The sequence below is a fragment of the Malaclemys terrapin genome, chromosome 4, assembly GCF_027887155.1.
Source record: "Malaclemys terrapin pileata isolate rMalTer1 chromosome 4, rMalTer1.hap1, whole genome shotgun sequence".
Taxonomy (NCBI): Eukaryota; Metazoa; Chordata; order Testudines; family Emydidae; genus Malaclemys; species Malaclemys terrapin.
This window is the reverse complement of record NC_071508.1, coordinates 92,086,767-92,375,124: the sequence shown is the minus strand read 5'-3', so window position 1 is coordinate 92,375,124 and position 288,358 is coordinate 92,086,767. Positions and strand designations below refer to the sequence as shown.

Here is a 288,358-nt window from a genome sequence, read left to right as displayed (position 1 = left end):
TGGAGTGGCTGATGTGGTTGGGTCCTCTGATGGTGTCGCCAGAGTAGATATGGGGACAGAGTAGGCAACGAGGTTTGCTACAGGGATTGGTTCCTGGGTTGGTGTTTCTGTGGTGTGGTGTGTAGTTGCTGGTGAGTATTTGCTTCAGGTTGGGGGGTTGTCTGTAAGCGAGGACTGGCCTGCCTCCCAAGGTCTGTGAGAGTGAGGGATCATTTTCCAGGATAGGTTGTAGATTGTGGATAATGCGCTGGAGAGGTTTTAGCAGGCCAGTCCTCGCTTACAGACAACCCCCCAACCTGAAGCAAATACTCACCAGCAACTACACACCCACACCTTTCATTATTTAAACTGCATGTAATAAAACAGAAAAGAGAAATGAGCCCTCCTGAAAACGTGTGCACAGACAGAGAAGCTTTGCATGGGCCAGACATCCAGGTAGGGTAAAGGCAAATGCTCACCTCTCTCCCCTTTGCACACCAGTCCATAAAACGGAGGTGCACTTTTCCCTGCATGTTCTTTCCGTCACTGAATTGTTTATTTTCTGGCTAATACCGTTTAGGGGAGAGGTACTTCTCCATCTGAGATTGTCTGATAGGAGAGCACAGCAGGCTTCTTAGTAAACTCTTGTGATCCCATGGCTCCTACCAGTGTGTCAAAAGGCTCCTTACACTGCTGTGCTGTACGGAAAGCTTATGCTCAAATAAATTTGTTAGTCTCTAAGGTGCCACAAGTACTCCTGTTCTTCTTTTAGTTTGTACCTTTAAAAAGCTAAAGGCTGGTCTCTCTCTCTTTCTCTGCAGAAATATATGATACTGTTCATAAACTTCCTCTTAGGAATTGATTTTGGAGAAGTGATGTGGGGGAGAACACGTGGGGGGTCATGTGACCCTCCTCCAGATTTCTGCCAGGGTTTATACATTTTTTTTCTCTTTTTTTGTGGGAAGTGGGTTCAAAATATGTGAGTGCATGTTTAAATTGTGCCCCTCCACTACCAAAGGTTATGCGTCATCTCTGTCACTGTGTAATAAGGAGGTGTGTTTGTGATTGTTCATTCTTTTTGCTCTCATAATTGGATGGTATGAGAGTTTAAACCAAGAAATGAAAACATCAGGGTTAGGATGGCATGGGTCGCTAAAAAGGTCTGTTCTCTAGGTCTTTGATTTGACTCTGGGCCCTACCAGTAATGACTGTAGGGTTTTATTGTTAATTATCCATGTAGCATCATAAATGCATATGGCATTTTAAAAATCATGGTGTATATCAATGTCGCTGCCCTGAAGAGTTTACACTTGAACTGAGACAAAGCAAAACATGGGGGAGACCGTTAAGGAGTTGGAAGTGCAGAGGCAGATGAAGTGATCAGGGTAGGGAAGATCTATGGAAGAAATGGGTTTTTAAAAGTAGAATAGCTAAGAAGTAATGGGGAGAATGTTCCAAAAATAAGAGGTAGCATTAGAGATGGTGCAAAGCTACAGGTGAGAGGTGAGGAAGGGTGTTATAGAGAGGGAAGTTTGGGAAGAGTGTTGGTTTCTTGGGCAGAGTAGGAGTAAATGAGAGTGGAGATTTAGTTGGTGGAGAATAGCCCATAACATAAAACAAGGTGCAGTCTTTTACTAGCATGTCTAAGTGATTCAGCCTTATTACCTTAAAAACAGGATGTGGGCGAAGGAGTCAGAACTGAAATGGAGTTCGTGAGCCTAGGAAAAGGCGAGCATAGTCAATGGTAATAGAAAAGGGAGGAAGTGGATGAAGTAGCAGGACAGATGAGAAACTGTCGTCCTATTTACCAGTGTTTTAAAAAATTCCTAGGGACATTTCCTCCAAATAAACGTGGAGCAACACTCCCAGCAGTCAGAGCACTGTGTGCATAGCCAGTAATCCTTTTTTGCCTCCTGTTTGTTTAAGGCCCAAGCAGGTACTGGGGCTGCAGAGGTGCAGCCTGCGGATAGGCAGAGGCAGCTGGTCCAACCCCCTTGCCAACGATGAATGGCCATTACAGACTGCAGTCCGCCCCAGAGAAAGGGGGCTAGATGATGACTGGCAGTAGCACTGAGGCAAGGTGGGCATAGGGGTTGGGGGTTCCCCTGGGAGGGGAGACCCAGAGTGTGGGGGTACTGTGGTGGGCAGAACCCTAAGGTAAAGGGCACCAGAGTCCGGGAGGGACACGGGGGCCTGAGTCAGGAGAGACACCGGCCAACAGGAGGCGCTCCAAGGCTGGAATTGAGCTAATTCCCGGACGACCAGCAGAAGGCGCTACGGCAGTGAGTGCTTGAGCTGCTACAGGACATTTTCTTTAAATAAACCTGGAGCAACACCCCCAGCAGTCAGAGCACTAGGGCACAGCCACGAGTCCCTCTTTGCCTGCTGCTTGTCAGATTTTACCCCTTTTCCCTCCACTGTCAGGTTAATTCCTCCCTCCTTGGAGATCCTGACTCCCCACGGTTGGGGAAGGTGGAAGGACCTGATATCAAAGGTTGTCAGACACTCCTCCTGAAAGGCATCTGTGTGTGGGCAAAGAACCTTTGCCTGGGCCAGACATCCAGGTATGGGAAAGGCAAATGCTCTCCTCTCTCCCCTTGCATATCATGCATTAAATAGAAGTTTGCCATTCCCCTGGTGTGGTCTTCCCTTCTCTGAATTGTTTATTTTCTGTCTAATGCAGTTTAGGAGAGTGGGACTTCTTCTCCATTTGAGGTTGTCTGATAGGAGAGGGCAGTGAGGCTTCTTAGTAACTTATCATAGTCCCTTGGCTCTTACCAGCCTGTAAGAGGGCTCTTCCCCTTGCTCTGCTGTGCAACCATTTTCTTTTAGTTTATACCTTTAACATATACCATAGACTACAGTTTTTCCTTCTGTGTCCAACTAAATACTATGTATCAGATGTGTGTGTCTGTTTGGAGGAGAGGGGGTGGCATGTGGGTCATGTGCCCTGCCCCTCCTCCCCCCTGATTTCTGCATGGATTTATATTTTTATTTTTATTTCCTCTTTTTCAGGGAGTGGTTCAAATTTGTGTCTCCCCCACTATCAATAGTTACGTGTCACCTCCGCCTCGTATTGGTAGTATACTTTGTTGAATTCCCTGTGTGACATGGAAGTTTGCCTAGGGGAATCTTTGTATTTATTTAGGATTAAAGTTGTTGACTCTTTTCACCCTCACAGACTAACAGTATAGGAAGTTTGACAAATTAGAATGTCAAGGCACAGTTGCCAGGAACTAAGATACAAGCACTTCTGTTCTCTAGGCCATTGACTGTGGCTAGATCTTATTGTTCTCTCTATGGCTCAGCAAGCCAAGAGTATATGGAATTGCTCCATGCTGGGTGCTGTTCCTGAGACTGAGCTACCAGCCCACACTCTTTCAATCAGTATTGCTACACAGGGGTGGGCAAACTGTGGGCTGTTTTAAGCTGACCTGTGAGCTCCCGCTGTAGAGGGGGGTCTGGAGCTTGGCCTGCTCTGGCGCTCCAGCCGGGGCGCAGGGTTGGGGGCCACACCACGCGGCTCCTGGAAGCCACAGCATGGCCCCCCTCCCGCTCTTACACGCTCCAATGGACCCCTCCGGCGCACCAATGGGAGCTGTAGGGGCGGTGCCTGCGGATGGGACAGCGGGCAGAGCTGCCTGGCCACACCTCCGCATAGGAGCTGGAGAAGGGACATGCCACTGCTTCTGGGAGACGCTAGAGGTAAGCGCCACTAGGAGCCCACACCCCTGAGCCTCTCCCCCCGTCCCAACCCTCTTCCCCAGCCCAGCTCCCCCTCCCTCTCTTCAGCCCCCTTGATCCCAGCCCAGTGCACCATCCTGAACCCCAAACCTCTCACCCCCAGGCCCACCCCAAAGCCCACACCCCCCAGCCAGAACCTGCACCCCTTCCCGCACCCTTGCCCCAGCCCTGATCCCCCTGCCGCCCTCTGAACCTCTCGGACCCAGCCCAGAGCACCCTCCTACACCCCAAACTCCTCATCCCCAGTCCCACTCCAGAGCCCGCACCCCCAACCAGAGCCCTCACCCCCTCCCATACCCCAACCCCAATTTTGTGAGCATTCATGGCCCGCCATTCAATTTCTATTCCCCGATGTGGCCCTCAGGCCAAAAAGTTTGCCCACCCCTGTGCTACACTGTTCTCACTCATATTTTGGTGTCCTCACTGGCTACCAGTGTGCTCCCATTAATGATGGACTTGAGCTGTGGAGTCCACATCCAAACTTTCCTAAAGTTTGGGGAGATTTGGTCATTAAGAACTAGATTGTACCAGCCAGACACAGCCCTGAGTTGGGAAGCCACACAGTCCTAGATTGAGAAGTTGTGCCTCAGGGTTTCCCAGTTTACAAGACAGGTGCACAGCTTGCATCATACTTTGGATTGAAGCAGCCTGTTCTCTCTGGTGTACCCAGCCTCCTCCATGATCCAGGCAGCAGAGAGAGAGAGAGAGAGAGTGTGTGTGTGTGTGTGCGTTGGGGGGGGGGGGGGCGGAGGCTGAAGCCATTGTCCTCAGCTCCTTGAGTGCTAGGACTGTGATTATGACTGGCCCTTATGCAGGGCAAACAAAGTGGGAAGGTTCTTTTTGCTGCATACACTCATGCAAGGGTCAGTCACAGTTCAGATGTGAATGAAGCAAGCCTTTGTCAGAAACCTGTTTCATTTAGCATGATTAGCTAATACAGTTGGAAAGGTTATGTTCCAGACACCGGTGATTTTTCCATGGCGCTTGAATCTTGATGTGCTCTTGCATGAAGTTTTCAGTGGCACAAGGTGTTCATCAACAGATGCAGGAGCTGCAGGAATCAGTGTTACACTGAGTAAGGTAAACACTGAATGAGGCAGTGCAGGGTGTCTGCATGGCACATGACTACGTCTTCCAGACGATGGAATTTCTTTTTTAAAAACCTAGGAAATGTGAGTGAAATGGTGTTAAGATAATGTAAATGTTGCATGTCTAAGCTAACAAATATCAACAAAAAGCCTGAAATACACCAAATGCCTGAAATTCCTAGGAAATACAGATGCAACTTTTTCTCTGTTTCCATGTGCATATATTTTGTGCTACAGTCTTTACTATGTGATCATAGACTGCTTCTCAAGTATAAATGTTCAGACCTGCCATACAATACAAAAGGAGTAATTTTGTTACATGGATGGCTGTGTAGACAGCCAATAAATGTCAACTAACATTGTTGTCCCTCTTGGCCTTTATAAGCTGACCTATTATAATGTCTTTAGTATAATGTCTTCCAACCTATTTGTTTTGATTCTATATAAACCAGGCACTTACTGTGTATAAAATAGCTAAAGCACACTTGAAATGGTGTATTAACAATATTCAATAAAGGGAAAACTGAGATGTCCTTCATAGTCCTTCTTTGTTGTTGTTCTGTTAACTGTAGCCATATTACTTACTTATGGAATTGCCATTACATTAGAAAGGTACTCGGAATATCTTACTTTAAACATCCCTTTTCCTTTATTTTTTTCTAAAGGGATGTGATTGGTTGTTCATGTGGAGCTGCAGATATAATTCCCTCTACTCCACATATTAGAAGACCCAATGTGGCAATCCTAAAATTGAAACCAGATCATTTATAGTTCTCTTCAGAATGGAATAACAAGGTTTATGCAGAGAATGGAACCCAACTACTGATATTGATATCAGTTTCTAGATGTTTCTCCTGCCTTTTATTGTTCAGACCTACAGGCTCATTCTTTTGCACTTTCACTCAAACGTATCAGTAAGGATGTGATGATTAATGCCATTTCATTTTTTAACCTGGAACCTCTCCCTTATCATGGATAGAATGGTGAGGATCACTCTCGTGCTAAGGCATTAAGATTTTTGCTTACCAAAGGTTTGTTTGAGACACACCTGCATTTTTATGTTTATCATGTGGAGATTTTAAATACCTTTGACTCTTTTTCATTAGTTTACTTTGAGCAAATAATAAACCAATTTGAGTGGAACTGATACTATTATACCATTGGTCTCTCTCTTGTCATGTAAATTCGTGTGTGTGTGTGTGTTATAGATTGCAAAGGTAGCCTCTGGTTAAGGTTGCCCAACACTTCCCATTATAACACCCCGTTTTCAGTGGCTTCTAACTTTGCCAATCTTGAACTGTTTGGACTGATTTTTTTTCATGTCAGGTATCTGCAGAAGGCTGAATTTTTAAAAAAGTTTCAGCTAAAATGGTTCAGCCATTTTTAAGAATGAGGTTAGGGAACAATATGCTATTGGTCAGTGTTCTAACAGATAAAGCATAAGTTTGGGTACTAGTTGGTGTTTGCTACAGACCAGACTAGAGAACACAATGACTGGCTTGTAAAGCACCTATCTATCTGTAGGAAAACCAGCTGCATTATTATGGGGGGATTTCAATCCGAGTGACGTACTGGAGGTCTCATGATGCCAGTGCTAAACAATCTTTGGAATTTCTAAAAATTATAGATGACAATTTGCTGATTCAAAAAGTGTTGCATCAAGCATAAAGGAATTCTGTATTGTGCCCCATGTTGACAGATAATGAGGAATTGGTCACAGAACTAAAAATATCTGGTTGCTTAGATGTAAGTGATCATGGGTTGATTACATTTGCTATGTGTAAATAGAATAAAATCCCAACTAGAATATGTATAATTGGTTCTTTAAAAGGGCCAAATTTCACAAAACTGACAATAATTAGCCAAATCAGCTTGGAGGAAGTATGTAAACAAAAACATGAATTATAATTTGGAATAATTTAAGAACACTTTTACTAGATGCTCAAAGAGACACAATTCCACAATCAAGACAGAAGGCTACATTAGTTTTAAAAACAGTCTCTCTTAAAGGGGAAGTGAAAGCAGCTATATTAAAAAAAAAATTTTTTTAAAGGGAAAATAGTAGCAATGAATATAAATTAGAAGCTAGGAATTGCAGAAAACTGATAAGGGAAGCAAAAAGGACACAAGGAGAAATCTATAACCAGCAGAATTAAGGACAATAAAAAGGAAGCTTTTAAGTTTATAAGGAATAAAAGGAATCCTAACAATGGTACATTACTAGATGGAAATGCTAAAATTGTCAATAATAATGAAGAAAAAGCAGAATGTTCAATATATATTTTTGTCCTGTATTTAGGAAATAGCTACATGAGGTATTCATATTGGGTGGTGATAGTTAATGATGAAATATTTTCCATTTCAATAATAACTAAGGAGGATGTTAAACATCAGCTACTAAAGTAAATAATGAAGAGGAGTTGTCACTGATATTGAGCAATTGGGATTGGTTTGAAAAGCTGGGTGTAAGAAAACAACATATGTTTCAATATGGCCAATGTAAGGTCATACATCTAGGACCAGGAATGTAGACCATATTAACAGGGTGAAGGACTCTATTCTGGGAAACAGGGAGTCTGAAAAATGCTTGAGTGTCATGATGAATAATCATTGTGGATGAGCTATCTGCTGCCTCCATTAAAATTTGTCCAACTTTGGAGAAATTATAAGCCTCAGAATAATCACACTTTCCACATGATCAGTAGAGACTTCTTAGAGCTTTGCAGCTAAATTCTCCAAAGAGCATGCTCCGTCTCCAGGCTATAAGGGCTAAGCAGGACTTTCCTTGAAATTGCTCCTCCCAGATGCCAGGGGCTGCTGTAGTGCCAGAACTGAGAGCAGGGAGACTGTCTATTCAGTGCTTTCAGTGCACCCCCTGTAGGTACCCAGTGAGTCTGCCTGCTTCAAATATAGAGGGGTGAGGAATGTTTGGGTAAGGGGGAAGAGTGGGACTGGGGAGGGGATGGAGGATAGGAGACTGGAGGGAGTGGGACTAGAAGCTGGGAATTGAGATGGGCAGGAGCAGAGGGAGATATTAAGGAAAGATGGGGATATTATTTTTATGCAATGAGCTCTATGGTTTTTCTTCAGTTTATACACTGCTGTTTTGTAACACTGCTGATGCTTTCAATACTACCAAATGTAAGGATGTTAAAACTCCTTATGTGTTCTGCTGATGTCTTTACTATACAGCATGTATGTCCCCCACATCATTATACTGAGAGGCATCTGGACAAGATACAGCAAGAATCTAGTTACTCTGATCCCAAAGTTAAGTTAATGTGCTGTGACAACTGCCTATTACAGTAGAACCTCAGAGTTATGAACACCTCGGCCATGGAGATTGTTCGTAACTCTGAAATGTTCGTAACTCTGAACAAAAAGTTATGTTTGTTCTTTCAAAAGTTTACAACTGAACATTGACTTAATACAGCTTTGAAAGTATACTCTGCAGAAGAAAAATGCTGCTTGCCCTTTTTTCAGTAGTTTACATTACCACAGTTCTGTACTGTATTTGCTTTATTTATTTATTTTTTTGTTGGTCTCTGCCTGATTGTTGAAAGCTGACAGGTTTTAAAATTGAGAAACTAAATAGGTGAAATGATGTGCAGCCTGAGAGTGAATCTTTTCATTACTCTCCTTTGGAACATACACAAAGGGGAGAAAATGTTACACAAGGGTGTATTTGATCACTCCAAACTTTTACAGAGTGATATGAGCGCCAGTGAATTTGTCCCTATGACTCCATTTCCTCCTTCTTTCTTTTTAATCACACTGTAACCTTAGAGAACAATATAATTCATAGTGGCTCTGACTGCAAGAAGCATAAAATATAGCTGATTTCTGCAAAAAGACAATTTGCACATTCCCACTTCTAGCAGAAATGTCCTTATTGTCATGTGTATGCAAGAAAGGGAATAAAAGAGATTAATGCTCAGGATTCAGTGCTCAGTGTGGTGTCCTGTCCTTTGGAATACGTCTCGGTCACAATGAGACATCTTGGTCTTCTGGCATAGGTGCTAGAACTAAGGTTTCTGGGGGTGCTGCCACACTCCCTGGCTTCCATCATATACTACAGGGTTTACAGTTTGGTTCAATGACTCTCAGTGCCCCCACTATATAAATTGTTCCAGCACCCCATCTTTTGGTGAGACCCCACTAGTTCAATATATCAGGCCTGATTTCATCTCAGGGTAAGTCTACACTACAAAATTAAGTTGACTTAAGTTACGTCAACATACAGCCACTACAGTAATTAAATCACTTTTATGTGTCCACACTACGCTCCTTGTGTCAGGGGTGCATCTCCTCACTTACCAGCACTTGCATCGATACAGAGAGCACTGCACCGTGGGTAGCTATACCACTGTGCAACTTACCATCATCTAGCACAGGGTGTTTTGGGAAGGGTTTGCAATGCCTCATGGGGGCAAATGAGTAATACAGTGGTGACTAGGAACATGATTTCAATGACCCATAATTCAGTTTTCTCCATTCCATAATTTTATCTGCATTCCCATAATGTTTTGTGCCTCATTTCAAAAGCCTCGCAAACCCACACATCTGCCATCTGTGTGAGAAGCAAGGACCCTGCACAGCTCTGACCTTTTGTGATGAGCGCAGCATTTGCAGAGCCACCAGAGTAGCTGCAGGGAACATCTGTGCATTGTAGCCTTGCTGGGACATAGGAAGAAACAATTCGAGGTTGTTGGTGGCATTCACAGAGCAGCTGCAGATGGTGGAGCGTTGGTTGTGAGCCTGAGAAACACGCACTGTCTGGTGGGATCACATCGTTATGCCGGTATGGGATTGATGAGCAGTGACTGCAGAACTTTCTGATGCTCAAGACCATGTTCCTTAGGGTTACCATACGTCCGGTTTTTCCCGGACATGTCCGGCTTTTTGGTAATCAAACCCCTGTCCGGGGGGAATTGCCAAAAAGCCGAACGTGTTCGGGAAAATACCGGCCAGGCACTTCCCCTCTCGCGGCTGCTCTGCTCCTCCCCTGACTCTTCGGCTCTGTTTAAGAGCCGAGCGCTACCGGCTTCGGGAAGCCCCCTTGCCTCCGAACCCTGCGCCGCCGGAGCAGAGCAGCTGGAGCTCGGGAGGGGAAGTGCCCGGCCGGCGGTTCGGGGTCCGGAGGCAAGGGGGCTGCCCGAAGCCTGAGCGCTCCGGCTTCGGGCAGCCCTTTTGCCTCCGGACCCCAGCTGCCGGCCGGGCACTTCCCCTCCCGGGCTCCAGCTGCTCTGCTCCGGCGGCGCAGGGTCCGGAGGCATGGGGGCTGTCCGAAGCCCGAGCACTACCGGCTTCACGGTTTGCCGGGCTGGGGAAGCGCCGGCCAGGGGCGCAGGGTCTGGAGGCTGCCCGGCAAACTGTGAAGCCGGTAGCGCTCGGGCAGCCCTTTTCGTGTGGCTGGGAAGGAGGAGGGGGAGTTAGGGCAGGGACTTTGGGGAAGGGGTGGAGTTGGGGCGGGGGTGGGAAAGGAGCGGGGCCAGGGCCCCATGGAGTGTCCTCTTTTTTTATTTTTTAAATATGGTAACCCTAACGTTCCTGGATGTGTGTGCAAAGCTCTTCCCAGCCCTTCAGCGCAGTGACACCAAAATGAGAGCTGCACTGACAGTGGGGAAGTGAGTGGCGATCGCTGTGTGGAAGTTTGCAGTGCCAGGTTGCTACCGATCAGTCAGGAATCAATTTGGAGTTGGGAAATCCACCGTGGTGGTTGCTGTGATGTAAGTGTGCAGGCCATTAATCACATCCTGCTATGAAGGACTGTGACTCTGAACAATGTGCAGGACATAGTGGATGCTTTTGCAGCAGTGGGGTTCCTGAACTGCATTGGGTTGATAGATGGTACGCGTAGCCCTATTTTGGCACCAGACCACCATGCCATAGAGTACATCAACAGAAAGGGTTACTTCTCTATGGTATTGCAAGCGCAGTGGATCATGGGGATGGTCAGGAAAAGTGCATGACATGTGCATCTTTAAGAACACAGGCCTGTTCAGAAAGCTGCAAGCAGGGACTTTCTTTCCAGACCAGAGGATTATCATTGCGATGTTGAAATGCTAGTAGTAGTTGAAATGCTCAGCCTACCCCTTACTCCTCATGAAGTTGTACACCGGCCACCTCGACTTCCCCAAGGAGCACATCAACTACAGCTCAGCAGGTGCAGAATGACAGTTGAATGTGCCTTTGGCTGTTTGAAAGGCCGCTGGCACCCTCTACTAATGAGTTTAAAGTATCAGAGGGGTATCTGTGTTAGTCTGGATCCACAAAAAGTTTCATTTGCAAACTTAACACCATTAATTTGGGCTTGAATAGGGACTGGGAGTGGCTGACTCACTACAAAAGCAATTTTCCCCCTCACCTCCTCACCAATTATTGGGAGTGGACCACACCCACCTTGACTAAATTGGCCTTCAACATTGGTTCTCCACTTGTAAGGTAACTCCCTTCTCTTCATGTGCCAATATATATTTATGCCTGTATCTGTAATTTTTGCTCCATGCATCTGAAGTGGGTTTTTTACCCACGAAAGCTTATGCCCAAATAAATCTGTTAGTCTTTAAGGTGCCCCCAGACTCCTCGTTGTTTTTTTACTCATGAGTTTAGATCTCAGTGAAAAAAATATCCCAAGAGTTATAGCTGCCTGCTGTGTACTTCATAGTATCTGTGAAGCAAAGGGGGACACGTTTCTGCCAGGGTGGATGTGGAACAGCTGTCTGCTGATTTTTAGCAGCCAGATAATAGAGCTCTAAGAAGAGATCAATGGGGAGCTATATGGCTCAGGGAGGCTTTGAAATACCATTTTAATAGTGAGCCACAGTAATGTGTGTGCTATAATGTGCTGTGCCTGGCAATGTTGTTTTGCACCCTGGTATGAACCTTGTAATGTGTGTGTGGTAATATAACATTGCTATTATCTCTAAATGATGTCAGCCCCAGTCAGCATATTTTGTGAACTAATAAAGATGAATTAAGTTTCCAAAAGTAGACTTTTCTTCCAAAACCATGTAAACAGACTTTTTTTAAATAACTGAATGAAACTTCATAAATACAGGGAAAAGAACTTTTGAATGGGGAAAGAACAGTCATTTCCATTTCACAAACACATACACTGACCTGTGAGAGACACGGCTGGTGTATGTGCGGATGTGATTGTCTGTACTCTCCCCTGCGGTGGAGTAGTAGGTGGAGTGCAGTGGCCCTGGATGCCACGTGGAATATAGGGTGTATATGTAGTGAGGTCCTGGAATGCAGTTCTGTATGGGCTACAGAAGGAGGTGAGCATGGGTCTATTGAACCTGAAGGTCAACAAGAGTCCCCAGCATGTCTGTTTGCCACTTGAGAAGCGCTAGCATTTCCGGCTGCACGTCGATCTCCTTTTCCTGTGCCTTTCTCCTCTCCATCCCTGTCCATGCTGTCCGCAAGGGTGATCCTCCAAGCCCTGTGCTCGGTATCCGAAGCACCAGAGGCTTGCTGCATCTCTTGCAACATGTCATCCGGTATCCTCTTCCTTCTCCTCCTTATCTGGCTGAACTGCTCCACTGGTGTGGATGGAGAGACATGATACAATGCACAGAGGTACTATTGAAAGTATTTTCACAAGATAAATGGAAACTTGGTATACTGAACTCACTCCCCTTGATCCACACAAGTTGCAAACGCTACATTCTCACTTCTCCTTGGGATTCATAGAGCACAGCAGCAGTCCCAGCCATGGTGAGTACAGCCTGGGAGGTGGGGGTGGGTGGGAAGGGAGCGAGTTAGGACAGTAAGGGGGGGGGTTAGCTCCTGGGCATAAGTATATGCACATAGGGCAAAGGGCAATTGAACTGAATACTGGCTCTGTTTTCCACAGGTGGACGTGATTTTAGCTAATATCTCACTCCTGAGAGTAACAGAGGCAGGAAGGGAACAGCTCCTGCAGGAGTCTGGCTGCAGACCGGGTACGTATGCTGCTAGCCTGTGTGCTGCAATGGTGCCTGCTGAAGTAATGGCTGAGTGGCATGGGAAAGTGTCCTATCACGGCAGAAGAAGTAAGGCAGCCCTCCCCAGAACCTTTCAGCAGAGGATTGCACGCTACCTCCAGGAAAGTTTACTTGAGATCTCCATGGAGGATTCACAGGACATCTGGTGCACATTAACAAACTGTTCTGCAGGCCCCCCACTGCCCAACTGTACAGAGGAATGAGAAGCAGATAACAATTGTATCTCTACTGGTTGTTTCACTACCTCTTCTAGCATAAGTAAAAAAGAGTAAATAAACAGTTGTGTCCCTGCAATATTAAAGCAAACTGCATACTTACCAGAGGTTCCTTCCCCTGCATCAAGCTCGCCCATGCTGGACTATAGGGACTAGCTGAACTATCCAGGAGTCAAAAACAGGTCATGGCTTGCTGCACCACTGGATTCCCCCTGTCGCTGGTCCCCCCTACTCCTCCTCCATGTCTGTTTATGGTGGGGGGCTCTGACTCCTACTCCCCTGAAGTATCCATGGGGCTCTTGGGGGGGGGGAGGGTAGAGGGATGGCTACACTGAGGCTGGCAGGCAGCTCTTTGTCTGTGGCTTTGCACCAGAGCGACTGTTAGCCTCCCTTGCCTTCTGGTTTGCCTGCTGCAGCTCCTTGACTTTCACATGGCACTGCTGCAGCTCCCTCTTGTAGCCCTTCTCCTCCATGCCCCTCGCAATCTGTTCGTAGATATCGTTGTTTCTACAGCTGAATTGGAGCTGTGCCTGCACAGCCTCTTCTCCCCAGAGACCCAGGAGATCCACCTCCTTCTGTGTACTCCAGTCAGGAGTGTGTCTGCAGTGTGGAGCTGGCATAGTCAGCTGGGTAGTTGCTAGGAGAGCTCTCTACTCTGACCAAAGAGGAAAGAGAATTTCAAAAATTATCAAGGCTTCTGAGGAGAGGGGCATTGTGACAGGCTATACCATTTTGTTCATCCCTTTACAAGACTATGATACATTTTGTACAAAGTATGTCTCGTGAGGTATCATTGGAAAACTCATAATTCGCTGAACATTATTGTCCTGTTTATATATGTGTGTAGCAACACTGTGTATGAAGCTATAAGATTCTACTGTATGAGTGTTACTGAAATATGCTGTAATTTCAGGTAACACCCACAAACTGGTTTTTCAGAGACAAAGACACACTGGCCTCAGCCAGGTGTTAAAGTCATCACCTGCTTTAGCAGCCATTTTCCAGCAGGGGGAAAGGTATAAACAAGAAATTTACATTTCATCACAAAGATAATGCAAATCTCATGTCCAAAACAAACTGCTTGTTGCCTGCACTCCAGCTGGGGGTAATCCTCACAGAGGGGAAGGCGGTAAAAAAATGAGACACAGTGGCCTCCACTTCACCTCTCCTTCTCCTCCCATCTCTCTCTACTGAAGACATCAAGGAATACCTGAAGGACGCTGAACTAAGGGGGAAGGGTCTCAGGCTGAAATTTACCGCAGCTTATGTTGAGACAAACCTTTTGCTTTTAACTTCATTTAGCTAGCTAAATGTAGATAGATTGTTTTTTATCTTTTTACTTACTTTGTAACCAATTCTGACTTTTATGCATCATGACTTGTAATCATTTAAAATCTTTCTGTACTTAAAACAGTAAAACAAGTTTATTATCTTAACCAGTGTGTTTGGATTAAAGTGTATAGGAAACTCTATTTGGTATAATAAGGCTGGTGCATTATCATTTTCTTTTGAAGAAATGAGGGACTTTATATGAGCTTGTACTGCACAGTGAGCAGTGTGGGCAGTACCAGACTCACATTTGTGGTGGAAAGTCTGGGGCTAGAGAACTTGCTGGCGTTGCTCGGCAGTTTAATTCATGAGGCTAGCTAGTAGCACTCAATATTGTGCAGCTGGAAGCAAGTTACATGTTGGAGACTGTGTTATCTGGCCAGGAGTGGCTGATCTCATAGTAAAGCAGTGTAAATTAAATTAATGGAGATATCCTATCTCCTAGAACTGGAAGGGACCTTGAAAGGTCATTGAGTCCAGCCCCCTGCCTTCACTAGCAGGACCAAGTACTGATTTTGCCCCAAATGACCCCCTCAAGGATTGAACTCACAACCCTGGGTTTAGCAGGCCAATGCTCAAAGCACGGAGCTATCCCTTCCCCCGTGTAGAAGGCTCCCTTTGTTGGAGACCTCGGAACACAGCGGTTCAACGGTCCAGATTGTATCCTGGGGAATGTCACAGGCATATACCAGTGTACTTGGCCCTTTGGCAGCAGAGTTCCAAAAGGTGACCAGAACGGTCATGGTGGGGCATTATGGGACACCACCTGGGGGCCATTAAAGTCGATGTAAGAACTGTAGTGTCTACACTGACACGGTGTTGCCCTAACTACATTGACCTAAGCACTACGCCTTTTGCGGAGATGGAGTTATTAAGTCGGAGTAATGGGCAAGTTACATTGGCAGGAGCGACATTTTAGTGTAGATACTTATAGGGTTAGGCTGATGTAAGATGCCTGGAGTTGACCTGATTCTGTATTGTAGACCAGCCCTCAGAAACAAGGCACCTTCTAGCTTGACTAACACTGGGATTCCTCTGGAATACACTAATATGGCTGTTAAATGAATTAGAATACAGCCATGGCTGGAGCTGCTCCCTGAAAAGTTCCTCAGAGTGGTCTTGACTCAGGCTCTGATCTAAAGACAGCTGAAGTCAATGGGAGACATTCCACCAGCTTCAGTGGCCATTGGATCAGACCCATAAAGCCTATTTCACAGCGTGAGATTCCCTGTGCTTGACTGAGAGATCACTAAGTGGTTGCAATCAAAGCAGCAGTGGGCAGGAGTCGTACCATTTCATTTTGATGTCACTTGTACACCCACATTTCATCCTTTATGAAGGGGTCTTTTTCATGTCTCGTTCCTTTTAATTGTTACAAAGAGTGAAATTATATTTTTTCAAATATTTTAAAAAAGGAGAATAGCAAATGTTGGGGATTTTGGGGCCTGATTCAAAACCCATTGGGTCATTGAAAACTCTCACATTGATTTCAGTGGTCTTTCAATCAGGTCCTTGTTGAATATAGGGTGACCAGACAGCAAGTGTGAAAAATCGGGACGGGGGGTGCCTATATAAGACAAAGCCCCAAATATTGGGACTGTCCCTATAAAATCAGGACATCTGGTCACCCTAGTTCAGGGGTTCTCAAACTAGGGGTCAGAACCCCTCAGGGGGTCACGAGGTTATTACATGGGGGGTTGCGAGCTGTCTGCCTCCATCCCAAACCCTGCTTTGCTTCCAGCATTTATAATGGTGTTAATATATATAAAAAAGTGTTTTAAATTTATAAGGGGGGGTCGCACTCAGAGGCTTGCTATGTGAAAGGGGTCACCAGTACAAAAGTTTGAGAACCACTGCTCTAGTTGAATAAGAAGTCAACAGGCTGCACAATGCAAGCATAATAGAACATGCAGTAAAGGAAAAAGTTAAAAGAGACACCAAAGATTGATGCTAATCCACTTTATCGTAGCCAACTGTCTTACGCAGCCAAGAATAATACCTACAAACATCTGTAACAGGAAGGTATTATAGTGTATAGACTGTACTGCACATAAATCACACAAGAATACACATTATTTCCTTCTGAGCTAAGTTCTTAAGCAAACAAAAAGCAAATTTGAACAAGAGGTGTGCAAAACTGTAAGGAGAGGCATTCTGTGTCCAGGCTTTGCTGGGTCCAATGAAACGGTACAGGTATGTTAAACTCGCTCTCTCTCTACTGCTCTTTGAATATATAAAATTTAATGTGATTTTGTTTTGCCTCCTGCAGGTTTTCTAAATAACTGAAGAATTTATTCACTGTAACTTGTGTTTCAAAGATTATGAGTTCTATCTTTAGATTTTGTGATGGGAGAATGTGATAGGATTTTTAGAGGTTCCCACAGACTCAGGCATAATTTTGTAGATGATACTTTTTTATCAATATTGACAAGATACCATATTTACAAGTTTAAAAGAAAAGCCCAAGAATATAATGTTATAGCTAGAAGTCCTCTGAACAGTTTGTATCCCCTCAAAATATAATCCATGGATATAAATGCAAAATAGATATAGGGAAAAGATGTGACCTCTATGTCTTTAGCATAGAATTTTAAAAATAATTGGCAAGAGTTACATGGCAAGAAGAAATACTTCACTAAGATATATAGACTACTTCAAACTTCATTGGATCCCACATTCTATAATTACTAATTTCTGTTTTTCTACATAATTTAAAAATATGCTCATGATTTTATTAACTTTTCCATTTTGTTCTCTAATCCATAATTTGCTTCTCTACATGAAGCATAGCTGGAAGACATAAAGAAAGCCTCTTATGGACAAAGCAGTCCTTTCCTTCCAGAGCCTTAAATATGATTTTTAGCAACTGTAAGCTATTAGAAATCCATTTTTACATTAATGTAGGGACTCCTCTAATTCCTGAAAATGCAGATGGAATGTAAACAGATGCCTCCAAATTTTCTTTTCCACCAACAATTTTTTTATTATTGATGCTATTTAGATCTGGTGTGGGGACAGAGTTATGCTGAACAATGATGAAGAGGCAGCAACAGAGAGGTTCCCCACTACTCAGTGAAACCAGTAAGAGCTGGGCTCAGTGGTAGAACCTCACAACACAGCATCACAGCAGTGGCAGTGAGTGGCCAGCTGCGATTACAGCAGCAGGAATAATTGTGGCAGAGGCAGTGGCAGAGATAATAGGAGCAGTTAAGCAGTTGCAGAGGTGGTGGTGGCAGCTCGATGCCCCCCTTCATGTGAACACACCTCTGGACTCTGGGTCTTTGTTCACCACGGACGACCAACTGTGAGTGGGGTGCTCTGGAGGGAAGGGGAGTGGTGTGTTAAAGGAACATTTGTTTGTCAGACTTTCATCCTGCAAGTTGGAAAACTGAGGCAAAGGACACTGCTCAACATACTGTGTGGGGAGGTAGTTTGATTATGATTAGGTGCTTTTGAATCATGGTTGTGGTGTTTTGCCAAATTAATGCTGAGTTCCTTTTCCCTTTTCATAAAAACTTTCTTGTTATACACAGACTCAGTGCTTGTGGATGGGGAACTGTTGCCTCTGAGAGGTGCTGAGGGGTGGTTAGTTTCCCAGGTTATGGGGTGGGGGGCTCACGTCAGTTCTGTTCTGTATTGTTCAGAGGACCCCCTAGATATTGAACCTGGCCCCAGTTGCTGCTGACTCCACCTGGCAGAAGAGTTGTGTGCAACTGCCCAACTATGCCGGCTACATGCTCTAGATGTGCTCCTGCCTGGAGTAGACAGGAGGTACTGGCTATCTAGGCCTGTGCGGAGAAGAGGCTGTTCAGGCACAGCTACAGACCAGTTGTAGAAATGGGGACATCTACAAATAGATTGCACGGTGGATGCAGGCAGCGGGGTATGACAGAGATCAGCAGCAGTGCTGGGTGAAAGCCAAGGAGCTGTGTGAGGCATACCACAAGACCAGGGAGACCAACAATCAGCATCGAGCCACAGACTGCTGCTTTTACAACGGGCTGCGCACCATACTTGGCAGAGACCCCACCAGCACCCCCTAATGCACTGTGGATACCTCTGAGGAGTCCGAGACACAGGCCCCTGACAGGAAGAGTGAGGAGGCGCAGGAAGAATAGGAGGAGAAGCAGCAGCGGGGTCCAGCTCTGACACAAGCCAGGATCCATTCGAGAGTCCATCATGGACAAACAGTCTTGCCCATTGAGCACGGATGAGCCCAATGCAGGGGAAGGCACCTCAGGTAACTGTGTGCATGCGTTCTCCCTTACAGTGTTTAAATGTGACGATAGCACCCCGCCCATCCCAAGGTGGACAGGACATCGGTATTTCCTTGTTTTTGTTTCACTCATAAGAGCAAACATAGTGATAGAACAAACAGAAATAGAATTATTAGCTGTTCCCTGCAGCGTGAGGCAGGTGGGGTGGCATATGGAGCAACTGGTTTATGCACATAGTGATGTCCCTTGTATCCTCCTGAGAGATCTCAATGAAACTTTCATGGAGATACTCTGTGATCGTCTCCCAAAGGTTTCTAGGGATGGCTGCCTAATTTCTTCCTCCGCAGAGGGACACTTTCTCAGGCCACTCCCTGATGACTTCGGTGGCATCATTACAATAAACAGTCTAGCGGCATATGGGCTGGGGCAGCTTTGGGATACCAGCACCAGCTTTGCTCTCTGTGCCGTTGTCACCCTCAGGAGTGAGATATCAGCTAAAATCACCACAGCCTGTGGAAAATGATGCCAGTATTCAGTGCCATTCCCTGTACTCGTACCCATGGAAATAGGGGGCTGAAAATGGTATTGTTTTATCCATAAATCCCTCCTCATTTACTGCCCCCTCCTTGTCCCTGATGGTGCTGTGCAGCGGTGCTCCCATGCTGAAGTGTCAATAAGTGTGTCTTATTTAAAGTAAATAAGGGAAGGGAGTTCTGAAATTTATCTTCTCTTTCGCTTACTGTTGTGACTGTAAATACAATAATACACCTGTCTGTTTTATCTGTAGCTGCTGCCGTTGTGGCTTTGAGGAGTGCCCCCCTCCTCAGCCATGGCATGCCTGACCCTAATGAAGAGGAGAAAGAAGCAGACTAGCAAGAACGTGTTCACCGAAATCCTGCAAGCCAGTGCTGAATTGGACTGTGAACAGAGGGCCTGGAGTACAGCAAACAGCCTGGACAAAGACGGATTGGCCAGGAGAAAGGCCCAGGAGTCCCAGCAGAACAAGGAGAGAGAGATGCAGCAGGACATAATGGGGCTTCTCAGGGAGCAATTCCAGATGCTGCAGACTCATGTTGATCTACAGGTCCAACAGAGCTCACTTCCCTTTGTGGTCAATGGAGAACTCTATTTCAGCAGCTCCCCACTCCCCTCAACATTCTACATGGCATCAGGGGCTGCAGCCCCACCCCTAACACTCCACACCAGGGGACAGTAAAGAAAACCTCCGCTTCACTACACCAACCAGCTCTCACAGGCCAGGTATGTTAGGCAGCATGGCTTGAAATAGATACGAAAGTTTTGTACTGTTCTAATTGTAGAGTTCTGTGAATTTATTTTATAACTTTGTTTTTTAATTGCACATTATTTTTTGCATTGTTTTGGATATGCAATAAATTTTTATTTTTTTGAAATAAATTAATCTTTATTACTTCATAACATACTGCAGAATGCCTACTGCTATTCAAAGCACCCTCTACTTGTAATTGTACAGATCCAGAGAACTTATATGTTGAGTATCAAACACAGTGTAACAATTATAAATGTACAGGGAGCACCTCATAATTCATAGGTTCACTAAAAGACAGAGTGATATTCATAAATGTACAGCAAGCACTACACAATTCCTAGCAACACCCAACGCCCTTCAGGGCCAGGTAGAACACAGTCCAGCATGACACATTACTGTGCGGACCACTAAAGTGCTCTTCCAAGGCCTCGCTCAGCCGCTACTTCTACGTGGAACTCTTCCAATGGCCCTTTGATCTGTTCAAAGCCAGCAGACAGCTGCTCCACCTCCACCCTGGCAGCAACTTTTCACCCTTTGCCTCACAGATATTATGCAGGACACAAGAGGCAGCTATAACCAGGGCCATCCTTACCCATATGCAAACTACACAGCTGCGTAGGGCACCAGGAAATTTGGGGCAGCTGCATGCTGCTCCAGCGGCCAGCCCGATCCTCCAGCTGGCTGAGCCGACCAGGAAAGCTGCCCCCGCTCCTGCCCCGCCCCCACTCCACCCCTTCCCCGCCCCTCCCCCACCTCACCCCTTTCCCAAAGCCCCTGCTCCGCCCCCGCCCCACCTCTTCCCACCCCTGCTCCACATCCCGGGGGACCGCAGCAGGGGTCAGGCATGCCCTGCACTCACCGGGTGGCGGGAAGTGGAGCAACCTGGCCCCAGCCCGCTCTGTTCCGCTGGCTCCCAACTGCGCCGCCAGTGAGTGCTGGGGGGGTGGTTCCCCTCTGACCCCCAAGTCCCAAGGCTGGGAGCCAGGGGAACAGAGTGGAGTGGGCTGGGTCACTCCATTTCCTACTGCCCGGTGAGTGCGGGTTGGGCCCGCCCTGCAATCACTGGGTGGCAGGAAGTGAAGTGGCCCGGCCCCAACCTGCTCTGCCAGCTCATGCTGGGGGGGCAGTTTCCCCCTGCCCTCCAAGCCCTAAGCCTTCTCCTGTCCCCCACCTTGGGCACAGCCCCCCACTCTGCGGAGGCCTCGGGACCCCCCCCCCCGCATCCCCTCCCCTTGTGGGGGGGGGGCTGCGTAGGGCACCTCAATGTCTAGGGATGGCCCTGGCTATAACCATTGGGATATTTTTCTCACTGAGATCTAATCTAGTGAGTAAATGGTGCCAGCATCCCTTCAATCTCCCCAAAGCAGATTCAGTTGTCATTCTGCCCCTGTGAAGCCGCTAGTCGAATCCTTGAGTTGTCAAGATAGCCAGTGTACTGTTTTATGAGTCAAGAGAGCAAGTAGCTTGGGTCCCTCAGGATCACCACCAGCATTTCAGTATCACCAAAGGTAATCCGCCAGTCAGAAAAAATTGTCCCCACTTGCAGTTTCCTGAAAAGACTTATGTTCTTAAAGCTGTGAGCGTCATGCACTTTCCTTGACCAGACAACGCTGATACCAGTGAAGCATCCCTGGTGTGCTCCACCCACAGTTGCATAACCATGGAAAAGTAGCTCTTTGTGCTGATTTACCCCCTGACAAGGTGGGATGGTGCCAAAATAGGGATGTGCAGATCATTTATCGCTTTACTGCAGTTTGGAAACCACTTAGCCGCAAATCCATCGACATTGTCCTGCACATTGCAGAGAGTCACAGTCCTGTATAGTAAGATGCAATTCATGGCCTTGCACAGTTGCATGACAATGGTCCTCCACGGTGGCTTTTCCAACACCAAAATGATTTTCCAATGACTGGCAGCAGTGCGGCGCTGGAAGCAGCCACTGTGTGATCACCACTCACTTCTCCGCTGTGAGCGCAGCTCTCGTTCTGCTGTCCCCATGCTGGAGGACGGGGCGAGGTCAGCACACAGATCCAGGAATGTGACCTTGTGCTTCCTAAAGGCCTGCAGCCACTGCTCATCATCCCAAACCTGCATTACAAAATGACCCCACCAGTTAATATTTCCTTCTCAGGCTCAGAAATGTTGCTCCCCCATCTGCAGCTGCTCTGTGAATAACCTTGAATTGTTTTTTGCTATGTTGATTAGCAAACTATCATCAAAGAAATTGTCATGTCCCCCGTTGTTGTGGTACTTCCTGCGGTAGTTCCTGCGGCTCTGCAAATACTGGAGGATCATTTGTCCTCTGCTTGCAACGTTCTTGACAATAGTGCATGTCCGAGACCAATACAGGTTTGAATGAGGATCAAGTGGAAGGGGGAAAATTGAGACAGAGGCAGATTGCAATTCAAAAACAGGTGGCTGTTTATTAATGGGGAAAAAATCACAACTTGGGCTGGGGAGGAGCACTTTTACCAACCAACAATACAAATTCAAACAAGTAACCAACCAACCAGAAATATCACCAGAGCAGTAATATAAAAACAAGCTATATACATTTAACAACAAGGAATCTACAACCAACTATTTACCAAAAACCAGAAGAAGCATACAAAACTGAATAAACTGTAACAATTTGCCCTCTATACACTGTACAAGAGATTTGGTACCAAGTAATAAAGAAAAAGGGCCTAACCAACAGAATATCTACAAAAATTAATACATGCATACCACACTCCAGGCGCAGCTGATTAGCAGTACAGACACCAAGGACATGATGAGATGGAACCCGAAATTACACGACACAAGCTAGCTAAATCCGGAGGAGATCCTGGCTGAAAGGGTGATCAGGCCTTCCAGCTAACACGCGGACACTCCTGCTGATTTAGACCAGAGACATAGTTTTGTTCGAAGACCCTTGCACGTGCTAGCATCTAATTGGTTCCCTGCTCCTACACCAACCAGGCTCCGAGCTGGTGCCCTCTACGCAACAGGCACTGCACATGGCACACTAGGCTTATGCACACGGCCCGCTGGAATTGTAGCACACGGTACCAATGTGACCTACAATTGACCAAGCAGAAGGTTCGAGAATGGTCATACGGCCCCAATGTGTTGCACACGACACCAAGGCGCTGCACACAGCACCAAGGTGCTGCACACGACACTGATGTGACCTTCTGACCGACAATTGGCCATCCGGACGCCATGACAGAGCATAGGGCTGCGACAGTGCAGAGCTGTGTAGGCTCATGAGTTTGTCAGAAATGGCTGACAGCGCATATGTTTATGAGATTTTTTTAAAAGAGGTGCAAAAATTATGGGATAGGGATGGCATTACGGGATGCAGAAAGTTGCATGCTGGAAACTTGCTCCCTTGCTCCCAGCCCCTCCTGTGTGACTCATGTGTGCCCCACAACACACTGGGAAAATTCTCTAGAAGGGCTTATACCAGAGAATGGTGCATGGTACACTCAGGTACCTATCCCTGGTGCACCACACTTTGCTTTGACACAAGCATTCCTGGTGAGCATGTGAAGTGCCAAGTAGCCAAATATGCACGCACATAAACGATATACTAACTGCAGCAATTATACCCTGACTGACTTGTGTTGACCACAGTTTGTAGTGTAGACATGGTTAAAAATCATCGGTGTATGTGGAACTTTCCAGCACTGCATGGACTATACAGCAGCCATTCTTTTTAGGTGACAGATCTGAGGAACTGTCCCAGGGTATGTCTACACTACGAAATTAGTTCGAATTTATAGAAGCCGGTTTTATAGAAATCGGTTGTATACAGCCGACTGTGTGTGTCCCCACATAAAATCCTCTAAGTGCTCTAGTCGGCGGACCGCGTCCACAGTACCAAGGCTAGTGTCGACTTCCGGAGTATTGCACTATGGGTAGCTATCCCACAGTTCCCGCAGTCTCCGCCGCCCATTGGAATTCTGGGTTGAGATCCCAATGATGCAAAACAGTGTCGGGGGAGGTTCTGGGTACATGTCGTCAGGCCCCTCCCCCTCCGTCACAGCAACGGCAGACAATAGATTTGCGCCTTTTTACCTGGGTTACCTGTGCAGACAACATACCACAGCAAGCATGGAGCCCGCTCAGCTCACTGTCACCATATGTCATCTGGGTGCCGGCAGAGGTGGGACTGCATTGCTACACAGCAGCAGCAGCTAACTGCCTGTTGGCGGTAGACGGTGCAGTAGACTGGTAGCCTTCATCGGTGATCTGGGTGCTGGCAGCTGTGGGGCTGGCAGCCGTAGGGCTGCATTGCACCAGCCCCTTGCCTTTTGGCAGTAGATGGTGTATTACGACTGGTAACCGTCCTATTACAAGTTGGATCATCGCACATTAGCAGAGTCTTCCCTGAGCAGCAGATCGTGCAATAGGCCTGAAGGCCATCGTAATACATTAACTGCCAAGCGCCCAGTATTTGCTGCCTAGCACCCAGAAGATGCCGAGGGCTATCAGTCATGCTGCACCGTTGTCTTAAGATGTAAAAAATAGATTTGTTCTGTATTCATTTGCTTCCCCCTCCCTCCGTCAAATCAATGGCCTGCCAAACCCAGGGTTTTCAGTTTAATCTTTGGGGGGACCATTCTGTGTGACAGTTGTTTGTGTTTCTCCCTGATGCACAGCCACCTTTCTTGATTTTAATTCCCTGTACCTGTTCGCCATGTCGTCACTCGGCCCGCTCTCCTTCCCCTGGTCCGTCAGATACTAGTTTCGCACCTTTTTTCAGACCAGGCGCCATAGCTAGCACTGGGATCATGGAGCCCGCTCAGATCACCACGGCAATTATGAGCACTATGAACACCACGCGCATTGTCCTGGAGTATATGCAGAGCTAGGACATGCCAAGGCGAAACCCAGATCAGCCGAGGAGGCGATTGCAGCGCGGCGAAGAGAGTGATGAGGAAATTGACATGGACATAGACCTCTCACAAGGCACAGGCCCCAGCAATGTGGAAATCATGGTGTCACTGGGGCAGGTTCATGGCATGGAACGCCGATTCTGGGCCCGGGAAACAAGCACAGACTGGTGGGACCGCATCATGCTGCAGGTGTGGGACGATTCCCAGTGGCTGCGAAACTTTCGCATGCGTAAGGCCACTTTCATGGAACTTTGTGACTTGCTTTCCCCTGCCCTGAAACACCAGAATACCAGGATGAGAGCAGCCCTCACAGTTGAGAAGCGAGTGGCGATAGCCCTGTGGAAGCTTGCAACGCCAGACAGCTACCGGTCAGTCGGGAATCAATTTGGAGTGGGCAAATCTACGGTGGGGGCTGCTGTGATCCAAGTTGCCAGGGCAATGAAAGACCTGGTGATATCAAGGGTAGTGACTCTGGGCAACGTGCAGGCAATAGTGGATGGTTTTGCTGAAATGGGATTCCCAAACTGTGGTGGGGGCATAGACGGAACCCATATCCCTATCTTGGCACCGGAGCACTAAGCCACCGAGTACATAAACTGCAAGGGGTACTTTTCAATGCTGCTGCAAGCCCTGGTGGATCACAAGGGACGTTTCACCAACATCAACGTGGGATGGCCGGGAAAGGTACATGATGCTCACGTCTTCAGGCACTCTGGTCTGTTTCGAAAGCTGGAGGAAGGGACTTTCTTCCCGGACCAGAAAGTAACTGTTGGGGATGTTGAAATGCCTATCGTGTGCCTTGGGGACCCAGCCTACCCCTTAATGCCATGGCTCATGAAGCCGTACACAGGCAGCCTGGACAGTAGTCAGGACCTGTTTAACTATAGGCTGAGCAAGTGCCGAATGGTGGTGGAATGTGAATTTGGACGTTTAAAAGCACGCTGGCGCAGTTTACTGACTCGCTCAGACCTCAGCGAAAAGAATATCCCCATTGTTATTGCTGCTTGCTGTGCGCTCCACAATATCTGTGAGAGTAAGGGGGAGACATTTATGGCGGGGTGGGAGGTTGAGGCAACTCACCTGGCCGCTGATTACGCGCAGCCAGACACCAGGGCGGTTAGAGGAGCACAGCAGGGCGCGGAGCGCATCAGAGAAGCTTTGAAAACGAGTTTTGTGACTGGCCAAGCTACGGTGTGAAACTTCTGTTTGTTTCTCCTTGATGAACCCTCCAACCCCCCCCCGACCCGGTTCACTCTACTTCCCTGTAAACCAACCACCCCCACCCTACCCTCCCCACTTCGAGCACCGCTTGCAGAGGCAATAAAGTCATTGTTTTTTCACATTCATGCATTCTTTATTAATTCCTCACACAAGTAGGGGGATAATTGCCAAGGTAGCCTGGGATGGGTGGGGGAGGAGGGATGGAAAAGGACACACTGCAGTTTAAAACTTTAAAACTTTAACTCTTATTGAAGGCCAGCCTTCTGATGCTTGGGCGATCATCTGGGGTGGAGTGTCCTCCGTTTTCTCTTTCTAATGTTCACTAGCCTCTGCGAAGGAGAAACATTTGCAGCTGGTGGAGGAGAAGGGAGAGGTGGTTAAAAAAGACACATTTTAGAGAACAATGGGTACACTCTTTCGTTACAAGGTCGCATTTTTCCTCTGCCTGCCGGTTTGGTATGAGAGATCACTCACGCAGTGCCAGGCAACAGATTTCGGCTTGCAGGCAGCCATGGTAAGCCACAGTCCTTTGGCTTTTTTAACCTTCTTAACATGCGGGAAAGGTTTCAAACAGCAGCGCATTTCATTTCCCATATCAAGGATGAATTGGGTTGGCCATTTAAAATGGGTTTTCAATGTAAAAGGAGGGGCTGCGGTTTCCAGGTTAACATGCAGCACAAACCCAAGTAAACCACCCCCCCCCACACACACCCGATTCTCAGGGATGATCACTTCACCCCTCCCCCCACCGCGTGGTTAACAGCGGGGAACATTTCTGTTCAGAAGAGCAGGAACGGGCACCTCTGAATGTCCCCTTAATAAAATCACCCCATTTCAACCAGGTGACCGTGAATGATACCACTCTCCTGAGGATAACAAAGAGAGATAAGGAATGGATATTGTCTGCATGCCAGCAAACACCGGGACCATACGCTGCCATGCTTTGTTATGCAATGATTCCAGACTACGTGCTACTGGCCTGGCGTGGTAAAGTGTCCTACCATGGCGGACGGGATAAGGCAGCCCTCCCCAGAAACCTTTTGCAAAGGCTTTGGGAGTACATGAAGGAGAGCTTTCTGGAGATGTCCTTGGAGGATTTCCGCTCCATCCCCATACACGTTAACAGAAGTTTCCAGTAGCTGTACTGGCCGCGATTGCCAGGGCAAATTAATCATTAAACACGCTTGCTTTTAAACCATGTGTAATATTTACAAAGGTACACTCACCAGAGGTCTCCTGTGTGCCCTCAGGGTCTTGGGTGAGTTCGGGGGTTACTGGTTCCAGGTCCAGGGTGACAAACATATCCTGGCTGTTGGGGAAACCGGTTTCTCCGCTTCCTTGCTGCTGTGAGCTACCTACGTTACCTCCATCCTCATCTTCCTCGTTCCCCGAACCCTCTTCCCTGTGTGTTTCTCCATTGACGGAGTAATAGCACACGGTTGGGGTAGTGGTGGCTGCACCCCCTAGAATGGCATGCAGCTCCGCATAGAAGTGGCAAGTTTGCGGCTCTGCCCTGGACCTTCCGTTTGCTTCTCTGGCTTTGTGGTAGGCTTGCCGTAGCTCCTTAATTTTCACGCGGCACTGCTGTGTGTCCCTGTTATGGCCTCAGTCCTTCATGGCCTTGGAGACCTTTTCTAATACTTTGCCATTTCTTTTACTGCTACGGAGTTCAGCTAGCACTGATTCATCTCCCCATATGGCGAGCAGATCCCATACCTCCCGTTCGGTCCATGCTGGAGCTCTTTTGCGATCCTGGGACTCCATCATGGTTACCTGTGCTGATGAGCTCTGCGTGGTCACCTGTGCTCTCCACGCTGAGCAAACAGGAAATGAAATTCAAACATTCGCGGGTCTTTTCCTGTCTACCTGGTCAGTGCATCTGAGTTGAGAGTGCTGTCCAGAGCGGTCACAATGAAGCACTGTGGGATAGCTCCCGGAGGCCAATAACGTTGAATTCCGTCCACACTACCCCAATTCCGACCCGCAAAGGTCGATTTTATCGCTAATCCCCTCGTCGAAGGTGGTGTAAAGAAACCGGTTTAAAGGACCCTTTAAGTCGAAAGAAAGGGCTTCGTCGTGTGGACGTGTCCAGGCTTAATTCGATTTAACGCTGCTAAAGTCGACCTAAACCCGTAGTGTAGACCAGGCCTCAGATTGAGGTATCATTAGTGGAGCTTTTGGAACAAATTGATAAATTAAACAGTAATAAGTCATCAGGATGAGATGGTATTCACCCAAAAGTTCTGAAGAAACTCAAATGTGAAATTGCAAAAGTACTAACTGTAGTCTGTAACCTATCATTTAAATCAGCTTCTGTATCACATGCCTGGAGGATAATGTGACACCAATTTTTAAAAAGGGCTCTAGAGGTGATCCTGGCAATTACAGGCCTGTAAGCCTGACTTAGTATTGGGCAAACTGGTTGAAACTATAATAAAGAACAATATTGTCAAACATATAGATGAACATAATTTGTTGAAAAAGAGTCAACATGGTTTTAGTAAAGGGAAATCATGCCTCACCAATCTACCAGAATTATTTGAGGGGGTCAACAAGCATGTGGACCAAGGGGATCCAGTGGATATAGTATATTTAGGATTTTCAGAAAGCCTTTGACAAGGTCCCTCGCCAAAGGCTCTTACACAAAGTAAGCTGCCAAGGAATAAGAGGGAAGGTGCTCTCATGGATTGGTAACTGGTTAAAAGATAGGAAACAAAGGGTAGGTGGTCAGTTTTCAGAATGGAGGGAGGTAAATAGTGGTGTCCCCCGGGGGTCTGTACTGGGCCCAGTCCTATTCAACATTCATAAGTGATCTGGAAAAAAGGGTAAACAGTGAGGTGGCAAAATTTGCAGATGATACAAAATTATTAAAGATAGTTAAGACCCAGGCAGACTGCGGCGAGCTCTCAAAATTGGGTGACTGGGCAACAAAATGGCAGATGAAATTTACTGTTGATAAATGCAAAGCTTAATCCCAACTATACATATAAAATGATGGGGTTTAAATGAGCTGTTATCACTCAAGAAAGATCTTGGCGTCATTGTGGATAGTTCTCTGAAAACATCCACTCAATGTGCAGCAGCAGTCAAAAAAGCAAACAGAATGCTGGGAATAATTAAGAAAGGGATAGATAATAGGACAGAAAATATCATGTTGCCTCTATATAAAACCATGGTACACCCACATCTTGAATACTATGTGCAGATGTGGTTGCCCCATCTCAAAAAAGATATGTTGGAATTGAAAAAGGTTCAGAAAAAGGCAACAAAAATTAGGGGTATGGAACGGCTTCCGTATGAGGAGAGATTAATAAGACTGGGACTTTTCAGCTTGGAAAAGAGACAGCTAAGGGGAGATATGATTGAGGTCTATAAAATCATGACTGGTATAGAGAAAGTAGATAAGGAAGTGTTTTTTACTACTTCTCATAACACAAGAACTAGGGGTCACCAAGTGAAATTAATACGCAGCAGGTTTAAAACAAATAAAATGAAGTATTTCTTCACACAATGCACAGTCAACCTGTGGAACTCCTTGCCAGAGGATGTTGTGAAGGCCAAGACCATAACGGGGTTCAAAAAAGAACTAGATAAGTTCATGGAGGATTGGTCAATCAATGGCCATTAGCCAGTTGTCCCTAGCCTCTGTTTGCCAGAAGCTGGGAATGAGCAACAGGGGATGGATCACTTGATGATTACCTGTTCTGTTCATTCCCTCTGGGGCACCTGGCACTGGCCACTGTCGGAAAACAGGGTACTGGCTAGATGGACCTTTGGTTTGACCCAGTAGGGCCATTCTTATGTTCCCTCCACAGCACATTCCTGCACCTCACTGACTCTGATCTCTTATACTCTGTGTAGCATGTGATATTTTTGTAGCAAAATTCATACAATAAACTGTCTCATTTTCTTGTAGCTAGGAAGACAGATTCCTTACACAAAGGCCAGATCCTTCTCCTTCCTGGGAAAAAATGGTGGACAAGGTGCTCCGGAAGGTGTTCATTTTCCTTGTCCTAATTTTCATTCTTGGAAGCCTTCTTTCTGGAGTATTCTACAGGTGGCAAACAAAAGTGATGGGTGAGTAAATAATATATAAATAGAATCCTCCTGCCATTCATTTCCCAGGTTCTCCTAACAAGCCTTTTAATAATCACGGTAGCTTGTGTTGCACGCCTGTAATAGTGTAGACAAGTGACAGTGAACTAGAGATTTGTGTTAATCCTGAGCTGCAATTTTAGTTCCTCAAGGGGTTAATTTGAGTTCTGTGATTTCCCAAATGAAAAGAGAATTCCGTGAAGTTACTTTACACTGATGGTGTATCTTCCTTTCTTGCACACATCGTCTCTTCCAGTTCCTAAGGAAGATTGGCTGATGAGTCAAGTCTATCGCAAAGACACACTGAACTCCACCTGCCTGATGAACAACCTCTCTCATTCACAAAGCAAACTGAAACATGATGTTGCAACACGGATCTTTGTGGAACATAACCACAAGTTCATCTACTGTGAGGTGCCCAAGGTGGGCTGCTCCAATTGGAAGAAAATCATCCTTCTCCTCACATTGAACCTAAGCAGAAAGGCTAATGAAGTCGACCATGATCTCATCCACCAAACCCCACTGATAAAGAGGCTGAGTTCTTACCCTTCTGACTACCAGGAGAAATTACTGACCAGTTACACCAAAGTGATGTTCACCAGAGATCCCCTGGAACGGTTGGTTTCAGCTTACAGAGACAAGCTTCTGCACTCTGAGCCATACTATAGTATCACCGTGGCAAATGAGATCAAGGCCATGTGCAGGAAAAATGAAAATTCAACTGAAAAGGTGACTTTCCAGGAGTTTGTTAAGTTTATTCTGACAAAAAACCAAGAACATTTGGATGTTCACTGGAAACCAATGTTTCTACTCTGTGATCCTTGCAACATTCACTATGACATCATGGGGAAGTTTGAAACGTTGGAGCAAGACTCTGAACATGTTCTCAGGAACATTGGAGCTCCAGAGGATCTGCACTACCCTAACTTTAAGGCATATAGCTCAGAGAAACGTACTAGTGATGATATCACTTTAGAATATCTCAGAAAGCTGAGCTCAGAGCAAATTGAAGAGATCAAGAAGCTGTACCAGATGGATTTTGCCTTGTTTAACTATCCTTATGATTTGAAAATGAACCTTTATGAGACTGATACAGTATGAACAGGAGGGACATTTTTATTCATATAATATCACATGAAGTTGTCTACAAAGATTACAGCAATCAAGCATTGTTATTGTTTTGTAGCTCATGGAACTATTTGTTGTATGCACTCCTCTATTGAATCAATGTAAGAAATTTTCCACCTGTATGATATTTTCCTTCTGCTGATCTGATTGCCTTGAAGATATCTGAAATGCACAGAGTCCGTTGGCATGATGGAGGTAAAGGATGGGGAATATGGCCTTTCCATACACAGATGTTTCAGAGTGTCCACTTTGAGTCTAGATTATTTTGATTTTCAATTAATAAAAAAATACAAAGCAGCATGTGTGTCCCTAACCATGTAGGAACCTCCAATGGGAATTCTCTAGCAGGCAGGCAGACTTACAAGTAAAGGTGAGGTGCACTGAAGGACATAAATCCACACCGTGTAGAGGTCAAAGCATAGGGGTTTATTACACACAGCGCTGGCGGAGTGTCACCTGGCTTATTAGGCTCAGAGACACTGTCAATTAATTGATTACAATGAAATATATAGATTTTCCATGGGCGGGGGAAAGTGACGGGGTAGGCAGTTCCACACCCCGGGACAGGTTTTGCAGCAAGACAAGATAGCACAATAGCCAATGGTTAAAAGGTTACACAATGTCTCCGCCCATGGTCTCAAGTTAGAAAATTAACATTTGATTAATACTTTGATAAAATGTTATTAGTATAAAATATATATGTTGAATTCTGATTTGGGGTCCATAGGAATGGAGTAACTCCTTTTATTGTCCGACAGGTACGTGTCTAGGGGATAAAGCAAAGAAACAGTGAAAGCATATGGAAATAGAGATTGTCTTCTTTATGTCTTAAGGCAGGGCATTGGTCCCTTGGAAGGGAGGTGGAAGGGTGCCATATCATTATAGTGACATGTGCCAATATTTCATAAACTCAAGGTTGGATCTGTGGGAAGACTGTTTTCCCTTCAGGAGAAACACAATAGGAACAGGGATCCTTTGTTCAATTTGAAACATTGGATGAAACATAATTATTCAGTTATTGCTTCAACATCTGGCATTTCTACTGACCAAGCAGATCTTAGTAAAGGCAATGTTATTTTGTTTACCCCAGCTTTCTCTTAGCTGATCACTATTAGTTAGGCCTCTGGTCTCCAGACCAAACTCTGGACTTCGGGTCTGAAAAAGAGCTGGCACAATCCATATATACCAGGTTGTTATATAACATGCACATGGATTTTAACCCTTCATGCACCAAACAGAATCATTACTACATTCACTTCTGGAAATTGTCAGAGTACAGCAGCACTCTCACCATACCCCCATCAAGTCTCCTACCTTCAAGGGTGTTGGAAGGAGTTGGTATAGATCAGGGCCGGCTCTAGGTTTTTTGCCACCCCAAGCAAAAAATATTTTGGCTGCCCCCTATCCCAGCCCTGGGCGCCTCGCCGCACCCCCCTGCCGCCGCAGCCCTGAGCTCTTCTCCACCACCCGCACCCCCCTGCCTCCCCAACCCTGGGTTCTCACCCCCCTGACCCGCACCCCCCCTGCCGCCCCAGCCCTGGGCTCTCCCCCACAAAAACACACACACCCTGCCGCCCCAGCTCTGGGTTCCCCCTACCTCCCCACCATTGCCCCCCACACACCTCCTGCCGCCCCAGCCCTGGCCTCACCTCCCCCCCCCCCCCGACCTGCACCCTCCTTCCGCCGCAGCCCTGGGTCACTGGTAACTCGTTCCCAGGGCAGGTCATTCAGCAGGAATTTTAGATGTGTACAGAACACAGACAGGATTGGTTCCCATATGGTTACAGAACTGCAGTAAAGTAGAACAATTTTCAGCTTGTGAGATTGGAGGATATCTGGATGCATATTATAAGACTGTCCTACATAAATGAGGAAAAGTTGAGGTGCCTTTATTATTCTTTTGTTCCACTCTTTCTTTCTATGGGGAATTTGCCAATGCAATATCACTGTCTTCCTTTTAAAGAAACAAACAAACAAAAAAAGGCAATGGCTGTTGAAAATAGCAATTCCAGTCCTAATAACCACTGGGAAGCATTTCTTGCTCAATTTTATCCTACTTTTTCTACAGCAAGTTACAGTGGATCAGTATATTTGATTTGGGAGAAATGAAGTAACAGCTGCCCAAACTGAGCTTGAGCACTCCTGAATTTTGAGGTGTTCAAATCTGGAAGGCAGGTGCTGGGGTGGGGCCTGTGGCTCCGCAGGGGAGCACGGCAGCATGTATGGTCTGAGTGGCACGGTAAGAGGGCTGGGGGGTTGGAGAAGGGGTAGAGGGTTCCGGGGGGGGAGGGCAGTTGGAGGGAGTGGATGGGGGCTACCCTCCCTCCCCATGGAGTGTCCTATTTTTTGAATGTTAAAATATGGAATCCCTACTCACAGCGCAGCTCTCCATTCACAGCAGGCTGCAGCATGAGGTCTCAGCTTCCTCCCTCCCTCCCTCCCCCTTTCCTGTTGGTAGTGGCCAATGGAATGCTGGGAAATGTAGTTCTTTCTCTGCTCCAGGGCTGGCTCTATAGGCAGGGAGCTAACCAAGGAACTACAGCTCCCAGGGCCCCTTGTTGGTTCTCAGCTCCCATGCTGGATCCCTCCCACCCCTGCAAATAGGTTGCCCCAAGCATGTGCTTGTTTTGCTGGTGCCTAGAGCCGCCCTTGGTATAGATTCAGCAAAGCTGGCATTATGCCAGCTTGGGTTCCCCCCATCCTGGTCATGGGAATGCTCAGCTAAAAAGTGTGTAGCCGCTTTGAAGACTCTTTGCACTGCCACAGCTGGAGTCAGAATCTGGCCCATGGCCTGATCCAGAATGAAAACTCCAATCAACTCCTCTCTCCTAGAGAAGTGACCAGGAAGGTCATTCTAGATTATACAAGTATGAGGCGATATAAAAGGGTGCTATAGACCCATCTCAGGCATGGAAAAGGGTGCAACATTGACCATATTTCCCAGAAACACAGACACAATGAATATATGAATTTATTTTCCACTACATGCATCCAATGAAGTGGGTTTTAGCCCACAAAAGCTCATGCCCAAATAAATTTGTTAGTCTCAAAGGTGCCACAAGTACTCCTCATTCTTTTTGCAGACACAATGAATGACATTATAATCTGCTGATGGGGGCACCTGCAGGGAACACAGGGATACATCTACTTTTTAATCTGTTCTTACACTTCTGCCCAGCAGGTGGACCTGCTGTATAACCACACCAATGTGATGTTTGCCTCAGATCCCCTGGAACAGTTGGTTTCAGCCCACAGAGACAAGCTTCTACATTCTGAGCCATTCTGTAGTGTCATTCTGGCAAATAAAAGAGGGGCCACTGTAAGGTCTGGACTCACCCCTGCGGCGCCTCCTGCTGGTCATCCAGGGAATTAGCTCACCAGCCTCTGGAGCGCCCTCTGCAGGCCAGTGATCCAACTTGTCATCCTCTGGCACCCGTGTCCCTCCCAGGACCCGGTGCCCCTATTACTGGGATGCTGCCCCCTGGCAGTATCCCACAGATCTGGGGATCCCCTCCCTGGGGAACCCCCACCCACTATCCCCACCTTGCCTCAGCACTAGGCCACTGCCAGTCACCAACTAGCCCCCGCTCCCTGGGGCAGACTGCAGTATAGGCCACTCATCACTGGCAAGGGGGGTTTGGACATGCTGCCTTGGCCTACCAATGGACTGCCCTCCGCAACCCCCAGTACCCCTTGGCCTTCTCCTAGGCCGCAGCCTGGGGCTTTCCAGGCTGGAGCTCCCCAGCTCTACTCCACCCAGGTACTCTGTGTCTAGCTCCCTGCAGCCAGGCCCTTCTCTCTCTGAATGCAGAGAGAGACTGTTGGGCTCCTGGCTCCCAGCCTCTTTATACAGGCCATCTGGGCTCTGATTAGGGTGTGGCCCAGCTGCAGCTACTTCCCTCTGCAACCCCCAGTACCCCTTGGCCTTCCGCTAGGCCACAGCCTGGGGCTATCCAGGCTGGAGCTCCCCAGCTCCTCAGCCTGTCCCCAGCCCTGCTCCACTCAGGTACACTATCCCTCACTTGCTGCAGCCAGGCCCTTCTCTCTCTGCACTCAGAGAGAGACTGCTAAGCAGTTGGCTGCCCTGGCCTTTATAGGGCCAGCTGAGTCTGGTTGGGGCATGGCCCCAGCTGCAGCCACTTCCCCCAATCAGCTCAGCCTAAAAGCTGCTTTCTCCAGCTACAGCCCCCTCTGGACCGGAGTGGGGTTACCACCCCGCTACAGAGCCCAGAAGGTCTGCCTTACACTAACTTTAAGAGGTATGACTCCGAGAAATGGACCAGTGCTATTATGACAATGGAGTATCTCAGAAAGTGCTATCTTCAAAGCATGGGTCATTGTATTCAACAATGGGAAATCCACAGACTTAGGCTACGTCTGCACTACAGACCTTACAGCAGCACAGCTTTACCGCCGCAGCTGTGCTGTTGTAAGGTCTCCTGTGTAGCCGCTCTATGCCGACGGGAGCGAGCTCTCCCGTCAACATAATTAAAGCATCCCCAAAGAGCAGCGGTAGCTATGTCAGTAGGAGACGCTCTCCTGCCAACATAGCACTGTCCACACCAGCGTTTTTGTCAGTGAAACTTATGTTGCATATAGAAGTGGTTTTTTTCATACCTTTGATCAACAAAAGTTTTACTAAAAAAAATGATAGTGCAGATATTGCCCAAGTCTGCATTTAGTCAACAAAGAAAGAGCCTTTCTGTGAGTGAAAATACTAGCCTAATTGCCTTTTGTGAATAATAATGAATTCAGGGATCTATCCTGTATGTCTGAGCTGTCTTGGACACTTACAGGGAGCATTCCAGGTGCAAAGACGGAGATCCCCAAAATAACTTTGGGGAACCCTGAAAGACTTACGGAAAACTAGCAGATTGCTACATCTCTGCTATCTCTTTGGACTTACAAATCTTGGCTCACCTGTTAATATATTTTACCTGCTTTAACCTCAATAATTCTCATTTCTTCTTCTTAGCTAATAAACCTTTAGTTAGTTTACTAAGGAAATTGGCCTTAGCGTTGTTTTTGGTGTGAGATCCAGAGTATCCATTGATCTGGGGTAAGTGACTGACTGCTTGGGGTTGGGGGTACGCTAATATGAAGTGATTTTTGGTTTTAATAACCTTTCATCTCAAAGTCCAGTTTGTCTGGGTGGTAAAGAGGGGCTGGAGAGCCTAAGGGGACTGTCTGTGGCTTCATGATAAGACGAATATTGTAATCCAGGGGTGCACAGGTGTTACTGGCTTGGTGAAAGCTAATTATAGAATATACCACCAGTTTGGGGTGTCTGCCCTGTTTTCTGACCTGAGATTGGCACTCTCAGTTGTAAGCCATACCAGACAGCATGACAGTGATATTGATACAATAGGAATGAAGACATCTTTATATAGGTGGTCCATTTCAACTGTGAAAAAATTAGATTCCCCAGTCCCGCACCATGCAACATGTGGTAGAGTGTTGTACCTACACTCAACCCCACTGAAGTGAATGGGGCTAAGTGCAGTCACTGCAGTCTGCCATATTACAGGATTGAGGCCTTAATCATATTTCTATATGTCCTGAACTAATAGCTATATTTCAATTTGAGACAAAATCTAATTCCATATTTTGTTGACTATGTTATCCCAAAATCCATGTCCCCTTTTTGTGACACTAGTGTCCTGTGTGTTGTGCTAAACAGTACACTTCAAAGGTATTTTATTAACCCAAAATAACATTTGTGGATTATATTGTTCACACAATGTTTTTGTTGCTCTGTGCACTCAGGCCGCATTGGTGACCATAATCTCGCCCTCTGGTGTTTGACATGCAGTAATTTTTAATGATTTCCTATAAGGTCCTTTAAAACAGCTTAAAGAGCTGAAAAATATTAATTTTCTGGAGAAAGAGATAGGGCTATGCTGGACTCTTCCTGCGAGAGGAATAGAAAGGTCAGGAAACATTGCAAAACTGATCCAATGGATTTCCTACAAATCTTTTCATCAAAGAGCAGAGGCTAGGGGTACAATCTCACAACCTCATGGATGCTGAGGCTCCACAGAGAATGGGAAGAACCATCCCCTTCATGCTGATCTCCTGGTCTTCCTTCCCTCTCTGGCAGCATAGCTCCTACAGGCAACCACTCTGAGGTGGCCGTGTATGACTCTTATATGAGCCATGCTGATCTCTGGAGTAGGCAATGTTTGGAAAGCACCATACAGATTTATGGTACTGCACAAATGTTTTATAATTATGGAGGCACGTTAGTGGCACCATAGTCAAAGTTGTGTCAAGTATTTGCCTTGGAGGGAACCTTAAACTCACGCAGCCTATTTTGCTGTCTGTAAAAATATTTAAAATGGGAAGCAGTATTTGAAGTGCCTTGAATTTCTGAAAGTACCGGGAGCACTAAGTTCCTGGAACTTACAAACCTTCCAAAATCCCATGTTCAGAAACTGAGGCCAGGGTGGTCTCATCTTTTTTCATAACTCTACAACAAAATGATCACAGCCTCTAGAAAACCCAAACTGCCCCATCTCTGCATGCAGGTGACACATTGATATATTTAATGTTTTTAAAGCTGTTCCTTAGTTCATCAAAGTTGAAGGAGCTATGTCAAGAGTTAGCCAGTGCAGCTCGCCAGCTCCACTAGATCCTTCCAGTTCCCTCAAGTTTGTCTAAAGAATGAAGATCTCCAACCTTCTCCTCAAACAACTTTTCTGGCTCATGAATCTGGGTGGTTCCCACTTCCCAGGCTGCAAAGTGACAGTCTGATGAGCCATAAAAGGCTCATGAGTATTGATATGACGCATGACCTGAGAGACACAGTATGGAAATATAGGAGAGGGCCATTAGTGAGCGGCATTAATGGGGAGATATACATGTCCCCCCCTCAGATCTTCATATTGCTACTATTCCTCATGTCCACCATTCTGTCTTGTGTGTTGTCTCACCCACCCTTCCAATAACCTCATTCCCCACATATTCTCCATACAGATCAGCGTGGTGGGGGCCCTCTTGCTCCCATATCCATTGTCTTCCATAACTTCCTCTCTCCAAAATGTCCCCCAGATATTTCCTTTAGTTTGTAGAAGCAGCTTCTTATTCCTGCCAGCTGTGCTGGGGTAGTCTTATCAGACTTTCTCTCCCTGCCAGCAAACCCTAGCAGGTTTACAGGCAGGACCCTATTACACAGATGTTTTGATATATGATGGCTCATTGCAACCTCTTAGATGTATCACTGGTTTAAGGCCTCTGCTCTTGGGCTGCAATGTGGAGCTAACAAGCAAGGTTATCTGTAATAGTTGACGAAAACTGGCTGCCGGTAAGATTCTACCTCTGAAAGGTGAGCCGGGGCAGGAGCTGTGTTCAGATACAATAACTTTTAGAAAACGCGTGGTTCATCCACCGACATTTCTCAACATCTCTCACTTGCATTTGACTCTGACTTGTCTCTTCGGCGACACAGGATTGTTCTCCATGGTGATACTCTCAGGCCTATTTCTCACATTCACCAAATGGGCTGTGAAAAGCTGGCTCACAAAGCCTCTGAGCTCCACAGAGCAGCCCAGACCTGCTGATATAAACGGAACCATCTTTCTTTTCTATCCCGTTCACTGACCCTCCCCATCAGTCTTGAAGTGGTTCATATTACCAAGGAAAGCTAACAGTAAGAACCCACATTACTCTGGATTCACTGGACTCGGGCAGGGCAAAGGGGATCCTGTATTTCTTTATTGGCGATTTGGCAGCCTCTGAAATGTACAAACCTGAAAAGGAGGAAGTTAGAGATCACTTTAATGCTCTTTTTGAATTGATTGGATTGCCTGGGGTCCCTCAGAAATTCTTACGTATATCATATATCTTGAGATGGGCCTGAACAAAATCCCCAGATACAAACACCCTGAACTTTGTGGGATGTGGGGTTTCAAAATTCAAACCTGGGTCTGCACCTGAACTTGGCACATAACCTCCTATAGTTATAGACTAAACCAAAACCCCAGATTCAAGCAGCCCAAGGCGTCTGAAATTTGGATCCACATCCAAGTTTTCCAGTTTTACCCAAATTCACATAGAGCCACCTGGTGGTGAATTGTGGTCTTTGCAGGAATTAATACATCTGTTAGACTTAACGTCCATGAACTCTTTAAGTCTTTCCCCACAAAGCTGACCTTTTCTTGTCTGTAGTGTCTTTCATTACAGGAATGTAATACTGGATCTCTCCCTCAGAGCTTTGACTCATAGGGTTCACTTCCAACTAGGTTAATTATACTTCTGACTCACCTTATTTTCTTCCATTTCTAAAGTTTGCTCTTTTCCTTTCTGGGCTTGTCACTCCATGATTCGTATGAAGGGATTAATTCGCTACAGAGGTAAGTAGGTCTTCCGTGAATTCGACCATTTCAGATCACTCATTAAGCTCTTAAATTACCATTGTGTCCTACCTGTTCTGCAAGACCTGAAAATAACTAGTGACTAACAATTACCCACAGTTGTCCACCCTAATTTCCTTTTGTGTGCTTAGGTTCAAAGATTCATTTTATTTTTATCATCACTAGCACCATTTTTGGAAGATATTTAACATTTTCCCTCTTTGAATTTTCCTTTACCATCTAGATCCTTGCATGGGAGCTAGAAAGTAAATTTGCACCTCAGTGTTATGCAACATGTTGAAATAGTTGAATATATCTCCTGTTGATTCTCTGTTTATGCTGTAACTTGATCATTTGCTTCAATATATCGGATACTAATCTTATAAATATTTCACTGCTGCTGCTATGTTCAAACAATGTGTTAGCTTCCAGAACCCCTGTGTCTGGATATCAAGGGAAAAGGATATCAATGGGAATAAGACAAACCCTAAAATGACCCCGAAGATTGTGAGGGATCTGCAGTTACCAAAATGAGAAAGGAACAAAACAGAGAAATTGCATTTCACTTTACTAAAGCCATGTCAGCCACAACATATGTGAAGTATGTTATCTCCATACGGAGATGATCCCAACTCCATTCCTGTTTGATTTTGTAATATTTGGATAAAGGGGGATTCCATTTCTATTCAGCTATACATGGAATAAAACTGTCAGACGACAGGTAGGAATTTTTTAAATCACTAGCTTGAGGGGGTGGGGAAGGGGAAATCAGGCCAAACATATGGTATTTTTTTCAGGCTGGCAACAGCATTGATTGGGAAATTATTACTTTTTCCCTACCTAATCTTTCTCTGACATTCTTAACAGGATCAGGTAGTCTTCTTCACTTCCTGTCATAGTGTGTGCAGCCTTGCAAAATTTTACTTAAGGCAAATGATTTTTTTGGATGGGTGAGTAAAATAGCCTTAGGTTTTTTTCATTATCTTCTTCATCATGGTGAAGAGCAGGTGAGCAGTTTTTTGTGGTGGGGCAAGTTAGCAACCTCAGGGGTTCTTCAAGGTGCGCCAGCTGCAGCAGCTCCCATGGAACTGTTCTAGCAGCAGGGGATCACCATAATGCAGTGCTCTGGCCATGGCTCTTTCCCCCACGTCATAGAGGGGTGGAGAGGGATGGCATGTAGAACCATCGATGCTGGCTGTATGACACGCTGGGATTCACCTATGCCAGGGAAAATCCCAGGTAGCTGGGTTAGGCTGGTTCTAAGCCTGCTTTGCACTGGCTGCTGTGGTATTGTAGCTGACAGGGAGCTGTGTGATCTCTGTTTTGGACAGAGGCAGAAGCCACCTAAGTTAATCCATTCTCAACCTTTTGGTAGATTTCCTTTCTGTCTTATCCATTTCCTTTGGAAACCACAGTGTTAAGAGAATTGGTACGACAGAAGATTGCTGGCTGCTTTCAAGATTATTATTTTTTCTGGGGCTTAGGTTTTGGTTTAGGATAGCAGCATTTATTTATTTTTACACACCTTTGATATTGTACGCTCATGAACTATCCTAGGTGCTCAAATGAGGTTCAAAGCTGTATGAATATGAAGTGGCAAAAGGCTGCCACAATGAAAAAGAACACTTTGTGGAGCTAGCTAAAGTGAAGCTTGAGTCATTTTTTATGATCCTTAGAGCACAGATATAATTATCCAGTGGCAAAGGAAAAAACATTGAGTGGCAGCTTAAACGGCGGCTTAGTCCATAAGATGTGGCCTGCCACTATGTGCCATGAAGTGTCCATCTTATGATCTAGAGTGTTTAATAGCTTTATATCTTTTATAGCAAGGAGACATTGGCTCAGATTCACCACAGACCTAAACAGGTACAACCCTATTGGTTTCAATGTATTGGCACAAGCTTATGTCAGTAGTGAATTTGGCTGACTGTGTACAAAATCTCTTTTCAACCACTTTTTAATCATTCTATTCCTCTTTGTGAACTTCAGTCTTTTACTAGATTTTCCATCCATCCCATATTCCTGGAAACTATTTGTGATTCCCTTGGGGATGAAGTCAAAGTAATGTTTTATCCAACACTTTTCTATTTCTTTAAAGTCTATTCAAGCCTGGACTAGGCAGCTGAAACTCCCATTGAAGATACTAGGAATTGCACTCACATCAGAGCTGAATTTGTTCCTGTGACTTCAAGTGAAGAAAACAGTCTAGGTGCTTTTCAAAGGCAAGTAAATATTAATATTAGAGCTTGTCAAAAATGTTCAAATTTTGACATCCCCCCCGTGTACATATTGGGTTCTGCTAAAGGATCCCCCCCAGCCCAAGGGGAGGACCCACAGGGCCGAAAACCCAAATGATTACGGGGGACAACTAATGTAAAAACAGGGACAGGAGTGCGGTCAAAGAGTCAGAAGAGGGGAACCTGATGGGGACACCGAGCAGAGAACCCCGGACAGTGCCCACTGCTCCTCAAACGTGTCAAGGGAGCCAGTGGACGCCGCCCAGAGGAACTCTGCCCGGATACGTGAACGGACAGAGGATCGGAAACAGGCCCCACAGTCACAGGAACCTCCATCGGCCAACATCCTCTCCCTGGTTTTATAGATGGATTGTTTAGCCAGGGCCAAGAGGAAGTTGTCCAGGAGGTCCCGTGACTTTGTGGGGCCACGGATAGGAAGTGCATAAATGAGAAGGTGAGGGGAAAAGTGCAACCAAAAACGCAACATAATGTCGGTGAGGAGCCAGTGTAGGGGCTGCAACCTGGCGCACTCTAAGTAAATGTGAGCCAGGGTCTCCCTCACGCCGCAGAAAGGACAGGTGTCTGGGAGAGGGATAAACTGCGCCAAGTACACGCCCGTGCTCACAGCCCCATGAAGGAGCCGCCAGCTGATATCCCCGGTGGGCCTCGGGACCAGGGTGGAATATAGGCTGGCCCATCGGGGCTTCTCACACTCCACAGGTGGCAGGAGGTCCCGCCCCTTCATATCGGAGCGGGACACCAGGGTGAGGAAATGAAGAGTGTGGAGCACGAGCGTGTATAGATGTTTCCTTGGCGCGGTCAGGAAATGAACCGGCTGCAAATCGTGCAGCCAGCTCACGGAGAAGGGGCAGGGAGGCCGGTTGGGTCCACAGGGCAGGGGCCCGATAAAAAGGTCCGGAGGACCAGGGGTGGAGGGTGGGCGGGGCGTGCCCTCATGCAGGACCTGGTCGAGGTAGACCTGAGCAGCAGGCGGCAAAGCGGCCCTCACCTCCTGAAGTACGCGCCGGGGATACAAGGCCTGGAGAGCCCCATGCGCCGAGCAAGCGTCAGGGGATCCAGCCAGACTCCCCGGTCGTAGTCCAGGAGGTCTCCGACTCTAGTGACGTCTGCCAGGACCAACCTCTGGCGCACCGCGGAGGACTCTGCCACCTGCACACGAAGCTGGGGGTTGTGTAGCAGGGGCTCCGCGAGGAGATCTGCCCCCCCGGTGGCCGCCACGGACCTGGTCACTGAGAACAGTTTCCAGGTCCGGAGGAGGTCCTGGTAGAAGACCGGCAGCCCGGAGAGGTCTTGTGGAAGACCTCTCGGATCGAGATAAAAGAGCTGCCAGTCGTATCAGAGCCCTCGGAAACGGCGCAGGAAGGCGTGCGCCAGTACTCTCCACGGCGGACTACCTGCACCATAAAGGAGCCTCCGCAGGGCCTGGAGGCGGAAGACATGGACCTGAGTGCAGAGGCACTTCAGGCCCTGCCCTCCCTCCTCCAGGGGCAGATGGAGGAGCCCCACAGAGACCCAGTGCAGTCCTGGCCAAAAGAACTCCAGAATCACCCTCCGGAAGTCGGCCAGGAAGCCTGGGGCCGGGACCAGGGTGTTGAGACGATACCAGAGCATGGACAGGACTAGTTGAGTACCAGTGCCCTCCCACGAAGGGAGAGGCACCAGAGTAGTCCTGTCCATTTCTGGAGCCGCTCCGCCACTCTGCCCTGTAAACCTTGCCAGTTCTCCAGAGGAGATGGATGCACAGCAGAAAGGTAAACGCCGAGATAGAGCAGCGGACCTGTGCTCCACCGGATGGCCTGAAGCGCGGGTGGGAGGGAGCTCGCCTGCCACCTGGCCCCTACCACCAGGCCAGAGCTCTTGACCCAGTTGACCCGGGCGGAGGAGGCCGCCGAGTACACGGTCTGGCAAGCCTCCACCCGCACCAAGTCGCCCGGGTCCTGGACCACATTGTCGGCGTGTGCCAACAGGACCAGCTGCAGCTCCGGCTCCCAAAGCACCAACCCCGTCAACCTCCTGCGGAAGAGGCAGAGGAAGGGCTCGATCGCCAGAGCGTACAGCTGGCCTGAGAGGGGGCACCCCTGCCGCACTCCCCGCCCGAAGCTGACTGGCTTGGTCAGGGTCCAGTTGAGCCTGACCCGACACTCTGCGGAGGCATACAGCACCTGGAGAAAACCCACAAACTGGGGACTGAAGCCTAACGCTTGCAGAGTGCCCAGGAGATACCCGTAGTCCACCCTGTCGAACACCTTCTCCTGATCCAGGGACAGGAGGGCGAATGACAGACCATCCCTACACCCAAGTTCCAAAAGATCCCGGACCAGGTAGAGGTTATCAAAGATGCTACGGCCCGGGACGGTGTAGGTCTGGTCTGGGTGGATCACGTCCTCCAGCACGGACCCCAGCCGCAGTGAGATGGCCTTGGCTACGATTTTGTAGTCCGTGCTGAGGAGCGAGACGGGACGCCAATTCGATAAGTCACGGAGGTCCCCCTTCTTTGGCAATAAGGCGAGCACGGCTCGCCTGTCTGAAAGAGGGAGGACCCCGCTCCACAAGGCCTCGGCCCAGATGGTGACTAGGTCCGGGCCGAGGACGTCCCAGGACACGCAGTAGAACTCCACAGTCAGCCCGTCCATGCCCGGAGATTTATTGGCGGGCATGCGGCGGAGGGCTTCCGAGAACGCGGCCAGAGAGAGGCAACTCTAGCTGGTCCCGGTCACCCGCGCTGACCGTCGGGAGTCCGTCCCAGAGCACTCTGCAAGCAGTAGGGTCTGTCGGATCCGGGGAGAAAAGGTGTGCGTAGAAGGCCCTGGCCCTCTCGCACATCTCCACCGGATCCGTGAGGGGAGTGCCGTCCCACCAGGAGGCAGGTGACCCCTCCTTTTCTCTAGGGCGTAGAAGAAGCGGGAGCTGCGATCCATCTCCCGAAGGAGGCGGATGCGGGATCGAACAAAAGCACCCCGGTCCCAATGATAGTCGAGGGCCCAGAGCTCCTCCCGCTTCTCCCGGCACGCTCCGCAAAGGGATGGATCCTCAGGGCTGGCGGCCAGACGCATATCTAGCTCTAAGACCTCCCGTTCCAACTGCTCTATCGCCGCATCCCTCCGTCGGCTGGCGCCCCGGGTGTAGTCGCAGCAGAAGAGCCGGGCGCGCACCTTTCCTAGGTCCCACCATCGCCGCGCCGAGGGAAAGGCACGCCGCTGCCCTCGCCAGACCAGCCAGAACTCCCGGAAGGACGCCACGAAGCCCACATCCTCCAGCAAGCTATTGTTAAAGTGCCAATAGGCCGGCCCCGGCCTCTCCGCACATAGAGAGGCCGTCACGGTGACTAAATGGTGATCTGAAAAGGGGGCCGGCCACACGTCGGAGGAGTGGGCCCGTGAAAGATGGAGACATGACAAGTAAATGCAGTCCAACCGGGAGTGGCACGACCGATGGGCTTCCACCCGGACGCAGGTGAACGTGGAGACATCGTCCGGGTGGTGGTCGCGCCAGATGTCCACCAGGGAGTAACGTTCCACAATCTCCCGGAGGACGTCCGCAGCGGCCGGGCACTGCTCGGTCCCAGAGCGGTCCTGCTCCTCGAGGGTAGCGTTGAAGTCCCCACCCAGGACCAGGCACTCACGAGGATCCAAGGAGCCGAGGAAGGCGGATGCCTGCTGATAAAAGGGCAGCCGCTCCAGGCCCGATGTCAGGGCATAGACGTTGACAAGATTGACCACAAGCCCCTCCATGCGGACCCGGAGGTGCATCAGGCGGCCTGGCACAACCTCGGCAACCCCCAGCACCTCGGGCCGTAGGTCGGGAGAGAACAGGGTAGCCACTCCAGCCGTACGAACTGTGAGATGGCTAAAATAGACTCTGTCCCCCCACTCCAGCTGCCAGCTGTCTTCGGAGACCGGATCCGTGTGGGTCTCCTGCAGGAAAACCACAGAGTACCCCCCCTCCCGAAGGAAGGAGAGTACCTGCGGAGACCCACCCTACAGCCCCGGGTGTTCAATGTAGCGAAAGTGATAGGTGGCATGAGGAGGGCTGGGGGGATCCCCGCTGGCAGGGACACTCACGGCCCCCATTGGGCCATGCAGCAAACAGTGATCCACCCTGAAGGCGAGCAAGGAGTCACGGAAGCTGCGGACCCGCTGGTAAGCCTCAGCGCCCTGCTTCCCGGTCCTTTTACCCTCCCCCATGAGGGCCCTCACGGCCCAGAGGATCTGGTGGAAATCCCCCCCATCGCTGGAGAGCGAGCGGCACCTTATTGCGGGAGCCACACACATCTTCTAAAAACTCCCGCAGCTCTTCTCGCAGTGTATGTGGGGGTGGGGTCACTGGCTTCAGATCATCCCCCATTGGGGCCCCTGGCACGGCCTCGTGGCCCACTGAGACTGGCAGGCAAGGGGCGGACCCTCGACGTGGCACCCGATGGACCGGTGCCACATGGTCCGCCTCAGACCCCGGCTTAATGGGGGGCAGCGGCGGAGGGAGGATAGCAGCCCCTAGTGGGTCGGGACTGGGGAACACAAAGGCCGCTCCCTGGGGGTCACCCTCCGGGAAAGAGAAGGGGACATCCCCAGAGGCAGCAATGGCATCGCGGGAGGTAGAGGGGATAGGGCTGGGGGCAGAAGTAGGAGCAGGAAAAAGGACAGAGGTGGGATCCTGGGCCCCAGGAGCTGGACAGCTGGAAGGTAGCTCCTCTCGGTCGGGCCCAGGGGTCTGAGGGTTAGGGAGGGGGTCCCCAGGGATGCCGGGCTCAGGCTCTATGGCAGATGGAACAGCCACGGCAGCAGGAGGTGAACAATCTGCAACGGGGCCCCCACCCGGGAAGGAACTCGGTTGCCCCACGCCAACAAGGGATACCCCTGGTAACTGGGGTCCCGGCCGCGAGGCACCGGCCGTCACCTGAAAAGGCTCAGCGGCCGTCAGCGAGGTCTCACCCGCAGCCGGGCAGGTCAAGGAGTCCAGGGGTTCCTCTAAGGCAGGAGCAGCCGTCAGGGGAACAGGAGACTGAGAAGGGGGGGTTGGGGTGAGATCGGCCAGATCGAGGCCCACTGGCAGAGGGTCGTCCTCCCCCTGGGTGACCGGGGTCAGACCCAGGGCCTCGATCTCCTCATAGAAAGAGGGCAGCTCACCTCCCACCACCCTGGGGTCATCCCCGCTAGCACCTGAGGCGACGCTTGCCTCGAGCATTGCAGGGGGTATAGGTGGTAAGGGGGTAGGAGGAGCTGCAACGGGGGCCTCCGCGAGGAGGGACCGCGGAGAATGGATGGCGGCATCCTCCGGTGCTGCCACAGCTTCCCCAGCCGGCAACGGTAGATGTAATGCACCCGTGGGCAAAGCGGAAGGCTCAGCAGCGGTGCCCCCCTTCCTGGTTTTCTGGGGGCCCTCCGCACTGGCTGGCAGGAGCGGAGCTCGAGCCTTCCGCTTGCCCCGCTTTCCCTGTGCTAGGGTCCAGCCCTCCATGGCATTATCTGCGGCCTGGGTGACAGGGGTTGGGTTGGGGGGCAGAGATGATGGCTCAAGGACCTGAGGAGGTAACAATGGGGCAGCAGGAGGGGGGGGCGGATTCCCCCTGGGGAGGGCCCTCTCCCGCGCCCGGCAATACCCCCACCGCACCCTCCTCTACAGGCCCTGCCACAATGCACGTAGCAGAGGCGAGACTCTCCCGCTTGTCTGGGCATGGTGGGGGAGGTACCCCTTGAGCCCGAGCGGGAGCAGTGGTGGTCCGAGGAGAAGGAGGGCTGGCTCCGGGTACTGGGCAACTAGGGGCGCCAGCAATGATGGGGCTGGCACTCTGCCGGGGCTTGGGGGTCCTGGATGCTCCTCCGTGCTGGGCCAAGGGGCAGTCCCTCCAGACGTGCCCTATCGCCTGGCAGAGGTAGCACCGGGCCTCCTGTAGAATAGTGCACCCGGTAATGGGCCCCCTGATAGGGGACCAAGAAAGACCCTTCGAGCACCTCTTCGGCACGGGCCGCCGGCGGTAGTTGGAGCTGCACGTGCCGGCGGAACGAGAGGACGTGATGGAGAGCGGGGTCCTTGCAGCCCAATGAGAGAGGGCTAACGATGGAAATAGGTTTCCCCAGGGTAGAAAGGGCGGGCAGCAGGGCGACATTGGGAAGGAAAGGAGGAACGGAGGTGAGGACCACACGGACACCCAGGTCCTCCAGCGGCTCCAGGGAGATGAATACCCCCCCCCACCGCCAGGCCCTTCTCCACCGCCTCTTGGGCGGCGGCCTCCGAGGCAAGGAAAAAGACAACCTTGCCATACATTTTGGAGGCCGCCACGATGGCCGTGGGCCCCACCACCCTCGCCAACGGGCGAGGCGGGCACCTGGAGGCAACGGATGCCATGCCTCCTAGTCAAGGTGGGGAAGGGGCCCAGGCCACTATAGATGGAAGCGGAGGCGGTGGATGGGCGAGATGGCATACCAGCAGGCGGGAGGGCCACCGCCACCTGGGCATACGCCCTGGGGGCCAGGAGAGGGGCACCCGCAGAGCTGGTGGAGGGAGCAGCGGGAAGGGATGCCGCGGCCGGTGGTGGGGCTGCAGCAGTGGGGGCAGCCCCTGCCATGGAGGGCCGAGTCTTTTTAGCGGGGCTCTTTCCCTTTTTCTTGCCCTGGCCTTTCCTGCCGGCTGGGGCAGCTCCCCCATAATTGGAGGGAGCGAGGGACGTGGCAGCAGCGGAGGTCACCCCGTCGCCCGCCGCTGCCAATGCCACAGCGGTGGCAGGTGGTTTGGCAGCGGCTAAGGGGGCAGGTGGGGGAGGGGCGACGGGGCCTACTTGGGGGGGGGGCTCACCCACCGTGTTCCCCTCCATATTGAGCAGGAAGGGAGGGGAAAACACACTGGAGAAAAAAGGGGGGGCGGGTAAAGGGAAAGTAGGTCAACCACTCCTCCCCGCTAGGCTGTAGGCAGGGGAGGAGAGCGCCGAAACGCAGGGAGATGGGGGGGTATCAAGGGCCTCCAGTCACCAACACCAGCTCCTCTAGCTACACTAGGGGAGGGAAGGTCACAATAACAGAAGGGGGTGCAGTGAGTAACCAAAATGTGATGGGGGGCACAAGCGCACGGGAGGGGGCATGGGCACACGAGGGGAGGGGTCAATCAGGGCAAGGGGGGAGCAACGAGGCTGGGAATGGGGCAGAGGAACCAAGGGGCTAACCGCAGAGCTGGGGTGCCCCAACGGAACCAAACTGCAGAGGGAAAAGGGCGGGGCAGGCAAACAAACTGAAACTGGGGAGGGGCAAAAGGCTACAGAGGGCCAAGGGGGTAGGCAGCAAGGGGCAAAGCTGGGGGGCCTGTTGCAAAAGGGGAAGGGATCAGTCCGGGGGGGGGTAGGTGCGCCCACGAGTGCTTGCGTAAAGTCAATGTGTGGGCTGCCCGCCTGCCGCTGCAGGCCCAAACGATGTCAATAGGGCGTGGCAGGCCAGGAGAGCAGCAGAGTCCCAGAGGCAGGAGCGGAGGCAGATGGTAAATGGGTTGTGGGAGTGGTGGAGGGGGCAACAGTGGTGGTGGGGGTTTGGGGGGTGGGGGGGGACACAGATAGACCAGGATGCAGGCTCCACACCACACCCTGTGTCCCCACAAACACAGTCTAGACCCCCACCACTAGAGCACAGTTCAAAAATTACTCCGTCCAGAACGGCCCCCTCCACAGTGGTCTCCAGTGTCCCGTGCGCTCTCCCAGCAGCCGATGGTCTATGGAGACCTCTTCCAGGCTCTAGCAGCTCCCCAGGACAAATGCAGCAGCAGCAGCTCTGGCAACCCTGGCAGCCAGGCAGGAAAGACCCCCCCACAGGTGGTAGTGGTGATGGTGAAGGTGGGGTCCTGGCTTCTCCCTCCAGAGATGGTGGGGAGGGAGGGGCTGGCCGGCAAGGCCCCCCACGCCTCACTCAGTAGGGGTGGTAACAGCAGCAGACATCCAGGGAAGAAGCTCTCTCCAGCAGCAGCAACCCAGGGAGTAAGGGAGAAGGAGCTCCAGCCAGCAGGCAGGTGGAGAGGAGGGAGAGCTCCAGCCAACAGGGTAGCCAGAGGACACTGAGCACACTCTGTACATATTGGGTTCCGGGAAGTGGGTGGGCGCAAGCCTGCCCACTGCTAAAGGATCCCCCCCCAGCCTAAGGGGAGGATCCACAGGGCCTGGAACACAAATAATTACGGGGGACAACTAATGTAAAAACAGGGACAGGAGTGTGGTCAAAGGGTCAAAAGAAGAGAACCAGACGGGGACACCGAGCAGAGAACCCCGGACAGGGCCCACTGCTCCTCAAAGGCGTCAAGGGAGCCAGTGGACGCCGCCCAGAGGAACTCTGCCCGGATACGTGAACGGACAGAGGATCGGAAACAGGCCCCACAGTCACAGGAACCTCCATCGGCCAACCTCCTCTCCCTGGTTTTATAGATGGCCTGTTTAGCCAGTGCCAAGAGGAAGTTGACCAGGAGGTCCCGCGACTTTGTGGGGCCACGGATAGGGAGTGCATAAATGAGAAGGTGAGAGGAAAAGTGTAACCAAAAATGTAACATAATATCGGTGAGGAGCCGGTGTAGGGGCTGCAACCTGGCACACTCTAAGTAAACGTGAGCCAGGGTCTCCCTCACACCGCAGAAAGGACAGGTGTCCGGGACAGGGGTAAACCGCGCCAAGTACACGCCCGTGCTCACGGCCCCATGAAGGAGCCGCCAGCTGATATCCCCGGCGGGCCTCGGGACCAGAGTGGAATAGAGGCTGGCCCACCGGGGCTTCTCACCCTCGACAGGTGGCAGGAGGTCCCGCCACTTTGTATCGGGGCGGGACACGAGGGTGAGGAAGTGAAGAGTGTGCAGCACGAGCGTGTATAGATGTTTCCTTGGCGCGGTCAGGAAACGAACCGGCTGCAAGTCATGCAGCCGGCTCACGGAAAAGGGGCGGGGAGGCCGGTTGGGTCCACGGGGCAGGGGCCCGATGAAAAGGTCCGGAGGGCCAGGGGTGGAGGGTGGGGGGGGCGTGCCCTCGTGCAGGATCCGGTCGAGGCAAACCCGAGCAGCGGGCGGCAAAGCGGCCCTCACCTCCTGAAGTACGCGCTGGGGAGTACAAGGCCTGGAGAGCCCCATACGCCGAGCGAGCGTCAGGGGATCCAGCCAGTCTCCCCGGTCGTAGTCCAGGAGGTCTCCGACTCTAGTGACTTCTGCCAGGACCAACCTCTGGCGCACCGCGGGGGACTCCGCCACCTGCACACGAAGCTGGGGATTGTGTAGCAGGGGCTCCGCGAGGAGATCTGCCCCCTCGGTGGCCGCCACGGACCTGGTCGCTGAGAACAGTTTCCAGGTCCGGAGGAGGTCCTGGTAGAATACCGGCAGCCCGGAGAGGTCTCGCGGAAGACCTCTCGGGTCGAGATAAAAGAGCTGCCGGTCGTATCGGAGCCCTCGGAAGCAGCGCAGGAAGGCGTGCGCCAATACGCTCCACGCTGGATTACCTGCACCATAAAGGAGCCTCTGCAGGGCCTGGAGGCGGAAGACATGGACCTGAGTGTGGAGGCACTTCAGGCCCTGCCCTCCCTCCTCCAGGGGCAGATGGAGGACCCCTGCAGAGACCCAGTGCAGTCCTGGCCAAAAGAACTCCAGAATCACCCTCCGGAGGTCGGCCAGGAAGCCCGGGGCTGGGACCAGGGTGTTGAGACGGTGCCAGAGCATGGACAGGACTAGTTGATTGAGTACCAGTGCCCTCCCACGAAGGGAGAGGCACCGGAGTAGTCCTGTCCATTTCCGGAGTCGCTCCGTCACCCTACCCTGTAAACCTTGCCAGTTCTCCGGCAGAGACGGATGCGTGGCAGAAAGGTAAACGCCGAGATAGAGCAGCGGACCTGCGCTCCACCGGATGGCCTGAAGCGCGGGTGGGAGGGAGCTCGCCTGCCACCCGGCCCCTACCACCAGGCCAGAGCTCTTGACCCAGTTGACCCGGGCGGAGGAGGCCGCCGAGTACACGGTCTGGCAAGCCTCCACCCGCACCAAGTCGCTCGGGTCCTGGACCACGAGGAGCACATCGTCGGCATACGCCGACAGGACCAGCCGCAGCTCCGGTTCCCGAAGCACCAACCCCGTCAACCTCTTGCGGAGGAGACAGAGGAAGGGCTCGATCGCCAGAGCGTACAGCTGGCCCGAGAGGGGGCACCCTTGCCGCACTCCCCGCCCGAATCTGACCAGCTCGGTCAGGGTCCAGTTGAGCTTGACCAGACACTCTGCGGAGGCGTACAGCACCTGGAGAAAACCCACAAACTGGGGTCCGAAGCCTAACGCCTGCAGAGTGCCCAGGAGATACCCATGGTCCACCCTGTCGAACGCCTTCTCCTGATCCAGGGACAGGAGGGCGAACGACAGACCATCCCTACACCCAAGTTCCAGAAGATCCCGGACCAAGTAGAGGTTATCAAAAATGCTACGGCCCGGGACGGTGTAGGTCTGGTCTGGGTGGATCACGTCCTCCAGCACGGACCCCAGCCGCAGCGAGATGGCCTTGGCTACGATTTTGTAGTCCGTGCTGAGGAGCGAGACGGGATGCCAATTCCGTAAGTCACGGAGGTCCCCCTTCTTCGGCAATAAGGTGAGCACGGCTCGCCTGCACGAAAGAGGGAGGACCCCGCTCCGCAAGGCCTCGGCCCAGATGGTGACTAGGTCCGGGCCGAGGACGTCCCAGAACACGCGGTAGAACTCCACGGTCAGCCCGTCCATGCCCGGAGATTTATTGGTGGGCATGCGGCGGAGGGCTTCCGAGAACTCGGCCAGAGAGAGAGGCGACTCCAGCCGGTCCCGGTCGCCCGCGCTGACCGTTGGGAGTCCGTCCCAGAGCACTCTGCAAGCGGTAGGGTCGGTCGGATCCGGGGAGAAAAGGTGTGCGTAGAAGGCCCTGGCCCTCTGGCACATCTCCACCGGATCCGTAAGGGGGGTGCCGTCCTCTGCTAGAAGGCAGGTGACGTGCTTCTTGGCCCCCCTCCTTTTCTCCAGGGCGTAGAAGAAGCGGGAGCCGCGATCCATCTCCCGAAGGAGGCGGATGCGGGATCGAACAAAAGCACCCCGGGCCCGATGATCGTCCAGGGCCCGGAGCTCCTCCCGCTTCTCCCGGCACGCTCCGCAAAGGGATGGATCCTCAGGGCTGGCGGCCAGACGCCTCTCTAGCTCCAAGACCTCCCGTTCCAACTGCTCTATCGCCGCATCCCTCCGTCGGCTGGCGCCCCGGGTGTAATCACGGCAGAAGAGCCGGGCGCGCACCTTTCCTAGGTCCCACCATCGCCACGCCGAGGGAAAGGCACGCCGCTGCCCTCGCCAGACCAGCCAAAACTCCCGGAAGGACGCCACGAAGCCCACATCCTCCAACAAGCTATTATTAAAGTGCCAATAGGCCGGCCCCGGCCTCTCCCCACATAGAGAGGCCGTCACGGTGACTAAATGGTGATCGGAAAAGGGGGCCGGCCGCACGGCGGAGGAGTGGGCCCGTGAGAGATGGAGACGTGACAAGTAAATGCGGTCCAACCGGGAGTGGCACGACCGATGGGCTTCCACCCGGACGTAGGTGAACGTGGAGACGTCGTCCGGGTGGTGGTCGCGCCAGACGTCCACCAGGGAATGACGTTCTACAATCTCCCGGAGGACGTCCGCGGCGGCCGGGCACTGCTCGGTCCCCGAGCGGTCCCGCTCCTCGAGGGTAGCGTTGAAGTCCCCGCCCAGGACCAGGCACTCACGAGGATCCAAGGAGCCGAGGAAGGCGGATGCCTGCTGATAGAAAGGCAGCCGCTCCGGGCCCGATGTCGGGGCATAGACGTTGACAAGATTGACCACAAGCCCCTCCATACGGACCCGGAGGTGCAGCAGGCGGCCCAGCACAACCTCGGCAACCCCCAGCACCTCGGGCCGTAGGTCGGGAGAGAACAGGGTAGCCACTCCAGCCGTACGAGCTGTGAGATGGCTAAAATAGACCTTGTCCCCCCACTCCAGCCGCCAGCTGTCTTCGGCGGCCGGATCCGTGTGGGTCTCCTGCAGGAAAATCACAGAGTACCTCCCTTCCCGAAGGAAGGAGAGCACCTGGCACCTGCGGAGACCCACCCTACAGCCCCGGGTGTTCAATGTTGCAAAAGAGATAGGTGGCATGAGGAGGGCTGGGGGGGATCCTCGCTGGCAGGGACGCTCGCGGCCCCCATTGGGCCGCGCAGCAAACCGTGACCCACCCCGAAGGTGAGCAAGGAGTCACGGAAGCTGCGGACCCGCTGGTAAGCCGCAGCACCCTGCTTCCCGGTCCTTTTACCCTCCCCCATGAGGGCCCTCGCGGCCCGGAGGATCTGGTGGAAATCCCCCCATCGCTGGAGAGCGAGCGGCACCTTATTGCGGGAGCCACGCACATCTTCTAAAAACTCCCGCAGCTCTTCTCGCAGCATATGGGGGGGTGGGGTCACTGGCTGCAGATCATCCCCCAGTGGGGCCCCTGGCTCGGCCCCGTGGCCCACTGAGACGGGCAGGCAAGGGGCGGACCCTCGACGTGGCGCCCGATGGACCGGCGCCACACGGTCCGTCTCAGACCCCAGCTTAATGGGGGGTGGCGGCGGAGGGAGAAGAGCAGCCCCTAGTGGGTCGGGACTGGGGAACACAAAGGCTGCTCCCTGGGGGTCACCCTCTGGGAAAGAGAAAGACACATCCCCAGAGGCGGCAATGGCATCGTGGGAGGTGGAGGGGACAGGGCTGGGGTCAGGAGTAGGGGTAGGGCCGGGGGCAGGAGTAGGGTCGGGAAGAGGGACAGAGGCGGGATCCTGGGCCCCAGGAGCTGGACAGCTGGAAGGTAGCTCCTCTCGGTCGGGCCCAGGGGTCTGAGGGTTAGGGAGGGGGTCCCCAGGGATGCCGGGCTCAGGCTCTACGGCAGATGGAACAGCCACGGCAGCAGGTGGTGAACAATCTGCAATGGGGCCCCCACTCGGGAAGGAACTCGGTTGCCCCACACCAACAAGGGATACCCCTGGTAACACGAGTCCCGGCCGCGAGGCACCGGCCGTCGCCTGAAGAGGCTCGGCGGCCGTCAGCGATGTGTCACCCGCAGCCGGGCAGGGCAAGGAGTCCAGGGGTTCCTCGAAGGCAGGAGCAGCGGTCAGGGGAACAGGAGACGCAGAAGGGGGGGTTGAGGTGAGAGCGGCTAGATCAAGGCCCGCTGGCAGAGGGTCGTCCTCCCCCTGGGTGACCGGGGTCAGACCCAGGGCCTCGATCTCCTCATAGATAGAGGGCAGCTCACCTCCCACCACCCCGGGATCATCCCCGCTAACACCCGAGGCGACGCTTGCCTCGAGCATCGCAGAGGGTACAGGTGGTAAGGGGGTAGGAGGGGCCGCAACGTGGGCCTCCGCGAGGAAGGACCGCGGAGAATGGATGGCGGCATCCTCCGGTGCTGCCACAGCTTCCCCAACCGGCAACGGTAGATGTAATGCGCCCGCTGGCAAAGCGGAAGGCTCAGCAGCGGAGCCCCCCTTCCTGGTTTTCCGGGGGGCCTCCGCACCGGATGGCAGGAGTGGAGCTCGAGCCTTCCGCTTGCCCCGCTTTCCCTGTACTAGGGTCCAGCCCTCCATGGCATCGTCTGCGGGCTGGGTGACAGGGATTGGGTCGGGGGGCAGAGATGACGGCTTGAGGACCTGAGGAGGTAACAATGGGGTAGTAGGAGGGGGGGCAGAATCCCCCTGGGGAGGGCCCTCTCTCGCGCCCGGCAATACCCCCACCGCACCCTCCTCTACAGGCCCCGCCACAGTGCACATAGCAGAGACGGGGCTCTCTCGCTCATCTGGGCATGGTGGGGGAGATACCCCTTGAGCCCGAGCGGGAGCAGTGGTGGTCTGAGAAGGAGGAGGGGCGGCTCCGGGTACCGGGCAACTAGGAGCGCCAGCAATGGTGGGGCTGGCACTCTGCCGGGGTTCGGGGGTCCCGGACGCTCCTCCGTGCCGGGCCAAGGGGCAGTCCCTCCGGACGTGCCCTATCGCCCGGCAGAGGTAGCACCGGGCCTCCCCCGTAGAATAGTACACCCGGCAATGGGTCCCCCGATAGGGGACCAAGAAAGACCCCTCAAGCGCCTCTCCGGCACGTGCCGCCGGCGGCAGTTGGAGCTGCACGTGCCGGCGGAACGAGAGGACGTGACGGAGGGCGGGGTCCTTGCAGCCTAGCGAGAGAGGGCGAACGATGGAAATAGGTTTCCCCAGGGTGGAAAGGGCGGGCAGCAGGGCGACATTGGGAAGGTAAGGAGGAACAGAGGTAAGGACTACACGGACACCCAGGTCTTCTAGCGGCTCCAGGGGGACGAATACGCCCCCCACCGCCAGGCCTTTCTCCACCGCCTCTTGGACGGCGGCCTCCGAGGCAAGGAAAAAGACAACCTTGCCATACATTTTGGAGGCCGCCACGATGGCCGCGGGCCCCACCACCCTCGCCAACGCCCGCACGTAGGTCTCCACGTGCGGCGAGGCGGGCACCTGGAGGCAACGGATGCCATGCCTCCTAGTCAAGGTGGGGAAGGGGCCCAGGCCACTATAGTTGGAAGCGGAGGCGGTGGATGGGCGAGATGGCATACTGGTGGCCGCTGCCACCTGGGCATACGCCCTAGGGGCTGGGGGAGGGGCACCCGCAGAGCTGGTGGAGGGAGCAGCGGGAAGGATTGTTGCGGCCGGTGGCAGGGCCGCAGCAGTGGAGGCAGCCCCTGCCATGGAGGGCCCAGTCTTTTTAGCGGGGCCCTTTCCCTTTTTCTTGCCCTGGCCTTTCCTGCCGGCTGGGGCAGCTCCCCCATAATTGGAGGGAGCTAGGGACGTGGCAGCAGCGGAGGTCACCCCGTCGCCTGCCGCTGCCAATGCCGCAGCGGTGGCAGGTGGCTCGGCAGCGGAGGTTGAGGTAGAGGCTAAGGGGACAGGCGGGGGAGGGGTGGCGGGGCCTACTTGGGGGGGCTCGCCCGCCGTGTTCCCCTCCATATTGAGCAGGGAGGGAGGGAAAAACACACTGGAGAAAAAAAAAGGGGGGGGCGGCTAAAGGAAAGGCAGGTCAACCACTCCTCCCCGCTAGGCTGCAGGCAGGGGAGGAGGGCACCGAAACGCAGGGAGATGCGGGAGTATCAAGGGCTGAGGGGGGACAGTCACCGACACCGGCTCCTCTAGTTACACTAAGGGAGGGAAGGTCACAATAACAGAAGGGGGTGCAGTGAATAACCAAAATGTGATGGGGGGCACAAGCGCACGGGAGGGGGCATGGGCACACGAGGGGAAAGGTCAATCAGGGCAAGGGGGGCGCAAGGGAGCAACGAGGCTGGGAATGGGGCAGAGGAACCAAGGGGCCAACCGCAGGGTTGGGGTGGGACAACGAAACCAAACTACAGAGGGAAAGGGGCGGGGCAGGCAAACAAACTGAAGCTGGGGAAGGGCAAAAGGCTACAGAGGGCAAAGGGGGTAGGCAGCAAAGGGCAAAGCTGGGGGGCCTGTTGCAAAAGGGGAAGGGGTCAGTCCAAGGGGGGGTAGGTGCGCCCACGAGCGCTTGCGAAAAGTCAATGTGCGGGCCGCCTGCCCGCCGCTGCAGGCCCAAACGCTGTCAGTAGGGCGTGGCAGGCCAGGAAAGCAGCAGAGTCCCAGAGGCAGGAGCGGAGGCAGATGGAAAATGGGCTGTGGGGTTGGTGGTGGAGGGGGCAACGGTGGTGGTGGGGGTTTGGGGGGGGGACACACACAGATGGACCAGGGGGCAGGCTCCACGCCACACCCCCTGTGTCCCCACAAACACAGTCTAGACCCCCGCCACTAGAGCACAGTTCGAAAATTACTCAGTCCAAAACAGCCCCCTCCACAGTGGTGTCCAGAGTCTCATGGGCTCCCCCAGCAGCTGATGGACCGCGCAGTCCTCTTCCTCCACCTCCAGGCTCCTGCAGCTCCCCAGGACACGCACAGCACCGGCGACAGCAGCAGTAGTAGCTCTGGCAACCCTGGCAGCTAGGCAGGAAGGACCCCCCCACAGGTGGTAGTGCTGATGGTGAAGGTGGGGGTCTTAGTTTCTCCCTCCAGAGATGGTGGGGAGGGGGGTGTGGCCAGCAAGGCCCCCCCACCACCCCTGACTCAGGAGTAGTGGTAGCAGCAGCAACAGCGGTCTAGGGAGGGAGCTCTAGCCAGCAGCAGCAGCCCAGGGAGTAAGGGAGAGCTCCAACTAGCAAGGCAGGTGGAGAGGAGAAGGAGGAAGAGCTCCAGCCAACAGGGCAGCTACAGAGGATACTGAGCACGCTCTGTAGAGGGGTGGTTACCCCGCTCCTGCCTGAGGGGCTTAAAACAGCCCTGGCAGAGGGCTGGGGCAAAGGGAAAAGCTATTGGGCTGATTGGGGAAGTAGCCACAGCTGGGCCACACCCCAATCAGGCCCCAGCTGGCCTGCATAAGAAGGCTGGGAGCCAGGCACTTAAGAGTCTCTCTCTGCACTCAGAGAGAGAGAAGAGCCTGGCTGCAGGGAGCTAGATCCAGGGTACTGGTAGTAGAGTAGGGCTGGGGAGCTCTAGCCTGGAAAGCCCTAGGCTGTAGCCTAGTATTGGGCTAAGGGGTATTGGGGGTTGCAGAGGGTAGCCTAGGGCTAGGCCAAGGCAGCAGGTCCAACCCCCTGTTGCCAGTGATGAGTGGCCTATACTGCAGTCTGCCCCAGAGAGTGGGGGCTAGTTGGTGACTGGCAGTGGCCTAGTGCTGAGGCAAGATGGGGATAGTGGGTGGGTGTTCCCCAGGGAGGGGAGACCCAGATTGGTGGGGTACTGCCAGGGGGCAGCATCCCAGTAATAGGGGTCCTGGGTCCTGGGAGAGGCACAGGTGCCAGTAGGGGACAAGGTAGATCACTGGCCTGCAGAGGGTGCTCCAGAGGCTGGTGAGCTAATTCCCTGGATGACCAGTAGGAGGTGCTGCAGGGGTGAGTCTGCTCTTCTACACTCTGCCAGAAAATGGGCAAAATGTTCATATTTTTTCCAAACTATGCATCCTATTTGTAAATCTCTAATTATTATCCTTATTTTAAAGACTGGGAAACTGAGTGGAGAGAGTTTAAAGCCTAGATCCTGAAAGATATTTAGCTGCCTAACTTCTGTTGAAATCAAGGGGAGTTAGGTACCCAAATATCATTGAGGATCTGGCCTAAGTGACTTGCAAAGGTCACACAGCAAATCAGTGAAAGAGCTGGAAATAGAATCCAGTTTTCCTGTCAACTACTGATCAAACCATCAGAGTGTGATGTAGTTGTTTGCACAAATTGGACAAATGCATGTACAAGTAGGTAGTTAGGCATATGCAGATAAGGGTGCTCATTTTAGGATAGGCCAGTGGACAGTAACGTCCAAGAATGTGAATATTAAATAGCTGCTGTTTCCTAGAAAACCTCATAAAACATTTTATTTAGAAATAAATCTGCTTGTGAATATAATAGGGATGTGTCCATGAAAACAGGATCTTTATTATTTAAGAGTGAATTTGCTCCTGTTTCTTCTTCACTGAAGACAAACTCTTCTGTCTTTGATGTCATTATGCTTTCCAGAGTGCCTAGTTATGACCACACAACTAGAGCTGGACCTTTATTGGAGTGGCATGTTCAGCTGAACTGCTAAAATACCAATATGAAGATCCTTAAGTTGCTATTTTATTTCCAATATAATTAAAAAAAAAAAATAAAGATCAGACAACTACTCAGTTTTTCCAATAACATCTAATTTACCCTGTTTAATCTGTTCTCTTTCCATTGAAAGGGGAAGATCCACCAATAGGAACCCACCCTCTCGCTCTCTTTTTTTTAAAGAGAGATGCTATTCTTGAGACTAAAAATATCCATTCTTGACTGCATTTCCCCAAACAATATGCCTAATGGAAAGGATTGATTCACACCGATTCCGGTAATTTACCAGGCCAGATGTTCAATTGGGGTAAATCAGCATAGATTTCAATACCCTGGGGGACCATGAGCAGGTTTCAGGGGATCTGTGAGCCCCAAGTCCTGGGGGCAGAAGCCCCAAGCTCATGGGTGGAGGTGGAGGGGGCACAGGGGGTGTTGCTCCCCCCCACTGCAGTGCCAGAATGGGACAGACCCAGAGGCAGCTCCACACACCCCACCTCCTCTGTCTCCCCCCCCCCGCCCCCCCCAAAGGCCCAGAACTTGGCGAGGTTGGAAGCAGGAAACTGGAGCCGGGCAGGGCAGGGCATCTGCTGCTCTGGCTGGTGCCATGGGGTGGGCAGTCACGGTGCTTCCCTGCCTCCTCTTCCTGCAGCTGGTGCCTGGGGCTGTGGCTGCTCCTCATCTTGCAACCCCCTTTGACTGCTCGCACAGCCACTAAGAGCCGCCCAGCTGAGTGGACCCTGCTCTGGGGCCCGCAGAGCCCGTGGGGAGCAGCAACTGCAACGCTCCTGGCACACAGCCCCTAGCTACCCCCTCCCTGCACCTTGAGCTGCACCCCTTGCTGTACACAGCCTCTAGCTACCCCCTCCCTGAGCTACACCCCTTGCTGTACACAGCCCCTAGCTACCCCCTCCCTGCACCCTGAGCTACACCCCTTGCTGTACACAGCCCCTAGCTACCCCCTCCCTGCACCCTGAGCTACACCCCTTGCTGTACACAGTCCCTAGCTATCCCCTCCCTGCACCCTGAGCTACAGCCCCTAGCTACTCCTCCCTGCACCCTGAGCTACACCCTGCCTACACACAGCCCCTAGCTGTCCCCCTCCCTGCACCCTGAGCTACATCCCTTGCTGCACACAGCCCCTAGATACCCCCTCCCTGCACCCTGAGCAGTTTTCAAATTTTGTGAGCTGAGGCCCCCCCATCCTTGAGTTATAATTTTTGTGGGTGGCCTGCTGAGGTGAATCAGGGGGTAGAGGTGGCACTCCCTCCCTGGGCCCTGCTGTGCTGAGCTGACCTGAGCCCTGCCGGGCCCTATCCCCACAAAACAGAAATCAAACTATGCTTATGCCTGAGGCCCTCTCCCACCCAGCAGCTGAAGCCCAGAGCCCTGGTGCCCCACAGGGCTAAATCCCTGAGCCCCGCCACAGCTGCTGAAGCCTGGAGACCCCACCCTTCCCTCCATGAGGCCCTGGAGTTTTTATAGTATGTTGGGGGGGAGGCTCAGAAAGAAAAAGGTTGAGATACCCTGGGTTAGAAGATGTTTTAGACTTAATTTATCTGATTTCAGTATTCCAGACTAATTATGATCTTGTGCTTTCTCACTGCTCTGAAATCCCATTTTTTTAAATCTCCATTTCACAGTTTAGCATGTTCAAATTGGAATATACGTTACAGTCAGATGCAGCTCACACAGAACCCTACCACCCTTTTAATAATTTTTTTTAATTGGGAGATGCACTGATCTTGCTCCCCACGTAAACCCTTTGGTTTCAGGGATAAGGGATAGGATTAAATCTCCCTGTGAACCTCTAGAAACTGTCTGACACATGTATTATATATACACACACACACAATGGGCCATATTCTGCTTGTTCTTGTTTACACTGGTGTAAACCAGGAATAAATCCACTAAACTTAAGGTAGCAACTTTTGACTTATACCAGTGTAAGTGACAGTAGAATATGGCCTAATGATTTTAGGGAGAGTTATTTATGAAGAATAACAAATGTGGTTACTTAAAGTGTAGGGCTAACAGTGATTTCAACAAGAGGGATTGTTTTTAAATATTGAACAATCTTGAAATCAAGTCATCACAATGGTAACAAGAAATTCTGACAGAGCAGAATTCACAGGGAACTGTGAATAAAGTGTGACCTTTAATCATGCTGTCTGTATGAAAACAAGACTTCCCCTTCTTTTGTTTTTACATTTTAAAGTGAATTTAGTGCTGGATTGGAATTCCTGGAGGCTGAATCCTTTGTTTATCCACAGGACAGCACAGACAACAGTGATGTAAGCATCACAGACACTGTTCCATCAATGTACATCAGCCCTACACAGAGGGACTGATGTCAAACTAATGAGCCAATGGTTGAATCCTGCAACCAGAGATGCTGGTATAATCTTCACCGACTCTTCTGGTGGTGGCTGCTGCCCTAAATAAGAGGTGAAGTTGCAGGTATCAGAGCTTTCTTCATCCCATTCTTGTTTTGTTCCGTCCCCTCCCCTTGAAAGCTGGGCAGGTTTACAAAGTGGTCAGTTTGGACACTGGTGGGAGATGTGAAGGAGAGAGGTTTTGCTGGTACATAGTCAGCGAGGAAGTGAGAAGAAATGGGCTTACTGAGAATGAAAAGCTATGACGCTTTACAGTAAAAGGCAGAAACAATATTTACCCCTCAGTTACCTCTTTACTGTCTTTGCTCAGTCCCAGCTTCTCTCTCCCCCTCTAATTTAGCTCTTACCTTCCTATGTCCCAGATGTCAGTTGTACAAAATACTGTTTCCTTGCCACCCACCACCCTTTCTCTCACACAATTCATCCTCTCACACCAGTTCATCCCGTACACCTACTCTCACTCCAATTCAACCACAGTTAACCCTGCCAAACCAGACCTTTCCCAGCTCAGAATCTGCTCAAGTCCCCTTGGCTCCTTCAAGTCCAACTCCTAAATCCGCAGAATCCCCTTCTTACCTATCCTTGCTCTCTAGGCTCAGACCCAAAGCATCTTTCCAGCTTTGGCCCACCAGATAATGGTCCCCCTCTTTCCTTAGCTCAGAAACTTTCCCCACCTCTTGGAATCATTGCTAGCCAGGAAAAATTGTACCAACATTAAGGCTGCCCTAACTTATGCTGATGCCTGGAATGGCCCCCGCAGCTGACACCAGGACTGGGGAACATAATGGTGGTTTATCCAGCTTAGCTGTCCCAGAAATTCTGGTCCTGAGTCTCTAGTGTAGCTGACTGCTGAAACGTTATTTGTGGGACTTAACCCCACTGGCTCCTATTGAGTAACCCACACTTACTATAGGTAACTTATTCAGTGCAGAACTATTACAGGCCATATTGCCTGTTTAGATAAAAGTGACTTTCCAGATCACTTTTATTGCATTGTTGGAGCAGATTGCTGGCATCTAACAGCCCTGTCTCAACTGATTTGGCAGGTAGTGTACACAGGGTTCACATGACTGTATATTCAGTGTTAAAATTACTATATACATCCTCATCCAGTCATAATACAAATGGAAAGCTGTTGCTTCCATAATCCTCTTTGCAACAATGGACAACTTCCTTAATTAAGTATAACATGGCCTCAGAACCTGATTCTTTTCTCACATACACCAGCTATTCACCTGCATAACTACATTGACTTCAACAGAATTACACCAGATTAATACCTCTGTATGGGTATGTCTACACTACGGGATTAATCCGAATTTAGATAATTCGGATTTGAGAAACAGGTTGTATAAAGTCGAAATGAGTGCGGCCACACTAGCACAGTAATTCGGTGGTGTGCGTCCAAGTACCGGGGCTAGCGTCGATTTCTGCACCGTTGCACTGTGGGTAGCAATTCCATAGCTATCCCATAGTTCCCGCAGTCTCCCACGCCCATTGGGATTGTGGGTTAAGATCCCAGTGCCTGATGGGACAAAAAACATCGTCGCAGGTGGTTCTGGGTACAGCCTCACTTCCTCCCTCCCTCCCGCCCTGCATGAAAGCAACGGACGGCAGACAACCATTTTCACACCTTTTTTCCTGGGTGGGTGAACACTGCAGACTCCATACCACGGCAAGCATGGAGCCCGCTGAGGTCAAGACAGCACTCATGAATATTGCAAACACCTCGCACGTTCTCGTGGAGTTTATGCTCAGCCAGGACCAGAAAAACGAGGCGAGGAGGCAGCGGCGGCGGCAGCGCAGCGACAAGCATGATGAGGACATGGACACGGACACGGACACAGAATTCAGTGAAACCACAGGCCCCGGTGCTTTGGAGATCATGTTGTTAATGGGGCAGATTCTATCCATGGAACGCCGATTCTGGGCAAGGGAAACAAGCACAGACTGGTGGGACCACATAGTGTTGCAGGTCTGGGACGATTCCCAGTGGCTGCGGAACTTTCGCATGCGTAAGGGCACTTTCATGGAACTTTGTGACTTGCTGTCTCCTGCCCTGAAACGCCAGAATACCAAGATGAGAGCAGCCCTCACAGTTGAGAAGCGCGTGGCGATAGCCCTGTGGAAGCTTGCAACGCCAGACAGCTACCGGTCAGTCGGGAATCAATTTGGAGTGGGCAAATCTACTGTGGGGGCTGCTGTGATGCAAGTAGCCAAAGCAATCACTCAGGTGCTGCTACGAAAGTTAGTGACTCTGGGAAATGTGCAGGCTATAGTGGATGGTTTTGCTGCAATGGGATTCCCTAACTGTGGTGGGGCAATAGACGGAACCCATATCCCTATCTTGGCACCGGAGCACCAAGCCACCGAGTACATAAACCGCAAGGGGTACTTTTCAATGGTGCTGCAAGCACTTGTGGATCACAAGGGACGTTTCACCAACATCAACGCGGGCTGGGCGGGAAGGGTTCATGACGCTCGCGTCTTCAGGAACACTACTCTGTTTAAAGGGCTGCAGCAAGGGACTTACTTTCCGGACCAGAAAATAACCGTTGGGGATGTTGAAATGCCCATAGTTATTCTTGGGGACCCAGCCTACCCCTTAATGCCATGGCTTATGAAGCCATACACAGGCAGCCTGGACAGGAGTCAGGAGCTGTTTAACTACAGGCTAAGCAAGTGCAGAATGGTGGTAGAATGTGCATTTGGCCGTTTAAAAGGTCGCTGGCGTTCATTATTGACTCGCTCTGACCTCAGCCAAAGAAATCTCCCCATTGTTATTTCTGCTTGCTGTGTGCTCCACAATCTCTGTGAAAGTAAGGGGGAGACCTTTATGGCGGGGTGGGAGGCTGAGGCAAATCGTCTGGCTGCTGATTACGCGCAGCCAGACACCAGGGCGATTAGAAGATCACACCATGAAGCGCTGTGCATCAGAGAAGCTTTAAAAACCAGTTTCATGGCTGGCCAGGCTACCGTGTGAAATATCTGTTTGTTTCTCCTTCATGAAAACCCTCCCCCTTTACTGACTGATTTTCTGTAAGGAACCCACCCTGCCCCTTCCCCCATCTTTCTTTCAAACCAAATAAAGTCACTATCATTTAAAAATCATTTATTCTTTATTAATAGATTAGAAAAAGAGGGAGGGAACCCGGGTGGTATTTGGGAGGATTGCTGGGAAGGAAAAAGCCACAAAGAAAAGGTTAAAAAAATGACAGCCTTTTGCTTGGGCTGTCTACTGGGGTGGAATGGGAAGGTGTACGGAGCCTCCCCCCCCCCCGCGTTCTTACACGTCTGGGTGAGGAGGATACGGAACATGGGGAGGGGGGAGGGTGGAACAGGGGCTGAAGCGGCAGTCTGTTTTCCAGCAGCCGTTCCTGAACCTCCACCAGATGCCGGAGCAGCCCCAGCGTTGCATCCTTCATCCTCTGGTCTTCCTGCCGCCATCTCTCATCTCGATCGTCCCTCCTCTCCTCACGTTGGTCCCTCCTCTCCTCACGTTCACTGACTTCTTTCCTATACTTTGAAACTGTTTCCTTCCACTCATTCAGATGAGCTCTGTCACTCCTGCTGGATTGCATAATTTCAGAAAACATGTCCTCCCGTGTCGTCTTCTTACGACGCCTTATCTGTGATAACCTTCGGGATGGAGGAGGGAGGCTTGAGGAATTTGCAGCTGCTGTAGGGAGGGGAAAAAAGAGAGAATTGTTTTAAAAGCTACATTTTGCAGAACAATGCTTATACTCTTTCACGGTGACCAACACTGTTCACATTACATAGCACATGTGATTTCTGTGCAAGGTCGCATTTTGCCTCTTAATGCTGAGTGCCTGTGGCTTTGCTGCTAGAGATCACAGGTCTGGGCAACAGAATTCGGCTTGCATGCGGCCATGGTAAGCTTCTGCGCCGTGCTTTCCCACATACCAAGCATAGCTTGTAGAGTGCTGCAGAAGCCTGGCCAATCTCAGCCAGTTGGGGGGGGGCAGTGTGGTGGGGCTTGTCTGGGCCCCTTCAGGCAAGTAGAGTGCTGCGGTTTTTCTGTTAACATTCAGCAGCACCAGAAAACAAACTAACCCCTCCCCCCCAGCCATGAATTCTCTGGGATGATCACGGTACCCCTCCCCCCACCGCGTGGCTGGTATCAGGGAAGATCCCTGCAGGCACCAAACTACCCCCCCCCCCCCCCCGCCGCCGACTCCCCCCCCCCCCCCCCTCGCCATGAATTCTCTGGGATGATCACGGTACCCTCCCCCCACCGCGTGGCTGGTAACAGGGAAGATCCCTGCTAGCCAAACGCGAAAAACTCAGGGCCAATTTCCCATCTGCGCTTGGCTAACTGCAGGGAAGGATTTATTTTCCGCCACAGGCAAACAGCCCAGTAGGAACGGCCACCTCTGTCCCCTTAATTAAGTTCCTGTATTTCAACCAGGTTACCAGGAGTGATATCACTCTCCTGAGGATTACACAACAAGATAAAGAACGGATGTTGCTTGAATGCCAGCAAACACTGGGACCATACGCTGCCAGGCTTTGTCAGGCAATGATACCAGATTACTTGCTGCAAGCATGGCGTGGTCAAGTGTCCTACCATGGAGGAGGGAATAAGGATGCACTGCCCAGAAACCTTCTGGCAAGGCTTTCGGAGTACCTCCAGGAGAGCTTCATGGAGATGTCCCTGGAGGATTTCCGCTCCATCCCCATACACGTTAACAGACTTTTCCAGTAGCTACAGACTTTTCCAGTAGCTGAACTGACCGCGAATGCAAAGTCAGGCAAAGTAATCATTAAAAAACGTTTGCTTTTAAAACAAGTTTTATATTTTAAAAGGTAAACTCACCTGAGGTCCCTTCCATGGGGTCAGAGTCTTGGGTACTGGCTTGGGAGGGTACTTCAGTCAGGGTGATAAAAAGATCCTGGCTGTTGGGGAGAATGGAGTGCTGTGTGCTCTCTGCAAGCTCATCCTCCTCCTCCTCCTCTACCCCATCGGCAGAATCCTCAGGCGTCGAGACTATCCCCGACCCAGAATCCATGAACAAAGGTGGGGTAGTGGTGGCAGCCCCCCCTAGAATTGCATGCAGCTCGGCGTAGTAGCGGCATGTCCGCAGCTCTGACCCGGAGCGACCGTTTGCCTCCTTTGTTTTTTGATAGGCTTGTCTGAGCTCCTTGACCTTCACGCGGCACTGCTCAGAGTCCCTATTGTGGCCTCTCTCCATCATGCCCTTGGAAATTTTTTCAAAAGTTTTTGCATTTCGTCTTTTAGAACGAAGTTCTGCAAGCACTGAATCCTCCCCATACAGCGATCAGATCCAGTACCTCCCTCACGGTCCATGCTGGTGCTCTTTTTCGATTATCAGCCTGCATGGTTACCTGTGCTGATGAGGTATCTGTGGTCACCTGTGCTCTCCACGCTGGGCAAACAGGAAATGAAGTTCAAATGTTCGCGGGGCTTTTCCTGTCTACCTGGCCAGTGCATCCGAGTTTAGATTGTTGTCCAGAGCGGTCACAATGATGCACTGTGGGATAGCTCCCGGAGGCCAATACCATCGAATTGCGGCCACACTAACCCTAATTCGAATTGCTAAAATCGATTTTGACGCTACTCCGCTCGTTGGGGTGGAGTACAGAGATCGATTTAAAGGGCCCTTTACATCGAATTAAATGGCGTCGTTGTGTGGACGGTTACAGGGTTAATTCGAATTAAAGCTGATAAATCCGAATTAAAGTCGTAGTGTAGACCAGGCCTATGTCTACACGCCCTGCAGCAGCAAGTCTTCCAGCCCAGGTTGACCGACTTGGGCTCATGGGGCTTGTGCTACCATGCTAAAAGCAGCTGCGTGGATATTGTGGCTTGGGCTGGAGCTCATGCTCTGAAGCTAGAGAGGGAGGTGGGCTTCAGAGCACGAGGGGCAACTCCAAAGCACAATCTACACAGCTACTTTTATCACAGTAGTGGGAGCCCATGTCTGTCCACCTGAGCTGTGTAGACACACCCAGTATTCTCTTTTCTCAGAAATAAGATTTTACTTTCCAGTTGGAAATGTAATCCGTGCCTGCCACGAGGGGGCAACCTTACACTGTCTCTGGACTAAAATTCTCATGACTTTTCAGATCCTCTTGGTCTTATTATCATTTATTTATTTGTATTACAATCTAAGTAGACTAGAATTTAAAGATGTGATGTCACAAAGCATTGGCTAAGGTATCCTATTTGAGAATTTTAATGTAGACAAAATAGTACATATAGTTTAACGTGGTAATCTGGTTGAGTTAAAGCCAATGCTAGGTGGTAACTCAACCAGTTTAGCACACAATAAAAGTTGTGTCTTGTACACATTAGATGTGTCAAATGTGTTAGTTGGAACTCTAACAGTACATCTTTTGTCCTAGTTTAGACAAGGCCTAAGAGGGGTTTCTTTGTTATTTTTATAATGAAATGTTGTGTTTCAATTTTTTATATGAGTAAAAAAAAAAATGAAAGGAATAAAAGCAAACAATACATTATAGGTAATGATGCTGAGAAAGGGGTTTGATGGGGATGCAGTGGCAATTTTTTTGCAAATTCAAACAAAGGCAGAAAATTCCTTCTGTAGCAGGACGCTGTGAAACTGGAAACCACAGCAGTAAGAAATAGCTCTAAAATGAATCATAATGACTGAAATGAACAAAACTTAAAACTCCAAGTGGGTGGGGAGCGTGATCTCATGGTTAGAGCCGCACACTGGAAGTCAGAAACTCTTAGTTCTGTTTGCATCTCTGGCACTGACTCACTGCATGACCTTGGTCAAGGCTTTTAATCTCTTTGTATATCAGTTTACCCAGCATTAAAATAAGGACAGTGCATATTGAAGTTTTAGGAGTGTTGTGATGCTTCATTAATGAATATTTATAAAACACTTTAGAACCATGGATGAAGGTATTATTAAAGTGTTATTAATTATTATTAAGTTCCTGGGTTGGGTGCACATTTACTTAATGAAGCTGTGATAGTGTGACTCAGGAGAATCTCTTGTATCTTCTACTAGTCTTCTAACTCTTCAACCTAGATCTAAAGATTTTGTAAAAATAATGTTTGTTCAAACCTAACACAGATCAATAGCTCCTCCAACAGGGTGCCATCTGATGGATGCTTGCCATCCTATGTAAAATGAGTTGGTGGTCCGAGTACAATTTCTGGCAGCCAGGTGTTCACATCACAGAACACAATCACAGCTAGCAGCCTGGTTGACAGTTTCTGCAGAGGTCAAGGACTACATGGGCCTGGAATCTGAATTATCATCTACATTCAAAGGTGATCCCTGAAGGCAGTGCAGATTGTGGCACATTGACTGGCTGATCTGAAGAAGACTGAATTACCACAAGTTACACTGATTAACTAACCTGATTTAAGTTATAACATGTGCAACTTCTGTGCATGGTCTCTCTTACATCAGTTTAGAACTGGTTACATAGGTTTAGCTGGGCCTGCAAATTTTCAGACGCATGCCAGACTAATATAAACCCATCTTAAGCTAATTCAAGAGCATCCACACAGAGCCACATCAGTTTAACTAAATCAGTATAAAATCATACCTTCATTTAAGCGTGTACAGCTCAGCTTATGGACCAGGCCTGAGCCTGCAGGTATATCAATATGGTACCTGAGTACTAAAACGTCACTTAAAAATTATATAAAATGTTGTGCATCTATCTATATTTCCATATCAATTCTCAGCCTACAGAGACTTCCTCCATAATTCTGTCCATCATAAAGACAAATTCCTTGGTTTTGGCCTGTGCTTGTTTCTGAGAGACAGAGTCAGCTAAATCATTCTATTTTCTTGCACACTTTATCACCAAGGTATAGCCTGCCAGCAGCTATCATCCCCTGTGACTCACCTTAGAGCAGTGGTGGGCAACCTGCGACCTGTGGGCCACAGGCGGCCCATCAGGGTAATCCACTGGCAGGCCACGAGACGGTTTGTTTACATTGACCATCCGCAGGCACGGCCACTCACAGCTCCCAGTGGCTGTGGTTTGCCGTTCCCAGCCAATGGGAGCTGCGGGAAGCGGCACAGGCTGCAGGGATGTGTTGGCTGCCGCTTCCCGCAGCTCCCATTGGCCGGGAACAGTGAACCACATCCACTGGGAGCTGTGGGTGGCTGTGCCTGCGGACGGTCAATGTAAACAAACCATCTCATGGGCTGCCCACCACTGCCTTAGAGGTACTCTGTCAGATTTGTTGCCACTTTTATATAGTAAAGCCTCTAACTTTTAAATCAGATAAATCAACCAGAAGTGGAATCAATAATAATACTTTACAAGTCCATGTGGGCTGCTGTTCCCCAGGCTGGCAGAAAAAGGAACAATTTGGGTATGGTGCACTCAATTGAAGAGCAGAGGAGTGCTTTGTATTACTCAATAAGATCTCATCTGGCTGATTAGGGAGAGGTATTTTATGGGCTCCAGCAGGCCTCCTTGCCACTCTTCCTTGGTCAAAAGGATAGGCGCTATCAGGCGGGATCTCTGGGGAAGTTTTGTTAGAGCTGGAGGATGGGAAGGCAGAAAAATAAGAGGAATTCCATTAGAGGTTCACAGTTCTCTCTCTGTGCATGTGCATGAGAAATAAAAAGAACAAATTCTGAAGTCCTTACTCAGAAAAAGGTCCAGCTGACTTCAATGGGCATTAAGGTTGAGTAACTAATAAGCAAAGAGTGATTAAAGATGTCACCATTTGATCTCCAAATTATTCAGTGTACTACTCAACTCTATAGTGATATAACCTTACTGTAAGGCCTTCCTTGCTCCAAAGGTCTTACAATGTAGGAGATAAATTGTTATCTCATGCATTGTAAGGAAAAGAGAGTGGAAGATAATTGGCAAGGTAAATGAGGTAGAAAGGATTCTGATGTAACAGGGTACCCTCCTTACTGAATGGAATTGTATCTTGATAGGAGGTGGGTTAGAAAAACTGAACTAAGCGCAGGTCAGCAGGTGAAATAGTGCATATGAGCCCAAACCACATATTATTCAGCTTTCACAACACACAAAGTATGCTAGTGCATCAGAAAACAGCTTGAGGATGCTACTGCTCAATGCTTGAGTGCCAAAATATGCGAGAACCTCACATACATCTAAAGTATCCAGCTCAACCCTAAAATGCACTGCCCACTCAGGAGAGCAGATGCACCTTCAGCTGCTGAACAATGCAGTTCAGCCAGCCTGAGTACCTATTGGACCATTAACATTGTGCAACTCAGTCACCAAGTATTTTCCTAGCAGAGACCAGTTTAAACATTGAAGCAGGACCAGCTCCTGCAAGCTGCTGAGAGCCCGCAACTCCCATTGATGTCTGTGGAAGTTCAGAATTGGGGCCAAGGGCATGTACTGAACTATTGAAATGTGTCTGGGAGATTGTGGGGGACAGGTCTACCAACCCGGTCATTGTCCATCAGGTCACAGATTTCCTAAGGGGGAAAAGGAGCCTGAACTCCCCTTGGCCCGTGAGAGCAGGATTTGGCCTGAGACGGGGAGTGGGAGCAGCGAACAAGGGTAAGGCATCCCTGTTTCTTGCTGATGGGAGGGTGTCTGTTGGTTGTTTTGCCCCCAGGCTGTGGGCAGGTGAGGGGGGGCACACTGGTGAGCGATAACCACCCAGGGGGGTGCGCGTGGCTGCCGTCCACGGAGACCCATCGCCTGGGGCACAGCACAGGCTGGGCAACTTCTCAGCGGGCCAGGGGAGCGCGGAAGATGGAGGCTGGAGCCCTACGCGCCACCACGTGAACAGCGCCCGCGAGGCTGCACTCTGCGCCCTGCCCGGGAGGAAGCCGAGCGGCGGACCTGGGCCCCGGAGCCGGCACTGGCCCGGGCTGTCACCCCGCTTGCGCGAGGCTAGGGCCCGATGTGGGCCTGGCTCTCCCGCAGCTTTCTCCTGAGGCGTCTCTGGGTGGCGCCGTGGAAACTGAAAGCAAAAGAGACGAAGGGGCCAAGCCGCAGCCAGGAGCGGGCGTGGGCCTGACTCCTCCCTCCGGCGGCTACGCTCAGCTGCTGCGGCTGGGCGGGCTGAGCCAGCCCAGATGGACCTGGCTGTGGCCCCGGCTGAGGCAGGATAGGCGGCTCCGGCTTGGAGCCTCCCTGCGGGCGAGTGCGGGCGGGCTGGGACATGACTCTGGGCGCTCCTCGGCCCCCGGCTCCGCGCGGCAGACGCAGCCAGCAGGAAGTTTACCCGGGTGCATCGGCGGCCGGGCTCCCGGCAGCGCCGCGCTCCCCCCATGCACACGCACAGCCCCCGGCTCCGCAGCGGTGCCCAGGAAGCGCCCCGCACCGGCCCCACCATGGACTCTAGCTGGCACCGGCAGAACAGCCCGGAGCTGGGCAGGGGCAAGCGGCTGAGCGTCGGGGAGCTGCGCTCGTTCTTCGAGGCTCACTGCGCCGCTGCTGCAAGGGAGCTGCCGGACCCGGCCAAGAGGAGCTGCCGCCCCCCCAACGGGCTGCTGCCGCCGGTCATCCCGCAGCTGACCGTCACCCCCGAGGAGAGCGAGGAGGCGCAGGGCAGCCCCAAAGGGCCCCCGCCGGACCCGGAGAGCGGCTGGCTGGGGACGGGCAGCTCACTGCACCTGCTGCAGTCTCGCCGGCTCTCCAACTCCTCGCTGTCCTCCACGGGCTCCTCGTCCGTCTTCGAGGACTCCGAGGACGACCTGCTGAGCGACACGGAGGGTAGGAGCCAGGGCATCGTGCACCTGGAGCACGGGGAGGACACCAACCAGGTAGGCCCCCGCAGCGGCAGACTAGCCGAGCGACCCATCCTGGACGGCCCGCTGCTTCCCACGTCCCCCGCGGACGGGCGTTTGGGAGAAACACCCACGTGCCCGCAGGTCCATATGCAGCCAGCGAGCCGCGTCGCCGATCTAGAAGCGGCGCCTCCTGGCGGTGGTGGAGAGCGACTGCTATGAGCGTGGGCTGGGGATATAGCAGCAGGGGTCGGATACCCAGGGTGATGGACGACCTTGTTGTGGGCTAGCTTGGGGGAGGCCTCCACTGCCCCTGCTGTACTTCTGGGGCTGGGTCTCCACCGGGCTGTTCATCTGGCACGTTTCACCGGCACTAGGTTAGTTTAAAATGAAGTCTGTTAAAATGAAAACAACAGGTCTACCCTAATCTAAGCCGAAGGGCTCTTTGTTGTATAGGTGCCTGCGATATCAGGCTCTCAGCTCCACTGTACTCCGTGGTAAACACCAACTTGATAACACAGTCCTCCAACAACATCCAGTCACTGGTCAGCTCATGTGAGCTCAAGTTACTCCCCTTCAGTTAGTCGTATTGCTCTACTGCAAACAGCAGCATAGCATGCCTGTGGACGTGGAGAAATACGCAATTCAAGCTATGCTTCCAGTCCCATGGTCTCAGAATGTGCATGGGGTCATTGAGCGCTCACCAGTCTGGTGTTTTAAGCAAGGTTTCAGTGACCTGACTAAAAGGAAACTATTTTCCCTTACCCAATCACATAAACTGAAAAATCCACCATGCTGATCAGTGATAATGCTACATGAATCTCTGTGTTACATTGCTGGGGACCTGAGGCTCTTGAAACCCAGCCAAGTGCTGCTACTGTTTCTCTTCTTGCTGTGAAATTGCCATCAATCTATTAAGATTTTTTTAAAATTGTTTTGGCATTTTTTGATCACAGGCATTTTTCAGTCTCTCTTGTTGGATTTTAAAAATAATATTTTTTTCCAGCCATTTACCAGCAGGTATTTCTGCCTCTCCCACTCCCCAAGTCTCTGGTTGTCAATTTTTGAGCTACTTCGTGCTGTGATCTTGACAGAAAATTGGGAGGAGCTTGGAATTATTAGCATGCATGCTTTTGTTCATTTTGGCAGTAATACATTCATCCCAGTAAATCCCTTATGTAATGTGGCAGCTGCTCTTGCATATAAAGGGCAGTTTTGAAGACATGCAGTTGGCTTGTTTTTCATAGTGGTAATACATATTTTACTTCATGTTTATAACAACTCTCTGGGTGCCTTGAAACTGAAATGTTTCCTTAGCAAATTCCCCTATCCACCATTCTTGAGACCACCCAATGTTTTATTATTATAGGGTTGTTTATGACTACAGGGCCACTGACAGTGAATTGAATCAGGAAAACCAGCATATATTGTGAAACAAGATAAAAAATAAGTGACACAGTGTTGCAGGTAATTCTTCCAGCTGTGTTATTTTCCTGAGAGGTTTTAGGATTATTAAATTAGAGGAAGTATGGTTGGGTGGCTAAAGTACAGGCCAGGGAATTATGCAACCTTGGTTCTATTCCCGTAGACGTGCTTTGTCACCTTGGGAAAATTGACTTTTCTGTGCCTCGGTTTCCCAATTATGTAAGATAATATCCTGTAAAGGGTTTTGCAAGGCTTAATTAACTAATATTGATAAAGTTATGATCCTCAGATGGAATCCCCTGTAGAACGGCAAACTATTATTATTACAACAACAAGATTTTAATGTTATTTTTATAAATACCTGTAGCCTATGACATTGACTTTGAGTTACAGAATAATATAAATTAAAGACGGGGTGGTAGGGTGGTGGAATATTAGATCATCTAGTTCATTCCTGTCTGCTATTGCAGGCGGTGAGTGGGTATGATGATGGAACACTGTTAGCTCTGAACATCCATCATTGAGAGCTGTGGGCTGGATGCGTGGTTAATAGCACTTTATCAATACAAAGAACCTGATGCCGTTCATGCTGGCCCTAGGCTAACTTGTCTCCTGAGAATAATCTGAAGCAAAACTATCCTCCAAGCCAGGTGTCCTGTTGGATGCAATTTGGTCCAGGTCTGGCACCATTGAGGTCAGTAGTAAACCTCTCATTGACTTCAATGTGTGCAGTATCAGGCCCTAAATCATTAGTCAGAACAGCTTACTACCCTGTATACTACATTTTAAAAACATGGTACATAAGTGTATGTTTTGGATGTAAGCTGTGTTACCCATTTAAAACCCTATTAAGTTTGTTAGCACTATTTAAATCTGGACAGGGTTCAGAGAAAGCTCTACATCTAATTACAAATAATGTAAATAATTAAAGAATACTAACTAATGGAAAAAAATGTTTAAACAAATAGAAAGCAGCCATCTTAAACGTTTTGAGTTATGGTAGGATGGAGAGAGACAGCATCCATTCGGGTGCACGGGAAATCAGGGACTTTTCAAGTATATTAAGATAAGTTCTGTTTCTTTAAAATGTTTTTGAAGACCTGCCAAGTGTCATGCATTCCCACAGAACAGGTCAAAAGTCACACATTTTTGATAAGAGAGACCCTACCCACATGCAAGAGCCTGTAGCTTTGGGAAAGGTGTACTCAGCTACTTACCCAAGAGCCCATGCATTCTAATCCAAGCTCTTCTTATGATTGAGTTTAACACTTCTTTGCACCCCTAATTAACCAATGCCTCATTACCTCTACATTAGGGGAGACAACCCATTTTACAGATAAGTGTGAGCCTGGACAAGCTCTTTGTAGGCAAAGCTAAAAATAGAATCCTGGACTCTGTTTTGACAGACCCAAGGCTTATCAGCTTTTCCACACTGTCTTTCAGGTGAAGTGGGCCAAATTCTGTGTCTGTCTAACTGATCCTAAAACAGTGGCTATGTCTGCTCTGCAGCTGAGAGGTGTAATTCCCAGCTCGGGAAGATGTACACATGCTAGTTTGCGAAAAGTGGCATTGTGGCACAGGTGGCGACTCAGGCTATCAGCCTGAGTACAATCCAGTTGGAAATACTAGGTACATATTTGGGCAGCTAACCCATGCTGCACGCTACACTGCTATTTTTAGTACACTAGCTGGAACAGAACTAGTGCATGTACATCTTCCTGAGCTGGGAATTACATTTCACAGCTGCAGTGTAGATGTACCCAGTGTGGCCAGACCACATCTAACGGTTTGAGTCTGCTACAGCCTGCATGAATTTAATGTGCATTGTTGTCCTTTAGTCCAAATGGTTAAAGTGCATGCTTTTTGATCCCAGGTTGCTCCTGGCAGAATGACCCTATTAGTCTCTCTAATCACTAGACCACACTCGGCTCACTCCAATGCTAGTTCACGAGTAGTTGTGAACCAGTAAGTAAATAGAAAATATGTGCAAAGTGTGTGTTGTGTCCTTTTATGGCCTGTTCTTTATAGAGAAAAATAATATGATTTCCCCCTTCCCCCAACAGCAGAATTCTGTGTTGTGTATCTGAAGGTTGTGGGTTCAAGGCTGGCTTGTGATTCATGGGGTGAAATACATATAAGTTAGTGGGAGGACCTTGAGATGATAGGTGAAATGACTTTATTTTGCCAAGCCTTATAGTTAGAGGTGAGTTTGGATGTTAATATTTATTTTTTGTTGTATTTAGTGTTGGTATTTTGGTTAATGTGAGCTGCCCTTTTAAGAACAGGGTGGGGCACATACCACAGGGTTTGTCTGAAGCAGATTGAGAGCAGTGCCTGGGGGAGATCTTGCTTGTGTGTGCAGAGGTAAGACTCTACCTGTGTAAGCACCAGAAAGGTCAGAACTTGATTTATTGAACTTACCTTTCCAGAAAACAAGCTTCACCCTTGAAGGTGTAACGGCACTTACCCGGGGACAGGGTGCCTCAGGGCACCTCTAATGAGCTTTAGAGGCTTTTTTGCCTGTAGGTCGTCAGTTAGGGATTAAAAGTTGTTTCCATCTGATGGAGGTTTACTGGCCCCACCATGAGGGGAACTTGGTGGGTCTGAGTTTCAACTCCCACCTCCTAAACTCACCACCTCACTTTATATTAATTGACAAACTCCAAAGAGTGACCAAGAACTGCATGGGCCATGGAGACAGAATTATCCTTGTGATCTTTAGGGGAAGGTCCTCTGTCAGGATTAGGGCAGCGTGTGTGGGAAGGTTATTCTACTACTGCCCTGTTAGCCAGACTTTGTAGCTGTGTACAATTGATTATATTTGCATAAAATGCCATACATGGAACGGCACAGCTACATGACAGCTATATTTTTTGGTTAATTAAGCAATAGATCGTAAAATAACCAGCTGTTAAAATACATGTTGGATCTTATCCTATGACAGCTATAAAAGTATCTGCATTCCCATACATTCAGATGAGGACTACAGTTTCCCATTCCTACTTTGCTTCATGAGATAGGAGATCCCTGTTGGGGAAGTATATGTACAATGGTAACTTCCACTGAGAGACCAGCCAAGCCACTCTCAGTCATGAGTCACTAGCATTTCTAAAAACCGCTTTCAAACAGAGATAAGGAAAAATAAACAAGTCAGGTTAGGACCTTCATATTGGACAGTGTCCCTTTAAAGTGTTTTGCTCAGCAAGTAAGTGATGTGATATAAGGGCTGCTGCACTATGTTAGAGGAATGTGATTTACTAGGTAGAAATGTGCCAAATACACAAACCACATATTTGTGTGACTGTAACCATGAGAACAGCTGACAGCCAGAAAGAAGCATTAGATTCTTGCCTGCAGTGACAGTAGCCCAGAAATTTTTGGGGGGTAGTAGGGTATTTAACCTATAGCATATTTGTTTTGGCTGGTCCTTTCTCTCTCTCTCCCTTTTTTCATCCTTAATAAAATCTTAAAATAGACAAACATGTTTCATAATTAAGGACTAAAAGTATGAACAGTTTCAGCTCAGGAGCCAATTACATAAACTAATCCAGTAGAGAAGAATTTTTATTTTTAAACTGAGATGGGAAGGGACCCTAAGGAGTTTATTTTATTTATTTATTTTTTTACATTGTGTGAACTTCATGCTTCTAAAAGATGCTGGATTGACAGTGATATCCCTGTACTCTGAAGTCCCCTCTTTGTCCACAGTCTAAGGGCATGTCTTCACTAGCAACGTTAAAGTGCGGCCACAGTCGCGACATGGTGCTGGGAGAGAACTCTCTCAGTGCTCTAGAAAACCCACCTCCACGAGAGGAGTAGCTACCAGCGCTGGGAGCGCGGCTTTCCACAGCACACTTAAATGGTGCCCCCTGTACCGACATGCCAACGGTATGGGATCTGAATGGTTCCAAGAATTAGATATGTTCATGGAGGACAGCTCCGTCGATGGCTATTAGCCAAGATGGTCATGGACGCAACCCCATGTTCTGAGTGTCTCTAACCTCTGACTGCCAGAACCTGGGAGTGGACGACAAGGGATGGATCACTTGTTGATTGCCTGTTCTGTTCATTCCCTTTGAAGCACCTGGTGTTGGCCACTGTGAAAACAGAATACTCAGCTAGATGGACTATTGATGCAACCCAGTATGGCTGCTTTTATATTCTTAATTTGTGGCCTCTTATTTTTAATGTGGACGTTTGTCTAGTAGGAAGTGAACTAAGACCCAGTAACTAATTTCTGATAGTCTACTGAATACCCCTCAGTTCCATTGGCCTTTAGTTATTTCTGAGCTGGGGTGGATTTGAAGTTATGACCTAGGAGTTAAGAGACCCTTTACCCCATTATTAGTCTCCTGAGCCATTCAGTCTCCTGTTATGGTTTTTATTTTAAATATTTAAAAGGGCACAGTTCCTGCCTGGCCCCGCAGGATGAACTGGGAGGAGCAGATGCAGCACTGTTGCATAACTGTTCATGGAAAGGTTGTGTTTTTTTCCTTGTACTTTCATAATGCCGTTGAAACCTGTTTGCAAGGTGTGGTGTATCTGGAGCATGGAGAGGAAAACCAGTCTGCATCATCAGGAGATATATCATTGTTTAAGGAGGGGTCAGTGGTTTTTTTTTTGTTTTTTTTTAAGCCTCTGGGCAGATCTCTTATGGGTTGGGGTTGGTTAACAGTGGCGGTGGAGAATACTCATGAGAAGTGGTGCCATGCAATACCTATAACTAAAAGGAGTGCTGTCTAGTGGTTAGAGCAATGGATTGGGAGCCAGGAACTCCTAGGGCTATTCTTGGTTCTATCAGTGGCTCACTCTGTGACCTTGAGCAAGTCATTTAATCTTCCAGTAATTCAGATTTAGCCATGGGGCCACAGAGAGAGAATGACTCTCTGGCCCAGTGGTTACGGCACCTGCCTGGGATGTGAGAGGCCCTGGGTTCAGTCCCGCTGCTCCAGTCTCACTATTAGTTAGTCACAATGGAACAGCTTCAACAGGAGAGAGAGAGGAAGCCCCACATATCCCATAGCTCAGTGATTAGAGCATCTTCCTGAGAAGACCCCCCTATTCAAATCTTTAGCAGAGAGGGGAAATTGAACCTGGGTCTCCCACATCCTAGATGAGTGCTGTTACCAATGGGCTAAGAGTTATAAGGCAGGCACCAGCACTATTTATGGTGTTTGAATGTGTTGTGAGCTGGTAGGCTGCCTCTGCACATGTCTACAGGATCAGGCTGCTTGAGTGAATTAGGTGGCCAGATGGCTGCCTTTCCCTGGTTTGTGAATTGCTCTGGGGCTTAGGCAGGAAATAGGCATCCAAATGCCTCAGGGGAGGCAGCAGTATGCATGTCCAGAGGTGGGAACTTTTGCCTGGAAAACCTCAGTGCTGAGTGAGTTTAGGTGCCTGCAGGGTTTGGTGAGAGCATTATGGCTAACAGTGGAGCCAAAATTGGGACTTAAGTGCCTGAGTGCCTTCTAGGGTGACCAGACAGCAAATGTGAAAAATCGGGACGGGGGGGAATAGGAACCTATATAAGAAAAAGACCCAAAAATCGGGACTGTCCCAGTTTTATAGGGACAGTCCCATCTGGTCACCCTAGTGCCTTCATGGATCCAGTCTTCCGTGTCCAGGGCTACAGCTCCCTTAGCTAAGAATCAGTCCCTTTGGAGTTTGCTTCCCATGTATAATGGAGTGTGCATCTCCCCCATCCTTGATCACTGCAGAAACTGTTCAGACTCTTCTTTTAATGTCCGTTCCATGTAGCTTATTCAAGTCTCCTCCACTAACGCTTGTACAGTACAACAGTTCTAATACTTACGACTTTATCTGCCATTGGGCAGAGTTTCCTCTCCCCATGAATGCGTTCTGACTCTGCCTTCTCCCCTGGGAGCCTCCGATGGACCTTCACTAAGTCTCCCCAGATCAATGAACATCCTGAGCCAGCATCCGTGATCCCCTCCTTAGATGCCTCCTTCCCGCCTTCATAGGGACAGTAGGCATTTTCCTTTTTAACCCTGCCCTTGAGAGTCCCAGTCCGTCCACAGAATTGTGCAAACCCTCATTCCATTTTGGAGCAGTCCTCTTTTATATATCCTGGCCTTCCACATTGATAGCATTCTATTTCCTGAAATAATTTCTTTCGCCTCCTTCCTTTTCTTCTTGAGGCTTTTCAATTTGCTACCCCTTCACCCTTGCTCTGGGCCCCTGGACCTCTCTTCTGGGAAAGTCAGCTTCTAGGAACTCTTCAGAGAGTTTAATTGCAGTCTCCAGGGTGCTGGGTGGTGCGTCCTCACCTAGACTCTAGTATTCGCAGGGAGGCTATGCAGAGATTGTTCCAGTATCACCAGGTCCATAATTTCCCCTACAGGTCAAATATCTGGCCCTAGTCAGTGGGTAGCCGAGTCTGTTAGCTTTTCTGCTTATGCCCTTGGTCATACCCCTTCAGCCCATCTAGTGGCCAAAAATTTCTGCTGGTACTTTTTGGTGCAGAGTTCCACCTGATCTAAAACAGCAGCCTTCATGACCGTCATAGTCACAGGCCTGTTCCTTGCTCAGGGAGTATAATCTGTTTGAGCTTCCTAGTCGAGATTGAGTGCCACTGGAGGGCCCATGTTTCCCTTCCCTATCCAGCTCCCATGGCTACCCTCTTAAATGTTACTAAGAATGTATCTTCCTCTCCAACCCTCCCCATGACTGCAGAATCCACCCAGACTCTTTCTTTTAGTGTCCACTCCATATAACTTATTCAAGTTCCCTCCTCCAACAACTGCACAGTGCAATACTTACAACCTTATTACCTTCAGCCCCTGTTCATCAGGGCCCAGGGAGAAAAAGAGATCTTCCTTGCTTGGGATCTGCTTCAGTGTGGCACAGCTAGCTCTGTCCTCCCGTTTCCCTCCTAAGGCTTCCTTCCCGCCTTTTATCAAGCTAGTCAGCTGATGGGTGAGTTAAGGAACTAATTGGTCCATCTTCCCCATCTGATTAGCTAATTCCTTCCTATTTCCTTGGTCAGCCATTGCTGGGGAAACCAGTAGAGGCTACAGTGATCAGAGTGCTGACCCAGCTCTTAGGACTCTGCATCTGTCACACCATGGAAGTAAGCTAGGGCCCAAACTTGGTGACCTTGGTGCTTTTGAAATTAGTGACATTTATGTGTAATAACCAGGGATCGCACATGATTTCACAGAGACAGAATGAACCAACCTGTCAGCCTGTTACATGGTGGAGCTCAGGTAGGATAGATTTTGATTTCAGTTATTTGTGAACAGCCCTTTTTATCCTTATCCTATCAACAGGTACACAGCAGACAGAAAGGTATTGCATGTTCATATAGTAACACATTTCTCCCCCTCCCTAACTTTTGATGAGCAGGAGTTAGTCTTCATCCTTTCACCTTGCATTTATCTACGAGCAGTAGGAACAACATAGTGAAGACTCTGGGCTAGCTACCCATCCAGTAACTTTCTAGTAATTTAGTCACTCGGTTTGTATATCGCTTCCTATGTAAAACTGATTTGTCCTGTCACTAATGGGGAATGCTATTGGGATAAAACAGCAGCTTCTTTTTGCACAATAAACTGAATATTACAGTAGGGGCAGAATCTTCCCTTCCTACGTCCAACACTGAAGAAACCCATCCTGGATACATCAGTTCTAGCCAACTACCTCGTGGTATCAAACCTTCTATTCCTGAGCAAGCTTATAGAGAATCTAGCCGAAGGCCAACTGCAAGCTAATCTAACTGAGGCTAACACTGGAGACCCAGCAGAATCTGGAGTCAGGCCATGATAGGGGACAGAAACTGCTTTAGTGGCACTGATTGATGATCTCCTGCTGTCAATGGATGGTGGATAGAGATCCATTTTCATCCTCCCAGACCTCTGTGCATCATTCAACACTGTTGAGGATGAGATACCACTGTCTCACCTGAGAGGTGGCAGGGATCCAGTGGAATGCACTAAAATTGTTTACATCCTTCCGGAAGGACATACCCAGCAGTAGTGATGGGAAGCTGCATCTCCACCACTAGACCCCTTGCTTGCATTAGTCCCACAAGGATCAATTCTCTTCTGTCCTTTTCAACATCTACATGTAGCCACTAGAGGAACTGGTCAGATGACATGGACTCAGATGTCAGCAACAAACAGATAACACACTTCTCTACATATCCTTCACTTCCTGCAACCTTACCCCTACCACCAAGATTCAGTGCTTGGATGAGATCAGTTCTCTGGTGAATAACAACTGGTTGAAGCTGAACCTGAGTAAGACTGAGGTGATGCTGGTAAACAAAGCACTTTGAAGCATTTGCAGCCACAGTGCAGTCTCCGTTGGTGGAAGGGCAATAGAGTCCATAGTTTCGAAATGCTCCAGAGTTCCTCTCTGGTGCTCACATAGTAGCAGCTGTAAGTAATGCTTTCTACCATCTCTTGAGGGTTAGGACACCCTGTCCTGCTTTGGTGGATGATGACCTGGTCTGAGTTATACACGTCTTTGTCACCTCCTGTCTGGCCTACAGCAATGTAAATATACCTGGGTGTGAAGCCACAGCCCTTAGGAAACTCCAATTAGTACAGAATGCTGCAGCGTGTTTCTCAGCAACCAGGGCTACTGCAAACATGTCAAACCTGTCCTCCACTGTGCGTCCTGGCTTCCCACAGCACACTGGGTCAAGGTCTCAGTCCTTGTTTTCAAGGCACTCAATGACCTGGATCCAGCAAATCTAAAAGATCTAAAGGATTATCAAGGACAGCTTTGATAATAGGTAGTGCTACCAGCCCCGCCTATAATAAAATAGACAACTGGCTAGAATATACTCAGCATCCTCTACATTTGGAATGTCTAATAGTCAGATCAGAACACTGGGAGTCTCAGGACTCCCAGGTTCTTTCCCCAACTCTGAAACTGACTCAGTGTATGCCTTAGGCCCATAATCTCTGTAAAATGGGTATGATAATCTTTAAATCACAGAGATGCTGTGAATTTAATGAATGTACAGTGCTTTGCTGATCCTTATATGATAGGCTATATAGACAGGTGAGGCATTTACTGGAGATCTTCTTTTCTTCTTCTACTTCACTTCAGATGTGACTGAAAATGAAACAAACAAAAATCCGAGAGCAAATGGCAATAGATTTAAAGTTTTCTGTTTTTCTTATGACATTTTTGCTTTTGAGGACTCTTTAGTTATTAAAGTTTTGGGATGTTTATATAGGAGACATTATTCTAGTTAAGGTGGATAGGGACCTCCATTTTCAAGCATACATTTAAAGAAAAAATAAGGTTGTTTCCAGCTTAAATTTTCTGGTCTTACTTTGAGAACTGAGACTTTTTTAAAATAAAAGTTTGAAATTTGAAGGTTGGTTTGGCTAGCATTTTAGTTACTTGAACAGAAATAAACGAATTTTAGTCTAACTTACTCTTCCTTTAATCAAATTTATGTTCTTTTCCAGTTGTAAAACCTAAAACTTGCCTTTCCCCATTAGTGCATGTTGAAGATTAATTGCTTTGCCTAGAATAGTCACTATAAAAATCTTCAAGTTTGCTGCTTGCAAGCTATTATTGTGACCTGAGTATTGGCTCAATCCAGTTCCCAGTGAAGTCAATTGAAAGACTCCCATTGCTGTCAGTGGGGGTTAGATCAGGCTCCATTTGCAGTATTCCCAGTACAAAGTATAGGGATTAACAGTAATTATGCCTGATTAAGAAAAAGTACTGAATAAAAAGAGGAGGTCAAACTACAAAGGTATAAAAAGGAATATCTCCCTCTCCCCCCCCCCCCCCGATTTTAATTAAGGAAAGCTCTTTAATAAAAGCTTTCATTGACTAACTCTGTGCCTTGGGCAAGTCACACAGTAAACTGTGTGGTGATTAGCCAAGATGGTCAGGGACACAACTCCTGGATTGGGATCTAGACTTTGTGGGTCTCAGCCCAGACTCTCTGAGATCAATTGGACCTGGAACAATGGATCTGAACCTTCTCAAACTTTGGAGCAGTTCAGATCTGGATCCACATTTCTGGCACTTCTTCCAAACCCTAGGAAAGATATAAATCCCTGTGTATGTGTCCAGTGTTACTAGTAGCATTATTCATTTAGATCGGGGTGAGCAAACTTTTTGGCCTGAGTGCCACATCTGGGTATGGAAATTGTATGGTGGGCCATGAATGCTCTCAAAATTGGAGGCTGGGGTGCGGGAGGGGGTGAGGGCTATGGTTGGGGGTGGGGCTCGGGGGTGGGGCCAGAAATGAGGAGTTCAGGGTGCAGTTTGAGGGCTGGGCAGGGGGTTGGGGCGTTGGAGGGGGTCGGGGTGCAGGCTCCGGGCGTGCTTACCTCAAGCAGCTCCTGGAAGCAGCGGCATGCCCTCCTCTGGCTCATGGTTGCCAGCCAATGGGAGCTGTGTGGGCGGCGCTTGGGGTGGGGGCAGCGTGTGGAGCCCCCAGGCTGCCCCTATGCATAGGAGCTGGAGGTGACATGCTGCTGCTTCCAGGAGCCACACGGAGCCACGGCATGCATGGAGCGGGGCAAGCACCAGACCCCACTCCCCGGCAGGAGCTCGTGGGTCAGATTAAAATGTCTGAAGGGCCGGATGCGGCCCCCAGGCCGTAGTTTGCCCATATTTGATTTAGATGCAGAGATCAGTCAGATCAGCCTGAAGCTCAAATGCAACATAAAGCTAAAGCCAGGTGCACATCCTGCTTTATCCCACTCACAGAAAAACCTTTGATACACTTTCACATTTCAAATAGATGCCAATGTGCCCTGCATGTTCTGACTGACCTTCAACAGCAATAGCTATCAGTAAAGTAAGCAGGTTCCAAAGTTTATGGGGATTCCAAGGTTAGTCACTTGAGCACAGCTAACCTTGGGGTCCTGGAATTCAGAGGCTCACAGGGGGCTCAAAGAGGCCGTGTCATTCCCCAGTACATCCTTTTGGATCAGAGGTAGTCAATTATTTTTTTGTCAAGGTCCAAATTTCTTGGTCAAGGTATAGTCAATGTCCAGATTCCAGAGGGGGGGGGAAAAAAGGTAAATAAAAAGATTTTGGGATCCGTTCAAAAGCATCTGGTGGTTCAGATTTGGCCCGTGGTCTGCCTATTGACTACCCCTGCTTTTGGATGGTGCATCCTGCTCCTAAGACAGTCAGACAGCTTCCTGGGCTGGTGCCTGGGGAAATTGGCATGGACTTACTTACCACTTTCTTGCTCCTTTCCTTTTGGGGTGTCAGCACTCCTGGGGGAGGGGGAACACACAGGGTGCAGTCCCCATGTGAATAAGACATGTAGGGGCAGGAAGGTTCCTTGTGCCTTCCTCACTGCATCCATCCAAGGGCCAGGGATGATCTGGCTTTATGCATGTTCGATACTGTGATGGTGAAAGATAGGGTAAATATTGACAAATGGCCTCAGAATTTGTCCCCACAGCTGTGCACTCATGTATCCGATGAAGATGGAAAGGACAGAATTTGGGTGAGCAAACAGAATCTGTGCATGCAGATTAGCTGTTTGCTAATTGAAATCCTGACATTCATGGGGCTTGGCTGGTGTAAATGGGCGTGCACTTGACCTGAATTTTGTATTCATGATCAGCATTGCCTACCAGGGGCTCCTGATCCAGTATGATTCTGACTCCCAGCTTTTTCAAGCCACACAAGTCCTGGAAGGAAACAGATACTGGTTCCACAATGGGTCAGCTCTCTTCAGAGGAGACTTTAGTCTGCAGAAATGAGGCAACCTCCCCAATTGTCAGCTTACTACAATGCAAACTGCTGGGCATCAGGTATGCTGGATTTGTAATTGATCCACTTTGGTTGTTCGCTGTTTGGTAAGGGCACCTGAAGTCCAGGAATAAACACCTCTTTTACCTTCTTTGTACAAATCCAAACAGATTAATAAAATTACATTAAATGACTAACTCCTTGTAGTCCTTGCTTAGGGCCAGATCATCCCTTCCTGTGGTAAAACCTGCAGGAGAGGACCCTGGAGGAAGAAATCGCTGACGCCCTTGTGCCCTCTCCTGGCTGTTACCCCAGGCGCTGGGATGTCCCAGCAGGACTCTGCAGACGAGATAATAAAACCTTTTATAAATGCTTTCAGAGAGCCTGTCTGTGAGGATCTCTCGGGCCTATCAATCAGGGTGGATTTTAGGCACAGGCAATGCAAATGACTGTGTGGGGCCCTGTGCTTTAGGGGCCTATGCCAGCCTCAGCAACTCATGACTTGATTCCACAAGAATCATGGCAGGACCAAAGGGGGAAGGCCTGACTTTCCCCCTCCAACCAGGGGACCAGAGACTGGAGAAAGCCACATACTTTTAGGATCCCAGTGATCCTGCACTGGCTTGCCAAGTCCCACCTGGGCCCAGTCTCCCGCTGTAGGGTCAGATGGTACATTTTTCTCCCAGTTTGGCAGCGAGACTGGAGTGGGAAGTAATTCTTGATCTAGTTTTCCTTCTTTCTCCCTGACTCTTCCTTCAGCCTCTGTCTAGAATTTATTCCCCACTTATCACAGAAATATTTAAGTACTGTGTTCCCAATCTTGCGTTGAGCCCTCAAATTGTGAGACCAGACTTAGCAATTCTGTCTGAGAGGAGCCAGGGGGTGGGGTGGGTAGGTAGGAGGTGGGATGGCATGGAATGAATGAAGTCAAGCAAATTATTTTCTTTGTATGTTGCACTAAGTAAGAAAAATGATACAGACAGGGCAGCAAATTCAATCTTGGCTTGTGAAGTAGCCTGGGTGAGCTGCTCATTCCCTGCATGCACCATGAACCATAATCCATCTGCGCCGCGGTGACATTTTATATGTTGCCTTACTTTCCCTATCCTCAGCTGCTGTGCTTTGGAGTATTGTTGTTGGTCATTGTTGGATTCTGCTGTCTGTTTCCAGTCTGGCATGGAGGCTGCTGCTCATTCCAAATTTTTAGTCAACTAGATTGTATGGTTCTGCAAGGCAGACTAAGTTTGGCTTGCAGTTCTGCTGCCAGGAACCCATGGTAGTAAAGTGTGTTTTTGTGTCTCTGTTTTATTGCAAGGGTGAGATACAGAATGACAGGTAGTAGTAACCACGTGTAAGCTGCATGTGTTTACTTTCTTAGCAGGGTAAACAGATTTTCTTAATAATTTGCAATTGACAGTTGTGTTTGTAAAAGGTGAGGGATCCCCAGGATCTTGATGGTAAAACCCTTTGTTTACCTAGAGGGCAGAGAAAGTACTACTGATCGCAACACACCAACAGCAGCATACACACCCACCATATCTCGGAAACCTAGACACTCTGGGTCAGTTTCAAGTCTGATGCAAGCAGGTATGATTTCTTTGACTTCAGCTGACTCACAGCCACTTACGTCAGGTCTGAATTAACCCCTTACATCAAGGCTATTGTCTGGAAGGGAACATTTTAAATAACCCCTGATTTGCCCGAGGCTAGGAGGGGAATTCAGCCTCTCTCTTTCTTATGCTAGTCCATTAACAGAACATAACCCTGACCATAGTGGTCCTGGGGCAAGAGGGGAATCCTTCTATCCTCTATATTTCCTACACTGTTTCACTAACAGACCCAACACTGCCTTGGGGGTATGTGAGCAAAAGCTCCCCTGTATTCACACCCTACGCACCATTGTAATAAGCTTTATACAAAATATGCCTTGTTGAGATATCATTTGAATGCTAATAACTTGCTGGCCAGTAACATCATGGTGAAATGTATGTAGCAACATTATATGCAAAGGTATGAAATCCCCCATATGATGATCTTCGCACATGTTCAAATCCACACAGCCCTGCCTAGGCAAAAGTTGTTAACGCACATTCCTTTGTTTAGGAATGTATGTTTTACCTCAGTTTATGTATAAGTAGTAAATAGGGTCCACAAGACAGCAGGAGGAGGATATAGCAGGAGAGAAAGCAAATTTGCATTTCAGCAAACACAGGTGAGGAGAGAGAGCATGGAGCCTCCTTCACCAACAGACTCCATGTCACCTTCTGTACTGCTTGAATAAACTTGGTGTTGAAGAGTAACCCTCAGAAGAATCCACTTCAGAGGTTCCTAGATTATATTAAAAAAAGGGGGGGGGGCAGAGAACCCTAAGTGCTCTCTTTCACCTAAGAAGACAGAGACCAGCACCTTCGGGCCTTTGGGAGAGATCCTGACCAAGGAAAGGATCAGTTACCATCTTCCTGGAAGACTGGATGAGAAAGGCGAACTTAAAGAAAGCTTGAACGAAAACTTGTTTAAGTTTTAGACTTTTGGATGCATGTTTTCATTTTTATTTCTTGTAATGGTTTCTAACTTTCTCATACTTGAATTCACTTAAAATCCTATCTTCTTTTGTTAATAAACTTGTTTTACCTTTAATCTAAGCCAATCCAGTGCTGTGTTTAAACTGAATTTTTGCATAGCTCCAGTTAAAATAACAAACTTTGAATACACTGATCTACAATTTTTGAGAAGTCGTCTGCTTCAGAGATAGAATGTGCTATTTATTATGTATTTTGATGTGCTGAATTCAAATATGACAATTAAAACAACTGGCTACTGTTTCTAAGATATTTAAGTTTTTACATTTTATGTCTATGTATATTGTGTAGATAGTAGAGTTTTAATTGTAAACCTAGGTCTTTTCATGTGTTTATGGTTGCTTTACATGATACTATTTCACCTTTCCTGTTTATGTAACACTTTAAAAATCAGCAAAAGGGTTATATAAATAAAATTTATTATGAAACAAAAGGCAAAAACTATCATGTACATAGTTTAGTCCTATTCAGTGTCTACTCGCTTCTTGGCTTGTCTCTGTATTCATTAAATGGAGCATCTCTTGTCACTGTCCAGCAATAGTCTGCAAGCATTGATGGGCTCCATTTGCCCTGACAGCGTTTCTCCATTGTTGCAATGTCCTGGTGAAATCGCTCGCCGTGCTCGTCGCTCACTGCTCCGCAGTTCGGTGGAAAAAAATCTAGATGAGAGTGCAAAAAATGGATCTTTAGTGACATGTTGCAACCAAGGCTTTTGTATGCCTTGAGGAGGTTTTCCACCAACAACCTGTAGTTGTCTGCCTTGTTGTTTCCGAGAAAATGTATTGCCACTAACTGGAAGGCTTTCCATGCCATCTTTTCCTTGCCACGCAGTGCATGGTCAAATGCATCCTCTCGAAGAAGTTCACGAATCTGAGGACCAACAAAGACACCTTCCTTTACCTTAGCTTCACTTAACCTTGGAAATTTTCCACGGAGGTACTTGAAAGCTGCTTGTGTTTTGTCAATGACCTTGACAAAGTTCTTCATCAGACCCAGCTTGATGTGTAAGGGTGGTAACAAAATCTTCCTTGATTCAACAAGTGGTGGATGCTGAACAGTTTTCCTCCCAGGCTCCAATGACTGTCGGAGTGGCCAGTCTTTCTTGATGTAGTGGGAATCTCTTGCATGACTATCCCATTCGCAGAGAAACAGCAGTACTTTGTGTATCCAGTCTGCAGACCAAGCAAGAGAGCAACAACCTTCAAATCGCCACAAAGCTGCCTTTGATGTTGGTCATAGTTTATGCACCTCAAAAGTTGTTTCATGTTGTCATAGGTTTCCTTCATATGGACTGCATGACCAACTGGAATTGATGGCAAAACATTGCCATTATGGAGTAAAACAGCTTTAAGATTCGTCTTCGATGAATCAATGAACAGTCTCCACTCATCTGGATCATGAATGATGTTGAGGGCTGCCATCACACCATGGATGTTGTTGCAGGCTACAAGATCACCTTCCATGAGGAAGAATGGGACAAGATCCTTTTGACGGTCACAGAACATGGAAACCCTAACATCACCTGCCAGGAGATTCCACTGCTGTAGTCTGGAGCCCAACAGCTCTGCCTTACTCTTGGGTAGTTCCAAATCCCTGACAAGGTCATTCAGTTCACCTTGTGTTATGAGGTATGGTTCAGAGGAGGAGGATGGGAGAAAATGTGGGTCCTGTGACATTGATGGTTCAGGACCAGAAGTTTCATCTTCTTCCTCTTCCTCGTCTGACTCAAGTGAGAATGATTCTGGTGCATCAGGAACCGGCAGCCCTTCTCCGTGGGGTACTGGGCGTATAGCTGATGGAATGTTTGGATAATGCACAGTCCACTTTTTCTTCTTTGACACACCTTTCCCAACTGGAGGCACCATGCATACGTAACAATTGCTGGTATGATCTGTTGGCTCTCTCCAAATCACTGGGGCTGCAAAAGGCATAGATTTCCTTTTCCTGTTCAACCAGTGGCGAAGATTTGTTGCACAAGTATTGCAGCATATGTGTGGGGCCCACCTCTTGTCCTGATCTCCAATTTTGCAGCCAAAATAAAGGTGATAGGCTTTCTTAACCATAGTAGTTATACTGTGCTTTTGTGATACAGAAGTTATCTGCACTGTTCACACAAGTACGAGGCATCTCTGCTCACTTTGGCTAAACAGAAATGTGTCCCTTTGCAAAATCAAACACTGACGAATAAGAGAGCACGACACTGTATGATTTCTAGAGCTGATATAGGGCAATTTGTTCAGCAGAGTAATGTAAGCTTCGTTATGGTTGCATCATCCATAACTTCTAGGAATAACATGATGCAATTCCTATCATGTATGACGCAATACCAGCTTCAGATTGCATCATTCATTGTTTTGCCTAAAAATCAAGTACTGTCCAAACCCAGTCATAGATTTATTCATAGATCCAGTCAAAGATGTATTTTAGTCATTTCTGGTTTAAATTGAGATCCCTTCCCTTTATAACTCACTTATCCTCCGCCATTCCCAAGTCAAGGGTCGTATATACTGACCCAACAGCATATCTTGAAAACTAGAGCCAATCAACAATTTTTAAGCATCATTTTCGTTCTCAATGACCCAGAATTAGTAAAGTTTGACTACATTTATTTCAGAAGCATTTTGGCTGTAGAGCAGTGATATTGACTCCTTACATTGGCAATGAATCTTAATATCTGGACTGTGCAGGAGAGGTCTGGACAGTGTTTTTGGGAAAAATCAGGACTGGGAATGTGTTGGGGTCACTCTGCAAGCGGTAACCTAGGTTGGTGGAAGCCAGAGTGTGACTGGTGTGTTGCTGACAGACTTCTGGATCAGGTCTGCAGCTATACACAGACATTCAGGCCTGGTCTACATACACCCTTACTTGCTGACCTGGAAGAACTGCTGTCTTCTAAGGTAATTCTCCATACTCAGTCAGTTTCGGCTGTCCTGCTCTTTGTGATGCTCAAGCCATGAAGCCCAGCTCCTGACTGGAGTCAGCAGACTTGCTCGCCCGGCTCTGATATAAAACCAAAAATTACTGTATGAGTAAGTAATATAAATCCCTTTTAATCAGGGTGGATTTGCTTTAAATCACTAGTCAGGAAGACTCGATTTAATCATGAATTTCTACATACAAGTGCATTCTTGTTGGTTGTTATAACCTTAATACATATTCTTCACAACTCAGAGATAAATGTAGGTTTCATTTTTAGAAGGTACACATGATACATTTTTAAAGTAATTTATTTTGAAAACTTTTCAGGTTAGTTTTACAGCTATATCAGAAAATGAATGATTGTTTGGTTATTTCATTTACCAAAGGTAATTGAAGCAGATATTTATGAAGTCATTGGGAGGTGAACTATCTCCAATTCAACAGGCTAATCATTAATATTTGGAGGATTTTCTTGCCATGCTGTATTAGAAGGAGAACATCACCAGATAGACATTTAAATTGTTTTATTTAACTAAAACAAAACTAAAAAAAGTCCAGAATTTTTTTCTTCAACAGCAAATATACAATATTTTAACAAAAGAAGCATATGAATTTTTGAATTTAGTTAAACATTCAGATTTTTTAAAATCAGGTTTGTTTTTGTTAAAATTGTTCAGCTAAAATAGTTAAATGAAATATTTTTAAAAAACAAAACAAAAATTAAATTGACTATGTTAGCCAGCTCAACATGAGAAACTTAAAATATTGGCTTCTGCAGTTAAGTCAGTCATCTTCACCTTCATTTTCCTGTTTGTTCATAATCTGGAAAAGAAAAACAAGCTTTCCTGCTTTTTCAGGTTCCAAAAGATTTCTCAATTTGGAATGAATTAGTCCAAAGGAAGAAAATATTCTTTCTACACTGACAGAAGACGCTACTGCTGTTAAAAGTGAGATTATCACTTCAACAGTCTCTGAATCCAAGTGCTTAAGTGACTTCCACCAGTTCACTGGTGTGACATTCTTTAAAACCTCATCAGCAAACATATATTTCTTGAATGGTTGTTATTCCCAAACTGGGTCTCTTTTACGGCCTGCTGCCAATATAGGTTTTCCCTTCTAGTGAGAGAATGGTATGGTAGATCTCAATGAAGGCTACACTCAGAAAGACCTCAAGACTTCTGGAATATGCTGCTCAAACAGTTCCACTTTTGTTTCTACTGCCTGTCCCTCTCTTCTCACATTATCTCCAGACTTCTTCTACTTGTCCCAGATCTATTCTGCTCCCAACAATCTTCTATTCATTGAACTTTTTGAAACTTTGCACTTTTAGAGAGAGGTAAAGGATTGACTCTGTGTACACAAATTTGCAGAGAGACAGAAGGGTTGAGGTCTGTTATTTCTCACCTCTATATATTACTTATTTTAAAACATTTTTGCTGTTAACAAGCATGTTATCTCTGGAGAAACAAATCCACAGTTTGAGAACTGCAAAACTAAGCATCTCTGATGGTATCTTCTAGACTGAGCACTGAGTCCCATTGGGTAGATAGAAAGATTAACCTAAATAATCTGTACAGAAGCCCCTGGAACCCCATAAAATTGGGTCCCTAATCCATGAACTATTGGAACTCATTTACAAAACTTTTCTTAAACATTACATGAATATATTGTCTCATCCTATAGAATATATTGTCTCATACTATAATCCCTATTCCATGATGAGATATTTTTGAGCTATAATGTATCTTAATTAAAACAATCTTTAGATAGGTTTTTTTCCTCAAAAAGCATTTTATCAAAAAAATCTGATTTAAATAAAAAAACTGATTTAAAAAAAAAATCATTGATTTTTATCCACCCTGCTTTTAATACAGTGGTTTGGAACACTCACACAATGACGACCTTAAAGTGGTGGGTTATTAAGCAAAGCAATTGCTTAAGGATGTGGCTTTCCTGTAGGTAAATACCACACCCCTTTAGTAACGATGTCATGGTATGTTGACAGTTGCATTCCTTTCCATAGGCTGGGCCCTATCTATACACTAGAGTACATATTAGATGAAACACTAACTGTTTGTAACCTTTCAGAGGGGTGTGGGGTGTTGGTTTGGAGGACGCAAAGGCGGAGAAGTGAGATGGAATATTGGACTTTGCCTTGTGGTAGATTGGCACAGCAGCAGCAGAACTGTTACTACTATCTGCATGTTTGATCAGCCCCTTTCACAGCGGTTTTTTTTTAGATTTGAATAACACTTTGTGCTTACACTATACACTGGCTTCTATCTGAAGGTCTCAAAATGCTTTACAAGCACTAATGAATCAGCCCTTTCAGTACCCCTGTGAAATAGGTAGTCTTCTCCCTAATTGGGGAAACTGGAGTGCAGAGAGAATATATGACTAGTCCAAGGTCACACAGTGGCAGAGCACTGACTAAAACCCATAAATCCTGACTTCTGGTCCCCTGCAGTAACTATTGGACACTCATTAGTGGAGTTTATTTATTGTGCTGGGGAAGAAAAAAATCTCTATTTATGTGTTTAGATTTTTTGAAGATGCACCTATCCATGAACGATTCACATATTTACAATTATTTTTTTAAATGCTAATTTACAGACAAACCTTGCTTGGAGAGAGTTAAGATTGTAAATGGATCATTCATTTATTTTATTTACAATATTTTAGAACATTAAAGTTATCAAAACAAACCAATGATATAAATGTTAGGAATATTACAGTTAAGGTTCCTATCGTAGCTCTAACTCTGCTGTCATCCTTCCCCTCCTTTCCTATTACATACATGAATTACAACACTGTAGTCTTTCATCGCATGATGTTATAACCCACATGTCCCCTGCCCTGAGAACTCAGACAGGTATTGGGAGAGTATGTATGGTACTATATGTATTTATGGCTCGTGTGTCTGGGTGAACATGGTAGTGGTTAGCTAGTGTGTATGTCAGTATGGGGCAGTTGAACTACATTGTGGTCAGTGCTCATTGCAGGAGGATGGATGGAGGCAGTCTGCGGTACAGTTAACATGAAATATGTGGTTTCTGGTCCATGCTCATAGGGTTGAGAAGGCAAATGTCTCTGGCCCATAAGCAGCTGATGAGATCATATTGGCTTGAAATCTTTGATAATGTTGGTATGTGGCATGTATCTGAGTGGCAGATGGAGGAAGTATGTTCAAGGATAACTGGGCAGTATTAAGATTTGGGAATTTCCTCACTTTTCATTAACATTCTACCTTAAGTACAGATTTCTTCATGGTAAGCAAATCACCCACAGGGTGGCCCAAAGGGGCAGAACCATGATTTAGCCCCCAGCTCTACACTAGCTGGCAGAGCGGGGCTAACTATCTGCACTATCCTAATGAATGATGTAGAGCACACCCTCTTCCCCTGCCATGTGCACACCCCTGGGCAAATTAATGCCTCTTGAGGATCTTTCCTGGCTCATTGCCCATGCACCATATCTCTGACTGTTATGCAGAGCCAACGCTGGCATTTTGTAGTAAGTACATTTATATTTTACATTGCATATGATTCATTTCACCCTGACCACTCTTGGTTGTGTTGGCTGTTGGACCTATTACATTGGTCTACCCACGGAGAATGATGGATCTGTTTGGATTTCAGACATCACTAAGGGATTATGCTACATAGCTGGGGTCCATTCTTTTGATGGCCTATAAGGACATTATGATATTTTGTTCTTGACTATCAACATCACCTCTCCTAAACATCCTTACCTCTTGCGTTACTGTGGCATTAGATGATCTGTGACAGATGATGTACATAGAGCACAGCAGAAGTTATAAAGTTAAGACATTTTCTGTGTCAGTGTGGCAACCTCAGAAGTCTTGTGCTATAACTATTTTAAAGCATAGGAAAGATTTTATTTGCCATCTGCTAAATGATGTTCAGTTTACCAGCAAAACTGTTCCAGATGGTGGACAGCCTGGTTAAATCTTGACTGCCTCTGCCCTGAAAGTGAGTCAATTCGTATCCGGCTGTGAGGAATTTTCCATTATCATCTTGTATATTATCAGTCATTTCCTTCAGGATTGACCATCTCAGGACCATGTTAGGAGAGGGCTTCTCTGGATCAATTTTATTCAGTTCTGCTGAGATTCTGGGGGGTATGGGAGAGGCCCATCCTGCCACTACAACTGGACTGATGCCTTTTACAGAGTGTTAAAGCAGAGTGTTGTGGTGGTGAAGTACTGGGACTGTTGGTAGAGGTTGCTTGTGCCTTCCTATGGGAGTGGAAAGTATCAGCTTTCCTCAAATGAGCAACTGTTGGCCCCAGCTGAAGAAATATTCTCTTTCTAACACTCTGGCTAACAATTGTCTAACAATATTGCAAATTATTACACTGTCTTTAATATATCTGGTGATGAATCTGAAAGAAAATATTGTGACTAAGTAGCTTTGATACCATATAATGTCCTTTGACTTCCTTGGCTTTTGGCCTGGGTTTGATATGGAGACTGTGGTTTTACTTGCTAAGGAACACTTAGGCCTGGTTTACACTTAAAAATTAGCTCGACCTAGCTAGTGCTCAAGGCTGTGAAAAATTTCACAACCTCTGTGACTTAGGTCAACCTAACTCTCTGTGTAGATGTGGCAAGGTCGACAGAAGAATTCTTCCATCAACCTAACTACCTCCTCTTGGAGAGGTGGGTTAACTACATGGATGGAAAAACCCTTTCCATCAATGTAGGCAGCGTCTACGGTGCTTTAGCAGCACAGACGCAGCTCCATAGCTGTGCCACTGTAGTGAAGACTATTACTGGTGATGGGCAGAAATCAAGTGTCCATGTTGATTGCTTTTAGATCAGTCAGTGGCCTCTATTTCATGAGGTATTGTTGACTGTCCTTTTGCACTGGTAATGGTGGATGGTGTCTTGCTCTGTTCTTTCCTTCTGAGGGGCCCTGGATCATGATGCTGGGAAATGGCACATCTATCTGTCCATTTATAATGTAGTGATTAGACAATGAAGGTAGCTCCTTGAGGGCTCTCATCTTGGATGCCATAGGATCCCATTCTGCCACCCCGCCTCTTCAACATAGACATGATGACACTTTGGGAGACAGTGGGAGGTGTTGGGCTGAAAGGCACTTAGCTCTGTGTTTTTCTTTGGACCTGAACAGTGCAGTTTCTTTGCTTTCCCAGTTCCTGGGTGAAATAGTCACATCAGACAGTTTGAAGGTGGTGATGATAGGTAAAAGGAAGCATTTTGAGGGTGTGACAAAGATGTCTGCCCCAGGTATTCAGAAGATACTTCAGAGTCCAGCTCTCTCCCCATGCACCGTTGAGATAAACTCCTGTGCTTGTGCCAACAGTCCCCAGGTTTGTCCTCTGGGGGACTAGAGACATGACGAAGGGCCATCAGCTCTGGAGCTTGCTTCCCTGTTGGACCAACAGTACTCTAGTTTGCTGACCATCATGTCATTTATTATTTGAGGAGGGTAATGGTGGGGTGAATTAAATTGGTGGTTTTGAAGTAATTCTTTGGAGGAGAAGGTGGTCAAAACCTGTCAGTTTTATTTGTATGCCACACATGCATCCAGAAATTTTAATGATCTATTTGCTGAATTATTTAATTTTAAGATTAATAAATTTTTACCCCTAGGGCCTGTTCAGGGAGCAGGTAGTGTTCCAGAATTACCAAATAGCAAGCAGGGCCTCTGCTCTACTATCTCTGTGGTGTGGAGAGTGAAAGTGCATCTGGAATCATGGAATGAATCCAGGTGTGTGCTGGGAACGGAGATAACGTGCTCTTAAGAACGCTGCCCCATGCTAAACATCAATTCCTCTCCCCCTCGTATCGCCCAGTTTTTCTTTCCTGAGGGTCCTGCTTCCCGTATTCACTGTGAGTGTTCTGCAGATTTGCCAAGCATTCTTAAGAGCAGCACATGAAAGGGGTCATGCACTGTGCTAAGTAATGCACTATGAGTCATGGTGGAGGGGAAAATGTGGGGACCTGAGGTTTGTGTCTTGCAAGGTTTTTTTGTTTTTGTTTTGTTTTGGCTTATATCACTGAATATTTCTCATCACTCTGAAGGACTAGCCAGCCTGTCCTGACTATGGTACAAACAGGAAATCAGAACCCGGCAGACAGAGGATACACCTGCCGAAGCATGTGTGAGCATCTGTGTCCCTCAGCCATGGCTGAGTGCAGAAACCGGAAGCATCAAGGGTTGGGTGCAGTCTGTTAATATCTTCATGAGTTGGGTGGTAGGGGAGAGAGAGAGAGAGAGAGAGTGAAGTTGAGTTGTAGTAACACTTTTTGCTTAGTGGTCTGATTAGCGACACGGATCAGGAAGATGCCCCTATAATACACACACTTTTTTTTTTTTTTTTCCCTATGCCATCCATTCTTCCTTAGGTTTGTGCTAAAATCAGCCATGTTGGCAAGGGGAGGTGTAGATTAAATCTCCCTGCTGCAGCTGGCACCCCTGCACCACAGGGGTATTCACTCAGTTGGAAGGCAGGCAGTGTTGACATTGCTGTCTCTCCCTTGGGGATTCCACGGGGGGGGGGGGGGGTGTTGATCTCAGTGGGGTTAGGGCTCCAAAGGAGTCCCACTTGCAGAGGTTGCTCAGTGATATGCTTGAATCAGTGCATCATCCAGCCATCCTGACTTTACTTCCTCTCTGGTCAGTGCCAATCACTCTTGGGGCAGCATTGATCCAATGGCAGAAAGTGGGCTGCAGTTACTAGGCCTGATCTTCAGCTAGGTGTAAATTGGCCTAGCTCCATTGAAGTCAATGGAGCTATAGTGACATATGACAGCTCAGGATGTGGCCCATTATCTACGGCTGCAACCCCCAAATTCCAGTAGATTTTCTGTTGTAGGGCTCTGTGCCTGACTATGCAGATGAAGTCAGCATAGTAGACTAAGCTTTGAATCTAGGCCTACCTACCTCGTTGTCTGGTGTCAAACAGGCTCAACTGGAAGGGTTGCTGAGGAATAATCCTCTTCTCTTTTGTGTACCAGATCCCTCTTTCTTATTCTTCTCTCTTTCACAGTGAGGGGAAGGAGCAAGCTGTGGGAATAACATAAGTTATTTGTGGGAAGAGCCCTGCCCTGGCTTGGGAACTGGTTCAATTGCTGTGCTTGCAGCCTTGAGTTTTAAGAGCTGTGTGCATGTTTGTTCACATTCTCTTGTCAGAGCTTGCCCTGGTGGCACTCCTGTTATTGACTTACTCCTTCGCATAAAGATTTTTGTCTCAAAATCTGTAATTCATATTTGATTCAAACAAGTGGGCAGTGTACTTGGCAGCTACTAGCTCCTCAACCCTGGATGCGCAATCTTTTAATAAGGGGCCAAAATGGGGAAACTGGCTACTGAGATCAGAAAAAAACCGTACCCTAGATTGTGTCTGCAGGCTTGTTTCTTGTTTTGGACATTACGCTCTTCAGCTGTGGGCCAAACTGTACTCCTCACTTCCTCACCCAGGCCCCCTATTGACTTCTGTGGGAGCCACTTTCATATCCATTTTCCCCCTAAATGTGGAGTAGCAATGCTGCCCTCCAGCAAGTATGTGAGAAGGGTCAGAGCCCCATTGTCCCCAATCCCTTTTCTCCATTTCTGCCTCATTGTGTACTTTAGTCCTGCGGGTATCTCCAGTTCTCAGAGCATAGAGAGAGCCCTAATTTATAAATACTTTTGATTTGGGCAATAAAGGACAAAGTCCTGGAATCTTAATAGGCTGTGAGGAGAACGTTTTAACTTGTTTCTGTATATCTGAGAAAGTTCAGTTGCAAAGGAAGATCAAAATCTTACTCACTATATCTGGTATATTAAAACTGTTCCAGGGCCTAAAATCTGACCTCGCAAACTTGCCACCTTACTTAACTGGTCTGTACCTATTGAGGGAAAAAATATCTAATAAACATAATTCTTTCATAACCAGAGGTGGCTACATTTCTTTCCGCTGCATTTCTTTCTTGTGTGCAAGTGCACAAGCCACAGACAAATGTGTAGCAGGATTAAGCAAATGTGTAGGATTTGCTACTTGCATGACTGCAGCTGGACAGCACTTTGTCAATACAGTCTGTCTCTGTGGGTTTGATTCAGGGACAAGCTCAGTGCCTTTCTTTCTCACTTTTCCCCTGTCCTCATCGTAACTGGGATGACTATGAACATTGCAGAAACATCTTTGTACAGCAGATGAGATGGGATTTACAAAGAGATATTTTCAAAAGGTGGTGAGCAATCTTTGGGGGAGGAGGGAGGTAGGGCTGAATTTAGGATGAAAGTTGACAAAGAGTTGTATAGAATCTGTTCAGGACTACCAAGAAAGAACTAGCAATTACATTGAATAGTTTTTCTTCTTACCCAGCAGAAGATGGTCCCTTGGCAGGGCAGGGTAGGGAAACTTGAAATGGAGCAAACAAGTGCCTTGCAGGAGAAGGTGACCCCTTGGGTGTGGAATGACAAGTAATGTGGGTAAGCCCAAGATTGAAAGAACACAGAGGCTATCTCCCTCGGTATTACAAATTCATTGTTGTTATACTAGAATTGGGTAGAGAAACTGCTATGTGACGGATTTCCATATTTCAAAAGGGGGTGGAGCCAGGCTCTGAGGCAGTCTACCTGGTCAGCTGTCCTGGAGCCATGGACTGTGGAAACCCAGGCTCCCCAGCAGGCAAGGAGCTGGGTGGGTAAGCTGGCAGGAAACCATTAGAATCCTGCCTGGAATCTAGAGGAACTTTGTTGAAATTGAACTGTCTCTATGGAACGTTTCATTTTTGACAAATTGGCAAATTCCAATGAAAAAATTATTTAATCAGAATCTTTATGACCAGCTCTCATAATGCTGCAGTGAATTGGTCATGGTCACTCATAAGTAGGCAGATATAGTTGCAGTTTATTTAAATTAGATTAGTGCCTGCCTGGACTTGGCAACTATCTAGTCCCAGTGGGTTTCTCTAGAAACCTTTTTGAGGTGACTGTAGGTATTAATTGATTGACGTATATGCAGTGGGATGGTCAATGCCCAAATTTGACCTGGTTAGTTTTAATTTCTTGGAGAAAAAAAAGGGGCAAAAAAAAAGCCCTATAAGTTTGGCTCCATAATTAGGTTTTGTGCATTTGCAAGTCCAACATTGCAGCACTAAGCTAATAACAGTACATGAGAACCACAAAGAGAGAGAATGCTTAGAAGCAAAATGAAACTGACAAGATTAGTTTCACCATCCAAACTGAATTACAGGCAAAAGGTAAACAAACAGTATGAATGATGAAAAATGAAGTAGATTTCAGAATGATTCCACTTTTAATAACCTAAAGTGATGCTCTCAAAAGAGTTAAGGAGTTCGGTTTTTTAAGACATGGTTAAATCATTTTTATTGAGGTTTATAAACTTGCTTTTCTAAAAAATAAATATTAGCTTTGCTGGTTTTTTTTTAAATAAAGAAATGTACATACAGTAAAACTTAAGTAAATATAATAAAACTGCAAAAAATATGCGAAGTTCAAAAGAGCTATAATTTTCAGTACAAATATTAATAAAGACTAAATTATACAGGGCTAGATCTTGCCACTCTATTCACAATGAGGAGTAGCTTTCTTCATGAATAGCCCCATTGATTTCAGTGGGACTACCTGCAGAATAAGGCATTACCCAGAATGAATATGGGTAGTAGAATCTAGCCCATAATGAATATGAAGGAAAAAGAGCGAGGGACAAATGAGAACAGCAGAAGAGAAAGACGAAGTGAGTACAAGAAGAAAAGAGACATTGGAGTATGAATAATATGCATATACATGAAACACAGCACTAGTCCCTGAATGCAATCATGATTAACTGATTACCTACCCATTCCCTGCTCATAGAATGCTGTTTCTGTTAATGGTCTGAGCAATTTCTTTTATCCTATGTTTTCTAATGTCAAAAATTATTATTATTTTGCAAGCCTAGGGCCAACTCCAATGATGTGTAGGTAGGTTAGCCTCCTATATGCACATTCAAGTGTTAGCTTCTAGTGCAGAGACTTCCAGCAAGGGTTCCACTCAATGCCAGTTTCACAATATGTGATTTGTGTCATGTGAACACTTGTCTATTAAGTATTAACCTGAGACCAACATTGTAATCTTTTAACAATTATAGGTCCTGCTCCTGCAGCTGAATCCACAGGAGAGTACCCTTATGCCTATACATAGCCCTGTTGGGGTCAGGGGGGCTCTGCGTGGGACCAAGGTCCACCTGCATGGATCTAATTGCAGGACCAGGGCCTAAAAGTTACACAAGCAGCCCAAATGATGTAAAGAGGGGAACAGGGTATAAGTGATGATGGATGGCAATTAATTTCACTTTCTTTCTATAAAAGTTTAAAAAAAGATTATAAAGAAAATCTTCCCCCTTCCTTTTGTTTCTTGCTGTCATAATAGCTCTTTGCGGGTTTGTGTAGGCTTGCATTATGTAGCGTGAGTTCTCCAGGGAGAAAAAAAGCAGCAGGATCACAGACAAAAAGAGCTGCTGAGGCTTTCTTGGGAAAAGGATTCAAGGATCAGTGTTTACTGCAGCCTTGCAAAATTGTTGTGGGAAAAATGACCAAATCTGGCAAAAGTGCTCCTCCACCTTGCTGCTGAGAATGGGAAAAATGAATAGTTTAAGGAATGCTGTCAATTTAGGTCACGTTTTTGTCTGAAATTTTTTTAACTTACAATAGTTTCAAATAACTCCTAAGATTAAGTGACAGATCTTGGGAGTGGGGAGTATTTTTCCATTTGTTTACGTGGTGTATTAGCCAGCACTTTTGTATAGTTACTTTCACTGTTTCAGTAGGGCCTGATTCTGCAAACACTTGTGCATATGTGTAGCCTTTAAGTCAGTGAGGCTGCTTGCGTGAGGAAAGTTATATTCAGGCATAAGTGTTTGTCAGACTGGAATTCATTTATGTGAGCCTTTCACAAAACTGTGTGTGTGTGTGGGGGGGGGGGGGGGGGGGAAATCTTGTTTTTCCTCTTCTGTCCCCTGGAGGCAGAGTATATCTGCCTCTCAAAGTTTTAGTATAGACTCATTGAGAGAGGGAACTCAGTGATTTGACATTGTCCTTTTAAATATCCAAGCAAATCCAGAGCTTTCTCTCTATCCTAATCCCTTCTCCGGCTGACTTCTGGTATATTCTGGGCTATCCTGAACCTAGGATGCTGTGCAGAAAACATGGTCACACAAGCAATGGACCTACCACCATAAGCAGCACTTGTGGGGGCGCCATCTAGGCAAGAACCAATGGCCAGAAGTGTTCTGTCCATCTCCAGAGCTTCAGAATGGCTGTGTGTACCAAGCGATGAGTAGGTTGGCAATGTAATTCCCTGTCTTATCTGGCCAATGTCATGCCAGTGCATTTTAGCGCCAGGATAGAGCAAGCTTTCCATGGTTCCTGCTCTGGAACAGGGCTACTGCCATGCCTCCCTTGAGCACTATGTTTCATGTTGATAAGGGCTTAGAATGCTCAAGATGATCCAGAACAGCTGAGAAGGATTATACTAGACGCTGAGTCCCCAAATTCACTGCTGCCCATTTGCCAGCTTCATTCTTACACAGTTATCACCCTCCATGGAGTTCATGATTTCTCTTCCGCTCTCCTCCTAGCCAGTCTTAGTGTCATTGGAATGTCCTGTGTGTAAAGGCTGTCTTTTGAGGTGATCTCTCCATGCTTGATACTGATATGAGATGGCATTTTCCCCCTCTTTACCTTCCTTCTTCCTATCTTGCATACCATCTGTCTCTCCTGTTATGGGTTTCCTCAGTAGCCTCAATGCTGAGTCTAAGAATTATAATTTCCTCGTGTTTGCCTTTAGAATCATCTTGACTGGCTTCCTCTTTTTATTTTTCAAATCCCCGTTTTTAAAGTTTACTATCACCATGCTAAGTTTTGGTAAGATCTGGCTGCTGAAGATGTGGAACTTAATTATATCATGGATCTACTGCTTTAATTACCAACTCTTGTGTGTTGCTTGTGACTAACTTGCTTAGGCACTAGATCTGGTTGGTAAGTTTCAAATTGATTGAAAAATGAGGGGAAAAAAAAACAGCAAACTTTTATGTGGAATCTCCCCCCATTTTTCCCATGCATTCTGCTTAGGGCTATCTAGGCCCCCTACATGAGTAGGTTATAATTTCACAGATCTCAATTCTAATGTTGGTTTTGGGGGGCTTTTAATTTATTGATGAGCTATATTGATCCCATGAAGTAGATAAAAGTGAATCAGTGGAGCCAGGCTTTCCCTTTTTCAGGTCATAGAGGTGTAGGGAAACTGGAACTTCTCTGGATGTGTACAGGTGGCATAGAATACTGATTAGGTACCTAGAAGAACAGAGGGATAAGGGAGCATAGATAGCGCAAGAGAGAGCACGTGTGTTAAGCAGTTGCTACAATCCCCTTTCCCATTGCTGCATGAAGCTGCACTTTGAAAACTGATAAAACCATCACTGACAAAGAGGAAGAGATCCTGCTTTAGAAATAGAAGTGAGAAAGATTCTTCCCACAACAGACCCACACTCTGCTCACCCTCCTACTCACACCACTACTCCAAGAGCACTCAACCCTTATTGCTTGCCAGCAGAGACTCTTCAGTGAGGCTGGACTCTAGAAATTCCAGTGGGGGATAGAGGGGAGAGTTCATCTGTGGAAACCCCTGTTGTTAGTAACATCCAGCGACGGCTCTGGATGCCAGAGCAGCAGTCCTTTCCTTGATGGCCTGATCGCCATGTTTTCTCTTCCTTCGGAGGGAAGTGTCTGTGCAGTGTCTGTGAGAAATTGAAAGGCAAGTGCTTACTCCAGGAGCATCTCTAACACATCGGCTCAAAATCTGCCTTAGTCTAAGTGGGTGCAGTTATTGTTGAAGTCAATGGGAGCTATGCCTGCTGATGCTAAGGCTGAATTTGGCTCGCTGTGTCTCTTTCACACCCACAGTGCAAGCATTCACTGTTGCTGCTTCAGGCTGGGTGGGAGGGAGAAGGAGAGAAAGCCACTGGAGTGTGCTGTGTACATTGAAAGCTGACGTGCATTCCTAGAAAAGCTCTGCTTCTCAACATTTTTGTATACAATGTGTATTATGAATCGTTAGCAGACAGCATTCAGTGTTAGAGGTTGGACATTAAAATGAGTGTGTGATCTATATGGTAAGGGTGCAGGGCACAGCTGATTTCTCATTGGGGGATGAGGTAAGAAAAGGGGAGCTCTACACTGAAAGCGGAGGTGGATCGAAAAGCTTGATTTCTGTGGAAGCTGCATCAAAGGGAGTCTTCTGAGCCCTTTGATTTTGACTGCTTGTTTGGTAATTGAGGACCTTGGCCATGTTTCACGGAAACAGAAGAGTAGTTGCTGTTTTGAGAGTGTGCTTCTGTTATCTGCTAAAGCTAGAAAGTAGACTCTACAGAAAAAGATACTATATTGTGTACTTGAAGAAGAAGAAAATCAAACATCTTTACATTTACATAGTACCTTTCATTCAGACGGATTCCACAGCAGTTTATAAACTGTATATAAGAGGAATTTCCCCTACCACTGCAGTGCAGCCACCTCTGGGAGGGAGTCCAGCAGCTGTTAAACACTGTAATGCTACAGAATTGTTTAGGACAAATAATGAAGAACATGAAATCCACTGGAAATTGCAGGGGAATTTAGACTTCCAGAGTGTCCTAGTTAAATTTCAGTTTGGATAACATCCCTGCTTTTGCATGAAGTGCTGTTGGATTTTTCACAATCCCAAATAGCCAAGACCTCAGTTTTATGTATCCTCTGAGAGAGAACACCTCCAGCAACACCATGTCCTTTCTAGGGTGATTAGATGTCCCAATTTTATAGGGACAGTCCTGATTCAGGGCTTTATCTTACACAGATGCCTATTACACCCTACCCCGTCCCGATTTTTTGCTATCTGGTCACCCTAATCCCTTAACATCATTCTGGAACATTTCTTTAGTACTGACTAAGGACTTGCTACGTGGGTAACTTTCCAGTTATACTGGCATAGTTAAATCTTTATAGTTATGCCAGTATAACTCCCCGTGTGGACACACTTATTCTGAATAAGAGTGGCTTTTTGGGGCTTAGCTTAAACTGCTACCGAAGCAACATAAGCTAACCTGGAAAAGGCTCTTTTTCTAGAATAAGAGTGTCCATGGTGTGTGTGTTATACTGGTATAACTATAGTGTTTAAATCCATAAGTTTCCTTAGACTGGTATAATTTTCCTGTGTAGACAAGCCCTTTGAAGAAAGTGTGTCATGTACTGCATCACCAACACTACTTCCTGCTGCACTTGTAAGTCATCCATAGTGTTTTCTTATTCACATGCTGACCAACATAAATAGAGAAGACCTTATTATAAACAAGATAAAAGAGCCTGGGTGGAAAATGATGGGCAGGCTAAATTTTGCTGTTGAAGTACATTCTGTCTACAGACTTTTTTCTGCAGTGTCAGTTTTTGTATTCTTAACTTCCTCGGATCATAGAAGTTAGAGATGGATCAGTTCCCCTGCAGCTGTAAGCTAAAATCCCCCGATGGAGGATACAGTAGATATTAAAGATAGGATTTTTCTAAAGTGTTTGGCATAGACCTAATCTGCTTCCACTGAAGTCACTGGGAGCCATCTGAAAAAAATCACACCCGAAGCTTAGGCCACACTTGATCTTAGCCAAAAGGCTGAGTAGCATATGTTGTATAGTTTGCTGTGGGTTGTTAAACAACTGCTGTGTCCAACTCCTGCAGTGGCTGCATTTCAGTGTTGGGTGAAATGATTGCTGTGCATCTAGTTTGCAAAGTACTCTGGGATCCTTCAGGATGAAAATTGTTATGTAAATGTGTAAGTGTTATGATGGATTATTATTCTTACTCACCTCAGTTTCAGTTCCAGAGGGTGAGACCTTTTTGACTTCTCTTTTTAAAGGCTAGTTTCTTTTGAGCGTCCATTCAGCAGTTGTTTCTCAGCAGCTGCTGTATTTCCCCTTCTGCCTGCTATAGTATTGAAACAGAGCAGCTGCACAGAGGTGACAGAGCAAGGTGGCAGTAGCAATGACTGGTCTTGTTAAAATGTAACAAGGCTGGGGGAGGGGGAGAAGGAGAAGAAAGAAAACTCCACAACCTAGGAAAGGTTCTATATCCTACTTTAAGTGGGTGCCAGAGGGGGATTGGTGACCCCAGAACTGAAATAAGGGTAGCTCTACCTCTGAAACTCTGCAGATGACACCTGCTGGTTAGGATTAGGCCTGTGAGACAAGACTGAAGGCCTGTGGGAGAGTCGGTGGCGCTTACAGTGTTGGGCCTCCCATGTCCATTTCTCAGGTGTGCATGATTATGAATACATATGTACTCACAAGAGCATCTGCATCCTATGCAAAATGTGGTTCTAACGCTGTGGCACATCTACACGGCCGCTGGGCGGTGTAATTCCCAGTGCACATAGACAGAAATGCACTAGCTCTGCTTGAACGAGTGCTTTAAAATAGCAATGTGGCCACTGTGGTGTGGGTGGTGGCTCAGACTAGCTCCCTGAGTATAATCCTGCTCAACCCCCTGGATACGTACTCGGGGCAGCTAGCCCAACATGCTAGCTAGCTAGCCCGACTCCCATGCTGCCATGTCCACACTGCTATTTTTAGGCATTAGCTTGAGCAGACCTGGTGTGTGTCTGGGTATATCTATGCGGCAACCCCTGCCACTCCCCTCCCCCATCAGTGAATCTTAGGGCTTGTCTACACTGGCAATTTACAGCGCTGCAACTTTCTCACTCGGGTGTGAAAAAACACCCTCTGAGCGCAACAAGTTTCAGCGCTGTAAAGCACCTGTATAGACAGTGCCCCAGCACTGGGAGCTGCGCCCCTCGTGGAGGTGGGTTTTTTAGAGCGAAACTCTCCCAGCGCTGCACTGCGACCGCACAAGGCACATTAAGGCACCTAGTGACAGAGGATGTGGAAAAAGCTAATGTACTCAATGCTTTTTTTGCCTCTGTCTTCACGAACAAGGTCAGCTCCCAGACTGCTGCACTGGGCAGCACAATATGGGGAGGAGGTGACCAGCCCTCTGTGGAGAAAGAAGTGGTTCAGGACTATTTAGAAAAGCTGGACGAGCACAAGTCCATGGGGCCGGATGCACTGCATCCGAGGATGCTAACGGAGTTGGCGGATGTGATTGCAGAGCCACTGGCCATTATCTTTGAAAACTCATGGCGACTGGGCAAGGTCCCAGATGACTGGAAAAAGGCTAATGTAGTGCCCATCTTTAAAAAAGGGAAGGAGGAGGATCTGGAGAACTACAGGCCAGTCAGCCTCACTTCAGTCCCTGGAAAAATCATGGAGCAGGTCCTCAAGGAATCAATTTTGAAGCACTTTGAGGAAAGGAAAATGATCAGGAACAGTCAGTGTGGATTCACCAAGGGCAAGTCATGCCTGACTAACCTAATTGCCTTCTATGATGAGAGGACGTGTTATTCCTTGACTATAGTAAAGCTTTTGATACGGTCTCCCACAGTATTCTTGCCAGCAAGTTAAAGAGGCACGGGCTGGATGAATGGACTATAAGGTGGATGGAAAGCTGGCTAGATCGTTGGGCTCAACGGGTAGTGATCAATGGCTCCATGTCTAGTTGGCAGCCGGTATCAAGCGGAGTGCCCCAAGGATTGGTCCTGGGGCCGGTTTTGTTCAATATCTTTATTGAACATCTGGAGGATGGTGTGGATTGCACCCTCAGCAAGTTTGCAGATGACACTAAACTGGGAGGAGTGGTAGATATGCTGGAAGGTAGGGACAGGATACAGAGGGACCTAGACAAATTAGAGGATTGGGCCAAAAGAAACCTGATGAGGTTCAACGAGGACAAGTGCAGAGTCCTGCACTTAGGATGGAAGAATCCCATGCACTGCTACAGACTAAGGACCGAATAGCTAGGCAGCAGTTCTTCAGAAAAGGACCTAACGGTCACAGTGGGAGAGAAGCTGGATATGAGTCAACAGTGTGCTCTTGTTGCCAAGAAGGCTAATGGCATTTTGTGCTGTATAAGTAGGAGCATTGCCAGCAGATTGAGGGACGTGATCATTCCCCTCTGTTCGGCATTGGTGAGGCCTCCAGTTTTGGGCCCCACACTACAAGAAGGATGTGGAAAAATTGGAAAGAGTCCAGCAGAGGGCAACAAAAATGATTAGGGGGCTGGAACACATGACTTATGAGGTGAGGTTGAGGGAACTGGGATTATTTAGTCAGCAGAAGAGAAGAATGGGGGGGGGGGGAGGGATTTGATAGCTGCTTTCAACTACCTGAAAGGGGTAGGGATGAAGAAAATATCGGGACACATGGGAGGGGAGTGGGTCCCGCCGGTGGAGCAAAAAAAAAAAAAAAAAAAAGAGGAGTCCCGCCAGCAGACGGGGAAAAAAAAGAAAGAGAAAAGCGGAGTTCCGTCGGCGGAATAAAACAAAGCAAAAACAGGAGTGCGAAATATCAGGACGTTGGTCGGGACGCGGGACAAATGCCTAGAAATCGGGATTTTATCGGGACGTCTGGTTACCCTAGAAAGGGGGTTCTAAAGAGGATGGATCTAGACTGTTCTCAGTAGTACCAGATGACAGTACAAGGAGTAATGATCTCAAGTTGCAGTGAGGGAGGTTTAGGTTGGATATTAGGAAAAACCTTTTCACTAGGAGGGTGGTGAAGCACTGGAACGGGTTACCTAGGAAGGTGGTGGAATCTCCTTCCTTAGAGGTTTTTAAGGTCAGGCTTGACAAAGCCCTGGCTGGGATGATTTAGTTGGGGATTAGGTCCTGCTTTGAGCAGGGGGTTGGATTAGATGACCTCCTCAGGTCCCTTCCAATCCTATGATTCTAAGGCACGTTAAGGCACACAAGGCACCTCAGAGCCTATGTCAACTGCCTTGGGCTTAGGGGGCTCAGCCTAGGGGCTAAGAATAGTAGTCTAGACGTTCAGACATGGGCTGGAGCCCCGGCTCTGAGACCCAACCCCTCTCACTGGGTTTCAGAGCCTGGGCTCCTGTTGGTACACTGCCAGCTTTAGCTGTGTAGCTCAAGCTCCATGAACTTGAGTCAGCTGGTCTCTGAGACTTATTGGTGTGGGATTTTTTTTTTTTTTCTTTGCAGTGTAGACATACCCTCGGTTTACCCATGCTGGGAATTACAGGCCTATGCCATGTGCATCACAAAGTGCCACTTTTAAATTTCCTGCTGGCTGTTTTCTTATGGCTAGCAGAGTTTTAAGGGGCATTTTTTCTTTATTTTTAAAGTTAATCAAGTATCTTGAATAGCCCACGCAGCTTGACATCCATCTCTTCAGTGGTGATCATGTTAGATGTAGTGCCAGCTCTACCTTGGGCATTTATGGCACTTATGGAGCAGGCAGGGGGCAGTGGAGCCGAGTGCACACGTTTCGGATTGCTTGGCACATCGCGGGTGCAGGGGCATTTCAGAGGTTGCCCTGTTTAATTGTTTTTCTCCTCTGTATTACAGAAAAAATCATGGCATACAATTAAAATGATGGTCAACTTGCCAGTCATCAGCCCCTTCAAGAAGCGCTATTCATGGGTGCAGCTGGCTGGGCATACAGGTGAGAAGTGCAATTTCAGATCTTTTGGCTCTGGAACCAGGAGGATGTCAGACAGCAGCCTGGTTTCAAATCTTCCTGAAGCTTCTATTGGTATGAATGGGGATTTTGTGAAGAGGCTCCTACTTTTGGTCATGGTGGGGTAATGTGGTGGTTGGATCAGTTCAAGGAAAGCCAGCCATGTCTGGACACCACATGCCTCTGCAGAGTAGAAGAATCTGTTTTCAAGTGGGCGAGGTCAGACCTTAGGACTGGAGGAGAGCAAGGCAGAGGTTTGGGGAAAGGTCAGGCTGAAAGGAGTGGCCACATAAAGCACTCCTTACAAGGTGGTACAGGGGAAATCTATATTGAGGAAGAACCAGCAAGAGATTGGGTGGGAAGATTGGAGCCCTGCTGCCTCCCCAGTCGATTAGGAAAACGTTCCTGCTGTCTCATTCCTCACTCAAGTAACCAGTGCACCCATTAGCAGCCTCTCCCAATCTTACCTGGGGGTTGTCTCTGAGTTTGCAGTGGGCAGAAGGATTCATCTCCACGTGTGTGTATGTTTCAGCCAAGGCGATGAGTGCATTTCTAAATTCATCCCAAAACCTCGTCTGAATCTAACACCTCAAGAGGAAAATGAACCTGGTGGGAAAGAAAAGCCCAGCGTGTGGGTGTTTGTGTTGCAAGTCTGTGTCATTTGTGCATCAGTGCAAGTGTGGGGAGAGCATGCGAGGGGCTGCTCAGGCAGCTTGAGTCTACTTTGGTGTCTGTAGTACTTAACAGAAGTGCCCCTAGGTCAAGTTTTAGGTTATTCATAAGGCAAAATACAAGGAGGTGCCATCAGATTTGCTTCTCTCTTGTTTCAATTGATTCCTACATGTTCCCTACTCCCAAAGTGCTAGCACAGTGGTTAGCAATCTGGATGGGGTGGGGGTGGGAGGAGCCATTATAGTGGTTGTCAGCACTTGTCTGAAGAAGGAGCAGGGATCATGAATCTGCTCCAGTTCCCTTGTATCTGGGTTTCTGGAAGTGGATTTGACCCATCACTTGCAGCTAGTCTTCTCTGATTCTAGGAGTTCTCTGTGAACTGTAACACTGGTCAGCGTTACCCCGACACCTCTTCTGATGCACATGTGCAAAGGATTCTGGGGCACATCGGAGAAGGACCAGATGTAATGGCTGAATGTGCAGGGTCATGGTGTGATAAAGGGTGAAAGTGAGGCAGAAACTTAACACCGGCTCTAACTTTAGGGCCCGAGTTTGTTTCAGGCCATGTGGACTAACAGTTATCTCTCTCCTCGGATGTTATTACCATTCTGCAGGACTGGAGCATGGCTTCCTCTGCTGTAGTGTAATCACTTCCAGTGTCTGCCTGAAAGTACGGTGTAGTTTACAGTGTATACCATGCAAATCCAGGGTTGTAAAACAGTCGAGCTACACTTTGCACCTGTAGATAAGCAAGGCTCCAAAGGAGTTGCAGTATGTGGAGGTGTATGTGTTGGGGGCGTATGTATTAAAGAGGCAGTGTTTGGCTCCTGGCTGTGGATTGCTGCTGTTTAATGATCAGGAATTGATCCCCACCCTGCTACTCACAAGCACTGCGGGTACGACATTGGGCTGGATTCAGGAGCACAGCCCACACTGGAAATATTGGATCGCTTTAAAAAGAGCCCGGCTGTCAGCATATTAATGCAGTCTGGCCCATTATACTTTCCGTGGGTTTTAGCACAGCTAGATATGTTAATTCTCTTATGAATACTTTAGCATGGAAAAAACATGGCTTGGCCCAGCCAGACTCCTTGGAGCAATAAATTCTTGTATGGGAACTTGGCCAAATGGACTTTCACAGCCAATGGCTGTGTTTGCATTGGATGCTTTTATTTTTTATAAGGAGAGTGTTATCTTTCCTGTTCAGGGGAACTCTTTATCTGGTGCACGAGAGTGAAGTGGGTGAAGAGGGAGTGCAGGTGTTTCCCTCTTACAAAGACTGGCCTTATCAGCATGTGTCGATTTTTTTTTTTTTTTTTTGCAGGGAGTTTCAAGGCAGCTGACAGCGATACGATTCTGAAGCGCTTCTCTGAGAATGAAAAGGAGTGCTTTGAGCTGCTGATGAAAGATCCTCTGCGCTCCTGTGTCCCTGCCTTCCATGGGGTGGTAGAGAGAGATGGCGAAAAATACATTCAACTGGATGACTTGCTCGCTGACTTTGAAGGGCCTTGTGTCATGGACTGTAAGATGGGGATCAGGTGGGAGACATGAAAAAGATCCTGCTTTCTACATACAGTACATGTGGTTAATTTGGGGAATGGGTGGGCTGGGGGTGATGATGCACATGATGGATGAAGCACTCATTTCTGGGGACTAAGGTTGAAGCCTGGGCAGAGGGCCTACTAGTGACGTGAGTTAGTTGGTCTCATTCTCAAAACACCTCACATAGACGTTGGCGCAGTGGGAAACCTCTGCTTGGAAGATTTCCTGAAGCTCATAGGGAGGATGATCCCTTACATAGGTTTCAGAGTAGTAGGCGTGTTAGTCTGTACATAGGGTGGCCCTGCCCAGGTCAAGGTGGGGTCATTCCTGGAGTAGTGTGACCTACCTGGCCTCTGGACACTGACCTCTTTCTCCTCCTTAGATGCTATCTTGGTCAAGTCTGACTTATTTAGTAGGGCGGATTGATGTGAGCTTACCTAGCACTTGCCTGATAGGACTTGACTTAGGGAGAGTAAAGAAAAAAACAACCCACGTGAGAGAGCTCACTTATGGCCAGTTTATTAACCATTCTGAATACAAAACATCGCTCAAAAATCAAGAGTCAAATTCCCTTCCCAAACATGGATAACTGAATTGTAACCTGAGATCTCCTCTCCAAAGCTGCTACTGAGTCCTGGGAGTGCAGTTATTCCTGCCTGGGAAAACAGGACTGATAGTCAGGGTCTAGGAACCACCTCTCTGTTTCTGCTGTCTTGTTCTCCAGAATCTCTGCTTGCATTTTAAAGTGTCTAGTTGTTGTGGCTGTGAAGAAAACCTCAAAAAATGTGAACCAAGCCTCACCAATAAATAGATGAGTCTGCAGAGAGCCTGGAACGATGACTCTGAGAAGTGAACTGCCCCATGCATCTCAGTGAGCGGGTGACTCAGATGATTCACTAGACTTCTTTACCTGGAGTTAATTGTCAGTGAACTCAAGTTCTTAATGCAGAGGGAGTGTCCACATGAGCCATAACAATCATGTTAAGTGTCTCATGTGAACTATCAGTCTGTTAACTCAAGATTAAAAAAAAGTCTAGTGTAGACAGAAAGGACAGAAATTGTGCCCAGCTCTGCATAGTTTACTCTGAAGGTCTTTGCTGCACAATTAGCATAGGCTTTTATCCGGGTCTCAGCCGAACCCCCCACTCCCATTTACACAGTAAACCCAGCAAATTTGGGGTTGGAGATGCTTTAAGATCATGCTAGCTTACTTGGCTTGGGGGTGGAGCTCCACTTTATCTTGGGCTGGAACCTGCCTGCTTTGTAGTGAGGATGCTTGCTAAATCCCTCCAGTGCCTTCCCATGATTCCCTCCCCCCCGCAGAACAGACGAGTTCTCCCGCAATTGGCACAAGTGACTGGGAAAGAATCCTAGAGAATCTCCTCACAAAGAACCATAAGATATGCCCCCAGACACACCCGGGCAAGTGCAGAAACTTCTGAGGATGCAGTAACATGAGAAGGGCTCTGCTCTAAGAACGCTCTCACGAGGGGGAGGCTAATCCGGGTGCTCAGACTGGGGTGCCAATCACCTGGGCTAACATGCTATGTCTTCACTGCGCAGAGTGACTGTCATTTTAGTGACCCACATGGGTGGCGTTTGGGAGATGCTACCACTTATTTCTTCCTAGTCAAGGAGCCTAGAAGAGCCAACGGGCATATTCAAGCCCCAGTAAGGGAGAGACTAGCTCAAACAGCCCAGTGGAGCTCAGAGAACATGCACAATTCTGTTTTGAATAACTGAAAAATCGACAGTGAGTGGTAACTCACACGGGCACAGCTTCCCCTGCCACCTCCCGCCCTCTCAATCTGACCCTGGGCCACCCTTTGCTATGAGCTCTGGTTCAGCAGATAATTTGCATTACACGTTTATTTTTTTAATCAGATGCAGGGTTATTTTCTGTCCTGTTCTGCGCTATGCGTGGGGTATGTAGCTTCACAAGTCTTCAGGGGCCTCAAAAAGTAGCCATGCTTTTTCCTCTCTCCTGAGCTGAGAGAGGCGTTTAGTCTCCATCAGGCTCATTCAGTCTTGGGTTTACTAACGCTGGTCTATTTGAGCTTTGCTTTCCTTTGTCATGGTGCAGAATGGGAATCCAGTGTTTCTCCCGAGTCCTATAACCAGGGCTGTAGGATTTAGTTATAGGTAAGGATGTAATTAGAGCAAAAATGGAGAGTCAGAAGTCCTGGGTTCTGCCACAGACTCATTAAGTCACTTTGGGCAAGTCACTTTGTCCCTGTTTCTCAGTTTCCCCATCTGTAAAATGGGGGTGATGATGATAATTAGTTTCCTCACTGGTGTGTAATGAGTGAGGCTTAGTCCATTATCATTGGTAAAGTGCTTTGAGATCCCATGCTGGAAGATGGCGGCGAAATGCAAGGTGGTATTATTGTTTCAGATTCCAAGGGGGTTCTCACTGTCTTGTTGGGTGGTGGTGTTTTTGCAGGACGTACCTGGAGGAGGAGCTGACTAAAGCCCGTGAGAAGCCAAAGCTGCGTAAGGACATGTACAAGAAGATGATTGAGGTGGATCCTCTTGCGCCCACAGCTGAGGAGAACACGCAGCATGCTGTGACCAAGCCACGTTACATGCAGTGGAGAGAGACCATCAGCTCCAGTGCCAACTTGGGCTTCAGGATAGAAGGGATTAAGGTGAGCAACTTCCACTGCTGTCCTTTCCCGTTGAATAGACTCACTTCTTTGCCTGATTTGATGCTTGATCAACTTATCATCAGCCCGGTTTCCAAAAAGACAGTGTGACTTCCTAGCTGGAGCTGCATGGTCTGTTTGATTGTGACTAGAGCTTCTATGGCAATGATAAGAAAAGCGTTGTGAAGCAAGAAATATGTGAAACCCACCGAACACACTAACTGCTTTGAGAACAACAGCAGGAACATTGAGAGAAGAAACCAAATAGCTACATCATGGTGTAGACAGAAAGAAAGTGAAACTGATATAAGGGGAAATTCTGAACTGGTGGAATAATACCCTCCTCCTGCTCACAGCCATGACCTTTACCCAGTAGCCATCCTGGGAGTGCACAGATTTATTCCAACCCTGCACATTTCTGAAGCAATGTGGAAACATCATGTAGCATTCCCAGTATCTAGGCAAATCGCTTTCAATTTGTGCAGATATCCAGTATGGGGGGGAAGGGGAATCACAATAGACCCAGAACCCCAAATGTTCAGACCTCAGCTAAACCCCCCTTCCAATCCTCCTTGGGCAAGAAGGGATTGGTCCTTACAGCTCATGATGTTACTTCAGTGTTGCAGAAAACTTCCAACGATCTCCACTTTTCAGGCCTGTTTGCCCTACCCATACCCTGAGGGGGTACGTCACGTGGGCAAATACCACCTCACAGTCTCATTGGTAACCACCTGCAAAATACCAGGCTCCATCTTGACCTTCAGATAGTGGAGATAACTGTCAGGGTTGCTTGAGGGCTGACCTGTAGGTAGGCCTCTGCTGGCTTCTCCACCCAGCTGGTATGGATTTGGCTTTTCCTCCCAAGATTGGTCTGGTCTTGTCTGGCCTAGTTTGACTTCTTTCCTATGGACAGGTGTGGTCTGGGATGGTGTTTCCTCTGAGTGAGCCCTGGAAACTCAAACCAGCTCCTAGTGAAAGCACTAATGTTACTTTATTTTTAAATTGATGAGGTAATATGTGAGTGTCCATTATGGGATGCTGATTGCATATAAGGGGTTAGTTACCAGAGTTGCTTGGTTTGACTTCAGGATTTTTACCAGAGCACATTTCAGCTCTCTGGCAGCCTGTTGACATGTACAGGGTCAGATAACAGAGCTGGGGTTTCTGGTCTAAAACATACTTCCACTTTTGAAGCCCAGGTGAATGAGATAGGTACAGGGTGTCCTGAAGTTTGGGGGAGACACAAGGCCCTGCACCCCTGGCTTCCTGCAATTCACCATGACTCTCAGCCAGCCAGTAAAACAGAAGGTTTATTTAGACGACAGGAACACAGTCCAAGACTGGTCTTGCAGGTACAGACAACAGGACCCCCTCAGTCAGGTCCATCTTGGGGAGCCTGGGAGGCCAGAGCCCCGTCTGGGCTCCCCTCCATTTTCCCAGCCAGCTCCAAACTGAAAACTCTCTCGCCCCTCCTCTTGGCTTTGTCTCTTTCCCGTGCCAGGAGGTCACCTGATCTCTTTGTTCTCCAACACCTTCAGTTGGCACCTTTGCAGAGGAGGGGCCCAGGCCATCAGTTGCCAGGAGACAGAGTGTCAGCCATTCTCTGTGCAGACAGCATCACTCTGGCCCCCTAGGGTTCTGCAACAATCACACACCCCGAGACACCCGAGAAATGCATAGGGGAAACTGAGGCACCCACACAGCACTCAGAGAAAACATTAAGAACATTCTTACTTTGTCATACAGGGGTAGCAGCAAAGTCTCTCTTAATTATCCCTTTTTCTCTGCTTCCCTAGGCTGCTTTTTCCCTTTCTCGTTGATGGTCTCTCCTAGCGTTATAGAATGAATGAGGTATCCAAGCTCACGCAATGCTGTGCTTCTCCACACTGCCCCCCACAGCCCTGACCTGTAGGGACTGAGCACCGTTTCTCAAAAACAAACTGGGTGATGGGTGCTTCTTGATGCAGGCTCCTGTCAAGCAAACTCTGCAGTCAGCTGCTAGTGGGAACTTTCAGGCCTTATGTCTACTCCTGGGCACTTCTGATTGGTTTTGGCTCTTCCTCACTAGCCCATTAGCCATCCAGAAATGTTGCCAGGCTAATCGTCTCAGTCTTTAGTTCTTCCCTGTGATGGAATCAGCACTCCATACGTGTCCTCTCTGCAGACATTCCAATGCATCCTAAACACTGCAGATGACTCACAGGGGCAGATTACCCTGGGCCCTGATGTGTGACTGGGAGAGGGAGCAAGGAGCCTTTCCCTTTCTTGCACAGGAAACGCTCAATGATAGTGTGTATTCTGGAGCAGGTTCTTCCAGATCCGGGCTGGCTGAGCAGGTATGATGCACCGCCCTAAGGGCCTCTGCACAATGTTGTCTGGAGTTTCTCCTGGTGTGGGGCAGTACCGTAATGGCACAATCTGGGCCACAATATAGCACCTAAAAGTAATGCCTGTGGAGCTCTGCAAATATTTAATGCATGATTTATCTTCACAACACCCCATGAGGCAGTTAGCTGGATGATATCGTCCCTATTTTACAGATAGGGAAACTGAGGCAGAGGTTTGATGTGTTGTGCAGGCTACACAGCAAATCAATATTTGGAACACAGGCCACCCAACTACCAGCAGCCTCAAGCCCTAACCTCTTGGCATTGTTGTCTGTTATATATGTGTTACAGAACTACAACTTTGTCATATGGAGCACAGTTACATCACATGGCATCCCAGTTCTGTTTTCAAATCGGGGAGCGGTCCTGGTATTGTATGTCCCCAGAGCTGTAAAACTCATAGGTTCCCATTTTGAAAGGTGAGCTTGTTGTGTGGGAGAACTAGTGATGCCATCTAGTGGTTGTTGAGAGACAATCACCCAATAATTTGAAAACCAATGAGAGTGAAATCATAGAGGCCCTGTGGTTAAGTGGCCCCCAAATGAGATTTGATTCACTACATATGTTCCTTCCTGTTGAACTGTGTACCTACTCTTGTGGTTAATCCATCCCGCAGCATCTTCTTTCCCTACATCGTGCCCATATCCCTGAAATAAGTTAAGATTTATTCAGCCCTTTATTAACTCTCACTGCAGTATTGGACTTGTCTCTAATGCAAGAGGCAGGAAAGATAAGTGGAGCCTTTTGGTTGTCTTAGAGCACAAGGCACTTGGTCTGTGTGCCTGCAAGCCTCAGAAGCAAGAATCTTCTCTCCAAGTGACAGTCTGAACAACGTGATCAATTGCAGGGATGATGGCTCCATTAGTGTAAACGCCAATGGAGTCTATCATACTGTGTCTCCTTGTAAAAGGATGGTCTTCTGGCTAAAGTATAGGGCTAGGAATCGGGAGCTCTGGGTTGTATTTCTCATTCTGTCACTGACTCACTTTGCAATATTGAAAGTCACTTAACCGCTCAGTTCCTGCAGTTATTACATGAGGATGACCATACTTCCCTTCTTCCCCAGGCGCTGTGAGATTTTAATTCATTAATATTTGTAAAGCGATTTAGATCCTTGCCTGGAAGGCATTATATAATAATAAAATAGTAATATATTGTTTTAGGGCTCGATTGTGGCATGTAGCCAAAACACTGTAGTGGAAGCAATGCAGAACTGCACCTCCCCCTGTGGGAGCGCAGAGAGGCCATGCAGGGAGTGTACAAGCAACACCATCCCATAGGGTGGCATGTGTGGTCAGCCATGGCATTGGCTCGGGAGGTGGAAGGTACAAAGAGTGGCACAGCAGCTGGGGAGGTGTGCAGTGTATGGAGGGCACTTGAATGGGGCCTCAAGGCTTTGTGTGCTGTAGATTCACACCCTGGCTTGTCGTGCAGTAACCCCCCATGTAGAGAAGCCCTTACACTTGCAGGTATGGTAGGGGACTGATGGAGTGATTGACAGAGGCATGGCTTCAGGGAAGACAGATGTGGTTTGAGCATGGCCATGCCAGCTGCTCTTTGGATTAAGGCACAAGCCAAATGATCTAGAATGGAAGGGATGGTATAGCTCAGAGCTGGATGTGTATTTAATGGGAGCATAAAGGCAGCAAGCATGCTTGGTATTTCCCAACTAGCCACTGTAGGGTAACAAAATCATGAAGGCACTTCTGAAAGATAAGGGAGCAAGTGCCTTATGCAACCACAAATTAAAATAAAAAAGTGTGTTACCTGGCTAGAACATAGCAGCCATGCAAAGCTTTGTTAGAGTATTAAAATCATGTGGGATGCGTTTTCAGAACAAGTGTCCTCCCATTGGTATTTTGCTGGTGTCACGGGAGTACAGACACGCACAGCTAGCATGCCATTTAGACAGCAGATTGAAATTCCAAACTCCTCCGTACACATTGGTGTGCCACTGTACAGCACTTCAGATTGCTCCTCAATTCCACTGCCTACCTACTGCACTTCAGTTGCATAATATGCACATGCCTCATCAGCCTTACATCACCACATTCAAATCTGGCCCACAGTCTTGGAGTAAAAGTAGTTTATTCTTCTGTAAAATAGTCTGCGAAGTGGGAGGGTGTTATGACTAGTTTTGCCATGCAGTCAGTTAACTTTCTTGTATGATAATCCTAGAAGTTTAACAGTACATGTCATATTCTGCTCTAGTGTAAATGGTGTTTCACTTGCTTAGACCAGAACTGAATTTTACCCAATTTTGGTGCAGTCACTTTATCTTGTAGGAGGAAGACAAATGTCTCTATGTGCTTGATTTACTCCTATAATGAAAATGTTGCAGTTCATTTTATTAATATGATGAGGAGGGATGTTGCTTTATAACATTGCATCCTTCTTATAAATGTAAGCTACCGGCTACTGTTACTGGTCTGTATCATGCATGGACACTCTAAAAATAAGTATTCATTTCATATGTAGACATGGTGACATCCAGAAGGTCACCCAGAGTGCACGTTGACAGTTGGGCCCAGATTCACACACCCATCTCATACACATACAACTTCAGACACATGCTGATAACTACAGACACATATGTGTCTGCACCCCATTGCTCTGTGGAGTTGCATTACAAATACACAGACACTCTAAACTTTCTTCTAGATGCAATTAAATACATGCTCCCAAACACATTGTCCCTTGCAAATTTACACACATACTTTGTACATTGGTATGCATGTTTGTGCAAACACAGCCACGCTGTTGCAAATACCGAGTTTTTATGATCAGCAAATAACTGTCTTTTCTGTGACTTAGGACATGCTAATATGAAAAGATATTTTATTGTGGACTAAGAGTCCCACCCACAGCCCTGTGGTTTCCCCACTGAAAGAGAGATGGATTAACACAAACTGGGTTTGAGAGACCACAGAATGTCCCCTCCCACACACAGCCATGGGGGGATACTTGTCAGTCTAGAAGAGAATGCAACCAAAGAGCACCCTGTGGTTGACCCACTACACTTAGCAAGTTACAGTCCCTTGCGAGGTGAGAGGGAAACCCTCCCACAGGCTAACAATATCCGAGAGGTCTTTTGAAAGTGCAGTCAACAGGAAACCAAGTGTTATTCAAAGGTATTCTGTCTTTCTCTCTCTTCCTCTTCAGCTCTTGCTTGATTTATCATCTCTTCCCACCCAGCCACCCACTTCTATTGATTGATGACAGATAGACTGAGCTGTTGATGATTCAGGAAGGTTTACTGATTGGCTGAATGATATATGATATAAACCTTCTTTCTCTCTCTCCGTGTTTGTGTGCAGAGGGCTGATGGGACTTGTAACACAAACTTCAAAACAACTAAGACACGGGAGCAAGTTTTCCAGGTTTTTATGGAATTCATTGAGGGCAACGCAACTATTCTGGTGAGTCTTGCGTGGTACTAATCTCTGGTTCATTCAGACCACTTTGTGACACGTGACCAGAAACTTCCGAAGAAGAAAATCTAGAGGGTGGGAGTGGTGAAGGAGTGGGTTATGGATAGGGGTTGGCAGATCATCATCCATCGGTGATTGTGATTTGGTTGTGGCTGTGTGTTTTCACTGCAGACACCTTGAGTTAGCAAAAAGTGAGACAGGCTAACAAGTAGTTTGCCCTTTGCTTCAGAGTGCAGTGGCTACCTCGTGATGTGTCATGACTCTGGCATTGGTGTCTGAACACAAGGTGTGTTAACAAGAAAACATGTGAATCACAAGCTTAATCTATGAAGACAAGCAAGGAAATGAGAGCAGGAGGGAGATTGGTGGTGCATTGTGTTGCCATGTGTGAAACTTTGCTTGAAAAGCAACTTCTGAACTCCCACGCCCTGGTCTTTGAATGGATGTTAACTCCTTCTCTGCTGGCCTGAGCTGTGGCCTCCATGGGTAGGATATAACATGTCTCATGACCTCAAAGGTTGCTGTCTCATTCCACTGTCACACACAGAGGCCACCTCAGTGGAACGTCCGCACTTCAAAGACAGTGTACCAGGTAACACAGGGTAGCATTTGAGGAGCATTTTCCCCCCACCTTATCAAAAGTGCTGAGCAGTGGGAAAACAGTTTGACAGGCCCCAAATTTGGCTCACATTCTCCCTCTCCTAACAAAATAGACTTCTCATTGTGGGGAGAGAGAGGGATTGTCAGAACATATCCGTTCCTCTGTCTGAAATGAGGGATGCTCTGCAGCCAGGTGACACACCACTGGTTCTAGAGCCAGGAGGCTGAGTTTGTTGGGATGTGTGAAGCCAGTGCACATAAGCCCTTGCCTCACGCGACACTACTGTGTTCATTTGAGAACATGCAGGTTACTGAAATATAGTTTTTAGAACAGATTTTGGACTACATGAGCCTAAAGGGTGTGTCCTAGAATGAAGAGTATCTCCCCATTATAATGACCATTGTAAGTCAAGTACCACCCTTTCCTGCCTACAGACTGGCTCAGGCATTGCAAAGCTGTGAGCCTTTGTAGGGGCATGTATTAAGTGACAAGCTTGTGGCAAATCTATCCTTGGTGTAACACCATTGATGTCAGTGAAGTTGCACCAGAGATTGATTTTGCTCCCTCTTATTATTTGTTTTCTCTCCCCAAAGTGACCTTAAAATGTGCATGGGTTTTTTCCTCCCCGTTTCAGAAAAAATACCTCAAGCGTCTGCATGATATCCACCTTATCCTCGAGTCCTCAGACTTCTTTAAACGACATGAGGTGAGTTATGGGTGAGCGCATAGGGGTGGGGGAGGCAGCGCTGCCTGTGTGGGGACTCCTTGCTGGCCTCAGCTTGCCATTCAGATAAGCTTTTAGACTAGCCTGTTGGCAAGAGAGGGGCTCGAGGAGAGTACCGCAGAGCAGAGAACCAATACGTGTTAACATCACATGAGCCACCAAGTCTCCTTCCCAAGAGAATACTGTTCCAGTTGAGAGGTGACAAGTCCTCCAACCCCAGCTTCCCCCAGCAGGAGTTCACTGTAAGGAATGGTTTGCCAGTGCTAGCTTCTCACAGCTACTCTACTCCTGGTTGGCTCCCAAAGGAGTCGGGCTAGGGGTGCTGGTGCCATGAGGTCTCTCATTTGGTCGGTGGGAGAACCTGAGTCTGATTTCAGACTAACAACTTCGGTGGAGTTCCTCCTGATTTACAGCAGTGTAAATAAGTTCCCCAGTTTCCCCTAGCAGGCATGGCTGTAGAGAAGGGAATGTCACGGGTAGTTACACAACATTATTGGTGTATTTACTACACTTCAAGCTATGAGATTTGTGGGTATGCAGGGTTGAACCAGATTTAGGAACTTCACTGCACGATGGCAGGTGCGAGGCTGTGACTGGCACAGTGGTCCTTAGCAGACTGTGTTTGTTTGAAGCTTTGAGGTCTGGCCCTTTATTTTACACCGTTGGTAGTAATTCCCCCTTAGCCGCTGGCAGGATTTTTGTTAATCAGTAATTGGTTTGGGCCATGATCTCTCGCCAGGCCTCTTGTCCCCTCCCAAATAACCTAGATACATTGTCAATGAGCTTAAGATTCACTTCTGTTCCCTCTCTGCTGGAGTCCTGTCCCTCGATGCCCCGAAGTGGGCTGTAGTCCACGAAAGCTTATGCTCTAATAAATTTGTTAGTCTCTAAGGTGCCACAAGTACTCCTGTTCTTCTTTTTGCGGATACAGACTAACACGGCTGTTACTCTGAAATCTATCAGTACAGTGCAGTCAGGTTACAATGAGCAGCTGGCACACTGCTTGTCATTGCATAGGCATTGCAGCTCAGCAGCCATCATTTGTCTGTACAGGTATAGCTGATGGGGCCTTGCTCATGGCAGGGAAGTGGGAGGGTCAGAGTATCATCATATGGTGCATATCATCACCAATCTCTACCCTGCAGGTCATTGGAAGTTCACTACTCTTTGTGCATGATGACAGCGGACATGCCAATGTATGGCTGATTGATTTTGGAAAGACCACGCTTCTCCCTGATGGGCAGACCTTGGACCACAGGATCCCCTGGCAGGAAGGCAACCGGGAGGATGGGTACCTGCTGGGATTGGACAATTTGATTAGTATCTTAGACAGCATCACTGAAAGATGAGAAGAGACTCGCACAAACTCAGGGGCTGCTTTGTAATCTTCCACTCTACTGGGATCTCTCCATTAGAGGGAAACTCCTTTAACTCTCTCCAAACTCCTGGGGTTATTGCAGTGCAAATGGAGCTGCTTTCAGAGCCAGGCTGTTCATGATCAAAGTGACTGCATTGGCCCTCCATGAACCAGAGTGACTCAGGATTGGTCTTTAGTGAATCAGATTAACCTCGGATTGGTCCTCAGTGAATCAGGAACCAAACCAGCATGAATCCAGGAGGTTTGTACAGTAAATCAGAGTGACTCTGATTTCAGGTGAACCAAAGTGACTCTAGATTACCCTTTAGTGAACCAGAGTAAATGGCAGATTGCTTGAGGGTATGGGGAGGGTTGAGCAGAATTCTCCACTGGATGGCATTGCTTTGAAAACAACAGGAGTGTTTGCTCCCTAACCCCAAGTCCGTAGGCTGTCATTTATGTTATAGATTAGGCAAGGCCAGCCCCAGCTGTTGTATTACATTACAAGAGTGTGCAAGATGGGAACTTGCCCAGGAACAAGGCCCAGAAAACAGGGGGAGAAGGGTGATTATAGTTCATGGCAGTGGTTGGTTTAGTGTCTGCAAGGGACAGCTGCTGTTGACATTTTCTCTGACTCCTTGCCCTGGCCTATTCTCTTTTCTATCTAAGAACATTCTTAACTATTTTCAGGTAGTTCCTAATGAAGTCACAGATAGCCCGTTAAGTAAATAGCACCATGTTGTCTCTAGCACCATGTGACTTTCAAAGTGTGTATGGTATACAAGCGGCTGGTGAAGTGGTAATGCTGGTTCTTGCAGCTGGACAGCATTTGTGAAGGTCAGTGGCATCTCTCTTTAGCAGGTGGATTGGGGGACAAAGTTTATTTTTCAAGGGCTTAGTTATTTTAGAGAAAAAAACAAATCCATCTAAATACTAGCAAGCCAGTTATCAACATGCCATTTTACACTAAGGCTTAGACGTTCCATCTTTTTGCTTGTGAGTCAGATTTCCTAGTGGTGCCATGTTCTTTCTTTTGCCACACCAAAAGTGTCAGGGCATAGGCTGAGTGGATCAGAAAGGAATTGTATCCCTATAGACAGCATTACACTGTTGGCTATATTTATTATGGGCTTTCAAAAGTGGTGAATACCTCATGCTTCCAAGGAAGAATGCGGTATTCACCACTTTTGAAAGCAAGGTATTACATTAGCTAGACTAGAGGTCTGATTGCTGTGCTATATCCCCTGATTGAGGCCCCTAGGTGCTACCACAATATAAATTAACATTTCCGTGCTCATCCCATATCCAGATATCTGACAATGCAGTTTCCAAGTTGGAGCCATCAACCATGTAACAAGACCATACAGTTTTTAAAATCACTTGCTTTTAGAAGTTAAAAGGTGTTTAAGCAACATCAGTTGATCAGAAATCACTCTCTTTTGCCAATACAATCGTGGTCAAAAGAAACTTTGGAATAACTGAAAGTAGTTCCTTGCTTCTGTTGGGAATCACTACACCAATGATCACTGCAAAATGAGGTAAATGAGACTGTACAATTCTTGTTTGGAACTAAATGAACATGTAATGGTTATATTAAGGGTTGAGGAGCCTAGGATAACTTCTAAAGGAAGCCACTTTGGTTCATGTACTCTAGTTGGAGCCCAGTCAATCCTAATAACCTCAGTTATTTTTCATCCACATTAAAAAAAGCATTGATGTTCATAGTGCTGACCATGCCAATAATGACCTAGAAGGTCAGTTATACAAGGTACTACTGCAAGGTACTACTGGAGAAGCAATCAAAATAGAGCAGTGTGAATATTTTACACCAAAACTGAAATTGCTCAAAATCTGAAATTTGTTTTTATATTTCATTGAAAATTCAAAACTTTCCCTATGTTTGTGAATCTTTTGGGATTTATATTCAGTGAAAATGGTCCTGTTTTTGAGCTGAAAAAGATACAAGTTTGCTTGAAATAGGACATGACTTACAGAAAATGTAGGTCCCTTTTCAAGTGAATGCAGTTTTTGGTAGAAAGCATGCATGGTTTTATTCCAAATGCCCCTAAGTTGTGAAATATTCTAAAACAGCACAACGACCTGCAGTGAAATTTGCCAAAAATATGGTGAAAATTTTTTCCTACTTTCCCAGAGCCCTAATAAAAACAACTCTGCTTGCAGTGATTCAAGAGAATGGGTAATAGACTAGGAAACACAAATTGTTCTTTACAGCTTGAATCTGAGTTCTTACAGGGATAATTAGATAAGAAAACCCCTGGCCTTCAGTATGTGATTGTTACTTCAGGCAGTCCTGTCAGGGGCAAAAAATAATAAAATCACAGAAGTTAGAGATGGTCATGCAGCAATTCTCCCTGTAAGTGCAAAATTATTACTTAAGGTTCATTTAACAACTCTTTGTCCTGTCTAGTTTTAATTGGCAGTCAGGGTTAAATTTCTTTCTTTTGGTACTACATGTGCAAGCATTCTGCACCCATGCAACCTCATGCTCTAGGGAAAAATTGGTGATGAATTTCCTTTGAGCAGAATTTAGAAACCAAGATCTATCTAGGACTCATGTCAAGTCCATTTAGTTCTACAGTTCCAAATGGAAGCTGGAGGCAATATGGAAGCAATGGCTCCAAAACCAGCAGTGCTCTCATTTGAAAAGGTGTCTTGAAGTAGACAATCTCAGGGGAAAATGCTCTGTCATGGAAAGAGATCCATTCCTGTGTACTTGTTGGAGAGGACAGCGGAAAGAGAAGCTTTATTACAAGAGACATCGAGCTGTGAAACTTAGTCCATTTCAAAATGACAGTTGTAGCAAAGTTGTTTTGAAGTGGCTTTTTGGCCTATACCAGAACTAGTTTGGAGGAAGCTACAGTCCATCTCCTACTTACTGGTAGTCAGATGTGGAGTCAGTTATATGAAAGAAGAAAGGGGAGGGAATTTTGTACAGCAGTTAAAACATGGAACTGGGAGCCAGGACTCCTAGACTATTTCCTATCTCTGCCACTGACTTGCTCTGTGCTCATGGGCAAATTTCCTATGCCTCAGTTTTCCCATCTGTAAAATGGGAACAATAATACTTACCTACCTCACAGGGATGTTGTGAGGCTTCATTAAATATTGTTCATAGGGTGCTTTGAGATCCTTGGAGGAAAGATGCAGTATAGAGAAATGCAAAGAAATAGTTCAACTGAATTAAAAACAACTGATTTTTGTCCATCCCTGAAGGATCCAAGTTCAGATGAAACTCAGCCCAAGAAGTACAAATTGAAATCTCTCTTTTATAAAGTTATACAGAGGGAAGTAGTCCCTTTGGGTCTGATCCAATTCCTGTTGAAGTAAATGGAAAGACTTCACTGGGAGTTGGACCAAACCCGTAAACAATTCAGAGGGCCCTTGCTTATTTTTTGTATTATTATTATTACTGTTTGTTATTATCAAGATACTGAGAGCTAATGGCCTGTATCCTCTACAGTGCATCCTGTTCTGAACACTACAATGCAATTATGACCAAGGTCATTTTTGACATTCTGACTGTATCGTTTGAGTACTTGTTATTCCAAGGTGTGTACGTTACCAAATAAATGAGTTTGGGGGGAAAAAAAGCCATCCAACATGGTTTGATACTTGAAGTGTGATTTCTTTTTCTCTCCTCCACAGAGAAACCCTGCAGGAGATTATTTCTCCAAGTGTTTCTGTTGGACTTCTTTGAAGTTCCTGTAAGGAAATGTTTGGTAGTTGTGCCGATGGATGGGTAAATGTTTTATATTCGCTTTGCAGGGCAACAGCACACCACAGCTTGCATTTTGTTGTCATTGTTGCTCTTTAAATATTCTAAGAGCTGTGTTTGATGTGGGAGTTCATCCCAATACTGAAGACCTATTTGATATAATAGGACTTGAGCCCTGAAGGTTAGAAGAGAAACCAGAACAAATACTTCCTTAACTGGTCACATCATGTGCTGTCGTTTTGAATTTACTTCTACTCAAACTGAGCTCAGTCTAGAAAATGTTCCATCTCTTGCAATGGAAGGTTTCTTGGGAGGAACTGGGAAGTGTGTGACAAAGGACTCCTACTGTCTCCCAAGGGAAGGTCTTGTCTGCCAATGATTTCCCCCAATGAATGATTTCTATCAACTTCTGGAAAGAGCATTGAGTCACCGGTTTCTGCTCCAATAATCCTGCTGCCTTTGGAAGGGGTAGGGTGGAAATATGGAAATGGCATCCTCCGAGAATCCTGCTGTTTTGGAATGAGCATAAGGGGTGGGAGTGGACTCAATCGCCAGCTCTCTCCCTGAGTTTGCTGCTGTTTCTGTAGACCCTGGTGGCACATGGCACACACCACTTCCAGTGTACCTTGTTTTTACTGGGGATGCCCAAGGAATTGCAAATAGAGGAAAGAGAGCAGTGAAATTCTGCATGATGGGAAACCAGCACAGCTTTGTACTTCCAGGGAGGCTACTGTAGTCATTGGTCAGCTCTTGCCACCACAAAACAGAAGCACAGCCAAACTCCATTGCAGGTGGGAGCAGCAATTCAGGATATCCTGGTGACTGTCCCCAGTGGACTAGCTGAGGTTGGCTCAAGATTGTGCCTGTTGCTCCACTAGCTCCTGGAGGCTGGGCTCCTGGCTGTCTTTAAGTTACGCACTGATAAGATACTCATGGATGATGAGGAAGGAGATCCTTCTGCTCAGGGCCAGATTTTAAAAAGCATGTAGGCACCTGAAGATGTAGCTAGGCACCCAGTGGGACTTCCAAGAGCACACAGGTGCCTGAGTCCCATTGGTCTTGGGCATCCTACCTGCCTATCGGTGTCTTTAGGTGCTTAGGTACCTTTACAAATCCGCCCCCAAGTCACGTGGAATACAAAGGCCCATTTGAACTGGATCCCTTTGCCTATCAGAGAGAGACTGAATCTATCCCTAATCTCACACTGAACATAATGGCTTCCGCAGGGATCTAGGTACTGGCCTGTGAAAATCTCTGCTTCGGTGTCCTAAAACCCAATGATTCACAGCAGCTGAGTTGATCTCTCCACACTCAGAGCAGCTGATGACTCCAGCAGGGAACCTGTACTAGGTGCTACCAGAGGAAGAGCAGTGCTCTGTCCTTTCAACCATCTGGCTCTGGGCTGGCAATTTTTCACAGAGACCTAGTTCTCTCCCCTGTATCCAGATGGTGTTAACTTTAACACAGAGGAGACCAAATAGACACTGTTAGCATCTCTTTATTTTTGTATTGCAAATATAGAAGTATACATTTATCTGGCTTGAAATTGCATAGAAGCAGAATTGGTATCTATTTATTTACAGTGACCCAAAGGGTAGGTCAGCGCAGTGTTGCCATAAGCAGTGGTAACAACAGATCAAAAGCAATTCAGTTAAATAAGGAAGTGGGACAAGGCTCTAGGGTCTCAACCGGTATGTCTACACTGCAGTTAAACAGTCTGGCCTGGGTCGGCTGCAGGCCAATGTTTGGGCTTCGGGCTGGAGACCCACCCACCTTGTGAAGTCCCAGAGCTCTGGCTCCAGCCTGAGCATCTATACTGCAATTTTACAGTCCCAGAGACTTAGCCCCAAGTCAGCTGACGCAGGCCAGCTGTGGGCATTTAATTGCAGTGTAGAGATACCCAATGGTATTGTCCCTCATAAGGATGGGATTTGTTTTTTTCTAAATTAGGGTAGGAAGGATAAACAGGCTGGGATGACAGAGGTAGGCCAGGTTCACACGGCAAACCCTTGCTAGTATACCTATGGCAGTCAGGGCTGTGATTGACATAGCTTTGCTGGCAAAAATGCTTAGTGTAGAAGCAGTTATACTAATATATCTGCCCTTTTGGCAGTAATGTGGTGTGTGTGTGTGTGTGTGTGTGAGAAGCTATAATGGCAAAAGTTGCATCCATACAAGGAGTGCGCTCGGCTCTATGAGCTGTGGTCCAAGTATAGCTACACCAGCAAAGCGCTCCTAGTGTAGACCTGGCCCAAGATGGAGGACCAGAGAGAATGAAACCAACCTTAGGAAAGTGTTGTGATAGCAGGGCTGGGGAGGGTATTTTCAGTCAATGGTATTTTAAACTCTGCCTATTTAGTTTAAAGCTTATTTAAAAGTGGGTATCAGAAGAAGATACAAACTAGCTGGGGAAGGAGCATAGGGACTCGAGGAAAGTGGATATAAAAGGTGGGGTGAGAGGGAAGCAGACAAAGGCAGAAAGTTAATTCCAAAAAGAAAGACCAGTTAGACTCCTGATTAATTTGGTTTTTCTGTGTTACAGTTTAGAGAGGAAACTGTAACATAATGGGGTTGTAAAAAGCAACATAAATCATCAATCAAAGCAAATAGGTGTAAGATTAAAACGTCATGAGCAAAAAAGCAGGTCCTGATTTCAAGACAGTATTAAACACTCACAGCATGAAGCTATCTTAATCACTAGCCTGGGTGGCGGGGGGGGGGAGCTATAAATTACCTCCTCCAGACAACTGCTAGTGTAATGTCTCCTTTGTGCCTGACACATGACTCAAAGGACATCTTTACTGCCCTGATGTCTTCAGACATCATCTGACTCCCAGGCAATGGAAAGTCCATTAACTTCAAGGAAGGATGAGTAGGGCCCTTAAGACTATGCCAGAAACGAGTATTTATTTACTTAAAAAAATATTTTGGTCATTTACACTAAGTTATTAAAGTGCAAAGCTAAATGCAAAGATTAAAAGACCCATCAAGCTGAGCAGGGGTTTTATACAACATTCCCATGACGCGCCAGTGTTTGAAGACTGTGTGGAAGGGTCCCATTTTTAAAGCACAACTCTGCCAGAGTTCCTCTGCCAGAACCAAATCCTTTGGGGCTTTAGCTACCATGCTAATCTAGCCCAATGCTGACAACGTTGGTTCGTTCATTCGCTATTGACTGAGAGTGTCTTAAAAAAATAAATAAAGGCAATTAAAAATCTGTTACCCGTAATCCTCTAATTTGGGCATTCTAAGTGTATGAGTTATCAGGCTCAAGCTCCTCCCAGCATGTTAGGCTCTCAAGACTGTGGCATGTGCCATTGGTGTGGTTAATTGTGCCTAGAGTAATAAGATTTTGGATTGGACATACAATATCATGAGAGGGGAATTATCCTCTAGTAGTGTTGTACATAATATTAGTGGGTGGGATTTTCCAAGGCAGCTAAGTGAGTTAGGCCCATTGAACTTCAATAGGACTGGTGCTCGTAACTTGGATGCTTCTGAACTGCCCCCCCACCTTCTCCCCCATTATTGTGGTTAATTGTTCCATCTGTGCAGTTCCATGTTCTCTCCTGATCCTGGAAGGCTCCAGCTAGAATCAACTAAGCATAAGTAAGCGGCTTTTATCCAAGGGCGAGGGGGGAGAGGTTGGTTCTTTTCCTAGAAGAACTTGATGTTGTTACATTTAGACAATGGCACCTAGATGCTGTGGTGAGGGGGGCCTGAGAAACACTGATGGTGATAATGTCCCATTCTTAGCCTTAGCCCACCTCACTTCCTAACCTGTTGTTAATCGCTGTCTCGCTTTCTAAATTTGGGAATCAATGCAGTGCATCCGAAGGGGGAGGGGGGGAAGAGAGGAAATGGCACTGGCGTGAACTAGCCACAGTGCACGCAGGCACTCCACAGCATTCTTCGCTCATTTCTGAGCCTCACTGTCACGTCATTAAAAGTCATTAATTTTGGAGGATTGTGGGGTGGAGGTAGAACGTGCCTATGTCTCCTGTAGTCATCTCCACTGCGGAATGAAGCAGAACAGTCTAGTCCATAGGCAGTTTTGCAGTCTTGTGCATAGTCAGTTTGGTACTAGGAAAAGGTCCAGCAAGGGAAGACAGTATGTTACTTCCCACCCCACTCACTCATCCCCCTGGCTTTGTTTTCTACACGTCACCTTCTCCTTGATATGTACCACCAATTGCACCAGAATAATGGAGGTCGGTGACATCTGAAAGTGGGTAGGCATAGCTGGCCCATGAAAGTGTGATCAGAAACAGCAAGTAAAGATCTTCATGTATCTGAATCACACCAGCGTGGGCAAATGCCTTCACTGCAACCTCCACTACAGCTGACTTCAAGCTTAAGAAACTGCACTGCAATAGGTCTTGACCCCTCCCAATTGTGAGAAACATGCAGCAGCAGCAGAGAGTGAGTCACTACTATGGTGCCAACAGTTTAAGAACTTTTGATAGTGTATCTCTGGGGAAACAGGCAGTCGTGAGTGAGCCATGGGAGTAAGAGTGTCACCTGACAGAGTTGAAGGCAGGGCAGAGGCATGCTACTGAGCATAGGTGGGATGGGGACGGGGGGAATCGAGGCTTATAGGTTCAGGCCAGTTGTGACAGAGGGGTAGTTGCTCCTCATTGGCATACACCAGAGCTGGCCATGTAGAGCTGGAAGCAAGGCAGGAAATGTGCTTAGCCTCTGGAAGGAGGAAGAATTACTCACCAGTGTCTCTGCTAGTCAGTTAAGGATCTGCACTGAGGACATCCAAGGATAGACACTGTCCATTGCTCCCCACCTGGAAGGATGGTAGCCAGGAAGCAGGGCCTCAGAGCTGGGAGTGGAAGGTGGATAAATAATGGGGTGCGCAGAGCTCTGAGAGGAAGACCACAAGCAGAAGGGGGCAAGGGAGGAAAAAGTTCTTAAAAGCGATAATAGTTATTAAATCATTTCATTTCCGCCCCATCCTTCCTGGAACAATCCCTCGCATCTGGGAGCTACTTGTATCCTTACATCCATTTACCTCACACCAAGGATCATAATGAGGTATTATTTTGGCCATCAAAATCTATAATTCCATTACATTGATTTGGTTTTCTCAATGCAAGCTCCATTGGCAGAAGTGGACCTATCACCACCAAAGGGGCTGAGAACTGATGGTGTTTGAAACTATCCATTCTATAGCCAGTGGTCCTGAAAAGTAGAGGAAGCTATGAGACAAACTGTAAGTCACTGACTGACCTTAACCCTGAGTTGGAGACACCCGGCACTTCTTGCTGGTGTGAAATGAAATGCAACCACTTCAGCTGTGTGCTTCTCGGCACCACACATGAATTGTCGTTGCAGAGGAAATGGAATCTGTGCTTACAGTTAACCATCTCCTTCGAGGAGACTGCTTGTTATGCCAAATTGTGTACACCGACTATACGCCTATGCAGGGTGTGAAGTGATCCTGACCACTATGAATGCAGCAGCCACTCTTCACTCAGGAAACATAGGTGAGGTGTAAGGCAGAGCTCTCGGTGTATTCACACTTTGGTTTCCTGTCTGAAGGGAACAGCTGCTTTATGAAATGTATGTGTATCCTTGGGGCTCTCCTTTCACACTAAACATAAAGATGGTGATTGAAGGAGCTGCATTTCTGATAGACTCTACAGATCAATGAAGTTTTGGGGCACCCTTTCCATCCTCCTTCCACACAGCTAACCCTCCCCTGTTACCTGAACGTTGGCAGCCAGGAATTCAGAAATGGCACCAGGGCAAAGCACTTCTGAGATGGTTTGGGGCATACAACCAATGCTGCCTTTACCTTTTCAGTCTCTTTGTTTGCTAGGCTCTAACCAGTAAATTTCAGATTAACCTCAAACTACAGTAGGAAGCCTTTTAAATAACAACTCTTCTTCCAGAACAGGGACCTGCCTCCTTAACTGACAGGGCTGCACTATTAAGAGGTCAAGAAGAAACTATATTCTGCTGTAAGGGCTTCCCACAAGGAGAGACAGGTGCATAAAACCAAGCTGTTGTTTTGACTTCCAAGGTGGCTGAAGTATCCAGTCCTGCTTTATGAAGAGGCATTTTAAGATTTATGCTCAAATAAAACACTTCTTGGTGGTTTCCCTTCAAGATGCACTCCTTGTCTCAGTTAAGTCCACCTCAGAGGAGTTTCTAGATTATGTATTTAAAATAAACAACATCAAGAACCCAGCATTCTACAGTAATGACCCTAAATCTTCAGTTTATAGCAGTGGTGCCACTGTAATACGGGCTATTACTGCTGAATACTAGAGTCCTTTTAAAAATACAGTTCATCCCAGGTAAAGTCCATTTAAAGAAAGGAAAAGTCCAGTTCTCACAATGTAGTGTAGTTGGGCATTGATTAGAACTTTTCCCAAACCTCCAGGGTCAGGAACTGTGAGGTAAGTTAGCCCCTGAGGTAAGAAGCAAGTTTTCTTCACCAGTCAAAGGGATGCAATCAACTCCATTAATTATTTTTTTAAAATACATTGTTTTCTCTTCATGTTTTTAAAAACATGCTCTGAGGAGCCTGAAATAATATTTTCCCCTCCCACTTCTTCTGTTTTTCTCAGTTGCAGCATTGATTTCAATTTAATGTTCCTCTGGTATTTCTGCCGATAAAGCAAGTGCAAACGTGGCTGTATTTGGTTACTTCCCTGTCAGGGCACCAGCATCATTGGAATGTGCAAAGCTCTGGGGAACACAATGGCCTTTTTAAGTTTGCTGCTGCTGCCACAGCACATAATTTTTGGTATGTTAGATCAAAAGAGTGGTTATGTTGTTTGTCATTTCCAGCCAACTGTAACAATTGGATGGTAGGTTCTTTTTTTTTTTCTTCACATGAGCAGATTGAGTGATTCCTTTCATGAACCACTGGACTCTGAGTCAGTGCAGCAATGCCATTGTTATTTATATCCTGAAACCAGTGGGACTGGCTCAATAGGAGGGAACACTCTTGATGGAATATAATTTTCCTCATTAGATTGGGAATCCGAGTGTTGGAAGATGCAGCGGAACACTTCTGATGTTACAACATTACCCATCTGAAAGAATCTGAAAGTTGAATGGAGGAAATAAGAGACCAAAGAAGAAGTTCCAGTTTGCCCTTTCAGACACATACACTCCCAGTGTGAGGTCCTGACCAGTAGCGTAGCTAGCAGGGTGCAAAGGAAGCAGCCGCTTCCCCTCAGCACACTTTGCAAAAGTGGCCGGAGGAGCGAGGGTGGGCGCGGCCAGAGAAGGGGGGGCTGGCTGTGGCCCGGCAGCCACGGCTGGAGGAGTGAGGGAGGGGGGCGCAGGCTGGTGGCGGGCCGGCAGCCACAGCCAGAGAAGGGGGCGGGCGCAGGCTGGCGGTGGCCCGGCAGCCATGGCCGGGGGTGGGGGGCGCAGGCTGGCGGCGGGCCGGCAGCCGTGGCCGGAGGAGCAAGGGGGGGGCACAGCATGGCGGCCGGGCAGCCACAGCCGGAGGAGCCATGGGGGGGAGGAGGGGGAAGGGCGGTGCGGCCGGAGGAGCTAGCCAAGGGGGGAGGCATGGAGCGACCGGAGGAGGAACCGGGGGGCGTGGCCAGAGGAGGAGCCAAGGGGGGGGCGCCTTTTTTAGGTTTGCTCCCCCTCCTCTTAAAAGTTGGCTACGCCACTGGTCCTGACCTTTGGAGGAACATTTCCTGTTATACAGGTGTAACACTCAGGTCGTCTGACAAGGAGAGGCCAGAATCCCTCTCTCTTGACGTTTTCTCTGGCTTACAAAAAGGCTTCCCATCCCTGTGCAGACTGGAGCTCCTCAGCACACCTGCTCTACCCACTGCCAAAGCCGAAGACCGATCAGTGACATAGTAGAGATCATCATATGCATAATTCACATTGCCACAGGGGAAAGTCTGGAGCTTCACCAGTTCTATCCCACCGATATTCCTGTGAGGACAGTGGCTTCTGCTCGGAGAGGCTGGAGATGCCCGAGAACTAGGGGAGGAGCTGTAGTTCCCATCAAAACCTGAATCTTCTCGCTCTGTGGTTGCTTTGAGCTTGGCGTTGGGACAGGAGCGACAGATATTTTCCATCACCCAGGATCCATAGGTTGGGTTCCAAAGGTTTTTGGTTTTGTGTGGTCTGTGTGCCGGCTGACTGCTTGATTCCAGCCTCTGGTTCGAGGTCTGTTGGAACCATGACCCGCTGCTGGAATCAGTGAGGCACGGTAGGCTGGGACCTCTGCTAGTCCAATTGCCAAGGTTCTCCACCAGCAGCTCCTGTGGACATTGTCCAACTTTATGCCCTGCATGATGGGTTTCTAATGTTATGGGAGCCAGCTGAGGTGTGAGGGATGGGTTCACCAGGAAAGGGACCATCCCACTGGAACTATTTGGGCACATCACAGCGCTCCCCTCATCCTCTGATGCTGGTCCACATTCAATGGGCAGCTCTGTGTTGATCACGTCAGGGTCCTGAAACAAAGGATTCAGTAATCACATTTTACATTCTGAGCATGCCCAGTTGTGACTTTTTCACACACTTTTTCAGGGAGGTGTTCCGAAAAGTGAGATAATGTTAGCAGTAGTTAGCGCCAGCTGTGTGTAGTGCAGCCATGCATTGTGCAAGCTGCCAGGCACCATTTTGATGGTGCACCTCGCTTATGATTTGCCAACATTTATTTCATTTTAGGGCTTCATTTGAACACAGGCTGCCATTTTGTGATGCCTTATTGATATTAATGAGTAGACAGAGATCACCAACATCTAATAATTTCCTCTTGCATCTTAAACTAGGCTTGGATTCAGGTCTCCAGCAGCAAAAGGCTAGCAACTTATCAACCCCTCATGCCTCTCACCCCCCTCTTCCATGCCAGTTCAGCTGTGACTTTCATGGAAGTTTGAAAAAACTTGTTGAAGAGTGAAGTAAGGGCATTAGAAGTTGTGATGTGATGGAAAGGTTTCCAGAGCCCAAAATCAAAGATTCTTCACTACTGAATGATCTGGGAGGTGGAAGCAGACACTTTTCACAGGAAGGGATTGTATGCATGCTGGTGGGGTGGAGGTAGGTGAGATGAGATAGATGTACAGAAGCACAAACGAAAATACTAGCTGAAGTATAGGCCAAGCACAAAGAGAATTTGGAAAGTAATTAGCCAATCAGAGCAATCCATTCCCTCTGTTTTGGGTGATAATGTTTGTATCATAGGATGATCTGGATGCCATAAACAAGTAAAAACTTAAATCCTAAAGACCAGTACCTGTGTGCAGTACTTGATTCTTTCCAGAATGGTGGAGAAATTGGGCCGGTACTCTGGACTGTGCTGCCAACATTGCGTCATGATCCGGTAACTTGAGACACAAATGCATATTATGCCAATTAATAATAATTAATGATAAATCAAAACTACAAATCAATATGGATTCATTTTTCAGGTCTGTCTCTGGGCCCAGTTCTCAGGTCCAGAAGAACTGCACTCAGCACAGGACCCAAGGGGCAGAGCAAAATTGACCATGTGTCATTTTCACGTTCCCTGATCCTAGGGCCATGGGGGGAGGGGGAGGTTCAATTACTCAGTGCTGCTCTAATTTGTGCCCAGCTGTCAATAGTTCTAAGGAGATTTTCTGGCAAATGGGGAATTTCTGGAGAGCATCTGTGCCTGCTTGAGTCATGCTTTCTGTCCTCCGGCCACATACCTGATATGCTTCCTAAGGCAGGTGAGTATTCACCACATCGAGGAAATCTGCTGGTAGTTGGTGGCAAAGAGGCCTGTAAAAGACCCCAGAACTGGAGCCTGTATTTTTAATTGTATGGAAGTTTATTGGTGATGAGTTACCAGCACTAAACACTGAAGTTGTTATTTTATTCACAGAACAGGTATAACATGGAAATAGCAATATAACCTTCATCGCTTTGCCCTGCTTATGTGCCTCAATCAGGTTTTGGAAGGACCCCCTGGTATGAGGTAATTGTGTACCTGAGTCTCCCCTTCCCATTGAAGCTCTGGGCCTCTCTGCTGCCAAAATGGGTACCAATTAATGGTGTTCTCAACTTAAACTTGTGTTAGCCTCTGAGGAAAACCTAGGGTAAATAGTTGTTTTGTTTTGGGTGTAGAGGGGGTGGCAGCCATCTTTGATTAGCCAGTCTGAATGTTTACTAGCCTTTGACTTGTGTCTAAGGGTGAGGAGATACTCACACAGGCCCCGGGCAGTTCTTTGGTGGATCCATTCTTCCTCCACTAGTGACAAATTCCAGCACCTCCTGGTTGGTTTTGCAAGGATAGGGCATGTAGCCCAATGAGAAGATCTCCCACAGCAGCACGCCAAAAGACCTGCCACAGAAACCAGCCAACAGTGCCCCTTAGGCTTTGATTCGTACCCTATTGGCTTTAGAATTTGGTGTAAAAGGCCTTCAGACAACACTATCTTGGTGCAGCATCCTAAAGCTCCAGATTAATCATATGGACGGAAAATCAGTGTGACTAAAATAAGGGTTTGTCTTTATTGGAAAGATAATTTGGATGAAGTTGGGGTGTGACGTTAAAGCACAATAGCTATTTCAGAATAACTCCATGTGTAGATAAACCCTTAGAATCAATCTGGATTGTCACCCAAACCTAATTTTGTGAGGTTCCAAAATGTCAGAAGAAGTGGGCTGTAGTCCACGAAAGCTTATGCTCTAATAAATTTGTTAGTCTCTAAGGTGCCACAAGTACTCCTGTTCTTTTTGTGGATACAGACTAACACGGCTGCTACTCTGAAACCTGTCATTTTAAAGTGGTGTTTCTCTCTGCACTACCTGGCTCTTGAAGTGGAAATACCAAAGAACCATTAAGGTGGCATATCTGGCTTGACTGGCAACATAAAAGTATCAGACATTGCATGAGATTTCCACTTTCTGTAGACTCAAGGTGTTTACATAGGTGTCAAAACATTTGAGTGTTCATAATAGAAGAACAAGGGGACAGCCAGTGAAACCGAAAGGCCACACATTTAAAATTGATCATAGGGAACTCTTTTTTACACAACACATTTAACCTAGCAAACTCCCTGTCACAAGATATCATTGAGACCAAGGGTAAAATGCGGGCCCCACTGAAGTCAATATGAGTTTTGCCATTGACTTCAATCGTACCAGAATTTCACCAGCCCCTGCCTGATGGGAGCTAGGAAGAAACTTCTGCTAAAGGTAGATTATCTATAATTGCCCATTACAGGGATTGTACACCTTCCTTTGAAATATCTGGTGCTGGCCACTGACTGGTCTGCTCTGATATGACAGATAATCTATTCCTAATCTTTTGGAGGTCCGGGTATTGCTAATTAAATACACTGTCAGGGAACTGGGTCAGTATGGCATTGGAAGCAATGTGCCAGCATCGCTTTAAGAGGATACTGTGCTGATAGACACAGTTCTTGATAAACTGAACACCTTCCATTTCCAGTACGTTTTCACAAATGCTCTACTGATGGAAGTGCTTATTTAAAACAGAAAAAGTTTATCTGAAAGGCATTTATATAAATACCATTCCCTCAGCAGCTAGCTAGAGCTTCCGCTTAAGTCTACTGTCATTTTATATTTCAGTGTCTCAGCATTAAAATAATGCCAAAGCAAAGGAGTAATCCTGTGTGATTATGGAGATAGCAGCATCTAAGCAGTCTTGTCAGCTATGGATGCTGAGTGACAGATGCTGAGGGCTGACAAGTTAGAAGTGTCTGACAGTGATGTTATTGAAAATCCAGGCTCCTGCTTGTTTGGATTTTAAAACTCCTTTAATATCAGGCATTTAAACAGCCCTTCCTCTCTGCACTTTGCTGCCACATACTGCAAACGTGCAGTCCTGCAGCCGGCTTTTGCAACCTGGACATGCTGCACCATTAGTACCTTAGCATAGTGTTAGGGCATTGCAAGGCTGACAGAGATGCTGTCAACCAGCTCCTTTTTTCCACAGGCTGCAGCTCCTGGCAGTGGAAAGCCCTGTTGGAGTCAGGGGTTCAGTGGTGCAAACCTGCTGCAAGAGCTGCTCTGCTAGATGGCCCAGAACCATCTGGAGCAGTCCATAAAGTGGGCAAAGCTGGACAGAGATGAAGCAGGGCCAGCACACGTGGGAAATATACTGATTAAGCATATCTTCCAGGCAGATTCTGCCAATGGGGTCCCTGCCAGGTAAAGAGCAGCAGCAGCATCTTCCCTCAGCAGTGAAGCCTGCTCTGGGACAGCTGTCCCCTGGTCTGTAAATTGTAGCTATGCGTAGCATACCGTGAAGGGATCCTGCATACCCAAAGGAGTGTGTCTGTGTTTTTTTATGTATTCTATTTATGTTGGGCCAGATTCTTAAATTCTCACTCAGGACCCATTTAGTAAAACTCTAACTGAAGTCAAAGTGAAGATTTCTTGATATCTCCTGTAGGACTTTGGGCAACTTTGACATATTTAAAGCTTTATCAATTCTTGATGACCAACTGACGTCTCCACATGTGCATTGGACTCCCTAAACCCCTGGCTTGCAGAGATGAGTAAAAGGTAATCGTCACCAGGTATCAGTCTTGGATGTGAAGATCCCCTCTAGGAAAGCCTCTGGTGGCATCCACTTGACAGGCAGCATGGCTCTCCCTCCTTTGCGATAGTAGCTTGCCCTGGGAAGATCAAATGCAAGGAGAATTAAGGGCTTAGAATCAAATTCCATGGGGCTGAAAGGGGTCAGATGAATAACGAGTCTTTCCCACTCCACCCTAATTGGGGGCAGAATAAACCCAGACAATTCTGTGCGAGAATTAATAAGCAAGAACTTTGTAACCCTCAGAGTTGATAAGAGACTAAAATGAATTCTTTAAAGATGGTTCCTGGGCGAAACAGGGTCTTTGCACAAGTTCAAGAAGCTTGGCTTCTGGTTCAGTGATGGAAGAGGCTAACAACTGAACCAGGGCCTCCTGAAGAGCACGATGCCTTAAAGAATTCACTTATATTTGGATGGCCAGATGAATGCTTGGCTTTGTATCCTGTTTTCCCATCATTGAAACTCCACCACAGAGACTGGTTCCCGAATGATTCCCTGGCCTGGTTTTCCCGTTGCCTGCACTTTGTGTGGTCGCCTACACCGGTGCACACTGAATGGGAAGCAGGTCTCAAGTGCAGCCATTTTGAGCTGGTGTGGATTTTGCATCCACTTTGCACAGGTGCAATGACTGTCCAAGGTGCAGGGCAACAGTGCAGTGTTTATTTCAGACACCTTGCGTTTGTCGCTAGATTTTTTAAACTTAAGTGCACCGAATGCCAATGAGCTGGAATTGGTGAATGCATTTGTGCATGCTAGTCTGGACACCAGAAACATTAGTGGTGTGCCCTAAGGCCCAGCCTGGAACAAACCTACATGGAATGTCCAGATTAGTATGTGCAAATGTGTTAGCTCAGTGACTTTCAACCTCTTTTCATTTGTGGACCCCTAAACTTTTTGAATGGAGGTGGGGACCACTGGGGTGATTTTAGCTCAGCTGTCATAGGACAGCTCATATTTCTCAGACATACACGTGATCCCTCCACACTCTGGAGATATCATTTCAATTACTTTTCTCCAAGCAAACTGAACACCCGTGCCCCTTACCTGTATATATCTCGGGCCATTCCAAAATCACCAATTTTGGCTACTCGTCCTGTCCCAGTGCAGGTCAGCAGGCAGTTCCTTGCAGCTATGTCCCTTAAAAGAGAAATGGAGTTACGAATTCTAATACCTTATGAAATGGTTACCAGGATTACTGCACTTCTGACACATATTGGTCTCTCCAGGTGCCACCCCCACTTTAGGTGTCAGGCCTCATGCTTATTTAGGGTGGAAACATGCATTTCTCTCATTCTCAGGCCAGTGGCAGTCCTCTGTATCAGCAGCGATCAATGTAGCAGATCTGCCTTGGACTCAGACTATTTCCTTGGGGACATGGGTGCTGCTGCACCCCCTGGCTTGAAGTGGTTTCCATCATATACAATGTTTACAGTTTGGTTCAATGGCTCTCAGCACCCTCACTGTACAAATTGTTCCAGTACCCCTGCCTGGGAACAATCTTCTTCATGTGCAATGTGGCTCAGGTGGCACATGACCAGGATTCATCACCGATATTGGTCTGCTGGTTGGATCATTAGCTTCCCCAGCTTGGGCCGGGTACTGATGGGGAGTGCAACGTGAACTCCGATCCATGCCCACCCCTTGAGGACAATGACTGTGGTAATTCGTGACCAAGCAGCTTCCTTAAAGTAAAGTATCATTTATTTAGAACAAAAGCATTTCAGAAAAAAAAATCCTAAAATTAAAAAAACAGCCTAAACTGCAAAGCCTGCGTTTCCCTAATGCTTACCGTCCCCTGGGTCTGAACAGGCTCAATTTTGTTAGACTCCCACTGCAAAGTCTATCTGTGCCAGCCTGACTGGGTAGACAGTAGCTCACCAGTGAACCACACCATCTGCCCTGCCGAGAGGCTTTTCCTTTGATCCTTAATTCCCAGCCTGGCAAACAGTGTTTACAGTATGTTGGAGACAAGATACAGGTTCTCTGATGCTAATAGCTGAAACCCATTGTCTTTCTAGTGTGTACCTAGATGGTCTTCCCTGTTTGCTCTTCCCACAGACTTTATTAAGTTAAATCAATATATTCACACAAGAAATTCTTATAACACCAGTGTAAGTTACATAGTCTCTCTCAGTAACTAGGTTGCATATCAATATTCTTAGATTCTTACATCACAGCTTATAGTACTCATAACAGGATTACATATCCGTTCCATTCCTGTTACACCTTACATATTTAGGTTTAAAAAAAAAATATTATAGGAGCCGATCTGGTGAGCCTTACATGAGTAACCCTTACTCCCACATGTGACCACGCTGAAAATTAATCCCTAATAGGATTAGGCCTTTATTTATTAAAAATGATTGCTATGTTGTTATAATTCTTATTAATGATAATTACTACATAGCACCTAAATGGAGTTTTTTCATCCAAAAATCTCAAAGCATTTTACAAGGGTAAGCACAATCTCCATTATATAAAGTGGGAAACTGAATCAGAACTCACACGGAGAGTCAGTATTAGTCAGGCCAGAACCCAGTTCTGCTTTAACCATTTGCTAACATGGCCTCCTTTCCTCTTTGATTTTTTTTAAAGAAAGACCTGTGACTTCTTCACTTTCTCCATAACTCTCAGTGGTGTCTCGTTTAATGCAAAATGCCATTTGACTGGTATTTCCCAGAAAGATCTTTATATTTTCTTGGAGCTGGATCTAGCAAATCATAACTCCTGCACTTAGGTTTATACCTGTCCTTAGTCCTATTTAAATTAACAACGTTGCATCTGAGAGTAACTTTGCAAGACTGGGCCTTTAATTTGTGACACAGGAAGGAGATAAATGCATGAGCGAGGCTGGAGCGTTTGTGTTCGTTTTAAAGTACCATTGTGCTCTAAAAAGCACCTTGTTAAAAATAATGATGCGGGGGGGAGGGGTGTGTCTGTGTTTAATTGTGTCTTGGTGATGGCCAGAAAAATGTGCGTACTTTGCAAGTAAAATATTTCTTCTCACCGCCAGCCTTGAAAACTCCGCCTGCATCTGAAAAACAAGCTGGGGTTTTCCTTTTTACCTCATCACCACAGTAACAAAATTGTTCCAGGACAAATTATAACCTCAATGACACTTGTGCAGTCCCCCTATCTTCAGTGGGTTTAGATAGGTGCAACAGATTGAAGCTTAGTACACAATTCTTTTATTGATGCTGTACACAAAGGAATAGGATCCATACTGTTCCCTCGTACATGTTCTGGCTCTGCAGTGGTGAGAACAGTCAAGCTTAATTTAGTCAGTAAAATCAGCAGATAAGACTCTGACTACACACAGGGGCAGATCTGCTGAGTGGGAAGGTGTCTTTTATATAGTCACTTTTCTGAGCAGAAGGGCACTTTAAGGCAAGTTCTGTTATTTGCCTGAAAAATGTGTGTGTGTGTGTGTGTGTGTGTGTGTGTGTGTGTGTGTGTGTGTATGTGTGTGTAGCAGAAATCAAGCAGAAATAACTAACAGGGAAAATTCTGTATTACCTGAGAATTTTCATTCTAGAACCTTCTGTGTCAGATGGTCTTCACAGTGGGGTGTTCTCCAATTCCAGGGTGACTGGAGGCAGACCAAATTTTGGCTCTGAGGCTGGAATTACGATGGCCCCTCCGAAAGAACTCTCCAGAAAGACAGCACCCAAAACTGAAAAATACTAACTGTATAAAAGTACTATTCAACTCAAACTCTTTGCAGCAGAGCCTTGACATAAAATGTAAGGATTTCCCGGAGGAACACCTCTTCCCATTCAAACTACTTAACAAGCAAGCAACAGCCAGAATAAAACCCTAGATATAATGCAGTCCTCCAAGGGGAGGTCAGACTGTCTGACATGGAGGGTCCTAGAATGAAAATTCAGTGGTAAGACAGAATTTCCCTTTTCTCAGTCCCCTTTGTGTCAGACAGCCTTCACAGTGGGCTGTAGAAAGACGTAAATCATCCCTAGGGCAGGAGGAAGGGAGGATTAATATTTACCCATGTAGAATTGAAAATGAACTTAGGGGGGCTCCCTGCTCCAAAACACTCCTCTACCAAATGCTGCATCAGCACAGGTGGGGATGTCAAGTCTAGAGTGTTTGAGAAAAGGTGGCTGGAAGACCCTGTAGTAGCCTTTCAGCCCTTCTCATAAGATATATGTGATTTCTCTGCCCACAGAATCGCTGCTCTTTTCACAGTGTGCATAGTAATGAGAGGAGCTGTGCCTGAGGCTTTGAATGCCTTTGTTATAGAAATCTTTATTCCTCTGTTGGCTCTATTCATATCTAACTTATGCATTTCTACATTCTTAGAGTGCTTGGTTTCATTCAAAAAGGCAACAATATCATTTCCTATTGCATGAGACTGTGGTGACCTTGAAGATGGAGACCTGGGGAGTCCACAGAACTGCCATGTTTGGAAGTATAACTGAGAGCATACCAACCTCTGCAGACCCTTGGACAAGGAGGTGGTGAGTAGACAAGACAGTTTCAGTGAGAAGAGGAAGACAGCTACCAACTGTGATGCTGACAAGTAGTTTTATGTGGACTTGTAGATCCTACACACAGATCCAGATTATGACAGGATGTGTGTATTGCTAGAGGACTGATAAGAGGAGTGGTCCTCAGGAATCTGTTGTGTGACAGTGATGGGAGATTCTCATGAATTTCTTACAGTGCAATATGCCTGACTCTGCTGGCCGGCCTTTCCAAAAAGTGTTGCCTGGAGCCCCATGGTCAAACCATCTGGTAAAAACATTATACTGTCTTTTGCTTCAGCTGACTTTGCCCTGATGTGTGTCCTTTGTAACACCAACATCTAAACCTCAAGTTACCCACAGACATCTTCTGTGAATGTCCTCTCAGATGTGAGGAGGGTGTTTATCAGCTTCTCAGCATGAGTGATTATAGATCTTTCCTCTCAGCTTCCCAGCTGATGAGCTAGGCAGGTCTGGATATTGGTTCAGGATAGGTGCTCTTGAGCTATGTTTTGTGTATTAGTTGGGAGTCTGAGAGAAGGTTTGAACTATATCTGAATCAGGTCTGAGAACCAAGACCTGCGGGTTTATGAGAAGAAGTTTACAATCATTGTGGCCTGTTCCTTCACAATCTTCACTATCTTTACTTTCAGTGGCTGAGGGAGGAAAGGTATAAAGTAGGCCTTTTAGCCCACTGCTGAGATAAGAGGTGTGACTTTACACCCCATATTCTTCATGGAAATATAGTTATGATACAAATGTGGTATAACTAAGATATACTTTATGCAAGATAGCTCATGTAAGGTACCATTGGAAAGGTTGTGATTTACTGAATGTGTTTATCCAATTTGTATGCATGTATCATTTTTATATCTGAAGCTGGGAATATTGACCATGTCTCTGTATTTCAAATGTGCTATGGTGGATGAGGCCAAACAATGTTAGTGGCTTATTGAAGAAATTCACACAAGCACAAGGATCACCCCTGGAACTGTGTGCAATAGCAACCTCTCAGAGATAGATCTACACAATGGGAACTGTTTGACCCAGGTCACGGCAAAAAAGCTTTCCAGCAAGTGGGGGGAAGATATAAAAGAGAGACAATGACAACAGGAGGGTCCTCACTCTCCCTACAACAACACCACTGAAAACACCTGAGGAACAAAGACTGAACTGGGAGAAGTGATGGTCCCAGGCTAAGATCTTTAGCCTGTGTATGAAAACCTGGGAAAGCCAAGACAACCTGTTTATCACTCAGGGTGAGAATTTGCTAATTTGTATCCTACCTATCTAGTGTGTCAAAGTTAGTTTGCGCGCTTTGTTTCATTTGCTTAGTAATCTGTTTGCTATCCCTTGACCCACTTAAAATCTGCCTTTTATAGTTAATAAAATTTGTTTTGTTTATTATTCAACCCAGTTTATGCAATTTCTAGCTGGGGGGCAAGAAGTCCCCCCAGCTAGAAATTGAGGAAGAGGGAGAATTTTATGAGCTTGAGCTGTACAGATATTTCTATACAATGCAAAACAGTAGTATTCTGGGTTTAGAATCATAGAAGTTTAGGATTGGAAGAGACCTCGGGAGGTCATATAGTCCAACCTCCTGGTCAAAGCAGGACCAACACCAACTAAATCATCCCAGCCAGGGCTTTGTCAAGACGGGTCTTAAAAACCTCTAAGGATGGAGATTCCACCACCTCCCTAGGTAACCCATTCCAGTTTGTCTCCCAAAAGGGGTGGGCATGTGAGTGCCGGGGAGCCCTCTCACACAGAGCTGACTTCAGGCTGTGTCTGCAGCGGGCTGTGGCCCTAGCTGTGTGTGTGTGTGCTGCAAGAGGCTGGAGAGCCTAATTCAGCAAAGCAGGGAGGAGCCCAGGCTGATGGGGCAGGGGAGGCTCAGTTGAACCCCAGCACATCAGGTCGCATCCCAGAAGGGGGGTCTAACCCGTCACAAGAGGACCAACAGCCTCTGCTTTCAAGTGTCTCCTCCTCTCCTCTTTTGGTTCTCCAACTGGATTTGGATGCAAAGAAGTTCATCAATAGGCTTCCAACCTGGCCAGAGATACACCGAAAAGCTAGCTGATCTAGGCTGCATTCCCTTAGTTCTAAGTGTGTCTTGCTGAGCCAGTTGACCCTGACTCTCCTTCTTGGTATAGAACCTTAAAGAACAGAGTGAGAGCATCTGTCCAGAACATGAACAAGGCTACCTCTCTAAGCAGTGCTGAAGGTTTTCTGCCTTTTTAGCAATTATATACACACTTTTTAAAAAAAAAGAATAATCTGTTAGAAAAGGAGTGATCTTGATGTGCATAACATGAAGCAGGTTGTACCCCATGTTTCCTACTTGGTCTACGTACCCCCCAACTCCGAAAGTCATATAGGAGTCCAGATATGTTCCACCCTTCATGGTGTCCGGAATCTGTAGTTAAGACCAGCTTCCCTGGAAACTATGATCAGAGAGCTGTTAAATAATATTAACAATAAATTCACCAAATGATGCTAGTACTGGATCTGGACCAAGATCTTCATATACTTATTTGCTGCAATTGCTGTCTGGAAATGAAGCAAGAATAGGACTGGTTATCCACATGAGACCAAGTAGCACAGGAGCTGAGTCAGAGATTTTATCTTAGGAGACGTGTGCTAATGTTTGGCAAATCAGACAATATATTCTTCTGAAATAAAAATAGTCTTGGATGATAACTTAGATGCTGGAATTTTGTGAGAGCTGTAACTGGCCCTTCCACTTGTTCGCACAAAGCCATGTTTCTGAAGGCTTTTAGCTGTGTCTTCTGGGCCCTGTATAATCTGATGAGAATGTTGGCCAGACCAGAGTAGACATGTAGCTTGAAGGGACGGATGATATGGAATTTGTGAATACCCAGGTAGAATCTGAGTCCAAATGGAAGTACTCTATATTGTTAATGCATCTTCTTGTAGCAGAAGCTACAGTATCCCCTGGGTGACTCTCCCTGATCATATCTTCAATAAATCTCCATGAAATTTATTTTCATGTTCTGAAGTTTTGGGAAATAATGCTGTAATGATGAATTTCAATATTTCTGCCTGGAATATTGATCTCCTTATGGACTTGCTGAAAGACCTGAAATCTAAAATGGGCTGCATGCCATTGTTTCTGTGTACCACAAAGAATCTTGTGTCCCTTCCAAAATATCTCTCCCGCCACTGAACTGGTTCTATCATTTCAGTGCGTAAGAGATGGACTATTGTGCCCTTCATGTTTGGGGTTGGATGGTTTTCCAGAGAATCCCAGCCTGATTCTTCCAACTCTTAGGATAGATAGCAATGACCTCTTCCTGCTGTATAATCTCTATGCTAGAACTTGGAGGGGCAATGGCTTCAAAGGGAACACTGGCTGAGATAAGGGAGCTTGAATAGCCTCCCACTGGAAGGAGGGAGGGATTAGTCCCTGGCATACAGCCTCAGTGATGCCTTTGTCTCTGTGCTCCCTAAAGAGTGCATCAACAAAATATTGGGAAGGACACCAGATGTTATCTCACAGCTCCAGTTTCTTCAATTGGAGTCATACTTGCCCCCAGGACCTGTCTTTGGAAATTTTTAATGTACAGCAAATCAGAGTCAGGTGAAGCATCAGGCCTGAAAAAGCTACATGGGAAATGTAGTTTAAATTGATTTAAGGAGGTCTTGGGGTGTATGTGTGTGTGGGCACATGGGCATCCCAGGAGTGTGTAGACCTGCGCAATAAGAGGCTGCAGCCAATACTCCCCAGGCTGCGGCTGCTGTATCCAATTTTAGTCTGAGTGAAGATCATATTGTCCTGTCTATAGGTTCTGTCTCCCTCGGTTGGTATGACTATACACTTCACTATAGAGGCCACAGCAGCCTTAAGCTTAGGCAGAGTAAGGAAGACTTTTTTTGTTCTTAGGTATAAGTAGGTCTTGCTAAGGAATTCCCAGTCCAACTTCATCACAACCTCAAAGCAGGTGAGGAAGGATTACACAGTTCTTCAGCTTTGCCTGTTTCTTTGGTTTTAGTGTTTTATTTTCTAAAAACATAAGCATTTGTGAAGCTAGAGCCCCCATTCATGCTTAACTCTGCAAAGCTTAGTTGAGAGTCTGAGGTATCTCATTCAAAGCCTCAGCCTTAGCAATTTCCTCCTTTCCTTTAGAGTGGGAATCTCTCCTGAGAGGTTTTAAGACTTTGCACTGCCCCTTGAAGAGCTGGTTGTGACCAATATCCTTCACCAGTCCCTGGGCCAAACACCTGAGAGCAGGGATCCTGTGCAGGGGTCAGTGCATTACCAAGCATCCTGGAAGGACAGTCTGCAGCATGAATCCTGCATGCCTCCCTAAGGAAAGCAGCAGCCACTTCATGACATCCCATGGGACACCTAGAGGCTGGTCGATCTCTCGGAGAGCAGGATCTGAATTTCTTCACCCGCGCACTCCCTGCTGTTGTGTCTGGGCTAAGTGGGGACCAATCGCACCTAATGAAGAGTGAGCTGGAGCCACTGGAGACAAATTGCCCATTGGTATCTGAGAATTCACAGGAGTTGGAATGTTTCATGGCTTGCTTTGAAAGCTATGGGAATAGGGATCCCATGTCTAGGGGAGGGGAGAAGGTTTGAAGAAAAAAACCTTGCCCCATACTCCATGACACTGGTTCTGGCCTGGTCTCAGTGGAGAGAATTTCCATGTGACCTGCTCAATGATCTCAGTCTGGACCTTGCCCTCATGCTAGCTGGGAGCTAGGTTCCTGCAGGCTGCTCGACTGCCTGCCTGCCTTTACTGAGGGCAGAAAGCCAAAAGAATTTGAGTTTAGCAGCTTTGAGGAGAACATCCTTGAGGGCAATGAAGAAATCAAGATACAGAGAAAAATCTTTCACAAATCTTATGCCAGGTCCGCTCCAGAGGGAGTCCTGGATTCTACCATATGCGCCACTTGGAAGCAAAGCAGGCTGAAGAGTTCTCCCTGAGGACAAGTCTGAAACCAGGGCTCAGAGCAAAGATCTGAGTCATCACAGAGACGGTGAACACCCCACTGTGGAGACTTTCTGATGAGGAAGAGACTGAAAAACAGTTTGTAAGACAGCTATGAAACTCCTCAGCCTCTCGCATGTAATTCAGCTTCTGATGAGCACTTCCTTTGTCTCACTGTATGGACTATGTTGAGTAAGGGATGTCACATACCTGTGTCAGCCCAGGAGGAGCTGCAGAAAGGAAGTGTGACTCAGGATACGCCTCTGAGTTAGAATCCTTCTGCAGCTCCTGCTTTGTGCAGGAGGTAGAATATGCTGTGTTGGATGATTACCAGCATCGCATTCACAGCCCTTCACAACTAGCCACTCTACTGCCTAGTATGGGGTGTGTATGAGAGAGGGCAGCACTGTCCTGGATCCACCCACTCCCTGCCTGCTTGGGCTCACAGACCCAGTGCTCCCTTCCCAGACAGCTGTGCAAGGGGTTAGGGTTGGGGCTTTACATCCCTTCACTCCCCCACACAATCACAATCTTGCCCTGTGTCAGTAAGCTGGCAAGCCAGCCCTGTCCTGAGTTGTTAACGTCCTTTTTAGAAATGTTTACATTGAGAAGATACTATTAGAATTTCCATATGTTGTATTGTGCTTAAGTAAATAATAATCCCTTTATAGCAACATTCATCTGAGGATTTTAAAGTGCTTTGTATTTGTTAACCTTTATAAGAGCCCTTATTACATTCAGTTTACAGAGGGGGAAACTGAGGCACGGCGAAGTGACTTGACTGAGGCCACATGTTGAATCAGTGGCAGAACTGGCAACAGAACCCCACCATCCTCTCTCCTCCACTGCCCTAACCACAAGCGCATATTCCCGCCTATAATGCTAAGCATGAGGAAAGCAAACATCAGCCTCACCGTTCCCTGCTCAGATTGTTGCCTGCCTTGTTTCCCCCTTTTCTTCCGGTCTCTCCCACTCTTGCCTGGCGGTGTAGCGGTTAAGCCTGTTTGCTCTGCAGAAGGGGATGTGTGTGTGCATGTGTGCTTCTACCTGGGTGTGGATACTCTGCTCTGCCTCTGTGAAGCCTCCCCTTCCTGGCATACCTGTTACTGCACCCTGTTACTGTGTAGCACACACACCCTGGGCATATCTATGCTGGAGATGTAATTTTTAGCTCAGGCAGATTAGCTCAATCAAAGCTAGCATGAGTATGAGTGCTGAAAAGAGCAGTGTAGCTCTGGCTGCATGAGCAGTGGGACAGGCTAGCTACCCTGAGTACAATCCCATCTGAAACCTACTCCCTCCTTCTGGGTGTGGGTCTCTGCTCCTTCCACTGACATGATCTGGGCACCTGATGGCCTTTAGAGCTGTGGCGGTGACAGGTGAATTCAGCAAGGTGCTATGACTGGGAATTCCATGAATTGAAACCAGCTCTCAGTTGAAACTGAGAGATGCTGCCAGTCAACTGGGAATTTTTAGAAGCTACTCGTAGCAACTGTTAGCTCTTCTCTAGCACTTCATCCACAGATTGTAGGGCGGCAAATCTCATGATCCTGATTTTACAGATGAGGAAATTGAGGCACAAAGAGGTGAACTGACCTGCAGTGAAACTATGGCAGCGTGGGCGGCAGCATGGGTTAGCTGCTTGAGTGCATACCCTGGGGCCCGGGTTGGTTTGCACAGTTTGTGCTGCCACCCAGGCTGTTGTGGCTTCATTGCTCTTGCTATCTGAGCTAGCTAGATCAAAGCTAGCTTGGGTATGTCTACATGTGCCTCAGTCTCACCTGTGATTGCAGTGCAGACATACCCTTCCTCCCTGTTCAGCATCCTACCCACTGGGCCATTGAGCACAAGTCCTGCTTTGCTTTACTCTGAATCTCCCTGCTTCCCTAGCCAATGGATCTAACATCAAAGGTTATTGTGTGCTGCTGCTACTCTAAAACAATCAACAAGCCAATTACAGTGAGGTCAGAAGGAAGAGAAATAAGCTACTCCTTATTCTCATGCACATTTGGGTAGGTAATGCTACCATCTAGTGGAAAGCAGGAAGAACCTCAAGTGTGTATGCGATACAGATATCCAGTAGATGAACTGCTGGAAGTATAATCCCTCTGATGCTGGAAGTATATACAGCCAAGGGGGAGATTTTTAGAAGTACTAAGGGCAGCAAAGAGCCTAATTCCCATTGAAAGTCAATGGGATTTGGGCACCTAACTCCCATTTTTGCCTCTGAAAATCTTTATTCATAATATTTGCTTTATCTCTGTATGCAAAACAGCGGAGTTCACACCATTTTGTCATGTTATAACATGGAAACCTCTCTAATGTTTGCTATTAAAGTGTCGTCATTAGTTGTGCTGTGTTCAGAGATTAGCTAACGCCCGCAGACTTTCCTAGTCATTAGTTAGAGTATTGATTGACAGTTTACTTAGGCAGTCACTTGTGAAGACACTGCAATAGGTTATCTTAATGGTTACCTAGGGCTATACAAGGAGACCTGCCTGCTTTTGGCTTCAGACCAAGCGCTAACTTCAGACCACTTTTCAAGTCAAATAGGTCCAATCTCAACCTGCTTATGATTTTTGCTTCAGAAACATGGGAAATTCCTGTATCCACATGTTTTTTGCAGTGAAACCTGTCGAAACCCTATGGGTTCAATTGAGCTTCTCCTTGAGATCTTACTCAGTCTATCTTGGGGAACGTAAAACCACATGGATCCAAACTGAAAAACATGTCTGCATATTCCCTTGCAAAGGGAAAACCATAGGTTTTGTACAAGCCCAGTGGAGTTCAAGCAACCTTCACACTGGTCTGGACTGCCCCATCTCACCTGTGGATGAAGTGGTTCTCCTCCAGATATTTGCAGCCACAAGCAATGTCCCTGGCTATGTTCAGCAGGTCCTGCATTATCAGAGTGGATGGCTGATTCTGGATAAGAGACAGATGCACCCAGGTGAGAAGAGGGGAAAAGTGGTGGGATGGGGGAGAGAGTATAGGAAAAATAGAATAGTTGGAGAGAGAGGAAGGAGAGAGAGAGATACAGAAGAGTGAGGGGAGGAAATGAAGAGGAAGGGAGGTGGGTCAAAGGAGAGAAGAGATTTCTATTTAAGGTTAAAGTTTGCCAGACACAGGAAGTGAGTTTATTAGATTCCCCCTGAGAGAGAGAGAGAGTGTGTGTGTGTGTGTGTGTTTTGGCCCAGTCCAAATAAAATGGCCAACACGTCTATCAAAGTTGTGAAGCGAGAACTGCCCCCTGTAGTGAGCAGTGTGAAAATAAGCACAAAGGAGCTTTAAAAATTGGGAGGAGGGAGAAGTGGGCTGCTAAATTTATTATGCTCTAATAAATTTGTTAGTCTCTAAGGTGCCACAAGTACTCCTGTTCTTCTTTTTGCGGATACAGACTAACACGGCTGTTACTCTGAAACCTGCTAAAGAATGACTCTGGGGATAGTAACGGGTCACACAGCAAAAATTAGTGAGGTTAACAGGGTGTCACTCATCACCACCAGAGCACCTTCTTCTGGCCACATCTGGGGATTAGCTCTCCCAGACCAATGTCCCTCCTGTGGTTGCTCACTCCATCACTCTCCCTGTCTCACTTGCATGGGACTCGGCTGCTCCCACTTCATGGCTTGGCCCTCCGGCCAGGTCACCTGTAGTCCTCCCTTTCCAGGACATCAAAGTTTCTTGGGACCCACTGTCCCAGGCAGTCCTTCCTCTCACTACGCCTTAACAGCACCACTGCCCAGTGGCTGGTAGGGAAACCCAGGCCCCCCTACACTGGGTTCCAGCCTAGGGACCCTACAACAAACAGTCAAGGGCTGCACAGTCCTGAACCTTACTGCTGTATCCCTGGGCTACTTCCTACCTTGCCCACCTAACTAGGGTGACCAGCTGTCACGATTTTATAGGGACAGTCCTGATTTTGGGGTCTTTTTCTTATATAGGCTCCTATTACCCCCCACCTCCTGTCCCGATTTTTCACATTTGCTGTCTGGTCACCCTACTCCTAACACTGACTGAAATCCCCCTTCTTTCAGCTACTGGGCTTTATACAGGCCCCTCCCATTCCTCTCCAGCTGAGCCTCATCTCTAATTAGTTCTTGTTCCTTGGCTGCTACTCCTAGATATAACCTAGGTGGTTAATAGGCCCACCTGGCCACCTTAGGCCTTGTGTGGGGTAGATATCCCATCACAGTGGGACTCACTGAGAAGAGCACAGCTTAACTCCCATAGTGCTGGGAGTGTGGATTTCTCTGGGCTAAAAAAAAATCTGCATTGGGTCTACAGTGTATTCAGCAAAACGTTGCGTGATTGCTTAGACAGACCCAAGGTGTTTCCATCAGTCTGTGCACTAGAGAGCCAGGGAGAGCTACAGCATCTGTGTGTACAGCATCCTACATAAAGAATCCCCTTTGTGTTTATTATTCCTGAGTCCTACCTCTCTCCCATCACAAGGGATGTTACAGGGCTGGAGGTCATTAGGGTTTGGTGCTGGCACAGAGTACTGCAGTCACTCGTCTTTGCTCTCTCACATGCGCTCACTCTCTCTCGTTCCATTCAAAATCCTGGATGGATGTGTTTTTAAAAAAAAACAACCTCACTAATTTTTGCTGTGTGACCCATTAGCATCCCCAGAGTCATTCTTTAGAAGCTGACTTCTCCCTTCTCCCACTTTTTAAAGCTCCTTTGTGCTTATTCTTATACTGCTCGCCACAGTGGGCAGTTCTCACTTCACACCTTCGATAGAAGTGTTGGCCATTTTATTTAGACTGGGCCAAAACTCCCCCTTCCCCACCCCGCCACTCACCTGTGCCACCCACTTATTCTCTAGCAATCATTTCTTCCACTGCAGGGAAAGTTCCTTGATGTGTCTCCAGGAAAGTTGTTATGACAAGTGCTTTTCCAGTGCTCTGGGGCAAGGTGGGGAGAAATTACTACCAAGCTCAGTGAAGCTCCTGGAAATGTCAAGTCAAATTGCTCTTTTTTCTCCTGTTGTTTCTGGATGCTGTTATCTTGTTCATTTCACAGCCTGGAACCATGTAATTAGTACTCCGGCTGTTGGAAGCTGGTGTTTAATCAGTTAGATGGGTCGTGTCTTTATTGTACAGAATGCTTGGACATTTGCCATTGAAGGTTAGAGTTATAAACAAGTACCTTATAAAGGTGAAAGTGAAGGAGTAAATAAGACAGACAGGCAGGCAGAGATCAGCATGTTTTGGGATACCTTTGTCAGGAGGCCAATGGAGTTTCATTTTTACTGTGGCCATCTACCCATGGCAAGATCGAGAACTGACTAAATTTTTTAGGCATACTTCTTTGAATTTGGAAGTGCTGTTTTGGTTCAACTAAATTCTTGCCCCTTTTTATTTGTTGCAAACAAACATTCTTGCTAACAGGTTTGTTTTCACACAAATGTTTAGGGAATGACTGTTCTTCACACTACTACTCGTATTCGCTGTGTGCAAATGAGAACATTCGCTCTTCGCTGTTGTTTAATCACTATTCATTGTTCCATAGGCCTTGTCTCCTCACAAAAGTTGTACTACTTTCACTATACTGACATAGTCAAAGCCCTACAATCTCCTTGGTTTGGAAGAGCTTGAATGTACTTATAGCAGTATAATTTATTCTAGTATGAGAAGGGGAATAAACAATACCTGTATTATGCAGTGTAATTGTAGCTGTGTTGGGCCCAGGATATTAGAGAGACAAGGTGGATGAGGTAATATCTTTTATTAGACCAACTTCTGTTGGTGAGAGAGACAAGCTTTCAAGACACACAGAGCTCTTCTCCAGGTCAGCTCGAAAGCTTGTCTCACTCACCAACAGAAGTTGGTCCAATAAAAGATATTACCTCATCCACCTTGTCTCTACACCTATATAAGACACCTTTATACTGCTATAATTGTGTCCATACTATGGGTTGTAGCTAATTGATATAGCTACACCAGTACAAAAAAATGGTTGTAGAGCAGGTCTTAGTCTCCTGTTCAGAAAATTTCACTCATCCACTCAGGGAACAGAAGCAATATCATGAGTTACATGACCAGTAATACACTCTGAATAACCAATAGCAAATAGGTGAAATTAGCAGTTTGTGAACAGCCAATACGTTGAAAACTGCTCATCCAAATTATTCCTGGAGCCTTTTGCCCATAACAAATACATCATGAATCAATGCTGATTTCCACAGAACACCCCACAAGCAGAAAACCCAGGGCTAATTCCAGGTTATTTATTTGCATTGGCTATTTCATTTAGCACTAATGGTACATGTAGAGCCAGGTCCTCAGCTGATGTAAATCGAAATAGCTCCACTGAAGTCAATGCAGTGATGTCAATTTACGCCAGCTGAAGAGCTGCTCCAACATCTTCCCGTTAACGAGGGTCCTTGCTGTAAATTCAGCTCTTCACTTGACACAGCAGTATGATGAAGGCTGAGGGAACATTCTCAAGTGCTGTTGTCCAGCTGACCCTGGCAGAGAACAGGGGAGGCGACAGGAAAACATCCTTTATTCTGTGTCCTCTTTGATTGCTAATAAGCTGGATCCTTTGAAATATGTGATCAAGAATCATTTTCTATTATTGGCATCTGCTCAAGTCAAGGGAAGGGTGGAAAAATGTCCAGAGGTTTGTAGGAGTTGGGAATCAGAGATCACCCTATTAAAATGCAATAATGAAAACAGACACAAGTGGAAAGGGGAAGATGGTCTCACCACCCGGGGTCGATTCTGCCGAAGGAAGCTCTTCATATCTCCACCAGCCATGAGCTCCAGCAGAATGAAGCGAGGCAGTGTCTGAAGGCTCACACCAATGCACCGCACAATGTTCTGGTGACTGAACTTACTGTGAATCAACCACCACAGCAACATGGAAAGGAGAAGACAAAATCAAAGAGGGGATAAAACCTTTTACCCAACTCCCCCCTGAACTTTGGTGATTCAGATGAAATACAACCTGGTTCTGAAACACACTGTCAAAGCAAATCCTGACGTCAGCTAAATCAAAGCATGGTGCCCTCAGCCCAGCTCTACTTACAAGGAACCCAAAGAGATTCTGCTTGGCCTTGCCTTAATCGAACTTCTTCAGAAAGTGGGAGAAAACTGGCAAAAGCTACCAAATACAGCAGCACCTTCTCTCTGCCCACGCCTGCCGTGATTCTCTAATGCAGAGAAGATTCATGGATTTAACTGTGACGGGGTCATGGGAGAAAGGAAACGTGATATCTTAAAGTCCAAAATATTACAGCTATTTGAAATGAAATGTTATCATGTGGGGATTTGGTTTTTTTCATTGTTTGTTAAATAAATTTCTGTGTAGCTGGGGGATCTCAGTTCAGGGTGCAGTCTGCCAAAAACAGGGCCAGCTCGTGCCAATTGTAGCAATTGGTTTTGTAATTTTTTCTGTCCCCAAGGAACTGGGTTGAGACAATCAACTCATTTAACATTCGCTGCCAAACTATCATCAGAAGGTTGTGACTTTTGATCACTACCAACCTGGGTTAGATAGGAATTGAGGACTTTGGCAGGGGTGAAGGGACAGAGAGGGAAGACCCTACTACATAAATCAAAACATTATGAAATGATCTCGTGGGTTGCTTTTAAAAAACATGTATCAGCACTGCCGCCTCTTGCCTTGCCAATCAGAATTCCAACCGTCTGCGGGAGATGGACTGATGTCAATAGTTCAATCCCAGCAGCATGTCCTAGCTGTGAGATGAAGTCATCCACATACAAACACCTACAGGAATGCTTTTATTCCAAACATTCAAGAAGGGGCAGAGCCATAAAAATAAGTAACTCCCAGCAATACATTTCACGATGTCTTTCAGACACTTTTTTTTTTTGGTCTAAAAGCTTGCAAGAAATTATAATAGGTGTGGCTCTTTCTGGATTTTTCTGGTGATTGCTTTGCCAGGCAAGATCTGGGCAATGCCATGGTAAGTGAGAGCCACCTCCCAAGTAAAGCAGCTGAGTGCTGTGAAAGAGATTAGTTCTTCCAGATCATCTCCCTCTTTTCAAACTTCCTTTGTGAGCTTAATGTAGTCGCATAAACCCCAGGTTTGAAATATCTAGAGTGCATGGAATTACCAGGATGGCTCAGCCCTCTAGCTTTCCTAGGCAGATAAATTATACACCATCTAACTCACTATGAGAAGGTCTTTGAGATCCGGCCTTATAAATTATTGTCTGATCTACGCTGCACAGACATCAAAAGACAGATTGTGCCTGAGTAGCCCTGGCCCGCACTGAGGGAGGTGATGAGCTGCACAACACCTCCTAGAGCTCCCCAGCACACACTGGTTCCCTGTTCACGACTTCACCCCTCAAGAGTGTTCAGAGTGCTCCACTCTGCTGTCTGGTGCAGAGGAGGGGCAGAGACATGGGGCCTTTGGGGTGACTGGTGCTGCAGAAGGCATTTGGAGGGAGAAGTCCCTGTGGTTAGGGGAGCACAGGAGCTACAGTTGTGATTGGCTACTGCTTGAAGGGCATAAAGGGGAAGCTTCATGCACCATCTCCTTGTGCAGCCATTCATGCAAGAGCCATGTCTAGGGCTGTTCCTAAACACCCCGTAGCATTTTTAATAAGAGAAAGGTTTGCCCCAATGTCCTGGGCTGAAAAATCCCTCCTTGGCATGCAGCATGTTGTGTGCCGCCTGACTGCTGCTCTCCACCCCATTGGTGGCTGAATTTCAGTAGGGTTGCATGGCTATAGGGCCAAACCCTGTAGTTCACATATTACACAATTTTCCATTCAATCAAAGGGAGTTTCCTTACACAAGGACTGCAGGACGTGAGTCCTACATGGCCAAGGGCCCTGGGATTTCCTGAGATGAAAGGTACAATATACATGTAACACCATTAAAAGAATTTAGTGCTTATTTCCCAAACAACCACGGGAGAAGTTACTTTCAGCGTTGCTGAAATAACCAGTAAGGGTCTCATGTACAAGGTGGACACATGTCCATTAGAAACTGGGCTGTCACTAACTCATAGGCCGCCAAACAGCCACTGGCTGTAGCAATTTGTAGTTAATATCAAGCAGGGCTGGATTGGAACCAGTGACTTAAATGTGAAAGTCTTGCCATACTGTTATTAATCTCGTGAGTTAATTTCCTGGTTAGAAATGTACCTGATTATCAGAGCTTCCATCAGAAAATCCATCTCGTCCTGCTCAGAACAGATTTCTGGCAATGTCTGTTGAGAGGGAACGAAAAGGGAGAAGCACCCAGAAGAAACAAAGATATTTAAGCGAAGTATAAAAAAGCCAGTGAAGACACAATATGATTATGTGGTAGCTATGATATGAGTCTCTCTCTCTCATCTTCCAATCCCCTACTCATTGGGTCGTATACGACTCAAGAGGTGGGAAAGAAACGAGAGCCGACTGAACTACGCCAAGAATACTCTTGTGTGTGCATTTAACTACATGCAGTGCTTTTGTTTAGTTCATTTAAAATAGTGGTTCTTAACCTGCAGTGCATGCACCCCTTGGGGGTGCGAAATGCCCTTTCTGGGGGTGCGAGACATGCAAGATATTTTTAGAAGGTAAATAATCGAAAACACAAATTAAGCACAAACACATAAGTACAACTACTTTGTTTCATCAAACCTATGTATTTATTAACATTATACATTTTTTAACGATTATTATAATATACAAACAAAAATATATCTCTAGGTTTAAGGGGTGTGAGAACATATTCTTAAGGTTTAAGGGGTGTGAGAACATATTTTGATTTTTGATAAGAGGTGCGAGAACATATTTTGAGAACCAAAGGGGTGCTGGCTGCAGTAAAGGTTAAGAACCACTGATTTAAAACAATGTGTACTAATGGCATTGACAGATACAAACTGCAGGTGCAGGTCTGAGCAGGATGGAGTGGCCACCGCTGTAGAGGATGATATGGCTGCAGCTATCTGTGTGCAGACTGAGGGGACTGGCTGTCCGCTACTGACTGCAGGCTAGGCTGTGAGGGAGAACATGGCTACTGCCATTTGCAGTGTGGGCTTTGGAGGATGGGGTGGCATTTTGCTAAATGAAATAGACCATCCCTTGGGCCATCTACTACAATGGTGTGTGCACCATTTACAAAAGGAGTACGTTCGATGTCTTTTTTAAAGCTCTCTATTCTACATCCACCCGCTCTGTCAAAGCCCAATTCTGCAAAAGAAGGGACTGATGATACAGCCAGACCATGATGAACCCAGCTTCTGTGTGATGATTGCCCAATCTGGGCACCGTGAAGTGATTCGTGTACGCTCAGCCCATATGACCTTAAATAACACTCCCTCTCTCATCTACCATGTGGACATTGTATCATATTCCAGAAGGAAGTACAGCAGATTCTCAGCAGTTTCATTTGCTGGGGGCTATGTGAATACCTGGGAAGATTGCAGACAGGGCACTAACAGGGAGCAGTGCTTGCTCACTTACACAGAAGCTGGCCACAGTCTGGCCCTGGATCATTAAAACGGAAGCAATAAATAGCTTCTGAATGTACTTTTTCTCTATTTTACTTTTGCAAGTCACTCAGGACTAGACTAGACAGTTTCACTTGCAGTGTTTAGTCAGTTTCAGTTCTGGGTTCTCACACTCACTCAGGGTATGTCTATCCTGCAGTTAGACACCCACAGCTGGCCCATGCAAGCTGACTTGGGCTGGGACTGCTGGGTAGACATTTCAGCTCAAGCTGTAGTGTGAGTTCTGGGACCCTCTCATCTCACAGGGTCCTAGCACATGGGCTCCAGCCAGAGCCTGGACATCTACACTGCAATTAAACAGCCCCGCAGCCCAAGTCCCATTAGCCTGACTCAATTGGCACTAGCCAGCCATGGGTTTTTAATTGCAGCCTAGACATAGCCGTGTCTTTACAGCACCGTTAGCTCGAGTTATAACTCGAGTGGTAACCCTAACTCAACTCACATTCACATTCTGTTAGCTTTTTTGATACCGCTGCACATTGAACAAATGTTTTCAGAGAACTATCTACAGTGACTCCAAGATCTCTTTCTTGAGTGGTAACAGCTAATTTAGACCCCATCATTTTATATGGATAGTTCGGATACCAATGTGCATACTTTGCATTTATCAACATTGAATTTCATCTGCCATTTTGTTGCCTGGTCACTCAGTTTTGTGAGATCCTTTTGTAACTCTTCACTGTCTTGTGTTGGACTTCATTATCTTGAGTAATTTTGTTTCATTTGCAAATTTTGCCACCTCACAGTTTACCCATTTTTCTGGATCATTTATGAATATGTTGAAGAGCACTGGTCCCAGTATAGATTCCTGGGGGATACCACTATTTACTTCTCTCCATTCCAAAAATTGACCATTTATTTCTACCCTTTGTTTCCTGTCTTTCCAGTTATTGATCCGTGAGAGGATCTTCCCTCTGAGCCCATGACTGCTTACTTTGCTTAAGAGCCTTGGATGAAGGACCTTGTCAAAGGCTTTCTGAAAGTTTAAGTACACTATATCCACTGGCTCACGCTTGACCACATGTTTGTTGGACTGCCTCAAAGAATTCTAGTAGATTGGTGAGGCATGATTTCCCTTTAAAAAAGCCATGTTGACTCTTCTCCCAAAAGTCGTGTTCTTCTAGGTGTCTGATAATTCTGTTCTTTCCTATAGTTTCAACCAGTTTGCCCGGTACTGAAGTAGGCTTACCAGCCTGTAATTGCCAGGATCGCCTCTGGAGCCTTTTTTAAAAAGGAGGTGTCTGGAGTTTCAGTCACAAAGCCTGGAGTATCAGTAATGGCTGGAATTGCTGGAATAGTGTCTATGGGTACGTCTACACTTGAAGCTGTGAGTGTGATTCTCATCTCAAGGAGACATACCTGTGCTAGCTCTCATCAATCTAGCGTCTTAACAATAGAGTGCAGCTGTGGCAGTGTGAGCTGTGGGACAGGCTAGCCTCCCTGAGTACACACCTAGGGACTCTGAGGCCACCTACATAGGGCGCACTGCCACAACTGCACTCTATTTTAGCATGCTAGCTTGATGAGAGCTAGCACGGGTATGGTCTCCTCGACCTGGGAATCACACCCCCAGCTCCAAGTGTAGATGAACCCTAAAGGTGACTATTACTTTACTGAAAGGCTCTCATCAAACACCATAAGAGCGGGTCAAACTCTCTGCTGGTATCAAATAGCAGAGCTCCCTCACTTCAGTGGAGCTGCGCCGATTGACGCTAGCAGAGGATTTAGCACTTTGTTTTAATTTTAGCTAATATATTTTATATGGATGGGTGACAGATTCATACAGCCTCCTCTTAGATGTAGTAGGAGCTCTCTCCCTGGTATTGGCAGCAGAGGCTGAGGGACACACTCTTCTCTTCAGGTTCTGTCGTGTAGAGGCCTTTGACTCAATGGGCCCAATTATTCCATTTAAATTAACATAACAGTTCCCACCCCCATTAGACCATCAGGTATAGCCACTATAACATCATGCTGCAAACAAGAACTGTTTATTTGCAATCTGCTGCTATTGCTACCTAGCTTAAAAATCAAAACAATGGGAAGCTCATAACTCCCACGTGTGACATTAGCAGCATGTGTACCACTGTTAACCACGCAGTATGTGATAATTGTAACAATCCATTTCTATCTGGAACCTTTATATGGTAATATCACTCTCATGGGTATTCGCTACCGTACAGGAAAGATTAGGCCATTAGCTGTAAGTACTGACCTTGATAGCCACTTGAAGAGGGTTGGGATCCCCTGCGATTCCTACCACAGTCCCCTCATAAACCTCACCAAATGCACCATGCCCTAGGGCCCTGAAGGGAAGAGAAAAAGCAGGTATTACTGTGTCAAGTTCAGGAATAGTTTTGGACCTGTTCTCGTAACGAATCCAGGGCAAAGCAATCAGTCCCAGACATGGCCTAGTGTCAAAATGTCCAGAATCACCTCTGGACCCATTCTGGTGCTGTAGTGTTGGCCCTTCAGTGGTACTGAAAACACAGGTGTCTACTGCATGCTGACAAAGTAACCGCCTGAATCTATACTGGCACCAGCACCCTAGGATTTGGTGACAGATTTATCTGTATAAGAAGATTCGAGGAATGTCACTCGGTGCGTGACTCTGAAGCCTAGAAGGTCTATTGAGTCAGTGTGAAGTGATGGAAGTAGCTACAAGCATGGTTTAGGGGTCTCTGTTCAGAATATCACCAGGTTGAATCATCACTGAGATTCACAGTCCGTTACCATCCAATTTTTAAGTTCTCAGCCATTTTCACCCTTTTTACACGTGCCTCCATGAATTACACCTGGGCAACAGCATGGGCTTTCAGCTACTAGCAGTGATATTAAGGCTACAGTGAATCAGGGGGTCAGAGAGAGAAGGCTGTGGGCTGATATTTGAAAGCGGTGAAGTAGCAGAATAAATATAGGCAGTCAAATTTTGCCCATACTCCCTATGCCCTCTTAACTGATATCAGCTGGATTGCAGGGGTCATGAGAGTAGCCCAGGGTGGCTTTCCCTGTTCTGATGCAGAAAAGGAAATGTTGCTATGGACCTGGAAGGGATTTGTTGGGAGCCAGGCAGCCCCAGTAACCCAGGACATCCCAAAAGTGTAAGGGAGGGAACAGTACAGGGAATCTTCTTGCTTCTACCTGGAAGCCAGTCAGTCAATGGGACATGTGATTCATGAGTTTAAGTTAAACAGGGCCTAATTCTTACAAAGTGGTGTCTTGTAGAACACAAAAGTGAGGCATAGGTATTATAAGCAGCTGTCAAGAAAGCCACATTTAGGCTGTACCATGCTGGACTGTGAGCTTTCCACGGTTAGTCAGCCAGCTAGCCCTCAGTCTCTTGTTCTCCATGCTCCATGGCACATTTTATACATTCAAACCAAATAAATATGTGACCCTGCCACCTTTCCCAAAAGCTACAACTCCTCTCCTGAATCAAGGAGCAGGCCCAGCAGCAAGCCTTACCGAAGCAGGGAGATGTTTTTCCGGGGGATCTCCTTCAGCTCGCTCAGCGTGGCAGCCTTCCCTGCAAAGCAGTAGTTGGGGTTGTAATCTGTCATGATGGTGGAAGTGCGGATTTTGCTCAGTTTATATTCTGGGCTCTGCAGTCGTGCTCTGGCTCCTTCCAGCTGCTGCTTCTTACGGTGATAAACTGTGGGAGCACACCACAAAAGAACAGAGGGTGAAATGTCAACATGTGGGTAGAGCAGAGGAAACAATGCCAGCAGCACAGAACAATCAACAACACAAAGAGACCAAGTCAGCAGTTATGAATCCAAGTAATATTCTTAAATCCCCAGCATCAACCACATTCTTTCTCTTTGCAGCAACTTCTCCATCTTGAATGGGATACACGAGCATGGAGTATTGGCCATATGTAGTCCTGGACCCCAGATGGAGCCTGGGCTCCATCTCCCTTTCTCTGGAGCAACCTCTCCTGAACCAACAAGCAAGAGGACTTGCTGTAACTCAACCAAGACAACAAAGCAAGTGGCCAATCCAACTGAGACCATGCCATGCCCTTGAGTGAGTTCTATATTTAACCAGTGGTCATCCAGTCTATGGATTAGTGGCTGCTAATGGAGGCCTGCTTAGTGATCTAGTGGTCTTTCTAAGTGGTTTTCTCCCCAGAAGGAGCAAGGCCAGAGCAGTCCCTGCTCATGGGGCTACTATTGTGCCCAGCCCTTACATGGGGACAGGCAAGCGGTGATGTTTCTTGCTGGCTCCCCATGACTTGACTTACACAAGGGTAGAACACAATCTGGCCCCAATTATTAGCAGCAGCAGTAATAATGTGGTCCTCAGGCAGACTAGTCTTCCTCTGGCTTTGGCTGGTAGTCACCAGTCTCCTGGCTGGAGCCCCTCTCAATTCCCCATCAGTACCATGGTTAGCAGAATATAGCTTTAAGGTGGGCTCCCTTCTTTCAGTGGGGCCAACTCAGAGGCTGGTAAAAGCCAGGTTGGGGACAGTGGGTTTGAGCAGTGTTGCAATAATAATGAGAAAATAGACTATTCTGCCAAGCAACCCCGCTTTCAAGGCCTTTACAAAGAAACTTTCAGGGTTGAAGACAGGCGGGTCAACTGAGCAATTCCCGGTAAAGGGGGAAGGCTGACAGGCCTCTGCTCCATGGGACTTTGCCCTTCTCCTGTGGACCCCAAAAGTCATTGCATCATCGTAAAACCCAGAGCTCAGCATGTCAGTGGACACTTGGCCATCATTGCTGCACCAGCGGAGACTCCAACTGGAGACTCATGAGATCCTGCTTTGTCTCCCTTTCCCTTGTGTATTCCTTTTTGCCCTGCTATTTTTCCTCCTGACCTGTCTCTCTCGGCTTTCCATTTGATCCTGAGGTCAACTGTACCACGCAGTATCAGTACAATGAGACAAGATGGTCCAACCAGCTCTGCCCAGCCTGAGAGAGACTGGTGAAGGAGAAGGGACCAGCCCAGCCTGATGTCCCAGACCAGAAGAGGAGCTTGAGCCCAGGGCAAATGGTGTTATGGCCAACCCACCAATCTAGAGCATCTGCCTGGGACTGACCTGTCACCCAGAATCCTGGCAGCATCAGCAAAAACTATATTTCTCCCACCTTTATTATCCTATCTCTTCTCCTCCTCAGGGCCATCTATTTGTCAAAAGCAGGACAGGCCACCACCCTTCCCATCTCGGAACAGCAACAGAACTAACCCTTTCCTCCCCATCAAGAAGGGTTGTCTAGTGAAATAAGAGAGACACCTTTAATAGATTTTGGTCCAGTCTGTTTTACAGAATCATTCAATTTCAAACTGCTTTATAACCTATTTTAGCTCTTTCTCTCATGTGTATCCTAACCAATAAATCTCCAAACTTTAGCATACATTTCTTAATCTGTTTGGCATGGAACGCAGCAAACCGAGGTCTCTATATAACAAATCTGACCCTTGCTTAACAGTTTAACATTGGACAGTGACAGGGTCATGGTAACATCGTTGACTCTTTGGGCACATATATTCCATATAGATTAATACAAGAGCAGGAATGAGTATACTAATACAAGCCAAAGATGTTCCTTACCGATGGATAGGCTGCCACAAGCCAGAGCCATTCCAAGCACTACAATCACAGTGACCACAGCTAGGAGGAGCGGAAGAGGAAGGTGTCTCTCTGGGATGGGGCTGTGAGGAACTGGCCAAAACAAAGACACATTAATCACCAGACAACCACAGCCCCATTAAATAATCTTTCCCGCCATGGTTCCCCTCTTCCAAAAAATAATATGATGATGGTGGTGAAGAACCATCATTTGCATGTTAAAGCAAATTCCATTAGGGCCCCAGGAGTCGTAAACACTCATAAATCACTGTTCAACCAATGTAATTATCTAAACACGAACAGCTTGAAACAAACATATCCCTTATTCTGTTCTTCAGGTTCCAGATAGATGGAAAACAGCACTGCCCACCAGCTGGAATTCCCCAATGGAAGCTCAATGTCAGAGTTGCAAGACAGTGTTAAAAAAAACAATGATGAATATCAGTCAAATGGGTATTAACTGGTGTGAAAAGAAGGGGCCAAATTCATCTTTAGTGTAACTCCATGTGATTCAGTCATTCTATTTGGTGGTGTTACACCAGAGATGTGTTTAACCCAAATGTTTACTGATAAATAAGGCTGCAAGTTTGCCATGGAGGTCATAGAAGTCATGGATTGCATGACTTTCCAGGACCTCCGTGACTTCTGCAGCGGCCAGTGTGGCTGGCCCAGGGGCTGCCCATGGATCCCAGCCAATGGAAGCTGTGGAGCCGGTGCTTGGGGCGCGGGCAGTGCGCGGAGCTAGGAGCTGAGGGAGGGACATCTCGCCACTTCCGGGGAACTGCAAGGAGCCGGGTAGGGAGTCTGCCTGCCCTGCCCCCCACCCCTCCCAAGCACCAGCAGGGATCCCAGGCCGCCTGCTGCTGCCAGCCCCCCTGCCCAGCACCTGCAGCATCCCCCTAGGCTACCCCCCCAAGCATCTGCAGTGCCCCCACGGCGCCCCCTGGGCCACCACCCCCAGCATCCGCAGCGCCCTCCAGGCCGCCCCCCCACAAGCACCCGCGGCACCCCCAAGACATCCCTCCCCCCCAATATGTAGTCAGGGGTATATAATACAAGTCATGGACAGGTTATGGGCTGTGAATTTTTGTTTACTGCCTGTGACCTGTCCATGACTTTTACTAAAAATACCCGTGACTAAAATGTAGCCTTACTGATAAAACAATCCCTTCTGAAAATGATCATTTGTCCTGGATCCCCACTGGGGAACTTTCAGCTGCAAAGTTCTCTCAGAATGCATTGTCTGCTTGTCAGATGAATTTACACTGCGCTCTGTTACAGAGGTCATGCTTTCAAGCCAAACAACATTGAATTTTTGAGGCTGTGGGGTGGTGCAACTCATCCTAGTGTGCAAGGAGATGGTGTCTGGAGTTTTCAGGCCTATCTACTCCCAACACTCTTCAGAATCCTGCATCTCCAGAGTGAAATATAGAAAGATGTCTTCCCCTTCTCCTCCAAAGATTTGTGCTTGCAGAAAGTGCGTGAGCCAGACAGCAAGCTGAACTTGAAATCTAGCTCTTCTGCTCTGTCCTCTAAGATGGGGGTTCTCAGTCTTTTTCTTTCTGAACCCCACCCCCAGCATGCTATAAAAACTCCGCGGCCCACTTTGTGTCACAACAACTGTTCTTCTGCATATCCAGTCGATTAAAAGCTGTATTAAATTGATCGTTATAGAGTTACACACAACACTTATATAATATATAAAAAGAAGGATAATGTAGGTACAAAAATTAAAAACTGAATATTATTTTTATTTTCCTTACTCAGTGTGAAACTTGTTGCTGGTGCTGACCCACATGCTGGGTGGCTCGCTGAGGTGAGTCGGGGGGTGGAGGTGGCACACCCTGCAAGCCCCGCCACCCGGGGCTGAAGCCCAGTTTATTTTGGGAGACCCCCAGAAACCTGCTTGCAGCCCCCCAGGGGGCTGTGGCTCCCCAGTTGAGAACTGCTGCTCTAAGACTTTACAATGAAGGAACATTGTCTAGTAGTTAGAGTAGAAGAATGGCAGTCAGAAGATCTTTGCCGCAGAGCTGGAAATGGACCAAACGTCTTAACCTCTCTGGGTCAGACTTCCAAAAATATTTAGGCACCTAAAGATGCAGATAGGCACCTGGTGAGATTTTCAAAAGTGCCCACCCACTAACCAGGTCAGACACCTAACTTTCACTGATTTGAATAGAATTTAGTCCCCTAACTTGCTTAGGTACTTTTGAAAATCTCACTAGATGCCTACCTATGTCTTAGTGCCTTTGAAAATCTGTCCCTCTGTCTCTGTTTGCCTGCTTGTAAAATGTAAATAATACCCAGCTCCCAGAGATGCTGGGAGGATTAACTTGTTTAATGTTTGAAATATCTCTGATGGCAGGCAATAGAGAGGAACGATATCATTATTTATGAATCAAGTATCTTTACCTTGAGAAGCTGGAAGGAGGGGAGATGCAAAGAAGACAGAAGAAATTCTGTGAGTATAAAGCTCCACCTATTACCTATGCAGGTGACATTATCACTGGCCAGCACGGCTCCCATCTCACAAATACAGATCGGCAGATTGGTGTCAAGGTCCCGCTTGCAGTTGCCCGAGTGGCAGTGGCTGCAGTTCAGGTAGACCTGAATCTCCGCCTCCCCGTGACTCTCCATGGCTGAATGAGAAGGAGCCAGATGGAACAGAAGGGTTTAATTTATCTTCTCCCACGTTGTAAAGGTAGAAAGCAAATGCAGGAGGCTATAGTGCCAGTCTCCCTACTTAAGAAAACACACATCCCAACATAACACAGTACAGACATCACCCATTTGAGGAGCGCCAGGAGAAGTGAATGAGTACTGGCACTGAAATTCACCTCCCAAAAGCATGATCCCTTTGGATTAACCTTGAGGTGCGATGGGGAAGACGGATGGGGTAGGCCAGGACTGAATACATATAACTGTACCCGAAGATTGGTGTCACCTCTCAGCCTAGGAGAGAGAGTTGTAGGGGAAAAATCCTCAGCTAGTGTAAATTGTCATTGAAAGCAATGGAACTATGACAATTTACATTACCCGAGGATCTGCATCATAGAGTACATGTATGTGTGGAGGTTATAGAAAGGGACAGAAGGAAGGAGAGGCGAGACAGGAGGCAAAGGGGAGGCAGAGACGGTGGTGGGAAAATAGAAAAAGTTTGTTTTACCTGCCAGGGGATGCAGGAAGATCTCCCCAGCTGGATTCACAAAGGAAACACCATCCTGCCCATCAGCTGTGATATCATCAACATCTGATACATGCCCGCCTGGAAGAAAGAGAGGCGTCACCATGTGCAAGTGCTGAATAACAGCAAAGGTGCGGTGGCCACAAGATGCCGGGGTCCCCCCATTTGCATTGGTCTCTTGAAGTATGGAGTTCCACTGGGACTTGCTAGTGAGATAATGTGTTTATCTCTTGTCCTCAAAGAGGACAATGAAATCATTCATCCCAGACCTATCAGGGCTGGCAGAGCCCTTCAATCCAAAAGTATCTGTCTTGGTTCAACTTGGTGCAAATAGGTTAGTTTTTAACAGAACGAATCGTCATGAAATGCACCGTTCCCTCTAGACGGGTCAAAGGCAGGCTAAAGGATGGTTAAATATCCTTGCAGATAGAGAGCAGTGTTCCCAGTCCCTACAGTCTCCAATCCCCTAAATGACAGGACAAACAGACCTACCTTTGTAGCCTCCACCTCCCCCTCCAGATGTACAAGCTCCTCCTCCTCCACCAAAACCACCTGAGGTGGCCCACTGGAGTTTGGCTAGTGACTGGGGACAGGCCTGGCCTCCCTCTCCACCTTCCAGGAGGGACTTCCCCGTCTGAGGAAACAGGGTGGTGTCTTCCCAGCCACCACCTCCACCTGCAGAAAAAAGAGAGAGAAAATCAGGTGAGCAGGGTATGGGCAGAGTGGAGTGGGGGAAAGTGTGTGAAGGGAGAGAAAATATCCCTTATGAGTTGTCTAAGATGTACCTGCATTCAAGTTACGCCCTTTACCAAGGGAGTGAGGATGTCCATCAATGCAGCTTGCACAATAAAAACCCAGTTCAGGGTCTATATTATCTGTTGCTAAGCTAGCTGTGAAAAGCACTTGCTAACTACACGTACTGGTGTCCATCACTTTAAAAAGTGATGGGGCCATGCCCCCTGGCCCCGGCGCTCCTGACTCTTGCCACGGCATAAGCCTCCGGCATCATCAGTATTGACATGGATGGTCGTCATGCTGTGATCAGAGAAGTCTCTTTTGTCATAGCCAAAGAAACAGCTGGTCTTGACAGCCTCTGGGAGGGCATGGGAGTCAACAGCTCAGGTCTCACTGTATGAGCCACTCTCAGAGAGTGGCAAGCTGTACCATCAGAAATGGGCTGACCTTGTGGAAGAATCTTGGTGCCTGATCTTTGAGGAACCTGATGCTGACTTTTTTTGTATGTTTCTGAGACCTGGAATGCGCTGAAGCCCCAGTGATGGGGACCTCTGATGACTTTTATCTGCAGGCAAAGCTGGGGGAGCATTCCAGGAAGGAGACATGGAAGAGCTCCCCTTGGATGATTAAGGTGGTTCTGACACCAGTCTAAACGCTGCCTTGGTGTAATGAAGGCAGTCCTTTCTCGGCTTTTCTATCCTGGTCTTCAAGGTGCAACAAGTAGAGCACCTGTCTCTAACACGGCCCTCACCTAAGCACTTGAGACAGTGCAAATTACTGTTGCTGATAGAGATGGACTTCCAACAACCCGAGTAAGGTTGGAAACCAGGGACTTTGGCACAGGCTTCCCAGGTAGTAGACAATGCCTGAAGGCCTACTTGACTGTAAAAAATTGAACTAAAACAAAATTAAAAATGAAGAAAAAAACAAACAACAAATGACGAAAAAGAGTACCACCAGCTAAATAGCCAAGCAGCAATATGTTTGTTCACAGGGAACAAAGACTTGTTTCAAGACTGAGCTTGATACGTTTATGGAGGGGATGGCAGAATGAGTTTGTCTACAAAGTTATATGGCCCATCCACATCTGCCATTAGCAAATATCTCCAATTGCCAGAGATCAGACACTAGTTGGGGAGGGCTCTGAGTTACTACAGAGAATTCTTTCCCAGGTGTCTGGCTGGTGGGTCTTGCCCACATGCTCAGGGTCTAACTGATCACCATATTTGGGATCAGGAAAGAAATTTCCCCCAGGTCAGTTTGGCATAGACCCTTGGGCTTTTTTTGCTTTCCTCTGTGGCTTGGGGCATGGGTCACTTGCTGGTCTGCCCTAGAGTAAATTGTGAATTCTCTGTAACTTGTCAAGATTTGAGGACATCAGTAACTCAGCCAGAGGTTATGGGCCTATTTCTGGAGTGGGTGGCTGAGGTTTTGTGGCCTGTGATGAGCAGGAGGTTAGACTAGATAATCATGATGATCCCTCTGGCCGTAAAGTCTATGAGTTTATGAGTAAGACACTCTGACCACGACCATGGATGGTAAGAAGGAACTGGAGGAGAGGTGGGGTGGTTCTGCATTTTATACCCTTGTTGGGAGCACAAGGAGCTAGGAGATGGGTGGGGCCACCCCTATGGGTATTGCTAGGGAAAAGTGTCTGGCACCAGTGCACAGGACATGCACATATTTACAGTGTAATGGGCATATGCCAGCACTTGAAAAAGAACCATTCATGTCTCAGTGGGTTACTCCCACAGAAAAGTTTATATGAATCAAAAGGATTTGTGCTGCTTAATGTCTGCAGGTCAGTTTTGTTCTTCAGCCATCAAATCCAGACCTTGTATTGCTACAGGGCCTCACCTGCTGCCCCAGTTCTCCCATTGACTCCAGGGACTGCTGTGTTGTTCTCAAACCGCTCCAGGGGTACATCATCCAGGGAGCTGTCCTGATCCCTCAGGTATGCCTTTCCCCCTCCTCCTGCAGCGATGAGCAACGGTTCGAAAACCCCATCCTTCAGCTGCTTAAGGACAAATACAATTCAGTACACAGGACAGTTGAAAGGTGCAGCAGGCTCAAAACCATCAGATACCAGAAAACCCTTCAACCTCTCAGATATGAGAACCCACCTAATTCATTGCATCAATAAGCATAAAAGCAGCTCATACAATAGTGGCCATAGCCCAGAACAATGCTACAGATTGTTTCCTGACACCATTATTCAGGGCAGTCTGCCAACAGTGACAAGTATCTGAAGCAGGTCCAATTAAACACCAGTTGTTGAAGCTGGACCAGTCCCAGTGTTAAGCAGCAGACCCTGGTTTGATTTCCCATCCTGGTATTGTTGCTTGGGCTGACAGTACTGAGGAGGCAGTAACTAGCAGGTGATTGAAATGAGGGGGAATGAGGATAGGAGGAATTTGCATTTATGTAAAACATTCCCTCCCTTCCTTCAACTTCCTGAAACAGCTGATAGCATCATATCACATGATCACTAGTGAAAGCTAGATCTTCTGCTGGACACTGTCCAGAAGGGGATTGGAAAGAGGGAAGACTTACTCTAAAGATGAAGGTGGCTCCTCCACCCCCACCCCCTCCTCCAGCCCAGTCCTTCAGATCCTTTTTGAGTTTGTAATCTTCTTCAATGAGAGATGACTCCCCCAGGCAGATCTTCTGAGTCTGAACATTCCCCTGAAAGGAGACAACAGATGCAGTTAGAGATCGACACCGTCTAGTCTGCATGCACAGATCTGTACACGCAGTATATGTTCTTCTTGTGGAGGGACCACTAGCTTGGTAAGTGACCTCTCCCTTGGCCCCTGACAAGCTTCTCCTGAGCTGGGAACACGTCACATGTGCAAGTGACATAAGAAAGGCTCACAGCAGAACCAGAGAAAGGCAATGAGCCCATATTATTTTTATTATTAATAACAAATGCTAATACATTGCACCTCTAGAGCTCCTTACATTCCAGGATCTTAAAATGCTTTCTGATTACTAATTAAGTCTCAGAATACTGCTATTCGATAGGTCAGTGTTATTCGTACTCATTGTTCTGATGAGGAAATGCAAGAACAGAGAGATGAGGTGATTTGCACAAGGTTGAACAATGAGACAGTGGCAAGGCTGGGAACAGAACCCAGGAGTCCTAGCTCCCCATTCCCTGCACAAAGCACTAGACTACACAGAGAAAATACAGAAAATTTGTTTCTCAGCTTGGATTTTTTGGGGGACACTGAGCTACACACATCTTTGGAGTTTGTTCTTCCCTGTGTTTGCAGAGAATATTGGAGTCAATGGAAAGACCCCTATTGACTTTAATAAGCTTTGGATCCAGCCGTAAGATTGTAAGCACTTCAGGGCTGGGAGCACTTCTTACTATATCTGTCTAACACAATGGGGCCATGATCCCAACAGGGGCCTTGAGAAATGATCTCAAATCCTGGCAGGCCTGATAAAATCCCTACTGTGGAGAAATGCTGTTTGTGATCAGGAACATGCAGCCCAGACCTAGCAGCTGGCTGTGACTGCCCCGTTAAAGCAACTGAAAGGGGCAGGTTGTTTTTTTTTTTGAACACCGGGATTTTAAAGCAGAGTTTTATGCTTGTGCTTTTGGAAGACACTTTTCATTTCAGATTTCCTTGTATTTATTTTCAGAAGATTCTTTTTAGCTCAGCTCATTGGTTCCTCCCAATTCCCTTTCTGGGTTTTACTCACTTGAGTCTGGGCTTCCTGCCCTTCATCACCAATACAGCCAAACCCTAAACCCACTCACTGAGGGGTTCTGCAGCTGATCTGTAATGTGGTTCTGCCCAGTGACAAGTGTGTGTGTGTCCCTCACCCCTGGGCAGGCATCCTCCCCCTGCTGCCCCACCAAGATGTAGAGGAGCTCATCTTTCTCCAGCTGGAAGGTGGCCGAGATGAAGACCCCATGCGATCTCTTCTTGTGGTTCTTGGCTCCTTTCCCTCCGGCTGCTCCATATGCAGATATCCTGAAAAAGAAAGGAAGCAGTTAGAGAGACAGAAACCCTACACCCACAGCCCAAAGCGACTCAAGCCATGAGCTCCCCATGCCAATGCTTTGGCATGGTCACAACCCCAAAGTGACTTCATTCCTGACCTCCCTACAGCCAGTTCTCTAACACCATCAGAGCCCCAAAGTGAGTTCCCCCCAGACAGCACCGCTACAGTCCCACAGCCTCAAGGCCATTCCAGTCCTGAGCTCCTCACTGTCAGTGCTACATCACTCCTCCCAATAACTCCTCACTTACATTGTTCCTGAGCCATAACTCTCCACTGTGACTCCTGCTGGCTCTGAGGTACTCACATTTACCCTACACTCAGCCACTCCCAACAGATGTTGTTGCACTAAAGGGTATACAGGTGCTATGGTAAGTGGGAGTTGCTAGCTGACTGCCTCTCTGGTCCCCAGCATACACCGACACTCACAAGTATTGGTTTGTTGCTGGCACTCTCCACACTTGCACCCCTCGGAGTGGTCCCTCTTTCTCTACAGTCACTGAGATGTTGGTGTTGTAATAGGCACTGTCACACTGTGCTTGAGTTGGTCCTCGGGGGCCACTGGCACCACAGGTTGTGAACCACCAAAGAACATTAGGCACATTTCCTGTGACAAAAACAGTGAGAGTTGAGCCTAGAGATGTCAGCCTCCCTTTCATAGTCAGATACAATAACCACACAACCCCTCCACAATCACAGGGCAAATGACATTGAAATGCAGCAATTCTTCCTGTTGATACATGTTTCTGTAAATTCCTTGGTGACTAACCTAGGAGATTCATGAAAAAACAAATTTCACATCACACCCCATTCGGTGATGTTAATTTAGATACAAGACAACTATAAGCCAGTCCAAGCTTTAGCAACATCTGCCTTGTGCAGGGTTTTTAAACCATCACACACATTAATTCTGTCAAATCTATATATCAAAGTTTTTATTAACATAGTTATAACTACACACAAATACTGTGTAAAAAGAACATTAAGGTTGCAAAGTCAAGGACTCCGAAATTAGGAAATTCCTGAATTATTAAGGTTGCCTGTAAAACCTTAATTCAGCCCCCTTGTGCGTATGCATTATGATACAATCTTTACTTACCTGATCGCATACAGGTTTTTTCCCCATAGAACCCCTGCCTCATGCAGAGCACAGGATGAATGGTGCTCTTGGGGTGAATCAGAGCTGTATAGTGAAGGAGGCTGTAGGGGCCTTGATTAATTTGTTGTAGAAGTTGGAAGGTGTATAGTGAATGAGGAAGGGAATTGCAAGAAGAGAAAGGATGGCTGCATAGAATCATAGAACTGTAGGACTGGAAGGGATCTCACTAGTCCAGTCCCCTGCACTGAGACAGGACTAAGTATTATCTAAGCCCATCCCTGACAGGTGTTTGCCTAACCAGTTCTTAAAAACCTATAATAGAAGTTCCACAACTTCCCTAGCTAATTTGTTAGCTACCGTGCTTAACTACCCTGACAGTTAGGAAGTTTTTCCTAATGTCTAACCTAAATCTCCCTTGCTTCAATTTAAGCCATTACTCCCTGTCCTGTCCTCAGTGGATAAAGAGAAAAATGTATCACCTTCCTCTTTATAACAATTTTTCGTGTACTTGAAGACTTATGTCCCCCCTCAATCTTCTCCTCTTCAGGCTAAATAAACCCATTTTTTTTTCAATCTTTCATTGTAGATCATGTTTTCTAGATTTTTAATCATTTTTGTTGCTCTTTTCTGGACTTTTTCCAATTTGTCCACATCTTTCCTGAAGTGTGGTGCCCAGAACTGGACACAGTACTCCAGTTGAGGCTTATCAGTGCTGTGTAGAGCGGAAGAATTACTTCTCGTGTCTTGCTTACAACATTCCTGCTAGTACATCCGGGAATGATGTTTGCTTTTGGTGGTGACGAATTGTGTGTTCATTTTCTATGTGTCTGATTCAATAAACCTGGGGGTCTAATTTGCAGAAATGTTGAGCACTCACAGTTGCAACCCTTGTCAATGGGAACTGTACTTTCAACCTATGAAGTGCTATATAATCCTAAGTACTCTGAAAAATCAGATCCTAGTCATCTCAAATTTGGCACCTGAAATTAGTGGATATTTTTGACCTTAATCTCCCTATGCCTCAGCTCCCCATCTGTAAAATGGGGATAATAATTGCTCCTCACCTCACTGGGGTGTGGTAAAATTAAATTTATTGATGTTTATGAAGCACTCAGATACCATAGTGATGAACGCCACAGAAAAGTCCACGAGGAAATTAACAATTCTGTCTTCAACGCAAGGTTTGAATAATGTGCAGTAAATGTGGTTGTAGTCAATAAAACAAAATTATATAAGCAAGTCCATCTTGTGCACTGAATGAGGCAGGAGTCCTATGGAAAAAATAGTATGTGATCATGTAATAAAAGACTGTATCATAATTCATATGCACAAGGGGGCTGAATTAAGTTTTCATAGGCAACCTTAATTCTGACATTTCCTAACTTTTGAATCCTTGACTTTGAAATCTTAATGTTCTTTTAACATAGTTTTTGTGCATAACTATAACTATGTTAATAAAAACTTGATGTATATATGTGTGACAAAGTGAATGTATTTGATGATTTTAAAACCCTGCAGAAGGCAGATATTGATGAAACACTGACTGGCTTATAATTGTCTTGCTTCTAAACAAATATTACTAACATTATTGAATGGGGTGTGATATGACATTTGTTTGTTCATCAATCTCCTAGTTTAGTCACCAAGAAATCCACAGAAACATGTCTCAACAGGAATGATGGGGCAGTTCACACCCCTCAGAAGTATTATTCCAGGCTTTTGCAAACTCAAGCAAACAGCACTGCATTGGTTTGCACTTGATTCTTGCTTTCTGGATTTTCATTGCAACATTAAAGACTAAACCCCAAATTTTTATTAAGACGAAAGATTTGATTCTGAAGCATGATTCTGAGGTCATGGGTAGGCAACAGAATCACCAAATTATGAAACACAGGGGCCTTGTATATAAGATAGTGACTGTTTATGTCTGTTTAATTCCAAAGGGGACCAGAGAAGCAGAATATTGGGTGGCTAATAAAAAAATCTTATTCCAAGTAAAAAGTCTAATCCTGCTCCCACTGAAGTTATTTTGGACTTCAACTGGAACAGGACTGGGCTCAAAACCCGCTAATATTATTATTATTTTTTTTAAAGAGGAGCGTGATGCAATGTTTGCATTTGTTTGTGGATTCTTTGCAAGAACCCTTGGTATGGTCTAAGCACCATAGGAATTCTTGTATATACTATTTTTACAAGAAGGGCATGTTGTCTGTGTATTTTTATGGCTATACAGAAAATACCAAGTCATTCTGATGATTCCTTTGGGCTTAATAATACAAGATGCTGCTCATCTCCTGAAAGGTGCTGAGCTCCTTCAACTCCCATTGAAGTTGCTGGAAACTGGTTGTGTTCAGCACCTCAAAGAATGTGATCGGGATTTAATCAGGCCCTTTGTGTTTAACCATATGATTATTTAATCTCTATCTGGGTATGCATTGACTAGAAATGATGAGTCCACTAGTTAGATTAAAATAAGAGCTCATCCAGACTTTTTGGTGTTGCTTGTACTTCCATGCTCTGGTTGGTGTCAGAAAAATAACTTGAAAAAAACTCAACAATGGCCATTGTGGAATTTCTGGCCCAGTTTTCCAGATTCAGGAGTCTGGATAAAGCAATAAGGATGGGCTGTTGCAAGGATTACTTACCAGGGACTGGGATCTGGTATGGAAATATCTATCTGAGTGAGAGACAGAGCTCAAGTATGGGACCATCTGCCTGAGACACAAGGATCCACTAATTAACTATGGAATTTGTATCTGCAAGGCAGGAACTTGATCCAGGATGATCTATTGTACTCAGGAGTCAGGGCTTCAGTATCGAGCTATCTACCTGAAAGGGAGGGCTCCTCCAGTGGGTTCAACAGATTCTCATCCATGATACTGATTTCCCGTGGGTATTGGTGCTTTCCAGGAGAATGGCTTTGTCTTCTTCCTGTCACCGTGTGTGGGATGGATGAGAAAGAGATGGGGGCAAAAAAGAGAGAGACTTTCAACCAAACTGCAGATAAATATATCAGGCACAATCCTTTTATTTAAATAAAAAAGTCCCTTTTGCAAGGCGGCAGAGAAGAGACTATGGTGTCCCTTATGCCACATGGACTACCGGAGCAAAAGGAACAGAGAGTTCTGTCATGTGTATGTGATGTGCATATGTGTCATAGAATGAATGGAAAAGAAGAGGAGAGGGACAGGGAGAAAGGAAACTTAGTATTTTAAAGAACTTCTGTTTTCAATTATCCTTACAAATCATTTGGGTCCTGATCATTGGCTGTGCTCAGGCACAGGGACCTGCCCGCATGAAACCACACTGAAGTCAATGGGATGCTGCATGGACACAGGGGTCTATCCCCATTTAGCCAATTGCAGGAAAAGGGCCTTGATTTGCATTTACATGCAATAAACAAGGGTATTAAACATAAACTTGACTATGATTAACAAAAATATTCCAGTAGAATCAACAATGGAATATTACATATTGATAATGGACATCCTGCTTTTAATCTGCTCAGTAATGACTGAATATTAATAATAGACTAATAAGAGTGGTGCAAAACATTCATGAAATTCCAGAATACATTTTTTGCTAATTCATTTTGCAAGGTTTCCAAGTTCTCAAAATTTTGTTTTCTGAGAAATGTTGATTCCCAGTTTTTGTGTGTGTGCAGATCAGCTCCTGAAATGCCCTTCTAATTTGCCTTTTCATTCTTTTATAATTTAGCAAGTTCCAGATTTCATAAAGTGGCAAGGTAGCCATGTTTTGACAAATTTTGCTAGTGGAGAGAAAACAGGGAGAGATGACTCAACATAGAAACAGTCACACGCACCATTGATCAGATACTGTACACACCAGCATGTTTTACAGGTGTGGCAGGGTGAAGCCAACTGGGCCCAGAGCAGCTCTTTAACCCCTTTTCTCCAGCCTGAGGTTTGTACACCCCATCACACCATCTAATGCCTGTTCAGTGGCCAACATAAACTGAGCTCATTCAGTTCCAGCTGGACAGTTATCCTTTCACAAAGCCACCATTACATTTAGCATTAATTAACACCCTCGTTAGCAGTCTCAGCAGAGGCCAATTACCAAACTGAGCCATGAAAACTGAATTGACCTCTGTGACCAAGTGGGACTGTTCTTAATGTTTCCTCTGAATACTGTAGGGGTGCCTCAGTTTCCCCTATGCATTTCTTAAGTCTCTAGGTGGTGGGATAAGGGGGTATAATTGTTGCAGAGCAAAGGGCCAGTGCACATAAATGGCCGACACTCTGTCTCCTGGCAACTAATGGCCTGGACCCTTCCCCCCTGCAAGGAGATAGCTAAAGGTGTTGGAGAACAAAGGAATCAGATGACCTCCTGGTCCGGAAAAGGGACAAAGCCCAGAGGAGGAGGGGCTGGAGGGTGAGTCAGTTTTGGGGCTGGCTGGGGACTGTGGAGTGAGTGCAGACGTGGTTGTCTGTCTCACTGCCCCCCAAAATGGACCCGGCTGAGGGGTCCTGTTCTCTGTAACTACAAGCTCTGTTTTAGACCGTGTTCCTGTCATCTAATAAACCTCTGGTTTCCTGGCTAAAAGTCACGTTTGACTGCGAAGTTGGAGTGTAGGACCCTCTGGCTTCCCCAGGACCCCGCCTGGGCGGACTTGCTGTGGGAAGCGCACGGAGAGGCAGAGGATGCTGAATGCTCCAAGGTCAGACCCAGGAAGGTGGAAGCTGTGTGAGATTCTTGCCCTGAAGACAGTCTGCTCACAGAGAGGAGACTTCACCAGAGTCCTGACTGGCTTCGTAGGGAGCAGTTCCAGAGCATTGCCCGGGGACTCCGTGACAACCTCTCCCTTAGTGGTATTCTCTGCAGGTCTGACTTGAAGCACACTAATAGGTGACAGTGAAGGAAAGTGTTGTATTGACTCTTTCCGTAATGTATCTGTTCTGTGGATAGACAGAGGACTTCACCTGACAGAGCTGTCAAACTAATAGCTGTAACAAAAACTGAAATTAACCTAAACAAACTATGGGGATTAAAGACCAAAAGAAACCCAAGTAAAAAGACTAAGGTCAGTCAGAAAGAGGCTCTTAGTCTCTGAGGGCCTGAGTTAAATTAATTATGAATCCAGAAGGTCAAGACCATTTTTCCAGCACAACGTTTGGCCTTCAGAGACGTACAATAAACTCAATTGCTTTAGCCAGAGTGAAAGAATGTAAATCAGTCCCCATAACACTGCCTCAGTCTGTGTCTTTAGCAAAGCATCCTAACAGCATGTCCTAGGGCAATTCTTCATTTCCAAACAAACATCCTTTCCTCCTTTTCCAAACCTTCTGTCTCCTTCATGCGCACCAGACCAAGAACTGCATCCACTAGCCTCACTGAGCATCAGACTGCTCCCATTAATTATAATTATTGCTACTACTTAGAATTCCAGCATTTTATAGACTGCAGAGAAATGAATGCATAAGAGGGCATGTTCTATATACAGGATGGTGCAAGCTCCAAAGGTCTGTGTTTCAGTATATTCCATCTTCTGTCTGGTCCCCTACTCTGTGTGTGTATGTGGGGGGAGGAAAGGGGAGGTTATAAGCATATAGAAGGGGGAAGGCCTCTGATCATGAGTTGCTAGATGACACTTCGGGGTATGTGTATGCTGGAGAGATCTGCAAAGCAATTGGCTCTCTGATCTCCATCACTCAGCTTCATGTTCAGATGAGGCTGCTTACTCAGAAATCTTCTTCATTTCATCTGATTTCACCCTCCCCTACATACCCCACACTGCAGCCCTGGGAGCAGATTCTCTACTGTGTTCTGCCCCCTTATCATTGCCCGAGCTGCGTGCAAGTCTGTTGCTGGGAATCCTTTCAGAGCATGGGAGTCTTCTGGAGGCACAGAGATGAAGTGTCTCTCTCCTACACCTCTTTTCTCACAGCCCCTGCTGCAAAGGTTGTGTTGGTAATGGAGAGAGGTAGTGGCCCAAATGGTGTATGGTCCCTTGGGGATCCCAGCCAGTGCAAAATGAAGTAACCTGCAAGCCTCTCTAACCTGTGTTGCAGCAGGGGCAGAGAATCAGGAAGTAGAACCAGCTCCCCAACAGTCTCTTTGCTGGTCCATTAATTTTCCAGTGAACACTGCTACTAAATCAGCCAAATTGCTGCATTCCCTTCTGTTCATCTCAAGCGCCAAGCATGGCGCCTCCACAGTCGCATGTCTCTCCCCCTCCCCGCCCATTCCAGCATGGTGATTGGGAGCCTGGAAATCAGGAACCGAACACCTGCCATACAGAGCTCCCCTGGGACAGACCAGCCATTATAAAAACAAATCTTTTATGAAAGCACAAGTAAGGTCCAGCATTAAATCTAATCCTGCAGGCCAAGACAACCCAGAGTCTCACATCAGATACTGCAATCTTAATAAGAACAAGATACAGTGAAGCTCAGAGCAATGCACGGTAAGAGAGGAAAAGCAGAGAGCCTCTAAGCACTCAAGAGGGCAGTGATTGCTCAAGATACATTCTATTAAGCATATTGCAATATGAGATTTTCAAAGGTATTCAGGCATGTAACTATGCAGATATTGATTTCAATGGGATTTGAGTGCCTAACCTGCCTAGGTGCTTTTGGTAATCCCATTAGGTGCCTAGACACCTTTGGTTTTCAAACTGCGGGTCACGACCCACTACTGGGTCGCAGAATGTAAGGCACTGGGTCGCAGCAGCTCTGGTCAACACCACCAACTGGGCCGTTAAAAGTCCCGTCAGTGGTGCTGCCCAGTTAAGGCAGGCTAGTCCCTATTTGTTCTGACACCACGCTGCGCCCCAGAAGCAGCCAGCAGCAGGTCCGGCTCCTAGGCAGGAGGGGCCACGGGACTCTGTGCACTGCCCCTGCCCTGAGCACCGGCTCCCGGCTAGTGGGAGCTGGGGGACAGCAGTGCCTGCAGGTAAGAGCCACACAGAGCCACTTGCATGCCTCCGCCTAGGAGCCAGATCTGCTGTTGGCCACTTCTGGGGCACAGTGCGGTCTGCGGTGCCAGGGCAGGCAGAAAGACTGCCTTAGCACCCCCACTGTGCCACTGACTGGGAGCCGCCCAAGGTAAGCCCACACCCCAATCCCACACCTCAATCCCTTGCCCCAGCCCTGAGCCCTCCCAATGCAGAACCCCTTCCTGCACCCCAAACCCCTCATCCCCGGCCCCACCCCAGAGCTCTGACCCCCTTCTGCACCCCAACCCTGTGCCCCTACCCTGAGCCCCCCCAAACCCGGAGCCCCCTCCTGCACCACAAACCCTTCACCCCCAGCCCCACCCCGCAGCCTTCACCCCCGCATCCCAACCCTCTGCCCCAGCCCTGAGCCCCTCCCACACCCCAAACCCCTCATCCCCAGCTCCATTGGGTCACGGGCATCAAGAATTTTCTTCAACTGGGTTGCCAGAAAAAAAAGTTTGAAAACCGTGACTCTAGCCAGTTAGCCAGGGGAGTGTCCCCTTTCCCTTTACGATACCTTCTCCCTCTCTCATAAAAATTGTGAGAGTGAATCAGACCCCAGGTCCGTCTCGTCTAGTATCCTGGCTCCAACAGTGCCCAGAACTACATGTTTCAGAGGTTGATTTATGCCCTGAAGCAGGAGGGTTTATATCCAAATTTCTGTGCTTATCTGTTTGTTGCTAATCCTTACTAGTGTCCCTTGAGCTGCTTTCAGTATCCACAGAAATAGACTATCTATTTTTCAAATCCCACTAACCTCTTGGGTCAGTGTGATGAGGGCTTTGAAGCCTCATCTGCCATTCCCAGCCCTTCTGCTCAGAGACAATTCCTTTAAAGCCAGTGCTGCATTCTGTAGACGAGAGAGGACTGGAACTGATGAGGAAATTAGGCCTGGATCCACAAAGGGATTTAGGCATTGCAGCACCTAACTTTTCGATACCTAGAAAATCTCGGTAACACCACTGGACTCCACAAAGCCTGAATTAGGTGCCTATCTCTCAATCATGGTGTGTGCGCGTGTGTGTGCATGTGCGTGTGTGTGTGCGGGGTAGGGTTACCATATTGCAATCCTGGAAAAAGAGGACACTCCAAAGGGCCCCGGCCCTGCCCCAACTCCGCCCCTTCCCCACCCCGGCCCCGCCCTAACCCCGCCCCTTCCCCAAAGTCCTCACCCCAACTCCGCCCCCTCCCCGGAACGCTCCGCCCCCTGCTCCTCCCCCTCCCCTGCTTCCCGCGAATCAAATGTTCGTGGGAAGCCTGAAACAGGCAGGCAGGCAGGCAAGCTGGGGGGGAGAGGGAGGGAACGCGACGAGGTGTGGCCCAGTCCGGCCCCCCTGGCTGAGCAGCTCCCTCCGGCAGCTGGCCAAGAGGCTCTGGCCCCGGGGGCTCCGGGCTGTTCCTCACTGCCTCAGCTGCAGCTCCTGAAGCCCTGGATCGCAGGCTCTTCTCCCATATGCTTTCTATAGTCCAAGCTTTGCCTGCAGAGAAGCTGACTATGGGGATTGCGGGGAGAGCTATGGTGCCGAGCACCCCGCTCGCTGGGCCCCCCAGGTGAGGTGACACCCCCACGTGCCCCGGGCCGAGCCCGAGTCCGTGTCCCTTTAAGAGCGGGGCCGGGCTGAGCCGAGCCAGCGGGCGGGGGGGGTGACTCTGCTTCCCGCTGCAGGCTGATGCCAGAGCCTCTGCTCCCCGCTGCAGGCTAATGCTGGAGCTTGGGCTGATAGCCCCGCTCGTCTCCTGCGCCAGCTCCAGGCGGGGCTTTGCTGCGACTCCCCCAGTCCCCCAAGACTGGGCTGCCCCATGGTAGGGGCGGGTTGCATGAGGGCCAGCAGGGCAGGACCCGGTGGCGCCGAGGGCTGAACAGGCCCAGCAGCGTGGTGTGGGGGCTGCTGAAGGGGGAAGCTGGGGAAGGGGTGGCACGGCCTCAACACCCTGGGGCTGCCTGCCCCGCGGATGAGGCAGAGGGGCGCAAGCCGCAGCAGGACCCCAAGCCCCCGGGGGAGGGGATCTGGGGCCAGCCCGGGGAGGCAGGAGCAGCCCCGGGGGTGCTGGGCGCATGCAGGGCAGAGCCCCGGGAGAGCCCCAGCCCCGCAGCGGGCAGTGCTGCAGAGGAGCCCGCGCGCCGCGGCGGGCGAGGGGAGCCCCAGGCAGGGAGAGCCGGGCCGCCTGCACCCACCTCTCGCGGGCGCTCCATGCTGCTCCCGGTACCACTTTCTGCCAGCGCGGCTGTCCTGTCAGCCACTTTTGGGTCTTTAAATAGCCGTCCGGGGGGAAATCCCGGACATTTTTAGCTTTTTACAAATTCCCCCCAGACGGCTATTTAAAGACCCAAAAGCCGGACATGTCCGGGGAAACCCGGACATATGGTAACCCTAGTGTGTGGAGAGTTGGGAGACCCTGAGTCCAGTCCCCCTGCTCTAATCACTCTTCCATTATTTAGTTACAATGGAACAGCTGCAATAGGAGAGTCTGAAGGAGCCCCACATCAGAATAGTGCATCACCCAGTGGTTAGAGCACTCTCCTCAGAGGTGGGAGATCCCTGTTCAAATCCTTTCTCCCCCTCAGGCAGTGATGGGGGGATTGAACCTGGGTCTCCCACATCCCACGTGAGTACTCTAAAAGTCATAAGGTGGGCACAGCTGCTGCTGCAGCTGGCTGGATTCTGAATGAGCCCAATTCAAAGGAGGCGTACTCAGGGGCCACCTACCGGATCAGGCGCCGCATGCAAGAAAGGCAAGCAAACATCTCTCTCCCCCCAGTTCACTAATTGCTCTGGGGTCTAGGTAGGAGATAGGGATCCAGATTCCTGGAATGAGGCAGCAGTGTGCATGGCCAGAGGCAGAAATATAAGAGCTGAGGGCACTTTTATCCTGAACATTTGGGTGCCTACAGGGTTTGGTGGGAGATTTGTGGATTGCAGTGGAGCCTAAAACTGAGATTTAGGCACCACCCAAGATTTAGGTGCCTAATATGGGGTTCAGATGCCTAAGTATCTCTGTGGATTTGGGTGTTAATATTTACATTCTAACAAGGAGCAAATCCAGCCTCCCGGGCTGCCATGCACCTCCTTTCTGCAAAGAATGTAGTTCTCTCTGCTTGTATCTTAATTGGCTTCATTTGTGACATGTGAAGCCTCTCTTGGCCAGGGAGAAGTAATTTCATTACTGAAAATACAGCAGAGCTGCTGGGCTTCTCCGCGACCTAACTGAATTAAAGGGATGAGAAGATAAATAGAAGGCTGTTTTCAAAGTTAAGAAAAAGTCAACTCACAACGAGAATTCAAAGAACAGTGGTAAACCTGAGTCTTGCAGGAAACACAGTTTCTTCACTCTGTCCTTCCACTGCATGAATCGTGCCTTCCTGGCCAGATCCTCTGCAGGTATAAATGGCTGTAGCTCCATTGAAATCAATACTGATTTATGCCAGCTGAACACCTGGACCTACATGTTTAACATACCCATGCTTTTAGCTCCCAACATCATCTTTTTGCAGAAGAATGAGAAGAGAGGCTAGATCTGTGTCCCCTCCACATCTCACATTGCCATCTCAGTTCCTGTCTCACCTTTAGAAAACCTTCATCTCTTCTTCAATTATATTCCAAAGACTGCAGAGAAATGTTTACAGACTAAACCCAAAGTCCAGTTCACACCCACGTGCCTTCGGCAGTTAGCAATGCAGAAATGTTGGAGTAGATTTATGGCCTCACTTGCAGAGCTGATGAGCACCTGCAGGTCCTGTTGATTTCAAACTGGAGTTCTAAATGCTCAGCCCTTCAGAAAGTCAGGCCCCGCAGAGCACAAAGAAGGGGACTGATAGCACTGACTTGAGCCAGGCACACTGTGGGCAGGTGCTGCATGTACTTCCCTTGCATAGTTCCGCTAACACACCTCAGTCGCAAACAGGGCCGGCTCCAGGCACCAGCGTGGCAAGCAGGTGCTTGGGGCGGCCACTCCGGAGAGGGGCGGCAGGTCCAGCTATTCGGCGGCAATTCGGCGGATGGTCCCTCACTCCTGCTCGGAGCGAAGGACCTTCCACCGAATTGCTGCCGCAGATCGCGATCATGATTGTGATCGCGGTTTTGTTTTTTTTGTTTTTTGGCTGCTTGGGGTGGCCAAAACCCTGGAGCCGGCCCTGATCGCAAACTCAACCACTCCTGATCCTGCAGGTCTGAAGCCCACCTGGGCAGAGACAGTCAATTGTGTGGAATGACGACAGACTCCTTGGTGATTTTGTGCTGTGCACAAATGGGGAGCAGGTTGAGACACAGCTATCACATTTTGCTTGTAATGCAAGCCAGGGTTTAGAAAAGGAACTATGTATTTTCCTTATTTTCTGTTTCTTTCACAAAGCTGCTAGTTTTTTCAGTGTTTAAAAACTAAAGTCAGCTGCTGATGTTTCCAAGTGCTAGTGATCCTTGCCCTCCTTCCACATACCAGCTCTGCAGATTGCAAATTAACTCCTCTGCGCATTCTACCCAACATCCTAATGTGTGAGCCCCATCAGATTCCACTGGCACTTAGGGGCCACTTCATTCCTGAGGCCAATGAGGGTGGCTTCCTGTGTTTCCTGGCATTTGGTTGGATTTCTAGGTAGAATACATTGTGATAAGTTGCATGTATTTGTGGTTTTCCTTGCTTGATTGCTTGCATACTACCCATCCACCAGTGACATGTGAAGCCTCTCCTAGCTGGGAGGAGTAAACTTATTGTATCGGTAGTCATAATCTTAGCCTTTTTGTCAAAGAGAGAAAGCATTTGTACTAGGGGAAGGAAAGGATTTTTCAGGGTCCCTTATTTTCCCCCTTTCCTACCCTCGCCCTCAAAGGTGATACATTATGGTGACCTTTCCACCAGTTGATTCAGAGTAGATGTGACTCTGAAGTCTATCAATTTCCAGAGCAAGTAGGTCAAAAGGGGTCACTAAAGAGCAGTGCAATATGATCTTTCTACCCTTGAGCTGATTGCAAGGCCAGTACTTCCAGTTGAGATCGGCAAAAGTCCCAAAACATGTGATCTGGGAAATTGCAGGTTAGGGAAAAGAAAGAGCATTAAGAAGGCAGAGATACACTGGAAAATTGTGTAAATGAAGGAAATCTTCCGTAGGGAAGGAGCTGAGAGTCACTATGTCCAAATACTACAGCATAATAAGATGTAGCATAGATAATCCGAGTCCCTTCTGTAGGGAAACCATAACTTGTGCATCCTGGATCTTTGGTATGCTGATTATCCTATATAAATTCTCTGAGAGGCTCAGAATTCTTTGTGACTCACCATCAGGGAAGCAGCTCACTCCAAAAGTAATATTGTCCATCGCAATGTCAGCTTGGGAATTCCAACCCCAGATTGCTAGAAGCTGCAGGTGAAACCTTTGGAACAAGACAAAACTTTCAGAGAGAGAGAGAGAGAAAGAGAAATAAACTCCCAAAACAGCAATCCCATAATGATAACATGGAGTCAGAGTATTTCTTCAGGAGAAGCCCTGATAAGCAGTCACAAGGAGCTGCCACAAACCACCTGTCCACACTTCATAAGTTGTTAAGAACCCACTCTAGTTTCGTCAATGCAACAGTTCATGGGATGCTAAGCAGTATGCAACCTACAGAGCGAGAGCGAGTGTGTGTGTGGGGGGGAGAAGGGGACCAATAAACTGCCCCATTTCAGTCACCACAAGACAAAGGATAATATCCATGCACAAAAGGCAAAAACTAAACCCAAAAACAAAACCCCAAGGATTTCCCCTGTATTTACAAAACAAGAGACAACCCCTGGGCCAGATCCTCAGATGGTGTATATGAGGTTAATCAAAAGAGCTACACCAATTTACACCAGGTGAGGGACTGGCCCTTGGGAAGTTTAGCAGTAGCTCCCCAGCATGTTTACTTTGCTGGTGTCTTGCCCTTCTTAGGCTTGCTCAGCAGGAACTATAAGTTAACTAGCTTAGCTAGGCAGATGCCAGGAGGACAATGTGTGCATGAAGACATCATGTCACACACTCTGAATTCAGTAGGGGAGGAAATATGCTGTAGGGTCCCTTCCTAATGGATGAAGCTGAACTGTTTTTGATTTACCATCATAAATAATTAGATGTCTGACATCTAAATACATTTGGATCTCATTTAAAACACATGGGGAGAACTGCCACTGGCAAAACTCCATCATGATTTATGGGAGATGGAGCACTGACATGCAGCGCATGCTGTTTAAATATATTAACTGTACAGTTTGGGAACAGTCTTGTTCTAAATGAAGGCAATTTAAAATATATATACCTGCCAAACATTGGCCCAGATCGCAGATGATGTAATGTGGTGGAGCTCCACTGAAATCCTTAAGTCTACCCTGCTTTATACTAGTTGAGGATCTGGTCCATTATGTCTAAGTGAAAAAAATTCACAACTACAGGAGCTAGACCTATACAAGAAGAACAATGCTGGTGCAGCATCAGTGTACTATAAACTCAGGGCCCTGTCAAATTTCACAGCCCTGGAGCCAGAGAATCAGCAGAGGAATTTGCCATTTGAGCCAGTTGCTGCAGAAACCCTCCTTGTAAACACAATGCTCCTGCTTATTAAGGCAGTTTTGCTGACTATTGCAATCCAAGACTTTTTGGGCTCCTTGCCTGCCTCTCTTGTTTTCTGTCTGCCCATCTCTCCCCACAGAAGTGGGATTTCTAGCTGGTTTTAGTGGGTGTGCAGCATAGTTATGAGAATCAGAAGGAGCTTTATAGATTGTGAAGCTTCTGATCAAGACATTGAGCACTGAACTTTCTAGGCTGTCATCCTCCTCTCCCCATTCAAGGTAAGAAATAAATCAACCAGGAAGCTGAACCTGCCAAGAACTACTTACATGCTCCACATAGTCTGCCCTCAACTACCTAGTACTCCTTCCTTCTGACCTCCACCAGCTTCTGCCTTTTTACCTGCTTTCACTCCTCACAGGCTTGACTATCTGGTCTCTATTCACACTGCTCCTTCCTGTTTCCTGTCTTCTCCTACTCTATCCATACCCATGGCTATTCCCCTCCTGGGAGCCAGGAACTCTACCCAACAGCAGAGGGAGGAGACTAGAGGTCTCCCTGCAGAAGACAGAAGGAGCATGGCATATTGGCCCAGAATTCCACAGCAAGGACCCTTTGAGACACAACAATACTGGATCCTGCATTAAAGTAGAAAGATGGCAGCAGCTAGAAATGCATCAAAAAGCAATTCACAGACAGAGATTTCTATTTAATTACAATGAACAACACTACCTATCATGTTGGTCTAGATTGGGCTGGTAGCACCTCTTATTATTAAGGTTGCCTTTATAAGCCCCTGCTTTTAGTTGTTTATAACTTTACCAAATTTTAGCCACTTGGGCTGAAATTTCCTATGCAGGGTGTCTACCTCAGGCTGATCATTGATCATTATTATTTTTGATATCATTATTATTAAACTTCAGCCAAAATGGCTCAGTCATTTCTGAGAATGAAGCTGAGGAAAAATACATTGTCTTGCCCGTGTTAAAAAGTTCTGAAGACGCCCTCTAGAACCCCCATGCTTGGCAGGAGAGTGGCCTTCGTATCAAGGATGTGCCTTTTGCCATCCCTGTGAAAATCTGCTCAAATTTGGCCAAGTTATAAGGTTTCAAAAACTGCAATTGGCATGTGGTCAGGAGAGACTTCTTAAAGTTTAACAGCTAAAATCTCCAAAGATTTCAACTATATTTGGCATGCACCAGCCTGGGGATGAGCAGGCTTTTCCCTGCAATTGCTGCTATAAGCCACTATGAGTTGAGCCAGGTGCACGCACCTCAGCTGACAGCAAGGAGTCTGTCTTTCCTGTGCTATACATGCAAATAAGAGGATGGAAGAGAAAATGGCCTGATTCAAATGCAGAGAGGACAAGGTACAGACCTTTGGGGTGAAGGGTGTAGATTAGGACATGGAATTTGGGGTGGGGAAGACTGGGGCTGGAGGCTGACATGGAGGGAGAGGGAAACTGGGAGTTGGGAGAAACTGGGACTGGCCAGGCAAGGAGACTAGGACAGGAAGCCAGGAAGGGAAACTGGGGGTTCGGAATGGATTAGAAGCCAGTGAGAGAGGACTGAGATCAACCAAGGAGCTGGGGGTGGGAGACTGGTTGGACAATGAGAGTGAGACTGAGAACTAGTGGGACAGGGAAGTGGAAGTGGAGGTTGGGGAGGGGAAGTAGATCTGTCTGTGAATTGCTTTTTGATGAATTTCTGGATGCTGCCATCTTTCCACTTTAATGCAGGATCCAATATTGTTGTGTCTCAAAGGGTCCTTGCTGCAGAATTCTGAACAGTTTTCAAGTACTTAAAAGGTTGTTACAAGGAAGAGGGAGAAAAATTGATTTTCTTAACCTCTGAAGATAGGACAAGAAGCAATGGGCTGAAATTGTAGCAAGGGAGGTTTAGGTTGGACATTAGGAAAAACTTCCTAACTGTCAGGGTGGTTAAGCACTGGAATAAATTGCCTACTGAGGTAGTGGAATCTCCATCATTGGAGATTTTTAATAGCAGATTAGACAAACACCTATCATGGATGGTCTAGATAATACTTAGTCCTGCCATGAGTGCAGGGGACTGGACTAGATGACCTCTCCAGGTCCGTTCTAGTCCTATGATTCTAAGAACCTAGCATGTTGGGGGAGAACTGGGACTGGCAGAGGAAAGAGAGTGGGATAAGGAGCCAGGGGAACACTGATATTGGAGGATGAGACTGGGATGAGAAACCTGGGGAGTGGAAGTGAAGAGAATGGAACTGGGATAAGGAACCAAGAGTATGGAGGGAAAAGGAATGGGACACGGACAGATTGTAGGGGTTGGGCAGAAGGAGTCAGGCTTGGGGGGAACAGGCAAAAAGGTCATTGTCCACTAGAGCACATTCCCCTCCAGAGCCTGGAATGAAACCCAAGATTCCTGAGTCTTATCATAGCTCTGTTGTCAGCAAATATATTTGAAACCCACTAGTAACATGTCCCATCCCCTACTAGTATGGTCCACACAGAGGATGACAACCTATTACTGTCATCAGTTATTCCCTTAGTTTAAGTAGCAGAGGTCTGTGCAGTGGATATAAAGGTTCCAACCTTGCTGATGACCCTTGTGGATGTCAATATGATGCCACATGATGGAATATCTGTTTTTTCAGTTTGCTTTTTTAAAAACCTAGTAATTACATGAGACACTACCTTAAACAACATTAACAAGTTTGCAAAGTCAAATACTCAAAATGTAGGAAAAGACAGAATGAAGGCATTGCCTGTGCAACCTTAATTTGGCCCCCTTTTGTGTTACAAAACACTAATTACATGCTTACATACTATAATTTCCACAGGATCCCTGCCTTATCTGTGCACAGGATGGACTGTACACTGGGGATGAATCAAAGTTGTGTAGTAAAGGAGGCCATTGTCCGTAGGACGCCTGATGTCTTTGTTGGAAGGGGTGTAGTGAATGAGGCAAGGAATTGCAGGAAGAGAAAGGATGATCTCATGGTTAAGGCAGTTGAATGCTGCTCTGGAGAACTGGATTCTATCCCTGCCTATGCCACAGACTTTCCTATGTGATGTTGGGCAAGTCACTTGAACCAAACTTTTCACATATGGTCACTAATTGTGCGTTCCTCATCTAGGTTCCCGACTTGATATATACACGGTCTGATTTGCAGAAGTGCTGAGCACTAACAATTGCAAATGAGGTCATTGGGAGCTGTACTTTTAATATCTAAAGTGCTTTATAATGCCAAGTACTTGAAAAACCAGGCCATAGGCATCTCAGATTTGGCACAGAAAATTAGTGGATAATTTTGACCTTAATCTCTCTGTGCGTCGTCTGTGAAATGGGGATAATACCACCCCCTCACCTCACAGGGTGTTGTGAAGATAAATTAATGTTTGTGAAGCCCTCAGATACTACAGTGATGAGTGCCACAGAAATGCATAAGTTAGTTAATAATTCTGTCTTCAGAGCAGGGCTGGACTGGTGTGCAGTAAATAAACTCTGGCACCACAAATTGAACAATAAGGATAAAACAACATATTGAATAGCTGCTCATTAAGTGAGCACCATCCAGCCTCTGTTCTAAATGAGGCAGGGGTATTATGGAAAAAATAGCATGTAATCATGTTATCAAAGATTATATCATAATGTATACTCACAAGGGGGGCAAAATAAGTTTGCACAGGCAACCTTAATTGTGGCATTTCTTAACTTTTGAGTTCTTGACTTTGCAATCTTAATAATGTTCATTTGAGGAGGTTTTTTGTGTGTAATATTACATATCATTCCACATCTCCCTCATTTTCTGAGCATTTTCCCATGTATCTCATGCTGCCCCAGAAAGTCTATTTTGCTTCAAAATTCAGCACTGCCATGATGCAGAAACCAAGGACCCTGGGCAGAGAAGTTAGGATCTGCTTGTTGCAGAATACACAAGGTCTTAACTATATCTCGACAGCCCTCGGAATTCCTTTCCGGGATTCCAAACAATTAGTGCCAAGTAGGAGCTCCTTGCAAGACGTTTAATTCTAAACCAATTCATTGGTTACATTAACAAACTTTTACATGATCAGAACTAAAGAGCTGCAAACTGACAGGGTTTCATACTGCTCCTCAATATCATGCCCGAGCATTAGGCATATTGCCAGCACGAGGATCCCCCCTATATTTAAGTATTTGACTCGGGACAAAGATGTGTACTATGGTCTAAGGGTTGGAAAACCTGAGGCTCCTAGATTAAACTAGAGATGGAGTTGAACAAAAATCCTGGATCTGAATTTTACTGGAATTTGGATCTTGTTCCAAACTTTGTAACTGGTCTGTATTTCAAGCTATGCCAAAATCCCTAGATACCAACACCCTTGAACTCTGGGAAGGTTTGGCTCTGGATCCATGCACCTGTCTCCGTGTTAAATGGAGTCCCCTTTTTTCTTGACAATGACGTTTCAAAGTCGTTAGTCGTTGTAAATATTAAATAGGATATTTCCTTTCATTATAACGTTTAATAATTAAAATGGACGCTAATTTTTTTGGTCAAAAATGTCATTTGGGTGAAGCCCTGCTGAGGAAGAATCAAAAACAGAAGAGTGCAATTTAAAACCACTCTCTCTGTGCAAAACTATAAGCTGCCAATATACTCCTCCTGGTTTGAAATTGATTGAGGCTGGGAGAGGGGATGAGAAAAGTCTGATTAAAAAAATACTTGGTTTGAGTTTTTATAGACTTTAAAACTTGACTCCAGTCAGAAAAACAAATAAACATTAGCCCCATCTGTACAAAGGGTGAACACGAATGTACACAAGCACTATTGTACATGCCTGTCTTAGACACTTGAAGTTTCCAGTCCACGTGCACACAGTGATGCTGCACACAAGCATCCATACGCATGCAAATCACTGACACGTGCATGCTGCCCATTGGGTGTCGTGCTGAGCTAATTTGGGGTGTCTGCTGTGCATTAGTAGATGTGCATGTGTGTGGCCTTTTGAAAATCTGGGTATTTTTCATTTTACATAAGCACATAAGAACGGCCGTACTGGGTCAGACCAAAGATCCATCTAGCCCAGTATCCTGTCTACCGACAGTGGCCAATGCCAGCTGCCCCAGGGGGAGTGAACCTAACAGGCAATGATCAAGTGATCTCTCTCCTGCCATCCATCTCCACCCTCTGACAAATGGAGTCTAGGGACACCATTCCTTACCCATCGTGGCTAATAGCCATTAATAGACTTAACCTCCATGAATTTATCCAGTTCTCTTTTAAACGCGGTGATAGTCCTAGCCTTCACACCCTCCTCAGGTAAGGAGTCCCACATTTTCCATTTTAGAAAACAGACTTTTCCTTAACATATTCATTTTGCATTCAGACTCAGTTAATCTCAAACAGCAATGGATACATAAAAGTCCATTCAAGCAGTTAGAAAGATGGGGTAATTTGAATGATGTGCTGAATCCACAGAACAGATAGAGGTGAATTATGTTCTAATGATATTTATTCATATACCTATGTGACTGATTCAGCTATTCACAATCCAGAATTTATTAATAGCATTTTATGGATCACTTTGTTTACCACACCCTCAGTCAAAATCCTACCTTTTCCCAACACTTTGCATGTCATAAGAACGAATTGTAAAGTTAACACAGTGTTCCATAATGCAACCTAGCTAATGCAGCCAATGCAAAACAACAATTCAGCTTGAACAAACAGTAAATCTAGGCCCTGATCCAAAGCTCTCTGAAATCAACAGGAAGAATCTCGCTGACTGCAATAGGCATTTGATCAGGCCCCTTGTTATTTTATCCACTGCCCCTCTTTGGTATTATAAAAGGACAAGGGGCAGTTCTATATGTCACCATCAGGTGGCGATAGCAATGTCTGTATCCATGAGAGCAATGCTTTAAGAGGATGTATTCCAACAGCCATACCTACAAAACCCTAGTATATGTGACTGTAAGAGAGGCACCGGAAGAAGTCAAGAATGCAAGCCATGCTCCACAAAGGTCCAGCAAACAAATTTGTTAACCAATGGCATTCTTACCTGTTCTGGAGCACTGGCATTTGCAGTGTGATGAGAAACCAGCGATCGCTCCAGCTCCCTGTTCTTTCCCACACCAGAGGGGAGATACTGACTCCACCTGTCTCTTCCTGGACAGAGAACGAGATGGTGCCATTGTAACTGCCAAAAATATGCACTGAGAATTGGATCTGTAATAAAATAAGAGGAAAATAATGGCATCCTGTGGTGAAGGGAGGGTGGCAATTGAAAGGACGGATTGTCTTTAATAACCATGCAAACCAGCCTTTAAAATGGGAATTTTTATGGTTCATGTCACCTCCTGGCCTTGACCCCTCTCCTGGATGGGTACCAGACGGTTGTGTTTGGATCTAGCTGCTGAATCCCATGTGCTTCTAAGCCCTGTTGTGTCTGGGCAGTGACTGATCACTGTTTCTAGCTCTGAGTCTCTCAAGCACACTCCCAGGTGCAGTCCCCATGTCTGACACCCTCCCAGGGCAATGGGACCCCGCAGTCTGGCTGCCTGGAGCCCAGAACTAGTGCCCCAGCCTTCCCAAGCCCCCAGTTGCTTGGAGATGTTCTCTCATACTCTACTTCACTATGGGAGCTCTGGTTTCCCAATTACACCCCTCAGGGACAACATGGCAGTAAGATAAGGAAACAGGCTTAACAAAGGAACTTCTTAACCACAGACACTTTTACTCTTAAATAGCATTAGGACTACAGATCTTAGGGAAACAAACTCCCGAATGCATTCTCCCTCAATGTGCTGACCACCACAGTGAGTGCTAGGTTGGGTCTGAGTCCTTAGGCCAGATAGCTCCCCGTGCCTGCAGCGATGGGATGGCCCCCCCTCGAGAAGCAGCTCCCTTAAATAAATGCTCTCCTCTTTAGTCATGTGGGTAGGCCAGGCAACTGCAGGTCTTCCAGTCATGTGCTTAGATTGCGGGATTCCAACCCCCTCCTCAGAGACAGGTTTCTGCTAGAGTCAATTCAAAGTCAATGGCCCCTGTAGGCAACAAACCTATTGTTTCACTAGGGAAGACTCATTCAGAATTGATAGCCCTTGATGGCTCTCTCCTTGCTAGTCTCTTGAGTGTCCCAACTCCTTGGCATAAGCACCCAGTATCCAGAACAGACTGTTCTTAAGAACATAAGAATGGCCATACTGGGTCAGACCAAAGGTCCATCTAGCTCAGTATCCTGTCTTGCGACAGTGGCCAATGCCAGGTGCTTCAGAATGAACAGAACAGGCAATCATCAAATGATTGTCAGCATCTGACTGGTTTTCAACACCATCTGGATATCTTAACCCAAGCTGGAGGTTACAATGCAAAGTGAAGGTTACAAGGAAGATTACAATAAAAAATGGTGCTCCCAAAACAATATGGAGTTTACAGTTTGAAGGGGAATGGAGAAGGCGTACTTGAGGAACCTTCTCACATCTCCTCACAAGATAGAGGATCTCCTATCATGTTTGCATCCCCTTTGACATGAATCACTTCCATCTCATAACATGGGTGCCAGACTCCATTTTAGAAATTTGGCATTAAAGCCCTTCCCTTGGGAAACATGGTCCTTCCAAGTCTCATTAAAGATATTATATATGTCAAGGCAAATTCCTCCATCCCATATGTTCATACAGTAAATATCTCAATAACCAAACTAACATAGTATTCATCAAACATCACAAAGCAGTTCAAAATCTGTCACATGTATCTTCCCCTTTCAGAGCACACTGGACAGATATACATATGGAGTTCACGCACACACCCATTGCTCCAGAACTTCTGGGTTTGAAGTTGAGACTTGAACCTGCCACTTCCTCCTTCCTCTCATCAGCTAGGGAGTGGGTGCTCCTTCCTTCCTTAATGTGTCACCCACCAAAAATATATGCTGGGGTTTCTCTCCCACTGGAGTGGTGTACGAAGCACCCCCTTGAAAGGCTGAGTGGTCAAAACAGAGCTAGCCCCCTGTGAAGCTGGTCTTAAGCGAGCAGTAACTCCTGAGCTCTGGTTACCCCATGTCAAGTGGGGAAGGGATTCAGGGCTCCCCAGCTCTGGCATTCCTTCTCAGGGTCTTGATTTCCACCTGTGGGCTGTGTGCATATGAGGAAACCATTTCCCTCCTCAGGGACTGTTTCCTCTCTCTGCCCCATCTCCATGAGGGTCAAGAGCTGGAGTTCCCTGTGGTAACACCTCCCTTTCTAAGGTAAGGGGAGGCAGGGAACTGAATCTGACTTCTTTGTATCTGCACTCGAGCACGCCTGGCTCACTCCATCTGTAGGGAACTGAGCAGCATTCCTCCCTTCTCCCAACACAGGTTCATTTGTGTTCTCACAGACACTCACCTCTTCTGTGAGTGATCGAAGTCGCCTGTTCGCCATGTAGTACAACTGGACTCTGGCTCAAACTTACAACATAGTTTTCCCTAAAATATCAGATGGAATATCTTCCAATACTCCCACCACCAGCAACCCTTAGTGCTCCTGGGTATTTACAAGGATCTGGCCTACAGGCGGACAAATGGTTTTACTCTTGGAACTTGTAGCCACATCTGACTGCCTTCCAACACCTGATGAGATTTCAGCATATGGGGCTTCACAGGAGTGTGGGCCGTGCTGGTGTCCCTCCACCGCAGAATGTCACTGCATTAACTTCTGCTTTCACCCCCCATTGGGAATCTCGTATTTCTGTTCCCATGAGGGTACAGCGAGACATATGTACTAATGCCTGAGACATGAGCTCAGCCACACTTACATTATATGCCCCAAATGAGCTAGCTGTGTTACTCACTCACTCCAGTGGCCAAGTAGCAGATCGCCCCCCACCCCCTTCAGGCTGGACGATCTGTATGTTAGCCAGCCATGGTGCATTGCCAGGCCCCTGGCATCTGAGCCCTGGGCAGCTTGCCCACTTGTGCCTGGTTCCCTGACAATCAGAACACTTCAGATCTCTGAGGCCTCTCTTTGGAGGTTGGGTTGGGGATGCCACTTGCCCATGGTGGGATGCACCTGCATGCCCACACTTCGGGGTCTGATGCTTGGTTAGGTGGGCTGTGTAGTCAGCCACTCTAGTTCCCAGGCTGTTCGGCATACAGAGAGATAGGGAAGGTAGCCATCATACAGGAACAGGGACCTGTAAACTGAGGATTATCTCCACAAGGATGCTAAACCTGAGCAATATACCTGGTAGTTTCCACTGGCAAGACGGGCTGGCAGGCTGGCACTGTAAGCCCTCGCAACGTCACCTGTCTGATTGCTGTCTGCTCGCAGGTACAGGAAGTGCCCTGTGAGCAGAAAAATTCATTAGAAAAAAATGGCGTAAGTTCATCCAGTCAACAAGAAATCTTTGTTGATGGATGTTCGCTTCCTGGATACCCACTGCCTGCTGATTAGAGAGGAAGCTTGTTTAAAAAAAATCTGGCATTTTCTTTTTCATGCATTTGTAAAATAATTTCATGACTTTGTGCTGAAACCTCTGTGCCAGAAGGGCATGATAGAGGCGACATTAGGGCTTCAGCATGGATCGCTCACTGAGGTGGTAAAGTCAGATACATTGGTGCCCTAAAAACCTATGGAAAAATGGATTTTAGCAGCATGGGAGCTGAAATCGCAAGACCTTCATTGGGCCATCAGTGAGTGCACCTCAGACAGCACTCCGTCCTACACCTTTCCATACATTGGCCTGTGGGCACAAAAACTGGAATTTACAGTGAGCTCCCCCACAGCTAGTACTCCTACCACATTCTCTCCAGTGATTCTTGCTGGGAGTGACTTGGACTGAACTACCTCTTTCTGGTCCTTTGTCCCCAGAAAGGAAGGTCTAGCTAGGTTCTCAGGAGAAAGAAAAGGACTAAGAGAGAGGAGCAGTGAAGCTGCAATCCTAGGGCCTATCTTATAAAAAGAATTGTGCTAACTCATGGTTCTAAGCCACAGCTAGGGCAGTTTTCAGAGCAGCAGCCGTGTTAGTCTGTATCCGCAAAAAGAACAGGAGTACTTGTGGCACCTTAGAGACTAACAAATTTATTAGAGCATAAGCAGTGTTATCACAAGCGCTTTCTATCCATGCAAGCAAGAGAAAAACCATGCTATATCACGAACGCCCCTAATCTTGGCAGAGAACCTTGAACCAGGATGGGTTTTTTTGTAGCTGATCTTTGCTAGTTTTTAGCCCTAGTTCATAGAGGGCTCTAGCCTCCCTGTGTGTTACTTCCAAGTTGACGGATGTTCTTTTGGACCTTTTTTATATAGGTCTTTGAACCAGGACTGAAACCACAATAGGCTCAGTTTAAACACAGTCCTCGCTAACACTGATGAACACAAAGGTGATTTGGTGAGGTGGGCCAAAGAATTTTAAAACCATTTCCCAAAAAACATGTTTGAGACTGGAGAGAGAGAGTGCGCCATGAGGAACATACCTCTGGTGGCTAGCAAGGCAGATCCCATGAATGGAGCTTCTTGTGTCATTTCTTCAAAGCCCCTGATGGACCAGGAGGGAGACGCAGTGTCATTCAATATCCAGCCACAGGAACCCTGCTCAAAAGAACAGTGTGCTCCTTCTGGGAGACTGTCTGCTGGAAAGAATTAGAAAAAATGGGTGTATTTCACACAGATCTGATTAGGGAACAAAAGAGCAAGAAAACTGTAAAGTCAGCTATGGTCACTCTCACTATGTTTCCCTAGGGAGCTACAAAGGTAATACCCTATAGTCTTCTACCAAGAGAGAAGGTGGGTGAGGTAATATATTTTATTGGACCAACTTCTGCTGGTGAAAGAGACAAGCTTTTGAGATTACACAGAGCTCTTCTTCAGGTCAACACTCCATATTAGTCTTCTACCAAGAAATGGCAAAATGGCTTATTAGTTTACTTTCGTGTAAAGTAGTCACCATCAAAAAGTCAATACACATCACTTAGTAGTATGAGAGATACGGCTTTTATTTCTTATTCTAAGTGCAGTGGAAAACAGTGGTTCCCGAGAACCCATCATGTTATAACTGTTTGGTGACTGCTTTATGGGATACCAACAGATAGTCCAGGGGTCCCCATGTCCTATGTAAAGATGGTACAATGGCTGATTATAGTAACTGTGAGTAAATTTAGAACAAATAAAATGACTTCCTCAGTTGGTGTATAGCCAGCCTATGGAATTCTCTACCATGGTGCATGAGTAAAACACTGTATGTGCATTTTTGAAATGATAGTTTTCTGACCAATAACATTTGTCGTCATTCTAAGGATGGTCAGTGCTTCCAGCCGATCGGGATAGGGTCTGGAAGGGATTTCTCCCTCCAGTGAGACTGGTGTAAAAAGAAGAGCTTTTGCCTTCCTCTGAAGTAGCAGGAACTGCGCCAGGAAGGATACCAGACTTAGTAGGCTAGTGGTTTGATCCTGTATAGAAAGTCCTATATTCCTCATCCCAGGAGTGCATTCCATATGGATATCCCAGGTCCAGGTACCCAGTTAAACTAGGTAAACAAAATATATAAGTATTCTCTATGTGTAATCCATTTAATTAATCTATTTCACTTTCTAAATTATTATTCTTCCTGATGGGCTGAATAGGTAGAAAACAGTTTTTTTTAATATCAGTCTGGTTTGTAGCTTTTGGTATGCATTTTTGATTAAAATTGTTTCTATATGCACCTGGTGTGTGGGATAGGTATATTTTATTAGGTTAATCCCAGGTGTCTACTTCTAGTGGTATCTCAAGAGATATATTTCTTGACAAGTTATATGCTACTAGTAGTTGGTAGATGATATAGTGACCCACAGAAATTTCTGGAGAAATACATCCTAATTCTGACTATAGATTTGGTGGAACACCCTTTTTTAAGTGCTCACATGACCAGCCTAGCTGAGCTGTCTTGGCTGGTTGGCTTTTGTAGTGGGGTGGTTTGACTGATGCAATTGGGATGACAAATGATACTGCTAGGGGAATTCTGCCTTCCAAAATTAAAAATTCTGTGCACAATAATTTAAAATTCTGCCTATTTTATTTGTCAAAATAACAAAATATAATCACGCTCCTGCTGTCAGCCCCAAGCCCCAGCTGCCCAGGTCTGACAGCGGGAGCTCCAGTTGAATGTAACAGGTGTGGGCAGGAGTGCTGGGGAGAAATCACAAATTCTCTGTGAAAAAATAAAATTCTGTGGGGAAGATAAATTCTGCGTAAATTCTGTATTGTGGCATGGCACAGAATTCCAGCAGGACTAAAATGAGGAACAACTGAAGGAACTGATTAAGGGAGCGGGTTTCTTACTCACCACATATAGCCTCTTCATCCTCTTTGGCAGGGCAATCACTGTGAAAATCACAGACCTGTAGGTGGCTGACACAGCCGCCGTGTGGGCAGGGGAAAGTGGAGCCCTTGTCGTATGTGGAAAGATCCTTGCTTTCTTTTTCTAAAGGGTACAAAGAAAGAAGCCCAGAGAGAGGAGTCAGCAGAAGGTCTAGAGCAGGGCTTCGGTTTGGATGGTTCCTCAGTCACACTCATGCGCCTTCCCCTTGCTACATTATAAAGACAATCAGTCCATATAATAATAATTATTATTAATAATAATAAATACTAATTTAATTTCAATGTTTGTGCCAGAAAGTCTCTGAGCCTGTAACAAAATTTCGCTGAAAAAGAAATTAACAAAAAAGCAATGTGGTCCAATGAACAATCAGAGAACTAGCTTGCAAATGAACTGAACCAGCACCACCTTAGTAATAGTAAATAAACATCTTACAGCCCATCCTAAACCAAAAATTAATCTACAGGCAAAGGGGGGCAGCATTTGAAAGGTGCAGACCCTGCACTGAGAAGGCCCTGCTCCCTATTCTCTCAAGACTGTGTCATGGGACTGTCAGCAGTTCCAGTGAAGCTGTTCCCAGATGTTGCTAAAGATAGTCCCCCTGATAGACTCTATATCATTTAAGGCTTTCAATAAATGTGAGACCTTGAAATGCATTCCCTGGATAATAGATGATCTTTATGGCTAGTAGATTTAGCACTGGTTTCATAAGATTCCCTTAGGGCACTCGGGTTATCAAATTGACCTGATTTATTGTGTTCTTTCCCTCCATCTCCCCATACTTCTTTGTACTTGCATGATATTCAAAACCACAGCCATGTCTATAAATTATCCTCTCTGGCTTAAATCACTCAAGGTCCCTGCCACAGTGGGGGTTTTATTTTTTGCACACAACACTTCACACACGTAAAACCCATAAATGCTCCAACAGACAAGAAGATTGTATCCAAAATTTAGATTTTGTTTAAAAAACCTAAAGTAAATAAAACAGAAAAAACTAATAGGATCAGAACATTTTAAAAAGTCAGTGAAAACAGTATTTTGTTGGATATTTGTAAATTTAAAGCTTTTTCTGCAATTTGCAATCCAAAACCAATAGTATTATGCTAAGTATCAGAGGGGTAGCCGTGTTAGTCTGAATCTGTAAAAAGCAACAGAGGGTCCTGTGGCACCTTTGAGACTAACAGAAGTACTGGGAGCATAAGCTTTCGTGGGTGAGAACCTCACTTCTTCAGATGCATCTGAAGAAGTGAGGTTCTCACCCACGAAAGCTTATGCTCCCAGTACTTCTGTTAGTCTCAAAGGTGCCACAGGACCCTCTGTTGCAGTATTATGCTAGTGCACGAGAAACATAAAATGAAGCTGAATACGGCCCTGATCCTGCATGCTGCTTTGAGCAAATGGACCCCTGCACCTGTTATGAGCATCACTGAAGTCACTGAGGCTCTACACAGGTTCAGGGGTCTATCTGCATGCAGCAATTAGTAGGATCAGGGCCTGTAACTACAAGGTGAAACTGCCCAGGCTAGTTTCATTGCCAAGCTGAATGAACTATATGAAGTAAAAAGCAGCATACATGGTGGAAAACAAACTAGATTCTAATTATTCTCTTTTTAATAATCTAAAGACAGAGGTTCTTAACTTGGAAGTGCCAAATAGGTTTCACGTAGACAAGACCACCCTCCTTCTCTTTATGACTATATGATGGAGGGGGTCGGGAGGTAGTAAAACCTTTTTCTGTCGGAACATAGGGTCACAGTATGGGAAAGACTGGGAACTACTGATCTCATGTGTGTTAGTGACACAGGTAAGGGTTTTTTAATCTCAACAATGGCCCTTTAAGTAAAGAAAAAAAATCAAACCTTTATAAACAACACAGACATTTTGTTTGAAATGATTCATGTGCACTTCTAGGGCTATGTCTACACTGTGGACCGCTGTGCTGCTGTAGGGTCTCCCGTGTAGCTGCTCTTTGCTGGCGGGAGAGAACTTTCTTACAAGCATCATTAAACCACCCCCAACGAGCGGCATTAGCTATGTTGGCAAGAGAGCCTCTCCTGCCAACATAGCTCTGTCCACACCAAAACTTTTGTTGGTAAAACTTATGTCTGTCAGGGGTATGAAAATAAAAGTTTTGCAGACAAAAGTGCTAGTGTAGGCAAAGCCCCACTCTCTGTTAGAGGTACAAGCTGGGTGAGGTAATATTTTTTATTGGACCAATTTCTGTTGGCGAGCCAGACAAGCTTTTGATCTACACAGAGCTCTTCCTCAGATCTGGGAAAGGTCCTAAGAGTGTCCCAGCTAATTACAAGTTTGAACAGATAGTTTAGCAAAAATAGTTACCACATATTCTAAGGGACCATTAAAGGTGAAGTGGCGCATTAAAACCCCTGTAGTCTTAGGACAAAAAACAGGGTTAGAGGGTTACAGATTGTTGTAATAAGTCATAAATCCAGTGTCTTTCTAAATACCATGATTTTTAGTGTCTAGCAAAATTATGAAGTTACGTTCCCAGGCCTGTCTTCTGAAAGGGTTGTACAGGTTTCCTTTGAGGATGGGGACTGACAGGGCAGATATAGAGTGATCGTTTTGTGAAAAGTGTTCATCCTACAAGTGATATGGTGTTTTTGTCTTTTATTATTTCCCTGGGTAAGTTCATTCAAGAGCACAGTGATTGTCTGGTTTCGTCTACATAGCTGTTATTGGGGCATTTAGTGCAATGGATGAGGTACAGCACATGTTGTGATAGGCATGCGTGGGACCCATGGATCTTGAAAGGTGTGTGCAGGTTTTTCCATCTGTAGTTCTGGAAGGGTCTGGTGCCGCTTTGAGTTGGTGGGTCCTGGTCTGTGTGGAGCTTGCTTCTGATGATGAGTTTGCAAAGGTTGGGAGGTTGTTTGAAGGCCAGAAGAGTGTGTTTATGAAAGATTTCTTTCAGGATGGGGTCACCATCAAGTATGGTTGTAATGGTTTCATGATACCCTCCATGGATTTTAGCATGGCGGTAGGTGACAACTAGGGGTTTGCAGTTGGAGGGGGTTATTGTGGCCTTCTAAATCATACTCAGCTATTTTAGTCAGTGTCCTTTTTTCGTTTCTGGCTACATTCATTTAGATTTTCCAGATCTTGCTAGATGTGTTGGAACCTACCATGGAAGCAGTCCCTGAACTGCAAGGAGCCCAATGCCAATAGCCCAGCCCCTTGTGCTCCACAAGTTGAATACAGCAGGGAGATCTCAAAAGGCCTCTCCACTTCGCCAATCTGAGCCATGAGTACTTTCCACTTCACCCTATAACAAGACAAGAAACAGCAATCACACACATGTTGAGCACCTGGGTACCTCACCTGCTTAGGCACCTTTGTAAACCCCACTAGGTGCCTATCTACATCATGAGGCAACTAAATACCTTTAAATATCTGGCCCATGATGCTGGCTCCCTTCCTTGTTTCTAGCTGCTAAATGGCTTTAAAAGACAGCTAAAAATACATAAAATACATTCCTAATATTACATTTCCATGCAAGAAGTTTCTGTGCTAGCCACCGAGATGTTACATCATTGTCAAAGATCTATTGGATCACAAAAGGATGGGAGGTGGTCCACACAATGGTGAATAGGAGGTTTGCACAAGACACTCGATTAAGATGTGGAGCATACTATGAAAACATGAGAACCCCTGTTATAAGCACACAAAATTGTGTAGAAATGTCAGCAGCTTTAAGTGTTTATGGCCTTTCCCATTTACGTCAGCCTGTGTTAACTGATTATCTACCTAATTCATTGCCAGTGTTTCACATCAACCTCACACCCTTTCTCTGTCAGAGGATGCTGTTATCCTTCCCCATCTTCTCTCCCCCACCATCTCTTCGGAGGTTCACCCGCCCCTAATCAAAAGCAGCGCAGCCCTCAGCCCTCTCAGAAGATGAAAATGTTTCCCCTTTTCACACTTTTGGCATTTCATGCAGAATTATAGCTTTCCCAAGATTGGAATATCATTTCATTCCATTTCAGAAATCTCCAGCACTGAAACACAACTCTATTACATCTGCCACAGAGCTACGTAACCAAGAGCCTCCAGCAGTGAGATGTGATTGTTTTATTGCTTATTATATTACAGTATAGCCTCCAGGAATCTTCAGCACTAAGCTAGAAATGCATTTCTCTCTGCCATAACACCACACAAAATCCAAGACCATTCAGCCCTGGAACACAGTGCCACCATTTCCACTATATTACCTGATATACTATAGCCACCATGTTCCTCTGGCACAGAGACACAGCTTTGTTACCTCCACTGTAACGCAGCACATTGCCCGCATTCTCCAACTGAGTCACCACTGCATTATCACACCAGAGCAGCCAGGAACCTCTGATACTAAGTCACAATCACATTAGCACCAGTCTGTTTTGCAGCAGATCATCCAAGAACCTCCAGCACTGAATCATGACTGCATGACCTCCATTATATATTATAGTACTGTATCCAACAAGCTTCAGCACTGAGACTTGACTCCATTAACTCCACTATACAGTATGACAGCACAGCAAGTGATATGTAGCTTTGCATCACCCAGAATGCTTAGGTGTACACCTTGTTATCAAGGAACGCTGCCCAGGTATTCCCTAGGGCAGCTGTATTCTGACATACACCCTCAGGTCCAAAATCCAACTGCAGCAAGTTCTCTATATGCATAAATATTGCACTTTCTTTGTTTGGTCCTGGTATCCAAACAGGGCCTACTCAGAGCCAATTTAATTTTCTTAATGGAATCAGGAACAAAGCCTTTAGTATATACAGCAGAAGATGGATCATTGAAACTGGCTTTCAGATAAGCCCAGCCTGGCAATATCTTTACTATTGATTTTACGTCAGGCTAGAGCTCAGTAAACTGGTTAATATTACTACTCTTCTAAATACAGACATTGAAACTGCTGTGTACACTCTTAGGGGCTCTCAGAGCCTGACATGTCTCTGGGCAATTTGCAAGGAAAGAATAAGAATATGGACCTGCAAACAACTTGATGTTTAATTCAAAACAATTCAGGATGCATTGTGCGGCCCCAGTAATTTCTATTGTTCATCAATATTCTTAGCACTTGCAGCCTCTCTGTCTCCCTCTGTTGAACAAAGCCCCTTCCCCCCAATTTTGACCAGTCCCGTCTACTCAATGCCTTACTATCTCCAACAAAGAGAGCTGCTGTTGAATTTCCAGGAACAATATTTAAGAGTCCAGACAACAACTGCTTTATTAAGAATGATGAGTTCAACTACATGAGCAGGAGAGTTGGCATGTTCTCTAAGCTAGAGGGGATAGATTCAGACACAGATGTGACACTATGCTAAATCAGAGAACACCTGAATAAGAAGCATTAGAATTAGAAGCATTATATCAACTATTTCATTTCTCTGGTAGTTGATTGGTGGCTGGTGTGACGAAGGCTACGTGAATAACGTAGCTGAAGTTGACGTACTTAGATCTACTTACTGCAGTGTCTTCACTGCGGTAGGTCAACTGCTGATGCTCCGTTGACTCTGCCTACGCTTCTCGCTCTGGTGGAGTACCGGAGTCGACGGGAGAGCGCTCGGTGGTTGATTTATCGCATCTTCACTAGATGCAATAAATCGACCCCTGCTGGATTGATTGCTCCAGAGGTAAGTGTAGACATGCCCTAAGGCAGTTAGCCAGATGGTGAGTATCTGTACTTCTGTCTTGTTGCTATTGATTTACTTTTGGGGGCAAAAAAGAAGAAACTTTTGTGTGCTGGGAACTTGCCACTGAGTTTGGGAGGGCTCCAGGCTACTTTGCTGTGTTTGCTGAAGTTTGGTTGCTGACTGTCTGGGCTAGATCACCCTGCAGTTAGGTGAGTTAGTGCCTGATTCCTAGCAGGGCTCTAGTGGGACTCTTTTAAGGGCCTAGAAAGGCTCTTTGACGTGACAGCAGAGCAGTTTTTTTGAAAAAGACTAGTGATTAGAGGAGGCTAAGGGAGAGGGGGTAAGTCACTTATTCCAGCTGTGTGTGGAGCCCAGGCTTTAAAAACTATGCAGACTCCTACCCAAGAGACTGAAGGAGTGAGTCAGCTGGGTTTAGCAGCAGGGGAAGGCAGGGAGGTAGGGTTTGGGTCAATGTACAGGTACTCTGCAAGGAAGAACCTGCAATGGGAGGAAAACGGCATATCACCAACAGCACTGCTTGTTCTTCCTCTGCCTGCACCTGTGGGGGCCCTGGCCAGACAGGCATCCTGGCCCTGGAGGTTTCTACCCAGGCACTGGTCTTGACTTGCTGGGCATGTGTCCTGCATGTCCCTGATGAAGAAAGCCAGGCAGGGGAAGCCAGCTGGTGTGAGAGGTGCCTGTTGGTGGAATCCCTCAGGAAGTAGGTAAGAAAGCTGCAGGGGGAGATGGCTCGTTGGTGTAGCATCCAGGAGCAGGAGGACGTCATCAATAGGATGCATATGGAGACATCCAGGATGGAGGATGCTAACCAGCTACAGGTGGCTACAGCGGCCCCCAATGAGGAAGGAGACCCAGCTGCTCTAAGGGAAGGAGACTGGTTGCTGGCCACCTCGAGCTGTAGGCAGCACTTCACTCCCCGATCCAGTTCTCCATTTCAACATGGTCAAGAACTGGGACTGGAAAAAGGAGGTGAGGCGCAGACCCCAATGGCTGAAGAAGAGGAGCCACCTGCCCCCAAATCCAGAAGGCTCATGGCCACCATAAGCAAGAGGAAGAAACACAGAGTGGAGTTATTAAGGACTCCCTTCTGAATGGGATAGAGGCATCCATCTGCTGACCTGTCCTTACAGGTGTGCTGCCTGCATGGAGCCTGCATCCAAGACATTACAGAAAGATTTCTGGAGCTCATCTGTTCTTCTTACCACTACCGCTGCTCATTCACATGGGCACTAGTGATACTGTCAAGTATAAACCTGAGCAGATCAACAGTGACTACAAGGCTCTGGGAGCAAGGGTAAAGGAGTCAGGGGTGCAGGTGGTGTTTTTGTCAATCCTTCCAGTTGAGAGTAAGGACCCAGGCAGGGATGATGACATCCTGGGTGTCAATGGGAGGGCTTTGGCTTCCTCAACCATGAGATGCTGTTCCAGGAAGGAAGACTGCTGGGAAGAAATGGGGTCCACCTGACTACAAAGGGGAAGAGCATTTTTGCACAGTGACTCGCCAATCTAGTAAAGAGGATTTTAAATTAGGTTCAAAGGAGGCAGGTGGCAAAAGCCCACAGGTAAGTATTAAAAAAGGTGGAATTAACAGAGAACTAAGTGTTGGGGGGTAAATGGAAAATTACAATTGGGTTGTAGGAGCAACAAGAGGGATAACAGTGATGGAATCTGCTCATCATCTTAGATATCTATACATAAATGCAAGGCGCATCGGGAATAAACAGGAAGTAATGGAATTATTAGTACATGAGCTAAATTATGACTTAGTTGGCATCACAGAGACTTGGGATAAATCTCATGACTGGAATATAAATCTCATGAGGGGGGAATAGCTTGTTCAGGAAGGACAGGCAGGGAAAAAAGGGAGGACATATTGCATTATGTATCAATATATACACTTGTTCTGAGGCGCAGAAGGAGGTCAGAGGCAGAAGAGTTGACAGTCTCTGGATGAAGAAAAAGGTAAAAACCAGGGACAGTATCATGGTAGGGGGTCTACTGTAAACCACCAAATTAGGAAGAGGCGATGGATGAGGAGATGAAACAATATTAAAGGCACAACAGCAAACTATCCCAATGTGAAGGAAAGATAGGAAGAATTGTAAAAGGCCGATATGGTTCCATCAGGAGCTCTTTTAATGACCTGAAAATCAAAAAGGAATCCTACAAAAAATGGAAATGGACAAATTGCTAAGGATGATTACAAAAGAATAGCACAAGCATTTAGGGACAAAATCAGAAAGGCCAAGGCACAAAGTGAGTTACACCTAACAAGGGACATAAAAGGCAGTAAGGAGCGGTTCTATACATATATTAGGAGCAAGAGAAAGACTAAGGGAAAGGCCAGAGTGAAGGAGTTGGGGGCGCAGGTGTTGTTTTCATCCTCTACTTAGCAAGGAAGGGAAGTTAATCATGGACAACATCAAGAAGGCTGAAGTGTTAAATGTCTAATTTTGCTTCAGTCTTCACTAAAAAGGTAAATTGTGACCAGATACTTACCACAATTAATATTAACAACAAAGGGGAAAGAACACAAGCCAAAATAGGAAAAGAACAGGATAAAGAACATTTAGGAAAGTTGGATATATTCAAGTCAGCAGGGCCTGATGAAATTCACCTTAGCATATTTAAGGAACTAGCTGAAGCAATCACAGAACCATTAGCAATTTTCTTTGAGAATTCATGGACAGTGGGTGAGTTCCCAGGGGGCTGGAGAAGGGCTAACATAGTTCCTATTTTTAAAAATGGGAACAAAGAGGAACTGTGGAATTCTAGACCAGTCAGCCTAACTTTGATATCTGGAAAGACATTGGAACTAATTATTAAAAAATCAGTCTGTGAACATCTAGAGGCTGATAGCGCTATAAATAATAGCTAACTTAGATTTGTGAAGAACAAATAATACCACCAAACTAATTTCCTTATTGGACAGGGTTACTGGCCTACTGAATAGGAGAGAAGCAGTAAATGTGATATATCTTGATTTTAGTAAGGCTTTTGACACAGTCCCACATGACATTCTCATAAGCAAACTAAGGAAAGCAAACTAAGGAGAGAGTCCAGAGGAAAGCAACAAGCAATGATAAAACATTTAGAAAACTTAGCCTATGAGGAAAGATTTAAAAAACTGGGCATGTTTAGTACTGAGAAAAGCAGATTGAGGAAGGAGTTGATAACAGACTTCAGATATGTTAAGAGGTGTTATAAAGACAATGGTCATCAATTGTTCTCCATGTCAACGGAAGGTAGGACAAGAAATAATGGGCTTAATCTGAAGCAAGGGAGATTTAGGTTAGATATTAGGAAAAACTTTCTAACTATAAGGATAGTTAATACTGGAATAGGCTTCCTAAGGAGGTTGTGGAATCCCATCATTGGAGGTTTTTAAGAACAGATTAGGCAAACACCTGTCAGGGATGGTCTAGTATACTTAGCCCTACCTCAGTGCAGGTGACTGGATTAGATGATCTCTCAAACTCTTTTCCAGTCCTACATTTCTATGATTCTAAGATAGCTTCAGGACTTCAGAATTTATTCAGAGATGACCTAAAGTACGAGAGGCTCTCTAGACAAAGATGTCAAACATCAATCCATCTCAGGTGCAGATTTGTCTCCTCTTAGGAATTGTACCCAAAGTCCATTTCAGAGAGGCACAGAAATCCAAGTTCCATTTCTTCTCCTGTCAGGGATTGTAGCACAGAGATCCAGTTCTAGTTCATTTCCTCCCTGAGGCTACACCCAGGGTCCATTCCAGGTTGCCACCGACTTAACCTCCTTGTTACAAGTGAACTAAGAGATTGAGGGAGTTTTCTTCATATCTGATCCTAGGGCAGACTTTGTTATTGGATGGCTTTCACTTTGGACAGTTTCCATTAAGTGGCAGAGTGTTGACCCACATGACCAGAATGTAATAGATTCTAGGTATATTGGTGGCACCAACCCGAGATAAGCCTTATTTAAGTAGCAGAGAGCTGTTGCTGGCATGGATTATGGACCTGCTTCTATAGTCCTGCAATTTACATTCACACACGTAGGGCAAGAGCCAGCATCTAACTCCAGCAGTAACTTCTGATATCTGAGTGAGAATTATTGTTCCTTTAATGGTGTTGATCAATAATCAGGAATATGGGAATTCCTATACTAGAACAAACAAGATTTGTTTGCTCTAGTATCTTGCCTTCCACTGTGGCCAATGCCTAATATTTTAGAGGAAGAGTTAAAAATGAACACAATATACCTGGATATTTGAACATTACTATACCATCGAAGAGAAAAGCACTTCCTGGCCCCAGCTAGTGGTCATCTTTTGCCCTGAAGAATGAGGATTGGCAGCTCCTCTTTATTCTAAATAGTGCAACTACTGACGCTATTTTAGGGTTTTCACCTATGCTGTTAAATTTAGACCAGGGACTTTGATGTTTGGTTTGTTCCAGCCGTCTCTCTTCTCTATTTTTTCACCAGAAAGCTTTTACCAGAGACTGATCTGAAACGTGGGAATGACAGACAGAACAGTAGCTTCAGCACTACCAATCTGAGGATGGTTCACCAATCCGAGAGCTGAGCACCAATCAGAAAAGCACTTCCTTCTCATGCATAATACACAAATGTAGGACAGAGCAGAATCCTAGGGAAAAAGAACCATTGATGAATTCAGAACAAAGAGCTGAATATTATAGCAGACCCCCAGAAGCAGAAAGAGAAGAACCCAGTGAAGTGTTCTATTTGGAATTGGGTATGGCTTGACAACAGGGGTGAGGATTATGGGGAAGGGCTGAGGTAGCCTTTTCTTTGGTTTCTGCCCACCTGAAAAGGTAGGAGTGCTAATTTTTTCTTCATACAAGTTACTAATCATCCCTCAACAATATCATGTGGTAATGAGTGCCATAGGTTAATGATATACTGCCTTATCCCTACACTATCATTTGCTCTTTGTACTTCCTGTTCTACTCCTAACAGTACAGTATTGTTTAGAAGCAGACAAAAACATTTAAAAATCCCAAACCATCCAAAAATCCAATTACTTCAGGCTGGTCTTCCTGTCAATTGATAGCACAGGCCTTCAGATATAAAAGAGAAAGCTGGTCTTGGGCCATGTGCCTGCCATGGAGAAGCTAGGTCAATATGCAATAATGACTTATTTGTTCTGCTACACACACTAAAATAAGTTTCCTTTGTCCACCCTGGACTTGGGTAGAGATTTTTTAAATCAATCCATTGTGAAAGAAAAAGAAAGGAATCATATTTTTTCCAAGAGTCTCTAATTCCATCCCCTTGTTTTCCCTCTTCCACGTATTTTAAACATGACTGAAGTATATTACATATTTTAGATGTCTTTAAACCTAAGCCCCTGACCATCTATGATTGTTACAGGTCCCTTCGAGCTTTTCACTCCTTTCATGAGAGCAAAGGTATTAACCCCAATGTCCTGACAAATTTCCAATTGAGCAAATTAGGTTCTACCTATTTAAATTCCACTGCTATTTTAATTAGAGAGGATGATCTTAGCTTCATCTCCTAAAGCTGTTGTGGCAGTCTTCAGGTAAGCTATTGAACAGCTGCTATTTTCCATTCCAGAGATAGCTGCATGTCAGTGATGGGTGAAGTGATCACTATTGATACTGAACAGCTAGGTACTTGTGAGGAGCACTCACTCACTCATTTAATAATAAGCAGAAATGGACTTGTGAATCTAGCTGCCTCGGCCAGCAGAGACTAGTCACATGCCTGAAGTGGCATGGGCAGTCTCTGGGGGTAAGAATGACACCAGAAGGCAACTTTTTCCCTGCTACATTGGCAAGGAGATATCTGCAGGGGAAAGGGCCCCCCTAGAAAGGAAGTGAGTAAGAACTGAAAGTAGGAGAGGAAGGGATTTGAGGGTTAAGAATTAAATTTTAAATCAAACTTTGCTGTCTTTGGCTCACCAGAACAGGAGTCTTGGCTGGGTATCTCTATAGCAGAGGTAGGCAACCTATGGCACACGTGCCGAAGGTGGCACGGGAGCTGATTTTCAGTGGCACTCACACTGCCTGGGTCCTGGCCACCGGTCTGGGGGGCTCTGCATTTTAATTTAATTTTAAATGAAGCTTCTTAAACATTTTAAAAACTTTATTTACTTTACATACAACAATAGTTTAGTTATATATTATAGACTTATAGAAAGAGACTTTCTAAAAATGTTAAAATGTATGACGGGCACGCGAAACCTTAAATTAGAGTGAATAAATGAAGACTTGGCACAGCACTTCTGAAAGGTTGCCGACCCCTGCTCTACAGCAACAAAAGGTGGTGCCAGGGAATTCAAGAAAAACAAGAGCAAGGATCTGTTGGTGGAATTCTCCATGGGAGCCAATCAGGTGATATAAACAAAGAGCTTACAGCCAGCGTACTTAACCCATGCCCCTCAAAGGCAGGGAGGAGGAAAGGATAGCAAGCACAAGGAAGATTGCAAACAAACAGCCATGTGGGCTCCCCTCTCTCTCTTTCTCTGTTAGAACTCAGTCTCCCTGTTGTACTTCAAGGCACCCCCTTGGTTCCTATCTCATGTGCATTCTGACACAGCCAGGAATGAAAAAGCAACCGTGGGGAAGACCAAACTAAGGAACATCCAAGCTAAGGTTTGGTATTGCCCGATTTTCTTATCTGCTTTCTCTTCCTCTCTCTTTCTATGCTATCTCTTCTACCCTGCCCAGAGCTTTACAGATAGACCAGAAGCAAATACCCGTGAACTCTGGGAAAAGTCTGGATCAGCACTGGGAACTGAACGTTGTGACTCAGGCTCTACTGTTAGACCTAGCTTATCAACCCAGGGAGGCATCTCAGAAAAGAGCAGCCTTTGAAAAGAAAGAAGACGTAGAATTTTTCATTCATGGCCAAAGCATTAGGGGCCAGATGCTTGGCTCCAGTACAGCCCCTGTTGAAACCTCTAGCATTGTGAAGGCCTAACCAGTTACCAGATGATTCTCATAGCAAATGGGGAGCCTTTGGGTGATGGACAGCTGGTGAGTGGCTCTGTAGATGTTCAACAATTTGGGGATGACACAGAAACTGTGTGGGACATTTTGCATTTTGGAGGTAGAGGAATAGCGGCCCCACTATGCTTGATCTGTGAGAAAGGATCTGTGGCCTTTCAGGGCATTTATATTCACCCTGGAAGTTTCTTGGTGGTGATGACTGATGGTATCAACTGTTGCTGATGGTCCAACGGGATGAGTATGGATGTATTTCCTTTAACTATGGAGACTGTTTTTTGGGTAACACTCCCTCTGCCAAAAGTTCACCCACACCAATAGTGGCTGAGGACTATGCTGCCGGAGTATCAGACTGCATGCTTTGCCCAGGAATGTGCACTGACAATCGTTTTCAAGCAGATACTGGTGGTAAGAGGGGAAGAATGATGATAGTTAAAACTACACCAAACCATGTGAAATTTAGCTCTTGTGACCAGGATAACCCATGACATTGCTTAGAGAAATCGGCCCATAACTGAGGGAGCATTTTGGACTCAGTAGATTTGAGGCCAATAATCTCAGCAACAGTAAGTGAATCAGATGAAATAGGGGCATCATTACCTATTGAAGCTTTGGGAGGAAGCTAATAAATTAAATTAATAGGCAGCAGGTTTAAAACAAACAAAACGAAGTTTTTTTTTCACACAACACACAGTCAACCTGTGAAACTCCTTGCCAGAGAGTATTGTGAAGGCCAAGACTATAACAGAGTTCAAAAAAGAACTAGATACATTCATGGAGGATAGGTCCATCAATGGCTATTTGCCAGGATGGGCAGGGATGGTATCCCTAGCCTCTGTTTGCCAGAAGCTGGGAGTGGATGACAGGAGATGGATCACTTGATGATTACCTGTTCTGTTCATTCCCTCTGGGGCACCTGGCATTGGCCACTGTTGGAAGACAGTACACTGGGCTAGATAGACCTTTGGTCTGACCCAGTATGGGCCATTCTTAGGATCTTATGTAAGAGTAACCCACTGGTCAAGTGTATGTTACACATCCTCTTCTGTGTCTTATCCACAGAGGACGAGAGTCTGTTACAGCCAGCAGCTATGGAGGCTAGCTCTTTAGATCGAGCTGTGGAGACTCATGCGTTTAGCTCTGGAGGGTCTCAGTTCAGTCCTCAGAGTTGGCCATCACAGAATCAGTGACTTTATGGAGAGAGAAGTGGAGCAGACTTTGCTAGAAGCAATGCCTTAAGGGAACTGCCCCTCAGGCAACATTTAAGTGGCTGCAGCTAGCTAGCCTTACCAGGTGTTCTCCTCTTGCCCAGCTCTCAGAGGGATGATTATGTTCCGGTTTGTCTCCACATGTCGGATTTCAACTGTGAATTCCTGGAGAGGAGGAGCAGTATCCTGTGAATATATGGCCAGCTCCAGCAAGCAGGACTCCACACTCCATGGCAGGATGGGGCTATGCAGACTGAACTCACATCTATCCAAGAACCTGCTGGTGTTCAGGAGGAGAATGTGGCCTGAAGGGAAGAGTACAAGGGGAGAAGACATAAAAAGAGGAAACAAGAGGAAAGCGGGATTGAAAGAAGCAGTGGTGAAAAAGAAGGAGAGAAGAAATGACAAGAAAAAAGTAGAGGATAAAAAGAAGTGAAAAAATTAAGTTAAAAAAAGAAAGAAAATAAGTAGAGAACAGATCGAGAGAGAGAGAGAGAGAGAGGAGAGAAGAAGGGAAAAGAGAGGAAAAAAACCAAGGAGAGAGAGAGAAGGAAAAAGAAGGGAGGAGGCAATAGATATAATACTGGTTAGAAACATAACACAGACACGAGTGAGCGCACAAATATGAGGAGTCAGCTTAGCCTTGTCAAGGGGCTGAATTTCCTGGGACTCTCAATCTCTGTAGTTAAAAGTGGCTTCTTCTGACTGTGGTGGAAACAAAGCTAATTCACAAAGGGCCTGAATCTGGCCCACTGAAGTCGGCGTGAATTTCTCATTTCAATGGGAGCAGGACTGGACCATAAGAACATAAAAAGTATGGGCCAAATCCCAAGAGGTGATAAATAACGGTGAAAAGTGCTGAGCATCTTCAATTCCCATTAAAGGCAAAGTGAGCTGAAAGGGCTTGGAATACTGCAGACTTGGGCCCCTTCAAAACCTATTAGCTATACCCGGAGTTGAATTTCCCCAGCTTTTCTCAGGGTCTGAAAGTAGCTACCTATGGAAGTAGCTACACTGTGCACTGCTGACGAAAGAGAAGTGACTTGCCAATGACTGTGGTTCTTTGAGAGTGTTGCCTTTGCATTTCAAATGTTACAGTATGTGCATTGTATAAAAATGGGCTGTGTTAAATACGTATCAAGTTTCACATTGTACATTGCAATATGAGCAAGGCTGCCACACAGTAAATATTCCATACATCTATGCAACATGCTCAAGTCTAGTGTTTGATAAATATATGGAAAAATCAATGGCTTTTTTAATATACACATGATTCTTAGTGGTGTGTTCTCTAGAGTTTAGAGTGGAATTTCATGATAGTTTCATAAAGCAGGTATCTTCTATGTGGCAGTCGGAGAGAGACAAGGAAGGATGGCCATAGACATCTGTGTGTGCATATGTGTATCTCTTTGGGAATGAACTGGAAGTTTGTCTACCTTCTTTGTCTCCTCTGGATGAATGGTCTTCCAGAACTTGATGCTGCTGCTGTGACACCAAGGCACTCATTGAAGATAACACCCAGTCTGGTTTTCCGGAGGTGTCTGTAGATGTTACCCAGGAGCAGATGGACCCATAGATACAAGAGGTTTCTGGGATGAGAAACAGAGAGAGAACTTTTCACTGGTGTGCCACCTGGCTCCAGGGAGGGTGTCAGCCAGGATGTTAATGAGCAGATCTAGATTCATAGGTTCAGTCATACATTCTAAGGCCAGAAGTAACTATAGTGACCATATAGCCTGATCTCCTGTATGACACAGGCCAGAGAACTTCCCCGAAATAATTCCTAGAACATCTCTTTTAGAAAGTATCAGAGGGGTAGCCGTGTTAGTCTGGATCTGTAAAAAGCAACAGAGAGTCCTGTGGCACCTTTAAGACTAACAGATGTATTGGAGCATAAGCTTTCGTGGGCATTCACCCATGAAAGCTTATGCTCCAATACATCTGTTAGTCTTAAAGGTGCCACAGGACTCTCTGTTGCTCTTTTAGAAAAACTACCTTAATTGAAAAATCACCAGTAATGCCGAATCCACTGTGACCCGTGGTAAATTGTTCCAATGGTTAATTACTCTCACTGTTAAAAACATATGCCTTATTTCCAGTCTGAATTTGTCTCGCTTCAACTTCCAGTCATTGGATTATGTTATAGCTTTTGCTACTAGACTGAATAGCCTATTATCAAATATTTGTTCCCCATGTAGGTACTTATAGACAGTGATCAAGTCACCCCTTGACCTTCTCTTTGTTAACCTAAATAGACTAAGCTCCTGGCATATATCACTATAAGGCATGTTTTCTAATCCTTAAATCATCCTCATGGCTCTTCTTTGAACCCTCTGCAATTTATCAACAAAATAGTCTGCGACATCTCAGCTAAAAAGGAACTGTCAGAGGGAAGAGAGGAAGCTGTCCATGGATAAGAGTGATGGAGATTTTCACCTGATGTGGGGGAAAGGCCAACCTAGGAAAACAGCCCTGGACCTCTTTGTAAATCAGTATACTTCTACTGAAGTCAGTGGAGCTAAACCAGTTTACAGCTGTAGAGGATCTGGCCCATTTGTAAGTACGATCCTGAACAAGAGTGACATCCAACATAGCAAAGGAATTGAAAGAGGATGGAGAAAGACCCGTCTCATTGTGGGACACAGAACTCAGGAGGTTCTCAAATAAAATAGCTGAGGGTATGTTCACACCGCTGAAACTCAGTGAGACAAGAGGGTCTTGGAGCCTGCGTTCCAGCCTGAGCAGAAACGTCCACCCTGCTGCTCTAGCCCCACAGGCTGAGCCCCAGAAGCCCGAGTCAATTGACCTGAGTTCTGAGACTTGGTACCAGAGGTTTTTCTTTGTCGTGTAGACATATCTTAAGGGTTGCAAAATGGACGTCCTTCAGAACAGTTTCACCATCCCTAAGATGAGGAAGGGAGAACCCCTACTGACTGGAACCATGCAGCCCATTCACAGTACTGAGAGCAGCACAGTATCCTGGCCAAGTTATTTTTCATAATCGGCATATTATAAACCAGCAAAGAACTAATTCACTGCTGCCCTTATCAATCTGATACAAGCTCCCGGCAGGGACATCAGCTGCCTAATGCTCTCACTCACACATATGCACAGTGAGATGAATAAGTATTGCAGGCTGATATTCATTCAAGTGGTAATTATTATTATAGCATCTAGAGGCCTCAGGGGCTGTATATATACATAGTAAGTCCCAGATCCTCAGTTATTTAGGTTCCTAATGCCCATTTAAATCAATGGGAGTTAGGTGCCTAAATACCTTTGAAGATCTGGGCCTATAAGACTAAGCATTGGAGTCTAGGTTATATTCGGGCCTTACAAATGTGAATAGCACCCTATTTTCTACTTCTCAATGAGGGACCCAGTCTTAGGAAGGAAGGACAATAGGAACCAGTCTCTAGGGAGAGAATTAAAGTTGGGGACCGTATGTGAAGGGTGGGCAACGAAGAGCAGGGTAGAATTCAAGTTGGTTTGGTCCCTTAAGTGAGAATCTGCTAACTATTTTTGTTGGTTTAGATTTCCAGCCGTATCCATACATACTAAGGTTTTCCTGTGGGAATTTACGTGACTAACAACATAAGAAATGCCATACAGGGCCAGATCAATGGTCCATCTAGCCCAGTATCCTATCTCTGATAGTGGCCAGTACCATGAAAGTGTACAGAAAAGGGAAGCTAGAGTGATTCACCCCTATCTTCTCCTTCCAGCTTCTGGCAGTCAGAGGTTTAAGGTTACCCAGAGCATGGGGTTGCATCCCTGGCTGTTTTAACTAATATCCTCTTTACTAGGATATTGAGTTCCCCTTTGACAAAATTCATCCCTAAGGGATGTCTCCACCTGAACTGTGTGCTCCCAGGGGCAGTGAGTTATATGGGCCCGTGGTGCCTGGGCTCCAGCAAATTCAGGGCCCAGGGGACCCAGCTCCACCAATGTTCGGGGCTGGGTCTCTCCCTATAATATCCAGAGTAGATAAGTATTTGTAATTTAACAAGTAATTTGTAACTACATTAAAAAATATAATTATCACAGTAGGTAAATTCAGGAAAAGCACAGAACATAAATATGTAGTTCTTTGTCCTAGTGGTTCTGGCCAGGTTGTGAACCCCTTACTCACCCAGACTAGTGAGCAGTTCGCTCATATGAGAACACTCATTGAAGTCAGAAGGACTATTCATGCCAGTGACTGCTCACCTGCATGAGTAAGAGAGTTTATAATGTGTCCCTGTTGTTATTATAAGTAAATATTTATATCCTGTAGCACCCACACACCCAATCAGGGCCAGAAAACACAATCACTATGTCTGCAGTGCTACAGTCAAACATCGGAGATAGCAAACTGAAGTCTGAGTAGCAAAAATGCCAAACAATTTTCCATAAATTTTATTTACAAATAAATATTTATGGAACATTATTGCATTTCAAAATGTCTTACCAAGTCTTGAACTTGTAGTTACAGATATTAGAGCAATGTATTTCTAACCCCTTGAATATACAGCCACATAGCAAACTGCTCCACTAATAAAGTAAATACAACAACTACTTTCACAGTAACAAGCAGATGATTTCCCCACTTGCTCCAGCTGTACAAAGCCCCTGTGCCATCACCTCTAGGTTGTGAGGGTTCTCATGTTTGGGAGAGGAGTAACAAGCTTTACAACAGAATGGGAAATTGGGAGGGCTTGACATCTGGAAGGAGACATGAAGGGCTTATTGGGGAAGGGCAATCTGAGCTGTGGCATGAAGGGAAACGATCGGCAACTGGAAGAGGATGGCGAGGGCCATTTATAGAGCAAGGAAGTGTCGGATGCACATCAAATAGTCGGAGTGTTAAGGAATATCTGTCCCAGGTTAAATGTGCATCTGCTCCTCAGGTGGCACATGACAGTGGAGGCGGGGATGCAACTCTTTGGCTAGTACCTTAGGGTCAGGTTGGGATTTGGGGAACCATTCCTGGGACAAGAGCAGGGACTATTTCATCTATGTGAATCTTCTTTCTCCAGAGACCGGGGATGGAGAGCCAGAGCCCTGCACCTGGGGATTATAAATTCTGAACTTGGTGAGTTAAACATTAAGGGGAACATTTCATAAACTTAGGACTTGGTTTTTATGAACTGGTTTTCTCCCAGCTTGTCAAAGGCTCATTTTCTTCTTGGGGACTAAGGTGAAGCATGCAAAGAGATAATATGAAGTATGAGCATTGCTTGCCAGACAATCAATCAATCAAACATCTATCCAGGTGCTTACATGGCCCCATCTCTGTAGTACCTGTGCAACTCCCAAGGATTCAACATAGAAATAATAATAATCTCTCTTTTTTTCTTTCCCAGCCAATAAAAGAAGTAGCTTGATTAATTTATAGGATTTGGCAGCTTTGTTTGTTTATATTTGCTAACCATGTTCCACTATCTGTTATGGAAACTCATGTTCAGGTGAAGTAAGCAAACTGTCTTCCTTGAAAGAAATTCATATGATAAATGAGTTATGCAAGCTGGGACCAAGTTTACTGATTTGAAAAAAAGAGTCCTTTTTGATATGTACAGTTGCTGCGTGTTTTATTATGACACACCCAATTCAAATCAATAGGAGAACTCTTTTTGGTGGATGACCAGCTGGATGCAAATTTTGTTGAAAGGATGCACTAATGAAATATTTCTGTGTATGTCTTAGAAACTGCAGGGTGGGAAAGGAGGGAGCATAAACTAAAGGGGAATTATTGCAATGCTATTGAAATAAAAATATGGTTCCTTTTAAGGCTGAACAAGACCAGTTTTCTCCCTCACTGCCAAATATTGTTCATCCTCTGTGAGGGATCTCATGATAAAAGTGCCTCTCCACTCTCCTCCTCCCACTTGCTTTCCAGGACATTGGGTTTTATTACAATGGGGAGGTAATGACAGCTAATTGTTCACCATTTTCAAGGCATTTCACATCCTGGAACGGTTTCAAGAACTGCTGAATGCACAAGGAATATATGCAAAAAGAATGAAGGGAAACAATCTAAAATAGAAGTGGAAACACTGAAAAATTGCCCCAATCACCACAAGAGGAAATTTCAGTTGCCATGGAACTGCTATGAAGACACATACTCCATAGGATTCCAGCCAGCACAGACATACCATTTCAGAGAGGAATTCCACATTGTAAGATTCCTGGGAGACATTGACAGGGTCGTGCCACAACGATGTTCTCACTGCAGGAGGCCAACTCCTAGCTGGCCCTACAGGACATTCGCACTATTGCATAACTTCTCTGGTATGTGTATAGTAACAATATACTTATCCTGCTGTAAGTGAAAGGGTCCCCTATCAGGAATTGCCTCATGTAGTAGCCTTCTCCCTTTGCTCTTTCCTGAAGCAGAGCTATGGTGGGAGTGCAGACAAGAAAGGGTAGAGTTCCTGAAGCCTTGTGGGTATTGAACTGTGTGCCCGTTCCACACATGTGCAGAATCCTCCAAGAGTACCACAGCTTTGTACAGTTCTCTACCTTTCTAGCAGTGCTTGGCTCATTCTCTCAGCCCTTCACAAATGTGGGCACTCATTCAACTACTCCTGGTATCACAGGAAGCCTAGTTCATCCTACCTTCCTTGCAGCTACTTGCTCAGGTCTGTTGGGTTTTTGCAGACAGGTGGAGAAAGAATTTCCTTTGAAAATAACTTCACACTGTATTACTGCCGGGGGGGGGGGGGGTTATTTTCTATTTTCTGAGGAAACAGATCCATTAATTAGCATTTGCTTCAGGGACTCCACATATTCTACACTGATTGCTTTCATAGTGTGTTGATGGAGAAGACTTTTTTTTGTTCCGGGCTTTTTTGTTTTTTTCAGAATTGGAGACAGTGCCTTAAGGCTACATTAACTTGTTTGAGTCCGTTCCATCATCCTATGAAAGCCAGCAGCTTGGCTTTCTGGTAACCAGACACACACATGGAGATTATTCTGATTATCAAGGAGGGCAGCTCAACTCTTCTGTTCAGTGTGGGTCCTGCTTAAGAGATAGGAAGGACTAAAGGGACAGGAGTTGTAGTACCTGGACTGGAAGACTGATCAGATGACACCATCACATTTTTGCCTGGAGGCAGTCTGGGAGGGGGACTCAGTAAAGAAGGGTTTTTCTCATGTAATCCAGAGCAGGACACAGCAACTGTAACAAAACAATAAAGAATGGGGAACATTTAATGTTTATATATATATTGATCCAGGCTTAAAATTCTTAGGGCTCCAATTACATTACAATAGGAACATCCACCCAGTATAACCCATGTTAGTGCAGTATATTGCACCAAAATCTGCCCTCATCCTACAGTTGCAATACAGTGTTCCCCCAATTAGGTCTTAATTATAGCAATATGGCTCCCAGAGATGCACACACTATAGCAACATAATTCACCTAATGATGTCCTCTTTAGTACAGATATATTCTGCCCAGCTATGCCCTTGTCATCGCAACATATCCTCCAAAGATGCACTTGCTATAACAATTTACCCCCGAAGTGCCCATGCAACAGCAATATACTCATTCAATGATACCCTCCTTATAGTGTAGCCATCTATCTGCCTAGTGATGTTGTGTGTGTGTGTGGTTCTATACACAGGAGGAATATATAATTTTAGAAGTGTCTGGAAATGAGAAGGTGGAGGCAACACCATCTACCCACCAGCAACCCATGAGTCACCAGTCATGAGTGAATACTTTGCAGTTCACAGTCTGAGACCTACTGTTCCAAAACATTTGTAAAATAGTTTTACTGTGACATGTGTATCTACAGAATACATGACAGGATGATATAAAGGCTTTATGAGCATTCATTTGGGATCTGCATAACTTACTCATGGCTTCACCATGCATTAACGATGCCCCAGTATGAACGATGCCATGCTGATAAAACCTTTACACTGCTGTACAAATCCAGAGTCTGTCTTTATTGCCTTTCACAAAGGCTGAGATTTTCAAAGGATCCAAAACCAAACAATGTTCTTGTATTTGCCAGATGCCAATTTTAACTGATGTCCTAGGGTGCTCTCCCTTCTCCAGTGAAAACGGTGTTATATTTATTCATATTAGTAATTCCCTTGTACTATGTCTATTTGAGGGATGTCTTTGTTATCTATAGTCACCTCAGTGATAACTCTTCCTTTTGCTCCTTGCTTGGACTTATTCACATCAAATTTTAGGCAGATTTGTGGGGGTGGTCTTTTTTAATAGTGGTGAAAAGACCAAGTCTTAGAAAATGTCAAAGGACATAAGAATTATTCTGTACCCTGAAAAACCTTCATTTCCCCATGGTTTAGAGGAAATAACAAAAATACCATGGTAAAAGTGACCTGTTTTGAGCAGAGGTGTTGTCCTACTGGATCAAACTCTTGTCATACTAGAGATGACCCTTAGTCTCAATTGTCCACCAGGGAATGCTTTGCAGTCCATAGGGTGACAAGTTTTGAATAGAGGAGCTCTCTTACTGCAGCCGACTCTTGTCATACAGGAGGTAGAGTCTTGGTCTCCACAGACCAAAAGCCAAAGATCTCGTGATTTTCATGCTATGTCCAAAATATGCAAGGACCTGGATGCTTTACGATCTGAGCCAGTGATATGTGATAAAGAATTATCATGAGGAATGTCAGAAGCACAATGAAGATAACATTCCCCAAACACTGGAATGGGGTTGGGGAGTCAGAGAAGCCGAAGGGCGTAACCAGGTATTCATAGTGGCCATGTGTGGTACAGAGGGCTGTCTTCCACTTGTCACCTTCCCAGATGTAGACCAAGTTATACACCCTGCAGGTCAAGCTTGGTGAAGAGCTTTGCTATGCCAACCCATTCTAGGAGTTGTAGTACCTGGACTGGAAGACTGATCAGATGACACCATCACATTTTTGCCAATTGATCAGTGGAAGAGGATACTTGTTCCTGATGGTAGTATTATTCAGGGCATGATGATCAACACAAAGGAACAGTGTCCCATCTTTCTGTTTAACACACAGGATGGGGGCTCCTGTAGGGGATTAGGAGGGCTGGATAAAGTTCTTGGGCAGATTTTCATCCAGGTAATCCCACAGGGCCTTGAGCTCAGGTTCCAATAAAGGGTAAATGTGCCCAAAGGGAACCTTTTCCCATGGCTGGAGATCTACAGGGCAATTGTAGGTTGGTGCGGGGGGTAGGACATTGGCCTTCCTTTTATCAAAGACATCCGCGAGATCACTATACTTGGCTGGAATTGATGAACCAGTATTGTCTGAAGCTGAGGTAATACCGAGGAGGGAAAATACAAGTGAAATACAACTTCCTTTGGGTGTGGCACGGGCCCAGAGCTGGAGAGGGAACCTGCAGATGTGGTTGACAGGGCTCCGCCTATGCTAGGGCACATGTGGGCAGCAGAGGGGATGTGTTTGGAAAGCTTGCTTCTGATAAAACACGACATGACAGCTCATGAGGATCGCTTCTGTCTTTGGCTAGCCCATTTTGAAGTCTTTATGTTGATCCCCTAGTGATAACTGAAAACTGCCCTGATTTGCCAGGTGGTATGGAAATGGGGATTTCCTTTTGGATGGTTGGTAAAAAGGATCTTCCTCTGGCCACCGAGTTAGGACATAAGCAGCAACAGCAGCAACCTGCTAGTGCAGGCATTTCTCTCAGATTGCCACTCTGACTCTCAGGGGTTACTTGTGTACACAGTAGAGGGAGGCTAAGATCCACTTCCCTGGAAAAAGAAAAGGCTAGTACCCAGCCAAAACACCCATTCAGTCCTTGGCTTCTCTGTAGAGACTGGCACCACAAACTAGGAACTATACTGAGGCCACCATGTCATTTCATGATCAAATACATGAGTTTCAGATGGTAGCGGGATTTGAACCTTTAGTTGAAAGGTCCCATCTTTGCCTGATCTTCTGGGTGCAAGGATGGCCGCATCAGCAACAGCAAGCGGCATTGGTTAACGAACCCTCGAAACTTGTGGTGATCATCATCAAACCACTCTGGCAATGGGATTTTCAGACCATGCTCCAGGGCTGCCACCAAGGATCCTGGAGATGTCTGGACCTGCACTCGGAGAGAGGCGTTCTCTAACTGCAGCTGAGCAATTTGATTCTGGAGGCTCTGGAGTAGGGACGCCGTCTCTGGGACTGCAGCACCCAGGTGCTCAATCAAGCCTGGTAGGATCTGGTACAGTGGAGTCTGTGCAAACTGTCAGGTGCTGGTTCCAAGCAGTCAGGCCTGGTGGTTGGAGAGGAAGTTGAAGCCAGGTGGTCAGAGTCCACAGATAAGCCAAATTAGTACCCTAGCCGAAGTCCAGATGCAGGCCAAGGGTCAAAACTGATCAGAGTCCATGAGTCTTGGAGTCAAGAGGCAGATGGAGGCCTGAAGCAAGGTCAGAGCAGGGCATGGGCAAAGCTGGGGCAGGAACAGGAAGAACAGCAGGCTGGCAGTCTAGAGAGTCTGTTGCCTGGTGACTTGCAGTGTAGGTTCCTGGCTGGGTAGTGCTGTTGCACAGACTAATTTGCAACTCTGGAGGGGTTGGGGAAATACCTGAGCCTGGGGTCATCTGACCCAGGCTCTGCTCAGGGATAGGCTGCTGCCACATGCCTGAGGCACTGCAGGCTCGGTCATGGCAGCTGAGTGAACAGCACTTAGCCTCAGCAGTTCGAGCTCCATTCCTGCAGACCAAAAGGGAAGACAGAGCGCGCAGCACAAAAAACATTGAAAGATGGTGCCAAATGTGGACGGAAGCAAAGGGATTGCTGGGATGCGAACCAATACATCACGGCGCATTGGGGACAGGACCCAGAATGCCCCGCATCCCCTTCCCACAAGCCAGAGCACCAGAATGGAAAGAGGTGCTCTGTGGGATAACTGTGCATAATGCACCACTCCCAATGCTTCTGCAAGTGCGGCAAATGTGGCCATCCCAGTGCGCTTGCAACTGTCAGTGTGGACAGACTGCAGCACTTTCCCTACTGCGCTCTCCGAAGGCTGGTTTAACTCAAAGCTCTCTACATGTGCAAGTGTAGCCATGCCCTCAGGCTTTCATACCTAGCACTCTGTCACAGCGATCTCCAGGACTGAGATGTTGCGGTTTCTGGTGCTGTATTTCACCACAGTACCAAGGAACCTGTATCAATTTGTCCCCCTCAAAATAATGAGTATCCAATTTTTCTTTCTTCTAACCCACAATTTGCAACACTGGTTTATGTGATGGCAAAAATCCTGATTTTAGGTTTCTGGTAATGTGGTGATCAGAAATGGTGTACTTGTTTTGTATATGATGTGTTGTTGGTGTTAATTTTGCCTATGTCATCTGAAATGGCATTGATCTTTTTCACATCTATGTCACCTTGTAAATTCATGTCTAATTTGATGCCCACTGTCACCCAGTCTTTTTTACTGTTACTGATTGCTAGGATTCTTTCTCTCATTAAGTGTATGATTTCACATTATTTTCCCCCAAGCTATATTAACCTGCACTTTGCAAGGACTAATCTAGTTCATTACTTTCTGCCACGCTTCTAATCTGTCCAGTCATTATGCGTTACTGCTCTGTCCTCCCTGATGTTTGAAACTCCTCCTTCTCCGTAAATGTCAATAATGAGCTTTTGACTCCCTTGTTGGGATAATTAATGAAGATGTTGAATAAGATCTAACAATGATCTCTCTGGTTCTCCACCGGATGCCTCCCCAACTGGACACATTGCTGTTTATGTTATTCTTTATCTAGGATCTTTGATTCAGTTTTCAGTCTACATGGCAGTGTTCCTAACCAGATCAATTTGCACAAATTTCCCAATTAGACTTCAGAAATACCATGTTGAATGCTCTACTGAAATCAGAATACATTCTGTTTACTGCATGCTCCATGGCTGCTAATTTTGTAGTTTTACGTATATATATCTGAACAATCAAATTAGCCTGGCGAGATTTATTTTTTATAATCCCCTGCCATTTATTGCTCATGGTTCTGTCACACTGCAGATGAAAAAGGTAATGTTTTTAATTGTGCTTGAGCTCTGTTAGAGCCACAAGGGAGCATTGCTCACTTACACCACTGGCAAAAGGCTGCTCAGGGATCTTTTGGGTATTGGACACAGTGAAGCTCTGTTCTGCCACACTGCCGCTTCCCTCCTTTTGCTCCAGAGATAGGGCAGTGGCTGGCAAAGTAGGCAGCTAGGCATCTCTGCCAGCTTGACACTAATGGAATGTCCCCCTGCATGAGGGCAACGATCCACTAGTCATCTCTAGCTATTTTAAATCCACTTTGCACCACTTAGAGCACCAAGTGGACTTAGCAGACTGGAGAATCTGTCTTCTCAAAGTATTTGTTACAATATTTTACAAGGGATAGAAGTTAGACTGACAAGACAGAAATGGCCAGAATCGCTAGTTTTTCCTGTTTTGAAAGTTGGTACTACATTTGCTTTCATCCAGTCTTTCAGGACCTCTTCAACTGTCTTTGACTTTTCAAAAATAAATGCCAGCAGGTCAACAAGTTTGCTAGCTACAGAGCTGGCTCCAGGCACCAGCTTGGCAAGCAGGTGCTTGGGGCGGCCATTCCGGAGAGGGGCGGCACGTCCAGCTATTCGGCGGCAATTCGGCGGATGGTCCCTCACTCCCGCTCGAAGCGAAGGACCTTCCGCCAAATTGCCACCGCAGATCGCGATCGCAGCTTTTTTTTTTTTGGCTGCTTGGGGCAGCCAAAACCCTGGAGCCCGCCCTGGCTAGCTAATTCCCTTAGTATCCTAGAATTCATATTGTCCCGACTGGTTGATTTGTAAGTTAATGCTTGATTCTGTGGTTTGAACTGCCTGTTCATGCCACAGACACATAATGATTTGCCCCACACTAACATTTCCAGAAGGTATCAAAACTATACAGTGCAGAAGGTCTTTTGCATTACTTTACTGTCAATACAGAAAGAGTAAAACAAAAGAGAACGATGTTGAGTAACTCAGAGAGCCACCTAGCGATTTACCAGATCACAAGATCTATGACTCCTATGAGAGCTAGGACAAAAAACCCACTGATACATTTATTATATAATGCCTCTCCCATTCCTCACCCCCATACCTGGGCTGGTCTCCCTCTTCCCTCAGACACGTAATTATTGTTAATATGAATCCACACAGAATGGCTAAGTGTACCCAAGGCTCATTGGAGAGATGGACAGAAAAGACAAAAATGTGATTGCATGGAGCCCAATCTGCTGATTGCACTATTCCCTTACTAAAAACATTTCCCTGCCCTATATTGATACAGAACAAGGAGTCTGTTCAGACTGCTGGATTCTATGGTATCAGCAGATGTGGTCAGATGGCACATCTGAGCAATATTCTTTCCCTCTACTGGAGGGCAAGCATCATCAACAGCCACAGAATCAAACCCATTCGATAGGATCATCTTACAAGCCGTATCCCCTCTCTCTGCCTTCCATTGTATCAGATACATATTCAGACATACAGACACTGAACACACAGAGAGCAAAACATGTAACCATTCACTTTGACATACCAGAATATACACAGACATTGTTCTTCTTCAATGAGTCTGAGGTTCCCCATTACCTTGAAAATAACAGAATCCCAATTTCAATTTGCCCCACGTTAGTAGTGATGGAAAGTTGTTACCACCTGACAGTGGTTCATGGCCTATGTGAAACAAGCTGGCGGTGTCAATTCCATTCCCCTAGTGGACAGATGTATCCACATCACCAATACACACATTGAGACTGGGGGCAGTCTCCACAGAGGTCATTAGGAATGAGCTACCTCCCTACACCTAAAGAGGAAGCATATTTAGTGAGGAAATTTGCACTGTTGTTGCCTATACCATATCTGTTCTGGTGGCAGAGAACGTCAGTCTCCTGGGCTGTTCATCTGGCACCTTTCAACAGCACTACCTTAACCTAAAAACATAAAGAAGCAAATGAATATAAACAAAAGAGCTCCTTAGTCTTCTTAGTCTTGGGGCTGGGCCTTTTTAGAATACTGAGCCTAATGCATTTCATCTTCAGTGCACTACATCCTCATTCAAGGTTTCTCTCTGGTACCTATTCAGTCTCTGACAGAAAGGCAACTCTGTCTTTGGCTCCTAGCTTCATGAAAATCCAGACGCACCCCCAGTAATGAGATTCATTACTTCCAATGGCTTATCCATTCATTCACATTAATTAACTCATGAATAGGGATCTTAGAGATACATAGGATTACATCCCTCTATTTGCACAGGTATAAAGCTGGGCTTGTTTTCTGTCAAGAGACTCCATTCTAAGAGAAATGTATATTTTATTTAATGTGCTGTATTATTTTCTGACTTGCAGAGTTATATGTCTCCCTTTAATTTGAGATGGATGAACTTGGGGACTAAATACCTCCCTCCCCACACTCTACGGTGGGGTGGGCTCACCTTCCAAATAAGGGTTGGTTGGGGCCCACTGCTGGATTTGCAGAACTTACAGTATCTACAAAAACAATGAGGAAATTTGTTAGTCTCTAAAGGTGCCACAAGGGCGCCTCGTTATTTTTGCTTTTACAGACTAACACGACTACCACTCTGAAACCTGTTACAGTATCTAGTATTTGACCTGCAGGAAGACCTTTTCAGCAAATGGTGTGATCAGCACCAGGGGCGCTGGAACAATCTGTATAGTGCGGGTGGTGAAAGCCATTGACCCAAACTGTAAATCCTGTATATGATGGAAACCACTTCAAGCCAGGGGGTGCTGCTACTACACCCCCAGCACCCTTGATCCCAGCACCCCAATCAGTGCAGTCATCAGGCAGCCAGCCCACTTCCTTTCAGTAGCTTAAACAGAGCTCTGAATGGTAGCCTTAGCTTAGCTGTGAGAAAAACTTCCATTCACCAGAGGTTACAAATCCTGGCCTTTCAGGGAGCTGATAAAGGAATGTGTGAGCACTCTGTCTTTAATAGAAGCTCAGTGTCAGCACTAGGAAGGGATGTAGAAGGGGAGATAAGGGCTTGATTTGTCTTTAATAGAGGTGCATATGTTCCGGGGGAGGGGAGATGTGAACTTCTCTGATAAGGCAGCTTTATGCTTTTGAGGGGAGAAAGATGTATGTTCAAAGTCACCACCCTTTGGTTCTTTACAGCCTTGCTTCCCTGCATGAGAGACCAGTGACAAATCCTCCCTGAATTCATCCTTCCATCTTTTGTAATAGCCAGATGGCACCAATAAGGTCTCAATTATAATTTCACCCCTCACCCTGTGATTTAGGGTGTCTTGCGGCAGAGAATGAAAGCCTGTTTCCTATGTATCTATACAATCTGAGGAGCAGGCAGACGAGGTTCGCAAAGCCTGTGGCTGCGTGCTCCACAGATCTGAAAATGTTAAGGCAATCTCGGCTTTTATTTGAAATAAAAAGCATGTTCCCAGCCCTTTCTGTTGCAGAGATAGCCCTGAAAATATGCACTGATCACCAGGGTTGAAAGTCTCTCATGGTGCTTTCTTAATCTGGGTTGAGATTTTCAAAGCCAGCTAAAGGATTTGGCCACACTGCTTCTATTCATTTCAAGGGCTCACCATATCTTCCCAAGGCTGGCATTTGGGGTCCATGAACACGTCGGTGGATTTCTCACTTTTGGGGGAGAGCCTAGATCAGTGTGCATCTGGTCAAGGAGGGTTACCAGCCAGCACAATGCTACCAGCTCTCTCCTGGACATGAGTCAGTTGTGCCAGCTCCTCTACTGAACAGCCAGTGTGGCCTCTCGATACTAGGAGAGACAGCTCGATAACACGACTGGTAGAATAACGTGACTGGTGGATGAAGCATAATACTGAGAGTAAGGGACTACTGCATTCTTACCCCAGGCCTAACACTGATTCCCTCTGGGTGGCCTTGGTGATGTCACTAAGGAACGTATTCGATCAGAGCACTAATCCATTTAGTCCTGCCCCCATCTGAAGATGTTTCAGAGGATGGTCACACTGTAACTCTGTGGCAGAAGTAGGAAGAGAACCTAGAAGTCCTGATTTCCATTCCTTTGCTCTAAGCAGTAGAGGAGACCTCCCACAACAGCTATGTTCCACTGGGACCATGCAATTGTCAACCTATATGGGGATGCTCATGAGCACAGGAGACAGAGCGTTCACAGGCGCTGGACTTAGATTGTGGAATGCACTCCCAGAGATAGGAATGGTCATAGGACTGATGTGCAAAACTCTTCAAATTCGCTTTTCCTCAAAAAGGTCTTCACACATAAAAGCATGTGCACACATGCATACCACCCATAGAGTTATTTGTCCTACAGGCTAGGAAGGAAGGTAGGAAGGAAGAAAGAGATTATTATTATTTCTATTTTTAAATAATTGGGAGGCATTCATATTTTTTGTCAGCAAGGGGCATATAAGTACCACTTCTGACCTTCACCAGACCCTGCCAGAACAGATGCAAAACCTGCAGATATATCTCCACTGCTACAATGATCAACAACGTTCCCCCAGAATTCACCTTTCAAGATCCATGAGTCCTACACATGCCTATCACAGCAAATGGCGAACCTCATCCAGTGCATTGAATGTCTCAAAAACTATGTGGGTGAAACCAGACTCACTACTCTCTTGAATGAACTCGTGCAGAAAAAGGATAACAGACAAGAACATCTTATCGCCTTTGGGTGAACACTTTTCACAAAGCATTCGCTCTATATCGGACCTCATCTTCTAAGGAAATCTGCACAACACTTTCAAAAAGACAAGCCCGGGAGCTTAAATTCGTAACTCTGATAGACACCAAAAATCATGGACTGTGTAGGGATATTAAAGAAGGTACTAACCGTGATTCCCCCAAGTGACAGTGACCCCCCATAATTTGTCCCCCACACTTTAAAATCCAACAGTTTCACCAAGTACAAAAATCTCTTGGATCTTCTGTTAAAACTTGTAAGCTACCGTCTGCAGAAACCATTGATTGTATCTGTCCTGTGAAAAATACTTTATTACTACGTAAAACTTACAAACAAGTTAATTGACTTTGTTCTTGAAGTAATTGATACAATGTAAACAAATGCTATAAGCCGTTAAGTGACTTTCACTTTATTGTAACAGCAACGGCTCCTAGGAACAGACCCCCCACACTCTGTGATTAAAGGGCCGGGAGTCTCAAATGAATTAGCACACACCCCAAAAGTGGTGGAAACAGTAAATTAAAATATGGTTAAAATATGGAATATATGATGATAAATGTTTGATGTACATGAATGGTTAGGGAGGTGCCAGCCTAAAAAGGGAGTATCCATCGGCTGAAGAATGTGTCAAGTGGACCACCAGACAATCCCCGAAGGGTAAACTGGGATCCACCCCATCACCTGGAAGGATGAGAAACACAAACTGTGGACAGTGTGGAGCCACCAGGAATGTGCCATCTGCTGATTGAGTCAGCAACAGCAGGATGAAACAGCTCCCATAGACTAACATAGAAATTAATTCCTATAAGAATGGACTCTAAAGACTGAGGACTTTGAGTCTCTGGTTCTGCTGCCAACCTCCAGGAGCATCAAGTGCACCTGACACAGACTCGGCTCCATCCTTATGACCAAGATACCTGGCCAGTAACTTGGCATGAGCAACTTCTAGGCTGGTAACTATAACACCTATACAGAACTTGAATAAATGAGTGTGTGTGTGTAAGAAATAAGTAGTGATAGGAATAAGTAGTCAAACAACGTTGTTTACTTTTATCTTTTGCTTTATCATTATATTTACAATAAATGTGGCATCTTTGCCTTATCCCTCTTAATAAGATCCTGCTAGTTTTTATTCTATTGGTATAACAACTGAACAGAGATGAATCTAAAGAAATGGTTTTTTTACCCATGAAAGCTTACGCCCAAATAAATCTGGTAGTCTTTAAGTCGTTGTTTTTATTGGATTTATGGTTTATGACAACAATCTTTAGCCTCCTAATCCCCCTTTTTGTCTTATGACTACAGAGGTGTTTACAGGCCACTCTGCCTGAAATGGTCCCTTACAATATGTGCCAAATACTTATGGTAAACAAGTTGTTCCATCTTGCATTTAGCTGTGACGCGCAGAGTACTTTTCCCAAACCTGAAGAAGAGCTCTGTGTGGCTCAAAAGCTTGTCTCTCTCACCCACAGACGTTGGTTCAATCAGGGCCGCCCAGAGGATTCAGGGAGCCTGGGGTCTTTGGCGGTGGGGGGCTCCCGCCACCGAATTGCCGCCGAAGACTCACAGCGGAAGAAGCTACGGGGGCACGGGCCCTGCGAGAGTTTTCCAGGGCCCCCAGAGCGAGTGAAGGACCCCACTCCAGAGGCCCTGAAAAACTCTCGTGGGGGCCCCTGTGGGGCCCAGGGCCTGGGGCAAATTTATCCACTTGCCCCCCCATCCGGGCGGCCCTGGGTTCAATTAAAAATATTACCACACCCATTTTGTTTCTCTAATATAAGCACCTAGATAGAAGCAATAGCCCCCCCTCCCCACCGCATGTGACAAAGGCAAATAAAGGTTAGTGCAAAGGAATTACTACACAGGGAGAGCACTAGACCCAGTTTTTACAGCTTAACAACAAGAGTTTTAAAAAAAGAAGAGCCTCGTCCAGATCATTTAGTTTGGGGGTAGTGAATTTAGGCTGCTAGGTAAAGACTAAAGCCAGGACCTCCATGGTAGCATTCTCTGAAATGCTTCCAGTTCCACATGCAGGACCAGGAAGACAGGCAGAACTGCAGAGTCTTAATGTATGGATGAGCCAATGGTGTAGGGAGGAGGGGTTTAGGTTTATTAGGGACTGGGGAACCTTTTGGGAAAGGAGGAGCCTGTGCAGGAAGGATGGGCTCCACCTAAATCAAAATGGAACCAGATTTCTGGCATGTACAATTTAAAAGGTTATAGAAGATTTTTTTACACTAAGGGCTGGGGAAAAGCTGACAGGTGAACATGGTTCAGGTGGAGACAACTCTTAGGAAAGGATTTATTAAAGGGGGAACTCTATAGCCTAGTAATCAAAATAGGAAAGAAGTTGGTAAAGTACATATAGAGGCTAGTGAGGAACAGTCAAACATATAAGAGTCTCATTTAAATATAACACTTGAAGGCAAGCAACTGAATATTGACCAAATGTGCAAGTGCTTATATAGAAATATTAGAGGTCTAAATATTAAGATAGGTGAACTAGAGTGGCTGGCATTTAATTAGGATATTGATATAACAGGCATTGTAGAAACTTGGTGGAATGAGAATAATCAGTGGGATATGGTAATATCAGGGTATAAAATATACAGAAATGACAGAGCAGGTCATGGAGATGCAGGACTGGCACTATATGTGAAAGAAAGCAGAGTCAAACAAAGTAAAAAATCTTATATGAAACCAACTGTATCACAGAATCTCTATGGATGGAAATTCCAGGCTTGAACAATAAGAGTATTGCAGTAGGAACACTGCAGCTCCCATCGGCTGGGAACGGCGAACCGTGGCCACTGGGAGTGCGGGGGGCCATGCCTGCGGATGGTCAACATAAACAAAATGTCTCGCGGTCCGCCAGCAGATTACCCTGATGGGCCACATGCCAAAGGTTGCTGACCCTGCCTTATGGCTTAGGCTTCCCCTGCATGAAACCTCAAACTGATCTGAGATGACAGGATCAGGACCCAAGGGTCTTTTATACAGTTTTCTAGCAGCCACCTGACCATATAGTCATGGGTGAACAATAGGCTTTTGATGTAAACTTCTGTTTCCTAAACCTCACCGGTAATTAACTACATGGATTAACATAAGATAATTTATCCATTAAGCACTTTGTCTATATGTCTCTTTAAAGTTTGTGATAATGACATTATTGCACCAAGATTCATCTAAATGTTAATATTCCCTTTTGATCTATGAATCAATAGCTATAGTGACAGACAGGAACTGTTTGTTTACATGGCTAGCATCTATAAGTAAACACATACAATTAGTATCGCTTCTAACTTCTAACAACATAGGTTTGCATTTCAAAGTTCTAGCCTATTTACCATGAAATGGCCATAATTACCATTCGCATATCTTTCTAACATGACTTTAAAGGTTGGCTCTGGGTTATTTAGCATGCAAGCTGCTTAACCCTTTCTGGCCATACTTCACACTTTGTACAAGATTCGTTGCAATTATATAACAGTGGTAGCAACAATGATTTGCATGATTATATTTGAATTAGATAATGTCACAGGACTTATCCCTGTTCAGTCTCTGACAGGGCCTGCTGGCATAAGTGACCAGCTGCTCCTGCAAAAGAGCTATACCCAGTACTTTCTCCAATGCATCGCACTGGAGGACCAGTGACTCTCCTGACTGGCAGTATTTGAGGACATGGAAATCCATTATCATTTGTTTCAGCACATCAAATGCTTACTGTTGGGGACCTGCCCAGTGCCACTCAACATCCTGTCTTGTGAGCTGACATATGGGTTCTGCTACCTCCGCCAGGTGTGGACAGAACTTGGAAAGAAAATGTATCATTACTAAGAAGTGCCATAACCCTTTCACATCCACTGAAGTTGGCATGTCTCTGTCTGCCTTGATCTTGTTGGGATCTGTTTTCAGTCCATTGCTGGGAGCAGATGTCCAATGTATGTCACCTCACGCTATTTGAGTCACATTTTTTCTAGGCTGAGTTTTATGTTCTTGTCCCTGAATTGCTGTAGAAAGACTTGTCATTTTCCATCATGGTCTCGTTCAGCTTCTGTATCATTGCTCACTTCACCACAATGAGGATATCACCTGCCACTATTTTCACCCCAGGCAGTCCTTCTAGTGCTTGGATGAGTCTTCTCTGGAACACCTCTGGGGCTGGGCTTATGCCCATTGCCATGTGCAGCCATCTGTAGCAACCATATGGTGTTGCAAAGGCTGTCAGCATACTCGACTCTTTCTCTAGGTGTATGTGCCAAAACCTGTTCCTCACACCACAGTGATTCTGTTACAAAGACTCTGGCTTTGGAAAGTTCTGGCAAGAGGTCATCAACTGTGGGCAGTGGATAGTGGCATCTTTCCAGTGCCTGGTTTTGTGGCTTTGGGTCTATGTGGAGGCATAATATGCCTGACTGAGTCTTTACCACCACCATGCTGCTTACCCAGGCTGTCCTGGCCTCTACAGGTGCTATGATACTCCCAATCTGCAGGCTTTTGAGCTCCATGTGTACAAGATTACAAGAATTGTCCTTTGTGGTAAGCACACAGTGGGGTCTACTTTCAGTCACAGCTTTCCTTCAAGGCACCCATGACCTTTGAAAACATCCCCAAACACTTTTAAAATTGTTACCATTATCCATGGGACTCCTTCTTTTGCTTCTTGCACTTCAGCCATACAATTCTGATGCTGCATCCTGATTAGATCCATGGCTTGCATGGCTCTGTTCCCCAAGAGGGGTCTGTGGTGCCAACCATCTGCCACCACAAACTTCAGTTGGTACTGTCGGTTATTTTTCAAGTTAGTTAGTGTGAGGTCACATTTTCCTGTGCTGTCATTACATATCATTAGATTATGCCTGCTCTTTGTAATGGATGTGTGCAAGCCCAATTCACCCCAAGAAATCACACTGCAGGAGGCCCTGCTATCCAGCTGAAATTGCACAGAGTGTTTCCCAGTTAACATTGCTGTATCCATGGAGGTTGGTTTTGTGCCTTGTTGCTTTCCTGTCCTGACAGCCTGCTCTCAGACAAGGAGAGAGTCAGGATGTCATCACCACTGGCTGAGGTGCCCTCCCCCTCTTGGACAAGTCTGATTGAATCTTTCTGGGACCTTCCTCTACTCTTGCACACACGGCTAAAATGGTTCACTTACCACATTTTTTGCAGATCTAGTGCGGGGCACTTCTCCTTTACCTGCCTCCCACAGTAAATGCATCTCACTGTGGGTATGGACCACTGGCCACCTGCTCTCCTTTGCTGTTGTCTCCTGCATGTACTTCTGGGAGTGTTGTGCCTCCTAGGGCTTTCATCCTTTCTGATGTGGCTTCCATTGCACTCCCCACGTCTAAGCATCTGTCTAAGGTGAGATTACCTTTCTGGAGCAGTGGCTCCCACAAGTGATGATCCCAAGTGCCACAGACTATCCTGTCCAGATTTCGGGTGTCTGTCAAATCCCCCAAACCGCACGTAGCAGCCAGTGTGCATAAGGCTGTAACACAGGGATCTCTCTCCTCCCCTTCAGAGTGGGCTCTAGTGAAAAACCTGTTTTAGTCCACAGTTTCATTCCGCTTTGGGGAGCAATATGTCCCAAGGCTCCTAGGGCTGCTGGGAGGCTTGAGGCAATGGTGAGCTCCAGAGTGCTGCAGACCTCTCTGCCTTGTTCCTCAATAAGGTAAAACAATAGATTTTCTTTCCTGCTGTTGTTGCTCTCCTGCCTGGCCAGATCTGGGAAGAGCTTGAGCTCCTCCTTGCACTGGGTCCATTGCTGGGGTGTGTTTGTGTCTGCAAAATCCAGACCTCTAGAGGACTTCAGACTGAATTCCATGGCTCACACTTCCAGCTGCTGCCCATTAGAGAACTCACCGGTCAGATGCTACCACCATATTTCACTTGCAAACAGTGAAGCTGAGCATGGGTTAAGTTGAACAAAAGTGGAACTTTATTAAACACAGTGGACTGCTCTGGCCATGTGTCTGCACTGCTTCCAGCCTAACTCCCTGTGTTTCCTGTTTTTCTCTTGTCCTGTCCCCTCCAGGGAACATGGCTCCCCTGACTCCAGTTCCCTGGATCATAATACAAAGGGAACATTAGAAGATTTCAAACAGATGGTGACTCGCAATCAACATTAGGGAACCGTGATACTATTTGCCTCAGGGACATTTGTCCTAACCACTCCTTAGAGTCAGTCCTACAGAAGAAACAGAAAACACCTAAACAAAACCAGGCATGACACTGGCTCTGCGTTTCTTGAAGACACCTAGAATCCTGCTGACAGAGGTAACACACACCCACTGCCAGTGAAAAATATCAGGGTCTGTAGATACAGGCTCCAGGTGGCTAAATAGGTCACTGTAGGAGAACCTGTTTTAAGGATAAAAAGTGGCTGTGTGATCAGAAAAATATCAAGATTCAAAGATGTCTGTTACTGGAAGACACCCAGTCAGAGGCAGAGTAATCCTCTCATCTGACAGCTCTTCTACCCTGAGCTCCATTCTTGACCTCACTATTTTGTGTTTCGTTAATTGGTTGTGTTAGTGCGGGGTTATTATTATTTTTATTTTCATTTTTTGTAATGAGAAGATGTAGCAGTAACCACTGGTGTTAGTGGACCCTGACCCCTTCAGTCTGATAAGGCTACTAACTGGGACCAGGAAACAGAGTTCAGCTCTTCCAGGTGTCATAGTCTTATTATTACATACACTCCTTATTTCAGTTTAATTTATTGTCACGCTTCCTCAACCATCTAGTAATAAAATAATAACAACAACAACAACAGAACTTTGCATTTATACAATGATTTTATCCAAGGAACTCAAAGGACCTTACAAAGGTGTGTAAAAATTCTTAGTCCCACTTTGCAGAGAGACAAACACCTTTGTAAGGTGCTAGATAGATTGGGTGACATTCCCTGGTCACACATTGGCAGAGTCAGAGTGGGAGGCAATCAAGGGAGGAAACAAGGTGTGGGAAGGAAGAAAGATTTGATACAAACAAAAATGTTTCAGTAACTGCATGGGGAACATGGAAAATGACCAACACCATTGTCTTGTTTATATTTTCCCTTCCCCCCACCTTCTGCTCACCCTCCTGTGACTCAAGTCACTCATTAAGCTGAGTGATTTCAAACAATAATTACTTGCATGGAAGGAAATATAACTCCCTCATTTTATTTGCAATTTAATATTACAATAATGATTTATTTTCATGAATGAGACTAGAATGTTTATTTTGAAGTCAGCTGCTGGCAATCCCTTATAAAACTGTAGGAGGCTGTGATTTTTTAGAGCTGTGTGAAATGTCAGTTATGCAGAGAGAGTCAGGATGGTCCTATGGCAAATACACAGGCCTAGGAGCCAGAAGAGTGGGGTCCTATTCTTACTCTTCCATTGCACAACTGTGGGCAGGTCACATCACCATTTGCATTACAGTTGAGTTTAAAGGCCCCGATAAGTATTGGGGGCCACTGGACTAGATGCTGTTCAAACACAAAGGAAAACACAGTCCCTGACTAGAAGTGATGACAATCTAAAACAGACGCACTGAATGAGTGCGGCAAATAGGAAGGAATGGAGGGAAGAGTAATAAGCACATTGCTGCTATCATCTAGTTATGTGCAAAGTTTGATGGTTCTGAAACATTCAAAAGGATTTAAAAAGAACCACACTACTTAAGTATCAGGCGTCCCGAATTCATGTGCAGCCAAGTTTTCGAAAGTGGCCACTGATTTTAGGTGGCTCAGGTTTTAGGTGCCTAGCTTGAACATCTCTGTATCTCATTTTCACCCTCTGTAAAATGAAGTAATAATTTTTCCCTTGCAGGCGTATTTTGAAATGTGATTCATGAATATTCGTAAAGTGCTTTGAGATCCTTGACTGGAAAGGGCTACGAATGTGCACAGTATTATTAAGCCCTGAAAACATGTGAAAATTGCCAGCTTTTAAGGTTTCATTGTAAACTTGGCTCAGGTTCACTGAAAACTTCGTTAAGGTTCCAAAACATTTAGAGCAAACCTGGCCCGAGTTTTGAGTGAACTGGACATGATTTATTGATTTGTGTTGAAAACGCACATGATTCATGGTTGTGGTGCCAAACTGAGCGAAACACAGTGGTTTAGAGCGAGCTTGAATTTCTGTGTTCAGTTGAATCTACAACCAGAGTGAAATCTACCTGGATTGTAAACACATGGGGTTCACAAACAATCAAAAGGCTCCCACAAGGCCCTGTTAATTGAAACCACCATGTTTTGAACAGCACGAGATTTTCGTAAAGAGAGTCTGTCACAGTCTCCTGTGTCTGAAAGCTGCCCTTTAAAAAGTGTATTTAAGTGCTGCAGGAAAGGTGCCAAATTGAAATCCCCGGAGACAGGAGTTTTCTCTATCTCTACAGATCAGAAACAGAATGTACAGTGGCACTGCAAGCTTCCCCCACATAGGTCCTTCAACCCTGATCTGGTGTAACCAATTATAATATTGAGTGTATTGTTTACAGTGTCCATGGCCTATTCGGTGCTTGGCCTTTCTGCTGAGACTGCCATCAAAGGTGGTCATTAGCAGCAGCTGGATCCTGTCCCAGGCAGAGAGACCATGCTTCATTCAGACTACACTAAGGGCTTGTCCATCCTGGCACTTTACTTTTCTTGCTCAGGGGTGTGAAAAAACACCCCCCCGAGCGCTGCAAGTGTCAGCGCTGTAAAGTGCCAATGGTGACAGCTCAGCAGTGCTGGGAGCCGCGCTCCCAGCATTGGGAGCTATTCCCCTTGTGGAGGTGGGTTTTTTACAGCGCTGGGAGACTACACAGCCATGTTAAAGCGCTGCCGCTTATCATTGCCAGTGAAGACGTGCCCTTAGCAGGGACGCCTATGGCTAGTAAGGCCCCTTCTTTGGGTGCTCATTTGGAGAGCATATTCAAGCAGCTGTTAGGTCTTGGTGCAACACATTTGAATGGTGTGCACTATCCATGCCTTTTTCAGAGGGAGTTAGTGCAGCTTTCAATTAGCACTGGTTATAGCAATTCTGTTTCTTGCCCTAAAATTGTGATTTCCCCAGAATTATTTTACTGGAAAAAATCAGGATTTTACTAACCACACAAAGACAAAATAGACAGTCTCATCTGTCAAGTATCAGAGGGGTAGTCGTGTCAGTCTGGATCTGTAAAAGCAGCAAGGAGTCCTGTGGCACCTTATAGACTAACAGACGTATTGGAGCATGAGCTTTCGTGGGTGAATACCCAGTCTCACCTGTGTAATTCTGATAGATTTCTGGGTCAACAATCAAATGGTGCAGTATCTAACAAGTGTCTCTTGTTAAAAGCGGGACAGAGCCTGCCTGCATGGTGGCATTTGGAGTCCAAAATGCATGTAAGAGTTCCCATTGATCGTTAGAAAAAGTCAAGCCATGTTTGCATCTGAAGAAGCCAACAAGTTCTCATGCTGCTTGCCTTTATCATAGGCCCTATCATGCCGGAAGGAAGGGATGATGGGCCATCAGATAGTGGAAGGTCACTGAGAACCAGTACACTTGATGATATGTTTGTGCAGCACATGTTAAGCTTTTGTGTAGCAGAGGTGAGTCAATAAAAAGAGGAACAAAGCAGAAGAGTTGATAAATAATTGACTGTTCAGTATCCACTAGATAATGATGGAAAAACTCAGTTTGTTTAATCAGGGCTATGCCTACCCATGAATAATAGCCAAATGATACCACACTTATTCTCTATGAGGGGGAACATAGGAGAAGGCAGGTGAATGCCTGTGCTTAGGGATATAGAGCAGCTTCCATAAAAGGAGAGATTTAAAGGACTGGGACTGTTTACTTAGAAAAGAGATGACTGGGGGGGGGGGGGGGGGGGATATGATAGAGGTCTATAAAATAATGAATGGTGTGGAGAAAGTGAATAAGGAAGTGTTATTTACCCCTTCACATCACACAAGAACTGGGGGGCGCTCCCAGTGAAATTAACAGGCAGCAGGTTTAAAATGAACAAAAGGAAGTACTTCTTCACAAAACGCACAGTCAACCTGTGGCACTTTTGCCAAGGGATGTTGTGAAGGCCAAAAGTAAAACTGGGTTAAAATTAATATAAATACACATAGCCATAGAGGATAGGTCCATCAATGGCTATTAGCCAGGAAGGTCAGGGACGCAACCCCATGTTCTGGGTGTCCCTAAAATTCTGGCTGCCAGAAGCTGGGACTGGGGAACAGGGGATGGATCACTTGATAATTGCTCTGTTCTGTTCATTCCCTCTGAAGTATCTGCCATGGGCTTGGGGAGGTTTCATGCACCTTAGCTAGGTATGCCTCTGCATGCTAGTGGCTGAGTGATAACAGTGCCTGGAGTAGGTTGCTGCTTGTCACTGGCAAAGCATTGTGAGAGACAGTCCAGGCTGGAGAGTTAAGGGGGCACAGCGGTCCCACAGTTCCAGGTGTACCCCGGGGATTCCATCACAGTCACTTACTAGGATCATGTGGGTACATCTCACTTCATCAATTCCTTGTCATTGCACTGGTGCACCTCAATCCCTCCTATTCTCTGCCTATAGCACACAACAGTTTAATCTCCTGTGGGCTGTAATACTTGGGTCTAATTCGTGTTGCTACATTTAGTGGATGCGGGGGTGGTGTTAGTGGCCTGTGATACACAGGAGGTCAAACTAGATGATCTTGTGGTCCCTTCTGGCCTTAAACTCTATGTCTCAAAACCACAGAGAGAAAGAAAAATAAATGATTTAAGAAACAGATAAAGGAGGCGAGAGAGAGGGAGGGAGAATGACCAACGGGAAAACAGGCGGATTAAGAAGCAGAGACGGAATCAGAGAAAGAAAAACAAGCAGCATAAATTAAAAATACATCTGGGGTGAGTGGAGGAAATGCAAGAGAGCAAAACCCCTAGATTCAGCCATTGGAGTGTGTGGAACATTTCATTTTGTTGAGGTCCATGGAGAGGTTGATACTTTATATTCCGAAAGCTGTTTGTGGGCAGTAGAATTCATGGCTCTCTCTTTTATTTCCAAAGGGGTTCTGATTTTTTAAAGCCGTTCAAGCAGGAGGATACCCGGTCATCAAGAACAATACAATGACAGCTTCTGATTTATATTTGTATTAGCCAAGGTCAATGCAGGTGGACAGGTGTGGAAGTGTGGCATGTGAGGTCTCTGTGCACACATGTGCATGCATTTCTTGTGTGGTTTCTCTGGAATATGCTAATGGTTTCTCTGCTAGGAGGCTCAAAATCAAATAGGGTAATGCTGTCAATCTTCAATATAGCCAAATTAGGTGCAATGGCTAACTATGCAACTTGTGGCTAGATGGAAGAAATAAAGGTCTTAAAAAGACCACTGTCCTCCCCCACTTTCATCCCATGCCTCCTTCTTAATAGGCGGCAGCTTGGCTTCCTCTATTTTCCTGGCACATCTCTGATCGCAGGTGTAGGCAATCTATGGCACGCGTGCCAAAGGCGGCACACGAGCTGATTTTCAGTGGCACTCACACTGCCCGGGTCCTGGCCACCGGTCCAGGGGGCTCTGCATTTTAATTTAATTTTAAATGAAGCTTCTTAAACATTTTAAAAACCTTATTTACTTTACATACAACAACAGTTTAGTTCTATATTATAGACTTATAGAAAGAGACCTTCTAAAAACGTTAAAATGTATTACTGGCATGCGAAACCTTAAATTAGAGTGAATAAATGAAGACTCGGCCCACTACTTCTGAAAGGTTGCCAAACCCTGTTTATCACTTGAGACTGTTTCCATGTACCAAGTGGGTATAGGACTTCCCTACCTTGCAGGGTTGGTGTTGTGAGGTTTAATTAAATGTATGTTTAAAAACATTCTGGGGGATCTTCTAGTGAAAGTCCCTATAGAAACACAAAGTCAATTTAAAGGGCATGATTCCAATTTCATGTACACAACTGAGATTCTACTGACTTCATTGGAGTTACTCCCAATCCACACCGGTGTGAGATCAGAAACAGGCTCAAAGTATTCTCCTTGTTATTAAGACACTGATTCTGTTAAGCATCCTACTTAAGAAGAAAGCAGACTGGGAATATGTTCCCCCTAAAACACTTGCCTCCACGTGTCTGGCCAAGATTTCAAGATTGCTCAGTAAGGGCACGGCTACTCTAATGTAGTTGCTCTAAGCTGATGGGAGAGAGCTCTCCCGTCGCCTTAATTACTCCAGCCCCCGCAAGTGACGGTAGCTATGTCGGCGGGAGAAGCTCTCCTGCCAACATAGCACTGTCCACACCAGTGCTTATGTCAGTGTAATTTATGTCGCTCAGGAGGGTGATTTATTCACCCAATGAGCAACATAAATTATGCCAGCATAAGCTATAGTGTAGACATAGCCTGAAAGCATTAAGTTTGCCAAAGGCTTTGTTTGTATCATTATTTGTTCAGCCTGACACCGTGACTGGTGCTGTACAATACAGCAAAGGACAATGGTCTCTGTACCAAGGAATTTTTTTTTTTTTTTAAAGATGCTCTTAACACCCTCTCTCACCTTCTGAGCTCAATTTCCAATATTATAAAATACACACACAAAAAGAAGAAATCTTTAGTTTTCAGACTGTCCAGGCCAACAGGTCTCTAGGTGACTAATCGATATTATTAATAAAACATTCTGAATAGGAGTCAGCATGGCTCCAGCTGCCTCAGGAAAAGGGGGTTTAAAAGAAGAAATTATTTCTATTTTTAAATCCTGACAACTCGCTAGTCTTAACTGATTTTAAAAAAATATTTAAACATTAAAAAAAAGAGGACACTCCATGGGACTCTGGCCCCGCCCCCGGCCCCAACTCCGCCCCTTCCCCAAAGTCCCCGCCCGAACTCCGCTCCCTCCCCTGAGCACCCCACATTCCCCCTCCTCCCTCCCAGCCACGCGGAACAGCTGCCTGAGCGCTACCGGCTTCACAGTTTGCCAGGCAGCCCCCAGACCTTGCGCCCCCAGCCCGGGTGCTTCCCCTCCCAGGCTCCGGCTGCGCTGGGGAAGCGCCCGGCTGGGGCGCAGGGTCTGGAGGTCTGGGGGCTGCCCAGCAAACCATGAAGTCAGTAGCGCTCCGGCAGCTCGGCTCTTCAGCTACACAAAGCTGAGGTGTCTGGGGGGGGAAGCAGCAGCAGCCGCTGCCGCGGGGGAATCCACCTGCAGCTCGCAGCCTGCCGGAGCCGCTCTAAGGTAAACAGGGGACTGGGGCAGGGATGCCGGCAAAACAAAGCTGGGAGTATTTTCCCCGGACATGTTCGGCTTTTTGGCAATTCCCCCCGGACGGGGATTTGAGGACCAAAAATCCGGACATGTCCGGGAAAATCCGGACATATGGTAACCCTACCCAAGAAGGGGATAAGTCTTTTTAAGGGCCCTGATAAAGCTTGATAAGGCCTAAGTGAAGGGAAGGACTTCAAGAGTCTCCAGGAAGAAAGCCCTGGGGGCACTGCTCTATACCCAGGCAGGCACAGATTTAAAGCTAGCGCAGAAGGGGCTGAGGACTGAGCCCAGAGACGGGGCTAAAGACATTACCGAAGGCACAGGGACAGGCTCTGTTGGACCTTTTACTCTGGCAAGGATTCCTTCATGTGCTTATATTATGTGCGACTTAGCCAGAGGGCTGAGCCACTGAAGACCCGCCTGATGAAGTTAACCGCTGATAGGGGGTGCCGGAAGGAGAGAGAGAGAGAGAGAGTGTGTGTGTGCGTGTGAGCGTGTGCGTGCAGGTTTTCACGCAACCAACAGGTGGCGCTCACAAGAGGGGAGAGTGTCCCCCATCACATGCACACAATCAGTAATGATTTTATGTTATTTTCCAGGTAATTGATAAAAATATTAAGTAGTGTAGTGCCAAGAACCGACCACTGAGGAATTCCACTGGAATATACTCACTTGATGAGGGTTCCCTGTTTACAATCACATTTTGAGACCTACTGATCAGCCACTTTTTAACCAATTTAATGCATGCCATGTTAATTTTGTATAGTTCTAGTTTCTTAATCAAAATGCTGGGGGTGTGGGTTCTGGGATGCAGGAGGGGGCTCTGGGCTGGGGCAGAGAGTTGGGATGCAGGAGGGGGTGCAGGCTCTGGCATGGAGTTTGGGCATGGGAGGGGGTTCTGAGCTGGGACAGAGGATTGGGGCATGGGAGAAGGTTCAGGGCTGGGATGGGGGGCGTGGGGTGTGGGCTCTGGGCAGCACTTGTCTGAGGCATCTCCTGGGAAGAAGCCAGCATGTCCCTGTGGCCCCGAGATGGCAGCACGGCCACAGTGGGTCTACACGCTACCCCTACCTGCAGGTGCTACCTCCACAGCTCCCATTGGCTGTGGTTCCCAGCCGATGGGAGCTGTGAAGTCAGTGCTTGGGGCGTGGGGCAGTGCATGGAGCACCCATGGCCACCCCTGCGCTTAGGGGCTGCAGGGACATGCCGGCTGCTTCCTGGGAGCCACGTGGAACTGGGTAGAGAGCCTGCCAGCCCTGTACCAACTGGACTTTTAATGGCCCGGTCAGTGGTGCTGACCAGAGCCACCAGAGTCCCTTTTTGACCAAGTATTATGGTTGAAAACCAGACACCTGGCAACCCTACTGCGGAGATGAGCAAGTGAGTGGGCAATGCCTCAGGGGAAGAGGTGGAGAGGAGCAGGAGAGGGTTTTGGGTGAGGGGGTGGAGCAGGGTCAGGAAGACGCAGAGTGAGGGTGGGGCCTCGTGGGAGGAGGCAGAGAGGTGCATGGTCTTGAGGGGCAGGTCACAGTCATAGAATATCAGGGTTGGAAGGGACCTCAGGAGGTCATCTAGTCCAACCCCCTGCTCAAAGCAGGACCAATTCCCAACTAAATCATCCTAGCCAGGGCTTTGTTAAGCTGGGCCTTAAAAACCTCCAAGGAAGGAGACTCCACCACCTCCCTAGGTAACGCATTCCAGTGCTTCACCACCCTCCTCGTGAAATAGTGTTTTCTAATATCCAACCTGGACCTTTCCCACTGCAACTTGAGACCATTGCTCCTTGTTCTGTCATCTGCCACCACTGAGAACAGCCGAGCTCCATCCTCTTTGGAACCCCACTTCAGGTAGTTGAAGGCTGCTATCAAATCCCCCCCTCATTCTTCTCTTCTGGAGACTAAACAATCCCAGTTCCCTCAGCCTCTCTTCATAAGTCATGTGCTCCAGACCCCTAATCATTTTTGTTGCCCTCCGCTGGACTCTTTCCAATTTTTCCACATCCTTCTTGTAGTCAGGGGCCCAAAAGTGGACACAGTACTCCAGATGAGGCCTCACCAATGTCGAATAAAGGGGAACGATCACGTTCCTCGATCTGCTGGCAATGCCCCTACTTATACAGCCCAAAATGCTGTTAGCCTTCTTGGCAACAAGAGCACACTGTTGACTCATATCCAGCTTCTCGTCCACTGTGACCCCTAGGTCCTTTTCTGCAGAACTGCTACCTAGCCATTTGGTCCCTAGTCTGTAGCAGTGCATGGGATTCTTCCGTCCTAAGTGCAGGACTCTGCACTTGTCCTTGTTGAACCTCATCAAGTTTTTTTTTGGCTCAATCCTCTAATTTGTTTAGGTCCCTCTGTATCTGATCCCTACCCTCCAGCGTATCTACCACTCCTCCCAGTTTAGTGTCATCTGCAAACTTGCTGAGAGTGCAGTCCACACCATCCTCCAGATGATTAATAAAGATATTAAACAAAACCGGCCCCAGGACCGACCCTTGGGGCACTCCGCTTGAAACCGGCTGCCAACTAGACATGGAGCCATTGATCACTACCCGTTGAGCCTGACGATCTAGCCAGCTTTCTATCAATCTTACAGTCCACTCATCCAGCCCATACTTCTTTAACTTGGCGGCAAGAATACTGTGGGAGACCGTGTCAAAAGCTTTGCTAAAGTCAAGGAACACCACATCCACTGCTTTCCACTCATCCACAAAGCCAGTTATCTCATCAAAGAAGGCAATTAGGTTAGTCAGGCACGACTTCCCCTTGGTGAATCCATGCTGACTGTTCCTGATCAAAGTGTTTTATAATTGATTCCTTGAGGACCTGTTCCATGATTTTTCCAGGGACTGAGGTGAGGCTGACTGGCCTGTAGTTCCCCGGATCCTCCTTCTTCCCTTTGTTAAAGATGTAGCCTTTTTCATTAGCCTTTTTCCAGCCATCTGGGACCTCCCCCGATCGCCATGAGTTTTCAAAAATAACGGCCAATGGCTCTGCAATCTCATCCGCCAACTCCTTTAGCACCCTCAGATGCAGCGCATCCGGCCCCATGGACTTGTGCACGTCCAGTTTTTCTAAATAGTCCTGAACCACTTCTTTCTCCACAGAGGGCTGGTCACCTTCTCCCCATATTGTGCTGCCCAGTGCAGCAGTCTGGGAGCTGACCTTGTTCATGAAGACAGAGGCAAAAAAAGTATTGAGTACATTAGCTTTTTCCACATCCTCGCTCACTAGGTTGCCTCTCTCATTCAGTAAGGGGCCCTGTAATGAGCCGGTGTGGCACCCCTCCGTCTCCGATAGGGCCGAGCTTCCTCCAACCCCAGCGTGGGCGGAGCCACCGTGTCTGGGGCCTGCCCCTCCGAGGTCACAGCCCCGACCCAGAAGCATAAAAGCCCGCCGGCAGAGCTCAGTGGAGCCCAGGCCGGCAGAGAGAGCAGACGTCCTGGGCCGAGCTCCCGCTTGGGAGACAGCCACAGGCCGCGAGCCACCTGCTACCCCACCGCGCCGGTCGAGCCTACCTCTCACCAGGTACCCCGAGGAGGACCGGACACACCCGCCCCGGGCCCGCTACCCCGAGGAGGACCGGACACACCCGCCCCGGGCCCGCTACCCCGAGGAGGACCGGACACACCCGCCCCGGGCCCGCTACCCCGAGGAGGACCGGACACACCCGCCCCGGGCCCGCTACCCCGAGGAGGACCGGACAAACCTGCCCCGGGCCAGCGACCCTGGTGGAGAGCCACCGGACCTGCCCCCAAGCCCCACACCGGAGGAACCGATGCTGCTAGACTGGCCCGAGCCCGGCATCACCAACGAGGTTGGCTCCAAGGGGGAGCACGGAAGGAGCCTGGGGGTAGCCGACCCCGGTCAGGCTGCAGAGGTCTGTGAGCAGATGTCAGTGTGTTTCGGTCAGGATACCCCACTGACCAGCAGTGTCAGTAACCGCTGCTAGGGCCCCGGGCTGGAACACAGTGGAGCGGGTGGGCCTGCGTTCCCCCCTGCCACCCCGCTCACGGGTGGCAGGCTTCCCCCTCACGCAACGCTCAGGTGTAGGAGCCTGGGCTTACCTTAACTGCTTGTCTGCTCAACCCCTGCCCCAAAGGGCTTGAGCTATGACTGTTTGTGCCCTGCCCTGACCCAGGGCCTGGGCCTGCTTAAACCGTTGATTAGCGCTCAGCCCCTGCGTAAAGGGACCTGAGCTTTGACTGTCTGCACTATAGTGAGCCGGTGTGGCACCCCTCCGTCTCGGAGGGTAGAGCCCCGGCGCGACCCTACTACAGGCCCACACTTTCCTTGACTTTCTTCTTGTTGCTAACATACCTGAAGAAACCCTTCTTGTTACTCTTAACATCTCTTGCTAGCTGCAACTCCAAGTGTGATTTGGCCTTCTTGATTTCACAGTCCAGGCACCGCTGGTTCCCCCAATTTCTAGGGAGCTTCTGGTGCTTGCATGGAAGCCTCCCCAAACAGAAGATTTATCAATTCCTCCTTATCTGACCAGATGAGATATAATATAGAATTTCCTCATGTTGGATGGAACACTTTTAGCTAAGAAATTGTCCTCTATTAATCCCAGAGATGTTTTAGTACTGGCATCGTGAGACATCCAGCATGTCACTCATATTGAAGTTCTCCATGATCATACAGTTATCAGATCTTTCCAGATTTCGATATTTCTTCTTCCACTCCCAACTTTCCCTTTCACGCTGCCCTATTATGTAAAGGGTTCATCCCCCAAATCTACAAGGAAAATTGGCCAGTCCCTTTTAGTGAAACAAGTTATGAAGCAAGAGAGAAGAAAAGCTAGCAGAAAAGCCAGAGAGTAAATATGAAGACTTGCCTCCAGACAGAAAACAGTTCATATCCTTTCATATTTGAGAATTCCATCTAGTGGAATTTTGCAATATTCTCTCTCCCAAGTTGTAAACAGGCATGGAGAGAGAACAAAACCACCTCTTGTTTAGTGAGCTAATCTTACTTCTTCTTTTCAAAGGCCCAGAGTCTCGAACCCTTTCTCATGCTGAGTAGCATCTTCCACCATACTACGCAACCTTGCAGAAGTCAGTTGGACTACTTGTAGAGTTGGGGATTGCTCAACATGAGTAAAGAATCTGGCCTAGTCAAGGAAGTCCCCCAAGAATACCATAGGGGAAGGAACGTGTGGCCTATATTCTCCTGAGCCTGATGAGAAAAAGTGTACCCAGTTTGTGCCCATACATCAAAAACACCAGAAGCCCTCAGGGAAGAATGCAGTCAATTTTGTTAAAGGGGAAAAAAAGTCATCCTCCCCACTGCCTGGTTCTTCTAAAGACAACTAGAGCCTTTCTTTCGGGCTCTCTCCGTAATTCCTGCTGCTAAATGTCCATCACATGTCTGACAGGTCAAGAGGCTCTTTTCTCTCTTCATTGTAAGGGCAGCCCTTGTTCTGCCCTCCTTCCCTGAAGCCATAACACTTTGCACTGATGTCCTATCTCCCTTCCTTTTCTTAAGCATATTCTGAAGCCACTCAAGGATCTAAAATTATACCGAGCCACCTCTCCGTCTCTTCTTACACACACACAGAAAGCAATGCTAATATCTGCTAGTCTGACTTAATTCTGAGGAAAGTGGGTATTCCTTGAGAGTTTTGCACCTTGACTGGCTGATTTCCTCAGGTTGGAAAAAGAGAGCAGGCAGTGCCGGGGCAGGAAGAGAGAGGTTTTTCTTGGCAGCTAGGAAAAGGAGTTAAATCAAAACTCTGAAAAAGGAACTCACTATATCTTAAGTCTGCTAGGAACCCCCACTTCTCTCTTCCTTACTCAGTGTTCCCTGCTGAGAACCAATAGGGGGGAGTTGGCTCAATTTAGGAGGGCAAGCTGGGGCTATAGAAAAACTGGTGTGGGCCCCCAGTGGCTCCATGAACAAAAGGCAGGCCGATAATGCTGGCCAATGGGTGGAGAAAGGCTCTTCTGGTACCTGTTCTGGGAAGGTCAGTAAAGAGCTATGGAGATGTAAGGGGCCACATTGGATGTGGGGAAATGATCAGGAGGGAGCAGTGAGTGAAGCAAGTTCCTGCTAGTTAAGGAAGAAGTGAGAGAGAGAGAGAAAGTTGGGAGCTGAATTTACTTATCTTTTGACCCTCAACTTAAAGTCCTACGGGTGACAGTATTAAGACTCAGTTCAAGCTTTGGCTGCTCAATCCTGAGAGTCTCTTGGGGGATGGGGAAATTGGAAGTGGAAAAACCACAAAAAAAAACTTCTCTCCTGATATTGCTTGTACGTCTCGCTTTTAGCTGGGCCCAAAATCCCATGAGATTGGTATTTCGGCATTTTTATTTCTGACCCCTGCCAGGATTTGGATGTCCCGGGGTACGTGAAAATGAAACAAACAAAACCCAGAAGGATGGATATAGGGGAAACTAATCAAATCTTTTTGAACTTCCCAGAAGAAAAAGTTCAGTTTGGAAGGCAGTTGGCCAGGGTGGTTTCCTGCAATCCAGTTTGTGCATCTCTGATGTCTTGATTAATTTCCCAACCACCTTTAGATCAACTGTGAACAAGAGGGAGAAGCATGATGCCCACCAAATGTCTTATCTGTCTCGCTGATTTTCTCAGTTGTTCAATGCACAACCTGAGACTCAAACTGATTTCTCCCCTTGGCATCTTCCAGCATCCTCAGGATTTTGCTCTTCATGCTGGGGAGGAGTGGTCACTGACCCCGTTTTCCAGTGAACTCTCAGCTCCATGGAAGAGGTTCAGCACCTGTACCAGTTCTAATCTTTTAACCTCATTGAGCCGTTAGCTTTGGAATCTATGGGAAATTTCAGTAATGGTGTTACAGCAGTGGTTTTCAACCTGTGGTCTGCGGACTACGGGGGTCCACAGACTATCTTGAAGGGGTTTGTGAAAGGTTGTCATTACCATAGAAATCTCTGGGGGGTCTAAGATTTCCAAAGGGGTCAGCACCTCCATTTGAAATTTTTGTAAGGGTCCGCAAATGAAAAAAAGGTTGAAAACCACAATGCATACAGCCCAAACAACCCTCAGTTTAAGACAGAGCTATGATTTTTATTCTTAGTGTTTATGCCTTCAATGTACACATTAGTTTACAAAAACATATTTTAAAAAAAGATGTGAACAAATTGGAGAGAGTTCAGAGTACAGCAACAAAAATGAGGGGAGGTTTAGAAAACTTGCACTATGCGGAAAGATTAAGAAAACTGGATGTGTGTAGTACTGAGAAAAGAAGATTAATGAGTGACCTGGTAACAGTCTTCAAACATGTTAAGGGCTGTTATAAGAGTGGACGGTGATCAATTGTTTTCCATGTCCACTGAAGGTAGGAAAAGTAGTAATGGGCTTAATCTGCAGCAAGGGAGATGTAGGTTAGATATTAGGAAAAACTTTCTAACTATAAAAACAATGAGGAGTCCGCTGGCACCTTAAAAAGACTACAAGCCAGACGAAAGCTTATGCCCAAATAAATCTGTTAGTTTTTAAGGTGCCACCAGACTCCTCATTGTTTTTGTAGATACAGACAAACACGGCTACCCCTCTGATACTTTTCTAACTAGAAGGTTAGTTAAGCACTGGAATAGGTTTCCAAGGGAGATTGTGGAATCTCCATCACTGGAGGTTTTAAGGAACAGGCTATACAAATATCTGTCGGGGATGGTGTCTAGGTTTACTTAGTCCTGCCTCAGGGAGTGTGGATTAACAAGATGATCTCTTGAGGTCCATTCCAGTCCTACTCTTCGGTGATTCAATGAAAGCAGAACACAAGATCCTTGCAATAATAAAGGTATGTCACACAGAAATGCTGGTAAGAGACTGAACTTTTATTTCCTGGCCCCAGTCACCTGAAGTGGATTAGAAATCCAAAAGGGAATGAGAAGGTTCAGATCCTACTGACTCAAGTGGTTACAGCTGCATTTTCTGTTGCTGTTTAAATTTAATACAAATAAAACACAATACCAATGAAAAATTTATAAAAAAAACTCTAAAATGGAGTTGACAAGGTCAGAAATCAGGGTGGATAACTTCAAACCCCTGAGAGAGGAGAGGATTATTTTGCTTCTTATTGGACAGTAAATACTATTTCCAAACTTCAATACCTTTCTTGTCACATGGCCGCGACTTGTTTTCAAAACAATTCTTTTTGCCATAGTTTAGCTGCTGAAGTGGATCTGCTTCGGATAGCCTAATTCATCACCACCTTGCACTTTATATAATCATTTACACACACACAAAGGGAGTGTAAGCTGCTTCCTGATCAGAATGGTAGCATTTTACATTCACTTTGCACTGGTGTGAATGCCATACAAAGTTAGGGTGACCAGATGTCCCGATTTTATACGGACAGTCCCGATATTTGGGGCTTTTTTTTTTTTTTAATATGCGCTCCTATTACTCCCCCAGCCCCTGTCCCGATTTTTCACACTTGCTCTCTGGTCACTCTACACAAGGTGCACAGTCAGGGAGAATTAGTGTTTTCTGCCCCTGGTGTTTTTGTACTGTCAGTGACAGAGTGGGCATAACTTCTCTCAGCAGCTTTTTGGAAGTTCAAGAAAACAGAGTTAGTGTGTCCTCCTTGATTTTATTTAGGCATCTTGTGTTCTTCCTGGGGGGTGGACCTTCGTGCATATGACTTTTGTCGCAGATTGTATACCAGGTCACTGCCTGTTAGAAATCTAATATTCTCTCCCACTTGGCATTTCTTCTGTCCTAGCTTCTTAGCATATTGTAACTACTTCAGGAGGAATTCACTTTAACTCAAAAAGCTTGTTAAATATTTGCACTAAGGTTTTGATCTTTTATCATGAGTCTCTGCAGCTTAATAAATCAGGGTGAGTTGTGTTGTGATAGTTCAAGAATGATAAGTATCTGTTAGTCTTTAAGGTGCCACCAAACTCCTTGTTGTTTTTGTCGATACAGACTAACACGGCTACCCCCTGATAAATGATAAGTATAGGTCCCTGGAAGCCACCAGTTGTAGTCCCCACCTCCAACCTTTCTATTTCGACTGACTTTTCTGCTAACCCAACTGAGTCTGCATAGTAAGGGCCTGGTGTTGAGAGTATGAACAGATATATTAGAGAGACTTGCTGAAATGAGCCACTCATGATTACCAAATTAGGAACCCATCTGGAATCCCATAGTGAGTAAACTGTGATTTACAATATCTTATTACATTGCAGCTTGAGGAGTTGTGCAACAGCTCAATTCTAAAGAAATCTGAATAGTATTCAGTAATAAAAGGTAATTTTTCCCATTTCCCCATTAAATAGACCTGCACCTACCTTGGACCAAGACAACAGGGAATCTCATAGGGTTTTTATTGTTTTTCTTACTGTTTCCTAAATCTATTGCAAACTTCACATTTTGATACCTTATCTTTTCACATCTCTGCTCTCATCTCTCAGTACCCACTTGGGCACTGTAGATTATAGGTGGGATTTCAGACTCAATGCTTTATGGTATTTTGACACAAACCCTGAGAGTATAGAATTGCATAACAAGCAGTAGTTTCATATTTATAGACATATTTTTTATGCTTGAAAGTGCTTGGGATTTTCCTGTTGGCCATCCATCTGTAATTACATTCCCAAGCTGTTGTAAGGTGGGGCCATTTTACATTTCTTATTTGAGTGTCAATTCTTTTCCAGAAATGGGTAGTACTGGAGTTATATTTCCTTCAAATTTTTCTTTCTGCTAATTTTCATTGTTTATAGGCACTCTTGAAAACATGTCCACTATAGAAAGCTCCTGATCAGTGTTGTACATTTAATGAGTCCTTTTGCTATGGCATGATCATTTTCTGAAGCCTAGCTGGTGCTATGTTTCTGTAATAAAGCTTCCAGTGGTTCATGGTCTCCTGCTATCTTAATTGATTTCTGTCCATACACATATTGACGAAACTGCTCACAACCGAAAACAGTTGCTAGCATTTATTTATTTTTCACTCTGGGCATAGTTCCATTTTGTTTTAGTCAGTCCCTCTTTAGAAGCATATATTCTTGAGCAATCATCTTGCAGAACAGCCCTCATCCTTGAGATTTTAGGCTTCCGGTTAATTTCAAAATAGCTTTTGCAACTCCTTTAAAAAAAAAAAAATCCCTGAACCTTTTCTTTTGTCAGGCATCTTAGAGACATTCTGTCCTGTTCTCAACTGCATTTGGAGTAGTGCTCTTAATTACGACAAATTAGGGATGAATTTGCTTTGACCCATAAACATGCCCATGAATCTCTGTAATGCCTATTTGTTTTAGGGTCTTTCCAAGTGGCTCCATCTTCCTTAGGTCAAGCCAAATTCCTTTGCACTGAGTAGACGTTCTTGGGGCAAATCTCATCCAGCCAGATCTGGTATTTGTCCCTGTTTGCTTTAAGGCTCTTTCCATTGGCATGCTGTAGAACAGAATGCAGCCTCATTGTGATCATTATTTTCTCCCCAAATCAAGAGGTGATTAACAGCCGCACCCAGATCCTTAAAGATCTGGGACATGCTGCTTTGGTGCACTTGGGGACCCGAAGCAAACACCAAGGAAACTCACTTCATCTATCAAAAGGGAAGTTGCAAGTCAAACCTGCCAAAACTCTTGGCTTGCATGTAAAATTGAAAAGATTTTTGTTTACGGAAGTTTAGACTCATCTTCCTCAACTGTTCTCAAGGGACAGTGACTGGGTTTGATAGCCTTATTTTTTATCTGATGGATCTATACATCCTTTGCTTGTTTGGTAACTAGTCAACTGGTATCTCTATTCTCAATAATTAATTTTATAATCTGGTCAGGTTTAGTTTTTACTTTCTCTCTTAGTAATAATGGGACCTTATATGGTGCATGTAGTTTTGGTGGCCCCCTGGAATCCCTGTCAATGTGACAGTAGATAATGTTTTTGCTATGATATCCTTACTGCATCCCAGTCTGTTAAACTCTCCATCAAGTTCTTTAAGAATGTCTTTTGCCTCCTCTTCAAAGATGTGTATAACTTGTCTATAGATCATCTGTATTTGCAGACTATTATTTATTCCAGGAATCATTTGTGTAGCTTTGCTATGTGACCTTATTTTGTGCACACAATATCAAACAAGTTTTGTTTTCAGTTGTAACATTGGATGGTCACTAGTAGTTTTGCATACTCTTCCTATGTTTATGTATCTCTGATGTCCAGTATCCAGTTTGAAATTCATATTTTGTAAATGTCCAGTGTCATAAAGCAATCTGGTGCAGAACTTTGCTTTGTAACTGCATTGAGAGACCCAATTGTGTTTCTGCATCCGAGTTTTCTCCTACAAGTCCATGTTCATGAATTTATTTTGCTTTTTCAATTCTTTACCATTTGTACTGAGGGCCACCTTCTTTTGCAAAATGGTTGCTTTTATTGCATGAGGCTAGTCCCTCTGTGCTGAAGGCTTTTCCATTATATTGTGATAATGTGATTGCCTCCATGTTAATTACAACCAGCTCTGGTGTCTCCTATTTATCTGCCCTTGTTTGGTCTCTTTATGCCTTAGTATGCATTTTTAATTAGATACACTTCAATTCTTGTTAACACATCTATTTGGGGAGTGTACTATTCATTGTTCTTGCAACTATCCACTCTCCTTTCAATACCAAGCCCGTTTATCATAATAACCTTGTTTTGACCCAGCTATCAGTTACACCACAAATAATTCATTCTCTGATTAGTCGGTCTGGTAGCAGTTCAAATTCACATCACTGTATCATGTCTGTAATATAACGGTCAATCGTGCCTTGGAACAGGTTTCTTGTAATGAAAATCTCTTTCCCAAATGACATTTTTTGCATGGATCAGAGCATACTTTACATGGCAGTTTGCAGTCTGCTTCATTTACTCAGTGGTATGTCTTGCAGGTCACCAGTGCTGTGGAACCTGCTACTTGTGGCAGTATAGCCTGTACAATTTTTCTTCAATCCCACTTCCAGGAAAATTTGAAGTGCTGCAACCAGCTGCTCTAGTTAGGGTTACCATATTTAGTGCCTCCGAAAGGAGGACACTTTAAAGGGGCCCCAGCCCCGCCCCCAGCCCCGCCCCCGCACCCGCCCCAACCCCGCCCCCTCCCCAAAGTCTCCGCCCCCTCCCCTGCTTCCCGCGAACATTTGAGTCGCGGGAAGCCTGAAGCAGGTAAGGGGGGGTGTGGGGGGGGGGGGAGGAGGCGCGGCCCACCCCCGGCACCGCAGGTCCCCAGCCCGTCCCCCGAGCCCCCGGCCCGGCACCGCCGGCCGAGCCCCCGACCCGGCACCCAGTCCCCGGCCGGGCCCGGCACCGGGCCCCCCCGAGCACCGCCGGCCGAGCCCCCGGCCCAGCACCCGGCCCGGCACCCGGCCACCCCGAGCACCGCCGGCACCCGACCCGCCGGCCGAGCCCCCCGGTCCGGCCCGGCACCCGAGCCCCCGGCCCGACACCCGGCCCCCCCCGAGCACCGCCGGCCGAGCCCCCGGCCCAGCACCCGGCCCGGCACCCGAGCCGCCGGCCGAGCCCCCCGGCCCGGCCCCGGGCCCCCCCGAGCACCGCCGGCCGAGCCCCCGGCCCGGCACTGCCGGCCAGGCCCCCCGAGCCCCCGGCCCGGCCCCGGGCCCCCCGAGCCCCCGGCCCGGCCCCGGGCCCCCCCGAGCCCCCGGCCCGGCCCCGGGCCCCCCCGAGCACCGCCGGCCGAGCCCCCAGCCCGGCACTGCCAGCCAGGCCCCCCGAGCCCCCGGCCCTGCACCGGGCCCCCCGAGCCCCCGGCCCCGCACCGGGCCCCCCCGAGCACCGCCGGCCGAGCCCCCGGCCCAGCACCCGGCCCGGCACCCGAGCCGCCGGCCGAGCGGCCCGGCCCCGGGCCCCCCCGAGCACCGCCGGCCGAGCCCCCGGCCCGGCACTGCCGGCCAGGCCCCCCGAGCCCCCGCCCCGGGCCCCCCCGAGCACCGCTGGCCGAGCCCCCGGCCCGGCACTGCCGGCCAGGCCCTCCGAGCCCCCGGCCCGGCACCGGGCCCCCCCGAGCACCGCCGGCCGAGCCCCCGACCCGGCACCCGAGCCGCTGACCGCATGTCCGATTTTCCCGGACATGTCCGGCTTTTTGGGATTTCCCCCCGGACGGTGATTTGGAGCCCAAAAAGCCGGACATGTCCGGGAAAATCCGGACGTATGGTAACCCTAGCTCTAGTGCCCTACCAAGCTCCTTTCTGGACTGAAGGTTTCTTGTAGCTTTATTTGCCATTTTTGCCAGGAGTTAGTATAATTGTAACACGCTGAATGTTGTGTGGCTCACACAAGTGCTGTTAACAGACTAAACTATTTCCTGGCACTGTGTCATTGGGCAGGATTAGAAAAGATTAAGATCCATGTCACACACGACATGTGTATTCAGAAACTCCAGTGGCTACTGCTACACCTGCTATAAAGAGTTTACGCTCCACCATACCCTGAAAAACCGGTAACGGTTCAGCTATGGAGAAGTCTATGCTAGGGAGGATTTATGGGAGAAGTGGGTTTTAAGCAGAAATCAGAAGCAAAGAGAACACTTAGCAGACAAGAAATGGGATCTTCTTTCAAGAATAAGAGTACTTGTGGCACCTTAGAGACTAACAAATTTAATGACTAAATTTGTTAGTCTCTAAGGTGCCACAAGTACTCCTGTTCTTTTTGCGGATACAGACTAACACGGCTGCTACTCTGAAACCTGTTCCAAGAATGGCAGGCAGCAAGGATGACTGGGGATTGCAAGGAAATGACAATATAGATGTAGGCAGGGACAAGATTATGTAGGATCTGAAAGGGGAGGACAAAGAGTTTGAATTGAATGGTTTACAAAACAGTAAGAGAATGAAAGGATTTAAGTGATATGGTTGATGCAGCAAAGAAAGGAAGATGACTGAAGCACAGATGTTTTCAGTAGACTGGAGTGGAGATAAGTGAGAAACAAGTTAGCCAGTGACTCACTTTGCAACTCTGGGAAAGTCACTAAAATCTATCAGACTAATTCTGCCCTCAGTAACCCCAGTGTAATTCCTAAATAACTCCACAGAAGTCAGTGAAATTACTTCAGATTGCTCATTGTATCCTGGCCACCTTATGTCAACGTGTGAAGAGATAGAGAGACTGGATTCTCCTGCCTTAACCACTGAGTAGTTAGTGACAGGGCCACTAACTCTAACGTTTTTGCCGCCCCAAGCGCACACCAAAAAAAAAAAAAAAAAGCCGCAATCGCGATCGGCGGCAGGTCCTTCACTCAGAGAGGGAGTGACGGCCCCGCCACCGAATTGCTGCCGAACGGCCGGATGTGCTGCCCTGCTCTTCATTGGCCACCCCAGGCACCTGCTTGCTACCCTGGTGCCTGGAGTCGGCCCTGGTTAGAGGTCACGAAACTGGACTGGGACTTGGAAGATCTGGTTTAAATTCCAGGCTCTCCCACCAACTCTGTGCGATGCTGGCCTTACATTCTCTGTGCTTGTGTTTCCATTTGTAGAATGGAGATAAGAATGCTCCCTTTCTCCTACCCTTTGTCCATCTTCTCTATTGATACAGTAAGCTTTTCAGGTCTAGGGCTGCTCTGCTCTATATGTATGTACAGTGCCTAGAACAATCGGGCCATGATCTTGGTGGGACTCCCTTTGGGGACTACCGTAAAACAAATGAATACTAACTAATATCAGGAAGAGTGGTCCCTAGGGTTACCATATTTAAAAAAAAAAAAAAAAACGACACTCCACTGGGCCCTGGCCCCGCCCCAACTCCGCCCCTTCCCTGCCCCAACTCCGCCCATTCCCCGCCCCTTCCCTAAAGTCCCCGCCCTAACTCCCCCTCCTCCCTCCCAGCCACACAAAAAGGGCTGCCCGAGCGCTACCGGCTTCACGGTTTGCCGGGCAGCCGCCAGACCCTGCGCCCCTGGCCGGCGCTTCCCTAGCGCAGCTGGAGCCCAGGAGGGGAAGCATCCAGCCGGGGGCACAGGGTCTGGAGGCTGCCCGGCAAACCATGAAGCCGGTAGCCCTTGGGCTTCGGGCAGCCCCCTTGCCTCCGGACCCCAGCCACTGGCCGGGCACTTCCCCTCCCGGGCTCCAGCTGCTCTGCTCCGGCGGCGCAGGGTCTGGAGGCAAGGAGGCTGCCTGAAGCCGGTAGCGCTCGGGCAGCTCGGCTCTTAAACAGAGCTGAAGAGTCAGGGGAGGAGCAGAGCAGCTGCGGAAGGGGAAGAGCCCGGCCGGTATTTTTCCCCGGCCGTGTTAGACTTTTTGGCAATTCCCCCCGGACGGGGGTTTGATTACCAAAAAGCTGGACATGTCCGGGGAAAAACGGACGTATGGTAACCCTAGTGGTCCCTCCCAATCAGAGCCAGGGTCATTGATGGAGCCAGGGAAGCCCAAGAGTAGAAAGTTCATTAAAACTGGTCTGTCAATGTAGCTTTCACTTGCCAATTGCTCTCACGGAGAGCAGGGTTTCTTGTTGATTAAAGGATGTTATAGAAGTGTGCTAGACAGAACAGCATCTCCCTAAATTAAATCAGGAAACTTCTCTTGGCAAGGGAAGAAGCTGGGAGAACAGCATATTAGTTAGCACAGCCAGAAAGGGAAGGAGATGTAAGCAAAAGAGCCTTCCAGACCAGCATAAAGTTGAGTAAGAGGAACGTGCTCTCCCAGCTCAGAGAGCCCAGGAGAAGATATGGAATCACTTCAAACAAACATCACAAAGGTTAAATGTCACATCCCATTAGGCCTCTCTTTTCTAATCCTTCCCTTCGATTCTTCTCTGTATTCCTATTACCAGCCCAGTGGGGGTAAAGTCCCTGCAGAGCTATGTACAGCAAATAGAGAGGTGGTTGTTTTTGGCTCTTGTGCAGGTGCATTGGGGCAGGCTATGGTGGAAGGCAGCAAGCAGCCCCTCCCTTTTCATTCCTGAGACAGGAGCCAGTCATGCTTGCAGGGATCCCAGTATCCCTGGGTGCATACCACCTCCAGTAGGCCGTCTATGGCAGAGCTGGACAGGAACAAGGAGGAGAGCATGTTGCACCTTCTTATATCATTAGGCTTGGCAGATTCATTTTCTTTAAATAATTTTGAAACATAATATCAATGGTTTTTAAGCATCCCCCCCCCCCCTTTTTTTTTTTAAATCAATTTAAATTGTCACAGTTGCAGAAAATTCTGGGGGAGGAGGCTGGCTACTCCAGACTGCTACCGATTGGTTACTAACCAGTTTGGGGGAGGAGGGGAAGAAAGAAAACCGTTGGACTCGTGTTGATGGAAGTGAGCAGGGCCATTAATCGCATCCTGCTTCGAAAGACCGTGACTCTGGGCAATGTGCGTGACATTGTGGATGGCTTTGCACAAATGGGCTTCCCTAACTATGGAGGGGTGATAGATGGTATGCATATTCCAATTCTGGCACCAGACCACCTAGCCACCAAGTACATTAATCAGAAGGGGTATTTCTCAATGGTTCTCCAGGCACTTTTAGATCACCGTGGGCATTTCACAGACATTAACGCAGGCTGGTCCGGAAAGGTGCATGACACACACATCTTTCGGAACACAGGCCTGTTCAGGAAGCGGCAAGCAGGGACTTTCTTCCCAACCCAGATGATCACCATAGGGGAAGTCGAAATGCCCATTGTGATCCTGGGAGACCCTGCCTACTCCTTAATGCCATGGCTTATGAAGCCATACACAGGGCAACTTGACAGCAGCAAGGCGCGGTTCAACAAGAGGCCAAGAAAGTGCAGAATGACTGTTGAGTGTGCTTTTGGTCATTTAAAGGCCCACTGGTGCTGCCTATATGGGAAGCTGGACCTGGCCGATGACAATATTCCAATGCTTATAGCCACATGCTGTATGCTCCATAATATTTGTGAAGGGAAGGGTGAAAGCTTCACTCGGGGCTGGACTGTTGAGGCTCAGCGCCTGGAGGCTGTTTGAACAACCAGAGACCAGGGCTATTAGAGGGGCGCAGCGCAGGGCCATAAGGATCAGGGATGCCTTGCAGCAGCAATTTGAAGCTGAAAGCCACTAATATTTGTTGCTATGCTTGGGAGTGCAGTGCTTGTAATGCTAGGAGATGATTATGATATGTGCAGACAATGCAATATGAAGGTTTAACATAACTGTCTGTTGCTTTGCAGGGCTCTGTTTGCTTTCAAACCAGCATAATTCTTTTATTAAAAAAAACAACAACTGGAAGAGAGAGTCAAACATCAGCACTGAGGAGAATGGGGGAAGGGAAGGTCCCAGGAGGAGGTTGGGTCCCAGGACAGCTAAAGTTTTGTGTATGTCCAGGGATCATATCCAACCTTTTCCTTTGGAGAACAATGCAGCGGGTACTGTACTTCAGCAGGGCCAAACTACAGAGGGATGGGTGTTAGTGCAGTGGGTACTGGAAGTCCACAGAGCTGGACTGTGACGGGGGAGAGGAGTAGAATGCTGCGGGTACAGACTGGAGCCAGGAGGTAGATAAGTGTGTTGGCAGTGTCTGTGGGGTGCATGGGAGGGCGAGTGTGGAACTGCTAATATTACCTGGAGCGTGTCCACTTGGCACTCCATAACGTTTAAGAGCCGCTCCGTGGCTTCATTCTGGTGTGCCGCGTTCTCCTTTTGGTCCCTCTTCTCACTGTCCCTCCAGAGCAGCGGTTTGCATCCATGCCTTGTGGTAAGCGTTCCACAGCTCCTTCACTTTGACCCTGCACTGCAGTGCATCCCGGTCATGGCCCCTTTCTATCATGCATCGTGAAATCTGTCTATAGGTATCATAATTCCCTCAGCTAGAGCGCAGCTTGGACTGGACAGCCTCCTCTCCCTAAATGCTGATGAGGTCCATCAGCTCGGCATTGCTCCAAGTGTGGGATCACCTGATACATGGAGCAGGAATGGTCACCTGAAAAGTTGTGCTAAGACCACTGCACGCATCACCGAGCAAACAGGAAGGGGACTTTCAAAATTCAAGGAATTTAAGGGGTGGGGCTCACAGTTGGTCACCTGAGGGCAGGGTAGTAGAGTTCAAACCAATGACCAGAGAGGCAAGAACAGGCATTGTGGGACACCTCTCGAAGGCCAATTGCAGCGCTGTAAATTGACCAGGGTGTCTACACCGGCACCGCAGCGCTGTAGCCCCTGTGCAGAAAGTTGTACGCCTCTCATTGGGGTGGTTTTTAAGAGCACTGCAACTGCGCAGTTTCTGTGCACTAAGTGGCTTGGCAGTGTGTACACATCGGGAGTTGCACTGCAGAAAGCTGCTTTACTGCAGAGAAACTTGCCAGTGTAGACAGGGCCTAACTCAGGGTCTGTGTGCTCTATTGGGACCAGGGGGGGGGGGGGGGGGGGGAAATCACCCTGTTCAGACTGGTCCTAGAGGTTTACAAGCTGAGGGCACTACCCTCACCAAGCTGGGGTTGAGGCATGCCTACAGTACCATGGAAGTTCCCAGGATTGACTGTGCTCCACAGTAGAAACAGAGAATTCTCTTCAAACTGGGGGGTGATTAGCATGGTGGGAAAAGAATCCTGTGTAAGTTGTACTGAGTCACAGCACCTTGGTGTTAGGGCTTCCTGCACACACCAAAAGGCAGGGATCAAATTGGACTAGCTCATGGCAGCTTGACAAGCTGGTACTTAGTTTGTTAAGAGGCTACTGTCATATGCTCCAGGATCTAAACGTAAAAGATAAATTTCAAAATGTGAACCCAAGTCTGCAGGTGGCCTGAAACAATAGCTCCCAGAGGTAAGAATTGCCTTTATTCATTTCGATACTTTAACATTGCTACCCCTTCCCACCACCCCCCACCAGCCGTCCTGCTGGTAGGGTCCATACCGGTAGAGCCGCTGACAGGGGAGGCAAAAGAGGCAGGGTCCTTTGCCACAACAGCACTTTAATGTTGCTGCACGCACGCGCACACACACACACACACACACACACGTTGGTGGGGCAGACCGGGGGGGGGGTGGGAGGGGGCGGGAGCAATGTTAAAGCACTGCTGCAGCAAAAGACCCTGCAGCGCTTTAACGTCCCTGCAAAGGGAGCAGCTGCCCTGGGGCGAGCAATTTAAAAGAGCCCAGAGCAGCGGCGTCCAGAGCTCCAGGCCCTTTAAAGATTTAAAAGAGCCCGGGAGTCCCAGGCGGCATGGGCCAAGGGCTGGCTGGGGGATGCTGACCCCCTAGCCCCACCCCTTCCGCCTGAGGCCCCACCCCTTCCAGGGGCCAGAGCTGCCACCCCCCGTTCCGGTAAGTGTCCTCAGTTACTTTCACCCCTGATGAACAGCTACACAATCTAATGAGAGTACCATCTTATTTTGACACTTTTTGGCTTCTCAGGTGAGCAGAACATAATCAGTGGGCAGAGTTTAGGACTACCACCCCCCATATCTGAGATGAGATATTTGGTGTGAAAACCTTATTCTACTTTTTGAAGAAAATTCTTGGGTGTAACATTTCTTTTTCTCTGAAGAACCACCTCAGGGCCAACACCTATCCCTTTGCCCAAAGGGTACCTTTGAAATTAGGGCCTTCTTCGCTCCCCAGGATGAGAGCCTCAGATTTATTGCCTCTAGTTCCCCCCAGCCCAAGGATGAGCTTCAGACTTTGACAAGTTTTACAGTGGATTCCAACAAGATCTCTCTGCACTGACACAATATGATCAACCTCCTTCTGTTCTTTATAACATACCCAGGCATGCCTGGGTAACCTCTGATTCTCACATTCAAACATCTTTGAGAGAAATAGCTGTGGATAACTCAGTGACTTAGTGAGAACCGACTGTAAAACTGGACCGCAGCAGTGTTGATCCAATCCATTCTAAAACCTGGGCCCCTCGCTTGTGTCATTTCCCTCACAGATCCTGGAGTCCATAACACTGAGCATGCCACATCAAACCCTCAACCCCAGCATGAAATCAGTCAGAGAGCATCAAAGAGCGAGGAACACAGGATGAGTGTCTGTGAGAAACAAAGACTCTTGGGAAACGTTCCTTCTCTCTTTCAGACCATGGATGAATTGATTATCTCTTAAAAAGCAAAATGGCACCAAAAAGAAGAGTATTGTAGACAACCCCTCCCACCAGCACTGAACAGCTCTATTTGCAGGCACTAGTGAAAGGCTGCTGCTAGTTGACTGTTTTTCTGGAGGTATATTGTAACCATGTGCTGTGGAAACAGAGATACCAAAACAATAAGAGAAAGATAGAATTACTGTTCAACTTTCTGAACAGCTCATCTCAGCACTGTTTCTTCCAAGAAAAAACAAAAACCAATCAACCATTTACTAGAGCACAGCATTGCAAAGCATGAAACAGTGGTTGCTGCAGTCCAGATCGGTTTCACTGCTGATTCCTCAGCCTCTTAATTGTGTCCTAAGCCTGTTTAGAATCATCAGGATATGAGGATTGACAAGGCAGATTGCATGAGACCACACTCCCTGCTTTGTGGAAACAGCTTGCCAGGAAATGGTCTGAGGCTACCAGCTTCTTTACATAGGCAATCAGCTTTTAGTCATTGCTGGCTTGAGCAATGATTTAAGTGGGGACTTATGTGAGAGGCTGCATATCACGTTATTGTTCCCTGCAAAATGTTGTCCCTTCTCGGACTCTTTTAGCTAGGTCCAGAAAGGTGCCCCCTGCTGGTGAAGAAACCCCAGCAATCCCCACTATGCAGAACTGGACATTTAAAAAGAAGGGTGCCATCTCTTTATAAAATGTTTGGGGTGTATGAAGCTAGAACTTGACAGACTCCTGTGCACTTATGTGTGAGCTAGCCTATGGGTCCATGTAATCTACTAGGGAGTGTGCGTTACAGGTCCCCCTCTGTGCTGATCACAGCAGATGAGTTGTTACAGCCCCAGGCTACAGAGGCTTGATTCTTTAGCTCCAGCAGTAGCAGCTCATGCTTCTAGGTCTGGAGAGCTGGAGAGATGGCAGCCATCCCACCCAAACGGAATGTGAAGGTTCCCTTTACTCCCCTGTGTGAGTTAGCCTGCATTGCAGGTCACAGCATGAGGGAGAAACCAGCACTGGCTATCCCACACAGGTGGGCAGGCTGAGGCGGAGTGGGTTGCATAGGTGCCAGAACTAGAGGTGCTGCCTCACCCCCTGACTTGCAGTGGCTTCCATCATATACATGGTTTACTGTTTGGTTCGGTGGCTCTCAGCACCCTCACTATAAAAATTCTTCCAGCATCCCTGGTGGATGGATCCTTGGCTCTGCCGCCCAATGCACCACCCAGCATAAACTGAGCCAGACCACGGAGGGAAATAAGCGATTCCAGGGGAAGGGCTGGCACAGCTTGCTTCTCCCAGAGGTAAGGGGCAAGTGGAGACTAAACTGACTTTGGGTACATCTATACTAGGAGCTAGGGACGTAATTCCTCTGCTCACGTCCACACATGCTAGCTCTCACCGAGCCAGTGCAAGTATAAATAGCAGTGTAGCTGCAGCAGCACAGGTAGTGGCAGCAGAGGCACGGCTGAGCTGTGCCAAGTACACACCCAGCAGTTTCAGGCAGGTTTGTACTTGGTATGGCTCAGCCGTGCTTCCACTACCCATGCTACTGCGACTACACTTGTGCTATTTATACCTGTGCTAGCTTGCGGAGAGCCGGGCAATCATACCTCTCGGTGGGAGTGTAGGCAGCCGGAGTCAATTTGGGCCTTGCTCTGCTTCTGGGGCAGCACAGCTCTGTGGTGCCACTTCCCAAAGGCACATTGCAAGGTGAAAAGGTGTCCATCAGCAAAAAGGCATGACGGGGAGGTTTCCTTAACCTGAGAGTCCCAAACTTCCCTGCACACACTAGAGAAATGGAAATGAATTAGCTGAACAATCATGGCTTCCTTGTCATGCTGGCTTCAGTATATCTAGTGAGTCTGTCATCTTACAAACCCCCATTCTTTTTTATCATGTTTCGACTTTGGCTGCTCATCCAACATTTTTGCCTGGATTTTGCCTCTTCAAATATAACGAATCTGAAATGGGGCTATAATTAGCAAGTGAGTATCTGCAAAGAGACCTGGATCCATATTTCAAAGTCAACAGTGCCTTTGGATACTCTAGCCAAGATCTTCCACTAACCTGGCTAGAACCCTTGCTCCAGCATGCTACAGTTCCTCCCAGGGAAAGGGAAGCTGACATAATGCTAACCACTTCCTCATATTGGTCTCTTAGTGGGGCTAACTATGGCCTTCAGCAGGACAAGGGCTTTCCTAGAACACCACAACTCAAAGCGCTGCCATCGCTATGTGAGCTTCATCTTAGGCAGCATGAGCTTGCTTATCGCACTGTCCTGTAAATGCCAGGTGGGAGTTAAGGACTTTATATGGCAACTATGAGTGCAATATCCAGGAGCCTGGCACAGTAATTAAAAAGGATAACACATTGCTGGTCTGCAAACAGCCCTGTCAAGGAATGGACTTACGGATGGGTATGGTATAACTCAGTCTCATCTTCCAGCACTCACTGCCGACAGTCACTGTGGTGATCTTCCTGTTCTCATGACTCCCCCCTCCAAGGACGCACATAGTCCCTGCCTCCCAGCATAAAAGACTGTCTAATAAACTAGACGTCATTCATCACACCTACCCAGGCTCACTCCTCTGCAGACTCCTCACCTATTCCCAGGTTCTGAAGGGTTATCCTCCCTCCCTTGTGCAGGGCAAAACCTGCCAGGGCTGTCTTCCTGGAGGCCTGGCTCCAAACTCAGTCATACTTCTCCCGCTTGTGTCATGGTGTTTCCATACCACCTTCTTCCGTGGACTAGTGGGGAAATCCAGGTCCACCCTCTTCTCGGGGTTCCAGTCCAGACTCTGTAGCAAGCAGCTAAGGCCTGCTCCCTCAGAAGTCTTCCTGCCTTGGGCTTCCTTCAAGCTCTTTCCCTCAATCCCGCCCTGCAGTTACTGTACATCCATCTCTAGGCCTTTCTTGTGTTCCCTAACAACCATGGATGGACTGTGGAGCTGTTCCCTTCTCTCCCTGCTACCTTCTTCTCACTGGGCCTTCCTCCTGTATGTTCACCACCCAGCTGGGTTTCCATCTTCAGCTGGGCCAGGGGCAACCAGATGCACTAATTGTTCTCTGGCTCCAGTTAACTTTCATCAGCTGTGAGGAGGACATACCCATTACAAGACCATTAACTCCTCTCCCTCCACAGGTCAGAGATAATGCTATGGAAGATGTAGGGGGGGCAGGCATTGGGGGGGGATGGGAACAGTTTGAAGGAGGTCTTTTTTTTTAATCTGAGGAAGGGGCATTTGCTTATTTGAAGCAGCCTTGGTTTAGGAACAGCCTTTGCCAAGAGGTGCAATGTGTGTGGTGCACCAGGAGAGACATGGGCTCAGCCTGGTCACCTCTGGGGAAGTAGGAGGGAGGGAATGCCACAGCTAATGCTGCCGGATCACTGAAGGGTGCAGAGCTTCTATCAGAGCTGCAGCCTCTGACAGTTCCCAGACCTCCATTTTACTCCCCGTTGGGCAGCCACCGCCTGCTCATTGGCCATCACATGCACAGGAGGGCTTTTGTCTCTGGGGAAGCAGCAGATGTGGAAGCGACAACTTAGAACCCGGGGAGGGGCAGGAAGAAGCTATGAGGGGATAGGGTGACCAGACAGCAAATGTGAAAAATCGGGATGGGGGTGGGGTAATAGGAACCTATATAAGAAAAAGACCCCAAAATCGGGACATCTGGTCACCCTATGATGGCACATGGACAAGCCAGAGGGGCCTGGACCCTCCCCTGCTGGCTGTCTAGCATCTAGTAGGGACAGGCTGTGAGCCAGACCAGCAGGAAGGGACAGGGCAAGGATGGAAGGGCAAAGGCAGCACACCTAGGACAGCCCCCACCCATCCCCACTGACTGTCACTGCTCCCCCAGCCCCAGAGACTCCCAACCCTGCTGAATCACAGTCTCCAGAGACTCCAACCTCACTGAATGTCACTGCACCTAAGACCCCTGAGAGATCCAAATCCCACTGCAACCCCACTCCTCAACCTCACTGATTTTTACTGTACCTGCCAGGCCCCCTATTCCCAAAGAATCCCCACAATCCCACTGTATCTCATTGCATCCCCTAGGCTCCTATTCCCTGAACTCCCAGGATGTATTTCATTTTAATAATTTGTATGAGGCCTGTTGCCTCATTTAAAAACAAGTAGAACTAGCTTAATGAGCTAAAAATTAAATGCAATATATGTATACAAGAAATTGTGAATTGTATGCAGAGTACATGAAAATTTACTTCAGCTTCCCTATCTTTTTCAGACCACTTCAAGTGCTGGTCATGGCCAAGAGTTCTCTTTAGAAATACCCATTCCTTGGCACCCGAAAGAGTAATCATAATAGTATCCTTGTGGATCAGTGTATTTTGGGAGGGTTGTATAGACAGTAATAGTTCTTGAGGTCACCAGATCTCTGTCCATGACGGCTTCATAGCTCGACTAGGATCATAAAGTGAATCTGAAGTCTGCTGGAAAGCCAGTTCACGTCTCAGACATTGGTGTGATAGGCTTCTGCTGATGTGTCGTGGTCAGGTGGAAAGCTACAGCATGCTAGTCCTGATGAAACTGCCATGTGGCTTTCAATCAAACTTAATTGGAGTGCCCAGCTATAATCCAGTCTGGAGCCACCAAAGGCATTGTTTCAGTGGCCAGGTCAGTCTGAGAGAAAGGGATACAGTTTCCTTGCCAATTGAAGGTGGCCAAATGCGCAGTATTGTGATCTTCCTCACAGCAGTGCCTTGTCAATCCCAGGTGAGTCAAACACTAGGATCTTCCTCACAACACAAACTGGAATCTCACTGTAAGCCTAACAGTGCCAGCCAAAACTCCAGCAATGTGTGCTCCTATCCATAATATCCATCTGAGACTCCCAATGTGGGCTTCCTAACAGCTGTGCCTGTTGATGCCAGCTGGATTCCAGAGCAGTAAAACAATCAAACAAGCACTCAGAGGAGGCTAAGAAGCTGGAATGTAAAAACTGAACAAAATTTTCAGCAGGGAGTTTAAGAATTTGGCAGCCAAGATTTCAACTTCTCCCTTGCATCACAGCTAAAGTCCTGTGCTGGCATAAGCAGTGTCTGCAAACATTCAGATACTGAGCAGATTGTACCCTTTTTAAAATACATTGTTTTTCTTTTTGCTGCCAAGAATCTGGGCTTAAATTTAACGGCATGAAGACACTAAGTAATTGCCTTACTTTCTTGTAAAGATCCAGCCAGTTGTGATTGAGTGAACCAAGAGGGAGAAAAGGTGTGTGCCCACACACATGTACTGAGGAAATGTGGTGATAACTGGGCACGGTCACATAAGCTTAACCATTGAAGACTTGCTAGATACTCTTGTGCACCATGTTACAGAAACACCAAACTAGCAGTGGGAGAACAGGCTACAGCAGAAGGCAACAAGCAGGGTGCAGGAGAAGTAGGCAGAGCTGTAAAGCCATGTGCTGCAGTGAAGGACAGAGCAGAGGTTTAGTAGGAAGATTCCAAGACCCAACACTGAATTCACTGAAGAATGAGGAGGATTCCCATCTTTTGGCTCTCTCACCAGAGCGGGGTGCTTCCTTAAAGCAGGAGCAATCAGCACTGACAAGACACCCGTCTTTTTGAAAGGGCATCCAGTGCTGTTTTACCTAGAAGCCCATCCCTGGGGGTTGTAGCTGTGTTCTCCCTCTTGCTCTTCCTGCTGCTAAACTTTGTGTAAATCCCCGTGCCTCCAGATGAAACTGTATCCTGAAGATTAATGGAAAGTCATAGATAGCAGAACTGGCATGGAAAGCTTCAGGTCACCACTGAAACGGGTGGAGATTCCACCACTGCTTACATCTGCTATCCTGAAGGCACAGAATACAACAGGGTGTGTCATGAGATAGCCAAAATGTGTTTTGCCATGTGGAGAGAAAGTCTTTAAAGAGATGCTTTATTGCCTTTGCAGGTGTAACAGGGGAAACGTGTTTGAAAACCTGTATCAGTAACAGAAGGTACATGGTGAAATAAGAATGACAAATACACATTTTAAAGTAAAATATGCTAGTATCTGCTTGAATTTGAGTTCAGGGTTCTGGGTTACTTTTGCAAAAGATAATAGAACATAGTATATAAAATATATAACAAGTAATGATGCTGTGCACTGTATATTGCACCTGTTTTGGAGGGTCAGAAAGTTCTTCACAAACATTAAGGATTTAAGGCTCACATCACCCGCAGGTGGTAGATGGTATTGTTCCTATTTTATAGATGGGGAAACTGAGGTAATGAGGTTTAGTGACTTGCCAAAAATCAGATAGCAGGTCAGTGGAAGAACTGGGAACAGATTCCAGGAATCCTGACTCCCACTCCCCTGTTCTAAATGTTAGTGCTTCTTCCCAGTTCACCTGCCCTGCTTTAGGTGAGGCCAACAAGGAAAAGCTGATTTAAAAAAAAGTTCCCTACATGTGCTTTTAGTAACACTGTATGGTTAGTAAAACTGAAAGAATTACAATCACCTCAGTGCTGCCAACTCTCATGATTCTCTCACTAGTCTCATGACATTTGGTGTTTTTCTTAATGGCCCAGTTCCTGGAGTCAGGTGATTACATGAAAGTCACAGCCCTCGTTTAAAAAAGGTTCAGGGCTTCAGGATTGTTGAGAAAAAGCTTGAAAACAAAAACTGGTAAGGCTCAAAAACCAGAAAGCACATAAAAAGAACATGATTTTTTAATCTCATGATTTTCAAGCCAATGTCATGATTTGGGGCGGGGGCAGGTGGTAGGTGGAGAGACTGGCTTATGACTTCTTGAATGCTTGGGGGCTGGCCAGTACTGCTTTTCCATCACCATTTATGCTACTTATTTACCCTTTATATTTCACTCAGCTCATGAAGAGAAATTAAGTAGGTCTTCAGTTCCACTTCCTGCTTCTAGTGAGCTTCACTTCCTAGTTCTCAAACACTAGCCTAATCCTTTGGAATTGGGGTCTCTAGAAAGGAATATTTAAGTTTTTTGTTTTTGTTTAATATGGTTGACATGTTTTTCAAAAATCATGAAAACATTTCTGTGAACAGAGTATATAAAACCTTTTGTTTACAAAAAGGTAAGCCTAGGCCCTAAACTATTTGGCTGCCTCTCTTTAAGGAGAAATCTAGTCCGGCCCTTTTTCTCTTCAGAACAGCCTCAATCCACTCCCAGCTGCATAAAGGTTTCTTTACTTAGCCAAAAGCCTCTCTGTGACTTGGTCAAATCTGAAAACAGCTGCCTATTTCAGCCATGGGGCTAAAAGGAAAGCGATTTCTTATTTTAGGACTCTGAGGTCTGGTGAAGCTACTGTTTCTCTGTATTTCTTTAAAATTAATTAAAATCCAATATAAACTTAAAGGCAAAGGGCCTGATTTTGCACCCACAGAAGTGGACGGTAGTTTTGCTATCAACTCCCATGGAACCAAGTTCCGGTCCCAATAGTAAGAAAAATATCTACTGCTGGCTTTTTAAATTGTCTTGGTGATGTTACAAATTAATGTTGGGAGGTTAGTGTGCTTGTCAACAAGTTTCATATCTGGCATGTGTTTCCCCACAGTGGAATAGAATTGGAATAGCCAATTGGGCACTTTTTCCTCCTACCCTAGAGCTTGGTGAACCTGTTCATGAATCACATCCTTCCCATGTTATCCGCATATCCCAAATCAAATGTGATCTGAACCACTGCTAAGATTTTTGAAGCGTTTGAATAACTTTTCCCTTTCATATTCTTTTAAATGTCCAAACTCTGGCTGGGACCAAAAAATCAGAAGAATTCCACTAAAAAGATGCTTTTTGGGCCATTTCTGGCTACAATCACCCACGGAAGTCCTGAAAATCTGATGAGGAAACTCATTCTCAGATTTCCAGTCAGTTTTGCAGAATCAAAAGGTTCAAGTAGTTCTGAGCATCTGAATGTTTGAGAGTTTAACTGAACGTAGCCTGAACTTTAAACCTCTTCATATTCACTCACTACTAATCTTACCCTCATGATCCCTAAAAAGTCCATTGGAAAAGTCAGCAATTCTACATTTTAACGTCTACATTTACTGGGAGGGGGCGGTGGGAAAGATGTCCAACAACACTGTCTGCAAATAAATGACAAGCATTGGAAGCCTAATTTTCTCAGTTATTACTTCTGCTCAGTCCTTGTACCAGTCATAACATGGCGGTGTTCCTTCAGTAATTATTAGTATCTACTAGTGATGCAGTAAGGGATGCAACTCCTACTGCATATACACTGAAACAGGAATATGGGATACTTCTACTGAGGGTTAGTAATAAACAGGAAGGACCAATATAGTCATAAATGTTACTAAAATTGATACTTGTCTAATGTTGATACAGTCACAAATGGTATTCATGTCAGTAGCTATGAAACGTAAGGTGGATGTAACCACTTCTGATATTAACATGAACGTTACTAGGGTGACCAGATGTCCCAATTTTATAGGGACAGTCCCGATATTCAGGGCTTTTTCTTATATAGGGACGTATTACCTCCAACCCCTGTCCCGATTTTTCACCCTTGCTATCTGGTCACCCTAAACGTTACTCACATCTGTACTCAAGTAATAATGAGCAGATTAGTCAAAATATTGTTGTTGACTATTTATGTTGAGTTTTCTGAGTCAGAGATTTTGGAGGAAAAATATGGAACAAGAAATAAATGATTTCCTGTAAATTCCCTCCACATCTTTTCAGCTCTGAGTACCAGTGCAGAAACGAGATTCAAAAGAAGTTGCAGTATTATAAAAAAATTAATAGATTGTTTTCCACATTGACCTGGAAAAGACAGGCATATTTTGGGATTGCAGTAGAAAAACTGCCCCCTGCACTCTCAGACAAAGAAAATGAACAGCATATGAAAGATGAAAATAGGTAACTGAACAGAAAGTATTTCCTAAGAGCCTTGAAGCAGCAAGAACAGCATGGAAAGGAAAGGGTGAGTGTGTGTGTTTGGTAGCAGGAAGTGAATGGATTACAGCTCTTGAGTAGAGCTGAATTTTCATTGCACTGAATGTATTTTAAAATGACCTTGATATCCAAGGCACCAGTCTGCAAAAATAATAAATAAATGCAAAATTGATAACAAGAGGCTAATTTTGAGGGTGGCGGGGAAGAACATTCAGATCTTTCCTTTGTACCCATTACTGCAGAGAGTCTGAAGTGTCTGTAGCCAGAATTTTTTTTCCTTTCTATTTTTGAGGTGAATTGGACAAACTCTTTCTGAGATATCAGGCATAGAAAAAATTAGAACTACTTTTTTGGGGAAATTCTCGTAACACTTTTTGTTCACTTACACCTAGAGCGGAGGAATGTTTTCATTTCATTTTATTTGTTGTGGCAAATAATTTTTTTCTGAAAAATGCATATTTTGGCTGAACAAAACTATTCATGACTTTGTTCCTGGCAGTGGAGTTGGGTCTCATGAGTGAGTGAAAGCAGGGGCCGAGAGTGAGGATTCCTGTATTCTATTCCTGGTCCGTGGAGTGGAGTGGAGTGGGATGTATTGAATAAGAGAAGATAGAGGCTGATTCTTAGATTCCAAAGTGAAAAGAGCCCATTGTGATAATCTAGTCTGACCTCCTGTGTAACACAGGCCATGGAACTTCTCCAAAATAATTCCTAGAGCAGATCTTTTAAAAAAAAAAAAAAACACATCCAATCTTTATTTACAAGTGGTCAGTGATGGAGACTCCACCACAATCCTTGGTCAACAGTTCCAAACATTTGTTGCCGGGTGTAAATATTGCATCATGGTTTGTAGACTTTAGGTCTACTATGACTTCTTAAAAATCTATAGCTGAAGTGCCAATCTTTATGCCAGTTCCTGATCTGAAATTTTAAATGCTGCCCAGGCGCCTATGGGGATTACAAACCCACAGTTTTGCAGAGCTTATGAACATGTGAAGCAGTTCTGAAGGGTATATAAAGCATGAACGTGTTCATGTGGCAAATTATGTGCTTTTAAAATGTTACAAATGCCGAGACATAGATTCCATAAACCAATAACACACAGCCAAATGTCAGAGGACAAATCTTAAAATACCTTTTAAAAAAGCCTAAGGAAATTCCTAAGAAAGACATTTGTTAAACTTATATTACAGTAGCAAACATGCATTAACCACTTAAGGGGGGGGGAGGACCTAAAGAATGTTGTAGTGTGAAAAGTTAAGGAAAACCACAAATAATGGAAATCTAGAAAAAACAAAGTTAAATAACTACAACGAAAACAAACCCAAGAAAGGATGAAATTGCAAAGTCAAGGTACTCAAACATCCTCAACTAAATCATGAGTCTTGTGCAGGCATAATATTCATTTTCAACACTGACAGCATAAGCTGTGTTAGTCTAACCCCCTGTTCTTTGTATCTTACTCAGTATACTAGTCAATGTGTCACCCACCATCTATGTGTATGCAAACTCTACTATCAGAGACTGTTCTCCTTAACATGAGAGAACGCAAACATCTCATCTTTTACATATACACATGCTGAAAACCCATCCCAATTTCCCAATCTTATTCCCTTCTGCCAGAAAGTGGGAATTTTAACATTTCAAACTTTTAATATAAACAGTGGATAGCTGTGGACATCTTAAACCGCATATACCCTCACAGGTTTGTTCTCTATATTCTGATAGACCTACTATGCTACAACTATGTAGATGAACACATATAAATAGGCATCATTCCTGGGTGAAATGCCAAGGGATAAGGGATTTCAGACACTGACTAGCTGTAAATCTGTGGTGCTTATGACTGATACAGATCTACCTCTACTTGGAAGAGGAGTTGGGATGTGGGAACAGAAGAGTCCCAGGTTGTTTGCGTTACTTCAGTTCTGTATTTCCATGTTTCCCCTACTTCTAAAAAAATATTGACCTTAACTCTGAATGTCCTTTTCTAATAGATGCATTTAGTATTATTTGTTACAATCTAGGACATTAAGGTTTCTTTCCCTTAAGTAAAGCTGGTTGGAAACTTTACATCCAAATTTTTTTAATGAAAAGTGAGAAAAATATATTGACAAAAATGGTTGTGAAGAGTTTCATGTTTTTCAATCAACTCTACCTTCAAGGCTCAAATATAGAATCACTACCAACTCCTTAATGGAGTTTTATTTGGCCTGGAAATTCAATACAGAGATAAATCAGAGCTCTTCTCTCATTCCAGTGTCTACCAGTGTTCTTGCTGATTGAACAGCCACCTCCATCTCCCTTAATTCTATACTCAGCCAGTATTATGTCCCTCTCCGTTACCCATCACTCATTATGGATCGGATTATGCAGATAAGTTACAGCCCTGAATAGGGGGCATCACAGAGTCTCACTAGCCCAGGGCATGCCACCCATTAGGAAGTACACTCTATCCTGCAGTCAGCCAATTCCACTATTCAGTGCAAGGCTCTGGTCCCACCTCCATTGTCTCTTTTTCAAAGGCATATGTAGGCACTAATCTTAAGACTCTGACTGTTGCTGACCCCTATGCATGGGGCAGAGAAAGCTCCTTGCACCCTCATCCAGTATGCACCCACAAAGGTGCTGGTCACAGTCTGGCTATCTGGCTTTGAATTCCCCTCCAGCCCATACAGCCATGTGTCATATCTGCTGTCACACATCTCTCATAAGATATCTAAGTTTTCTGCTGTTCCACACAGCCCTGCTGTCGTACCTGTCACCTATCTGATGCTTTGTACACAAGGATTCCTTTCCATCTTTTGTTTCTCTGCACCAACCGGTTCTGTCATGCCAACAGTGAACCCAGTGCTGTAATGTGGGAGAGGAGACAGGAAGGGGAGCAAGATGAATGGGAGGGAGAGGGGAGGAACTGATGCTCAGGTGCAGGGAAGGGCTGTGAGCCTGGTCTAGTTCAGTAATCAATGTCGTGGTTTTCCTGCTGTGATTCCAGCACTTGGGTCAGGAATCATACTGTGCTAAGAAAGTTTTAGTTTTGGATCAAGGGTCTTTAAATATCTAGGGCCAGATTCTCAGCTGGTATAAGTCAGTGTAACTCCACTCAAGTCAAAGGAGTGACATCAATTTATATCAGATCAGAATTTAGCCTCTAATTTCCCCTCTGGTTATTTCTGTTTCCAGGAAGCTTATCTGTCTCTTCTCCCTCCCTCACTTTTTTCTGTTTTTCACTGCAAGTTTAAGAAGTTATCTTTGCTTCTATTACTATTTTTCTGGGGCGGGAAGGAATGTTGCCATGATCCAACATGGAATTACAAGCAGAAGTTTCCTTCCAGGAAAGAAAACAACCACTAATACAATTGCTACACACCCCTATAGTCTGAAGACAAGCACTTGCACACAAATGCAAGTATGTAGTAAACCGGTAGCCTCACACACAGCATGTAGATGCACATACATATACAAGCACACCATGCATAGCTAGGCACATATACAAACAGCTTGCAAACACACACACCACACATACAGTATGCAGTTTGGGTGATGTCACTGAACTGGTACATCCATTGCTCTGACTGAATCTCCCCGTTTTTAAGTGGACTGCAAGCACGGTGTTGTAGCAATGTAATGACCAGAGGAGCATGGACAAATGGTTGGACTTTGCCTCCCATAGTTGTCGAAGGACCACGTCTTCCACGTTAGAAGACAGACTTTAAAACCACAGTGCATGTGAGCCCTTGCTTCGTTCCACCCTCCTTCCAGCCTTTGTTTGCTGGATGTGTCCTCCCTGCATGAGAGGCTGAAAATCCCCCATTTTCACATCTTCACGAGTTTCCCTGAAAACAGAATTCCTCTCAAGTTAGCCTGACCTGTTCCATTGTACTTTAAAGATTCCCTCCACTTCCCCAATTTTCATGCCTAAAAATCTGTTCCTTTCCATTTCAAGGCATCCCCAACTGGCACTCTCCCTCAGCTGCTTGACCTTCAGTGCTGTTAGCAGTGCCTGGTACCATGCATCCCCAGGTGGACATCATATCCAGAGACAGGCTGCTATTTAGTAAGGGAGCTTGGATCCTCCTCCTCCTCAGGGTACATCTACACTACAGGGGGGAGTCGATTTAAGATACGCAAATTCAGCTACGTGAATAGCGTAGCTGAATTCGACGTATCGCAGCCGACTTACCCCGTTGTGAGGACGGCGGCAAAATCGACTTCTGCGGCTTTCTGTCGGTGGCGCTTACTACCACCTCCGCTGGTAGAGTAAGAGCATCGATTCAGGGATCGATTGTCGCGTCCCAACGGGACACGATAAATCGATCCCCGAGAGGTCGATTTCTACCCGCCGATTCAGGCGGGTAGTATAGACCTAGCCTAAGAGAGTTTTCAAGGATCACTTGGTGCTGTCCTGGCCTAGGACTAGTGGAGTGGTCTAATGAAACCACAAACCTGTCTTTGTGATGGGTAGCACAAAAGAGACTGAGGGGCTAATAAAAGGAAGGCTATTCCACAATAGGAAGGAGAAGGGGTTATCTCCTCTCACAGCATGTTCACCTCCAGGTAGACAAAGGGAAGGAAAGAGATACCTAAATGCCTGGATGCCTCAGATGTCAAATAAAGGACTTCTCTGTGAGCAAGTTACACTGGTTTAATTTCAGGTGCTAAAACTTGTTCTCAAGCAAAACTGAAATAAGCCACTCAAACTGAAATAAGAGTGTCCACACAGAGGTTTGCACTGATTTAAGGAAACTCGTTTTAATTTCCATATTAAGTTAAACCAGTGCAACTTTCTTGTTTAGATAAACCCCTAAAGACAGAGCATGAAAAGCTCCCTGGCTGCTGCCAGCAGAAGATTACTAAGAAGTGAAAGTTGATAGGAGATACCTAGTAACAGCACATCCTTAATTCCAATATTGCTCTAATGTTGCAGAAGTCAAAAGTGACTGGACAGGTTACTCTGGAACTCTTCCACCCAAAAAACTTCTCTCACCTGAGATGAAGCTTGAGAAATCCCATCCCATAAAAATTTCACGGCAGATAATAGAAAGGGTTGAAAACAGGTGTTTGAGAACAGAAGAGTTCCCACAACCTTAGCTGTAGAGTGGCGGCCATAACCAGTAAGCCACCACTCGCCCCTCTGGCAGTAAAATCACTGCATGGTATAGTCATGAACAAACTGTGTGTTAGAAATAGGAGGCTCCGCTAGGGCATATGTTTGTCTGTAATTCTGTTGACAAAGCATTTCAGCTTTCTATCAAGAAAGTGCATCAGCACCCAGTCTTCCTTAGGGGATTGGCCTTCATGGAATTCCCAGGAGAAACCTGCTAACACAGATAATGAAAAAATAGGCTCTTTTCTAGGCAATCCTTCTTTCTGGTTTCCCCTTGCCCTCCCAAGCAGTGTTTTGGGGCCATAGCCTCCACTTTGGCCCCTGAAGAGGCAGCATAAGTCTCTTTCCCCCTCCCCAGGTCTTGCTAATGCACCTCCCCAGCAACACGCTGGTTTGGGCTTCTTTCCTCCATATGATTTTCTGGCTTTTTTGTAGCTTTTTGGTCCCCCTTCCTCCCCCCACCCCCATAAGCACCAGCACTTTGAAACCCAGCAGAAGAGAGGGACACTGGTATAGCCCATTCAGGGCACAGCCCACTAGGAATGTGCATTTCACCAGGCAGACAGCAGAAAATCAGTGTGGGGCTGGAGCTGTCTTCACTGCCAGGACTTAGGGCAGTTAAATCCAGCAGGAAACAAGTGCCCATGAACAGCCCAATCCTGCTTCAACTGAAGTCATCAGCAAAACTCACCTTGACTCCCTCAGGAGCAGGAGCAGGCCCTAAAAGAAAGGAGGGCTGAGTCTCAGGATCTTCCTTCTCCAAGGCAGATTACGCCCTTTTGAAGCCCATAAAAGCAGCTAAGGGGGTTAAACCTCTGTGTCCCAGTCACGTCTTGGACAATTGAGAATATTTTTGGCATATGGCAGGACAGAGCTTACAAACTGTATGTTTGTTTACCTTTAGCTCCTTACTTGTGCCCTCTAAAACACACCTTTCTTATCTGCCTCTTTCTAGCACAGCCACCCTTCAAATTAGGAGCCTACCAACAGGCACTATAAGAAAACCTAAGTGTAATTTCATCACAGACAGCAGTTTGAAAACCACTCCACCAAAAGCAGAGACTGAAACAAGACTCAATAGCTCTGAATCAGACCCTGGGCAACCAAAGAACTGGGGCTCTCCAAAGAGGAAAGAAATACACAGCAGCTCTGCTTACAAGGGGTGTGCCAACTTACAGTATCTTCCCAATGGGACCAACCGCAGCACACAGCCAGAAACACAACAGATGGATGGCCCAGCCCAGGCTATTTGTAAGCAGAAGTCTCCATTTCAATAAATGCTGAAACCTGCTCCCCAGCTGCTGGCCTGGAATGGCCCAATGCAAATCAAAATGCAACATCTTTTTAGCACTTAGCCAGAGCTAGCAAAGACCTAACCCAGCCCCCTGCAGGAGCAAGACAATAGTTCCCCCTCGCCCCGGGGAAGTCAGATCAGGTACTAGGCTGGTAAGCATAACTACTTCGCTTGACAGCAGCCCCAGCGACCAGACGCCTGCCCTAGTTGCATTCCCGGCTGTATCTCCTGCACCGCGTGAATGCGGGGCGCATTGGCGGACACCCGGAGCCTTTTCCTTCCAGGCTTTGGTGGCGTGGCTCGCTGCCCTTGCGAACCCGCTAAGAGGGAGCCCCCCTCCCCCCGTTTCTCTCCTAGCAGCTCCCCTCCGACCCCGGTTTGGTCCCTCCTGCTGCCGCTCGGTCCCAAAGCTGGCAACGAAACAGAGACTCCCTGCGAAACTCAGCCTGAGCGCCGCGGCCAGTGGGAAGTCCCAACCCTCCCCTTCGCATCCCGAACCGCTCCCCTCTACACCGCATCGCCCCCAAGCTGTGCCCTCGCCCCCACCCCAGCCTCTTTCCCCCCTCCCGAGACGCCTTTCCTTCCACGGCTTCGTTTCACCTCCCGCAGCCGCAACCCTCCTCAAACTACGCCCTCCCCCCCCCCCGCATTTCAGTCGATAGCCATCAGGAGCGAGCCAATGGCACCGTCGGCTTCTTTCCCCTTGTTGTCTTCGCCCCACGACTAAAAGTCAACAGAAAACGGGGGCAGGAAACAAGTCGGAGGGGCTCGGTGCCTGGGGGTGAGAGGGACTCTGTGGGGCGGGGGGGGAATAAGTTACTTCACTCACCCAGCGTGGCGAGCCATAGCAACAGCTGGAGAGGGCTGGCCAGAGGCGGGAGACAATCCATGACTGCTGGATCCTGGGTGCGTCTCCCAGCCCGGAGCTCTCTCTCCGGCTCCGCAGGAGCTCTGATGGGAAGGCTTGGACTCTTGCTGGCTTATAGAAGAATTCCCACCTCCTGCTCAAGAAGGTTCTCATGGGTCCTAAAACCCGCCCCATTCCCCTCACCCCAGTACGTGCAGCTGCTGCGCGGAGCAGCGAATCCAAGAAGCAGAACTCACATCAGTTATTAACGCATCGCATCCGTGAATACATTTTGTAAACATCTGCATTCAGTTGGAAGAGCTGAATTCAGCATCTTATTAGGTGTTTTCCCTCTCCTAATCGGTCTCATCCTGCAGCTGCCTCGATGGAACTGCTCCATTCACCTCACCTCAACGCACACAGTTTGTGGGCCAAATTCAGGTGATATGTAAGGTGATTGTAAAATAGATTCCCCTAGGCCTGAGTCTCCTCTGGCTGACACTGGTATGCGAGGGGAATCAGAGCTCCTTACACTAATTTAGATTTCCTTACACTCAGCTAGACTTTCTTAGATCCACTTACACCCATTTACATCTAACTTGGGTTACATCTGGAGCAGGAGGTGTGGGTTACAGTAGCGGGTATGTGCTTTAGCTTCCACCTTCTGATACCCTCTGCGTAGTTGCTTTACTTATTAACTTCTTGTTTCCCTCTGGCTCCTCAGGCATGAGTTACATCAATTTACACTCCCTTAGATTCACTTACATTCAGAGGACCAAATGCAGAGGGATGAAATCATAGAAACGTAGAGCTGGAAGGGACCTCAAGAGATCCTCTAGTCCAGCCCCTTGCACTGAGGGATGACCAAGTAAACCAAAACCATCCCCAACAGGTGCTTGTCTAACCTGTTCTTAAAAACCTCCCATGACATGGACATGTATGTGTAAGAGGCAGATGAGTTACACAGTGGTAAGTGGATCTGAGTCTAAACTAACGTTAAGGGAGTCTAAGCTAAACACCATACATGTTGAAGGGGGTGGAGGAAGGCAGAGCTTACATCAGTTTAGGCTCCCTCTAAACCAGGAGTGTCAAACTCCTTCAGTGGAGAGCCCTGAATTCCATCTTTAAATTATGATCCATGGAGTGGGTTCAAATATCAGAGGGGTAGCTGTGTTAGTCTGGATCTGTAAAAAGTGACAGAGTCTTCTGTGGCACCTTATAGACTAACAGACGTATTGGAGCATAAGCTTTCGTGGGTGAATACCCACTTCGTCAGACGCATGTGAGTGGGTTATAAATCCAAAACTCCATAACCCCCTCAATCCACACTGAATCTTCCACTGATGTCAATGGGAAGTTTGCACAAATCCCAGGTAGATCTGGTCTTGACACAGCCGCTAATGTTACTCCAACTGGTGCAAAGGTAGGGATAAGGGAACCTCAAAAGATTCACAGCACCTGCATGCTTCTCTAAATTCTCTTATGGGGGGAAATCTTGTGAGAACAGGATTGTTATGTAATTACACCCAGTTCTCTCATATCTATGCAAATCTCTCCCTTCCTGGATTAACAGCAGTTAATGAGAGAAAGGATGATCCAGTGGCAAGAGCATTAGCCTGGGATGTTGGAGACCCTGGATCAATTCCTTGTTTGCTACAGGCTTCCTGTATGACTTTGGGCAAGTCACTTAGCCTCTCTGTCTCAAGTCCCCCACCTGTAAAATGGGATAATAGCAGGGCTTACCTACACAGGGGTGCTATGGTGATAAATACGTTAAAGATTGTGAGGGGCTGAGATACTCTGGTAATGGGGGCCTGTGGAAGAGTAGACTCACTGCAGGTGTGCCCCCTCATGGCTAGGTGGGGCATAGCAGTGCTGTGTCCTCTAGCACCCCCTGCTGATCGTCGCTGTGGTGGTGTACCTCTTCTTCCAATTTAACCCTCCAGCCAGGTGACATTTTAGTCCAGGGGTCAGCAACCTTTCAGAAATGGTGTGCCGAGTCTTCATTTATTCACTCTAATGTAAGGTTTCATGTGCCAGTAATACATTTTAATGTTTTTAGAAGATCTCTTTCTACAAGCCTATAATATATAACTAAACTATTGTTGTATGTAAAGTAAATAAGGTTTTTAAAATGTTTAAGACGCTTCATTTAAAATTAAAATAAAATGCAGAGTCCCCTGGACCAGTGGCCAGGACCTGGGCAGTGTGAATGCCACTGAAAATCAGCTTGCTGCCACCTTCGGCACACATGCCATAGGTTACCTACCCCTGTTTTAGTCCCATGCCTTCTGGTGTAATAAAAAGCCCAACAAATAATCCCCAAACAAAAGAGCCTTCTTCAGCTAGTTCTCAACCCATCCTTGAGGCTCAGTCTTCAGCCCCACACTCAGCTCATAGTCCTGATGTAAAGCTAGTATGCCCCTTCCTCAGGCTGATACAGGAACCCTATCCCACCCTGTACTCTGGACTCCACTGTTTTTGTGGGCCACTTCCTACCTCTGAGCCCATGGGGCTGCTTCCTTGCACCCTGTACTTAACACAGCCTCCTCTGATTCCCAGTTAGGCTTTTTCCTAGGTCCTCCCTGCTCCTTTCTTACTATAACACTGCCCTCAGGACTGCCTCTCTGTGCCTTGCCCCCTTTCCAGGGCCCACCCCAGGGATTAATTCCATCCCTGTGGCCTTCTTCAGCCTGCCTTCCACAGAGAGAGGGATCACCCTGTCTCCTGGGTTTCTCTATCTTGGATCCTTCTACTAGACTCCCTAGTCACTCACTTCTTTCTTTTATGAAAAAGACCAAGTTCCTCCTCAGGTGGGCCTAATAACAAATCAAGCCTAAAACACTCTCCAGGTGGGTCACTGAGTTGTCAGACTCCTGTTAAACCTTGTTCACCTATGGGGGGTAGACATCCCATCATAGAGACATGTAAGTAACCAAGATAAATAGATAGGCCTGAAGACTGAAATCCTCTTATGTTCAGAAATGGCAGTAGCTTTTCCTTATCACCCCATCTTTAATGTAAGGGGACCACTTCTGTGGATGAGGGAACAGTTTGTTCCTCATGACATATTCATAAAGTAGATTTGAATCAGTACTTAGGTTTAACACCCTTTATATCAGATGTTACAAGAGCATTACTTAGACACTTGTTCCCCCACAAAAGAGTTTTGATAAGGCATGAGGTAAAGTTGCTGCTGCCTCACACTCACTCCCTGCCTTCTACATCACAATGATGTAAAAGTTAAAAAAAAAAAACCCTCAAATATAGCAAACCAGGAAAAACAGAATTAAGATTCCCTTCTCCCAGGCTGACCACACTACCATAATTGTGGCCACAGACAGAGACTACCAGGAGCTCCTTTTTCTCCCTCTACGCCAAGTGCTCCTAGTGCAGGACACAAGAGATATGCTGGGACAGAAAGAGGGCATTTCAGGGGTGGAAAGGAGTGTGGCTGGCGCTGTCTACACACAGCTGTCCACTGCTCCTATGATGTCAATGGGACTACTCACGTGTAAAATTAAGCTGCTGCATAAGTGTTTGCAGGAGTGAGGCCCTAAGGGCTGATTCATCACTGCGTTCCTTCAGTAGGGTGACCAGATGTCCCGATTTTATAGGGACAGTCCCGATTTTTGGGTCTTTTTCTTATATAGGCTCCTATTACCCCCCATCCCCTGTCCCAATTTTTGACATTTGCTGTCTGGTCACCCTATCCTTCAGTTTCACACAGATACAATTCCATCCATACTGCGTTCATCAGTTTTATGCCGGTGTAACCCCCCGAGTGAGGTTGCAGTGACTGAAACTCAGAGACTTGTCACTGTAATTTTAAAAAGCTGTAACTGATTCATAATTTTCCTTCCCTCCAGAGGTCTCCCAAAGGCCAAGAATTTATTATTAAATCTAAGTAAATAATATTAGACTAAACGGGAAGGTTGGTTTGTATATTGACAGACCTACAGTGCTCTGTTTAACTACAAATGGGTTTTATGATGCAATTAAAAAAATAAAGAAACTAGCGAGAGAGGGAGAGAGAGAGAGAGAGTGCGCCAGGTCACAGAAACAAAACCTCCTGGTTTTTTCATTGTTAGTGAGAACTTCAATAGCAGAGAAAGCAGCAGTGAGGTAGTTGTCTGTCTTGATTCCTGGCCTCTTAGGGGTCGAGGCATCCCAGGCCCATGACCCTAGCTTCTGGGCTCTTTGATGTGACCTCACTTGGAGATAGGGATTCAGACATTTTAGTACTTTATTTATCCCATTATCTGAGCATCTTGCTCTAGATCAGAAGTGTCCAACCTCTGGACCTTGGGGCCCTCAAGACTCTTAATTGTGACCCTCAAGGGAGACTGTGTTAAGAAGAAAATTTGCATTTGATTACAAAGGGGAATGAAGTACAAAGCAACCTCTGAGCTACTGTTCTGGACCCACTGTTTGGAGTTAGGAACCCAAGTTAGGAGCTGCTTTTAGGCTTCCAGTTCAATTTCTTAAGAACTTAGGAGAGAGAAGGGGCTAGAGAGGGTGCAGGGTGGGGTGGGAAAGGCAGCTTGAAGCAGAGCTGTGGTTCCTTGGCACATTGAAATAATATGTTGGGCTACTGGCTGAGAAGGTTGGACCCACTGCTCTACATTGTCAGTCAGAAGGCACAAATTACTCCAGAGAGATTGGGAAAAGAAAGTACCTCAGGAGATGGGCAGACTGTTCCAAAAATCCATAAAAAGCTTCTCCATGGACAAAGGGAGGCAAATAGTGATGCTGATAAAAGCCAAGTCACTCCAAGCAGGCGACAGACACAGCCTTCACTTATCTTCAACATGCCTGCATCTGTCTGCCTCTCTCATTAGTAAAAGAACTGAGAATATGACTGACTGCTACATGAGGATACAAGAGACATCTGTTCTCTCTTGCTGTCAGCAGCTGGAGATCCTGGAGCAGGAGAAGGAAGAGACTCTACAATGAAGGCAGCGAGAAGGTGCATTCAGGGCCGGCTCCAGGTTTCTTGCTGCCCCAAGCAAAAAAAAAAAAAAGCCAGAGTGCCTCAGCCAAAGCAAAAAAAAAGGCCAGAGTGCCGCCCCTTGAAAAGTGCCACTCCAAGCACATGCTTGGAAGGCTTGTCCCTGGAACCGATCCTGGATTCATTGGTCCAGTAGTGTGGGGAAGCTAACGTGTGTAGGTGGGCTTCATAGACTTGATGCTCTGGATTGGAACATGAGGCTGAGTGTTGAGTACTGCTGGTCAAAGGAAAACCAGCAGACACCTGACATTTCTAACAGGAGAGGTACCAACCATCTGACATCATGGCTGAATTCCAGGGAGAATTCCTCCTCTGACATTTCTCGTTATTCCTGGCGGATTGGGAGACAACTGGCCACTTTTATCCCAAGATGTTTGGCTGCCTACATGTAAGATCATTATCATTCAATTTGGCCTACTGGCCTGGAAGCTAAGCATGTGATCTTGTCATCAGGCAGACCGAGGACAGACTTTTACCAATTATTGCAGGTGTTTATGCATACTGATCAGAATCTATTATTTGACAGGAAAGGGCATAGGGAGGGGTCAACCCCTTACTGGCCTGTTACCATCTCTGTCCCTAGAGCAAGACATCTGTTAGACAGTAAGACTTGAGTGTTAATATAGGGTCATCAGGCAACCCACTCATTGCTTAAGCATGAGGACATTTATACTATTATAGGGATTTCCTTTCTGAATAAGACACCCATATATGGAAGAGTTGTGTTCTCCTTTGTTGTTTCTTTCACCTCTTCCCTTCTTTATCCATCCATCTTACATACTTATATGGCCCCCATTAACATAGTATTTGAGCATATTCACACAATGCCCCTCTAAAGTAGAGAAATACTATTATCCCTGCCACTTTTTTTAAACAGAGGGGGAACGGAGGCAGAGAGAGACTAAAGGTATGTCTACACTGTGTGCATGCTTATGCCCTGGATCATGTGCATGCAGGAGCAAGCCAGGCAAACCCTCCCTAGACTCCACATTTGCATGGAACCCTATTTATCCACATCCACACATGGCTACGCTAGGGACACAAGCCGAGCGCTACGATTTTAGGAAGCATATTGCAGGTTCTTTGCATCAGATGCGGATACTCTAGGAACCAGTTTGTGGTGGTGTGTTGTGGATAGTATGTTCCTGTCATTCTGGTCCCCTGTGAGAAAGAGAGATTTTTCCTGCCTTCACATTTACTAGTGGCTCTTCCAGATGAGGTCACCCCTCATTTCTGTCCATTTAACAGTGGGTCAAAGCCATGGATCTATTGGATGAGCAGCTCCTGCTCCTTCTTCAGAGTAAAATGTTTATGCAGTAGGGTAGGCGCTAGTTGAGATGCCGGATAGCATTTCAGTAGCAGTTTTTGACACACTGAAGGCAGCAAGACTTGGGAGATGAAGACAGTTCAGTCATAACAGATTGCACAGGCATGAGGAATGCTGCTGTTGCCATGTGGAATCCCCTTTGGGTTTACCATCGCTTCTGGTGCAGGAGAACTAGCATGGGGTGGTGGGATCACATTGTGCGGCAGCCTCGGATGGCCAGCAGTGGCTCCAGAACTTGTGCACGAGAAAACAGACCCACATGGATATATGGGAGGAACATGCAATAACACTCTAGTGCAAGAACAGTCCATTGAAAGAAGCTTTATCGGTACAGAAGTGGGCTGCTATTGCCCTCTGGAAGCTGGCTACCCCAGCCAGCTACAGATCTGCAGTGGACCTTTTTGGTGTTGGCAAGTCAACTGCTGGGGGTGTGGTAATGGAGGTTTGTGATTAACACTGGGGTTTACGCCTGTAGACATAAGAAATGTGCCTGAAATAAGAGCTGGCATTCAGAAGATGGGGTTCCCAAACTGTGGTGGGGCCATTGATGGCACTCACGTGCCCATGGTTTGTCCGCCAGATGGGGCAAGTAAGTACGTGAACCACAAAGGGTACTATTCCATTGTTCTTTAGGGCTTTGGTCAAGCACAGAGGCAGATTTATGATCACTAACATTGGCAGTATAGGAAAGACACATGATGCCAGGGTTCTGAGGCGATCTGGCTTGTACCTGAAGAAGAAAGCAGGGACCTTCTTCCACACGAATGATACTGTTATGAACAATGAATCTGTGCCAACTGTTATTCTGGAGGATCTCGCATATCTCTTCCTGCCATGGCTCATGAAACCATACTCTAATGTCAGGGACCCTGGCAAAAGAGTTCAATTTTGTTGAAAACAATGGGCGCTACTACCCCTGAAATGGATCTTTACTGGCTCCCAGCAGAGCAGATTACTGTCTAGCCTCATGCAGTTCCTGCTTGGCAAACAGAGAAGGTGGTTATCAATTTTATAGATGGCTTCTTCTCTCCTTGTTTGTTCTTCTCAGCATTCTGGTCTGTCTCGGATTCTCTCGAGGCAAGGCCTTGGCTGCCTTGAGACCCCTCTGGTTCACAGTTCTACTCAAACCCACAGAGCAGAGTTTTGGCTACTCGGTTTAGCAGTGTTGCTTCTTTAAGCGTTAAGGAATCCCAACAGTAATTTAATTTGCTTGATTTTTATACTCTTTTTCCTCAAGGAGTCACATGTCTTAAAAGCATGTCCAGTGGGCATGTGGTTACTAATTTTTACCTAATTAGTATTTTTAGGAGGAGATTGCAGAGTGGTGCCAACTTAACATTACCCCACATTCACTCCCTTATCAATCATTCACTTCAGCCCCCTGCGTGATGTCCCTCAACAGGGTTGAGATGCCCCAGTCAGCCCATGCTCCACTCAGGATGTTCTACATGTGTTGTTTGCTTTGAAGTAGACCTATTTGCTGACTTAAACATCAGTATTGATCATACACGCAGCATGGAGCCAATCAGTTTCATCTCTGCCATCTGCCTGATTCTAAGAGAAGGATTCTGCTCCCAGAATCCTCTTTCACAGTTCAGTCATGTCAAGCCATGTTCTCACACCAATTCAGCACCATCCCAACAGTCCCCCATTCAATATTCAGTTACCAAAGATAATTGTAGTATCGCATCAACCATACCCACAATTTGAATGCTATTAGACCATGTGTCTCCTTTTTTGTTTTTTATAAAACTTAAAGCGTTATCTTATGATTTTAGTAGCATAATTCAACAATTTAATGTTATAATTTTTTGCATAGTTTTTTTTATATATAGTGCTTACACATCTGATATTCAAAACAGAAACATACAAGGAATAATGCTGCAGTTTCAGAAATTTAAAACAACATTGCCCTCTTAACTCCATATCATGCTGTTACTTGACATACAACATTATACCAAGTACACATTTGAGATCTTATTTTTTCTACAGCTTTTTCAACAATTTTATATTTTCGACCAAGCATACCTTTTACAGATATTATAGTGTCTAGCTGACTATTCTATTTGGTCTAGTGCATCTTGATTAGTTTGTATTTTCATATCCCACTCTGTATTATTTCACTCTATTTCCCTTAAATTTGGCAATGTTAATTTAGGGTAAGTCATAAAGATTTTAGTTATCTGAAGTTGCCATTGATATTGTTCGTACTGGAAATGACTTATATCTCCACGAGTACACCACATCCCTTGGTCCATAAACCAGGTTATTTATTACTACATTACCCTTTTCCTTTTGATGCCAACATATATCTTGGTTTATTTTATATAATTCCCACCAACCATTGTTCCACTGTAAATTCATGGTGAGGTTACCTCCTTTCCATTGCAAATTCCAATTTCCTTCTGTGATTAAGGTGCCCTGTTTTTACTGGGCTCCTATTATTTGTTTCCATTTCACTTTGGGCATTTACCATAATCCATTTCCTTTTGGTACTATTTTATAATACCCTGTTTTATTTTTTTTAGGTGCTGGCATATATTACCTGGTACACTTTTTGTTGTAAGTGAGTCTATGTGAGTTTTGACTGTTTTGCATAAATGCTGTGTGCTG

At 46.6% G+C, this 288,358-nt stretch overlaps 4 protein-coding genes and 1 long non-coding RNA gene across 10 annotated transcripts; 3 read left to right on the top strand and 2 right to left on the bottom strand.

Annotated features, from left to right (window-relative positions):
• The first annotated feature begins 4,654 nt into the window (after positions 1–4,654).
• Positions 4,655–32,678, top strand: LOC128835368 (carbohydrate sulfotransferase 9-like). Of its 5 annotated transcripts, none has more exons than XM_054024790.1 (3): positions 4,655–4,803; positions 29,872–30,032; positions 30,307–32,678. In XM_054024790.1, exons 2-3 carry the CDS (start codon positions 29,927–29,929, stop codon positions 31,149–31,151), a joined length of 951 nt encoding a protein of 316 aa, XP_053880765.1. In that variant the 5' UTR covers positions 4,655–4,803; positions 29,872–29,926; the 3' UTR covers positions 31,152–32,678. The 5 variants fall into 5 exon arrangements, with proteins under 5 accessions (XP_053880765.1, XP_053880764.1, XP_053880767.1 ...); XM_054024789.1 differs by having other exon boundaries at positions 4,655–4,895; XM_054024792.1 differs by lacking the exon at positions 4,655–4,803 and adding an exon at positions 16,524–16,539.
• Positions 32,679–64,957: 32,279 nt separating this feature from the next.
• Positions 64,958–66,818, bottom strand: LOC128837192 (uncharacterized). Its single transcript, XM_054028158.1, has 2 exons — positions 66,605–66,818; positions 64,958–65,446 (listed from the first exon to the last, which is right to left on the bottom strand). Exons 1-2 carry the CDS (start codon positions 66,795–66,797, stop codon positions 64,971–64,973), a joined length of 669 nt encoding a protein of 222 aa, XP_053884133.1. The 5' UTR covers positions 66,798–66,818; the 3' UTR covers positions 64,958–64,970.
• Positions 66,819–71,799: 4,981 nt separating this feature from the next.
• On the top strand, positions 71,800–126,684 carry ITPKA (inositol-trisphosphate 3-kinase A). The gene is made up of 7 exons (XM_054025416.1): positions 71,800–72,509; positions 109,582–109,678; positions 111,690–111,903; positions 114,351–114,555; positions 120,257–120,358; positions 121,606–121,677; positions 122,841–126,684. The coding sequence occupies exons 1-7, from the start codon at positions 72,015–72,017 to the stop codon at positions 123,042–123,044; spliced, it is 1,389 nt and encodes a 462-aa protein (XP_053881391.1). The 5' UTR covers positions 71,800–72,014; the 3' UTR covers positions 123,045–126,684.
• A 1,584-nt stretch (positions 126,685–128,268) lies between these two features.
• Positions 128,269–279,485, bottom strand: LTK (leukocyte receptor tyrosine kinase). 2 transcript variants are annotated; one of them, XM_054025414.1, is made up of 29 exons: positions 279,390–279,485; positions 220,516–220,629; positions 214,907–215,059; positions 213,553–213,775; positions 202,771–202,910; positions 199,589–199,726; positions 197,742–197,897; positions 196,510–196,610; positions 193,347–193,513; positions 186,073–186,167; positions 176,673–176,774; positions 173,174–173,351; positions 172,566–172,716; positions 171,284–171,415; positions 170,588–170,744; positions 168,488–168,670; positions 167,978–168,076; positions 167,298–167,450; positions 164,794–164,904; positions 162,705–162,891; positions 161,455–161,545; positions 157,891–157,955; positions 155,476–155,605; positions 151,587–151,684; positions 140,365–140,457; positions 139,298–139,399; positions 136,960–137,094; positions 136,024–136,114; positions 128,269–135,238 (listed from the first exon to the last, which is right to left on the bottom strand). In XM_054025414.1, exons 1-29 carry the CDS (start codon positions 279,448–279,450, stop codon positions 134,468–134,470), a joined length of 4,377 nt encoding a protein of 1,458 aa, XP_053881389.1. In that variant the 5' UTR covers positions 279,451–279,485; the 3' UTR covers positions 128,269–134,467. The 2 variants fall into 2 exon arrangements, with proteins under 2 accessions (XP_053881389.1, XP_053881390.1); XM_054025415.1 differs by having other exon boundaries at positions 197,742–197,894.
• Positions 211,742–220,183, top strand: LOC128835766 (uncharacterized). Its single transcript, XR_008444698.1, has 3 exons — positions 211,742–211,908; positions 218,489–218,544; positions 219,241–220,183. It is a non-coding gene; the product is annotated as an uncharacterized LOC128835766 (long non-coding RNA).
• Positions 279,486–288,358: the final 8,873 nt, after the last annotated feature.

Coding starts and splice junctions, on each gene's coding strand:
- LOC128835368 (XM_054024790.1), top strand. CDS start 29,927: ATGGTGGACAAGGTGCTCCGGAAGGTGTTCATTTTCCTTGTCCTAATT. Junction 30,033..30,306: donor GTGGCAAACAAAAGTGATGG/GTGAGTAAATAA, acceptor CGTCTCTTCCAG/TTCCTAAGGAAGATTGGCTG.
- LOC128837192 (XM_054028158.1), bottom strand. CDS start 66,797: ATGGATTCTGGGTCGGGGATAGTCTCGACGCCTGAGGATTCTGCCGAT. Junction 65,447..66,604: donor CCCCATGGAAGGGACCTCAG/GTGAGTTTACCT, acceptor CCCTCCCTACAG/CAGCTGCAAATTCCTCAAGC.
- ITPKA (XM_054025416.1), top strand. CDS start 72,015: ATGCACACGCACAGCCCCCGGCTCCGCAGCGGTGCCCAGGAAGCGCCC. Junction 72,510..109,581: donor ACGGGGAGGACACCAACCAG/GTAGGCCCCCGC, acceptor TCTGTATTACAG/AAAAAATCATGGCATACAAT. Junction 121,678..122,840: donor ACTTCTTTAAACGACATGAG/GTGAGTTATGGG, acceptor TCTACCCTGCAG/GTCATTGGAAGTTCACTACT.
- LTK (XM_054025414.1), bottom strand. CDS start 279,450: ATGGATTGTCTCCCGCCTCTGGCCAGCCCTCTCCAGCTGTTGCTATGG. Junction 196,611..197,741: donor TGCCTTGCTAGCCACCAGAG/GTATGTTCCTCA, acceptor TTCTGCTCACAG/GGCACTTCCTGTACCTGCGA. Junction 170,745..171,283: donor GAGCCACCTTCATCTTTAGA/GTAAGTCTTCCC, acceptor GTCCTTAAGCAG/CTGAAGGATGGGGTTTTCGA.